Genomic DNA, 288358 nt, shown 5'->3' with positions numbered 1-288358 from the left:
AGCAATTCATAAAGAACACCTGTTTTTCTAGAGTTATGTACTTCCCTGGCAGAGGGACCCTTTCCATCAGAGAGTTCTTGATATACACTTTGCCAAATCTGTCATAGCTGGAAAGTCTTCCTGCAACTCCAGCCACCACTGAGTAGCTTGTGATGAACATTGAACCAGTTTAAAACATGAAAAAACAGGAATAACCATGTCAGATCTGTGCATTTCCTAGAAACCTGGGGTTGCTAATCTCTTTGCCTGGGAGTTGTCTCTGCAGAAATTAGGCACTTGGAGCCACCAAGTGCTTTTCTATTCTATTCTAAAAAGTACTATTCACTTTTATTATCTACAATAAAAAGCCCAATTCCTGGTTTTATAAACCAGTTTTTTTCCCCTAGATTTATTCATAAACTCTATATGAGATTATACGCAACATCTATTTATATTACATATTTGACCCTTATATCTTACTCTCTGTCATCTTGGGCTGACATAACAGAATATCACAGACTAGGTGACTTAAAAAACAAACATTTATTTCTCACAGTTCTGTAGGCTGCAAGTCCGAGATCAGGGTGCCAGCACGGTAGAGTTCTTGGTAAGAGCCCTACTCCTGGTTCATGGACAGCTGCCTTCTCTGTGTACTCTCATGGGGTGGAAAAAGAGAAGTTCTAGTCTAGGACACTGATTGCATCATGAGAGCTCCAACCTCATAAACTCAGCTAACCCTAATTACCTTCCAAAGTTCCTACAACTTAGTATCATCCCACTGAAGGGAGATTAAAGCTTCAGCATATGAATTTGGGGAGATAGCACCATGCAGTCCATAACACTTAATAAATAAAGTTATTTTAACTCTTCTCTCTTCCCAAGTAAAATATTTTCAGGAGATACAGATTAACAAATTAAATAGGAAAGTAACATCAAAGTAAACAGGAAAGAACCAGGACAAAGTGAAGAAAAAAGAAACTTAGAAATAAAATACATTTTATTTTTTAAAACTACGTGAAAAATTTTTGCAATAAAATGAAAGGCTTTATATATAGATCCAAGATAATGTTACAAATCTGTCCATAGGTTAAGAAAGGAAATTGTTTCTGCACTTCTTATTTTGAAGTTGAAAATGGTCTCTTTCTATAATAATATCTAATATATCTCTGAAGTAACATCAGTTACAATTGGAATAGTTTGACAACTATATGCAAGTAAGTGTTAATTGTTAAAATTTAGTGATTTCCAAGAGAAGGTGATAAAAGTCTACAAATATCTAAATTGGTTAATATTCCTTTCCTGTATATATTTTTCCCAAAATGTGTTTGTGTTATTTTGAGGGTAATTAGGAGAGGATACAAGTGTCTATAGTGACAATCAATGGATCCCCATTCCCATACTGCACAGTTTCCTAGGTTCCTGTGTGGCGGGATCAAAACATTTGGAGAGGGACTGGGGAAGGGCAAGCAGACTTAGAAATGAGTATTTCTGTGGATGGTAAGGAGATATTTGCCCTTATAAAATTCTAGTGAGTTACATAAGATGACTTTGTCTATATATAGTTTATAACCTGCACCAGTAAAGTTAAAACCAGATATTAAGGGTTTTTTTCTTCCAATTTTCTGACTATGAGAAGCACAACAGAATGGTCCGGGCAACAGTATCTCTGAATCATGAAAATTGTTAAAATTATGGATTTTATAATATAGTGCTCGATCATATACCAACAATGCTCAAGGCTTTTTATTTTGTGTGTTTATTTTTACCATTGAAACATTATATTGTTTAAAATAATACCTTAAAGCATTTTAACCTAAAACCATACATGATGAGATTGTACATTTTAGCTTAAAAATATTTTGATATTATTCATTCTAAATAAAATTTACTATATATTTAAATTTATATATTTACATATTTGTCTGTATGTATATGTATATAATATTATTTACATATCTAAAGAGGCAAAGGGCAAACTATAGTTCTTGAATGTAAATGATTAATGCTTTGTCATTTGACTTTGTTAAAAATCTATTGATGATTTATTATTATGCGCTTTTATTTTTGGATTTTGGGAAGTTCTGGAGAAAATGAGGGAAAGAAACATATTTAGATTTTGAACATGAAGACTCAAAGAAAATTCTCTAAATATCATGTCCCATGTTCTAAAAGTAGCTTCCTTCTTCTTGTGAGTTAATCAATAACCTCACTTGAAACCTGGTATTAGCACTAATTCCCAGTGACAGACAAGGTCTCATCTGTGCTGCCTTGGATGGAGTCTTTCTTCCTATTAGAAACATTCTTAAACACTGGAAAATATATTAAGAGACATGATATTATATAATTTAAGGAATTTACTACATTTAAGAAGACAATCATTATTATATTTTACCACTGTCTTTTCCTTGTAATGTTGACACTGACACTATTATTGGACACAATGGTGGAAACATCAATTTTTATGATATATCTATTTTTAAAGGGTCTACACAGATTTATGTTTTATTCTTTCATAGAACAAGTCTCAACTAACATATTTATGTAGTTCCATTTTTATGTCAACAGCTTCCCAAGCAAAATATGACCAGTTTCCATAAAAATATATGTTGCTTTAATTTTTATTTGTTTTTAATACATTTTTGAATAGCAGAATCACAAAATGTAATCAGAGAACTACAAGTTTATTCAGGCTTAACACATTCTTTTTCTTTCTTTCTCCCAATACACTGCAACAGTCAGATCAGCTATCAATTTCTGAAACACACTTTTCCTGTGGGATCAGATGTCTTGGCAAGGATGTCCAATCTGTCAGCAACTTGAACCTGTTGATATTAAAATCTATATTCCCCAGTTCATTGGTAGTTCTTGAAGCATCCTGTTATGTGTGACCTTGCCCTGACATGTGTTATGTCACAAATACTAGACTCTCCTAAAACAATCTTGAGGAAAAGGCAGTTAGGTGTGGGATATCCTATGGAAAAAATGAAGGTCAAGCTTAACAACATTCTCTCCCCCAATGCATCTCAGCTACTCATTGTAAATTCTTTCTCCTCACAGTTTTGTTTTTCTTCAGAAAGAATCCCTGATTTCTGTCAGTGTCTGTCATAAAATACTCAGTACATTTCAAGTTTGTCATATTGTTCCAAATAAAGGGAAGCAGTACTCAAAAACTTAGCACAGGATGCACCTGGTATTCATTCCTTAGTTCCCTACAGGCCAACAAGAAATAGCAATAGCTTCATGCTCATTTTGCACAGATCTAGTAACTCCCTAAAGTGCCATACCATTTCTGAGAAGCCTGAGATTGTGTATGAAGATATTTCAGAGGATAGCATTAAACAGATCACTCACATTAACCCTCAAAGACATGTGTGAAAGTCAGTGAATGAGACAAGTTGTATTATATTTAAGGCTGTGTCAATGTGAATCATTGATAATAGATCTGCATAAGATACAATGAAATTACTTGGCTCTCTGTATCCAGGGAAATCACACATTTTCTGAGAATTTGGATATGGAAGGTAGAAAAGATTTTACTAACCAAACTTAGGAACTTTAAATGAAGCTATTTATCATTATAGTAGAGAGAGCTATTTCTCATTATGTCTCTTCCAATATATAGTCTCATAATATATTTCTTAAGCTCCATCAGCAATATAGTAAACTTTTTCAGGAAATAGAGGCCTATATTATGGACACATTTAAGTCAGAGGTATATTTTACTTTTATAAATCCCCAAATAAGAACTGGATTAAATTTATACTCTCAACTCATAAGTTCAGAAAAGTATATTTTTCAACACAATATTTTTTTCCAGGAAATGAAAATGGCTAAAACTTTAGATTACAGGATTGAGAGAGTATCTAGTTCATATTTGTGTGTTTTATTTTTTTTATGGAGGTGAAATTCACATAAAATACAATTAACCATTTTAAATTGAATAATTCAGTGGCGTTTAGTGCATTTTCATGTTGTAAAACCATTTCTCTCTGGTTTCAACACCAGAACACCCCATATCCACTACGTAATCACTCTCTAGTCTCTCTTCTCCCTACACCCTGGCAACCACTTATCTTCTTTCTGACTCTATGAATTTGCCTATTTAGGATATTTTGGATAAAAGGAATTATAAAATATGTGGCCTTTTATGTCTGTCTTCTTCCAAGTAACATAGTATTTTCAAAGTCCATTCACGTTGTGGAACATATCAGTAATTTATGCTGTTTTATGGCAGAATAATATTCCATTGAATGCAAATTTGTTTATTATATAATGAAATTTGTATTTCCATTCATCCATTAATTGACATTTGGGTTGTGTCTGCCTTTTGTCTATTATGAATAATGCTGCTACAAACATTTGTGTACAAGTTTCTATGTGAGCATATGTCTTCATTTCTTTTGGGTGTATACCTATGAGTGGAATTGCTACAGTATGTGGTAATTCTATTTTTAACTACATAAGGAACTGCAAAACAGTTTTCCATAGTGTCTCTATAATTTTATAACACCACTAGCAATGTATAAAAGTTCCAATTTCTCTTAGTTCTCAAAATAACTTGTTAGTTCATTTTTTATATATTGTACTTTTTGCTTTAGTCATTAAATGTAGAATAGTTTACAAAATTATTTAGAAAACTGAAGAGGAGAAGGAAAGCCTATTGCATGTATCTAAATTTTTATCCTTCCTCCCTAATGTTCCAGGATTCCCTTTTCTGTCTTTGCCTTTTTGTTTTATGAACTCTATTTAACCATTCTTTTAGGGTAGGCCTGCTTCTGGCAACAGATTGTAGTGGCTGTGAAGTGGTTTTGAAATCCATTTCCTTAATTACCAGTGATGTTGAACACTTTTTGAAGTCTTTGCTGGGCATTTGTAAATCATCTTTGAAGGAATGCCTTTTCTAGTCCTTTGCCCATTGTTGTTATTATTATTATTGTTATTTTGCCATAATTCACAATAGTTTTATTGAACTAATTCGTCCAAAATGAAGTTTTGTGTCTTTTGGCTAACATCTCCCCAAGCCTACTACATCCCAGCCTTGGTAACCATCATTTGACTTTCTATTTCAAGGAGTTAACTTTTTTTTTTTTTTTTGAGACAGAGTCTCGCTTTGTTACCCAGGCTAGAGTGAGTGCCATGGCGTCAGCCTAGCTCACAGCAACCTCAAACTCCTGTGCTCAAGCAATCCTACTGCCTCAGCCTCCCAAGTAGCTGGGCTACAGGCATGCACCACCATGCCCGGCTAATTTTTTCTATATATATTAGTTGGCCAATTAATTTCTTTCTATTTATAGTAGAGACGGGGTCTTGCCCTTGCTCAGGCTGGTTTTGAACTCCTGACCATGAGCAATCCACCCGCCTCAGCCTCCCAGAGTGCTAGGATTACAGGCGTGAGCCACCGCGCCCAGCAGAGGAATTAACTTTTTTACACTCCACATATAAGTGAAAACATGGGTACTTCTGTTTCTGTGTCTGCCTTATTTCACTTAACATAACAACCTCCAGTTTCATCCATGTTGTCACAGATGACAAGACTTCTTTCTTTGTGAATATGGAATAGTAGTCCAATGTGTACACATAGCACATTTCTTAATGCATTAATCCACTGATATACTCTTAGATTAATTCCATATCTTAGCTATCATGAATAATGCTGCAATCAATGTGAAAATGAAGGTATCTGTTCAATGTACTGACTTCATATCCTTTGGATATACCTAGTAGTAATACTGCTGAATCACATGGTAGTGTTATGTATGGGGTTTTGAGGAACTTCCATAGTGTTCCCTATAGTAGCTATATTGCTTATATAGCTTATACTCCCATTATCAGTGCACAAGAGTCCCCTTTTCCACATCCAACACTTACTACCTATTTTTCTTTTTGATAATACCCATTCTAACAGGTGTGACATGATATCTAATTGTAGTTTTAATTTGTATTTCCTTTATGATTAGTGATGTTGAGTACCTTTTCATATATTTGTTGGATATTTGTATGTCTTCTTTTGAAAAATGTCTATTCCAGTCCTTTGGTTATGTTTTTACTTAGGTTATTTGATTTTTAATATTTAATTGTTTGAATTTCTTATATAGTTTGGATATAACTATCAGATTTATGGTCTGCAAATATATTCTCCTATTCTGTAGGTTGTCTCTTCATTCTGTTGATTGTTTCCTTAATTGTTTTTTAGTTCAATTGATCTCATTTATCTATTTTGCTTTTGTTTCCTGTTTTCCTTTGCCTAGTTTTAAAATTAGGTCATTTTCCCTTTTGTTATTTAGTTGTAAAAGTTCTTCACACATTGTGGATTCTAAACTTTATTAAACATATGGTTTGGAAATATTCTTCCCAGTCTATAGGTAGTCTTTTCACTTATTTAATAATATTCTTTGATACACAAAAGTGCTTTTTAAAATATTTATAAAATCTAATTTATATATTTTAATTATTATTTCTTTATGCTAAGAATCCTTTACATGAGATCTAACTTTTAAACAGATTTTAAGTGCATAATACAGTATTGTTAAAGATAGGCACTATGTAATATAACAGATCCCTAGAATTTACTCATTCTGCAAAATGGAAAGCCTATACCCATTAAATAATAACTTCTCATTTCCCCCTATCCACAGTCCACAATAACTACTCCTTCACTCTCTGCCTTTATGAGTTTAACTATTATAGATATTTCATACAGGTGGAATCATATAGCATCTGTCCTGTGACTGGTTTATCTCACTTAGCACCCTTTCCCAGGTTCATCTATGTTGCTGACCATGGCAATATCTCTTTTTTTTCCTTAAGTCTGAATAACATTCAATTATGTGTATATACTACATTTTCTCTATCCAGTCATGTTTTTATAGACATTGGCATTGCCTCCATATGTTGGTTATTGTGAATAATGTGGCACTAAATATGGGAGTGCTGATATTTCAACTTTTTTCTTATGTTGCTCATGCCTTTGGCATCAAAACTAAAAATACATTGTCATCAAGATTTACCCCTATGTTTTCTTTTATTATTTTATAATATTAGCTCTGATATTTAGGCTGTTGATCAATTTTGAGTTAATTTTTGTATATGTAGTGAGTTAGAGTGTGAATTTTTCATTTATGTACTTTATCATGTTAAGGAAGTCCCCTTCTTTTCCTACTTTGTTGAGGGTTTTTAATCACAAAGAAATGTTAAATTTTGTCCAATAATTTTTCTTTGTCTTTTGAGATGATCATTCCTCCCTTTTCTGTAAATATGGTATATTTCATTAATTGACTCTTGGATGCTAAATCACCCTTGCATGCCTGTGATAAATCACATTAGGTCATAGTGTGCATCCTTTTAATGTACTGCTGGATTTTATTCACTAGTATTGTTTTGTGGATTTTTGCGTCTATATGAATAGGGTATACTGGTCTGTAGGTTTTGTTTCTAGTAATATTTTTGCTTGGGTTTGGTATTGGGTTATTGCTGACTTTGGAGAATGAGCTAAAAATGATTGCAAACTCTTCTAACTTTTGATAGAATTTGAGAAAGCTTGATAGTAACTTTTCTTTAAGTGTTTCTTAACCTTTTAAAAGTTTATTAGAGATGAGGACTCACTGTCACCCAGGTTGAGAGACACAGTAACCTAGAACTCCTGGGCTCAAGGGATCTTACCACTTTAGCTTCCCAAGTAGCTGGGATTACAGGCATGAACCACCACCTGTAGTCCCAGCTTTCTTTAAGTGTTTTGTTGAATTTACAAGTGAAGCCAGCTGGTTCTGAATTTTCCTTTATTGGGAAGTTTACTGATTCCATTTTATTACTTTCACAAGTCATTTGAGATTTTCTTTATCTTTTAGTGTCACTTTTGAAAACTTATGTGTTTCTAATAATTTCTCCATTTTTTATCTGAATTATCTAAAGTTTGATATATCATTATTCACAGTATTTTTAATCTTTAATTTCTATGCAATTGATAGAAATAACTCCACTTTCATTTATTTTAGTTATAAAATAGTAATTAGTTTAACTTCGACACATTAGTTGTTTAAAGTGTATTGTCGAATGTACATATTTGTGAATTTTCCAATTTTCCTTTTTTATTTATTTCTAGTTTTATTCTCTTGTGGTTGGAGAAAATACTTTATATGATTTTATATTTTAAAATTTATTTAGCATTATTTTACAACATAATATATAGTACATCCTTGAGAATGCCCCATTTATACAAAAGCAGAATGCATTATTTTGATGTTTTTTGGGTGGAGTGTTCTGCATATCTCTGCTAGTTACTGGTTGGTGTAAAGTATTGTTCACCTCTAATTTTGATTAACTCTAACCCTAACTCTTAACTTCTAGTTCCTTATTTATCTTCTGTCTAGATGTTCTATTCATTATTGAAAGTAGGATATTGAAGTCTCCAACTATTATTGCAGAACTATTTCTCTCTTCAATTTGGTGATATTTATTTCATATATTTTAGGCCTGTTTCATTGGGTGCATATATTTATTTAGTTATTTCTATAAATAATATATATATATGTGTTTATGATTCTTTATCTCTTGTAACCATTTTTGTTAAAGTGATTACTAATAATAAGATAACAAAGAGTTTACTTTTGTTATATTGTACTTTTGCTATTTTTCTTTTTGTTTTATATATTTTTGTTGTTTTGTATTTTTGTTATTTTGGTTTTTTGTATATATTTCTAATATAGTTTTCCCTCAATTCCTCCAATTCTGCCTTCTTTTATATTTGATTAAATTTTTTTCTAGCATACCATCTTGATTCCCTCTTTATTTCATCATATATTTTCCTTATTTTCTTAAATACTCTGGAGTTTACTGTTAACATCCTAAATTTATACCCATATAGTTTGAATTGATACCAACTTAGCTAGAGGAATATATGTTTTTATGTTCTCACTCATATGTGGGAGCTAAATGTTAAAATCAATTGATCTCATGGAGAAAGAGAGTAGAATGATGGTTACCAGAGGCTGGAAAGGGTAGAGAGTGGGGCATGGGGGATAAAGTGGGGCTGTTCAATGGGTGCTAATACATAATTAGATAGTTAGATAGAATAAACAATATTTGATAGCACAAAAGTGACTATAATCAGTAACAAGTTAGAGTATATTTTAAAATAACTAAAGTAGTAGAATCAGAATGTTCCTAACACAAAGGAATGTTAAGTGCCTGAGGTGATGGATACCCCAATTACTCTGACTCAATTAATCCACATTGTATGCCTGCATCAAAACATCACACTTACCCTGTAAAGATATACACCTATTATATACTCACAATAATTAAAACCAAAAATTAAAAAGAAGAAAAAAGAATGTATGTTCTTACATCTGCTTTTATATAGTTCTGCCTCTCCTTATATTGTTATTCCCACAAATTACACTTTATACATTGTTCATTGAAATTGGTTTCAATTATTGTTTTATGAATTTGTCATACATTATGTAGGAACAAAAATAATAATTATAAACCAAATTCATTTATAGGAGCTTAAATTTACCTATGTAGTGACATTTGCTGGAAATCTTTAATTCTTCATTTGGTTTCAAATTACTATCTAGTGTTCTTTTATTTCAGCATGAAGGAAATGCCAATTCTTTAGCATTTTCTGTAGAGCAAGTCTACTAGTGACAAAGTACCTTAATTTTGTTTAATTTGGAGTATTTTAATTTTTCCTTCACTTCGTGAAGGATAGTTTTGCCAAATATAGAATTCTTGATTGGTCTTCTTTTTCTCTCAGCACTTTAAATATGTGATTCTATTGTCTTCTGACTTTTTTTTCCTTATGAGAAATTGATTAATCTCTTGAGATTCTCTCTACATGATGAGTCAATTCTCTCTTGATGCTCTCAAGATCTTTTATTTGTCTTTTGACAGTTTATAATGTCTCATTGTGTGGATCTCTTTGAGTTTATCTTGCTTGGAGTTTGTTGAGGTTCATATATGTGTAAGTTCATGCCTCTCACAAAATTTGGGAAGTTTTGACCCTTATTTCTTCAAATTCTTTTTGCTTATCTCTCTCCTCATTCTGGGACTCTCATACGTGTATTTTGGCACACTTAATGGTACCCCACAGGTCCTTTAGGCTTTGGTCATCTTTTTGCTCCTTTTTTTTTTCCTGCTTATCAAATTGGAAAATTTAATTTGCCTAATCTGTAAGCTCCCTGAACCTTTTTTCCTACCTGCTCAAATTTGCTATTGAATTTTTCATTTTTTCTATTATATTTTTACCTCTATAATTTATATTTGGTTCCTTTTTCTAGTTTCTATCTTATTGTATTATTAACCATTGATTTATAATTCAGTCTTTCAATTGCTTTTAGCTCTTTGACCGTAGTTCTCTTAAGCTTTTCTAGCATATTGAAGACAAGTAAAGTTTTTGTCTACAAAGCCTAATGACTGAGTTTCCTTTGGTATGGTTTCTGTTTGTTGCCCTTTTTTCCATTGAATAGTTTATACATTTCTATTTCGTTGTATGCCTTGTAATATTTTTTTTTTTTGAGAACTAGATATTTTGAATTTTGTAATGTAGTAAATCTGTAAATCAGATTTTCTCCTCTCCCCAGAGACTGTTTTGGTTACTTGTTGAGAGACTCAGTTTGTGTTTTTTAGTGAGTTAACAAATTTTTTTTTCAAAGATTATATTTTTTGTCATGTGTGGTTATTGAAATATCTGCTCAGTTATCTCTGAGCTAGTCAGGGACCTCACAGCGATTTCCTTGAATGTCATGATCCAATAAGAAAAGAAAAAAAATAAGATTTTCTGTCTCTTTAAATTCTTTCAATATATGGACTGAGAATTCCTTTTAGTCCCAGGGGTTTGAAATAATGGTCTGTCTTTGTGCCAGTCCTTTGGTGAACCATTAGGCAGTTCAAAATACTCACATATGATTTTTGGAGGGCAAGTTTTTTTTTTGTTGTTGTTGTTTTTTATTGTTAACCCCGGATCCAGCAAGCCACACCAGGAACACACACAACATAGGCTGCCGTCACCCCACTGCCCACTGCTGGAGTTGAGAATGGAGGATGGTAGTTGCTATGCAAAACACCGAAGTTTACCAAAATGTACTAGCTTCTTTCTTAATGAAGCATTTCCTTGAATTCTATAAAATTTTGGCTAGTATCTAGATTTCCAAAGTAGTTGATTTTAAGAGTTCTTGCTAGGTCAATAGATATTTTAGTTTACAGAGACTGATTTCTGGAGCTTCCTAATCGATCACCTTCCAACTTCCACCTAATTCATGTTTTCTGGAATTTTAAATATTATTGTAGTTGAGTGATAATTTAGAAATAATCTGTGATTGGAGGGATAGATTGCATTTGAAATTTTTAAAATACAAATCATCTTAGGAGCAAAAATTTTTTTATAGAAAATTACATCAACAGGCTTTTTAGGCTGATGGCTAGGACTATGTTGGCATGGAATGTCAAAAAATTGGTAACAACAGAAGTAGAAACAATATTCTACAAAGGAAATTTACAGAATTTGGGAATATGAAAGACATAAAAGAGTAGTAGAGCAAAAGGACCTAAAGGAATTTTAAATATGTGTGCTGTCTATTTTAAACTATAATTATCTTACATTTTAACAAAGCAAGTCCTTTTTATGTTTCCCTACACATATATTTCATAAAAATATATATTCTGATTGACCGTGTGTATGTGTTTCTGTGTATGTCTGGGAAGGGATGTAATAGTGAGGAAACTGAGGAATAGTTTCCAAACTCAGGGAAGCAGAGTGAAGAAAACAGAATATAGACAAAAGTGAAATAACACAAAACTTAAATAAATTTAGTTCAAATAGGAATTTAAAATCATGGGGGAGTGATTATAGGGCTTTTGGGTAATACTTTGCAATCTTAAATAGAACATAGATCTTATAGTATGGCCTAAAATTTGGGACTAATGCTATGCAAAAATTACTGAACAAGAAGACCTATATAACAGTTTAGTCAAATATATTTTACACAGAGAATCTCAAAAAATACAATATAAACTTATGAGTTATAAAAATTTGGCTTGATTTTGACATGAACCCAAATGTATTTTTTACCTAGTCTGAACATTTTGAATATTTTGACTTTTGAATAATTTTTCATTGTTCAGGTTGTTAAATTACAAAATACTTTTTGTCTGTCTGTAGACTTGGCATATAGAATCCTTCAACAAGCCATAATCAAAATCCCTTAAGATGCATGCAATAGTACCTATACTGTCTAGTTTCTGTGTTGTTTCTTATCCTAGGAATAGGAATTGCCTTCTGTTTAGGGAGTTTGGACCCTATCAAAGAGAAATATTGTAAAGACTTAAATTCCTGGCACAGAGATACCTCTAGAAGTTTACTTCTCCCAATTCCCAAATGCAAAATCAAAATAAAACAAAATAAAACCAGCTGTTTTGTTCTAATTATTGGTTTTGAGATCCAAACATTTTTGGCAAGTCTAGTTTAAAATAATGCCTTCTTAATATTGAGTTTCTCTAGGTTATTTTCTATCTTGTCTCCTTTTTCATTAATGGACTTTTGGCATATTAAAAGATTTATTTTGTTTGATGTCACCAAATCCTTAAAACTAATCCTGGTAAGAGAGTATCAAACCAAACTAAAGAAATTAAGAAAATGATTTTAAAAATTATAAGAGACCTTTACCCATTGATTTCAATTTTGGCCATTTGTGAATGCTTCACTACAGTGTCAGAACGTATAATAAGCAGATTACAGGAGTCAATGCAAAGCAAAACGGAAGGAATATTGCATAGAAATAATCTGTGATCTTTAGATTGTCAAAATAGTCCATTCTGACTCTCATATATTTTGCATACAATTCTATATTCACCAAATATAAAATATAAACTAATAACATTTATAGCTAATTCCAAGGCATTATTGGAAAAATAATTTGTTCTATCCCAACAATTCTCTTTTATAAACACACGCACACACACACACACACACACACACACACACACACACACACACACATATTATAAAAGAAGATGAAAGCATGGGTCAAGTTATTTATAGGTAAATATTATTATACATTAGGTACAAAAGATTGACATTATTACAAAGATAAGTATCCCAAGCATGGGTTTTCTATTTTTCAGTATATGAATTTTCACATCCCATCAAAGAAAATACCTGTAATTAAAATTATATTTACTTTTCATGGGTTGAAGTGCCATGCCTTCCAAAAATATGTTGGGGTCTTAACCTCTTTAAATATTTTCTTTTCAGAATGTGATCTTATTTGGAGATAGGATCTTTATAGAGGCAATAAAATTAAAATGAGGTCATTAGGGTGAGTGCTAATCCAATACAATGAATGTATTCATAAAAGGGGGACATTAGGTAGAGCGAGAGATATAAACAGAAGGAAGATGATGTGAAGAGACACAGGGGAAAATGGCCATCCACAAAGTCAGAAAGATAGGCCTAGAAACAGATATTTCCCTCACAGCTCCTCACAAAAATAAATAAATAAATAAATAAAAAATCTACCAACATGTTGATTTCAGATTTCTAATTTCTGGAACTCTTAGAGGATACATTTCTGTTATTTTAGCCACCAAATTTCTGTGAAACTTTGTTGAGGCAACCCCACCAAACTCATAAAATAGTGTAGCAAAAGACTTAGAATTTTAAAGCCCAACAATAACTAAATTCAATAATAAAAATTCTTATCATCCAAATTAAGATAAACAAGTAAAAAATACCCTCAGATTATATTAATAGAAACAAATTTTTATTACTATTTCTTTTATAAAATCCCTTTACATGTTTGTGTTATTTTACTCAAGGAAACCAATTTCTAAAATTTCTCATTCAAGTAGAGAGAACAAAAATTAGATTATCCATAAATATTGGTCATTTGATTTTTATTTGGTAATTTATATTTCCCTGGAGTTTTTCCATTTAATTATATATATAATATTTTAATGTTGAATTAAAATAGGCTATGCACCTTAATTTTAATTATCTCCATTTTGGTAGCTATAATCCACTTCTTGTTTCTAAATTTATATCCCATACTCTCTAAAACAACTCATGGAATGTGGGCTTGGGGAGGAGGTATGTGTGCATGCATGTGTGTGTATATGCGTATATGTTTTAAAAAATGTTTCCAACAGCCACATTTTGTCATTTTCTGGCTACTTGACTTTGGCCAAAATATATAACCTCTTTGGCTCAGTTGCTTAATCTGTTTAACAAGGTTTTTTTTATTTTTAAATGTTTATTTCTTTTTATTTTTATGAAAGCAACTCCCCTTACCTTTATAGTTAGCATTCTAGTGTGTTTAAAATATTGATTTCATTGTTCTTTAAAATATTAATTTTTGTTTAGTGTGCATATATTTTTTAATTTCTGCAATGGTATTGTACCACATATCATATTATATTTCTTACCTTTTCATTCAGCATTAGGTTTTTGTGATCCATCTATCCAGGTTACTATGTATGTTTCTAAACTATTGCTTCCAACTCCTCCATTGTACTCTGTACAGTTGTTCTACAACTTACCTATCAACCACTCAAGTTGTGGACATGAAAATTGCCCCCAATGTCTTGCCACTGCAAGTTATGCTAAAGTGAGCACTTTTAAACACGTGTACCATTTTGCATCTGTGCCAGTATTTCTTTGAGATGGATTGACAAGCAGAACTGCTGGACCATAGGGAAGGCATGCAGGTTGTTTAACTAAATAGTGTCAGATTGCTTTCATGAATGCTTGTGGCAGTTTACACTCCCATTAGCTGTGCAAAAGGGTTTTTCTTTTCCCACAATCTTGACAACACTTGACATTATACAGCTTCTAAATTTTTGTCAACCTAAGAGCTGTAAAGTGATATCTTATACTTGATTTGATTTGCATTTTCCTGCATACTAATAAATTTGAATTTGAATATGTTTTCAACTGCTTTTTGGCCTTTTGGGTTTTTCTAGCATAGTGTTTCTATCCATGTCTTTTCTATTCTTTCTTATTAGGTATATTAATTTGCCAGGGTTACCAAAACCAAGCACCATAGAATAAGTGGCTTAAACCAGAAAATTTAATTTCTCACAAATCTGGAGGCTAGAAATTCTAGATCAAGACGTTAGCAGGGCTGGCTTCTCCTGAGGCCTCTTTTTTGTTTGCTTGTAGATAGCCATCTTAGCTCTGTGTCTTCACATGGTCTTTCCTTTGTATGTGTCTGTGTACTCATTTTCTCTTCTTATAAAGACACTAGTCATATTGGATTCTGACCTCAGTTTAATTTACTCATCTCTTTAAAGGTCTTATTTCCAAATACAGTCACATTAGGAGATACTGGGGATTAAGGCTTTAACATATAAATATTTCAGGGACGCAGCTCAGCCTATAACATAAGGTGTTATGAAAATTACTGTAAAGATATGGAGGCCTGGATAAACTAGATAACCTTTAGCTATAAAATACTGTTCTCGAAGTATAGGGCTAATTACTGTATCTTCCCATTGTGTCATTCATTTCTTCAAATAGCTTCGCTTATGCCTAAATGAATGATAAATCAGATGAGAGAAGAGATACAATGAATTCTGATATTGACTAACAGCTTCTGCAAATTTCCTCTTAAGTGATTATCTTCCATCTCTGGCTATTTAGTATTTAGGAAACAAATAGCTGCTTACTATTTTTTTAATTTTAAAGCAAATTCAAGGTGAAAGCATATTGTTTACTTTTTCTTTTTAATGTTGGAGGTTTAAATATAACAGATTCTATGAAGTATCACACTGTGGTTCTCTAAATAGCACAATCAAATAATTTCTCTTTGATTTTAGTATAGTAAGGAAAATCTGCTAAATGGATAGAAAACAAGCACTGCTCTGTAGTGCACTCTTAGAGATAGAACATTTGTTTTTAAATATAGTTGATAGTCAATGTCTAAAGTCCATGAAATTTGATATAAGTTTATATCCTGATTTTATGAGTTTTTAAGCATATGTAATAATTTATGACTATTTTTTAAAGAAAAAAAGGCATACTTGTGTTCATTCTGAATTTCTTTTGTTTTTTAGGGTAACTGTCTACTATGTTGACAAAATTTTGCCTTAGTTAAAAAAAGTTCCACATTTCAGTTCTAATAACCCTATCCATCTTTCTAAGAGGCACACAGAAATGAGGCACAATGCATACTTAAAGATTGTCCATGTCATCCTAAGGAACTAGGGCCATCCAAGAACATCACCAGCTTCTCAAAGTGTGTGAATGTGAGAAAAATCACTTGGAGTTCTAGTAGAGGGAGGGGAACAGTAACCATTGAGAAACATGCCTAAAACCTTCTCTTCTGATAAACAAACAAACAATAACAAACACAAAAATCTAATCAAGACAGAGTAACACTTCACCAGAGCTAATTCTGAAATCCCAGATGGATCAGGAGAATTATTTGGGACAATTATTGACACTCCAGCACCTCCCACCTTCCCTGTTTCAAAGCTAAGAGAGGAGACAAAAATAAGCACACAAGAGGAATTTGAAGTCTTTGTTACCTGTAGTTACAACAAAGATTAAACATAGCTTGACTTTCTAGCAGGATGATCCTAAATCCTCGCATTAAAGTGCTATTTACCTCAGTTCCTATTCCTCACCATTGCATATGTCTGGCTTTCAACAAAAATTTACAAAGTATGCCAAAGGCAAGAAAAAACACAGTTTGAAGAGATAAAGCAATACACAGAACTAAACTCACATTCAATACAGATTTGGGAACTATCAGAAAGTGAATTTAAAATGACTGTAACTACGATTAATATGTTAAGTGCTCTGATGGCAAAAGTAACTGATATGTAAGAACAGATTGACTATGTAAGTTGAGAGATAGAAACCCTGAGGACCAAAAGGAAATGCTATAAATAAGAAACAATGAAACAAAAATAAAGATTGTCTTTGAAGGTTTGATCAGTAGGTTCCACTTGTCTAAGGAAATAATTAGTGAAATTGAGAATGAATCAATAGGAACTTTCCAAACTGAACACACAAAGGAAAAAACAATCAACGAATTCTCAAAGAAACAGAATACAATAACCAATTACTGTAGGGAAACAACACAATGTGTAATATAAGATTAAGGAAAAAGTTCAAAGTAAATATCTGAGTTGTATTGATATAAATAAATAATTGAATAAATATGTGAGGGGCAATAGACAATCCTCCCATGAAGAATTCCAAATATTTTATGTAGATACTTCCCCTCCAAGGACGTAGTACATGAACCATCCTTTAAATCCGAACAATGTGAGAAGCAATTTCTTTGCAAGGTATGATATTCTGAGGCAGGTGGAGTGAGCAGAATAACTTGTCAGTAGAGAAACCTGACAAATGCTATCTTATTCAAGTGACCAAGGCATGTATCCTTGATATGATATGATGAGAATAGAACTTTATCTTTGTTGCCTTCTTCCCCAAACAAAACCCCATACCTCTGCCTAATTCTGAGACAAATATTAGACATATTGAAATTTAAAAACATTTATACAATAACTGATCAGTACTCCTCAAAACTGTCAAAATCCTCCCAAACAAATGAAGTCTGAGAAACTATCATAGTCTAGAGGAGCCTAAGGAGACAACTACATTTAATGCACTACCCTGGGTCATGGAATAGAAAAAGGAAACACAAATAAAGAATGGACTTTAGCTAATAAAAATTTATCAGCATCAATTCATCATTTTGACAAATGTATCATATTAATAGTGTAAGATATTAATAATAGAGGAAAATGGGTATGGAGTATATGAGACTATGTTTCTCATAATTTTTCTATAAATGTAAAACTATTCTAAAATATATATATATTATATACTATATATATAATTTTTGTGTATCTCTATATATGCATATATATAGCCAGACTATGCTGCCCTACTCTGAGATCATTAAGAGTATAAACACACATGTATACACACACATGCATACGGCATGCATGCAATTATGGTATTATCTTAATCACCTAAAAGACACAAAAAATAATTGATGTCAATATCATATTCCCTATCATATAATTAAATATAGGCCAAAATATATAATATTGATACCATTTTAGAAAAAATATTCTGTATGGCTACCTATTTCTTAGTTTTAGGTTTTTAGAATTATTTATTCACTTAGTATAGACAGTCCCTGACACACAGTGATTGGGCTTACAATTTTCTGACTGTACCATGGTGTGAAAGCAATAGGCATTCAGTGGAAACTGTACTTTGAATACCATACAGTGGTTCTGTTTTTCACTTTCAGTAGAGATTTCAATAAATCACTTGAGATATTCAATACTTTATTATAAAATAAGCTTTTGTTAGGAGGTTTTTGGCCAAGTATAGACTCACGTAATTGGTCTGAGCACATTTAAGATAGGTTGAATGTTTGGCATATTAGGCATATTAAATGCATTTTTTACTTACAATATTTTCAACTTATGATTAGTTTATCAGGATGTAACCTGAGGACCATCTGTAATTTGTTTTTCAAGTAGCGTAACCTTTAATATTGCGATGAATTTTAAGATGGTTTAGTGTTAAAGCTTCCACTTCATGGTTTATAAAATTCTATAAAGATAATTAACATTCTAATCATAGGTTTTTACCTAATGATTTGAGAATGGTTGAATATTTGTTTAAATTGTTTTCAGGATTTATAGACTGTTATTTGACTTTTTATGTTGCCAGAATATTAAAATATATTTATTGTAATTTTAATGTCCATACTTAGGGTCATTTAGTTTTATAAAGCCAATAAAAAAGTGAAAGAACAGTTGTCAACAAATCTTACTATACTGCATGCCATATATATGTAGCCACTTAATTTAAAGAACTTTGGTAACTAGCTGTACAAACACACACACAAAGAAATAAAGGAAAGAAAATCCTGAAACAGAATTATTATATGTAAGAAAATTTAAGATGTATATTAAATCATTTTAAATGTCTAGTGTCTCATAATACCTAATATTACATTTTAATATCAAAAATATGTATCATATTCTTGGAATGTACTGATTACTCAAAAGAAAAATAGAAAATAACTTAAAAATTTTATTCTGATGATATTGTATGTTCATTTTTATATATCAATTGTACCAAACACAAGAAACTATCCTAATTAAGTTACATGAATTTTATTGCCACTAGAAGAATTTTTATTCAGTGTGGAGTTTGATTCACTATAGATTGGTTAGATGACAACATTTTGAATGTTTATTACCAAGAAAAAAAAATAATTGTCAAATATGCAAATTTTTGTTTTGTTTTTAATGCATGAAGTTTTTAATAACTGAGGGTAAGACCATGAGAGTTAAACAGAGCCAAAATGTTCTGAAATTAAAGTGTAAAGATGTTTTCATTTAGTCATGTGTAATATTGAATTTGTGATATTTTTCGGAGTCTTTGCTCTGAAGAAATTTATTTTCTTTTAAAAGTTCATATGGACCATCATCAGTATTATTATTATTAGATTTATGTAATGGTGTAATTGTTATATCAATACTCATTTTTTCATCATGAAATAACAAGAGGATTTAGCAATATGTGTTTGGACAGGAGTCCTATAAATGTCTGCATAAAATAAAAAGTTGGTCGCATTAAATGATGCTGTCTTTTTTCCAATATTATATCCTACTCACATAATGTTTTCTCTCCCATTTTATAGACCATTTCATAATGTGACAGCATTCATCATTTTTAATGGTATCTTGTTCTGTCATAGGATATATGCCATATGCTTGGTATACTTAATTTATCACAACTTCCTTGCATGTGAATTGCAATAACTATAGAATTAGATTGGCCTCTGTTGAAATCTTGTGACAATATGACTTTTGCATATTGTCTCATCTCTCTGAGCCCCATTTTCCTTCCCTGAAATATAGGGAAAATACTATTTCGAGAATTCCTTAGAAGATAAGGAAAATAACACATATTAAAGCACCAAGTATATTACATATGTAAAATGCTTATATATTTCATAGGTTTTCAATAAATGATAATAATTGCATTATTGTTAAAAATATTGATAACTTTCATCTCTTACAAGATCAGAAGCTTCTGAAGAACAGTAATCATGATTCACTTTAGACTTTTCCATGGAATTGTTGATGTGATTTTTTTTTATTTTAAATTTAATGAAAGATATAGAACTGAAAGTTATATTCTACCAATTTTTTTTCTCTAATTTAGTCCTGAGTACTATCCAAATATTTACAACTTTATTTAAATGAAAATCTACTTTAGTGTGTATTGCTTCTCACAATTTTAGGGATTATACTTTTATATAGTGAGCATAATAATACCTATGTATATTTTATTATACTTTGAAAATTGATATTTTTTATACTTTCTAAATAAAAGTGAACTTTAAAAACTATAATTCTGAAATCAGCAAGTATTATACCTCAAGCTTTGTTCTTGTTCAATATTTCTTTGGCTATTCAGTCTTTATGGTTCCATGGGCATTATAGAATTTTGTTTCTATTTCTATGAAAAATACCATCAGAATTCTGATAGAGATTGCATAGAGTCTGTAGTTTGCTTTGGGTAGTACTGGCATCTTAACAATATTAATTGTTCCAATACATGAACACTAGACCTCTTTTCATTTATTGTGTCCAATTTCTAATTTCTTTCATCAATATTTTATATTTTTTAGTGTACAGATCTTTAACGTCATTGACTAAAGTTATTCTAAATGTTTTATTCTTTTTCCTGCTATTGGAAATGAGATCGTTTTCTTAATTTCATTTTTGGATAGTTAATTGTTAGTGTTTGGAAACAATACTGATTTTTGTGTTTTTTATTTCAAAATATTAAGAGGGTACAAATGTTTTTGGTTTCATAGATCGCTTTTGTAATGCTTAGTCACAGCTATATGTGTGCCAGTAACTCAAATAGAGCTCACTGAACCCATTAGGTAGGTTTTTGCCCCTCCCCTATCCCCTCCTCCCTCCCTCCTGCCTGATTTCCACTAAGTTTTATGTTCCTCTGTACACATGTGTGCTCATCAGTTAGTTCCAGTTCATAACTAGTGCATGTGCTGTTTGTTTTCCATTCTTGGGATACCTTATGTAGGATAATCTCCAGTTCCGTCCAAATTATTGTAAAAGGCCTTAATACATATACCACATTTTATTGATCCACTTATGAATTTATGGGCACTTGGGTTGATTCCACAGCTTTGCAATTGTGAATTATGCTGCAATAAACATTTGAGTGCAGATGTCTTTTTTCTAAAATGACTTTTTTCCTTTGGGAAAATTCCAGTAGTGGGATTGATGGATCAAATGGTAGGTCTACTTTTAGTTCTTTGAGGAATCTTCATACTGTTTTCCATAGAAGTTGCACTATTAAAATAATTTGCAGTCTCACTAACAGTATATAAGCATTTCTGCTACTGATTTCTATACATAGATTTTGTAACTGTCAACCTCACTTAATTTGTTTATTAGTTCTAATGATTTTTTTGTTGTTGTTGTTGTTGTTTGTTTGGTTGGGTTTTTTTTGTACCTGTGGTGTCTTTGGGGTTTTGTATACATAAGAGTATGTCATGTTTAAACAGAGACAATTTATCTTCTTCCTTTCCAATTTGGATGCCTTTTATTTCCTTTACTTGCCTAATTGTTCTGGTTAGGACTTGCATGACTATGTTGAATAGAAGTGATAGTAGTCATCCTTGCCTGGTTCCTGTTATAGAAGAAAAAGCTTTCAGCTTTTCATTGTTAAATATGTTAGCCAGGGTCTTGTCATCTATGGCCTTTGTTATATTAAGGTACCTTCTATATAAATGTGTTGAGTGCTTTTATCATGAAAGGATGTTGAATTTTGTCAAATACCTTTACTGTATCTACTAATATGTCAACATGATTTTTTTATTTCATTCTGTTAATGTGGTGTATCACATTTATTGATTTGTATATATTAAACCATCCTTATATTCCAGGAATAAATCCCAGTTGATCATAGAGCATGAACCTTTAAATGTCCTTTGAATTTGATTTTCTAGTCTGGCTTCAGTATCAAGATAATTCTGACCTCATATAAAATAAATTGGAGAGTGGCCACCTGTCTTTAATTTTTTAAAAGAGGCTAAAAGCATTAACTTTCTTTAAAGTTTGGTAGAATTTGTTGTGAAGCTATCTGGTGCTGATTGCTTTTTAATGGGAGGTTTTGATCTTTAATTCTATCTCCTTACTCTTTATTTACTTTCTATTTCTCATGATTCAGTCTTGGTAAGTTGTATGTTTTTAGGAATTTATTCATTTCTTCTAGGTTATCCAATGTGTCAGTATAAAATTGCTCATAGCATTCTCTGATGACCCATTGTATTTCTGTTCTATCAGTTATAATGTTTCCTCTTTAATTTATAATTTTATCTACTTTAGCCTTCTCTTTTCAGTCATATTTCTAAGTTAGTTTTGTTTATCTTTTCAACAAACACATTCTTGGTTTTGTTGATCTTTTCTGTTATTTTTCTGGCCTCTATTTCATTTATTTCTCCTCTAACCTTTATTATTTTCTTTCTTCTGCTATCTTTGGGCTTAGTTTCTTCTCTTTTTAAAAAAAGTTACTTGAAGTATTAAATGTGCTGGTTTCTTTGAGTTTTTCCTTTATCTTAATGTAGGTTTATAAAACCAACCTTATATTTATTAATGATTTATTTTAAAAATTGTCACTCTCCAGCTTTTATATGTCAAAAAAATTAAGAGATCTAATATATATGTAAAATAAAATACTCAAAGAAAAGATATTAAAATGACATATAGTATTTAGCTCCAACGTCCAGCTAGAGCCTTGCCAACACCTGCTTGGCTCATAGACACAGTCTTATACATTCTGCCATCTTCTCCCTACTAGAGTCTTCCCAACAGCACCACCACATGACCCCATTTAGCCATGCCAATCTACATCACATGACTGCCTTTAACTTAGACTTAATATCACAATGAATACAGAGGTAATAATTAATATGTACATCTTTTCTTCCCTAACAAGATTTGGAGTGAGAAATTTAAAAATATGTTCCCACTAAAATAAATCTGAAACTTTGCATAAGAGAAAGCCATAAAATTTCATAGCCAAGTGTCCAAGGAAAGAGGAAAGGTTCAAGATGCTAACTATAAGATGAAATTGCAAAAAAAAGAGGAAATCTGAGAGGAGTAGATACATGACTGGTTACTTTCTACAAGGGGTGGGATTGGGGTAGGCTTTAGATAAGAGATGTCACCTAGTGGCAAAAGTTTTATTATCCCTTATAGGCATAAGAGTCAAGGCCCTAGATTCTTGTAAAGGAGAAGATTGGAACAAACATTTCTGCAGGAAGGTGGGATTCTCAAGAAAATGAAGGAGTATAGTTTTAAAGACACCTAGCAGCAAAAGCAGATAATAGAAAATCATGTTTGATTATGTGTGAGTTCTGGAAAAAAAAAATCTTTCCTGAGAATTTAAAGCCATAGATTTAGGGTTCATGCAAATTTAGAATTTAGTACTATACTACTCAAGTGTTCAGGGAATTCATGTTTTGAAAATTGTGTTAAATATTGGCCCAAATCCTATGGTATATCTGAGGTATTTAGTCAAACTAATTTGAAATTGATCTGGAAAGGCAGTTCAATAGACAAACTGCAAGGTTTTATTGCATAAAAAGAAACCATGTTAAATATTATGTCATAACTAAAATATAAAAAAAATAAATTATAATAAACAGCTGGGGCCAGGCCTGGTGGCTCACAGCTGTAATCCTAGTACTCTGGGAGGCCAAGGTGGGCGGATTGCTCAAGGTCAGGAGTTCGAAACCAGCCTGAGCAAGGGCAAGACCCCGTCTCTACTATAAATAGAAAGAAATTAATTGTGAAACTAATATATATAGAAAAAATTAGCCGGACATGGTGGTGCATGCCTGTAGTCCCAGCTACTCAGGAGGCTGAGGCAGTAGGATTGCTTGAGCCCAGGAGTTTGAGGTTGCTGTGAGCTAGGCTGACGCCATGCTAGGCTTTGTTGCCCACTCTAGCCTGGGCAACAAAGTGAGACTCTGTCTCAAAAAAAAAAAATAATAATAAACAGATGGAATAAATCAAAAAGACCTAGAAAATATAATTATAATTATAATGTAAAGTATATATACCTGTTTAATCAGAAAATTAAAAATATATGCCAATAAAAGGAGAATATTAATTTAGAGAAGCAAATAAAACTTGGACAATTAAAATATACATTCTTCTAAGCACTTCTAGTCTAAAAAATAAAATATACATTCATTGAAATTAACTCTACAGATAAAATAGCAGGATCATTTTTTTTAATGTAGCCAAAATACAGTATACAAAAATGGAAGGTGATCCAATTATAAATGGCCTAATTGTCAAGTATATATGTGAAAATCATAAAATTATTCAAGATTAAAGTATAATGTAAGCTTCTAACCAGTTAAAGAATAAAGAATATTTCACCAATATAATGAAAGACGAAAATAAAGAATTTTTAAAATCTTGGCAAATAGACCATTTTAATATTTAATATATTATAGATTCTTATAGAAGGAAAAATATAAAATAATTCATGAGAAATATAATAATATTCAGGATGGGGGATAATTTTGAAAGGCAGTAGTGAAGTTCTTATTTATTTATTTTATTTTATTTTTAGACAGAGTCTCACTCTGTTGCCCTGGCTAGAGTGCCATGGCATCAGCCTAGCTCACTGCAACAACCTCAAACTTCTGGGCTCAAGCAATCCCACTGTCTGAGCCTCCTAAGTAGCTGGGACTATGACAAGTGCCACCATGCCCGGCTAATTTTTTCTATATATTTTTAGTTGTCCAGCTACTTTCTATTTTCTTTTTTTTTTTTTTTAGTAAAGACTGGGTCTTGCTCTTGCTCAGGCTGGTCTTGAACTCCTGAGCTCCAAGGATCCTGCCGCTTTGGCCTCCCAGAGCGCTAGGATTACAGGTGTGAGCCACAGTGCCAGGACAGTAGTGAAGTTTTAACTGTAACCTATAGGTATTAGATAAGGTGATAGATAAGCCCTCACATTAATGGTCAATGGATTTTTCACAAAGGTGTCAAGATAATTCAATGGAGAAAAATAGAAGTTTGAGCAAACGGTATTTGGACAACTGGCTATGCAAATGTAAAACAATAAAGTTAAACATCTCTCTCACACTATATACAAAAATTAACTTAAAATATATAAGAAACCTAAATGTAAGAGCTGAAAATTAGAAAACTCTTAGAAGAAAACAGAGGTAATATTTTTTAACTTCTTTAGGCAATTGTTTCTTAGGACACTGAAAGCAGAAGAGACAAAAGAAGACAATAGATAAATTCAATTAATTGAAAACCTTTGTGCTGTAAGCAATACTATCACGGAAGTAAAAAGACAAACCACAGAATAGGAGAAAGTAATTGCAAATGAAATATCTGTAAAAAATTATCTGGTAAAAGACTTGTATATAGAGTATACACAGAATTCTTACCATAATAAGTAATAAACATATACAATTTGATTCAAAATCATATTATAATTTGAGTAAATTAGATCTGAACAGATTTTTCTCCGTAGCAGATATACAAGCAACTAATAAGTACACAAAAAGTTGTTCAACACAATTAATCCTTAGGAAAAAGCAACTGCCAACAGAACTGAAATATTATTTCACACTCATTAGGATGGCCATAATAAAAAAAAAAAAAAGAGAGAGAGAGAGAGAGAAAACACAACCATGCTGGCAAGTATGTGGAGAAATTAGAGCCCTCACACATTGCTGGTGCAAATGCAAAATGGCCAGCCACTTTGGAAATGTATTTGGAAGTCCCTTAAAATGTTAAATATAGAGGTACCATATGACTAAACAATTCTACTGTTAGGTATATAGCAAAGAGGAATAAAAATATATGCTCACTCAAATACTTGTCCATAGCAGCATTATTCATAAAAGTCAGAAAATGGAAATAACTTAAATGTCCATCAACTTTCAAGTGGATAAACAAAATGTGGCATATCTATACAATTGAATATTATTTGGCAAGAAAGAGAATGAAGTACTAAAATAATACATGCTATGCCATGAGTGAACCTTGAAAAAATTCTAGTAAGAAAAAGAAGCCAGTGACAAAAGATCACATAGCATGAGATTGCTTTTATAGAAGTGTAGAGAATAGGCAAATCTGCAAAGACAGAAAATAAATTAGTGATTGCATAAGGCTGTCTGGCAGAGAAAGGTATGAAGTATGGCTAATGGGCACAGGATTTCTTGTTTGATGAAATGTTCCAAATTTAGATCACAGTGGTGGCTGCACAACTCTGTGAACTTATTAAAATTATTGAATTGTGCACTTTATGGGTGAATTTTATGGTCCACGAATATATCTTAATAAAGCTATTTAAATATTAGGCATGAAATAAGAGGCCATTATGTAGGGTGATTAGTTATCATTTATATATTTCCATATTGTGTGAATGATTTAATTCATCATTAATCTGTAATACACGGATCACATTTACAAGAAAAATAAGTGCTGAAGCCAATAAAATAAGAAAGGATTTTTTCAGAGACACTGAACATGCAGAGGCAGAGATATTTGAACCAATTATGAATCCATTTTATTTAAAAAATATCCCAAATGTGTATGTCTGTGTCTCTGTGCGTTTGCATTTCAGTAACTAGCATGAGTTTGTTTTACTAGTGCTTTTGTTTATTTTTTGAGATGTTAAGTTTTTTCCGTGTTAAAGAAGGTAATCATGTGGTATTAATTTGCTTTTACCAAGTATTATTGATTGTCAGTATATCTCATGATGATCTTTCATTAAACAAATCTCAGTTGTATTAGGTTGTACTGGCAATCAATTCACTTTCCGGCTAATCACATGATAAATTCTACAAAGTGTTAAATAGTGAGAGTATGACAACCAAAAGCCTTTTGTCTAAAGGAACTGTACACTTTGCATAAAAAATTATCTTCATAGTTCATTCATTCAATTCTTTCATAATGGCTAAGAATTTATTATAACAAGCTTCAAACTAAAATAATGTATATAGGCTTGCTGTATTTATTATACACATATTCTTCATCTTTGAGTTGCAAATAGATTAAAAATTCATTATTCACAGTTAGGGTAATGAGAGACACTATCTTTTTCACTCAAAATTAGAAATTAAGTAATTAAGGGGTGAGTTTTAAAAATGGAAAAGAGACAAAATGTGTGTGTGTGTTTGTCTGTGTAGTATAACAGTATATATAGTACATATGCCAGGACTGTAACATTTAATACATTGACTTGAATTTAATTTGTTATATTAATTAATATTAACCTATTAATTTGTATAGCAGAGATAAAAAAATGACTTTTTTTCAAGGTATTTCAAGCAAAAAACAAAATAAAGCTTATTAAAAAGTTACAAGTATTCTGTCAGCTTAAAACCAGTGGAATAAATCTTTGTTTTTTGTTTGTGTGTTCTTTGATATTCTGGTTCATTCATTTATTCTGTCAGTTATTCAGTCATTCAGTCATATTTCTCTCTCTCTATATATATATAGTATATGTTTGTGTGTGTGTGTGTGTGTGTATAAAATTGAGCACCTACTGAATACTTGGATATTGATCTGCATAAGATGCTCGATAATATTTGAAAGGTATAATAATTTGTTTTTAGTATTAATCATAAGCTCCATGATAGTGCATTTGTTCTTTTCTTTGGCTCTTTGATTTCTTCTGTGATTTCTTAGGAGAATAGTAGCTTTCCTGCTGACTCAGGTACAACCTTGCCATCCTCTCCTTCTGGGGATAAACTTTATAGGGCCATATTTCTCTTCCATCATTTTCTCCTTTTCAGTAGACTAAGTGAACAGTCTTATATTACAAATGGCCTCTGACCTTGCTTTATTTGGTCTGGAGCTGCCATCGTAGAAGCCAGATACCCATCAAGACTAAGAATTATCAAATAGATGGTAATAGGAACCTTAAAAGTAAGTATATATGTCATCAACATTTTAATATTTTTTATACACATACTATAAACTGGTAGCTATTTTTTAACTTTACATAGGTTGTCTTATTATTCAATCTTTATCATAATTTTATGAAATTATTAGTATTATCCCCATAGATGAAGAAGAATTTACCTCTATTTCTGTTTTGTAACTTCCATTCAATGTTACACACCAGATTTTGTTATAACACGAAACTATACATATCCTGAAATTTAATATTGCATACTCTGTTTTCTGATCACAACCTCCTGTTTTTACCTGTTTTTCACTTTCTTAGTCTTCAAATATTAGAATCTTCAGATCCAGTAGGAGCAACTGGTTTATTATTTCACTTACATCTATATCATTCCAAGTTTCTACAATGTAATCTTTAAGATGACTCTTAGCATTCTTGCTTATTTTTTAAGATGACTCAGCATTCTTGCTTAACTATACCAAACACTAATTTTAGATAAATTATAACAAATCATTCAAGTGCAGAAAAAATGGTTTAAAAATTAATCTGAAGGATAATAACAACAACAAAAAAAAGCTAGATACCATATAGGGAATACCTATCCATGGTTTTTAAGCTTAGTTAAATCTTTACCTGACTTTTATTAACATATACCCAACAATCTTTCCATAGGACTCTAATGATTTATTTTCCCACTTTTCTCAGAATTTATTCTAAACTTTTATTTGTTAATTTTATTCACAAACTTTTAATTTATACCATAAATCACTTTAATCCATTATTTTCATAATTTTTTGTGTCTTCACTGTGAAAATTAAGTCCATCTGACAAGACATTCCTTTATTTAGCTCCCTGTCTCCTGCCAGTGTATTTCCATTTACATACTCCTACATTCTTATACATGCTTGTCTTAATGGAAATGTGGTTTATTTATACTATGTTTTTTCTCTCTTTTTATTCATTTATTTCCTAACCATCTGTCTCAAATTTAAAAATAAAGAAAATAATCAAAGAGTGAATTTTTCCTACCTACTTAGCTACATTTCTACTTCCATTCATAATCTCTAATTCCCACATACCATTTACTTCTCAAATAAATACATTTCAATTATCACCCTGAGATTATCTCCTTCAGACAAAAGAAATGGAGAAATAACTGATAAACTTTCTGCACTATTAGACAGAACTGATCACTCTGTTTTCTTATAAGTCTCATTTTTCTAATTGTCTGTGATGGTTTAGTCTTTGGGTTTTCATTTTGTCTTTTGCATATATTTTAAAAGTCTTATTTATGGACACATACTACTTTGATAATGCCTTAAATATCTGAGTGCTGATCCTTTAGCTATTGTTTGTTTTTTTTTTTTTTTTCCAAATAGGCTTCTTATCATAACAAAAAGGCTCTGATTATGGCCTGGGGTCCTGTTTTTCTTCATTTCAGAATATTATGGGGGTACAAACACTTTTGTTACATATATTGCCTTTGCACTACCAAAGTCAGTGGTACAAAAATGCCCATTCCCCAGACTATATGCACTGCACCAATTAGGTGTGAATTTACCCATCTCCTCCTGCTCCCTCCCATCTGCCTGACACCTGCACATAAGTGTTGATCAGTTAATACTAATTTCATGGTGAGTACATGTGCTTGTTTTTCCACTCTTGTGACACTTCACTTCGAAGAATGGGTCACAGTTCCATCCAATATAATACAAGAGGAATCAGTTCACCATGTACATTTTATTAATCCACTGATGTAATGATGGGCACTTGGGTTGTTTCCATATCTTTGCTATTGTGAATTGTGCTGCTATAAACATTTAAGATAATTCTATTTCCATTAGATTTTCTACTTAGATATCTCATAGCCACCTCTAGGTAATACATTTAAACGTTAAGAACCCACCCACACACATGTACATACACATATCTCCAGTTGTTCTCACTGTTACTACCATATGCACAGACATTCTAGCTATGTGCTTGCTACCTCTGGACCTTCACACATGAGATTTTCTCTTCCTGATGTGTGCATGCTCTATCAACCATCATTTGGTTAACTCCTACTTATAGTATAGAATTCATTTCAAATTTAACTGTCCTAGAATGCCTTTGCTGAACTCTCACATCAAATTATACTGTTCTGTATATTCACCTATCACTTAGCACTTTACACTGTAAAGGCACCCAAAATGTTTTCTTTACAATATCCTTTTGAGATGGACTTCAAAAAATATTGGAGTAGACCAAGAGCTGTCAGAAACATTGTTAGGTCTTTCTTTGAGATTTTTTATTTTGCTGTGACAAATTTAACTTCACTCAAAAATTTTACTTTACCAAAAATTGTATTGTACAACTTTTTTCCAGGTACTATCTGATAGCATCCTTACAGAACAAGTTCTTAGAGGTATGTGATCAACCTTCAGTATGTATTGATGACACATAGTGAGCGTTCAATAAATTTGATAGAAATCACTAGTTACTTAATGTGTTATAAATGTTAATAATATAACTTTCACAGTAATAATATTTTTCTTATTTTAAAAAGAATGTAAATCATAAAGCATAATGCCTGACAGATGAACATGTTATGTAAAAGTTAACAAATAGTATTTCTGTTATGATAAAGAAGCCAATTTTGTTTGCTGAAATAGATTGGTCTTTCCAGATCTGCATTGTTCTGTGTTCCTATGGGAACTTTAAAATATAATTATATAACATCATGAATTTTATTTTTATCAATTGAGTTTTTGTTATTATATTTTATTTTATTGTTATAAATGGTTGATGAAAAATATTTATATAAAACAAGAGGTTTCCCAATAAAAATATGTTTGGAGATATATGACTAAGTTTGAGAGTTAGCTACATATAATGGTTTTATTTCTCTAATATTAAAATGCTGAAATATTCTGGAGGGAGAATGTACTTTAACAATCTTGATATAAAGCTGTACTAATAAAAATTTCAACTTTAATGGAAATTAAAACAGCAAGAAAACATGTTACCTCACATTACAACTTGAATTTTTACCTTGTTTTATTTACTGTGCTTCAAGATTTATAGCTTCTGACATTCTCCTTACAATATCTGTTATACCTAGCCAGTGAGCATTTAATTGATAATGATGAAAATCATCTCTATATCTGTGGCATATGTTGAGCATCTGTTTCAGGCTATAATTTTAAATTTATGCCTTGTGTTTAAAACTGAAGCATTGAGCAAAGAAGATGTTATTTTTCTAGCTATTTTTTAAATATTTCATTGACCAAGGATACTAAAAATGTATAATAATATTTTCACTTTTAAATTATACATCAGAAGAATATTGAAGAATCAGAAGTACTACCTATTAAATTATAAAAATTGATCTATAAAGTATTTCCATTATTCTGTTTTGTGTATGTACTTAAGTATGCATTCTTGCAATCATGTGGGCACCTGCAAGTAATTTGCCAAGTTGTAGACATTTATCCAAAATTTACTGGTAAGTAAAACATTACATTGAGATCTATGTGCTAGCCTTTGCCTTATAAGCCTTGTGAAAAGGAAAAGAGTGAAATTTGGAGAATCACTGTTTATATAAAATGCTTCCTTTGGCCAAAATAAATGTACCTCATCTCTCTGATACCAATAAGACCTATATTATAGACACTTTTTTTTTTTTTTAATTCTCCAATACAACATCCTTTACCCTGCTTTTGGTAAAATCACTCTATATTTCCTATGGGGAAACTTCATTCCATATGATTTCAGGGAAAATTATGTTTATTGAAACTTACTGTCCCCCCACCTCTTGTTACTTTCTGTCAGGCGATGTGCAGGTCCTTCAATCAAGGCTATCAGACTTTAGTTCCTGATAAGTTGAAGTTTGAGCGCAATGCCACATTAGGGTGAGGCCAAAATTAACATCCCATATATACAATCCATGTTTTTCTGATTAAAATTTCTACAGTTATGCATATCTCTGTCCTTCATAAGAAGTGGTTATTTAGCTCTACTTTATTCCCTTATCTCTGCTTTTTAAAAAAATAAGTTATAAATATTTATTAAGCTAACGCTCCCTTTTAAAATTAAGTTAGTCAGAGTGGATTTCTATTCCTTGAGATAAAAGAATTCTAACCAATTCAGTATTTCACAGAGTTATTGTGAGAACTATATTTTATTGGTTGAAATAATGTGAAATTGCATAAGTAACAGGCATTTGAGTCTAACAGGACAGGCTGAACAATTATTTCTTGCCACCTTTGATACTTCCTATTTTTTCAATCCCTATTAACTGCTCTTGTGATTTTTGTAAGCACTTTATGAGTTCTGTTTTAGAATTTGGGAGTCAGGCAAACATTGCCTAGCCTGAATGAGACAATTTATCCAAACCAGGATACTCATTTTATAAAAATGAAAGATCAATACAGAATTTAACTATGTGTCTTCGTATCTGAAGAAATTGTTCTATGACCATAATTTCTGCATATATTTTTTTCCTTGAAAAGAAAAATATTTGATGAGTCATTAAATCCATGGATTGCACTAGATATGCTTTGTGTGTGTGACTGCAACCTACAACTCCTGGCACATTAGTCCAGCATTTTCAGTCACATGTGGCACAAGGTAGGTCTGAGGTAAATCTCTATGGAGAGAATTATCATGTTCAAATGTTCCTTACTATTTGTATTTATGTTTCTGGGTTTATGATAATCAGAATCCATTTGTTTCAAGTGAATTATAGCTTTCATCTCTACTTACTGCACAAAAAAGCAGCAAAGGTGCTTGGCTTAGTGAAAACATGTATAAATTAATAATGTATATATGTTGGTTTAGAGATATATAATATATGGTTTAGGGATATATAATATTCCTCTTATAGATAATTTAAATTATAGTTGAAATTTTATTTATGGTTTAGGGATATATTATATTACTCTTATAGACAATTTTAATTATAGTTCAAATTTTATTTATTAATTTCCGGTATTTAATTATATCTCAATGCAAACTTTAGAGTGCCTTCTCTTAAAAATGAATTTCAGTGTTAAAATGGAATTATGTTATCAAAGTGGTTATTGGGAAAATATTATTTTATAAATAACTATCATTTTTAAAATATGTAATGCATAATCAGAGTGGAGTAATAGAATGAATGAAACATTGTAAGGTTGAATAACATTGTAAATGAAAATAAATACATATACTATTAAAATCATGTATATTATCTGTAAGCAATATATCAAAGTACACAAGGGAAATTTTTCAAAAAATTAATAACGTTCACCATAAAAATAGGAACTTACATCACAGAAATTTGTGATTGTGTCAGTATACTGTAGCCTTAGAGATAAGCCAAGGAGTCAAAAGGAAAGAGGAGGATACCTAAAGAAGAAGCTCAATATGTCCCCACCCCTGACCAAATGGAGCACTCAGGCTTACTTTAATGAACGCTTGCCTACAAATACAGAATAGAATTGCAAGACTAGTTATATTAGGTATAACATCAAAGTATTAAAAACATAAAATATGTTGGCATTAAAGCATTTTATGTAGACATATAATCCAACTCACTGTGGATAGGAAAGTAGAGGTACAGAGTTATCAAATAATTTGCTCAAATGTACCAAGTTGCTTATTGGAAAGATTAGGTCTTTTGTGTCTTCTCCTTTTCCTTTTTCTCTACTTCTGAGCCTCAGTCCCTGCTCATCTCTTTTCCTGAGCGCTTTTTTCATATATTAGCACATTCATATTTCAGATATCAAGCTTTTAAAAGAGACTCTGGACACTTCAAATAACAGTGACTTACTCTCACGTCACAGTTGCTTGGTGTCTCTCTTTTACTTTTTTAATCTGTTAAATTTGTTTGGGTGTAGCACTTAATATCTAAGATTAACTTATTGTTTTCTTCTCTTTCTGTCTCTGGCTCTTTTTCAGGACCCATGGAGGCAGGAGTCTTACATATGCTGTTTTTAGGGTTATATCTCTATTGCTTAAAACACTGACATAATAGGGATTTAAGGTTATAAATATTGAATGAGTTACGAAGGGGAAAAAGTATTTAAAATATTCTGCAGAGTAGCAGATAATAAAAACTCAATAAGGAATCATTTTGCTGAAATTTAATCTTCTTTTATATATCTAATGATTTTATAAATTTAGATATTGATTATATTTAGGAAATAAGCTACTTTATTTGTGTTTAATTATATTTGTTTCATAAATACTTTTAGCTAAACAACAAAAACAATTTATTTTTCAAAAAGATCAAAGATTTTATTTTTATAAAATTTGATATGTTAAATGCATATTTTTTTATTTTCCATTAGGAAATATTTCAGTTTCATCACTCAACACACAATTCCAATAGAAAAGAGAATAGTAGGACAATGAGTGGAAGCCACAAATGATTTCATAAAGCTCATTTGATGATTTTATTTTACCTCAACTATTGTTTTATTACCTATATATTTTCTTCATTTCTCTTGTTATTGCTCTACAGCAGGGAGCAAAAAAAGAAGAATATATGGCAGAGATCATATATGGCCCACAAACCCTAAAATATTTTCTATCTGTTCACTTACAGAAAAAGACTTGCCATATGCTGAGGGGCCACATATGGTCACTGCTATTTCTCTCCTCCTCCTCCTTCTGTCCTCCATCTCCTCTCCCTCCTATTTCTACAACTACTTCATTTTCATTGTTTTTTTTTTTTTTTCTTTTAACATCCCTTCAAAATGTAATTGACATTTTTCACAACTGGTGCTGGACTTAGCCCCCAGGTCATAGTTTGCTGAACCTTAGTTTAAATTTTACAATATACATGTTTCGTCTATCATAATCTAGCTTTCAAAGCTTCAAATGATATTATACTACTTCTCCATAAAATATAGGAACCTATACTACAGGGGAATAGAATGGTTTCCTTCTGCCTTCTACATATATTATACATTGAAGAATGTATTGTCACATTATAATTTTTGCTTTGAAAAATATTACTTAATGAAATTTTAAATAAAAACTGTATTTTCCCACAATTTGCCATTACTGGCCTTCTCCATTCTTTTCATGTAAAGCCACATTTCCTTCTGTTTGTTATAGTTTGAAATCCGGTAGATTGATACCTCCTATTTTGTTTTTATTGCCTAGGATTGATTTTGCTATACGGGGTCTTTACAAAGTATAAAATTATTTTTTCTATATCTGTGAAAAATGATGATGGTATTTTAATAAGGATTGCATTGACTCTGTAGGTCACTTTGGGTAGTATAGACATTTTAACAATGTTGATTCTGCCGATCCATGAGCATGGTATATTCTTCTACCAGTTTACGTCCTCTGCTATTTCTTTCTTCAGTATTTCATAGTTCTCCCTGTAGAGGTCTTTTACCTCCTTAGTTAAATATATTCCTAGGTACTTTATTTTCTTTGTTGCTATTTTGAAGGGAACTGAGTCTTTGATTTGGTTCTCACTTGTACCCTTGTTGGCATATATGAATGCCTCTGATTTCTGTGTGTTGATTTTGTATCCTGAGACTTTACCAAATTCATTTATCAGATCAAGGAGTCTCTTGGTTGAATCCTTGGGGGTTTCTAGGTATAATATCATATGATCAGCAAAGAGTGAGAGTTTGATCTCCTCTGCTCCCATTTGGATGCCCTTAATTCCGCTCTCTTGTCTGACTGCTGTAGCAAGGATTTCCAGCACTATGTTGAACAGAAGTGGAGATAGTGGGCAACCTTGTCTTGTTCCAGTTCTAAATGGGAATGTTTTCAATTTTTCCCCATTCTGTATGATATTGGCTGTGGGTTTGTCATATATGGCTTGGATCGTTTTTAGGTAAGCCCTGTCTATGCCTATTTTGTTGAGCGTTCTTGTCATAAAAGGATGTTGAATTTTGTTAAATGCTTTCTCTGCATCTATTGAGAGGATCATATGGTCTTTTTTGCTTCTGTTTATATGGTGAATTACATTTATACATTTGTGTATGTTGAACCATCCCTGCATCCCTGGGATGAAGCCCACTTGGTTGTGTTGGATTATTTTCTTGACAAGCACCTGGCTTCAATTGGCTAGGATTTTGTTGAGAATTTTCGCATCTATACTCATAAGGGAATTTGGTCTGTTTTCTTGTTTTGTTTTGTTTTGTTTTACAACCTTTCCTGGTTTTGGTGTCAGGGTTATGTTTTTTGCCTTAACCACCTCTCTGATTTCCTGCAGTGCAGTTTCTTCTGACAATGAATACTTTAGGCCTTTTTCTTTTTGTTTGGAAAAGCATTTAATTTGTCTTAAGTTTAAAGAAAAATATCATCTTGGTGTACAAAATGTTAGGTTGAGCATTTTTTGTTTGTTTCCTTCTGGCTCTTTAAAGATATTCCCTTGTCTTCTGGATTGCAAATTTCTATTGAGAATTTCTTATTTTGTATCTAGCCACATATTTTCTTCCCTTTTAATTGGTTTATTTTAATATTCCCTTTTTATTAATGTTTTTTAGCAAATTTGTATGCATTTTAGTGCATCTATTTATATTTATTTTTTGAATTTAGTTGAGTTTAGTGAATCTGTGGCTTATAATATTCTTATGCTTTGAAAAATTTGAGGGAATTACTCTATCAAAAATTTTTCTTTTCTCTCTTGACTTCATGGACCCTAATTGTTCATTTATTAGACTTGATGTTCTCTCCACAAGTTAGTAATTCTTTGTTTCAATTTAAATTCTTTTTTCTTTCTCTGTTTCATTTTGAATAGTTTCTATTTTCTTATGTTCAAGTACACTGTTCTTTAGAAGATTGACTTAGATCTTTTATATTTTCTCTTTCTTTTTTCATTATGTTCATGCTTTCCTTTCATCTTTGAGTCTATTTATAGTAAACAAATAACTGTACTAAAAGTTTTTCTGCTAATTTACTGTCTCTGTCATATCTGGATCTATTTCTATTGAATATGTTTTTTCTCAGTTACAGGTCATCTGTTTCTCTCTTTTGCATACCTCCTAGTATTTAATTGGATATCTGACATTATAATAATCACATTATATTGTGACTATTGGAATTTTTTTAGCACTTTAAAAAGAATGTGAGACTTTATTTTGGCATGTAGTTAACTTATGGATCAGTTTGATCCTCTAAAATTTTATTTTTAAGCTTTATTAGGACATAAATAGATTTTAAGTCTTCTCTACAAAGGTGTGAATCTTCTAAAATTCTAAGTAATGCCCTTTTATTAAAATGATTACTCTCCACTCTGACTATTGTTAACATTTAGAATTTTCATTTTATATGAGTTTAGGTAATCCCTCAGCCAACTGCTTTCCAGTGTTCTCCCTAGTTCCCAACCCCTCAAGAAGTATTATCTTATGTGTGAATAGATCAACACACAACTAAAGAAGCTGCGTGACCCCTCTCAGATCTCTAAATTTTCTTTCTATATATCTGCATTCTCTGGTACAGGCAGTCCCGGGGTTACAGAGAACTGGATTTACAGCGTTCTGTATTTAGGTACAAGCAGACTCCCAAGGCTCCTCATAAGGATAATTTATAATTAAATAATTAAATTAATAATTAAGGAACTAGTTTCTTCTATGCATGTAAACAAGCCCACATGGTATAAGTGGTTTGTTGACGAAGCACCATCTTTATTCTAATAGTTTAGTCTCATTGTTTATATGGTCACTTATGCACAGCATCATTTGCGTCTTAACTTTTTTATTCGATTTTGTGTCTGTGTTTATTCTTATGAACATGCTTCCAAAGCAAAAGTCCACTGCAAGGCTAGGTAAGCCCACAGCTAAGAGAAAGGTGATTACAATGGAAAAGAAAGTAGAAATGATTAAGCCTTCCTGAGAAAGACCAGATGCCATCATTTATTGGGAAAGCATTAGGCTTCAGTTGCCCAACTGTCGGAACAGTTATTAAGGATGAAGTGAGACCGATGTACATTAGGTGGGAATGAACTTTTAATATTGTTTGGTGAAATTTCTTCTATCTAAATTTTTTGTGCGAGTTTGTTTTTATGTTCTGTTTGTTTGAATTAAAAGAAAGAGCACAGTAGTTTCTGTAACATAATTACAGCACAAGGGTGCTATTATTATTACATTATTACACTGTCTTATTTCCACAGATGAACCATTATAATATTGTTATTATTATTATTACCATATATACCCTGTTCATCAGGAATCTGAGTTACAAATCTGACCTGAGGACATTTTGGGGAAGCCATCTCATCCTGTAACTGAGAGACTGCCTATATTCCACTCCACTAATTCTAACTGTATTGGTCTCCTTCTGTCTGCCCAACTTAGTGAGTCCACTGAACCATTCTTGAGTTCTCTCCCTATACGTTGCAGCCTTGAAACTGTCGCCAGGCATATTATATTGGGTAGAATTCAGGGCTTACCTTGTTGTTTTCTCTTACCTAGGGGACAAAGTATAGTGTTGACTCTTGTTCAAATGTGAAAACTGTTGTTTCATGAATATATCAATCACACACACACACACACACATATATTCTCATTGTTATGAATGAAAACTAATCTTGTTAACAATGAGCCCTTCATGGATGGAAACAGAAGTATTGATATAATTTTTAATTTAATATCTTGGCCTATGAGAAGAGCAGTTTTAGAAGTTTATACTTGTCTTTCCTCACTGCAATAGCTATTACCTTATGGACCAAGAAAACAACGTGTAGGTTCAATCTACTGTTTTGGACCAGGAACATGATCAGTGGTTTGGTTTGCAAAATCTGTAGATCAATTGTGACCTGTACCTGGTACGGGACTCAATTTATTACCTTCCCCAAAATTTCTAATTATGCTTTATTTTAACACAAAGTTATGGTAGTACTTTGAATCCCTGGATATTAAAGGTAAACCAGACCCAGTATCCAACATTGCACAAATTATCATTTTTTTCTTGTCCCCATTGTACCTACCTATGTTAATGGATATAAGTCTCTGTGAGGAGGAATGTGAGGAATAGTCATTATATGTGTTTTCTATGATGACACAGGGTCCTCCTCACTAGGGACTCAGTCTCTTCACCTGATGATGGGTTTTGGATCTGAAAATATACTTGGGTCTAGAAAGTAGCCAAGATATTGAGTCTTTTTACTATTACTACTGTCCTTAGTCTCCTGATTTATTTTATAAATAAAGTCATCCTTGATTTATTTTGATTATATAGATTGAGAATCTTTATTATGTTTGTTTTGGTCCATCTGTTTTATTCCTGGTGACACCACATTCTAGTAGCCATCTTAACCAGCTCTCTGTACCAGACAAATCATCTGGCTGCCACTCTGTCATTGCCACTCCTTAAAATAATTGTCTCCATCTTGTTTCTGGTGGTTAATGGTCATTATATTGGGATCCTATATTCTCCCTTTCTATTAAAAAAAAAAACAACAGTTTTGAAAGAGCCTCTCCTAATCTTGGCCTACAAAAGAAAGACATCACTGAGTTTCTCAGAAGTAGTTGTACCCCTCTCACCAGCACATTCATTATCAATTTGGTAAATGGATTGACTTCTGGACCATCACACAGAACATAATTGTCTGGTGTGCTTTTCAGCATTCTGGGATATGCTCCCCATTTCTCTGAGCCTTTTGTTTTATATTTTTCAGTGGCTTCCATGGAAGCGTAGACACTTTCACTTCATGTAGTATAGGCTTTTACTATTTCCAAGCTTTCAAGAACCAAAATAGTTGTGTGAATATGGATAACCCCCTTCCTGGTTCTACCTCTTCATCTAAGTTCTGTATAAAAGGTGAATCATCCCATAATAATAATCAATCCCTTATCAAACTGAATGTTGCATGTCACTCTTGATGCAGGAACTTAATATCCATTTTTATACATACTTCTCAGGCTCTTGCAGTTCTTATGAGGTATAGTCCCTTTTATCTTTTAGTCTTGGTATGAATTAAGCTATTTAATGATTCTGTGGCTACAAAGAGAAATGAAGGTGCACCTGATGAGTGTTAATATTCATTGATAATACAAAGACCTTTAGTTTGTCTTCAACAGGGGTTTAAGGATAAGTTCACAACATGCAGGTGAATCTGTGATTCAAGATTCCCAAGTGTTTTAATGTAGAGATAACAGTCACTTTTCAATTTTACAATTCTTCCCAATCAGTCTCCCGACATTGGCATAATAGGCTTAAAGATTCTTTTCCATTTAAGTTTTAGGCTTAATTGACAGCTTTGGTACACTTTAATTGTGATAAGAAACTTCTTATATGCTACTAAGGAAGCCATCTGGCTCTTACACTTCTCTTAAATTAATGATCAATCATACTCTTTCTCCAGTGCATTGATTGTTTCCCATAATAAAAGTCTTCTGACCATCAAAAATCATCTTTCTTATAATTACTACTTTTCCCATACCTCTTGAAGGCCTAATATGTTGCACCCATTAGTGAGTTAATCTCTACTATTATCCCAGTTTAGTTTACCATCTTATTACCCAGAAAATTTAATGATAACACTGCCACAGTATGCCAGAAACTATCTATATTCAACATACTACCATTGACGTGGCCCTCATTGCCAGCTGGTGGTGGGTATTCTGATTGCATAGTTACATATTATCATCTGCTTCCTAGGACCCAAAGGAATGAAATGCCTTATGTCAGTGTTCTTGGAAAACAGACTTAGAGATGTGCATTTGGGGTGTTTTAATGAGAAGGTTTCTCAGGAATAAAACTTTTGAGAGCAACTGAAGCAGAATTGGTTAGAGAGAGAACTTGAACAGTGATGAAAATGCAACAGTAGCCCCAGCCAGTCCCACAGAGAGAAGTGAAGCTGAATGGTCCTTTAGAAATATTCTCAGTTGAGGCAAGGGGGACATTTTTTGTACTTCCTCCCTGTCCAGATGAAAATTTAAGCAGCTACCATCATTGCGGGAATACAAGCATACGTCATCAATAAACAGCATTCCCAGCAATTGAGCTATTAGTGCTTTAGTCTTGAAGAGAGAGCAAAATGATGCACTATATCAGGCACTGTAGGGATGCAAATTATTTGAAGGATCAACTACAATAAATTGCCATAATTTCTATGAAGGAGAATTAGGGTATGACTCCACATATTTGGCTCTTCTACCAAATCTGGGGGCCATACAATTCTTTCTGGAGAAAAATATGTTTATGTTGAAGACATATGACAAGTGTTTTCTAAAGTCATGGGGAAAAGATTAAAGTTTATAGATTCAATGAAATAGCTTAAAATATTAATTGTATTAGAGGAAAAAAAACAGGCAAAAATCCAGCATTACAAATGCAATACACTCAAACTACACCGCAGACTTACATGCATTTTGACTCCCAAAACCAAATGTTCAAATACAGAACAGTATTTTTCTACTATCCTAATATATTTAATATTAATATATCCAAATAAATGTTACCATTCAAAACAGTGCATTTGAAAGACCCATAAATACTGAATATCTTTGGTATAGAATGATAAATCTCTTCTGGTATTACCTTATGAAATAATATGATCCCATTATTTTTAATCACATGGCAAATTTCACCAGAGTCCATAGAACTTGAGTGTTAGGTGAGAATCTGAATGGGTTTGAGGTATTTCCAATTATAAATTACTACCAAAAGAATGCAGACATTGGCCATTATTGAGGATGACGAATGTGACATGGGATGTGAAGGAAATTCCTGAAATCAATGTCATTTTTATAATAAAGACACTGAATCCTATAATTAGTGTTCAGAGACCCCAGCATTCTTTATGATGTTTTTGCTAACAATACAAATTAATCTTGATATAATAGCTTGCTATGCTCTTCCTTTTCACACGTCAACAAACAATCCTTACAACACTTTCAATATTCTCTGGATTATATTCCTTATTTTTCGTTATATTTCAAATGCTCAGGGTTAGGCTGGGTTGGAATACATTTATGTCTTTGATGTCTCTCGTCCTCATATGTTCCTCTTTTTCCCCATTCTCCCCCTCTTTTCTAAAATCAACTCTCCACATGTGTGATTAATTTCTCTGAAAAAAAACTTTTGATCATATACCTTTAGAACAATAGCTAACTAAAAATAAAAATAAAAACTTCTTCTTTTGAGATCCTTGTGTAAAATTTTAAAATTGTGATTTCCAATATACAAAAACATGATTCTCATTTCTTTTTAACCATCCCACTTACATGTAATTTCCCATTCAAATGAAGATATGTATCCTTCAATACTTAAATGTTTTTATTTTCTTTCATGGCCTCTTGGGTTTAAACATTTTTTCTTTCCCCTTGTATTATCTCAAATTCCTTCTTCTCATTCTTTATCTGCTAATATCTTATCTGACTCAATGGCCCAAATAAAAATATCTTATTTCCTCCTTGAATCTTCTTCCCTGATTATCCCAATCAGACACACTTTACCATCATTTTCCTTCAGTGATATTTATTATACTAGATACAGGAAATATCTAGATGCAGCATCTGTTACCTGGCTATACTGGATACATGTTTTGTTCCTTGTCAGAACCTTAGCCCTGTTTCTTAGGATTATCTAATCCATGAGGGTTATTCCTTCATTTATAAATTTGTGTGTAGACTACATGTTGATCAATTAAAATATCCTATTCTTCTAGTTTTTGATAATCATTTATAACAAATTTTTTTTAATTAAAACTCTCATTAAGTGTTAAGATCGACTGAACTGGTGAAACTAGGTAGTGGTATATGGCTTTTATTCTTTCTTGCTTCAGTTAAAACCCCATAAATATTCTTAATCAAGCAAGGGGACAACTAACACTATATAACCATCTTTCCACAAATTCACAAGTTATTTCATTCCTCTGCTCTAACACCTGCTGTGATACTTAATTGGTCCTTGAAACAACAGTCTGTCATATTCATTAACATAATATCAATATATTACCTACTCATCCTTTATGTGTATCTATCTAGATTTATACAGAGTGTGAAATACATCGATAAATAAATGCACACGCAGATTATGACATATGGCACAGGATATGTTGGGTTTACTAAAATTCTTATATATGTATATATACACACATATATATATACATATAATCTGTAATGAAATAAGTGAAGAAAAAGCAAGAAGTTCAGTCCTTTTATAGTGAGATATCTACAGCTGTTTTTCACATACTTCCCTCTCCATCCTCACAGCATCATTTAAAAATTAGTTTCAGTAGTCAAAAGGGCAGAGGAAGGGGGAATGCAAAAGAACATCTCAATGGAGATGAGTATAAATCCATCATTAATGCTGAAAAACTAATCCAATGGACCAGTGGCATCATCTTTATATGTGTTGGGCAACATATTTCCCCTGACACCATCTCCTGACACTTTAGAAACAGTCAGCAGGTTATGGTGGCTATGCTGCCATCAATAAGTAAATTATGGGATCAAGCTGCTAGGAGTGGCCATCATTATTCACTTTTTTCTTATAATGTCACATTTTTCATTATGTTTTAGGTACACTGCAAAGATATATTTCAACTCTAACCTTCATGGCACTGACTAAAAATAAATGTGGATTTCAGTAAGTGAAAAGGAATATTTCACTGGCAAAAATGGCCTTTCAATTTTAATGATGATAACTAAACTGCTTTCAGTAAAAACTGATTTTTTTTTCCTTTACACTTGAAAATGTGAAATGCTATATATCATTCCTTAAGTTATGGATAATAACTTTTAAGTCATCCCCCTTCAAAATATCACGAAATACACAGTGTACATATGTGAATGTTGCATTTGTTTGATTGCATAGTAACTTAGAAAACATAATTAAGTATTTTTAAAAATTGTTATTATAAATGTTTCCTCAATTGTGAATAAATTGCAAACTCCCAGGGGACTCGGAAATGCTTTAGAGAGTCTAGAAGATAAAACTATTTTCAAAATAATTATGTTGACCTGTTTTACTTGTTGATATCTGTAATGGTACAAAATCAATGGTGGGTGTTACTACTCTGCTTGGGCAGCTAAAACAAAATTTCATAAATTGGGTGGTTTACGCACTAGACATTTATTTTTCTCAGTTTTGGAGGCTTAGAAGTCTAAAGTCATGGGCCAGAAGAATCTGTGTCTGGTGAGGGCTCTCTTCGTGGTTTGCAGACAGCCACCTTCTTTCTGTGTCCTCACAATAAAATACTAGACTCATTGTATATGCGATTAAAAGTAATTACTTTCTTAACTGATTTTCCACCAAAGTGATGCACACTTTGCAGAAAAGTATGCAATGATGACTATAGTTAGTATGATTTATATAATGTGTGCAAATTTTATGTGTTCAAACTCCTGCTTACAAAATCCTGATGATAAATAACACATAATTAGAATATACTGCAATCAATTTAAACAAAAATTCAGAGTAACAAATAATAGTATGTATTTATTAATTAATTTCTGAAAATCAATAGAAATTGATTTGTAGCAGCAGAATGATGCTGAACACAATTTAATTTATTTTAAATTATGCCAAACCATGTCATGATACTGTAATGATTCTAAGTCTCCAATATGAATATCAACTATATTATACTGATAAAACAAGAAAATGACAACTAATAGTCTCTTGTTAATACAATGACAGATAAACTAAACTTACTTTTTTCTTTTATATTTTCCTCGTATAGTGTCTAGTTACATTCGAAGTTCTCCACAATATAGGCTCTCATGATATCTTTCTTTATTTATGTTACTTAAAAATCATTAGCTTTCACCCTCTGCCGCCCCCCCATTTCCTTTATAAAGTCAACTTCTTCTTACAAACAGAAATGTTATCATTTGGCCTCCTAGGACTTCCATGTGACTTGCTCCACAACATAGTGTGCCCATCTCTGTCAATTCCAGCTGTGCCAAAGGATAGTATTCCCTTTCACATCAGGAACTCCTCCAGATGGCATGGTTCTTTAGGTGTATATGTCAGTAAGTGTGAAGGATACTTGGAACAATAGGTCTACATAGTATCACTTCAGAAGGCTGAATATTGCTCATAACTTCTTTTTACTTTGGGATTGTGGAAAATTAAATATAAGAGGAAATCACCAAAACTTAAAAGCTTCCAAATAGAGTTATTTTGTGGGCACATCCTTAGATCCTAATCTCTCTCTACTGCCTTAAAATTGTGGAGCTATATTAAACATATTTATGAGGATCTAAAAATAAGTACCCAAAATACTGTCTTCATCTTTTTTTCCCCATAAATAGATTTTTCTAAGGTTATGTCTTTCCTCAATATGGAGGAATTTCCTGGTAACCTTCAGCAGATTTTTCAGTTAGTCAAGGTCACCAACATTCTGGAGATGGGTTCCAGGAGTATTTAAGACCACCACCCCCAAAAAATTTCATTATTAAATGTTTCATTTATATTACACATAAACCTACATCTTCTGAGAAAACATTTATAATCAAAGATGCTGAAGGATTTGTTAACCTCTAGCCAATATATCTCAATTCTATCATTTCTTTAATGGGGAAATAGATGAAGGTATGAAGTGTATTCTTACAAACACTTTGTTATTATAAGATTATATTATGTATTATATTCCATCACTTTGGTGTTTTTCCAATATTTCTCCAAGCTTCTATATAAAAATTATTTTCCAATTTTTTGGTATAAGTTAGCCACTATTCATGTTTTTGTGTATCCAAAAGAGAGACTGTATTTTTTTCTAGATACTCTCCATATGATTATGATCACCAAATGCTTCAGAAGTTTATTTCTTCATTTTTGCTTAATTTACATTAAAAGCAATAATAAGAGAATGTAGGATGTGACACTTGCATAGTCAAGACAACTTGCATAATATAATTGATGGTTTTAAAATATATAAATGATTACAGCAATTGTCTAAACCTCTAAAATTGTGTAGCAAAGCTTAACTGATTTACAACAATAATATTTTCTACCTAGTTTAATCTGGTAAAAAATGTGTCATGACATAGCTTTATAAATATTGTATATACAATTTTGAATTCACAAAGGCTATGGAAACATTTAGAATAGATTCAATGTAAGCATCTGTTTAGAAATTCATCATATTAATACCAGTTATCCACACAGTGCAAAGAATGCAAATTAACAAACTGTCACTAATGTTTTATATTCATTATGTTGAAGACTGGAGGGAGATGCAAGTGTTTAGCAAAAATATTTTGTATTTTTAAAACTGTTAGAAGAAAGTCTGATAGAGTAAAGTAAATTTCTTATTCACTTCCTAGTAGTAAATACCAAGGACAAAAATATCACAAGATATATTTTAATCAACAACAAATTAATTCATTTCAATGACCAATTAATTATACTGTGACTTCCCAGTAAATTTGAAATAATGTAGCAATAATTAGTTATGCACTCAAATAAAATGTAGTCAGTGATGCATTTTTACTTTTTAGCTTTCCCCTCCACATTTGTTTAGAAAAAGTTTCTGCCATGCAACATATCTTACTTGTGAAATTTAAATTTATTTTATAATGACAATTTATGTGTGTGGCTCCTGTAAAAGCAAAAACTCCCTGTGTTTATCTTATAGATGTTTCTCATCAATCCAGGCAAATATTTGTTTTTAAAAAATTTAAAATAATTTCACTGGATTTTTATACCACTGTCCAATTTGTTTCAATGTTTCATTGGTTCTAAATAAATATATAATGATATTTGGATTGAAAACTTTCAATATGCTAATTATTTGGGAGACTATCTTTCTTCACCAATCAATTCTAGACATTGCTGTCTACATAATTTCATATACATTTTTAACATATATATATTTGAGTAATTACTGAGCTCCTGATTAAAATTATTTAGCATTTATTCACAATGTAAACATACAAATTTGCATATAAATTGCCAAGGAAAATTTGACTTCTCAATAATACTACAGTTTGGAAATGTTTCAAATGTTGACTTTCCATAGTTCATTTAAAATTTCATTTTACCTACAAACATTTACTATACTTGAATATTTATAAATAAGTCTATAGAACAACAAGATGTATTAATTTCTTATTTATATGATTGTCTTTATCTTGTTTTGTTTTGATTTTATTAGTTCACACAATTTGACTTGCAATAAGTATAAAACTTGCTACATTTGATCTCCTCATTTTCTTAGTAACTATTCTACAACGTCTATCTGTATCAAATATTTATCATTATCTTCCAAGAATAGTCTAAAATATCCCATCATACAAAGACTAAAAAAATATGGCTCATATTTTCTCTATTGTTTCCATAATGGTAAGCGCTGTCTTTGTTGAAGCCATCACTAACTCTCAACTGAAAAATTTAATTTCTCTTCTAATTATTTATCTTATAGTTGTAGTCATTCTAGTACTCCACCACTTTATTTACTTTGCATATGAACAAGAGAGTTTTGAAAACAATTCAAAGTGGGAAAACAGACCAAATGTTAAGCTTACTAAAACTAATGCACATTTCTTTGGTGACTATTTCATAGTTTTCATCATCAAGTGATAATACTATGAAGAAAAACTCTCTCAATTTCAAGGATGAATATATTAAAAAGGATAACACAGGCTGCCTATGCAAAATAAACTTAAAAATACATGAGAAACAAAAGATATAAAACCACAATAAAAACATGTTACTCAAAATAAAAATTTTGATCAAGTGTTTTAAAATAAAAAATAGTGATGAAAATTATGAAAGAATTATATGGTGTTTAAAACCTATGGATTACATATCTTACATAGAAAATAGTGTAGAACATAAAATTTAAAAATAGTAAGAAATAAAAATGCTGAGAACATAAAAATAAAATTCAATGCATTAATAACTGATCAATTAATAATTAATTAATATGTTAATAATACAATAGCAATAATTATAAAAGTTTATAGAACTCCTATTCCACCTCCCTCAAAAAACAATCATAAAGAGTAAAATAATTCAATTGGTTTCAAACATCTACAAAACATCATTTAACATTTGGAAATTTTAGAGTCTACAAATCTTCTGGGAGAAAATGTGGGATCTGAGTGCTATACAAACCAGCTAAAATATAATTCATTTATAAGAGGAGAGTTCTAGAACTGGAATGTAGTTATGGTAGCAAAATCATATAAGTTTATTAAAATTTATTGAACTTTACCCTTATAATGAGTGATTTTTTTACATAAGTTAGTGATACTTCAATAAAGCTATTTCAAATATAATTATGGGTAAGTGAAGTTCTAGTTTGTACCTTAACAACAGTCTGAAACTTAAATACTGTTTTATACCAAATTGTACTTCTGCTTCCTTCAATGCCATTATCCTGGCTCTCAGTTCAACACCTGTGACATTGTAGACCACTATATTTATTACATTTAAATATAAATATTTATAAAAATATGTATATAATATATGATATTTGGAAATATAAATAATTATTAAATTTAAGTGTCAATTAAAGTAGATAATTTAAGGGAAATTAGCTGTTGAATAAGGAAGATTGAAGGTAATTCTCCTGTGTGCAGAAAAAGTAAATTATAAAGGTGGGAGGAATACTTGAAATGTCATAGTACTTTCCAGATAATAGAATAGTAATAGATAAATTTTCTCTTTAGAGATTTGCATTCTATTTGGTATATGCTTTGTAGGGTACTCATTGCTATAATGATACTTTTTTGATGAAATTATTATTTTTATGAAAATATTTGGAAAAATTCCTGGAATTTTCCATGAAACGTAGTATATAATATTTTAATGAAGTTAGATAAATTAACTAATTTTCCAAAAATATTTTGGCATAAGTAAAATAAAATATAAATAGTTGATAAAAAAATAATGTAGACATGCTCTCTATTTATTAGTATGTTATTTTATTCCAGACATTATACTAGTTTTTATGTCTGGTCATAAAGCACATAAACTAAATATACATAAATATTTCCAGGAAACAATCAATTCCATATCTCTTTTCTTCTGAAATGTATTAAAATATACTGACAGTAAAATTTATGATATACATATTACTCATGAAATCAATATACGATTTTATATATTATTTCATATTATATATTATTATATGCATTTTATATTTCATTATATATTTATTTAGCATACTTAGATATTTTATGTTATATATAAATAAAATTATTTTGTAACAGTATAATTTTAAAACCATACTTGCCTGACATGAAAAATAGATTGTAATTCATTGTAATAGAAAAATCTCCAATCAAAATTCCCTTTACATTTATATCCACATGTGTTATTTGAGATAGCTAATTACCAATTTCCTTTACAGTGCCAAAGCAATTAGTAGGCCTGAATGAAATATTAATGAGATCAGGGATTAAGTCTATTTTATTTATTGTTTTGTTTATTTTAAATGGTGTATGGCACACTGTAAGCTCTCAACGAATATTTTTACATGAATGAATTTAATATATGTGTGTATTTTATATATCTAATCTACCTGCTATAGGTAAGGGCTCAATTTAAATACTATCTACTTTTCTACATAATCAGTCCAGAAGCAAACTACCAGTTTGGGGATACCCATAGCAAATTTTATAAATACAAATAACTTATACAGAGGAGGGAGGGTTGCTCACTATATAAATTAATGTAGTTAGGATCTGTATTACATGATACATTTACATAGATTGTGTATATATATAATTTTATATAAATATTGTGAATGTGACAACTATTTAATAAAATAATATACTCGAGTTAGACAGTTATATATCTGAAGTTTATTTATTTTTTTCTATTTTTTACTTAATATGTCCTCAGCAACAACTTTTTATAGTAAGCTACTTTCATTAAGCTTATTTTGTCACTTAGGTAGTTCTGATCCCTCAGTAAATTCTACCTGCATTTTTATAGTCATGAAGGTCAATATTTATATGATTTATACTATGCAAATATGCTTCCTTCATGTTTTCAGCATAGCCTTTTAGCATGAGAGCTGTTTTGGTATTTTCTTTGATTAAATACATTGCTGAATATAGAGAAGAGGAGATTGCATTAAAGAATAAAATTAGAGACTATCATGTCACTTTTATTGATGGGGCCTGGTGGCTCATACCTATAATCCTAGCACTCCGGGAGGCCAAGGGGGAGGATCTCTAGAGGTCAAGAGTTCGAGACCAGCCTGAGCAAGAGCGAGACTCTGTCTCTACTAAAAATAGAAAGAAATTAGCTGGACAACTAAATATATAGAGAAAAAATTAGCTGGGCATTGTGGCACATGCCTGTAGTCCCAGCTACTCAAGAGTCTAAGGGCAGAAGGATTGCTTAAGCCCAGGAGTTTGAGGTTGCTGTGAGCTAGGCTGACACCATGGCACTCTAGCCCAGGCAAAAGAGCAAGACTCTGTCTCCAAAAAAAAAAGTTTCATGTAATTTTCTGACAAGCAATTGTTACTATGTATTTTTAATGATGCGCCACAAATTAACTTATAGTTAACATTAAATAATTCAAATCCTTGAACAGCATAAATGGTCATTCTCTTTCACTAAATTTCTACTAGCAAAGTTGGTAGTAGAGGCAATTTTGTGAAATATTTCCAAACATTTAGAAAATTGTTACTGTTACTACCTCTGTACATATGGTTTAATTTTTTTTTCATGTCAGATAACTTTAAATTGATTTGTAATAAAGACTCCGGAACTGGCCAACATTTTAACATGTTTATGTAGAAGAATGTTTAAGCTATTATTTTTTCAGAATTAAAATTAAAAAAAAATAATAGCTTAAACATCCTTCTATATAAACAAGTTAAAATGTTGGCCAGTTCCGGAGTCTTTATTACAACTTAATTTAAAGTTATCTAAAATTAATCCCATAAATATTTAGAAATATTTTGAGCAACTAAGTTTGTATTTTTTGCAATAAATTAGAAAATATTTATGATATACTCTCTAGCACTTAATAAATCTACTAAAACTAACTGCTTAATATGTTGCTGTACTTTATAGTATACCTTATTGTATTTGATTTAACACAATAATTTTTATTGTATTCCGAATTTTATGCATTTTCCTTTAGCTGATACTTATAAAATTATTCTTTAAATATTATATTCCCAAACTAGGCATTTATTAATAATCCTCAACTAAGGTAGACTAAATATTAAGTCATGCTTATAGAAGGTAATTCAGAATAGCATAAATCTAGCCCAGTTTATTCAAAATCAAATGAAGTATATTCTCAGTAACATTTTACTTATCAATAAATGAAATATTTTGAGAATTTTCTATAGCATAAATGATATTTCTCTTTCATTTAATGAAAAACAATAGAGTATAAAACTATTTTCTAATGTACTGCTATAAAAGAACCTTTCTGATGATAGACTTAATCTAGACTGTCCAGAAATCAGATTACAGACTGAAGATTAGGTAGGTGGCATTTGAAATATTTGGGCTATTTGAAAAATCCTACTCAAACTTCTTATAGCAAGAAGAAATGGTGATCAATCATTGCCCTCACAAAGCAGTGTCTGCAGGTAAGACGGTCAAAGAAGTAGTAATAGGGAAGATAGATAACCAGCAATACTCAGGAAATGCAGTGATTCCCCAAGTCCATATGCAAGATACTGAATCACAATAGCCAATGTAATATATATTCAGAGGCTTTGGTAAGATCACCAGATGTTTGAGAATTTTGTTGCAGAAGGCCACTGAAAAACCAAGAATCATCATTATGAGGACATACAAGAAACTACACAAAGAGAAGAGCTTACAATTTTATTGAAACAGTTGACAGACTAATCTTAAAAAGGTCATCAAATATGCCTGCTCTGTTTATTACGATAACATTTGGAAGTGAAACAAGAAGAGGCAATAAACCAGGATCAAATCCTACTTAGCAGTAGAGCGTTTTGAAACCTTTAGTCAGGAAATTCTTCCAAATATTTTTGAAGAGAGATCAAAAAATGGCAAGTACAAAATAAAATATAAAGACATGAAATATAGAGTTCAATGTTTTCATATCTAACAGTAATTGCAGGGAAGGAAAACAGACAAATAGATAAGAGAATGTCTGAAGAAATAATGTCAGAAATAAAGTCCTCAACATTTAATAATCCACTGAGAATTAGAATTAAAAATCAAAAACAAAGATTAAACAAATCTCTTAAATTTTGTTAAGAATTTTTACATTTTAACATGAACATCTGTGTGCAGATGTCATTTTATAGAATGTCTTTTTTTCCTTTGTGTAAATACCCTGTAGTGGGATTGCTGGATCAAATGGTAGTTTTACTTTTAGTTCCTTGAGTTATCTCCACAATAATTTCCATAGAAGTTGTACTAGTTTGCAGTCCCACCAGTAGTTTAAGAATGTTCCCATCTCTCTGCATCCATGCCATTTGGGACTTTTTGATAAAAGCCATTCTAACTGCAGTTAAGTGATATTTCATTGTGGTTTTGATTTGCATTTCCCTAATGATTAGAGATATAGAGCATTTCTTCATAAGTTTTTGGCCATTAGTCTGTCTTCTTTTGAAAAGTTTCTGTTCATGTCCTTTGCTCATTTTTTAATGAAGTTGATTTTTTTCTTGCTGAGTTTCCTGAGTTCTATATAGAGTGTAGTATTCAGCCTTTTGTGGGATGTGTAGCATGTGAATATTTTCTCCCATTTTGTAGGTTGTCTATTTGCTCTGATGATAGTTTCCTTGGCTGTGCAGAAGCTTTTCAATTTGATCAGGTCCCATATATTTATTTTTGTTGTTACTGTGATTGTCTTTGGGGTCTTCACAAATTCTTTCCCTAGGATAATGTCTGTAAGAGTTTTTCCAATATTCTCTGCTAGAATTATTATAGTTTCATGCCTTAGGTCTAAGTCTGTTATCCACCGTGAGTTGATTTTTGTGAGGGGTGAGAGGTACAGATCCTGTTTCAGTCTTCATGTGACAATCCAATTTTCCCAGCACCATTTATTGAATAAGGATTCTTTTCCCAGTGTATATTTTTGTCTGCTTTGTCAAAGATCAGATGGGTATGTGAGGATGGTTTTTAAAAGATCCTCTAGATAATTTCCACAAAGTCATTCCAAACTTATAAATAGAAATTTTTAGTATATTAGAATACATTGATTACCGCTAAAAGGTGTAAACCCTATTTTGCTATTTTTATTCAAGAAATAAATCAGGTAATATATACAAAATGTTCTTAGGGACCATAATAAACTATATTTTTAAATAATAATATTAAAAATAATTAATAGTGAAAAATTTGATTCTAAGCATCATTAATAGCCAGTGATAAATTATAGTCCTCTCTTCTTAGTATAATTGGCTTTATGCTTTTCCATTTATTCTCCCTATATTTGGATATTAGCTCATGCAATCCTGTACAGATGTTGTACCTAAGTTTGTTTATCCATAAAATGGTTTCTATTTCAGAGGGCTAGCATGAGGATTTTTTTTTTTTTTTGAGATAGAGTCTCACTGTGTTGCCTAGGCTAGAGTGCTGTGGTGTCAGCCTAGCTCACAGCAACCTCAAACTCCTGGGCTCAAGTAATCCTGCCTCAGCCTCCCTAGTAGCTGGGACTACAGGCATGTGCCACCACACCCGGCTAAGTTGTTTTTTCTATATATATTTTTAGTTGTCCAGCTAATTTCTTTCTATTTTTTTAGTAGAGACAGGTCTCGCTCTTGCTCAGGCTGGTCTCCAACTCTTGAGCTCAAGTGATCCTCCCACCCCAGCTTCCCAGAGTGTAGTATTACAGGCGCGAGCCACTACTCCCAGCTTCTTGTCATTTTTTAAAGGAAGATATGTGATGATATAAATAACCATGGAATTTTGTATAGAAGTTATGTAGAGAAGTCATTCAATTTTTCTCTTTATATGTACTAATTTGAGGTACAGACATATTAAATCTGTCCATAACTACCACAGCTATTTATGTTTGAAAATTGACTAGAAATTTCACTTCTTGGAGCTAAAGCCAGAGTATTTTTCTCATTAACACATTGCCAATGAATGCATATTTTACACTGAAAATAAATAGTGTTTTAAAATATTTAAGGTCTATGAAATCAGAAATATCTGGGCCAAATTCCAACACTTTCACCTACAAATTGTGCAGTTTTTACAAATTAACTGACATTTCCAAGCTTTGTGTGCTTTTGCTTTAAAATACATATATTACATAAAATGATAATTAATAAATGAAATTTGTGATAATTCATGGAGGTGAACTTTGTGAGGAGCCCAACAAGAGTGTGGGCTTGTGTCTCTTTTTATTTATTTTATTATGGTATTTTTTTCACATGATATTCTATATTCTTCCCTTATATATTCCATATTCTAAAAAGTTGTGGGTCATGATAATATCAGTCTTTCTTTTTTCCTTTATTCTAATTTGTTCTGTATTATTTATTTTGTTTTCATATTTATTACATAAGTAAATGCAAAAGAAATTAAGCCCACATTAAATAATATTTTGATCTTTTGTTCTATTCAGATTTTCATTCACTGTGTTGTGCTTAGAAACTCTACTGAGTTAAATGGACTGGAAAGTATTAAAATTAGAACAAATGCTAATAACCCTTCTCAGAGAAAACAAATAATGTTACCCTTTGTTCAGATCAAATAAAAATCAATTTACACAAGGATCTTGAAGCAGATCCCACTGGTAAGGTCAAACTAAAATATCTGCTTTCTATCTCACTAATATATATTATTTATAAAAATATTCCCTATGTACACTTTTTAATTACATTTTCTTCAAAAACTCCTCATATTTGGAAGCTATTTTCTAGGTTTCCAGTAGGAAACAGAAAAAAAAAAAACCTAGATTAACAAGAAAATTGTTCTTAGGAATATGTCACCATAAATTTTAATCCATAAATGTGATTATAATCAGAAGTTTAATCCAAATAAAATGTAGAAAAATAAAGAGAATGTTTTAAGTTATATACTTCTGTTACTTGAAAGTTCTATTAGGAAAAAATACTTTTTCTTTTCTCCTATAGTCATTGCTTATTACATTTATCCAATCTGAATTTTTGATAACCGTTTAGTTATTGCTTACGTCTTCTAAAGAGCAACACACTCTTCAGATTAAAATAGCTTGGAAATTATTAAAGAAAATCTGATTTTAGGAAAACTGTGAAGGACCTTTAATATTATATATAAGCATTTGCCCCTCAATTTCAACAGTTAACAGGGGAAACTATGAGTTACATATTGTATTCTATTTTCAAATGACAGATAAACATATCCCAATATCAACTTTTATAAGCAAATGTGTCAATTTTATCAAAGATTATATTTTAATAATGTTTAAAAATGTTTTAGTATATAATATACATTTAGGAAACTCCTAAATCCCTTTTTATTTTAAAGAATATTCTTATAAATAAAGGTATTTATGATGACTAGTGTCTAAATGCCCCCATTTAGTCTTATGCTTGATAAATGTTTAACAAATGGTTTTCCAAAACCATAAAAAATAAATTAAAAATCCCTAATTTGTGATTTTTGCTTATTTCTGTGGTGTAAATGTTCCACATAATATCACTGAACATGGGGTTGGGGAGACAGAGGCATAATAATCTCTTTTTTTTCTCATAATCTCTTGATAGCCTATATATGTGTTTGTTTTTAACACCTTTAATAAAGAGTGTAGTTAGTGCTAGTAGATTCTTTTCATGTTGCATGTAATTTTACTTGATTGAACTAAAAATGAATAATATGATACAGATCCAGCGCTCATTGGCTGCATAAATTTATATGCACATTTGTGTAAATAAGAGAATTACCAAGGACCTTTTACAATTATATTTACATAGTTAATGAGATTTTAAATGAGTTTCATTGCCAATAATCTCCAGAGGAACAATACTTTAATGTGTCACTTTGAATAAAGCTTTTTCAGAAACAGTTATATAGTGCATTCTCCTGTAATTATGTTTTAAAATTAATATTAATACTTAATTATACTTTTGTAATTTACAGCAGCAGCAAACACATGCTACAAGGCATTAGAGATTAGTGATTAGATGATTGATTACATTGATTTCATTAGAGACCTGTCATATTTTTTCACCATTTTAATATCATCTCAATCTCTATTCTAGGATTCTAATCATAGAATAATTACTGTATTTTCTTATAATCCTTAAATATATTAATATAACTTCATGTATAGAAATTATATCAGAGAAGGAATCCCAGATTCCTATCTTTAATATAATATCCTGTTTCCTTTAAATTATTTTGACACTTAAATTGTATTATTCATTGGTTAGTTAGCATTAGAGAAGCTGAAATGTACACTATTCAGGTGACAGGTAAATTAAAAGCTTAGACTTCTCCACTATAGAATTCATCCATTTAACAAAAAACTACTTGTACCCCCTAATTTCACTTAAATAAAAACTGAAAAACATTAAATAAATAAGTATAATTTTTCAAATAAGGTTACATAGATTTAACATATGTAATTAAGAATTTGCAAGACTTGGCAAAGCTGAAAGAGAAAAATCAGGGAATCCAACAGTGAAGTCCTAAGTTTCAAATACTGAAGTAGACAATGCTCAGAAGCTAGGAAGTTGGTGCAATTTGTTTTAGCATTTAATTTTGGAACAAGCTTAGACTTAGAATAGTTGTAAAAATAGTACAAATAGTGAATTTTTTCACCATGCTTCCATTAATGTTAACATTTTACACAACCAATGTACAATTATTAAAACAAAGAAATTAACATTGATATACTACTACGAATCTATAGATTTTATTCAAATTTTATCAGTTTTCTCACTAATGTCTTTTTTTTTTCTCCTGATCCGGAGTCCAGTCCAAGATTACATATCACATTAACATTGGCATGCCTCCTCAGTCTTCCTGTTAGGTCTGATGGAGGGTAAACAGATGACAAGGAAGTGGCTAAGAAGGAGTCTGAGGAAGACACCCTACAGTAAAGAAAGTTATATAACCTACTCTGTTATGTAACCTGTTATATAAACACAACCTGTCAATCATTCTAAAAGGCAGAAAATGACAACCAGTCCTGCCACGAGAAAGGCAGAACAAACTAGTGAGCTTATAAAAGGCTGCATCTTTCTCCACTCATGGAGACTGACCTGTTCCATTCTCTCTGGAATGTATTTCCACTTTGTGTAGCTTCCTTCTTTACTTTCGTTCTTTCTTTTATATGATAAACTGTTTGCATAAAATTGCTCTGTGTTTGTGATCACTCCATTATCGGCTGAAGTTGGTACCAGTACTCATTCTTGACACTGGGAACTGGGGGACCAGGGAACATCCACACAGACCATCCTAGCATTACTACTCTTTACATGTCTTCAGATTTTTTTTCTGTCTTTGAGACACTGCCAGTTAGTTATAAAAAGCATTGGCAGAATGTCCCTTAATTTGTGTTTGCCTGACGTTTAATGATAATACTCAGGTAATGCCTTGTTGGCAAGAAAACCACAGAAGCAGCGTTGTACTCTTCTCAGTGCATACCAGGGGGTGCATAATGTATGTTGATATGTGTTACCGCTGGCAAAGCTAGTAATAATTATTTGCTAAAATTCTAAAGAATCTCTGAGAAGCGTCCAACAACTGCTTCCGTTTGCATCAGTGAAATGACTGATTCTCAGGAGAACCTTAGGAAGCTGCTGTTCACATCATGTCTGCTTACATCTAGCCTGCATATGCCTCTAAAAAACATTACATTTCCTTTTTAGCCTCCCCAAAATTGTTCACATCTCTCTCCCTGGAATTCTAACCCAAGATCATTCAGGTAAAGCAATTTTAATAAAAACAGCTTCTACATTTTCTTATGCAATGTATAGAGAATCTATGATAGTGATTCGTATTAGTATGCATTTGGCAAGAAACAAACAAGACAACCTTCTCCTTATGTATTTATCCATCTGCTAGGAAGTCAAGATAGAATATTTTGGGCTTAAATAATAAGACAGGTAGAATAAGCTGTGTAATCAATGCACATTTTTGCATTAATAACGTCAATTTTTGAAGCAGTTTGCTATTTAGAGATTATGTTCCCTACATATAAGCTTTATTGAATCATTAAAGCAACCATGGAATTTAGGTACTAAAGGAATAAGTTCCCTCTATTTAACCAATGAGGAGAATATTAGTTATTTTTTTACACAGTATACTCAATACATGGGAAAACATTAAGTTCTAAAATTTATTCAATACCAAATTCCGTACTTTTCCCCCTATATTACCCTGTCCTCTACTGCTTGTGAGACAGTAATAATTACTTTAGAATGTCATATTATAATAAGATCTCATGTTTCTTTCCTACTAAAAAATAATATTTATATATAATTCTTTATATTAGGGATTAAGACACTTCTAAGAGGTACTAGATTACAAAAATGGAATCATATTAAAAATAAAAATCACAAACCCACAAAAATGTATTTGCTAGTTTGTGTTTCTTAATAAAAGATAACTATAAGAACCTATATAATTTTATATTTAAATAAAATATATTAAATATATACACAAATGAGTGTATGTATATATGATATATTCATGAAAGAATACTTTGATTCTATATAATATACATGTAATGAAGGATATAGAAAACACTGATAATAAGATTAAACGGAGAAGTAGGATGGAAATAAAAAAGAAAGTTGGAGAGAAAGGAACAAAGAAAATGCAAAACACAACAGCAGGAAAGATAAAGACATCCTTGAAAAAAATTAAAAACAGAAAAAGAATACATCTTCTTCTAGGTGCTAAAGATTGGTTAGTTCTTCTCTCAGCAATTTGTAATTCTTCTGCATTCTGAGCTTTCAATTATCATTACTGGTTTCTTCACTACTAATGTAATAGTTTAACCACTGCTGTTATTTTCCCACTGATTATCTAAATACTTTAAAATAAGCTCATTGTAATGAAAATTCTCTAGCAGCTATTAGCAAAATATAATCCTAAAGGAAGGGTTAAAAATAAAAAAAAAAACCCAGATATGCTTCCACCATAAATTGTTAGTCTAAAGTAGATATGCTTTAGTATTTGCTAAAATACTAGCCTTACCAAAATTTAGATTTCCTGGTTTTTTATTTGTATCTCTGTACTTGAAGATGAAGCCAATGAGATAGTATTGTGTCTAAGAAATATTTTATTTAATCCTTAAAACACTCAATTTAAAATATATATGAATTGTCATTATTGATGAGAATTTTAACTCATTTGCTCTTTTAGAACTTCTTAGTTCACCTTTTTTAAGGGTATTATCAAACTATTTTATATTCCTGGGAATAGTAGTTATGTGTTTTTCAGTTATTCATAAGTTTTCCCTTCAAGCATGCAATGATTGCTCAACAAAAGTTGTTGACATATAGCTACATTATGAGGCACCTAAATTTTCAGCAATGGATTAAGTTATATAAATTCTGAATGTGAAATATGTTTAAGTTACAACATAAAAATAAAGTTGTTACAATCATTAAGAAATGAACCCACTGTAAAAATAATCTTATTATAAATTTCTTCCTCTTAATTCTTTTTGCAATGCTTTATCTATAATAGGACTATATATTATATTTTATGGTAAAACTATGCTGATTTGTTTTAATATTAAAGAGAAGATAGCAACATGCTTTTTTGTGTTAAAATCTAGAGACCTGTTCATAAAAATTATTTATTTGATAATATTTTTATTTTGAATTTTGGTAAACATTTTCATTTATAATTATAATTATGTCACCCAGAAAGCGTTACCAGATGTGCTATAACTTTAAAATAGAAGAAAAATCTAACCTAAAAGTCTCATGAGACCATCCAAACACTTTCAAATGGATTATGAAAAAAATATCCTGAGTGAAAGAATAAATGAGGGTGGGATATTAATAAGAACTGATAGTATGAAAATTGGCACCTAAAATAAGATAAATCAAAGCATATCAGATTTTGTTACATTTAGCCATTTTGATACAGTTAATTAATTTTCCTTTTCACATTGAATTACTCCAACAATCATAATGTAGCACAATCATTTAGTACAGTAAATCTTTAGTTATTAAATACCATTTATATTAGTCAGTTCCCAATTATAATATCTTTAATGAGCTTTATCCTATTAATATTCCATTGGTTGCTATGGTTTGATATGTCCCCTCCAAAATTCAGGTATTACCAATGTGATAATATTAAGAGGTGGGATTTTTAAGAGGTGATTAGGCCATGAGGGGTCCTTCCTTTTGAATGGAATTAAGTAAGGCCTTTATCAAAGAGACGGTGCACAGCATTTAGGTAGCTTGGTCTTCTGCCTTCTGCCATGTGAGAATATAGTGCTCTAACCAAATCCTATTGCTTAGTAGAAGATACCAGAAACTCTTCCAGTGCTGCACCAAAAGAAACACACATCTCTATTCTGGTACTGAAATCACCAAAATATTGATGCTCCTGCATGTAGCTTTCTCCTCACTTTCCTGAAAGTAGATCACAATGTGGCCAAGTGGCTATATATGTACTTCTTAGATGAGGAGTACTCTGATAAAGGGATTTTTCTGTTTTCTACCTTTTTTTTTTTTTTTTTTTTTTTTTTTTGAGACAGAGTCTCGCTTTGTTGCCCGGGCTAGAGTGAGTGCCGTGGCGTCAGCCTAGCTCACAGCAACCTCAAACTCCTGGGCTCGAGTGATCCTTCTGCCTCAGCCTCCCGGGTAGCTGGGACTACAGGCATGCGCCACCATGCCCGGCTAATTTTATATATATATATATCAGTTGGCCAATTAATTTGTTTCTATTTATAGTAGAGACGGGGTCTCGCTCAGGCTGGTTTTGAACTCCTGACCTTGAGCAATCCGCCCGCCTCGGCCTCCCAAGAGCTAGGATTACAGGCGTGAGCCACAGCGCCCGGCCTGTTTTCTACCTTTGAGTGGTAAAAATCAAAATACATAGAGTGTATTTTGAAAGACACTGAGTGGCTCCAAATGATCCATACCCCCTGCAGTGAGTAAACACATCCCTGAGGTAGATGCAAATTGAAAGGGGATGGGGAGTTGGGAAGTGAGGATGTTATATTAGACATTGGCACCCAGTGTCTCATGGAGGAGCTAGCCAATTTTGAGATGACTATGGACATAAACTTAAAGACAGGCAGTTTGCCTTTCACCTAGCAAGTTTCTAAGAGAAATGTTGGCATTTAGCAAGGAAAAGTAAATGAATAAAAAAGACGAACCATCAGGCATAGTGGTCTGACATTTTAAAGTGTGCAGAGGGCTTCAGGTAGTTGTCAGCTTCTCAGAGGTATGACAGAATACAAACACTGCAGTTATTAAATGTTTCAATGTGTTGACTCTAAAGCCTCCTGAGCTAAAGAAGTAACTAATATTACGTTATTTAGGAATTTCGGTCATTTACTTTAGTATTAAGACTGGTATTAAATGACTTTTTCTCTCATATCAATCATATTAATCAAAATTAATGTAAATATGATATTTATTAATATTCTCCCATAGGCCAAATCTATCATTTATAATTACTATCCTTACAATATTATGCCACTTGTTGAAGAATATTCTACATCTCCTCTCTTTCTGTTATAGTAGCTTTATTTAAATAAAAGCTATGCCCATTTTGCTTCTTGAATGTATTCCTAACAAAATTTTCTATCTTCAAAAGTGGAAATCCATTGTGGATCTCACTGCAAGGTGGAAAACCTTTCTGACCTCCATTACCAGCCACCAATTTCTGATTACGCAGCTCAGCACTCTCTGGATGCAAAGCTCACTACATCACACAAGAAAATGGTTCCTTTGTGTTTAATAATTGTGAAATTATCCTGGTTGATGTCTCCTCAGCTTGCTTATATGCCTGGTCACTCAGATATCTGTCTTACATTGTAATCTTTTCTAGAAAAAGATGCCAATCTGACATCATATAGAATTAATCCAAGTCAGGCACCTAATTTTTCAGGCAATTAGAGTTACTGGCATATTCCTCTCAATAAGGCTCTTATAGCCCTTTCATATACTCAGAATTTTGGAGCTTGAATGGCTTCATAAAGATACTTCACTCTTTGAATAGGTAAAGTTCTATCTTTGACGTGTAATTAGTGTGTGTAAAAGGCACCTCTAAAAAAGATCTCTAACCAATTCAGGGCACCTGATTTTTCTTAGCAGAGCAACAATAGTGTGTTCAAGAGGTTGAAGGCATTATTAATTTGTGATTTGGAGGCAAAGCGATTCTAAGATCCCTGAACTTATTTAAATACTGAAAACAAAAAGGTTATAATGAGTCACATGCAAATAACAAAATAAATAACCTCAACCATTTAAAAATAGTATGTGTTTTGGGATGGTATCTTAATGAGCTAGTGAAGAGGATATTGTACTTAAAACATACCAGAGGTCCTAAAAGAGCTCATTACTTATTGTTCTAATAAGACTTTTCCTACGAGAGCACTCATCTTCTTTTTCCCTTTTCCTTTCATTTTCTCACTACTGTCTTCTCCTTTTTCATATTTATTCTCCTATATCTTCTTAACATTCTTCAGACCTTTCTACTGTGAACAGATCTACAAACATAGATTTTTTTTGCCATATTTCTCTGTGTCTCACCTGACAGCAGAATAAAACCATAAACGGAAGAGGCGAGATCGTAAATACACATATACACAGGTTTGGCTGAATTGTATACCATTTGCTACATATATGGATTAAGGAGTAAACATTTGGTGTTCATTATTCTACTTTATGTATGAAATAAGACATATATGTATATATAGATTATTCATATTCATGTATTATTGTTTATTTCACATCACTTAATCCCTAACATGGTTTATCACTTTTTTAAACCTATGTTGGGGACTGTGCTGCAAATATTGATTGCATATGTATAAGAATAGTTTATAAGAATTGATGTTGCTTGTTACTAATTTTTCCTTTTAATTTTGTATATTTCCATTGATTTTTAGACATCAGCTTTCAAAACTTGAGAAATTATTTGAAGCTAATAATTTTAAAACTATTTTAAATTGAAATTCATTCAGAGTAATTGCTCAGAATACTTAATTTTTAAGAAGAAATAAAACAGTGAATTATTTTAATTTTGTAGTGCCTTTTACCATATTAAATATTAATAACATCCTTTATCTCCAAAACTGTGATTGAAGAGAATGTTTTTTAAAGGTATGCATGCCTAAAGAAACAAGGGGATATAATAGTTAATGAAAATCACCTTTTAAAAGTACAGTTATAACTATTTAATGATACATAGAATTGCAGATATCCCAAAGCAGAGGTACTTAAAATCTGCCTTATCCTCATAACTAGATTATATATTTTTTTTCTTTTTTAGTGGCAATTACTTCTTTGCACTCTCCATAGTGGATTTTGGATCCAGGATTGCCTCTACATATTTTTCAATTCCCCAGAAAATTTTAATTACCATTGAGATTTGGTAATTCCTGCCTAACAATGCTATTTTAGCTCTCTCTCCTCAGTATTAGGACTTGCCAGATTTATAAAAGTCTCTCACTGCCTGTATACTCTTGTTGCTGATAATCTTTGTAGGTATTTACTCCTATTTCCACAGCTCTATCTTATCTCTTTCACTCGGCTGATTCTTCCCTTTTATTCTGTTCTTACTCTCTGTTACCCTCCTGGGTCAATACCTCTGACCATCCATCACTTTCTAGCCTATCTATACCTAGAAGTTGGGCTTTTATCTATCTTGCAATCCAGGGTCAATCCACTCACTTTAGACAGGAAGAGGGCCCTTACCAGGAACTGAGTCAGCCATCACCTTGATCTTGGACTTTCCAGCCTTCAGAACTATGAGAAACAAGTTCCTGCTGTTTAAGCCATCCAGTATGTGGTATTTTGTTATGGCAGTCGGAACAGACTAATTCATAGGTAATATGTACAATCATGTAATCTAGGAATCCTCTATAAATAGAATTGGCATTAGCTTGGGAAGATCATTGTAATACCTTTAAATTGACTTAAAGGCCTATGCTATTGTTAGGTGAATTCTTGTGTCTTTATTAGGGGAAACAGATTATACATTATATGGCATTTTATCTGCCAGAAATCCATATGTAAATACCTTTCAGGTTATTATGCAATTGAAATTTTAATTCTATTTTATAGATAAAATATAAACTAGGTTAAAATATGCTTTTAAGCAATCTCTAAAAAATCTATTAAGGTCTTATCAAAAGGAACACAGTCATTGGGCAGTCTACCTTTATAGTAACATGATAATGGAGGTCTAAATAATGCTATGAAAAAGTTCTTTAAGCATAATTTAAATAAATATATTCTGTGTTTATTGATACATATACAACAGTTTAAAGAACTAATGAGATTATTTTGGTCCTTATTCAATGTTCATCCATCCATTCTTTAAACATATTTATGAAGTATCTAACATTTGCTTAATATGAAAATACACATTGTATACATCAAGACAAATAAAGCAATGATCTGTGACCTTGAGGGGTACAGATTCCAATAACAATATTCAAACATGTTGGTAGGCTATAGATTTGGCAATCATGTGTGTATGGACCAACCCCCAAACCAAGGGTGGGTTTAGAGAGCGGGAACAATAACCAACCAACAATAAGAAAATACATTAGATAAAGAAAATATGGTACAAACAGTAGAAGGTAAAAAGAAAAATGGTACAGCTACATAGTAAAATTGGGCAAGGCAAGGCCAGATACTGAAAGGTAAAGGGGAAATTACAGACATATCAGAAACCAAATGATGGAAGACTATTCATAACATGCTAAAAAAGTCACTGAAGAGCCTTTGAAAAGTTTTAAGCTGCAATATTGACAGATATACAGGTTATACCAATTGTTATACTGTGATTGCAGTGTTGAAAATGATAGCATTGGGATAATACTGGAAGGAGATGAAAAAGAAACCTGGACCATTGTAATAGGACAGGTGGAAGTTGATTAGGGCATTATGTAAAAGAATAACAAAGAAAATAATATAAGTGGTCAGATTAATGCTGAAAATGGAAAAGATAAGATGTAAGAATAAATTAAAATATAACCTATGGGAAAGATAATAGTTAATGACTAGGCAACTCTGCTTGCTGCGTGTTGATTAAGCCATGAAGGTTGTGGTAATTTGTGACAACAGCAATAGGAAACTGTTACAGATTTTTATATTGAGAGTGGGGTGCTGCTGTAATAAATACCAAAAAATGTGGGAGTGGCTTTGTAGTCAGGCATTGTGAAAAAATTACAAAAATTGTGTAGAACATGATAGGAAAAAAATCAACTATAATTCCTTGAACAGGAAGTAAAGTATCTTTATTTTTTTAATCAACAAATAATATTTGTATATATTCATGGGATATATAGTGATGTTTCGATACATATAATGTATAGTGATCAGATCAGGATAATTAACATATCCATTATCACAAACTTATTATTTCGTTGTATTGGAGACATTTAAAGTCTTCTTTCTAGCTATTTTAAAGTATATATTATTAACTATTATTATCCTACAGAAGTATAGAACATTTGAATTTACTCTTCTGCTCTTAAAAGCTCAGAACGAAGTGAGGAGCTTAGCAGAGAAAACCTAAATTGCCTTAGAGAATAGATAAATCATTGTGAACAGGCTATTGATAAAAACCTGAACTCTAAGGACATAGCTGATGAGGGTCAGAAGGAAATGAGAATCATGTTATTGGAGACTGGAAGAAAAAAGACTTGTTATACAGTGGCAGAAAGCTTAGCAGTATGTGCACAGCAGAAATTGTAAGAGATAAACTTGGATATTTAGCTGAGGAAACTTCCAAAGAAACTATTGAAGGTGTGGCTTATTTTCTTCTTGCTGCTTATAGTAAAATGTAAGAAAAAATAGATAAATTGTTGCTAAACAAACAACAATAAATTTGCTGCTAATCTAAAGGAAATAAGACTAGATGATTTGGGAAATTATCAACTCATTCAGATTGCAAAACGTGCTAAAATTAAGAGATTCACTGGCAGGAAAGATGCTCTAGAGAGAAAGTCAAGATTGTGGCTACACAAACTTTTGCTAATATCTTAGAAAAATAAAATGTATCAGAGTAGACTATCACACAAAAGGCTCTTTGAAGAGATTAAGGGTATGACTCACTGATTCTCTCAAACTACAGGGCATCTACGAAGCTTTAGGGATCTCCCTTTTCAGTCTCCCTTGTGGACGCCATTCTTTCCTTCATACTGTCAGTGATTCTGGGGGTGCTTTTTGATCTTCTATTCTTTTTATTTTAATGTTTCTAGAATATTTCATACAAAAGTATGGCTTCAACTGCCACTTTCAGTGGCAGAACTAAAGGTTTGAGTCTTTTTATAACCAAATATCTACTGACCATCTCCACTTGAATTTCTGAAATGAACCACAAATCATGGCTTTCCATTCTTTTAAAATCTAAAAGTAATATTCAATAAAATACAATAGTGCTAAAACACCAACATGTCAAATATAGCTCAGATGGCTCCTGTTGTTCTTTATCGTCCCTGACACTGATAAAACTTACCTCTTCTGTGGTCTTACTGAAAGGAAAATTGTCTACATATACAATATACAATGTTTATATTCACAAAAGAATCCCATTGAAAGGTGACAGTATGATTGAGAATTGCCAATACTAAATATCCTTCAGGAATTCCCTTAATCTGAGTACATTAAGCAAACACCAATGAGGCTTGAAGAAACCCAGTTTGGACATAATTATCAAGCTTGATTTCCTGCCATCTCAACACTTATACTTTAATCAGGTTTCGCCACATTATAGTTTCATAAATGTATACGTGGGATCTCTTTGTCTTTGTCCTTGCAAATCTCTTTGATATTTTTCCTTCCTTTTCACCCTTCAAATAGAGGTATCATGCTTGCCTTGTCCTCCCCTATTCCTACTTCTCAGAAGCAACCAACCTCTAACCTTTTCAGGTGTTTCTTTTGCCAAAGATTTCTGAGATTAGTTGTCATACATCACAAACCCAGGAGAGCTGGGATTTAATCATCTGATTTGCTGTCCTTTCAAGGTTGTGACCTGTGAGAAAACTTTTAGTTTCTACGGAAAGATGGAAAGGAAATCAACCCCAGTTCTGTCAAGTTCAAGCTAAAATTGGAAGCACCTTTTTTTATATATAAGACTCTCTTTGAAGTCCTCAATGATTGAGAAAAGAAACAGCAGTAAAAACTAAAGTTAAAGGTGCTAAATTAATCAATTCTCAGTTATTATTTGAATCTATATTCAGTATTTTCAATATTGAGACTATGGAAATGCTCACTGTTGATCATATAGTGGATTAAAAATTATATTTCCTTTCTGATATAACTTTTTCTTGAAATTGAGTTACATCACTTACAAAATTGCTTAGTTTTTTATACTAATATTTAATTGTCCCCAAACGCTCAAATATGAGACTCATTTTCACATAAACATAACAAAAATCTATCAGACTCCAACCACTGGGATCACATTTCCTTCCCCTGTTTTGATACTTCAAAACTTCCTTCTGGACACTGTGTCTCCTCTTTCTGGACACTGTGTCTTTCGGCTGAAGTCGGAACTAGTTCCTTTCTCATCTAGTTTTCTTTGCAAGATATTCCATTCCCATGCCTTCTATATATACAACATACAAAACATGGTAGATTTAAATTTCCTACTATGGCAGATTTAGATCCTCTATTTCCATTTCTACATGAGTAAGGTTTCACATATTCAAGTATGTAAATTAGGATAACACCAGAAGTCCTGAATGACAAAGAAGTGCTAGGGCTAGTAAGCATAGTGATGTGGAATCACTGTTTTTAAATAGGCAAAGTCAAATGCATTCTTATATAGGCCTATCTTTTTCAAATATAAGATCAGACTCATATCTGGAGAAAATTTTGGCTGTCAAGTAAAACATGAAAGGAAATCAACCTTACCTCTCTGAGGTCACAGCTAGAATTGAAACTACCTGTAACCTCTTATCAGACTTTCCTTGTAGTTTTTAATAATTGATAAGACCCAATAATAATTGACATCTAAGGTGCTAAATCCATTAAGAAAGAAGGAGGAGAACAGACACAGATAGGGTAGCACATTTTACAAAAAAAAAAAAAATCTGTGCAAAGTTGGAATTTCCTGGGAGAAAGAGAGTATGGCCCTTTGAGACTCAAAATATCGTATGACTTAAAAAAATGAAATATGAGGAGAGAAAAAGAGACATTTTAAGAGATTGGATAAGAAAGATCAATATGTTAAACAATTTATTTAAAATTCTACATCTGTGTTGGGGTTCAATTGTGTTTTGGGAGGCAAAAAACATACGTGAAATCCTAATCCCTAGTACTGCAGAATGTGACCTTATTTACAAATTGAATCATTTGGACTAGCACTAATCCAATATGACTGAAATCCTTAGGGAGAGATGGGAAACTTAGATACAGAGGCAGACATGTTGCATTATATGTTCAATTAAGAATCTATCCTTTTAATTTATTAATTCTTCCCAATTCCCCCATACCTGCAGGCCCACTTCAAAGAGAACTTTTTTAAGCATTTGTTTCATAATTCTAAATAATATGCATAATTTTCTTTAACTGTATAAATTTTAGATAATGTTTATTAGTCTCCTGCTATGGAAGATGTGCAATTAACACATAATGCCTGCTCTCTTCCTTTCCCCCTAAGGAGTGGGTTTTACATATCATTATATTAGTTTTAATAGCAATTACCTCAAAAGCATTCATATTCAGACAAGTTTATGTCAGTTTATCAATGTTCTTATTTTTCTTTCTACTGCATGTTGTTTTGATTTTATCTTAGCTATGCATTTATTTCATAGTGTAAAGATTAGTATCACTTATAACAAAGTAGTCTTGGTTTTCCATTCATTGAATTAAACTTTATAATATCTATAACATGTCAATGCCATTATTGTAATTTTGAGACTGAAAACTATATTAGAAATATCACATTAATTTCTCTCTGTTTCCAGTGATTTGATATGTCTGCTACCTAGAATAAGCAGAGTGACCCTACCATGAAGGCTATATGAGTTCAGAAAACAGTATCAATTTAAAATATATATGTCATAATTATGAGATGCACATATGTGTGTATCATCACCTTGATATTTCTTACACATTTATTTTCTCAAATTTGTAATTGGTTTCAATTTTTTAATTATACAATACTTTTTCACCACACAGCTTCTCAGTCATGGCAGTATCTCTAAAGGTATCCTCTGAAAGCCCTCTAACTTCTTGCCCCTGGCAGAACTAGGTGCTCTCAAGGCCTGCTGCACCATTGCCATCTGCGTTTTTTTAAAACAATACATTAAAATTCATTGTATCTTTTATCTGTCAGCTTGCTCTTCATGGCTTCCACCATTTACTACCAAACCCTCGGTGGCATATATCCACAAATAATTTTCTCAGAAATGAAGAGGACATGGTCAAAATATCTGAGCCCTTGCATCTCTACAATGATGATATGTTGATATGAGACCTAAAAATAACTTGGTGAGTTTGGAATTCTGAGTTCAAATATTCTTTGTTCCCACAGAAATTAAAAACATTAGTTCACTATATCCTATCATTCATCTTTAAATATAATACAAAATTGACACTTCTTCCTTTAAAAATAATATTTGCTTAAAAAAATCACTGACTCTATGAACTCTATTTTTGACATTTTGAAATATCACCACCATGTGTCTAGTTGTGAAAGTATTTGTTCATTCTTAGCAAAAATGAGTGGTCCTTCTCAGAGCAAAGACTATTGTTCTTCAAATCTGAATTTTATTTTCCCTATAGTTTTCTCCTCTCCTTCTGTTCTCTATCATTAGAACCACATTTAGTTCACCAGTTTAGCTATTTCTCTATCTCTTTTTGTTATATGTTCTAGGAAAGTTATTTTAATTGAGAATCTATCATTTCCCAATGGGCATTTTTTTCAGGGTTAATCTTGGCATTCCTTTTTTATTCTACTGATAATCTTTTCATATCCTATTTATCATTATATTTAACAAAGAAGGTGTAAGATATTCATGTAAGCTTCTTGATCTCTTGTAAACATGTCTGCTTATCAGTGGGTCTCTAATCTGAGTGCAATTTCTCACATGAGTGGGATACTGGGCGGCATGTTTTAATTTAAAGTGAGTTGACTGAAGCTGCTATAAGGCCACATGACCTCCAAGTTAGAGAATGAGAAGGGCTTTACTCTGACATATAAATATTCCCTTGAGAAGCTATTATTTTCCCAGTAAGTTCTTTCATAGGAGCTCTCATTCTTTACTTTTTAACTTTGGTTACATACCTAATTGCCTCCTTGAGAAGATTGGAGAAAAACAGAATAGAGGCTGAAAGTTGTAGCTGCATCTCTACTAGATAAAAACTAAGTGGCTTTCTTCCCAGGAGTACATGGCTCTTCTGTGTCTCAAATTCAAAAAAAACAAATAATTCATGATATACTCAAAAAATAATAATAGAAATATTGCAAGATCATCTTAATTGGTGTAGAATAAGCAGGTGACAAAATTCAACATCAATTCATGATAAACATTTTAGCAAACTACTAATATAAAGGACCTTCTTCCAGCTCATAAAAATGTCTCTCAAAATTATAGCTAATATCATACTTAAGAGTAAAAGATAGAATTTTTTACCCCTAAATAGGCAAGAACAAGGCAAGTATGGCTCTTATCACTTACTCCTATTCAACATCTTATTGGAAATAATAGCTAGGGTGATAAAATAAAATTTAAAACAGGGATGTATATTGGAAAGGGAGAAATAAAATTATTCTATTTTAGGGAAAATATGATTGCCTATGTAGAAGATTTCAAGGAATAAAACACACACATACACATGTCTCTTAGAATTAATATACAAATTTAGCCATAATTTAGGATACACAATTAGAAGACTTAACATGGAAAATCACAATGTTCATTGATTGAAAGATTCAATATAGTAAAGATGTCATTGCTTGTCCAATTGATGAATAGAGTTAATACAATTCCAACCAAAATCTCAGAAGGACTTCTATGGATATAAGCAGGTATATTCCAAGTTTTATATGGAAATCAATGGAACAAGAACAGATAAGACAATTTTGCAAAACAATCAAGTTGGTGGATTAACAGTACTGCACAGAGTTTTAAAACTCACTATAAAGTCACAGTAAATAAAGGAGTGGTAAAACTGGAGAATAAGTTTTAAGTGAAATGTTAGAAAGTCTATGGCCTTCAATAGTCTCTCAAATTGTAATGATGTAAATATTAATGAGAAATATATTTGAAATGCATGTTAAATGATCCCAGATATTCTGAGCCAGTGTTCAACATAAGCCCAAAGATATTAATTTTAACAAGTAATTACTGTGATTATGGAGCAGAGTCCACTGGCCCTGGCCATGCTTGAGACCTGCTGTCTTACAGTCTTCATCAAGAGAATTGTCTAACTTATTAAACAGTAAGAGCTTTATTTCTTACTATTTCAATTTGATAACAACTCATCATAAAATTTTCCAGTAGTGATATATATATTTTATATATAGATAAAATGATTAGAAATATATATACAATATATATGAAATATATTGGAAAAGTATATATAAAGTTCTCTTCAGTTTCTTTTGGATACAAATACCTACATGTTAAGTTCACATGTATATGTGTTTTAACCCCTTAACAATATAACTACAAAATATAATGAAGTCCTAAAAGATGTTTGTTAGTATATTAATCAATTTTCATAGAAACAGATGATCTTTTTAGATTCAAATTAAACTAGGAATATATGTATATATTTGGTTTATTTTTTAAAGTAAAAACATTTTCTCTTTTTAAGTACGGAATCAACACTATTGAGAAAATAAAAGAACTTTCACATCTCAGAAGATTCATATTAATTTTGGATTTTAAATATTCATTTATATCAAGTATAATTTAAAGAAGAAAGCTAAATATCTTAGGACAATTTCTTACTGTCTTGACTCATATATAATATGAAGATTATAAATTTTTCTTTTTCCTTTATCAAGGCTAACATAAACTTCTCATTCTAAATACCAATTTAATAAGTAAAAGGTGATTGAAATAATTTAGGTTTTTCTATTTCTTTACTTATCAAATTATGTGAAGGGATTAATATATTTTTAAATGAACAAAAAATAAAATTCAATAGACAAAGTCTTATAACAAAGAACACTCTAGGCCATCACCTGGCACTTTTTAAACAAAATCAAAATATGCATTCAGCAAATATCAATTTGTTTTGAATTTAACAAAATAATTTTTAAAAATATTTATGATGATATATTCAGTATTGAATCTTATTTTTTCTTAAATTTTATTCTTGTGGGAGGCATACTTGAACTAAATAAATAAAATGTGCCATGTTATTTTATATTTAAATGACATCAATTAAAATCTCTAGTAATTATTTCTATACTCAAATTCTATGCTGGTCTTTACTAGATTTTTCTTAAGTCTTAGAAAATAATCTTTGTTATCTAAGAATCAACTAATTAGATGTCATTGCTCAATTGCACATAGTAATGTATTTTTTCACAATTGCATTTGTTAGAACTACACAAAAGTTTTAATTACTTTGCATTTTAAGGAATAATGAAATGGCGCCAATTGTAAGAAACTTCAAAAATTAAATGTTGAGAAAAAGATGCTCATATGAAGCATAGAATTATGTTTATAGATCTATAAAAAATACTATGTTGATATTCTCATGGGAATTGCATTGAATCTGTAAATCACTTTGGGTAGTATAGACATTTTAACAATGTTGATTCTGCCAATTCATGAGCCTGATATGTTTTTCATTTGTTTACATCCTCTGAGATTTCCTTCCTCAGTTTTTCTTAGTTTTCCCTGTAGAGGTCTTTTACTTCTTTGGTTAAATATATACCTAGGTATTTTATTTTCTTTGTTGCTATTGGGAAAGATAATGAGTCTTAGAAGAAAAGACCCCCAATAGCCAAAGTAACATTACAAAAAGAACAAATAGGGAGGCATCACTTTACCAGACTTCAAGCTATACTACAAGACTATAGTAACCAAAACATCACTGTATTGGCACAAGAACAGAGACAGAGACCAATGGATCAGAACAGAGAACCCAGATATAAAACAATTCTCATATTGCCATCTGATCTTTGACAAAGCAGACAAAAACACACACTGGGGAAAAATATCCCTATTTTAATAAATGGCACTGGGAAAATTGGATAGCCACAGGTAGAAGACTGAAACAGGATCCACACTTCTCACCACTCACAAAAAATAATTCATGATGGATAACAGACTTAAACCTGGTGCATGAAACCATAAGATTTTTGGAAGAAAATGTTGGAAAAAATCTTACAATATAGGCCTAGGAAAAGAATTTATGAAGAAGACTCCAAAGGTAATCATAACAACAACAACGACAATAAATAAATTGGTACTGATTAAATTAAAAAGTTTCTGCATAACCAAGGAAATAATCAATAGAGCAAATAGACAACCCGCAGAATGGGTGAAAATATTTTCATGCTATATATCTGATAAAGGGCAGGTAACCAGAATCTCCAAAGAACTCAAGCAAATCAACAAGAAAACATCAAACAAACCATTAAAAAGTGGGCAAAATGTATGAACAGAAGCTTTTCAAAAGAAGATAGACTAATGGCCAATAAATATATGAAAAAAATGCTCAATGTCTCTAATCATCAGGGAAATGCAAATCAAAATCACAATGAGATATCACCTATTCCAGTGAGAATGGCTTTTATCAAAAAGTCCCCAAACAATAGTTGCTGGCATGGATGAGGAGAGAAAGGGTATACTTATACACTGTTGGTGGGACTGCAAATGAGTACAACCACTATAGAAAGTAGTATGGAGATACCTCAAAAACCGAAAAGTAGACCTATCATACAATCCAGCAATCCCACTACTGGGTATTTACCCAAAGGGAAAAAAGACATCTTATAAGAAAAAAAAAAAAAAAAAGACACTTGCACTCAAATGTTTATAGCAGCACAATTCACATTCACAAAGATGTGGAAATAACCCAGGTGTCCATCAATACATGAGTGGATTAATAAAATATGATTAATGTATACCATGGAGTACTAATCTGCCATAAAAAATGGTGAACTGATACCTTTTGTAACAACCTCGATGGAAATGGAGACCATCCTTTTTAGTGAAGTATCACAAGAATGGAAAAAATACCATGTATACTCACTACTAAATTGGAACTAATTGATCAACACTCATGTGCACATATGGTAGGAACATTTAATGGAAATCAAGCAGGTCGGAGAGGGGAGGAGGTGATGGTTAAATTCACACTTAACCGGTACAATGAGCACTAAGTTGGTGATGGACACATTTACAACTTTGACTCAAACTATACAAAAACAATTCATGTAACCAAAACCTTTGTACCCACATAATATTCTGAAATAAAAAAGGAATTAAAGAAAAGAAAATGTATACTCAAATGATATTTCAATATGTAATATAAATGAATATTTTGAATATTATCCATAAATAAGACAAAATAATAGGGCATATTTTTTCATTGACTGACTTGGGCATAGAATTGCCATTATATTAGTTTTCATATGAAAGAACTAAATAAAATAGAAAAAAAAAATAGGATTTGAAGAAGATAAAAAGGTGTTTCAAATTTTTTGTATTTTATTTATTGCTTTCCAAAACAAAATCACAAGCATTGAACATCTATTATGCTCAATATATATACAATACTTGAATTTTGTTGTTTGTGAAACAGTCAGTATTCAGTTAAAAAACATATATATATACATATATATATATAGGTATGTATGTATATATATATATATATATTCAGATCCTCTACTAAGTCTGGAGAAAAAAAATGGATAATGAAATATTTGCTTTCAAAATATCTTAGTGTACTGATAATGGAATATTGCATGTTATAGCGCTTTTATATTGTCCATGGAGAAAGCCAATTTCTAATACTTATGCTAGAAAAAAATTTTAAAAATAAGATAAAATAACTTATTTTTCATTTATGGTTATATATCTTTCTCTCTATATATATAAACTAAAACTATATTTTTTTATAAACATATGTGTGTGTGTATATGTATACACAAAGCTTGGAAATGTAACAGAGATGTAAAGAAAGTAATATAATTACATTCTCATAATTATTAATAGCAACTATAAATAGAGATAGAGTTAGTCAATAATATCTACCAAGGTAGCATTAAAGTGTTTTAAAAATTCTGGTTTCCATAATTAAAAAGAAAAAGGATTTTTGTTTGTTTTCTATTGCATTCCTGATATTTAAGTTTAATTTCAATCTAAGTATATATGATAAATGCTTTGGAGAAATGAAATTTTGCCTTAAATTAGAGAAAATTACATATATTTCACAAAATTGTTATGTATAATACACATTTATATATATGTGTATATATATGTATATACCTACAATAAATTTATGTTATCAATGTTAGTCTTTTATAAAATAAAAGTAGTTACAGATAGAACTAGCCTTTAAGTAATAAATTTTGGAATATATAAGTATTTAAAATAATTTTTAAATAAGCACCAAAGTTAGAATTTAGAATTTACATATTACTTTCTTTTTTTCCTATGTTTAAATTCCCATTAATAAGCTAAAATAATTTTAAAATTTTACATCTTCATAGAAATGTGATTAATATATAATAGGACTTTTCTATGCATGTAGATGTAAAGGAAACTATTTTCCTTTTATGAATTGTTTTAAATTCAGAAATATCAGAAATAAAATACTCCACTATATGATCCTCTATTTCCTCAGATGCAGCAATTTAATCTCTATTAAGTTCCCTTTTTGAAATCAAATTCCAATCACCTCTTAGAAGCTGACCATAATCACCTCTGAATGATTGAGAAAATCTGAATAGGTGAAGTAGCAGGACACACAAAAAAAATTCCTAGCACTTGTTGAGGCCATTGCAAAATATTCAGTTGATTCAGTAAAAACTGAATCAATGTAAATTTTGGTATAGAGAAAAAAAACTACAGATATTGAATATATATATATTTATTTATTTATTCACATTTTCTTTCATTTAAGGCCACCTATAAGCATAGAGGAATACCTCGAATTTTTTTGTTGGAAATATTTAATTGAAAATTCTCAGAGAAACTTATAAAAAGAAAAAGATAATTTAGATCCACCAATCTATTTTACATTTTTTTGTGCTGCAAATGAGCTATAATTTATATTTTATGACCTATTATATTTTTAAAATCTTAAATCTGTTGTGACTGATGCTTGTTTTAAATAATCTACACTAATCAATTTAAATTTCATTTATAGAACTAAAGTTATGTTTCTTTAAAATAAAATCTGGAACTATATAATGAATCTCTATAAAGTAATTAGATATAATGTAACAATAATGACTGACCATACTAAAATAATATTTAAATCATAAACATTTCTTGATAATAAAACATCTTGTTGATGATACAAACAATGAGTAGCAATATAGTAAAATAAATTTATATAAAGTTTTAAAGTTATGAATGTGCCACATTTTCCATATTTATCTTCTGTTGTAAATGTCATATATATATATAAATTTTTTTCCAGAACATATGAAAGTAATCTGTATTTTCATTGTTGCTCTTCCAATATTCTTTTGTGGTACTGAGATGGTACTGTTTTATATTAGTTAGGATGATTTCACCTACTGTAAAAAAATACATTACAGTTATCCCATTTATGTTGAATTGCAGGCATTTGAACTGATCTGCAAGCTCTATGATGACATAAAGGAGCCAGATTTTTCTGTATTATTGACTTCCCTGCCTACCACCAAGTTCATTCAAGAAAGTTTCTTTTTCCTTTGTTCTTAAGATGGCTGAACAATGATAGTTAATAACAGTAGCGATTTTAACCAATGACTGTTAGGTTCATGTGCTTCGCTGTTGATATCCAGTTACAAACAGAGAATCACTTACCATGGCTTTTTTCCCTGAAACCCCCATAAAACTTGCCTCTTCTCTTATTGCTTAAGTTGATGTAGGCCTATCCGTCTCTTATTGATTTATTAATTAAATATCAGCATTCATTAAGCTCCAGGCTTTATTCTTAAAACCAAGAATATAAATGTGACAAAATAAAATTTCTGCATTCATGGAGCTTATACTGTATTGGAGAAATCAATTTAAAAAGATGTAAAATATAATGCCAGGTAATGCAATAAAGAAAGGGGATAAAAAGCAATAGGAGGTATACTAAAGTGACAAGCAGAGGAGTGCTTATTCTGATAGGACTTTCAGGGATAAGCCCTCTAAGAAAGTGATTTTTCATCAGAGACCTGTTAGGATCAGGTGAACCATTGAGAGGACAATAATTCCCTATTGATGTTGTCCACTACAATGCTTTAAAGCACTCTGGGAACTTCTTGCATCACAGATAATCAAAATATAAATCAAAGTCACACAGTTGCTACATAATTAAAGGACTCAAGGATACATTTCTGATCACTTTTGAAGTTCCAAACACTATTGATAATGATCAAGACATTCATTTCACTTGACATGGAACACAATGCTGGGCTCTTGATAGAATTTTCACCTTTCTTAACAGCTTTGGAATGGCTTACATAACCAAGTGAAAATTCAATATTGTAAATCCTTGCCAATTTCAATCATCAGTCAAATATCGAAGGTAAATTTTAATAAAACGCCTGACCATATTTGATGTTTGGCTGATAACAGCTTTCGATCACTATCCTTCCTTCATCCACTCTTCTCCACATCTGGACAAACCAATAAGAAAGCCACATGCTACTTTACTCTGCATTGACAAGCTTAAAAACCACTCAAACCTTGGTCAGTGTAAAAACCCTTATCCCAGCCTCACAACTTAGGCACAAGAAAACCAAGCTAATATCCCTATTTTTCAGGGATATATAACTATATTTAATATAACTATTTTTCAGACCTGCTTGAGATGTAGCGCTGCTCTCCCAGAAAGCCTCATTATTTGAGTAACAAATGACATCATTCTCTCTCGGTGTACATGTGGCATCACCCTAAACCTGTCTTATGTGGAGAGCCCACCTTGTGTATATAGAGTGACGGGCTTAGTCAGTTAGGGCTGCCGTAACAAAAACAGCATAGACTAAGTGGTACAAACAGCAGAAATTTATTCATGAAATATATGGAAAATCCAAGATCAAGGAGCTAGCCAACTGAGCTCCTGGTGAGGGCCCTATTCCTGGTTTGTAAAATCTTCAGCCTTCTTGCTGTATCCTAATATGGCAGAAAGAAAAGCAGAGGAAAAAAGCTTTCCTGTCACTAATACCATTACAAGTGCTCTATCTTTATGACCTAATTTTGTTCCACACGTCCCATCTCTAACACATTAACTGCCATGTGAGTTGTATTTAACTCATGCTAGTTTTGAGCCTGGGGCCACATGAAGCATATGTAGCTAACATGTATCTTCTCCTTGGGAGCCACAAGAACTATTTTTCAAGTTGCATATAACGTATGCACAGAAAACAATAAAAATAGCATTTTTTTCATTAAATTAGAAAGGATCATTTTGTTTTCAAAGTTTTTATTCTATTTCCATAATAAAACACTGTAGTCCAAAGAAAAAAATTTTTTCTAATGTGGTAGTCAATGTGCTAAATACCATCACATTCGGGACAGAGTTTCAACCTATGAATTTTGAGGGAATACAAACATTCAGTTCATAGCAGTTACTCCAAAATAAACATATGTATTAAATAGTTTTTATTGTAATTTACATTTTGAATTGCTTACAAAGTGAGGTGATTAAAACAAAGTGATTAAAACAAACCTAAATATTAAACTTCTTCAATAATTTGGTATTCCTCAGGTTATTTAAGTTTGTCATATTTTCAGTGCCTTGAGAATTTGTTAGAATATACTCTGTAGGAGTTGTTATATTATAAGCTATAATTTTCTATAAAATTAATTCATAATTTAAAATTTTGTCTTCTTTGAAGTTTAAGATTCATATTGAATAAAACTTCCATAAATGTTTTTAGGAATCATAGTTATTTTACAGCTATTTTTACATTTACAAGATGTTAATAGTTTCAAGTTAGGATCACCAATGTACTTTCAATGAATAGACAAAAGTCAAGTAAAATGACCCTAATTTTGTTACATAATAAATTTTCCTTATATATTATTATCCAGTTAAGACTATTTTCCTAGTTTAACATCCTTGAGCAAACCTAGCCCAAACATGTATATTTTATTTATTTTTATTTTTCTTAATTTTTTTAATTTAACTTTTTTTTCAACAGATTTAGGTGGAGTCTTTATAGTAGTCTAGATAAATGATCATATTGTCAGCAAACAGGGATAGTTTTGTCTCATTTTTTCCAGTTTGGATGCCCTTTATTTTTTTCTTACAGCTGATTCCTCTGGCTAGGACTTTCAGTACTATGTTAAATAGAAGAGGTGAAAGTGGCCATCCTAGTGTTTCCTGTGTATAGAATAACATTAGTGGTAATTTTTATTTTCCAACTTGGAAACGGTTCTATACTCTGATTCTATTAGAAAATTGAATATATTCATTATATATTAATTTACAAGTGTGATTATATAAGATATTTTTAAAAAGTGATATTATAAAAATGAAAGTTCTTGAACATATGCTGATAGATCATTTTTCTATCATCTCAGATTGAAAATAGATATTTAAAGGTTGAAGGCATGATGATTTCTCCTAAATCTTCCATAAACATTTTGACATTTTAAAATTCTATCGTTTTGCTTCTGATCTTTTCCCAAAACACACACAAAAAAAAACAAGAAAAAATAATGTAGACAACAGAAAACAGTTTAGATACCAAAATATGAAACATCATTTTGAAAGTTTCTTATATTTAAAGGATTCAGTAACACAAAACCTACTATGGTTGTCGCTGATTGAATCTTGAGACTTTTTAAGAGTACCTCAATGTAATCTGTTCTCTTCTAGGAGCCTACCTGCTCCAGTAGGTCCAGGGAATATATATATTATTTATTTTAGGGAATATATATATTTTATATATATATATTCCCTATATATATTTTAGGGAATATATATAATATTTATATATATGAATATATAAATATATAATATATATATTTTAGGGAATATACATAATATTTATTTTAATCCTTACAGAAGTCATTGAATTAGGTATTGTCATTCACATTTAACTATGTGAAAACTGATGTCTTCATTTATAAGACATTTATAACTCTTACATTTTAAGAACATTCTCAAAGTAACAAAATTGCAACTGGGCACAAGAGGAGTGTGAGGAATGGAATTCAAAGATCCTGAGAACACTGACCTCTTACCTGCATCCCAGGTGTTCCTCTTTGTTTTCTGAGGACCCAGGTTATCAAGCAGCTAGGTTTGTCTGGCTTCACTAGCTCTTGCCAATTTCCTATCTGTTCTCTAACTTATTACATGTTTAACCTGATGAATGAATGACTTGTATGTCCTGACCCAGAAATTCCTTCTGTAAATTGACTAAATAAATGGCTGGATCAGCTATGTCCATATATCTCTAGTTTTGCCCATGTCTACCATGCCTAACTTTGACCTGCTACCAACACATCTTAAAAAGCTAGAGCTAGGGCCAAACACACAGCAGGAGTATGTATTAATATCATTATTCTGTTTCATTTTAAAAGGGACTGTATTTTGAAGAAAAAAATACACTTAGAAAAATTGAAAATAAAGTATAATGCACCCCATATTTACAAAATGTTAGTATTTTGCTACATTTACTTATTACATTATCTCTTTCTGCTTCTGCAACTCATACAGCACTGAGAGCAAAACTACAGTTGAGTTATGGGATGGAATCATGTTTCTTCTCCAAAAATTTTTCTTGGTCGATGAAAAATATTAAATCTACTTCAAACAAAATTCAAACAAAATTTTATTTGTATATACTAATGCCTATAACTATTTGTCATTTTTTTTTTTTTTTTTTGAGACAGAGTCTCACTTGTTGCCCAGGTTATAGTGAGTGCTGTGGCTCACAGCAACCTCAAACTCCTGGGCTCAAGCGATCCTCCTGCCTCAGCCTCCCGAGTAGCTGGGACTACAGGCATGTGCCACCATGCCCGGCTAATTTTATATATATATATTAGTTGGCCAATGAATTTCTTTCTATCTATAGTAGAGACGGGGTCTCGCTCTTGCTCAGGCTGGTTTTGAACTCCTGACCTTGAGCAATCCACCCGCCTCAGCCTCCCAGAGTGCTAGGATTACAGGCGTGAGCCACCGCGCCCGGCCTGTCATTTTTAAATGTCATAAAAAATAGCCATACTTTAAAAAGTTGAGTCTGAAATTAAAACTAGAAAGAAGGTGCTAATTATTTAGCTCAGAAGATTGTTTTCAACTTAAGTAAATATTTCATTGGTTTCATCTCTTCTATTAAATATATAACCTATGGCAATTATTTTAAAAGACGACAACTTATTAAGTAACAAATATTTATAGACCCATTTAAAAGGAGGTAAAATTTAAATTACTGTACTAAAATTGACTGATGGAAAATGTTGATGCTCTTGTTTTTATTGATGCTTTCTTAGAATCTTAGAGTGATATGTTTTCTTTTTAAAGAAAATATATATAATAAGCCTTATTTTGGAAATTAATCAGGAAGTTAAAAAGATGAAATAAAAAAGTTTCACTTAACTCTGTACTTATATATCAGCAATACAAATTTACTTAAAATTGGCTCAGGTGCATTTACAAATAAATAAGGCAAGAACGCATCATGCATTGAATCTCTACATCCTCCAAGGAACCACAAGAATACTGGGACTCTAAGAATTACTTGGAAAAGAATTGTGATTAAACAATCAAAGACAGCTGATTAATGGCTTTTGTTTTTCAGGACTAAAGAATTTAAAATTCAATATAATTTTTCAAACTTTTCACTGTTTTTACATGGGAAATAAAAAATGCTCTGTGACAGAACAATTAAACCCCAAATTTGTAGAGAGCAAGATGGTTTCAGGGTAGCTAGAAACAATTGTATTGTCTTTATTGCCTTCAAAATAACCAGCTGGGAAAATTAGCAAGATGTTTCAGAACATTTATCTTACAGCCAAAAATCAACTACAAAAATAACCACAGGTTGAATTAAATTTCAAATTAACAGAAAATTACTGCCAATAGATGGTGATAATTCATCAGAGAAAAGCAAATTATTGGCTTGCTAAATACTTTTAGGGAGTCTTCATAGTTCTTATAAAAAATTACCTAGAATAGAAAAAATTATTCAATAAAAAGTGTGAATAAGAAACTAATATGGGCCGGGCTCTGTGGCTCACGCCTGTAATCCTAGCTCTTGGGAGGCCGAGGCGGGCGGATTGCTCAAGGTCAGGAGTTCAAAACCAGCCTGAGCAAGAGCGAGACCCCGGCTCTACTATAAATAGAAAGAAATCAATTGGCCAACTGATATATATATAAAAAATTAGCCGGGCATGGTGGCACATACCTGTAGTCCCAGCTACCAGGGAGGCTGAGGCAGAAGGATCGCTCGAGCCCAGGAGTTTGAGGTTGCTGTGAGCTAGGCTGACGCCACGGCACTCACTCTAGCCTGGGCAACAAAGCGAGACTCTGTCTCAAAAAAAAAAAAAAAAAAAAAAAAAAAAAAGAAACTAATATGGTTATTTATAAGATACTGAAGGTGATTTAGCACAATCCCCAAATATGTATTGTGATTCCAGAAAAATTTAGAGATTTACTCTATCATACATTCACAAAATGTAAATGTGTATGTAAGGGTACATGTGTATATGTGTACCCATACACATAGATAGTTAGATCATAAATGATATATAGATACAAGTCAATCTTATTTTATTTCATTTAAAGATGAAACATTCAAATAAATGTAATGTAGTGTAAATATTGCAGGTAGTGTATTCATTTATCTTATCCCTAAGTTAAAAAAATCTTGCCAATAAACTAAATTCAATGTTTTCCCCTTTGATGTGTGTATGTTCAGTATCATGAACTAAGCAAGACTAAATTATAGAAGCAGGGAAGTAAGATTTAGGTTGTTGAATTAATCAAGAAAAGTGTACATGTCTAAACAAAGAGTGCAGGATGTATGGTTAAAAGAGCAGATTTGATTCACTGGTGTGCTGGAACTGCTTTGTTCCACTTTGTAAAAACCAGTTGTTCATGTCTCTTCATATCTCAGTGTTCATTGACTTTACCAGCAATAGCTCAAAATTGGCCAGGGAAATCACCAAATGCCACAGAATCAGGGATCTTTCCCAACCATCCTCCATCCCCATCCGAGACAGTCTGTTGTTAAACATTCACCAGCATACCACTGGATTAATCCTCTCTGTGTGTCTTTTTAGTATGGAATTGGCACTATTGATTTTACTTCTCTCTATATTACATTTCTCAATTGTCAAATGGAAATAGCAACACCTATCTTAAAGCAATGTTGGGGCAACTGAAGTAAGTACTAGTTTTTTTTAAATCACCTGACATTCATTTGATGTTCAAAATGAGTTACTGATATTTGAATTTAAATGGTCTTTGAGCTCAGAGAAAAAAGTCACTGCTTAATCTGAAGACTGTTTAGCATAATATATTTAGAGGAAAAGAGTAAGCAAAAGTTAACTATACTCAATTACAAAAGCTTTGCCGAGCAGGTCTCATGATAGAAAGTTACTCTCCCTACACCAATCTTAGTGCACAGCCAATGAGTTGCAGTCTCTGAAGGAGAGATGCAGTTAAGGATTCAGGCCTCTTTAGCTGGCCATCTGAAGTTTGCATCTCTGGCTCAGGAGCCTTCATTCTTACTTCTCTTTATCTAGGGCCTTCTTGCAAAGCCTTTCCTCAAGTACCTCTGTTGAAGCCTTTTATATTGGGGAAAAACAAAAGATAATTTTCTCCACTTTGACTCCATACTCCAAATTTCTCCACTCCTAACCCTGCCCCCTTGCATTCCTCTTGCTCCAAGCGTCATAAAAGGATAGCAGCCCTTTGATCAATACTACTTCAACACTGAGGTCATCCCAGCATCTGTGCTGATCCACCTCATCCTTGACTAGCATTCCATTCCAAAATGGAACACAAAGGGGTTGGCACTTTTTTCCCTTTTAGCCTCTTGTTTATATTATTGCAATAAGTGATTAAAGGCTTCACTGATATTTTCATTTTGGATAATTATTTTTAATTGGCTACTGTGACAACTGACAGCCCAGCTATCTCCTACTCAACTGAGCTCTTGACAGTTTTCACACATTTGCTGCTATTCAGAAGTGCAATCAATTTTGGTTTGGTGATCTATCCTGCTACCAATTGAATTCATTTATTATTTCTAGTAGTTTTTTATAGATATATATATAGGAAATTCTGTATGTAAACAATAATGTCATCTGTGAATAGATAGTTTTATTCCTTCCTTTCTAATCTCTATTACTATTTTTGTTTCCTGCTTTAGTGCATTGACTAAAACTAATAGTTCTAAGTTGAATAAGAGATAACTGTAGTAAAATGGCCCTTCCTTGCTTTGTTATGGATTTTAGAAAAAATATTTACTCTTTTATTATAAAATATCGGCTGTAGATTTTTAATTAATAATCTTTATAGAGAAGAGCCTTTCCCCAAACCTAATTTGTTGAATTTTAATCTTGAATATATGTTGAATTTTTTCAAATGCTTTTTATGTGTCAATAGATGTAATTATGTTTCCCTTCTTTATTTTATTGATTTAGTGAGTTACATTTATTTATTTTCAAACATTGAACTAGCTTTGCATAACTGAAATGAATTCCACTTGATCATGGTATATACTTTTTATACATTGTTATGCATTTTTGTTTATATAAATGTGTAATTATTTAATTGTTTAATGTATAATTATACATTGTTATACATTTGTTAAGATTTTTAAAGGATTTTTGTGTCTGAATTCATAAGAGATATTGGTCTGTGTTTTTCCTTTTGAGTATTGTTTGTCTAGATTTGGTATAAATGTTATACATTGATGAATTCATTTTATATATCATAAAATAAATTGAAAAATTTTCTCATCCTTTCTATTTTGTGGGAGAGATTATGTAAAGTAATGTAAGTGCTTAGTAGAATCATGGGGGTTTTTTTTGTTATTTTAACAGTTTTCAGTGATAAGTGAAATAAGTATAAGAATGTTCACATTGTCCATTTAATCTTAGTTTGAGATTTGGTAGCTTGCAAATTTCCAGGAATTGGTCCATTTCTTCAAATTGCTAAATTTATGAATGAAAATTGTTGTTGTATTCCTTATATTCCTTTAATTGCTGCAGGATGTGTAGCGATATCACTTGTCTCATTCCTAATATTGGTGATCTATGCTTTTTCTTTTTTTGTATTTGTCAGACTTGATAGAGGTTTATCATTTTTATTGATTTTTTTCCAAAGAATTTTGATGATTTTCACTATTTGTTGTTTTTGTTTTCCTAGTTCCAATGTTATTGATTTCTATTCTTGTCTATGTTATTTCCATCATTCTGCTTACTTTGAATTTATTATGTTCTTTTTCTAAAAGGAAGCATGTAGGACATTTGATTACTAAATTGTACCTTTTCTTCTTTTACAATATAAGAATTATATAATTTGCTTTTCTAGTGCTATCAGTTTTCTTCTCAGTATGGTTTTAGTTGGATTACAAATATTTCAGTATATCACATTGCATTTTCACTCCATTCTATATACATTTTAAAATTTCTTTTGCTATTTTATTCTTAACTTCTGGTTTTTTTCCTACTCCCTTAGGCAGGCGTTCTCAAACTATAGCCCAAGGGCCACATGCAGCCCACCTAGGACATTTATCCAGCCCGCAGGGTGTTATTGCTGCTGCCTGTCATGCTTAGCTGCCGACTAGTCCCGGGCCCACAGTGCGCACTCTCCAATGGTCTGAGGGACAGTGAACTGGCCCCCTGTTTAAAACGTTTGAGGACCCCTGCAAGGGTTTAGAGAGTTTCTTGTTATTTATTTGCTTTATTGTCTTTCTGTTATTGTTTCTAGTTTGATGCTATATGATAATAGAATACATTCTGTATGATTTAAATCCATTAACATTTTTTAAGGCACAGGTTATGTTCTACACTTGTAAATATTAAATAAGTGCTTGATGAAAATGTATGATTTCTGTTTTTAGATGGAGTGTTTTATAGATGTCAACTAGATACTGTTGGTTGATTGAATTTTTCTGTGATCTTGCTTGTATTCCATCTAGCAGTTCTATCAATTGCTAAACATTCTGATTTGAGCTTCCCACCTATAATTTTGAATTTATGTATTTTCCCTTTTTGCTCTATCAATTTTTCTTTGTGTATTGGTGGTCCTTTTGTTTCTTGTATACACAATTAAAATGTTTATGTCTTTTTGGTGTATTGTTTTACCATTATGTAAAGTATCTTTTTGTCTCTAGTCATTGCTTTCTAAAATATATTTTCACTTTTATAAATATAGTCACTTCTGCTTTTTATGGTTAATTTTTTCATAGTATATATACTTTTTATTATTTTAGTTTCACTCTATCCATGCTGTTGAAGTTAAAATGAGTTTCTTCTAAACAGCACATAGTGGTGCTAAATGATACTGCCTGTTGTAATGGGTGGGGTGGATGTTTAGCTCCCCACAATCCTCTGACAAATTGAAAACAATAAAATTGTGGCATAGCCTTGTTTCCTCCAGGTGATGGGTATAAGCTCAACTCCTTTCTCTGTCCTTCTGACCCTAGGGAGTGGAGAGGTGGAGGGATAACTCATACTGCTTTATTGCTATGGGATTTGGGCAGTAACTTAGTTTCCTGCTCTGTCCCACTGGGCTCCTTTGACCTGAGAGAAAGGAATAAATTCAATTGCCATTCCAACTATCCCCTCCTCATTGATGCTAAATGTAGGTGGATGCTCAGTTCTCTCCTGGGCCCCTAGCACCAAGTGGGAAGTCGTAAAGTAGAGTGGTGCCTATCCCTGCCTCATCCTGAGTCATTAAATTGTATTGTTAATGGGTGAAGAGGTTCAATTCTTCACTTGACTCCACTGGCACTATGCTGGCAGGAGGATAAAAGAACTGGCTGCAAGATTAGCTCTGTGTTCAGCTCTACTGATGCTATCTTGTCAAGGGAGTTAGAGTGCTACCTATCTCTGCCAGACAGGAGATGGGAGATTAGTTCCCTGCTTGGTCTTACCAGGGACAGGATGGGAAAAGAGGAGCAAGCCCGTCTGTTTTCATTGGTCATTGGGTTGGGGTAAATGATCCTTTCTCCACTCAGTTTCAGTCAAACAACACAATGGGGAGGAGATTTTTCCAAGGATGTTCTACTATAATAGGATGAGTATTGACAAATTGTCTTTTGTCGTTAGGCTGCCCTTTTGTCAGCTCTTTGACTAATGGGAATAGGTTTTCCTTGGAGTTTTTTTTTTTTTTTTTTTTTTTCTCTCTGTATTTTTTGGCACTTCTCAGAAAATTTTGCAGGACCCTATTGAGTGTATATAGAAGTCAATAGAAAATCCAGGGCATTCACCCTCAAGTCATTCTTCGAACTCCAAGGTCCCTAAGCTGTCCACCATTTCTTCTACTCTTCAGGGTCTTCTTATGCTTCTTTGTCTTGTTATGCCCAGGGCTTTTATCCTTATTTTCAGTTACAAGATTAAGGAACTGGAAGGAATATGGCCACTTCACTTTATCTTAGCTGAATCAGAAGTCCACAAAAAGTTTTGTTAATCCATAAGAATGAATTTACTTTTAATTATTAGTATTAGACATTTAAATTGCAGCTTACATTTTCCCTATACATTGAACCACAAATTATTTTTTTGTGCATGTGGAAGGCATTTGCTACAAATTTGGAGTAAAAAGTACCTACGAAAGTGGCAAACACCTGCATTGTAGATATTAAATAAGAATAGTATAAAATGTCTACAAAGAGATTTTTGGAAAATTGTTAGAAGTATAGTTAAGGTAATTCATTTACTGTTTTATAGTTTGCAATATATTTCATACATTTTACAACTACCCAGCTAAGTAATTATGTTCCCTTTTTATTTTTGATGGCCCCATGTATAACTGACTGTCCAATTTCCTTAGTATCTTATTAGACCTAAAATATCAATGGATATAGTTTAATAAATAAGTTCAGAATCATCTAGAACTTTCATTATGATCATTTGTAATTAGTCTAGAGGTTGCATATTATTAAAAGTATATTATTCCCCATTGGACATCAGTTTTCAATATTAAACTAATATTATTTGAAGAACTGATAAATCTAAAATTCATACTTTTTACAAATACCTTAAAAGTTATCAGTTCTTTCACTATATACTAGAGTAGACCTGGTAATATATTATAAATTAAAAATAAAAATGATACTTTCAATCTTTAATTAAATATCTGGATAACTATGATTTTGTTATATTCACATGATTTCAGAATCATTAAAAATATACTATAGTCATAATATATTAATTTTGGCAAAAATGAATATAATTAAATAAATAAAGTCAGCCTTACTACTGGACAATGAAGTAATTGTTACACACATTTCCTGATGCATATTTCTTTCAAGGAACTGTATACCATCTAGTGATCTAGTGGCAAAATTACAACTTTAAAATTCTGCATTTTTCTGTAAGCATCATCATTATTAGACTATGAGAAGCAACAACAACAACTAAAACCTCCTTAGTTAAGTTTGAACAGAATGTTTTACTTTGGTAAAATAACTTTCTGGAAAAATCCTAAGTATTCAGTTATTCCTATTAATTTGTACTTCAGTAGATAAGGTGAACTCAAAAGGGGGGGAAGAAAATCTCTATGAACTTTGTGACTTTATTATTTATAAGAAACCTGTGTAAATGCTACAATATATGTTAATTTTTATCACCTAGAAATGTATTATTTCATAATTATTATATAATTGTAACAGATATATATATATCCTTAATATGCTTAAATACTCATGGGTTTCAGTTTCATGTAAATGTATGTTGGATAAAATGGATATGTACTCGATATATATTGGGTTTCCAAGGAGGAATAAGTGCAAGAGATCTATTAAACAACATAGTGACTATAGTTAAGAATATATTGTATTCTTGATAAATGCTAAGAGTAGATTTAAAGTATTCTAACTACAAAAATGATAATTTGTGAGGTAATGCATGTTGATTAGCTAAATTTAATCACTCCACAATGTAAATATACTTCAAAACATTAGGTTGTACATTGCAAATGCATTCAACTTTATATGTCAATTTAAATCCAGAAGTAATCATGGCAACAACAAAAATAAATAAATGGGACCTGATCCAATTAATTAAAAAGCTTCTGCAGAGCCAAGAAAACTATCACAAGAGCAAACAGACAACCTACAGAATGGGAGAAAATATTCACATGTTACACATCTGATAAAGGGGTGATAACTATAATCTATATAGAACTCAGGAAAATCAGGAAGGGAAAAATAATACAACCCTATCAAAAAGTGGACAAAGGACATGAACAGATACTTTTCAAAAAAAGACAGACTAATGGCCAACAAACATGAAAAAATGCTCAACATCTCTAATAATCAGAGAAATGTAAATCAAAACCACAATGAGATAGCACTTATCTCCAGTGAGAATGGCCTTTATCAAAAAGTTTCAAAACAACAAATGCTGGCATGGATGCAGAGAGATAGGAATACTCATACACTGCTGGTGAGACTGCAAACTAGTGCAATCTCTGTGGAAAGCAATATGAAGATACCTCAGAGATACAAGTAGATCTACCATTTGATGCAGCAATCCCATTACTTGGCATCTACCCAAAAGAACAAAAGATATTCTATAAAAAAGACATCTGCACTAGAATGTTTATAGCAGCACAATTCACAGTTGCAAAAATGTGGGACCAACCCAAGTGCTCATCAATACATGAGTGGATTAATAAAATGTGATGTGTGTATATATATACACACCAGGGAGTTCTACTCAGCCACAAAAAACAACATTGATATAGCACCTATTATATTATCCTGGATAGAGCTGGAGCCCATTCTACTAAGTATCACAAGAATTTGGCTCATGCCTGTAATTCTAGCACTCTGGGAGGCCGAGGCAGGAGGATCGCTCGAGGTAAGGAGTTCGAAACCAGCCGGAGCAAGACCTCATCTCTACCAAAAATAGAAAGAAATTAATCTACCAACTAAAAATATATATAGAAAAAATTAGCCGGGCATGGTGACGCATGCCTATAGTCCCAGTTACTCAGGAGGCTGAGGCTGTAGGATTACTTGAGCCCAGGAGATTGAGGTTGCTGTGGGCTAGTCTGATGCCATGGCACTCACTCTAGCCTGGGCAACAAAGTGAGACTCTGTCTCAAAAACAAAACAAAACAAAAAAACCCAGCTGCACATGTACTCACCATCAGGTTGGTATTAACTGATCTACACTCAAGTACACATATAGTAATAACATTCATTAGGTGTTGGGCAGATAGGAGGTGGGAGAAGTGTATATACATATCCAATGGGTGTGGTACACACAGTCTGCGAGATGGACACACTTGAAACTCTGACTCAGGTGGGCAAAGGCAATGTTTAGTACATAATCTAAACATTCCTACCCGTAAGATGCTGAAATAACAAAAAAAAAAAATTGAATAAAGAAACAATTAATTGTGAATTAATTAATATCCAATTAATTACGTGAATTAATTGAAATTGTGTGTTTAATCATAATTGTGTTTTCACCTGTCTGACTACCAGACATGTGAAAACACACAATCACGGATAGGATTGCCTTTGTTTCTCCTGACGGAAGCAGCTTACCCAGCCTGTGTTCGTCAGAAGCATTAAAAGGCAAATATACTAGCTGTAGCCACCTGTGGCAAGGGATAAAAGTCAGAGCAAGCAGAGATGGGAAATCCTCTGTTGTTTCCTTCCTCAGTGTTTCATTGTTCTCCCGGTGGAGTTCTTTCACCTCCTTAGTTAAATATATTTCTAGGTACTTTATTTTATTTGTTCTAATTGTGAATGGTATAGAGTCTTTAATTTGGTTCTCAGTTTGACTGTTGTTGGCATATATGAATGCTATGGATTTGTGTACATTGATTTTGTAACTTGAGACTTAGCTGAATTTATTTGTCAATTCCCCTAGGCTCTTGGCAGAATTTTTGGGATTTTCTAGCTATAAGATCATATCATCAGCAAACAGCGGTAGTTTTACCTCTTCTGTCCCATTTTGATGCCTTTGTTTTCCTTCTCTTGGCTGATTGCTCTGACTAGGACTTCCAGCAGTAGTTTGCTGAATAGAATAGTTTTGATAGAGGACAACCTTGTCTGGTTCCAGTTCTAAGTGGGAATGCTTTCAATTTTTCCCCATTCAGTATGATATTGGTTGTGGGTTTGTCATATATTGCTTTTATCATTTTTAGGTAAGTTTCATCTATGCCTATTTTGTTAAGTGATCTTATCATAAAGGGTGCTGAATTTTGTTGAATGATTTTTCTGTGTCTATTGAAAGGATCATATGTCTCTGTTTTTACTTCTGTTTATGTGTCGAATCACATTCATAGGTTTGCTTATGTCGAACCATCCTTGATCTCTGGGATGAAGCCTACTGGTTGTGATAGATTATTTTTTTTGATGAACAACTTAATTCGATTTACTAGGATTTTATTGAGAATTTTTGCATCTGTATTCAAAAGGGTAATTGGTCTGTAGATTTCTTTTTTGTTGAGTCCTTTATTTATTATTTAAAACTTGGAACTCATATTCCAATGAAAATGAACATCAGATCATAAGATTCATATCACATGTATATGTTTCACCATTTTAAACAACAACAAATATCTCTGTTCTATATTTATATCATCTTCTTTAACTTAAATATATATTATCTATCAACATTTGTCAAGATATGTTTAAAGTAATATATATGTGTGGATTTTTTCCATTGGAATGCAGAAGATTTTTAGATTGAAGTAATCACATTTATCTATTTTTGCTTTTGTTGCCTGTGGTTTTTATATTATACCCCAAATAGCTTTGCCCATACCAATGTCATAGAGCTTCCCCCTGTGTTTGCGTCTGACAGTTTTACAGTTTGAGACTGTATGAATCAAACTTTCTAATATGTGTTTTTATCCTTTGCTGTATCACAAGAACATTTCAGTTCTATTTAAAATTTTGATATTATGTGCAATACTGAAATAGCTGAGTAAACAACAGATGATCATAAGTTAGTTGATTTTGCTTATAACAAAATCATGGTAGAAAGAATATTAAGGTTGTTGCAATCTGAAATATATGCTGAGGATAAGAGAAAACTTCTCTAGACAGATTTATGGGTTACATTAGAAAGATTAAAGAGCAACACATAGAGAAAATGTGATATTTTCCAAATGCTTCATGTAAGATAATTAGAAACAGCAAGTTAATCTTTATGATGCTGAATTTACAGGAAAAAATGTGGTACTATTTTGACATAGTAAGACGAGTAAAATACTTACTATAATATGTTCTCAAAAGTGATATGTATATTTAGCATAATTATGTCAACAATGTTTAATCAAATTCAGAGACTTTTGTTTGAATTCTTTGATTGATTACCTCTGGTAAAGCTACAGTCTAGGATGCTAAGTTTATTTTTACTGTGCATGACAGCAAGACATGAGTAAACTTTAGAGTTTAGCTAGAAGTGAAGTGATGATACATTTTAATTAAATCATTTGTATCTACTTAGATGGTATTCTTACAAATATTCCCATAAATTTTAATTAATTCATTTATATCTAATTAGATGGTATTCTTACAAATATTCCTATCAATAACTCAGATCAATTTGTTCAGGTTAAAACATTATGTTAAATTCTTTTGGTCAGAAAACAACCCATTAATTTCACACTATCTAAAAATAATTTCTGATAATAATTCAATTGTCCTTTAGGCAACAGCTTGGTATTCATTCATATTCACGAAATTGACATTTTATGTTCTATTCTTGTTTGTCAGAAGGCAAATGACTTCCTGACTCATATTCTTATAAAAAATGAAATAAAGAACAACTTATAAGGTAAATCAACCAGTATTTTTTAACAAATGAGCCATTCTAACCTGACTCAAAATGTACATCAACTTTGTAGATGGATTATGTATACGAAGCATACCATATAAATAAATAATATGTGTAAATATCATATATATAAATCATACCTAGTCAATATGATTATATATGTTAAAAATAGTTGAAAACTTTAGAAATATTTATAATCTGTTACAGCCATTCAAATTCTAGGAATTCACAATAAAAATAACTGTGATTTACCTTAAAAGGAGGTTTGTGATATTATTCATTGTAATATTGTTTATAATTAGAGTGAATATAAATCATTTTTATTTTCAAAAGTTTATCAGTCTGTACTATAAATTCTATGGTAACCCAAATTGTAAAAAGACTCTCAAAAATGCAAATCACCTTAGTGCCCAAATAGAGACAATGGGTTCCACAAATTTCAATAATTTTTCAGGGGAATACAAAGTAGCTATTAAAACAGGTAAGGAAAATATTAATTATATAGTCTAAATTATTTTGAAATGCACATGTCTACAGAGACAAAGAAAAATCTAGAGAATTTTTTTAAAGTACAAATTATAATTAGTCATACTAGAATTATAAAAATTGGGCCTTTTTTACCTATATGCATTTCTCATTTTTCATAATTTGTTTATTTTTTTAGAAAAAATAATTTTAGAAAAATAGTTTTATAAAAAACTAATATTGTTTATAAAAAGTAGAATACTATTTAGAAAAATTAGTTCTATAAGTTAGTATAATTATTAATAATAGTTACACTTATTAATAGTTTACTCTATGAAAAATAAACTTCGATGAGAGTTAATAGAAAATTATTTGTGCTTCTTCTTGAGTTGTTGACCTCAGTCCTAAATAACTGATGCTAACTTATGTTCATTTCAACTAACACAACATTTATTTATTTAATACTAGTTGTACTCTCTTTACCAAACCAGAAGGGAATAGTGACTTAAAGATGAATGAGCAAGACCTTTGTCTTTAAGCAATTCATGACTGAAGGAAGAATCTGACATCTTATAAATACTTTATAAATGTGGTGCAAATAAGTGATAATTGAAGAGTAAGGGAGATTTATTCAGACATAAGATTTGGAAAAGCATCATGATTGAGACAATATTTAATCTATAACTAGAAGATACGCAGTCTCAAGAATTAGGTAGGACAACCCCATGTGGATAAAATAGCTTTGGTATGAATAGAGAAAAGTTCAAGATAAGTTAAAGAAATTATGTGCGTTTGAAATATAAACTGTGTGCAGGATGTGGGAAGAAGTACATTTGGCAAAGTGGGTTTTGGTGGGACTGCCGAAAATGCTATATTTATTGCGATGATTATATAAAGGAAGATACAGACACTGGCGCTTGGTTAGTAGGTAGTAATATTTGGAGTGCTAATATAATAAAGATTGGTCAGCTTTCCTGCATGTGTTGGAGGAAACTGAAAGCAAGCATGCTACATAGCATGCCATTTCAAATGTTTATGGCGCAAGCATTAATGGTTCCCTAAACTAGAAGAGTGGAAATCAAATGGAAGATGTTTGTTTCAGAGACAATGAATGCATGGATACACTGAGATTTTCTTATAGTTGGGTTCTAGAGATTAAGAGGCGAGAGATATCAAAGCTCACTCCAGCTTGCAAGCTTAAAAAGAATCACAGGAAAAAGAATAATTTAGTATCTGAAATCACAAGAATGAGATTGAATCATAAAGGGAAGGCATTTAGAGGAGATAGTTGAAGACATAAAACTGCATTAAAGAGAATATAGGCTGAGAAATGCTGGAACAAGAAAAAGATAGTCAAGTATTGAAAATAATAGTGAACCAATTTTAGAATCAAAAGCATACGTGACCTATCTCCCTCTACATGATTCTGAAGTTTGTTGCTTTCTATTTCTCTGATTTCAAACTTGATAAACTCCTTCAAGTAAAAATAAACTAGATTCATCATCCTGGTCACTCCAATAATTGAAGATTTCTTTAACAATATTAAATGTAATATTTTCATGTGACGATTACATCTAGCATCATTATTTCTAACAATCTGTGCCAAGTTATACTTATCTTTATGGGAGTGCTTCATTGTGTACTTCAAACACATTTCTATCAGTTTTTGAGTTTCAACAACTAATAGAGAAAAGTACAGCATCCATTCTGACAAAAATAGAATGACTCATTATTCCTGGTTACTAAATCTTCCATGAGTCAGAGTGCTTATAGAAGAATGAGAAAATGGAACATTGTTTGATGCTTGGATTTCCTAATTTCATTATAATTTTCAGTATATGCTGTTGGATCAATAAATTTTTCTGAGAAATTTTTCCAGATTATGTCTCTTAGAAATTTTAAAGTTCTGGTATATTTAAAATAATGTTTTATTCTTTAGATTTCACTAAAATTGTCCCACCAACCTTTAAATTCAAAAAGCTTCTAGGGTTATTTTTTTATTGTTTGTTTGTTTTATATACTTAATACATACTCAATTATCATATTTTATAACTTCATAGACGTGGCCAGAAAAATTGGAATTCTTAAATGTTAATGTCTCAGTCCATTTTGCATTGCTATGAAGGAATATCTGAAGCTGGGTAATTTATAAAGCAAAGAGGTTTTTTTGGGTTTTTTGTGGTTTTTTTGGCTCATGGTTCTGCAGACCATACAAGCACAGCACCAGCATGTGCTCTGGTGAGAGCTTCAGAGGGCTTACAATCAAGGTGGAAGACAAAGGAGCAGCAGGTGTATCATATGGCAAGAGAGGGAGCAAGATGGGGAGGAGGTGGTGCCAGGTCCTTTTAAACAGCCAACTCTTGGGTGAACCTAATAAAGCACGAACTCATTCATTATTGCAGGGAGGGCACAAAGCCATTCATTAGAGACCCATCCTCATGACCCAAATATCTCCCACCAGGCCCCACATTCAACACTGGGGATTAAATTTCAACATGAGATTTGAAGGGGCCAAAGATCCAAACCATATCAGTAAACAACTCAATATGTCTGTAATTTGGCATGCTTATTATATTTTATATATATTTCTTGGACATTTTATAGCATCTCATTATAGTTCTATTTTTAATGGTTAAAAATGCAGGAATGAGAATTCCTTATTTTGCATTTAAATGTCCTTTCATAAATTTAATACATTTTCACAATGGATCCATATGCAAAGAATATAGACTAAGTGACATTTCAGCAATAGGTTTTGTTTGTTTGATTTTGTTTTTTTTCCCAGCACTGGAATGCTCACCAAGGCACCAAGGCCCACCCTGACACCAAGCTGGCCACTGCAGCTCTGGTCATCAGGCCAGTACCCATGGACTTAGACTCTAGGTAGTCCCCTGAAGCCCCAGGCCCCATATCCACCCCAAGTTGTAGACCAGCCCAAAGCCAAGTCAGCACACAAAATTCTAGGCTTCAGGCCTGTCCCCACCCCAGGTTGGTACCCAGGCCTCAGGGGCCAAGCCTTCACTTGTGGACACAGGTTTTAGGCTTGCCCAGTGCTTGGACAGTCTATGCATCCCCACCCTCTGGGCTGGACCCTGATACCCAATGCCTACAGCAGTTTCATGGTCCAGGCCCATCCCAGACAACCCCAATCCAAGACTGATGGCTACAGACTCAGGTTCTGGAATAGCTCCAGTAGCCACAGGAACCATGCTAACCTTCCCAGACCTGGACTCCAGGCCGGCACCTAACTCATACAGCCTCCAAGAAGGTTCTCATGGGCTCAAGATTCAGGCCTTCCCTCATGGGCCCAGTCTCCAGGCAAAACCACATGGCTCCAGACACCAGGCCAGCACACATAGTCCTAGACTTCAGACTTGACCCTGAAGACCCAGGCTCCATGCTTCCCTAGCAACAGCCTAGCTCCAGGCTCTAGACTGGTCCCCATGGTTCTAGCAGACTCTGAGTCCATGCCAAGCCCAAGACCTTGATGCCAAGCTTGCCTTCACAAACTGAGGCTCCAGGACCACTCCTGTAGACCCAGGATATAGGCCAGTACCTGTGGACCCAGCACTGAGGCCCACCCCCATGGACCCAGACTACCTACAACCATAGGAACAGGTTAGCTCCATGGATATGGACATACCAGGCTAGTCCTATGGCCTCAGACTCAAGGCCCATCTTAGTGGTTTTAGCTGGCAGGTCAATATCAGTGCCTAGGCGGCCCTTTCAGACTTAGACTCAATGCGTATCCCAGCACCAGGCCAACCTCTATGGACTCTGGTTTCAGGCAAGCTACCATGGGTACAGGTTTCCAGGCCAGCCTCACATCATGGACTGAGGCTTTTCGTACATCCCAGCGAATGCAAGCTCCACATACAATCATGGTAACCTAGGCACCAGGCTTATCGACCTACTGGCCGAGCCACCAAGCAAGCCTTTGAAGATTCTAGAGAGAGGACTGTCCACATATCATGCCAGACAACCTACTCAGAATCTCTGGACAGGCTAACTGGTAAAGAGCTTTCTCAGACAAAGCCAGTCTACAAAAACTAGAATAAGACTCTACTTCTTCAAATATGCAGACACCAATGCATGGCCTCAAGCATCAAGAACAACTGGGGAAACATGACATTACCAAAGCAACAAAATAAAGAAGTAAGAGATCCTAAATGAATGGAAATTAATAAAATTTCTGATGAAGAATTCAAATTAGTTGCTTTTAAAAAGCTCTAATTATTTGGTCACTTCATGGTCTCCCACATATCATATAGGCTTTGTTTATTTTTGCCTGACTAGGTTATTTCAAAGGACCTATCTTCATGTTCTGAAATTCTTTGTTCTGCTTGATCTGGTCTATTATTGAAGCTTTTGAATGTATTTTATATTTAATTCAATTAATTTTTAAGTTCCAGAATTTCTGTTTGGTTTCTTTCTATGATACCTATCTCTTTGGTAAATTTCTCATTTATATCCTGAATTGTTTTCTGATTTATTTGTATTATTTATCTATAGTCTCTCATATCTCATTGAGCAACTTTAATATCAATATTTTGAATTATTTTTCCAAGGTTTCATAATTTCTTTTGCATTGGAATCCATTGTTGGAGAATTATCATTTTCCTTTGGAAGTGTCATATTTTCTTGCTTTTTCATGTGTCTTGTCTCCTTAAGTTGATATCTGCATATTTGGGGTAACAGTCACTCTTTCCAAATTTTTAAATTTGCTCTTACGTGGGAGACTTTTTCTTAAAGTTGTATCTGTAGTGTTGGTTGGGTGCAGTACTTTGCTTTTGATTCTGGGTATATACAGCAGTGTAGTCTTCACATGATTTCTTTGACTGTAAACAGTGTCAGTGGTGTTTGTGATTCCCTCAGTGGCTTAGGATGTGGTTGTTAGTGGAGGCTGTGGTGAAGTTTTTCTGGGGATGGGGAGGCCAAGTCAACCAATCCTCGGGCTCCAGCAGTGGCAGTAGTATGGTGTATGCTGGCATAAGTGTTAACGGATCCAGGCAGGCCAATTCTTGGACCTCCAGGCAGCTTTCTCAGGTGTTGTTAGTGGCAGCAGTTGGCCAGCAATATGGGTAGGCTCTCAGGCTTCTGGGAAGTGAGTATGGTATTGGCAATGGCAGTATCAGTGGTGAGACAATTGCATGACTCCCAAGTGGTCTGCATTACTGTTAGTGTTGACTGTGATAGTCTGGCAGGGAGTCCCCTGGCCTTCAGGTGGCACATGCAGGCAGTGATGGTAGTGGGAGGTAGGGAGGTGCCATCTCAGGTCCTTAAAAGAAGAGCTCAGGTGCTAACAGTTGGTCTGGGCTGGGCAATCCCCAGGCTCACAGACATCATGCTTGGGCACTGGGTGGGATAGAGCCATGTCAGATGGACCTGGCCTCAGGGCCCACAGTGGTGCATGCAGGTACTGTGGTAGACAGGTGTGCAGTGATAACTAGGCCACCTAGTGAAATGCTCAGGTGGGACGCAGCAGAGACTGGATACGGCCCTGTTACTGGGGAGTACAGGGTTGCTTTCAGTGGCAGCAATCATAAACAGGTAGCTGCGGAGCATATTATATGTTCATACTTTGGCCCTGGCACCTGCAGCCCACAGAGGCAGCTGCTTGGTACACATAAAAATGCATGGTGGCTCTACTGCTGAGGACAGTGGGGTCACTGCCAATGGCTTGCTCTTTGGTTCTGGTGGCAGCAGACAGCTGTGGCAGTGACTGCAGGTGGGATATCACTGGAGATCCAGGGATGTGGAGATGCAGGGACTGTTGGGCCCCAGGGCAGGGTGCAGTGTGGTGGGGGCTGGGCTCTCAAAATGGCACCTCACTGTAGCTGCGTAGGACTCAGAGGGTGTTTGGTACTCAGCGTAAACTCTTTGGAGCAAATGCCCTCACTCAGTCTCCAGGTAGCCTCGTGTGTTAGTCTCAGGAACTGTAAGGGCTGAGGAGCTCTCCCATAGCAAGAGTCCAAGGTAGGAATTTGGACTGCTGGGGTGTCTCACTTATCCTTTCCCTACATTGAGGAGGCTCTTTAGGCTCCCAGCAGATCCTGGCCAACCAGGCTGCACCACTTTCCACTCCTTCCTTGCTTGAAGTGGTTCTTCTGTTTAATTCCAATGTTAATCTCTTAGATGATCTATTTGAAGTGTGATTATCTTCTTTTTAATTTGGGTCTTATTTGTAGAAGAGGCAAGTACCAGATGTCTTTAGTCAGCCATCTTAAGACCCCCTTAAAAAATATGATAGATAAGAAAAATCATGGGGATTATGCTTTATCAGTTGTTTTTATCTATCTAGATGAGATAAAATACTGTCTTTCATTTTTCCTCAAAATTTCTAAATATCTTCATGGCTGAGGTTAGAAAGAGAAACACTTACTGTAACAGTAAGTGAACAATTAAATAGTTACCTTTTTGCTAGTCAACTTGAAAATTCTTCTTGGAAAGCATGTTGTTTGATAAAAACATTATTTAAAAAACAGAGATGTTATTCTTCACATCTGTGAGTCACATCAATGCTATTGGCTCTTCGTCTTATAACCTGTTATATTTATATGCTTTCCTCATCCTGCCTTTTGGCCAATTGGATAATTTTTCCTTACCTTTAAATGATGGGCTTTTTATTCAGCAGATCTTCCCAGCAATAGAGAGGAACTCAAAGGAGCTTGTTACAGACAGGAAGACAACCCAGCTGACAGAGCAGCAACCTAAGTTTGTTCACAGCTAAAATGTATAAATTTAGATAAGGTCTATGTCTGGTTACTTAAACCAGTATTGCTTTCTTGATTGGGTAAATCCTACAATTACTGCACTTTCAAATCTTGATGGCAGCTTTCTAAATAAGGAAAATAAGAAGATTTTAGTTCTGTCACTACTTATAATCTCTTATGTGACTTTGTACAAATTATTGAACATAACCCCAAATCAGAGTTGTTGTTTTTTGTTGTTGTTTTTTTTTAATCTGTAACTGAAATAGTGTGGGCTAACTGATTTAAATTCTAGTTGCAAAGTAATATGATTTTAAATAATGGTTTAAAGGGCTGATTTGTGTACTAATATGAAATGAGTATCTTGATCACTATCAATAGTGTTTGTATAGTCCCACATTAAGGAATAACTATTTAAAAGATGATTCTTAAACCTCAATAAAAGATATATAAGTTTTCATAGGGAATGTACAAGTTCAATATATATGAAACTATAATCCATATTCATAATTTTTAGAACGTTTTGAGTATAAACTAACTCCATGTAAGTGAGAAACAGACAATAAATTTTTGACCTAAATGTGTATTCATAGGTATGTGTATATATATTCATGTAATATAATTGTTTTTCTGCAGGGCTGTTTATTTTTTGGTCAATTTTTCCCTTTAATTTTTCTTCCAAAATCAGATCTCAGCCAGCCAGCTCCATCTCAACTACACTATCAACTAGCATTGAGAGTAAAGAAACAAAAAATAGTAAATAACTCTTCCCCAAAGAATGCTTTGCTAAGATTAGTAAGAAAAACCCTCAGGACTTTGTTATGATACCAAAAGATCATGAATCTGGTTTCTGTTTACTAGTCTGGTTGTTTTCATCTTACGAAAGTCTCTGATGTGTTAAAAGATGAAGTGGAATGTTTTAAAAAAAGGAGCTGGAATAGGGAACAGCTGAGATAGTTGTGATAATCACATTCAAGCCTTGGATCCAGTTTTGCTTGAAAACAATAGTATCAAACCCTAATCTCCCACAGTATTTTAAAAATAAATCAGTTTTTAAATTATATTCATTATTTTTAACATAAGTTTACTTGAATTAGATTTCCAGGAATTGTAGGAACCATAATTTTCCAGAGTATTTATGTTTGAATGTATACCAGGTGGAAACCTTGTTTAAAAGTGAGATTTGTCATTTTCAATCTTTTAATCCATAAAATGGTTGAACAATTGACTATTAGGACAGCAATCTTAAAATATTAGGTTAAATAGCTAAGGACTCACTCTATGTAGAAGGAGCAGTATATATGTATATAGAGATTATTCCCAGTAGCTCAGAGTGAAAAAAGAAGCAATCTTTATGCTATCTCACACCTTTAACAAATCTAAATTACATTTTAAAAATGAAAAAACAAGTAAGTATTGATATGGGTAAATTTTTCTGTTCTACATGAGTCCATACAAATCACAACACTGTTGTGCTAATTAAAAAAAAAAATGTTTTCCTAGCTACCTTAATCACATATTCTTTCAGAAAAGAGAGGAATACCACTATATAGTAGTTTAGGATCACACTTCACATTGATTATAAATTATTTCTTGATTATACCATACATAAGAACAAAACAATGCCTTAATGAAATTATACCATATTGAATTTGAAAAGGCAGCTTAAGTTGTTTACTGAGTGCTCTCCAAGGTTGATAGTACCATATATCTAAGTATGTTACAAAAGCAGCAAACACATTAATTGATATGGTAAGTGAATACACTCTCAAAGAAACAGAGAGAGTACAGCATGTTAATATTAAAGAATATTTATTCTAGTCTGCATCTGTGACTGGTTTCTTGAATAGTCTATGCCTTAATTCAATAAATAATATATTTAGATGCCATAAAAATGTCTGTTTTTCTTCATTTACCCCTCTGAGTGCCTATGAAATAGAATGTTAATTATGATTGTGTTATTATTCAGTTTTAAAACTGATGAATAACATTATCTAGTATTTAAAACTTATAGTTTAGCTCAATAACCCATTTTAAATATAATTCAATATATGAGGAATTATGACGAGAATTCATGGATTATATTTAAGAAAGTAAATTACACATACCACAGGTTAAGAAAGTAATTTATCATTAAATTAGAATAGCTTAAAATTAAATAAGAGGAATGAATAAATGGAGTTAATTTTCTGATAAATTTAAAATAAAAAATTAAGATGATAGGTGATAGAGGATCACATTATTCATAGAAAATTGCTAAAAATAATATAGTCTATATGACAAGGAACATGTAGTTTAAATATAGCAATTCTAAGAAATGAAAAATTGTATTATTAAAATGACAGAAACTGTTATATTATTATTATTGTATTGTTATTGTTGACGTATTAAGGTTCCAATTACTCCACGTCCTTTTCAACATAATTTCTTATTTTCTGGTTTTTATTTTTATTTTTTAATTATAGCCACCCTAGTGGGTGTGACATGGTATCTCACTGTGGTATACATTGCATTTCCTTAATTACTAATGATGTTCAGCATTTTCACATGCTTGTTAGTCATCTGCAAATCTTCACAGAGAAATCCAATGTTGTTGGCCTATTTATTGATTAGTGTTTTTCTTTTTGTTGTCGAGTTGTAAGAGTTCTTTATATATTCTAGATTCTAGACCCTGATCAGCCATATTAGCTTATGGATTAGATTTGAGGAAAAAAAAAAACCTAACTAAAACAAGTTTATTTCTATTATTTCAGTTTTTACTCTCATCTCCTATATATGTTTATTTTCTTAACCTTTTAGTTCTAATATACTTTAGAATATAATATATTTTGAAGAATCATTTTCCTGCCTGTTTCTATTATTTGCTTTTTCCTCTTGGTCCATGAACATGATAAACAATAATAATATTTAACAGATAGCAGGTATCATTTGAGAGAATAGCAATTTTCCTTTCCATGAGTAGCTTATAGATATCAGTTTACACCTTTATTAAGCAACCATCAGAACAGTTTTTTTGTTTACATAGCTATGTAACATAGCTATGTTTTAAGCCAATACATTTTAATATAATTTTAATTCAATTGAATATTTCTTGATGTTCAACGAGCCATACGGTCATTAGTGATATAGTAAGGAAAGAGACCCACATAGTATTTGCCCTCATGGGGCTTACAAATGGATAAAATCATTATATTACCAATACTCAGAGGTGTGATGAATATGAGGAAGTGAAAAAATACCATAAAAATACCATAAAAAGTTTATCTTGTGGTAGGGGTCCCTGGCCTCTGTGAAACAATAAGAAATTCTGTGTGAACTCTGTACCGAAGACAAAAGGTGTAATGCTTTAAAAGTTGCGAGGGGATCTAGATTGTAGCACTACGAACTTGCTTTATGACTTCTGTAACTTCATTACTTTCAAAGAGCAGGACTGAACCAAAAAGATAAGAACTCAAAGCCTACATGCATGCCTGCTCAGGATCCTGCCCCTGCTAGGAATAGAGATAATACATTGTAACTGTGCCCCTCACCCTTCCTAAAAATGCATAAAAGGCTGGTAAACTCTTTGTTCAGGGCTCAGAATTTAGACCCTGTCCTCTGAGCCTCACCAGTGAATAAATGCTCATCTTTTCCCTCACCTGTTCTTCTGGGTCAGTCATATGGAGGCTTCCCCTTTTCATCCTGCAACAATCTAGTCAAAGGTGTCAAACATTTCCTTATGGAAGCAAAACGTAAACTGAGATTTAATAGTTAATGAGGCAATTGGATACTAAAGTAATTCTAGAGAAAAATATCAAGAGACTTGATGAGTGGTGCATAAAGAGCTTAAGGGGCCATAATATCATAACATGTCAATAGCAGCAAAGAATAACAGAAGAATAGCCCACAACAATAATCCTAGTTCTCTGGGACTGTTGATTTTTTCTCTTTTCCATTTTCTCAACATCTCGCTTGAGATGAACACACAAACCAACACATGCACATACATACACATACACACACACACACACACACAATTAAAATAAATTTTAATTTCTTCCCATCAACAATGCACTATTTATTTTCTGATTTGCATAAGGCTGTAATTAATGTGAAAGATAACTGGCTGCCTTGAACTATGATATAGCCTATGGGAAATGTATCAAAATGGGGAAATAATTCATCCTGGGCAAAAGAAAAGAGATAAGAAAATTCAGTTAGGGAAAAAATGTTTCTGCTGTACATACTCCATGAAAATAATCATGTTCTATTTGTATGCTTTGTCTCTATGGTACTCCGAGTTCCTACTGGTAGTTCAAGAGTAAGTCTTCTACAGAGCACAATTCATTTTCTAGCTCTTTTTTCAAAATGCAGTCCATATTTAAGAGTTATGAAAATTGCAGAAACTAGTTTAATATTATATGTTATATACTTTATCTCCTCTCCCTGATACCCTTCCTGGCCAATGTTAACTGTCATTCTAATCTCTGTCTTTAATATTTAGCTCCTACATATGAGTGAAAACATGAGAGATTTATCTTTCTGTGCTTGGCTTATTTCATTTAACATAATGTTCTCCTGTTCCATCCATGTTGTTACAAATAGCAGGATTTCATTCTTTCTGTGGCTATATAATTTTCCATTGTATATATGTACCACAAGTTCTTTATCCGTTCATCCACTGATGTACATTTAGGTTGATTCCACATCTTGGTTATTCTGAATAGGGCTACAATTATCATGAGAGTGCAGATATCTTTTCAATATAATGAATTTTCCTCCTTTGGATATATACTCAGCAATGGAATTGATGAGTATGATGCTAGTTCTATTTTCAGGTTTTTGAGGAACACATTGTTTTCCGTAGTGATTGCACAAATTTACATTCCAATCAACAGTATATGAGGGTTCTTCTTTCTCCACATCCTAACCAGCATTTGTTATTGCATGTCTTTTTGATTAAAAAAAAAACATTTTAACAGGGGTGAGATGATATCTCATTATAGTTGTGATTTGCTCTTCTCTGATGGCTAATAATGTTGAGCAAATTTTCATATACTTTTTGGCCTTTTGTATGTCTTCTTGTGAGAAAATGTCTATTCAGATGCTTTGCCCATTTTTAATCTAATTCTTTGATTTTTTTCTTATTCAGTTGTTTGAGGTCCTTATATATTCTACTTATTAGTTCCTGGTCAGATGAGTAGTTTGCAAGTAATTTCTCCCATTCTGTGGGTTCTCTCTTCACTATTCTTTTGGCAAAGATTTTTTAAATTTTAAAAAAGAAAATATTTTCACACAGAGAGGATTCAACTGATCTGCTTTGAGGAAACAGTAAAGAAAGTAGAAGGTGCCCAAAAAACCAAACCAAACCAAAACAAAACAAAACAAAAAACCCTTCATAAAGATAGATGTATCCTCCGTAAAAAATCTGGACTAAACTATAGAATCATTCATGGCTATTCAATATTTAGAACATAAGGTGATATACCGAATTATAAAAAAAAAAAAAAAGAATTGTGATACTGCCATTGCGTTACTGGCCTGGCTGGCTGGCTACTGCAAGAACACTGGCCGCCACTGCTGGAAGCTGCAGTGTGGCTGGTACTGCCCACCCTCTGCAGACCTCAAGGCCTTCAAAGCTCTTCCATGGTCCTGCTCAGTTTTGTGGCACATTCCTCCACAAACTTGCTCAAACTTTCCAGATCTCTGTGTCTCTTGTTGATTGTTTCCTTTGCTATGTGAAAGCTTTTTAGCTTTTTGTGATCCCATTTGTCCAATTTTGCTTCTGTTGCTTGTTCTCTGAAATGTTAGATGAAGTTGTATTTTGAACATTGAGGACGGAGTTGTGTATGCTTATGAGGGTCCCAAACATGCATCAAAATTAGGCCTCCCATTCATGAATCAAGATATATCTGGGTAATTGAACTTTTCTGTGGCTTTTTCTTCCTTTGAAAGTACAATATTAGTAAGAGTTAAGTATTCAGAGTCTGATACATCCCTATGTATGCATCTTGTAATCATCTTCCACATTTATATTACCACAGATTGGAGGAAATTAGATTTTGAAATAAGTTAAAATTACTGCCATATTAAAGTAGTACAGAAAACATAAAAGGTCCTGTAGAGGAATGTATGAGACAAAAGGAATGGAAATGAATCTCATCTCTACCTTGCCATGTTGGGAGAAGGTGAGCTCAAAATAATTATTTATATTTTGTATGTTACATATAAATACTGTATATGCACATATATAATATAGATACACATCATATTACATATATATATAAATATGTCTGTTAAAAATGCATATGAATTTTTACCCCTTCTATTCTTCAATTTTCTGCTCTCAAAACATTCACTTTATATTGTATACTTCACTAATCAAGATAGTAGTGGCTGTATATTAGCAGCCCACATTTCAAATCCTAGTGCTGATATTCTGTCAAATTCCTGATAAATCTCACTCTAGATCTCATTGACACAATGGGCCTTAAATCCTAACCTTGTCTTAGAGACCTGAAGTATAGCCTTAAACTGTTGGTTAGCACTATTTATAGGCTTCCTGTAATATATATAAATGTATTTTAATTTAGTTCAAGTAAATCATTAATAAAGAGGTCAAGTATTTCTAAAATCCCTATCATACATGAATCTGTGTAGACTAATAGAATGTCTTTTGAGTGGTGAAGATTCTGCAGTGGTAAATGTGTTAAATAGAAGGATCCATGGGGTTATAATTTCTATAAACCGAAAGAAATAAGAAAGCATACATACAGGAAGAAAGTACATATTTCTATTAAGAATAGCAGCAGCATATGATTTGAACTACTTTACAGCCATTTTGCCATGTGTTCTTTGTGAAAAGCAGAATAATTCAAGAAACATATTAAGGGGAAAAGTAGGTCTGAGAGAAAATGGTGAAATAAGAAAAGAAATTAACCCAGCATAGTCAATATATGCTGTGTTCTCTATCAGCAAGAGCATAAAATAAGTAGCACTTAAAAAGTAATTTACTTCCTTAAAAATTTCTGCAGTTTTGCATGACAGGAAATTGTAGAATATGCTGCAATAAAGTGTACATCATAATGTTTATAACTCTTTAGGGTAAAATATAAAAATACTTTATTCCCAGCAATCTAAAAGTGACCGCATTCCATAAGTGTTATATGCAATCCAATGTTTGTAAATGAATAATAATTCTTAAATAATGTACTCCAATATTCATGTATACAATAAACTTGCATCCCCATTGGATGGTATTTATTACTCAACTAAGATAACTGAGTTAAAAATACTTTCTATATGAATTAAGCAAAGGTTGTAAGTTTCATAGGATGAATTTTTTAAAAATCATATTTGAGAAATTCTATACATCTCTTTTACAATAATAATAATACAGTCGTCAATCTCATAGTAGTTCTAATTTTTGATATCTTTTCTCCTTAAACATTTTTCTACAAAGATTACCCTATATAACTTTATAGCAAAATCAAAATTTGTAGTATACCCCAAATGCAAATACAGTTTAAAGAATCTTCCAATAAAACTATTGACGAAGTGTAAATGCATAACATACTCTTAATAGCTTTCATGTAAGTAAAGCATTATCTACTGAGAATACCAAATACTGGAAAGAAATGAGATCTGTAATATTGTATTTATTGCCTAAAATGTTAGCGGAGAATTGAACTGCTACATCCACAAATTTCTATTCCTCCATCATCCGGTACATTTTAGAATTTCTTTAGTGCTCGAGAGGCATTAACTAATCATTACACTCAATAACTAAAGTTTTTATCCCTTTTTATACAACTCAAAGAAAGAGGGTAAGTGGTTTTCCCAAGCCAGCACCATAAGTCAGCATAAGGCCACGTTGCAAACATATTATGTCTTTGATATGATTTAGTCAACCAGACTTATGTTTTCCAAAATGATATACACAAGGGAGTTACTGATGGAGGCCAAAGGGAAGAGCCAGGCAGCAGATGTGGGAAAAAGTCCAAAGACACATTTGACCTGCTCATTAGAAATGATTCATCACTTCTCAATAGCATTTCATCATGCCTCTGCTCTATGAACAATAAAAATAGTTAGAAATTGGGAATGTAGGCACAAGAGCTTATCTAGAGATGAAAAATTAGTTTAATGAACATGGTAGAAAGAAACTGTATATTCACTGACAGGAACACATAATATTCTCCTTAGACACTGGATGAAGCCACTTGTAATCATCTAGGCTATGTAGGACCCAAGTCATCCTATTGTATAATCCTAATTTTCTGATCTTCTACTTACCTTCACATTATAATTCCTGATAATTTCCTAGAGACTCTCAAAGATAAATGATATATTTTGGGTACATTATTTTGGATCTACTGCAATATTTGCCTATAGTCACTCCTAATTCATGTCTACCAGTTCTAGGAACAGTTGCAGTGTGCAGGAGTAGTTTTGCCAAAAGGAAACAACTTGTAGGAAACAATTTCTGTCCACCTTTTCCTTTTGTGTTAAGATTAATCAGACACGACATGCATAGCAAGTGTAAAATTAATTTTCTAACATTTTGTCTATGTCTTAGGTTGTGCATTAATGCATGCCAGTTAATGGCTGAGAATACTTGCTCTGAAATCACCCTACTAGCATAAAATTGTGGTTCCATCATTTATTGCTTTGGTAAAATAAATTAAATCCACTTGGTTCCCCATTATTCATTTGAAAACTGTGCTAATAAAAAGCACATGTATATATATGTTTATCTTGTGCAGATTAAATAAGATTTCATATATAAATTGTTTAGATTACTGTTTAGCATATAACAAGTTCTCAATGAATAATTGTCAATATTGTAATTAGTAGTACAATTTCAATAAATTTAATCTTCTTAAGTTAGTATTTTACCTATTCCTTCTAGTTGAAATTTTGGTACATTTTTACAAATCAACAAAATTTCATGCCCAGGTAAAGTCCCAGATAGGAAAATGAAAAAAACACTTTCTAGTTTTGCTTTTAATTTACTATTTTGCCATAAATAAGCCATTTAACTTCTTTAGTTTATCCTTCTAACAATATGTGAAATTAAAATGTGTTTTCATAAGTCCTTCCAGGTCTAAAATTCCATGAGTTAAAAGCGTAATTTTGGGTTAGAACTGACCAGAGGTTTGACTATATCCAGCTTAATTTTCTGTTTTGAAATAATTTGCATACCAGCTACTTAATTTGCATCATTAAAATGTCACTTTGATTTTTTAATCTTTATACTGTTTAAGTATAGTATGAATCTACTTTTAAAACATTAGATATTCTATACATGTTCTTGTCTCACCTTGTACCTAAAGACACATTGAAGTCTATACTCTTTGGTTAATGATGCCTTCTCCCAATATATTTGGAGCCCAACTTCTAAATTGTGTTCAAAACACATTTCAGTAGTGGCATAAAATAATAATTTTTCTTGGGACTTTTTTTTCCTTTGGAGAAATTCCAAGACATAACTGGCAAATAATGCAGTTTATCAGGCATATAGGTTGTCTAATTAAAAATAATGTATGCTGACAAAAAGAAGTGCCTTTTATGCGTGTGTGCATTCATATGCATGTATGTAGCCTATATCTGACTCTAAAAGCAATCCTAAAAGATTATTCAGAAAAAAAAATAGAGAACAACATAATTAATGTCAATGATAACAATGATTTAGCTCTAAAAATTTGCAATGTTAAAAAGTAAGCCCTCTTTCTCACCAACTACCTGAATGAGGAAACAAACTTCATTCCTTTTTGTTAGCCCCACTGTTGTGCATAAATAAGTGAATATGTGATAATAAATTAGTTTTACATTATCTATTGAGGAAAATCTCTTTCCACATGGATTAAACTAAAATTATTAGTAAATATATGTGATCAATTTCTTGAAACAACCATATATATAATATATATTTATGTATATCTACATAATATATATAGCTATGCATCACATAATGAAGGAAATATGTTATGAGAAATGTATCCTTAGGTGATTTTGTCCTGTGCACATCATATAGTGTACTTACAGAAACTTAGATGGGATAGACTACTACACACCTAGGGATATGGTACAGCTTATTGCTCCTGTTGCAAACCTGTACTGCATGTTACTGTACTAAATATTGTAGACCCTTATAACACAATGGTAAGTATATGAGTATCTAAACATATCTCAACATAGAAAAGGTACAGTAAAAATACAGTATTATAATTTTATGGGATCACCATCATATATGTGTTTTGTTGTTGACCAAAATGAGACATTTCTTCATAGATCTTTCATGCTCCTGCACATCTTACTCGATGTGCCTAGAATGCAAGGCCCAGAGAAGTCTACCTGGTACATTTCTCATTTCTGGATTTCCAGTGAGCAACCTTAAGGAATAACATCTCCCTCTGGGCCAAATGGCAAGCTTGTTTCCTGCTTGCTATAAGAGTGACGAATTCCCAAAGCTCTGTACCCCTCAGCTGCAATACAAACTCAGTGCAGATGCAGTGTTTATGGACCCATATTGATGTCAGACCCATCCTTCTGGGACTGACACAAACATGCTGATTTACCTGTTGCTTTCCATACTGTGAAAATTTACTATTTTTTCTCTGAAAATTAGGAGGTTTTTTTCCTTCTCTCAACATCTATGATACTAATAAGCTAACATGTTAATTTATAAAAAGCTAAAATCTAATCTCAGGGCTGGAAAACCAGATTTTTTGTGACTTTTTTTCTGCAAGACTTCAGAAGTAATATTTTGCAATTGACTTTTTTTTTTTTTTTTTTTTGTTTGGAAAGGGAAACTATATTTTATTTTAACAAAACCCAAAAGAACGGTGATTTTCTCTAAAAAGCCGTTTCCTCTAAACAGAAAAAGGCACAGCAAACTAAAAAAATCTCCTGTGAAGATTATAACATTCAGATCAACTGGGTTCTCCGTGCAAAGTGGTTTGGCAACTTGATCACTCTCAAAGAGCAAAACAGAGGTAACAATAGAACAGAAAGAAGGAACCTAGCTTGAAATATCAGTTTACCAAAATTACATTAAGGCAATGATCATAATTATTTAGATGGACAGAAGTTACATTATTTGTAGAATATGAGTATGGAAAAACATGTTTCAAGTTCATTTAGTCCAATCTTCTTCATCCAGATAAGGAAACCAAAGCCCAGAAATTAGGTAACTTACCTCGGGTGAGAGTTAAGTTCAATGAATGTTTTTGCCTCTGTTTTTATCCATATAAACACTGCTGTCCATATAAACAATAGAACTTCATTGAGAAAAAGGAGTGTATGCTCTACAACCAAGAGATACAGAAACAAACCTCTTGGTTTACCTTCCAGTTTCTGGGTAAAAAATTTGTGTGAATGCAGTAATGTAGAACAGGAAAGACAGCAATATGTTGGTTTTCCACATTCCATTAATGTCCACGTTAAATATGGTGTCAAACCCACACAACGGAGCAAAGTAAGCAGACATGGCTTGTGGGCTTAACGAGCATTTGTTTTTGACGGTGTCGGTCGGGAACATGGGCGACGCAGAGCCAGTTCCTGGCTTTTCCAGAACCACAGGGAGAAGAGAAGGTCGTGGGAAAATGTGTGATGTTAGGGCTATTTAAGGCTATTCAGAAATTTGGCGTGTTCTTCTCCTCTTGGTAACAAAGTTTCTCCTCCTATCTTTGGTCCAGTCTTTTCCTTTAGCATCCCGTCCCGCTCCCATTTGTAGAGGCCACAGTTACTGCAGTGCTTGTTGGGGAGTCTGTCCAGGGAGATGCTTCTGTTCGCGCAGGGACACTTGAAAAACCTCTTCACGCCGTCCTGCCAGTGTAAGTCGTGCTGCTCGCTGACGCAGGTCTCCAGAGGCTTGAGATGGGTGTAGGCACACGTCTTGCATGTCACGACCCGACACTTCACTTCTCTGATGCTTCTCATCTTTTCTTCCATTTGTTCTTTTTTCACCAGTGGCTGAAAATAGCGTTCCTGCAGCTCAGCCTCGGCCTCTTTTAGGATGCCTGTGTGCTTGGATTTTGCTTTTAGAATTTTCTGAAATTCCTCAGATTCCAGGTAGGCAAGCTGCTCTCTCCTTTTTTTCCTGGCAGGCTCCAGTTCATCCTCAGCTTGGGGAGAAAACGCGGTGTTCTTTTCAACACGCTCCTTCACTTGCAGGACGTCTGGGGAGTCCTTTTGCTTCTTTTTAATATTATTCGGGTTTGTTTTTGTAAGAATCTGGCCTTTTGCCCTTAATTTGGTGATAGCAGCTAACTTTTTGGCTTCGGCTAAAGCACTCAGTTTTGGTCTTGTTGGTGGTGACTCATCGAAAAAGAGAACATCATCCCCTTCTGAGATGCCACGCCCAAGCCTGGGCGTCCACGTGGCTGGGCTTCCTTCCAGCCTGGGGAACTCAGCCCCTGTCCGAGGAGACTGAGCAGGTGGATGTCGAGATGAGGATGGCACAGCCGGGCTCTTGGCTTCACTGGAACTTTGGAGAAACCGTCTCTGGGCATCTTCCAATTTCCTTTTCCTCATCTCCAACATTTGCTGCTTCTGCTGCTTCAAGAGGGCTGATGCCGAGATGGACTGGATGGCAGCTTTCGGGGTTCCTCTGATCCCTGAAACCGAGGCTTTGGCTAAATGTTGTTTCAAGTTTCTGGCTCCAAACGTTGGCAGCTCCATCAGTTCCTTGAACTCCTCTGAGCAAGACAAGCTCTTCTGGGGTATTCCCAGTTTTTGTTTTGTTTCCTGAATGACCAAGTCTGCACCCTTGACAACCAGATTGGTCAGCGTGGTTTGAATCTTCTTCTTAGGAGCAGCAGCCGCTGCAATTGAGGCTGCATAAGATGAAGAAGAGACTCCTCCGTAGTAAAAACCGTCCTGACACAGCCGTTCTTTTAGGCTGGCGCCTTTGCGGGCGAACTTCTTTGGAATTCGTCCTCCGGAGAAGGTGGACTGCAGGTCGGCTCGCCTGGCGCTGAGCTTCCTGTACTGGGCCTGGACGTGATACTGACAGTACTCGCAGTCGCGCAAGTTAACAATCTGTGTGCACGGTTCTCCATTCTTCTTCTTAGCTTTACAGGTTCCCAGGTCAAGAGCTTCACCCATAATTAAGACCTTCTGGGGATGATCAATAGATAAGCACACCTCCTCTGAGCCATCCTTGGGCTTCATGGGGTTAGCATTGAGCAACCCGATGACAGTGCCTTGTTCTGTCTTCCAGAGCTCTTTGTGAACTTCTCCAAACAAGAACAAGGACACATGCTGTGTCAGGTCACGAAGATCATTCAGTCGCCAGATGCTGAATGTTTTCCCACTGTTCATACTCTGTGGAGTAACTTTCTTCACTATAACCCCAAATGTCACCCAGTCGATTTCTTCTAGTTTCTCACGTGGCATCTTTTCCTTGACCTGAGACAGTCGGATCAGTTTTCGGCCAGTCATTTTCTTGTTCATTTCTGTAGAGGATACTCGAGGCCGCCTGAGCCGCAGGCCGGAGAAGGCTTCCACAGACACCGTCTGAGACGTCTCCCCAGAGCTCCCCTGGGCCCCTGCATTCTTATCTCGAGTCACTCCACTAGGTTTGTTCCCAGGAATAGTTTGCAGTGGTTGGGAGGGTACACTTGTCATCCTCGAAGATGAACTTGTGGGGTCTGTAGGTGAAGCTTTTGGCATCCGAGCCACCCGCTTGGTTCTTGGTTGAACAGGGACATCAAGCTCTGCAGAAAAGCATGCTGATTCCTGAATTCTTTGAACTTTCTTTTCCTTAAGGGGAGGCCGTGGAGACTTATCAAGGGGGTTACACGGAAGGGCTGGACTTGCAGCCTGTTTAATTGTTGCTACTTTGAGCTGTTCTTGCAAGGACTTCATTTGCTCTTGCAACTTCCTTAATTCATCTTGTAACTCCTGATTTGTTTTCTCTTGTCGGGGGGCAGGAGCGAGTGGCAATGCAGGAGCTTCGTCATCTGTTAAGTCCCCGGTATCTCCAAAGAGAGTGGCCAGATTTTTCTTCTGGTCGTCAGCCTTCTCCACGTCTCCGTCATCAGCCTCTTCTGTGTAGGACTCGCCGTCACCGTCAGCATCAAAAAGCTCATCAAAGGTGTCAGGTTCGCCATCTTCCTGGCTCAAGGAGTTACTCTCTTCTGAATTAGAACCCAAGGCCGATTCGTTCTCCTCCAGCAGTGCGGTCAGCAAAGACAGATCATCTTTCTCCCCATCCATGCTGTTAAGAGGACACTTGTGACAGGAAACTTCAAAGGAGGCTCTGGTGCCCAGGAGATAAGTAATGTTAAAAATCTTGGCCACGCTGGCCCCTCTTCCCGGTCTACAGTGAGACCCGCCAAAATTCCAACTGCAATTGACTTTTATTATCCATGATATGCCTCCATGTTTAATTAAGCTTATGGCTCTATCTTATTAGACTTATTTAAAAAACAAAATACTAGAAAGTCATACACACTTATTAACAACTATTATATAGCTTTAGAGTGAAATATTTGATTTTGTAATTTTTCTAAATTGGTGTCTGCCTTTTGATGATGATTTGGAGACCATCAATGCAGGGAAGAAACACATTTTATGATAAAGGCATTCTCCACATGATGCCTAATAATGAAGATGTAAATATCACTTTGTTAATTTTAGCCTCAGGCTGTATCTATATGATGATAAATTATCTAGTCTCTTTAATAAAATAAATTAATTAATCAGTCTGACATCTTGCTTTATTGATCAGGCAATAAAAGTTTTAAAACTACATAGGTACCAATACAACTCATCTTTAAAGATGAGTTCAAGAAATATGAGGACTTAAAGACAATTAAATATTTCTAAAATATGCAAATTTGCATCTTCCGGAGTAGTTTAAAACATACTTAAAGTTTCAGAAATTGGGTTTATTTGTGTCTTTTTCATGATGAATACTAAAGAGTAACTTAAAATTTTACCAATACCAATTTCATATAAGGCTAATCTCATTAGTATGTAAGATGTGAAGTCTATATTATCTTTTATGTGAATATTCAGGAAGAAATCAAGGGAGGAAAATCAAGCAAGCAAACTACCTATGACAATTTTTTCTCTTTTTAAGAGGCATTCATAAACAACTTCTATTATAATCAATCTTAAAGCATTTAAGCATTAAAACGCAGTCCTCACTTTAGGGATAAAGTGCCAGAAAAGTAAGGAAGTGACAGAACTCAAAAACCCATAACAAAATATTTTTAAAATTCCAGTTTTAGAAGTAATCCTTTCTATCACCATGTTTCAAAACTATGCTGCCCATATTTCTCTGTGAATTATAATTAAATTTACACATATGTATGAAACTAAATGTTCACTCCTTAGATATCTATGTTCTGAGTAATAAAATATATCATTCCCTGATACATATACTCTACTATGGCAGATGGTTTGCAAATATAAGTATAGCATGCTACATGGCAGTTCTGCTCTTTCATGTGATCATATGGGATGTACATTCTAAGGGCACCTGTTTGAATATAGTTTTGTGAACCATAATTGGGCATTGAACTGATTTCCATTGCTGTAGAAATGTTGTCTAATGGTAAAATTTTCAGTAAAAGACCTATGTTTTTTGCAAAGGCTTTTGCTGTTTTATTTTATTATAGTTACCCACATAAAATATATAATAAAGTGGTATATATGTGTGTGTGTGTGTGTGCACGTGTGTGTGTGTTATGGTTAAGTTAAAGTCACAAAATTATAAATTAGCATTATTTAGTTAAGAAACTATCTTCAAGGACACTCTATCAAAAACTCAAATGTGTGCAAGAAAAGTTTAGGTAAATACATAAATGACTTTATAGAAATCACCACTAGTGAGAAATATGCCAAAACCTACATTGTCTTTGATGAGTCTGAAAAAATATGGGGAAAAACATGATTAATGTCAATGATAAAAGACATTTAGCTGAAAAATTTTGCAATGTTAAAAAAGTAAGCTCATTCTTTCTTTCTAACTACTTGACTAAGGAAAGAAATCTCATCCCTTCTTGTTATAGTAGAGCATAATGTGAACCCAATTAGGCTTCAGATGGGCCAAGAATATGTGTAAGGATACACATACAGAAGACTCTGAAAACCTGATAATGATGATAATAATAAGACTTAATATAAAGTCTTTTGACATTTTAAACCTTTATCTCAAAATGTAAAGCACTTTATACATTTTTTTATGGTTTTGTAAAGAAGGAGTATAGGGAAAACTAAACAAACATTTGTTTTCTGTTAAAGTATATACTGCTAAACTTTGACAATATAAATTATTAATTAATTAAACTAATAATTCTTAATCCTGGTCACAAGGTTAACTAAAAAAAATTTCATATGAACACAGCAGTTCCTCATTGATAATGGATTATTTTACAGTGTACTTTTAAATTAGTTGTCATTGTTTATTTGTTTGTTCACTTTTTTACCCTGAAAAGAGGAGGAGGAATACCTGAAAACATCCTTATATATGAATCTCTTTCCAGTACTCATGCACTCAGGACCCTAACATCTGTGATTGAACTCCACCATCCAGATGTTTTGTTCCCATAATTCCAAGAATCAGCTATTTTCAAGGACATAATCCTTGAAATGCCTGATAAACAGTCACTCTGTCTAAAGGAGACTGAACTAATTTGTTTCTGAAGCCTATTTTTGTTGAGTGATAAAAGATTGGTCTGGCTACTACAATGGACTCTGACAGGGCAAAAAGGTGATCTTCTCTAAAGAACGTTTTTCTATAAAGTGGTTTGTTTCTTTCTCTCCAAGCAAGAAAGGGAGAATCCAAGTGGTGATTATTTACTATATGAATCTCTTTCTCACAAATATAGCTGATAATGATTTATTGGAAGAAAATATTTTAATGCCATTTGAGCAAGACATGATCTCTTTTCAATATCAAATTATCTCACCATATTCTTTTATCCCAATTACTCTGCTTCCCAGATATTCTTATTACTATTCTTTCTGATCATGAAAATATGCATTGGTAACATTCAAAAGTCTATTTAGAGATTCATCAATCATGGTATTAAATAATAACAGCTTTACAATATTCCTCTGTGAAGTGCCATTTTAAAGCATAAATTCATTAAAAATATTAGCTTAAATCTCACTTTACAGAAGAGATGTCAAACCATTTGTTAATTAAGGGCCACTTAAGGAAACTAAATAAGCACAAAGTGCCTCAGTCTGCTGAAGGTGCATAAACATGATGGCATGAAAGTAAAGAGCTAAAAGCATTTATATATGACAGCAATTTAAAGCTACCATTAGAGTGCATTCCTATTAACTTAAGAAATAAGTCATCAGTAATGATGTTACATTACATAAAAAACATTTCAGGTTGTTCTAAAACAAGGAAAAAGCTGACTTGTTTTTTTATAAAGATGTCTACAGTTTAAAATATTGTGATATTGACTAATACATTTGTCTCCTCTCCAAATTTTATTTACCTACTTCTATATTTATACTACTTTAATTATTCTAAATTAAAAATAATATATACAAAGGGAAATAGAGTCTCTACTTTTGAAAAACATATAATATTATAATATAATGAAGTTTTTATTTTGCTGCTACTGCTCAGCATATATTAGTTTTTATTATTATTATTATTTCAAAATATTATGGGGATACAAATATTTTGTTATATGGATTGCTTTAGTTACATTTGAGTCAGGGTAATAAGTGTGCCCATCAGCCATATAGCGTTCATTGTACATGTTAGGTAGGTATGTACCCATCCCCTCCTTCCCCCTCATCCCTACTTGATGTTTACTGGGTTTTACTTCCCTCTGTGCACATGTGTGCTCATCAGTTAGTTCCAATTTAATAGTAGGTATAGGTGATATTTGTTTTTCCATTCTTTAGATACTGCACTTAAGATAAAATGGTCTCCAGTCCAATCGATATTTTGATGGGAATTGCACTGAATCTATAAATCACTTTGGGTAGTATGGACATTCTGACAATGTTGATTCTACCAATCTATGAGCATGGTAAGGTTTTACATTTGTTTGTGTCTGTGATTTCTTTTCTCAGTGTTTTGTAGTTCTCTTAGTAGAGATTTTTCACTTCCTTGGTTAGGTGTATTCAAAGTATTTTATTTTCTTTGTGGCTATTGTGAATGGTAGTGAGTTTTTTATTTGACCCTCAGCTTGACTGTTATTAGTATATAGGAATACTGATACTTTATGTACACTGATTTTGTAATCTGAAACTTTGTTGAAGTTATTTATCAATTCCAGGAGTCTCTTGGTGGAGTCTTTGGGGTTGTCTAGATATGACATCATATAATCAGCAAAAAGTGACAGTTCGACCTCTTCTTTCCTGATTTGAATAACCTTTATTACTTCCTCTTTCCTGCTCTCTCTGGAAGACAACTCTTTCAGATTAAATAAGTCAGTTAAAAATAAAGAAAAAGAATTAAGATGAATGAACAAAGCCTACAAAAAATATGGGGCTACATAAAATGGACAAATATAAGAATCATAAGCATCCCTGAGGGTGAAGAAGAAAATGTACAAGTCTGAAAAACTTATTTTAGGGAATAATTGAGGAGATCTTCCATGGGCTTGCTAGAGATTTACACATCTAGATACAAGAAGCTCAACAAACACCTGGGAGATTTGTTGCAAAGAGACAATCACCAAGACACATAGTCATCAGACTGACCAAAGTCAACACAAAGGAAGAACTATGCAAGCCATGAGGCAAAAACATCAAATAACTTACAACAAAGGAAAACCCATCAGGCTAACTGCAGATTTCTCAACTGAGATCTTACAAGCCAGAGGGGATTTGGACCCCATCTTCAGTCTTCTTAAAAAGAACAACTGCCAGACTATAGAATTTTGCACCCTGAAACACAAAATTGTATATATAAAGGAGAAATAAAGACTTTTCCAGACAAGCAAACACTGAGGGAATTTGTCAAGACCAGATCTTGACCTGAAGGAAATACTTAGAACCACATAATACATGTATCAGTACAATAGACACCTTCCAGTGTAAAACCACCCAAAAGCTAAAGCTCAGAGCTCATATCAAATAATAGCACAAGAGATAAAACAAAGCAATAAGGTACTACCCAACAGGATGAACAGAACAGCATTCCACATATCAGTTCTATCAATCAATGTGAACGGTTTGAATGCTCCATTCAAGAAACACAGATTGGCTGAATGGATCAAAAAATACAACCCGAGTATCTCTTTCCTCCAGGAAACACATGTAATCCACAAGAACTCATATAGAATCAAGGTGAAAGGATGGAAAAAATATTTCATAAAACTGGAAACCAAAAGAAATAAGGTATAACTATGCCCATGTCCCATAAAATTGACTTTAAATCAACAATTGTAAAGAAATACAAAGACGGTCATTATATAATGGTACAGATAGCAATTCAACAAGAAGACATAATAATCCTAAATAATTATGTACAGAAGAGCCCAGATTCATAAAGTAAACCCTACTAGATAAAATCAAAGATATAAATGGCAGCACTGTAATTTCTGGGGACTTCAACATCCCACTGACATAACTGGATAAAGCATCCAAGAGGAAAATAAATAAGGAATTGCTGGATTTAAGAACAAATGGGCCTAACAGATATTTACATAACATTTTACAAAAAGCTACTCAATATATATCCTTTTCATCTGCACATGGAACATTCTCTAAGATTGATCACATTTTTAGGCCACAAAACGTGTCTCAACCAATTCAAAAAAGTAGAAATCATACCATTTATCTTCTCAGACTACAATAGAATAAAACTAGGAATCAACTCCAAGAGAAACACTCAATTCTACACAAAGTTATGGAAATTAAATAAGTTGTTGTTGAATGATTATTGGGTCAATAATGAAAATAAGATGGAAATCAAAAGGCTCCTCAAATTGAACCAGAAAGCCACAAATGGGCCACAATTTATCAAAATCTATGGGATTCAGCAAAAACAGTCCTAAAGGGAAAATTTAAGGCAAGTTTTATTTTTTCTCAAACAATAATATTTAAAATTTTCTTAGAGGGACATTATTTCTATATGTCCAGTAATATGATCAAGATAATATTGACTACATGCCCATCTCCAAGCATGGCATTGCTGTCAGTGTTGGCTACAGCCATGGTACCCCTTTATGTTATTATTTTATAAGTTAGCGTTCCCTTAGAGTAAATATTAGAGTTTGTCCACACATTAAGTACCCCAACTTTTGCATCTTCCACTAATGAGTCTGCATCCTAAACCTCCTAACCCTGGAAGCAGAGGGGACTGGGCATGTACAAGTCTCCTAGATCATAGAACAAAGAGGTGGTTTAAACAAGCATGCATATACTTTTAGGGGCTACATTCTCTGGGAGCAGTACAGAGAAGGGGCTAAAAAAATGAATCTCCTCATTTGTCTCCAGAATGGGTTTATGGGGGCACACTCTGCCAGCAGCTACTTGAAAGCCTTTCTTCTAACTAATTTCCATCAAGAACTTAAATGGAGAGTCAAAAAGTAGCCCTCCAGCAGCCTGAGAAGTAACTCAGTGCTTCCTGAGCCTTTTCTACTAGCTCAACTCAGAATAATTCCATATCTACCAATTCCTCCCAGAAGGAGTTTGCCCCGGCATCAAGTGGCCCAAATTTTACAGCATTTATTCAATGCATTCCAAACTTTCTAGATCTGGAAGGAAAAGGACTAGGTATATTTTAGTGTTCCTAGAACACAGAACAAAGAGTTGGCTTTAAGCAGGTGTGCAAACACTTACTGGGAACACATCTGGGAGAAATGGAGAATGGAGCTTGAATGCGCAGCTTTCATTTTCTTTCCAGAAGGGTTTTGTTGCATGATCTTCCAGTGGCCAATTGATGACCTGAACTCTAATTAACTTGCATGAGGGATCCAATAGGGCTGACAAACAGTAGCTCTCAGGCACCTTGAACAGGAACTTGACACATTCTAAGTCTGTCTTCAGCTTACCCCAGTGATAAATCTAGGTTAATCTTTCTTCCTGGAAGGAGTTTATAGATGTACTGAGTTCCACAACTTTTATAGCTCCCACCCAAGGGACTGCATACTTAATGAACTAGCTCTGGGATTTGATGGAATTTTGCATTCTTGTCTCTCCTACATCACAGAAAACAAAGAGTTGTACATAAAATGGATGTATTCTCAGAAGTTTTCTACCCAGGATCAGAGGGTACAACCTGAAATTGAGTACAGACATTTGCCACAGAGACTTTCTCCAGTTTAGTGCCAATAAAATGGAAGAATAACCTCCCAATTCAACTTCAAAATTAGGGTGGAAGAGACTGAGACACACATTCCACAGCTTGAATATTCAAACTACATCTAGAAGATCTGGCTTCTACTTTACTGATAATGGTGTGTACTGTCAGAATGTGGCACGTCTTAGTTTCCAGATGACTACTGAAAACAGAGACAGCAGTCTGGACAAATAAAAAGATTTGAGAGGCAAATCAAAATTTCTGGTCAGATGGATTAATGAGGTTCTTCTACACAAGGCAATTTGGAAATTCTGGGAAAGGGAGTTGTCATATCTCATGTACAGAAACCAACACAGATATTCAAAGAAAATGAGGAAAGAGGAAAGTATATTTCAAATAAAATAAGATAAATCTACAGGAACCAACCCTAATATATTGGATAAATGTGATTTTTCTAGTAGAGAATTCAAAATAATGGTCATAAAAACACTCATCAATTGTTTGAGGCAGTGTTGTGTGCCTGTAAGTCATAGCTATTTGGGAGGCTGAGTCAGGAGGAATGCTTAAGCCCAGAAGTTCAAGGCTGCAGTGTCCTATGATCACAACTGTGAATAACCACTGCATTACATACTATGCAACATAGACAGACAGTATGTCTTAAAGGTGGAGAATAATCTCCATTGATTCCATGTCCTGTATCCTGGGGGCACTGGGTTGGAGGTTAGGAATACAAAGTCTTGGGCAGGACTTTCCCTATGGCTTTTCAGCCCATCCAGCAGATCTCATGGTTTCTAGTCTCATGCCTGCAGCTCTCCAAGAATGGAGTTGCACATTGGTGACTCCACAGTTCTGAAGTCTTGACAGAAGCTACAATTCCATGATTCCACTAACCATTGCTCTAGTGGGAAATATGTGTGGTGGCTCTTCTCCTGCAGCAGATTTCTGCTTTATCTCCACAACATCTTTTAAAATCTAGGTGGAGGTAGACATGTCCTCATAGTCTTGCATTCTGTGAGTCTGAAGACCTAACACCACATGGATGCTGCCAAAGCTTACTGCTTTTGCCCTCTGGAGTGATAGCCTAAACTGTACCTGAGCCCACTTGAGCCACAGCTGAGGCAACTAAGTGGTGCCACATTGGAATATAATCTAAAGGTGGCAATGGGTAGTGAGGTTATGGAAGATGCCTCAGGCCCATTCCTATCCTCTGAAACCATTCTGCCCTCCTAGAGCTCTGGGTTTGTGATGGAAGGGGAAGCCTTGAAGTTATCTGAAATGACTTTGAGGTCTTTCTCCCATTGCCTTGATGAATATCACCTGGTTTTCTTCTATCCATATTAATCTTTTTAGCAGTCACTTTACTACTCCCTTGATTTACTCCTCAAGCTTCATTACCTTTCAAAGGCTGTAAAACTTCCAAATATTTACATACTGCTTTTCTTTTAACTATTAATATTAATATAAATTCCAACTTTAAATCATTTATTTCCTCTTTAATCTCATTGAATGCAGTTGAAAGTAATGACCCAGCATCCTGAATGTTTTTCTGCTTAGGTATTTCTTTTACTAAATACTCTAGTTCATCTCTCTTAAGTTTTATATTCCACAAAGCCCTTGTGCATGGACACATTCCAGCCATGTTCTTTACTACTTTATAATAAGGATGGCCTTAATTCTAGTTTTCAATACCATGTTCCTCATTTATGTTTGAGACATTATCAGAATGGTCTTTACTGTTGATATTTCTATCCACATTCTGGCCATGGCCACTTAAGTGATCTTTAAGAAGTTCCAGACATTCCCTATAGATTTTTTCTCTTCTGATTCCTCAGCAGAATCACTATAATGCTCCATTCACATTAACAAAGGCTTTTTCTACCCATGCCTCCAAATTTTTCTAGCCATTACCCAGTTCCAAAGCCATTTCCTCATTTTTAGGTACTTGTTATAGCGACAGCTCAAATCTTGCTACCAATTTTCTATATTAGTTTGTTTTGTGCAGAATACCTGAAATTGGGTAATTTATGAAGAAAAGAAATGTATTACTCACAGTTCTGGAGGCTGGGAAGTCCAAGACTATGACACTGGCATCTGGTAGAGGTCACTCCATGGCAGAAGGCTAAAAAGCAGAAGTGAGCATATGAGACAGAAAGAAAAAAAATGGGCTGAATTTGTTGTTTTTACCAAAATCCCATCCACTCCTATAGTAATAACATTAATCCATTTAGGAGAACAGAGCCCTCATAATCTAATTACCTTATAAAAATCCCATCTCTCAACATTGTTGTATCGGGGATTAGTTTTCAACATGATTTTTGGAAAAAAACATTAAAACCAGAGTATGTGAAGTTTGTCTACAGGAGCAAAATTAAGATGTTAACAACTTAAAATAGCCAGTTATAAGTTGTTCTATGTAAGCCTCAGAGTAACCATAAAGCAAAAAAGCTTATAATCCATACATGAAAGAAAAAAAGAAAAGATCCAAAATATATCTCTAGAGAAAGCTTTAAAACCATAAAAGAGTAAAGATAAAAGAGGAAAGGAACAAAGGATCTACAAATCAGAAAACAATTAACAAAAGGATACTAGGGAGTCTTCATTTATCAATAAATTTACTTTGGATGTAAATACAATAAAATTTTTAAGTAAAAAGCATAGACTGGATGAATGGATAAAAAAACCAAAACCTGATATTATGCTTCTTATAAGAGACTCACCTCACCTGAAAGGATATTCATATTGAAAGAGAAGGGATGAAAATTTATTCCATGCAAATTGAAACCAAAGTATGAATAGCTCACATAAAATAGTCTTTAGGGCAATAATCGTAAAAAGAGATAAATAAGAGCATTGTATTATGATAAAGAGGTCAAGTTATCAAAAGAATATAATAATTGTAAATATAAACGTATCCAATATTAGAGCATTTAAATATATAAAACAAAGATTAAGAGATCTAAAGGGAAACATAAACTGCAACACAATAATAGTAGGAGATTTCAATTCCCTATCTTCAACAATAGACAGATGACCTAGACAGAAAATTAATAAGAAACATTAGATTTGAACTACACATTAGGACCAATGTTTCTAACAGACATACACAGAACATTCCATCCAACACCAAAAGGATATACATTATTCTCAAGAACTCACAGAACTATCTCCAGGATAGATCACAATGTTAGGCCTCTAAAAAAGTATTGACAAATTAAAGAATATCAAAATTACCTCATGTATCTTTACCAACTGCAATGGTATGAAACTATAAATCAGTAACAAAATGAAGGAAAATCAACAAATAAGTGGAAATTAAACAATAGGCTCCAGAACAACTATTGAGTCATGGGAGAAATTAAAGGGAAATTTTTTTAAAAAATCCTTAAGACAAATGAAAACAGAAATATAACATACTAAAATTTATGGAATGCAGCAAAAGTGGTTCTAAGAGGTAAGACAGATATCTGTGTTCATGGATTGGAAGAATTAATATTGTTAAAATTTCCACCCCACAAAAAGGGATCTACAGATTCAATAACATCCCTATCAAAATGTCAATGTCATTCTTCACAAAATTACAAAGAAAAAAAATATACTGAAATTTGTATGGAATCCCAAAAGAACCCAAATCAAACAACTAGAGCAATCCTGAGCAATAAGAACAAATGTGTAGTTGTCATACTACCAGATTTTAAAATTTATAAAGCCATAATAATCAAAACAACATAATACTGGCATAAAAACAGACACATATGCCAATGAAATAGGATAGATAGTTTAAAAGTAAACTCATGCACCTATTGTCAATTAATTTTAGAAAAAGGTGCCAAGAAGACACAATGGGGAAAGGAAAGTTTCTTCAATAAGTTGTGCTGAGAAATCTGTATATTCACCTGCAAAAGAATGAAAATTAATGCTTATCTCACCATTTTTTTTTTACAAGAATGAACTCAAGATAGATTAAAGACTTGACTATCCACAAGAACCAAAACTATAAAAATGCTAGAAAAAAACAGGAGAAAAGATCCATGACTTAGTAAGGGCAGCGCTTTTATGGATATTACCTCAAAAACACAAGCAATGAGAGCAAAAATATACAAGTGGGATTGCATCAAACTAAAACTTCTGCAGAGCAAAGGAAAGAATTAACAAGGTGAAGAAATATCTCAAAGATTGGGAGAAAATATTTGCAAATCAGATGTTGACTAAGGGACTGACAATCCAAATATAGAAGGCACTCAAACTACTTAATAACAAGGAATCAAATAACCCTATTAAATATGAGCAAAGAACCTTAAGAGACATTTCGCAAAAGAAGACATACAAATCACCAACAGATATATAAAAAACTGATCAATATCTCTAATCAGAAAAATTGTAAACTAAAACCACAATGAGATAACACCTCATACTTGGGCTTTATCAAAATGAATAAAGACAGAAAGTGTTGGTGAGGATGCTGTGGTATTAAAAATTGGTATAGACATTTTGGAAAACAGTATGGAAATTCTGCAAAATCTAAAAATAGAATTGCCATAAGATCCAACAATTTCACATCTGGATATATATCCAAAGGAATTGAAACCAGTATGTCATAGGGATGTCTGTACTCCCATGTTCATTGCAGCATTATTCACAATAGCCAAGGAATCTAAACAACTTTGTCTATAAAGGTTAAACAACAAAGTGCTCATCAACACATGAATGGATTTTTTTTTTTTTAGAGTAGTATATATACATGATAGAAAACTATTCTGCCTTTAAACAACAGGAGCCCAGCAAGATGGCAAATGCCTATAATAGTAGCCACTTGGCCCAGGAATTCCAGACCAGTTTTGGCAACATAGTGAGATTCCACCTCAAAAAAAAAAAAAAAAAAAAAAAAAACAAAGCAGCAAATTCTGTCTATTGAGATAACATGGGTACAAATGTGGAGGACATTACGGTAAGTGAAATGAGGCAGGCACAGAGAGACAAATATGTCACTTTTATATGGAAGCTAAAAATTCAAACTCACAGAAGTAGAGAGTAGAATGGTGGTTACCAGGAACTAGGGACAAGGAGGCCTTGTGTAATTTTTGTCCAAAGTATACTAAATTTCAGTTAGATAGGAGGAATAAATTTAAGAAATCTATTGCACAACATAGTGACTATAGCTAAGAACAAAGTGTTATATTCTTGAAAATTGTAAAGAGAGGAGATCTTAAGTTTTCTTACCACAAATAATAAATATATAAAATAGGATATATAAATAATTAAAACATATAAAATATATCATATAAACATATAAAATAAGTTATAAAACATATAAAATAATTAAAACATATTTAAACTTAATTTAGCAATTCCAAATATTTTATATATTTCAAAACAACATGTACATAATAAATATATACAATTTTTATCTGGTAATTAAAAATAAGATGAGACAAACTCTAGTTGATGAAAATACTACAAAATATCTTACTAGCTCTTCATCAAACATAATGAAAGTCTGGGAAAAATCATAGCTCATTAAGAAACATTGCAAGTAAATGAAATATGGTATCCTGGATGGGATTCTGGAGGAGAAAAGGGACATTAGGTAAAACAAAGGAAACACTAAGAAAGGATGGCAGTTAGTTAACAATAATTTATCAATATTGTTTCATTTGTTGTGACAAAATACCACAGTAACATGAGATGCTAATATTAGGAGAAAATGGATGTGAGGTATATTTGAACTCTCTATACTATCTTTTCAAATTTTGTAAATAAAAAACACATTAAATAATTTTTAGAAACTGTTGGTGAATAATTTGGATATCTCTACATGTATTGGACAATGTCTAACTATCAGAAGGAGCTGTCTCTTGGTATAAAGAACTTGGGTAGAAGAACTTGTAAAGGTTCATCTATGTTTTGGCTCTGTCAACAGGTTTTCAACTATCTTTCCAATTTCATCAGTTAGATAATCTTAGTTATAATCTTATGACTCTCTCAAATAAGCTGGAAATAAAAGTTTAAGAATAAAAAGGAAAATGTGAAAAAAAAACAAAAGTAAAAATTTGAAATGTAATACTGTGAATAGGAATAAAAATTTAAAAAGAGATAATGAAGAACCACATTTAATCTCTAGTATGAGCACTTTTGTACCTGGTTTTCATATAAATATATTGATTAAACTGTAATCATTGTGTTGCTTAATGTTGTTATTTAAGGTTTCTAAAACATTAAACTGTTAAATTACCATCAAATATTCAGAAGTATTTTATTAAATAAATCAACATTTTCTAGATTTGGATAAATCAAATTTGGCACATTCATGAATATTAGTAGTTGTTTGAGTAGTATATTTATTTATGAGATCAATGTATTGTTTAATAATTAATAGATTGGACATTAGTCAAAGTACAAATGATACTTTCCTCTCCATGAGAAAACCATTTAAATATTAAAGAATAAATCAAGAATAAAATGTTCATCTCACACTGGAAAAAGGGTCATTAAAGCACATACACACATACATATGCACAAAGGAATGGCTTAGCAAATGATGACTTTAACCAGTCATATTAATATATAGTGCCACACACCATTATTTTGCCCTTCTTTTCTATAGACTAAAATGTTTTCATTTTTTGATTGAAATGCTTGTGTTTGGACTCTATTTTGTCTTCTCAAAAATTTCCATATAGATTTTCTGTAGTTGGACCCAGAATTGGCAAATTTCTATAAAAATGATCTCATAAATGCTATGCGCAATGAAAATATTCACCCTCTTCAGTTTAAAAAAAAGTATATTTCAAGTATTACCTTGGAAGTTTTCAGGCAGCTAAATATTTCCCTAGAGCAAATAATATTTTTACTTGCTTTCCCCTCTTTCAAAGGTCCCTGTGGAGCTTTTCACAGTGTCAGGCAGAAATGCTTTTTTGCTGAATTTATCTACTACTCACCTACAGCGAGTATTCCTTGCGATGGAGGTAGAACATTTCCCAGTTTGTATTGTTCTTCTCTACCTGCCATAAATACCCAATTGTGTGGAGTCTGTTCAGTATATTGCTTGAAAATGCTTCAAACATTTCTGGAATATCCTTGTGAAGAAAAATATTAATAGTCTAAGAAACAATGTGAAACTTAGGCTCTAAGGAGATACATCATGTTAAAATATATGTACTAAAGCACCATGTAATACACATATAGAAACTACACTCTAGCTAGCTATCATGACCAAATAAATACGATAACTTCTTTCCATTCTTCAAATAACCTTGCAAACATTAAAGAGTATTATGGAAAATATTTAATCTTCTCCAGAAGACAGGCCTTCTTTCAACACAGATACTGAATTTGGCACCTATATAAACCATTGTTTCACTTCAGTAGGCACTTAGGCACAAAAATGGATATTTGTTTAGTTAAGTGTCAACATGGGAACTCAAATGTGTAATTTATGTATAACTTTAAGATGCCAGGTTTTGGAAATTTCGGCCTGTGTATATTGACAAGTTGTGAAGTTTTCCACATATATAAAATGCTTTTCTTTGACCAGGTCAAAAATACCTTTGAGTATAGAGAAATTTTGTTAAAATGACTCCTAAAGGACCAGCACAGGGGAGAAACATAAACATTAAAATTAAATACTCATTCCAATAGTGAGAAATCTATTTGAAGAACAGATTTATGACTTGACACATACTAAATTGATTGTAAATCACTGCACATTGTGCCATTTTATTCTCCCATAATTTTACATTGTTTAATTCAGGTCTCTTTATAGTCTTAGATTCCAAGGTAATAAAACATCAGAGCTATTTTCTCATCCTTTTATTTACTAATTTTTAAAAAACATACAGCAAAACTTGTACTAACTGGACAATATCCATGTTAGAATTCCTAGGGTGTGGATAAGTGCCCTTTTTCATAAACATAATGATAATGATATTAACAATATTATTATATTATTATATGGCCATCTTTCTGAATGATGTTTTACTTTTTCTGTCAAACATGACATTCCATCAAATATTGCAAATGATACCTACAATAAGAAATTCAGTACATTTTCTAATTTCTGATTAAACTTTTTTTTATTGATTTAGTAAAGTTGTTACTAGACCTACATATGAATTAAAACCTTATTTGCTCATTTGAGCTTATCTAAATTGACAATAAATATTTAATTGTGTAATTGTAAAGAAAACATTTTCATAATCTGTTTTTAACTTTGAAGTTAAAATTAACTATTAAAATATTTTGAAACCATTAAAACTTTTTTGACTCATTCAATAAATTGTATTTTAATCCTTGTTTCCTAACCATACTAACACAAAAGAAATAGATTCCTTTATTTTCTGTACCTTCACTCTCCACCCTTCTTTCTCCAACAATGTAATAGTAAGTAAAAAAGTGTTTTTGTTGTTATTATTAGGCTACATAGGTAGTTCTAATACACTTTTTCTCTTTTACTATTTAATGTCTTTTGGAAAATCTGGAATGCATGAGCAATAGCCTGTTTACATTGCCATGCCGGTACGAAAACCAACAATACTGATCAATATGAGTACAGGTAGTTTTAATTTTTTTGTGAGACTACCTGGAGGAAGAAGAATCTTGGCTAATCTTGACCTAGAGCTCAATTTAGATAATGACAGATTGAAAAGAAACATTTAATCAATAGTGGAATCTGTTAATTCCTTGGTAATCTGTAAGTAGGCTCTTGTAGGGATCAATTATCTAATTTTAATCAGGAATATTGATTAACTTATCAAATATTTATTAATATTTGATAAGACATTGCAGTATTATGGAAGAAAGAAAAATCATTTGTCCAAATTGGTAAAAATAAAATGGGAAACTGTTTAGGAAAAAATTAGTTATATTTGTGAATAATATTTATTTATGTAACAAATTGAATGTACAAAAATTACTTAGAAAAAATGGTTAAAAAATCATATATTTTGAATATAATGTTATGTTTTTAAAGATTAAAATAATTTAGAATTGTGATATTTTTTCAAGGATTATAAAATTTTCATATTTTTACTGAATTCCAAACATCACTGTATTGATCATAACTCAGAATTATTACTTTTATAATAATTCTGAGTTATGATCAGAATAATTGTTACACTTTATCTGAAATATATATTTCTAGGCTTTCAACTAAATTTAGAGTAATGAATATGACTATGGCTAAAATTTAGACATTTCTCACTAATCTGTGCTATTGCTATTGATTTGAGATATCATTTTTCTTCTGCTATGTGGATCATTTTAAAGATCATCTGTAATTTTTAATCATGTATAAGAAACTATAAATTGACACAAATGGAATATTAAATGTCTTGAAAAATAAACACAACCACTGGGGGCATATCTAAGCTATTGGGTCCTGGACTCAAGTCACAGCATTTGCCTCAAGGGACATTAGATCTGTGGCACAGGGGTTATGCCTCCTCTCAAAAAATCTAGACAATAACAAACTAAATAAAGTTAAAGCACTTTTTTGCATTGCAGAACTTATGTAAGCCTAGAAAATAACAATAGATCTTAGAACTCTCTATTTCTCAAGCTTATTTGAGTCCCTTTTTCATAGAAAGTGTTACAAAATTAGAGACACTCATAATTTTTCAGAAATACTATGTCAGAGTTATCAAATAAAAAGCTTTCTTGAATAATCGTGCATTATTGTATTACTTCAGAAGTAAAATTTGTACCTTATTTTAAAATGCCAGTTCCTTATTTATATATTTTTCTAAGAATGGCAGAGAGCTAGACTAATATGAAATGATATTATCTAGCCCAAATTTATTTTGAATGTGAGTAACCTGAGGCTAATTCAGGTTAATGATAGTGACAATTCAATAAATACATGGTTAATATTTGTACTTGTTAATTTCATTGTTGCTGGTTTTTTTTAATGAAAACTTATTTTAACATTAAAACTAAATGGCACAGTGAGCGATTTTCACAACAGAGTAATATATTTATAGCAAAATGTCTTAAATTCTTTTTTGTTGTCTTGCTGACTTTTTTTACTGAACAACTTAAATTGGCAGCACCCCAGTCTTCCTAGAAAGTTCAAGCTGTGGGAGCCAGTGAAATATCATTGATCTGCCTTGGGTTTTTCAAACCATATATAAAATAGATATAAATGGTTTTATGTGTTTTGAACTATCCTTAAAATCTTAATATCAAACTAAAACCATTAGTTGTAAAATAAATATTTGTAAAGAAAATGTGAGACATAATTTTACCTCATTTAACTATATATATAATATCGAAAAAATATTTGACATTAATATATTAATCTTCTTATTTTTTTGAGCATTACACATTGTAAATTATGGTTTTGCTATACTAAAGGGGTGGCTGTGATTCTATGGTAAGGATCTCAGCTACACTAAGTGACGATTGAAGGCATAGTCCTTTTTAAATTGTTCCATCAAGAACATCTTTTTTTTTTCTCGATTGTTTTTCTCCCTTGACTACTGCACACTTCTGTGTTGTGAATACAGATTTACATGCAGTGCAATTCAATGAAGAGAAAATGCATCTAATGTGACTTATGCACCAAAATAATTCAGAAGAAGAGAAAATTGACTAGCCAGATTAGGGAGAGTGGAAAGGAAGTAAGAACTAATTACCTAAATAAATTATACATAATCAAATAATGACATAGATTAGCAATATGTTATTTAAAATTCATAGTAATATACGTTTTTTTATTTTGAGGTTAATGCTACTTTTTCCTTCACTTGAGGATTCTTCCTCATATTTACCTTTTTTCCTAGCATATTTGATCTGTTACCGTATTTATTCTGCTTTGTTCATCCAATTTATTTTTCTTTAAAAATATTTTTAAATGTCAATGTATTTTTATTCTGCTTAATTTTATAATATTGGTTGTATTTTTCCTTGCATTTATTTCCTAAGACATTTTGGGAACAAATAAACAACAATAACTTCCTCCGTTTTTTACTTTTGAATAGTTACGTATAAGACAAACTTACCTAAACTATATACTCCCTTATTTCGTCCAATTGCAAAACTTCATTTGAGGGTCTACACTTCTAGTTATTCTCTAAAAAAGAATTAGAAATATTTCTCAAATTTCTAAGTGTTTTATCATTAGTATTTTAGTTTGACTTGCATTAAAGTTATTAAAATATTTTTAAAAATAATCTCCAATCTTTCTAATAAAGAACATGGAATATGTATTTATTTATCTATATTTTACCTCCCAACAAAGGATAGACCTTTCATTGACTACTTTTAATGGTAGGTTAATTTTATGTATGTATGGATGGATTAAGGGGTTGAGCACAAGAAGGGAACTCATGGCTGTAAGAGACACCTGACCCAATATGTTAACATGTTCATCTCTTTTGCCCTGTGGTACCCTGCAACACCTTAGGATGCTGTAGAGTCCCAAGAAGGCTTTCACTAGATGTGGCCTCTCAATCTGGGACTTCTCAGTCTCCATGACTATAAGAAATAAATTTCTTTTCTTTATAAATTTCAGGTATTTTGTTGTAAGCACCAGAAAATGGAATAATACACAGACTAAATACAGATAGATACATATATATATCATCTAATTTTATTATATATTAGTATGTATAGAATCATATATTAGATATACTTTAATTGGTCATGGAAAGAACTTCACAGTAACTTAAGAGAAAAATCCCTATTATCTCACGGGGAAAGAAAGAGGGAAAGAAAAAGAATTTTCAACAAATGCTATGTATGTAATATTTAAGCAAGTTTATGTTTTCTGTGTTATTTGTATTAAAAATTGCTAATTTAAAAGATCAACTCAAACCTGACTGGAAAAGCTCTCATGATCTAATGCATTCCTAAGTCCAAGAAAAAAATGATTACAATGATACATTTCTTCTAATATTTATTGTGACACTTCAAATATTATAGTAACACATCATAATGTTTTCTTCTTAGTATATAATAATCTTCTTTTGACAATGACATGCTGGTCAAAGTAATATATTTTCTCTATTACCTTCTGCAATGTTTATGATATTACTAAAAGGCATTGCATATTAAATATATAAAATCTATTTTGAATATTGCTTTCAGAGTTTAGTCATCTATAAAGACTTTTGTGTATGTGTGTGTGCATTTTCTGAATTCTGTGAGCTTCTGTTGCTTTGCCTGTTCAATGTATTGTAATAATTAAATTTGTTGGTAAGCAAATTTTGGAAACATGTAAATATGCAAATTCAATATGTCAGAGACTTGTAGCAATACCTCATCAATGAACACTTTAATGAGAAATATCAATCATAGGAGATCTAACACCAGATCTTTTAACTGCCTATGTCAAGAGTCCTGAAAACTTCCTCCAGTTTTGATTAACACCAACCTTAAAAGAATCTTACTCAAACCCCTAGCTTATAGGTAAGTAAACTGAAGTACAAAGGAAAGTAGTGAAGTGTCCAAGACCAGAAACCTAAATAAAATATAGAATCTAGAAGAGAATATATTTGCTATTTTGCAATATGGCTCAGAAAGAAAATTAATTTGATTGAAGAAGTTAATAATTAGAAATAAAATGTGTGAAAAAAATAATTTCATGCAAGGCATTGGGTGAACAATACAACATAATGAGAAGAAAATTCTAGCTTTTAAATCTTAATGGCTATAGGAGAGGCAAATCCAGAATGCCACACACCAGTAGAGCAGACAGCTGGCCGAGGTGGAAATATGTAGATCCCATAGTAGAGGATGAACTTTCATTGAGTTAACAATATTATGCTGAGAAAAAAGAATATGCAAATGAAGTAAATAGTAAGGAAGAAGAAATTCATAATCTAACTTTCTCAACCTTGAAATAAATCCAGAAAAAGAGTTTGGTAGATGTTTGTGCAATAGAAAAGAATAATGTCAAGAAGGGATGCATTTAGGTTGTAAATAGCAAAAACATATACTCATCCTGAGAGCACTCCTGGGGTTCTGTGGACTGTTTATATCCCACTGATAAGGAGTTAGTCTATGTATACATTACCTGTGAAAAGTGAGATTCTATAGTCTCAATATAGACAATGCATTGTGCACCATATCACATTAGAGATAACATTGTTATACTTCTACAGCTAAAATTATAGTGATATAAAATTACTGTTTAGGTTCACAATGACAATCCAAAGCACTGTAAATATGCTCAATAAAGGAAATGTTCAATAAAGGAACATTTTTCTTTAACACAGTAAACTAGCCAAGATGGGAAATGAATAATAAATTAATTATAGAAAATATTCACAAGCAATATTTAGAAAATGAATTTTCTATTCATCCATTTTTATCAGAAGCAATCAACATAATAAGTGTTTCAGTTGGTAAAGTAATCTAATGTGTAACTTTAATATTGTTCACCTAATATTTCCTAAAAGAATTCCAAACTATTAAAACTTTATATGACAGTTATGATAACATCATTATTGATTCAATTTCAACAAACATTTACATAACCTAATGATATGCTTCCAATAATAAAATTTGGGCTTTTTGCCTCATCTCAAGAATTACACCAAGTCCAGTAAAACTGGACCACTAATTACAATGTCCTCTGGTGCAAATAATAAAATTCTCACATTGCAGAATATTCTCAGCAAAAATATTTTTGGAACAGTGATGACCAAGGGTGGCAATAATTTGCTTTTTAACAGTGTTTGAATTACTAACGATGTAGATTTTAGATGAATATACATGGTCTGTATCATTTGCCTATGATTCATATTTTTGTAGCAGAGCCAGTTATTAGCTATGGTTCAGCTCTAATCTACTTGCCATAAATTAACTAACCTATGGTGGCTAATCCATGGAAGAACTCTAATAGAAATAGGCAGTGCAATATTATGCCAAATCTTGTTTTAAGAAGTCCTTATAGCTGTACTTGCTGCTCAGATTCAGTTCAAACCTAAAACTGCTGTAAAGCATAAAGTCCACAAAAACTGGCTAAAGATTGAATAGGACAATTTACCAAAGAAGATAAACATATGGTAAATAATCAGATAAAATATGTTCAATATTATTCTTTAGGAAAATACAAATTAAACCACAGAGATACCACTACATTTCTATTAGAGTGGGAAAAATAAATAAATAAATACCTGACAATGATTAAGAATATAAGAAACATGTGAACATTGTTGAAAGAAATGTAATTTTGGAAAACAGTTTGGTATTTCTTATAAAGTTTAATATTCACTTGTATGATGCAACAATCCAACATTTAGGTATTTATGAGAGAGAAATGAAACTTTTCTTACCACAAAACCTATATGTAAATATTTGTAGCAGTTCTATCCACAACTATCCCAAACTAGAAACAACTCAGATGTCTTTCAGTTGGTGAATGATTAACTGTGGTGTGTGTGTGTGTGTGTGTGTGTGTGTGTGTGTGTGTGTGTGTGTGTGTGTATATAGTAATATAATATCACTCAGTGATTAAAGGATTGGACTATTGATTCATGCAACAAAATAGTTGAATTTTAAATACATCTTATAAAATAGGAGCTACATGCCAAATACTGCATATTGTATGATCCTATTTGTCGACCAATCTGAAAAAACAACACTGCAGGGAGAGAAAACAGATCAGTTGTTTCCAGGGGTTAGGGGAATGGGAGTAGGAGTTAAATACAAATAAGCAGTGTGCCTATAATTGGGATGGTAGAACTGTTTATATCATGTCTGTGGTGGTAGATAAATGACTACATTTTTGTGACAACACTTGTAAAACTTTGCATCACATAGATCAAATTTTACTTTACATAAATTAAAAAGAAAAAAAATGAATAAGTATTTGTTTTCTTAGGGAGGACCCATAATGGCATATACACTGTAACAGATTAACCCAAAAGTTTAAGTTTCTAAGGTGTATAACTGCTTTCTAGGTGTATAACTTTGAGTAAGTCATGTACTCTCTTTGAACATCAATTTATTAATTTATAAAATAGAGGAATGACATATATGACTGCTGAAGTGACTTCCTTTTCTAATATTCTGTGCACATGGTGTGATCATAATGATATATGGAAATGTCTATTAAATATTATTAAAATAATAAATGGATAAGTTGAGAAACTGGTTGTTAGACCTAATAAGAATTCAATTCAGCACATACATCAGCATTTTCCATCTTTTTAATGGACCTACTGGTTTAGTCTATTGATAAAATAAAGGACATTGAAAAGATTTGAATAAATCCTAAAAATCTTAAAGTACTACAAATTATTTTATAAGTGTTTGTATTTTATATTTAAATGTAACAATATATCTATTAAGATGACACTGGATCAATATCATATCATTTAACTAATCTAGGATGGACTTATTTTACATTTTGTTGTTAATAAGTATTATAACAAACTAAATCTTAGAAATGTATTTATATTTTACATACACAGTGTTGGAATTTTATATGAGTAACACTATCATGGCGATCCAAGTGTTCAAGGGAAGAAAATATTTTAAGCATTCTATTCCAATTACACTACTAATAATGTAGCACACTTTGTAGATTATAAAAATACCTTCATTTATTAGCTCCTGTGAATTCCCACAATAGTCAGCATACCTCATTCTGAATTTGCCCACCTCTTTTTCCTTCATGTTCTCTCTTCTTCCTAAACACACCCTAATATGCTTTAATACTTTTCCTACTTTGGCCACATTTAAGTAAGATTTCTATAATCTGTAGTTGAGGAGTTCATGAGTGACAACCTATGAGTTCTGATGAAATTTATTTTTTCCTTGAAAATTATAATGGCACATATTTATACTTCTGGAATATGGTAATAAAAAATTTAGACACTACAGGGGATTACTTGCAGAAAGTAACCATACAACCTGGACAGAATACAAGAAGTAACTACAATGACACTACCAGAGAAGTAAACAGAGTTTTGTTGTTCATTCATCATCTTTGGATGAAACTAATTGAGATATAGATATCTAAATGATTATAAAATTATCTATTAAATAAATAGCATCAGGGCATTAAAATCTCATACAATAATTTGAATAGTATCTTTAAAATATTTTAACTTATATATATATATAAAATCAAGAAACATTAATTAGTCTGATAGAGATAACTTTAATTAAAATCTCCCAATTGGGGCTTGTCCTCATTTTTATAGTAAAATAAAGATTGTCACCATACCCTTGACTTCCTTACTTAAAGGTTTTCTAGGACAATTACCATATTTTGAGAATATCAAACCATCAGCTCTTTCCAGTTTTCAATGAAAAAAAGGAAGGATGAGACTTTTTTTCAGCATTTGTAACCTGGGTCAAATACATAGAGTCAAACAGGTATTTTTTAAACTGCTGTGCTCAACATCGTGCTGGTGATTCCTGTGTTCTATTAAAATCCTTCCTCAGATAAATATAACTCTAAGCTTGGAACAATTTTCATTGGATCCACCGGACTATAATTTAGTTTTCCTGTCACTTTATTGTTATTTTATTGATTTTTATTAAATATGATTTCAAAAGGATAGCTGTCAATTGAAGTGCAAGTTAGCACAATGAATTAAGAATGCTTAAGTCCAAAATAGGCAATTTTTGGAAATTATATCAACTTATTAAGGTTTTGATATTGGTAAACCTGTTTTCTCAGCCACCCGATTCTTCACCAAAAAGTTCTTCATTTGTAAATATGTCCATGGGAGTTTGCATTCCTTTTGAACTTGTACAGGCTTACTTCAAAGACGTTGTGGGTTGGGTTACCATTGACCACAGGAAAGCAGACATTTATCTCAATAAAGTAAGACACACAATTTTTTTTGATTTCCCAATGCATATAAAAGTTATGTTTAGGCTGTACTGCAGTCCATTAAGTGTGCAATAACATTATGTGTAAATAAGCAATGTACATACTTCAGTTGAAATACTTTATTACTAAAAAACACTTATGATCATCTGAGCATTCAGAGTGTCTTAAGACCCTGGTGGAGACTAATATCTCTGTGTTGATGGCTGCTGACTAATCAGAGTAATAGTTGCTGAAGGTTCTGGTGGCTGTGGCAACTTCCTAAAATAAGACAATAATGAAGTTTTCCACATCAATAGACGCTTCCTTTCATGAAAGATTTCTCTGTAGCATGTGATGCTGTTTGATAACATTTAAACCACAGTAGACCTTCTTTCAAAATTTGAGTCAATCCTCTCAATCCCTACAGATCCTTTATCCACTGAGTTTATGGAATATTTTAAGCCATTCTTTACCATTTCAACAATGTTCACAGCAATTTCACCAGCAAATTAAATCTTAGAAAACCACATATTTTGCTCATTCATAAGAAGCATCTCCTCATCTGTTCAGGTTTTATCATAAAATTACAGCAATTCAGTTACATCTTCAGGCTTTAATTCTAATTCTAGTTCTCTTGCTATTTCTACCACATCTGCGGTTGTTTCCTCCAATGAAGTCTTGAATCCTTCAAAGTCATCCATAAAGGTTAGAACCAACTTCTTTCAAACTCCTGTTAATGCTGATACTTTGACCTCTTCCCATGAATCATAAATGTTCTTAATGGCATCTAGAATGGTAAATGCTTTCCAGAAAGTTTTCAATATACTTTTGTGAGGGGTCGAGACATTGCATACCTGCAAGGCTCACACCCCCAGTGAAGCCAGAACTAACATCCGGCTTCTGGAAACTGTTGCTTGCTTGCCATGGAAACCGTTGCTTGCTTGCTAGTTTGCGCCAACTTTGCATTGTTCGAACCCCTGTATAGTGGGGTTACCAGCCAACCAATCATGTTAAAGGTCAATGCATGATCCACGCGTGATCAGCCACTGCATAGCGTATGCACCATAGGGATAAAAAGCATGCTGCAACCCCGGTCGGGGTCCTTGCCTGTAAGAGTGGCCACTGCGTTGGTGCTCTAGGGCTTGGACCCTGGCTAGCCAGAAAATAAACCTCCTCTTGTGTAATTACATCCTCAATGTCTCTGCTTTTCTGTCCGGTGGGGCTGTGGAAGGTCAGTCCCTAACACTTTTCTCAGATCCATCAGAAGAATCATGATCTATGGCAGCTAAAGCCTTACAAAATGTATTTCTTAAATAATAAGACTTGAATGTCAAAATTACTCCTTGATCCATGGGACACACTGTGGATGTTGTGTTAGAATGCATAAAAAAAACCCCAAAACATTAATCTCCTTGTAGACCTCCATCAAAGCTCTTGGGTGACTAAGTGCATTGTCAATGAACAGTAATATTTTTAAAGGAATCTTTTTTTTTCCCTTCTGAGAAGTAGGTCTCAAGAGTAGGTTTAAGATATTCAGTAAAACATGTTGCAAACAGATGGTCTGTCAACTTGGCTAGCTGGCACAAGATTTAGTTTCAGCCTATCTTGGTTTTTGATATGCCCTCTTGATCAAGCTTAATCCTTTCTAGCTTTTGATTTACAGTGGGAGATGTGGGACTCTTCACTTAATCACTTAGAGGTCATTATAGAGTTCTTTATTAACCTAATCTCTATATTGTTGTATCTTAGGGAATAGGGAGGCCCAAGAGAGGAAGAGAGGCAGGGGAAAGGATGATTGGTGAAGTAGTTAGAACACACACAATATTTATCAATTGTTTGCCATCTTATATGAGCACAGTTCATGGTGCCACAAAACCATCACAATATTATCAAATAACATTGATCACAACTCATCATAATAGATATAACAATAATTAAAAACTTGAAATATTATAAAAATTACCAAAATATGATACAAAGACACAAAGTGAGCATATGCTATTGGAAAATATGGCACTGATAGACTTGCTTAATGCAGAGTTGCCACAAAATTCCAATTTGGAAATAAAAAACAATATCTGTGAAGTACCATAAACAAGCACAATAAAATGAGGCATGCCTGTAGAAGGATAAGGAGATTGTCATAGTTTCAGTTCAGCTCCAGTTATTACTCAACAACCAGAATAGTCATATGGATGTCATGGAGAAAAACCAGATGACAGATTTTCAAAGTATACAGTCTGTTTTGTGTACCTTCAACTCAAAATTAACAAAAAGAAGCCTATTTACTTCTCTCCCATTGCTCTACATTGTTTCAAAGTGTAATAATCTTTGGTTGTATAAGACTAAAATCTAATTAAATCGACAAACATCTAGCAAGACAGTTATCTATCAAATAAATTTCTGAGTAGCATATAAAAGCTTACAATAGTGGCTTGGTAATATTTTGTCAGGTGATATAAAGATGAATAAGCACTACCATGCCTTAAAGAAACTAAAAATTTGTGGGGAAGAGAGACCCAAACACATACACAAAGACACACACACAGAGAAGGTGGGATTGTGCGATGTCATAGGTTGTTTGTTCTAGTTTACTGAAAACATAGGGTTTGCTCTCAGTCACAGAGAAATCACAATTAAATATGTATTATCAAATGCTCAATTATCTGAGGAAATACGTTTTTCTTTGTTTATACATATTTATGATGCTCATTCTGTATATAGTCAGAATGTGGAAGCTGAAGAAGGTACATGTGAGTTCCACATATCAAATGTATTGCAAGGAATTCCAGGAACCAAAAGTCCCAGAGAGACTAGTGAAAATAGAGGGGAACAATACAACCATTTAATACTTGCTATATGCTTATATTCTTAGAACATACAAGCAAAGAAACATTTATTCAAGAAATCTACCAAAATGCCATAAAAGCAGTGATAGTTTTGGGCATGTGAACTATGACCCTCACACTCCTCCCCACTCAGTATAACAGAAACTCCACTCCAAGATGGTGCAGCCAAAAACACAGCCCCTTCTCCACACAGCTCCCAGTCATGGACTATGGTATATTCCTAGGAGGGGCAGAATATCAGAAATTCTCATTCCATCTCTCCCCACCTCACCATTGCCTGTTTCAGGGGTTAAGTTCCTGGTGAGTGCAGGTGAAAGGTTGAGGATGTACAGGTTCTACTGTCATCACAGCATACTAGAAATGTAGGAGTCCTAAACACTCTTTCCCTGGCCTATTTGTAGAGTGCTTGGCACATTAGAAGATCCAAGCCAAGAAGACAAGAGGCTTACCACACCAGCCCCAATGTTCAGCTTCTAAAGCAGGAAAATCAATCAGAGATGAGTATGCCACTATTCCTACTACCAACCCTAGAGCCATGGCTTAGAGAATTTGCTAAGGGTAAAGGCAAGCTATAAAACAGAGAGCTTCTAAGCTCTTCCTAAAGGAGCTTTCTTTGAAACAGAGTGTGGTAAAGTTCGTGCCCAAGAGTTCTCCCCAAATAACAGGATGATTTGGGGAAAAACAATTAAAAGGAGCATTTTAGCTTCATTAGAGATATAAGCCAAACCATAAGACAATAAGTTTACCAGAAAGAACCAGGAAAAGAGACAATCAAGAAAAGCCCTCCAAGGGACAAAACAAAACTCAGGCACTGAATTCCAAAACTATCTCCTCAAAGGAGTGCAAATGTAATTGAGTCAGTCTGTGGAGCAATTTATGCTACAAGGCATTGTTGAAAACAGTACAGCAATATGTAAGCAAGTACAGGAATTTTTTAAATATCTCATTGTGAAATACTGAAATCAACTCAGCCATACCGAGGTAAGAAGATTCATGAAGGTATGTTGAATGAGAGGATAGAGAAGTAAAAGTTTGTTTTAAAATTAAAGATGTTAATAGGGCAATGGGCCTGTGGAGGATCATAAAAATTGTATTTTGGACAAAAGGATAATAAATCGTAACACAAAAGAAAAAGTGATCTTTGCTGAAAGAATGAACTTTCTGTAAGCTAAGGTGGTATAGTTAAAAGTGTTTGAATATGTGTTATGTTTCACATAGTTTTAACACAGAGTATTATTGTTGGCAATTGTCTGCAGGTATGAACAATAACCTTCAAATCTTATAATAGCAATAATAGTAGAGATCGTTGATAACTGATATGCCCAAATGGTTTCGATAATGCTTTTCAAAAGGGAAAAAATGAGCTGTTTCTATTAAAGATACTTTGGAAAATAAATTTGTTGAATTTATCAATGATAAATGTTTGAGGTGGTGGATTTGCTAATTATCCTGATTTGAACTTTACACATTGTATATACGTGTCAAAATATCATACCATAACCCATTAATGCATGCAATTAGTATGTGTTGATTAAAAATAATAAGAAAAACAAAGTTTGCAATCAGGGTAATCTAAGCTCTACCATCAGCTATTTTAAATATATATGTTATAGATTTATATTTAAAGAATTCCAGTATCATAATTTCTTGAGATTTATGCAATTCTGATCCCTTTGGAATTAGCTTTCCAATCTTAATTTGCATTTTAATATCATTAGAGAGCTGCTTTCCATATTCTGTTAGAGAGTTATTTTGTGGGTATGTTTAATGATATCATAAATATCGTGAATATAAGAAAAAGATTCATAGTAAACTTGTTTCAAAATTTGGAAAAATGTTTATAAAGAAACAAATAGTGAATTAAAATCACTTTCTACATTAATGTGTTTATTTCCCTGGATAATTAAGCAGAAAGTGCTTTGAGTTAGAGTGGCTAGGGGGCAAGTATTAGAGTACTTGGGTGCTTTTTGTTTAAACAGTTTACATAATCTTAAAAACTCTCACTTCCCTTTGCCACTTTAGACCTGATAGAAATATTAGCAGGATAATTTTACTTTCATTAAAAACATTAAATATAGAGTTACACGTCTCAAATTATAGAAGCCTTATTATTGACCATTATAGTCTTCTTACTCTTCAAGTATTTGAAGTATAGCCACTGGACATAAATACATAAGTTCCATCATTATATCTTCATACATGGATGAATTTCAATCATTAGTACATAACATCTCAGGGGAATGTTTTCTGAAATGCATGACTCCTGGAAGTTGATTTTAAAAATGAGAAAAGAAACAGAAGTAAATCATCTCCAACAAGCTGATAATGTTTTGTAGTACAGTGTGAGATGATACTGTTGTGAAAGCAAGGAATTTGCCTTTTACAGTAAGTTCAAACACAGGTGACCAAGGTAATATATCTGCAGATTGGCAATTGAGTACAACCCAACAAGGGCATAATCTGATGACTGGAGTGAATTAGGGACTGACCATAGTTTAAGATTATTTATTTTCATTGTGTGTAATAGAATAAAGAAATCCCTTCCCTCCAAAAAATATTCATTGGCATCTGAGTTCACTAATGTAGCATATTTTTAAACAACCAAGTAGAAATAATATTTTTAATTTCTCAAATCTAACATCTGATTTAAAACATGGTACAGATAACTTTATGAAATGCAAAGCATTATAGGCTATTAATAGCAATACATAATGCTAATGGCAGAAAAACAACTTTGCTATTTATAGGTAGCTGCTATGCACAGTCACAATGTCAATATATTACATTTCAGAGACTGTTTTCCACCTGTTAGGTACTTTGCTATTTTGTAAGATATGTTTTTTTTGTATTTATTCATATTTTATTTTTTTCCATTGTTCTTTATTCCTTCTGAATATTCCAAAATGCTTTATTTTATCATTTTCTTTTTGTTTCAAGAACTTCCTTTAGCCATTCTCTTAGGGTAGGCCTGCTGATGACAAATTCTCCTATTTTTCCTTCATCTGAGAATGTCTGGATTTCCCATTTATTTCTTAAGGATATTTTCAGTGGAGATAATGTTCTGGGTTGACAGGATTTTTCTTTCATATTTTAAAAATGTTGTGCCACTTTCCTTCCTTCCATGGTTTCTGATGAAAACTCTACTACCACTTGATTATTTTTACCCTATAGGTAAGGTGTTAGTTTTCTCTCTGCTTTCAAGAGTTTTTCTTTGTTGTTAGTTTTTAGAAATTTGATTATAGTGTGTCGTAGAGTGAATTTCTTTGGGTTTATCTTTTTGGGGGTAAGCCAGCTTCTTGAATCTTTAGTTTAATATCTTTTGCGAAATTTGTGAAATTGTCAGCAATTATTTTTTGGAATACTTTTTTCAGCCTCACATTCTTTCTTTCTTGAATTTCAATGACATAAATGTTGGATGTTTTGTTATAATTCCCCAGTTCTTTGAAGCTTTGTCCATTTTCTTAAAATTCCATTTTCTATTTCTTGCTCATATTACCATAAAAATGCTTCAATAAGCAGTTTTGAACATGTTTGGAATGAATAGAAAATTAGAAAGTTTCTGTAAAGAAATAGAAGATATAAATCAAATAGAAATTTTAGAACTTAAAAATATAATAACCTAAATATAAAACAAAACAAAATGCAATGGATGGGCTCACCAGCAGAATGGAAAAGACAGAAGAAAGAATCAGGAAACTTCAAGTTAGAATAGAAATTATCCAATGTAAGATATGTTTTTAAATACATGGTTCTATGATATGTGCATAAGTATGCTGATTGAATAGATCTGATAACTGTATGCATTAAAAATTTCAAGTACTAAAGACATTGTAAATAAAATTGGAATGTCAGTTATTTAGAAGAGATGTTTGGAAAGTTTAAATTCAAATACTTTTCATCATATATTCCAGGCAAGGCAAATAAAAGTTAATTAGAAACATTTACCCAAATGTTTAAAATATTATGCCATTTAAAGTTGGACTTCTTTGGAAGATGCATTAACTATGTTATATTACTTATACACAGTTATAATATAACTATGTTATATTACTTACATTGTAATATAACATAGTTAATTTAAAAATTTAAAAAGAAAAACTTCCCTGGGGAATAGGTGTATATTGAGCATATTTGATCTATCTGATCTCCTAACAAGTTATATTGATTTACCAAATTTATGGTAATTACTATGAGGTGATTGTTAAATTTAAATGTGACAATTATAAGTTGTCCTAAAATAAAATTGTTATATGGGGACATTTGTCTTTAATAATCTCTGCAATGTTTGTGTGTGTGTGTTTATTTCTGTTTTATTCTTCTGAATAACTGAATTAATATGTAAGCATCATTAAAGACATATTACTGTTCCTGTTTTTCTTAGTTAATGCATGCCAAATGGAGTCTAAGTTGGGTGCCATTATACTCATAATGACTCTAGAGCTATTATAAAGCGTCTTACCTTAGAAACACTAATTTTTCTTTCTTGCATGAAAATATAGTATTTCTATTGGGATTATAGGAATGAAACCACTCTCATGCTAGGTCAGTTAGGTAGGGGAAGGGTGGAGATGAACAGAGGAGGAGATTTGATGAGGCAGATCGGATTCCTTTCCAGCATCTGTCAATGACTCCATGGAAGCTGCCACCAACATGACCCACTGCAGATTTGGTGCCCTCCTATTTAGAATCTGAGTATTTATCACTGAAATATATATGAAGATAAGAATGAGTGGTCATCTTCTTCTTGCATAAACCTTAAAATTGAAGAGATAAAGGAAGGAATCAATGAACTGAAAGACAGAAAATAGAAATTACACAATCTAGAAATAGATTGAAAAAAATAAAAGTGAACAGAGCCTCGGGGATCTGAAAGATTATAACAATAGATCCAGTATTCATATTATTGGAGTTTCAGAAGGAGAGGAACAAGATAGCAGGGCTGGAAAATGTTAAAGAAATAATGGCTCAACATATCCCCAAATCGGCAAAAGACAAAAACTTACAGATTTAAAGATTGTGTAGAACACAACAGTGCCATCCACCAACAGATTCTAAGTGGCAATTACAGACACTCTGCAAAGCAACAGCAGAACACATATGATTTTCAAGTGTCCACAAAACAGTTACCAACACACACCGTACCCTGGGCCACAAAACAAACTTCAAAGATTTAAAAGAATTAAAATCATAGACTGTGTCTTTGACCCCAGTGCAATTGAACTAGAAATAAATAGCTGAAATTAAAAAGAAATTTTTTCAAATATTTAGAAACTTAATATTTTTCAAATATTTAAGTATGCCCTTAGAAAAGGGGCATACTTCTAAATAATCCATAAAGTCCAAGAAAGTCTCAATAGGATTTTTTTAAAAAAAGATTTGAACCGGATGGTGGTGGTGGTGATTTGTGTTGCTATTGTTTCCTCCCTCTTTGCTGCCTATCTTCCCCTACATCATCTAGTAAAACTCTCAGAACTCTGCATGCTACAATTTTGAACACCCAGAAGATTCTTCTGAAGCAGGTACCTGCACTGTGCCAATAGCTACATGTACCAAGCTACATCTGCCACAGCTGCCAACTGGCCTGGGAATAATACAGCTGTTTGGCTTAGACAACTTCACAGGGAATATTTAGAAAAGCAGAACTTCCTCTTCATTCTTAGAAAATTATCTTGCTAGACTTCTTTCTGCCGGAGACAGTTTAGGAAAGGTAGTTTTTCATGCAAATTTATTTTTAAATTTTTTTAGTAAGTATTCTTACTTATTGACATTTGAAGCAAATTTTAATCTTGAAATTGTTTTATCACAGTATTAACATAAACTTAAACCTAGATAGATTTATGTTTATGTAAATTATAGCTATTTTTGTCATTAGATGATTTAAAATGACTGAACCTTAATGTTTAGTATTTAAAACATCATGTGATTAGTTTTAAAGAGACACTTTACAAAGTTTAGAAAACTATGCAAAATTTTTAAACTGTTCTGGAAAAAGTATTTCCTTATAGTACATACTATAAGTAAATTTCATGTAAAGTACAAGTAAGTACAAGTAAAATTCATGTAAAAATTTGGAATTATACATACATTTATAACTGTGCAAAATGACAGAGCATCAATTATCTCTCTTACTGATTAGAATTTTTGAAAACTACAGAGCAGTAAGTTCAAAAGACTTGCAGATGTCTATGTAGAGTTTCCAAATCCATAATTACTCTATTTAGTGATTTTATCTAAGTTCTAGACTGAGAATTATATTTGAAAGCTAAAGGCTAAGTGAAATTAACTATAATTATTGAATGATTTCTGTTTCAAAATAAGTCAATAAAATATTGAGGAAAGTAATTTTTGGTCATTATGAAATTTGTACTTTTGAAAATGAATGCAAAATTATACACATAAATTCACCTTAAAATGTAATATTTTTAATGCTAAACAAAAACAGTTTGTTGGTCACTAACTTAAAGAAGTTCTTTTCTATAAAATAAAAAATAAATAAAATCCACTAGATCATTTTCCTGAAAAGGAAAATAATGAATTGCTTTAGAATGATATACCAAATTATATGTTTAAATAACCATAATATCCTAATTATTCAATAACTGAAATATACCACATACACATAATAAAACATATATTAATTCATATCTATATCAAGGCTTCCCATAATTGCATTAATATCAAGGACAGCCACTGCTCATTGCATTGTCATATTGAACTTATTAAAATGCTCTGATTTTGCTCTCACTTGGGATTCTTTGTCTTTTCCCCTCTATCAAGTAATTCTGTAGCTAGTTTTTGGACCTCCATGCATGATTTTGCAATCATCCTGTGAAATGTCAACTTTTTAAATTTAATCCAGTTTCTATTCTGGTGAGTGTGAAGGAGATATTTATGTGCTAAGCTTATTCCGTAGAGGCAGGTTTCCACTTTTTAACCTAAAGGCATTTCCATTACACAGATGCTCTACCAAACTTGTCACCTCTGGAGGATCAAATGCTTACTATATGCTAAATATTTCATGCTTTGTTACTCTAAGAAATAGAAAAATAGATATTGAAGCCATTAAGATTGCAGGCATGTATAGGAATGAATACATGACTTTTTTTGAGCTGAATTAGAAGTTTTCTTGCATTGGTGATTTCTCTACAATAACCTCCCTGCTCAAAAAAAAATTTTATATATATATATATATATGTTAGAGAGAGAGAGAGAGAGAAAACAAACAAAGGAAGAAAGAAACAATGAAAGAAAAACAATACATTTGTAGGGATTTCACCGAATAGTTATCTACAGTCAGGGCATTAAACTTACAACACTGAAAATTCCATGTTAGGTCAGTAGGGAAAGCTATACAAATGGTTCAGAGGTTTTTTATTATTATTATTTTCTTTTAAGATAAAAACATTATGGCATTCCAAAGTAGTAATATATAACATCATCAGCAAAGTACTAATTTATTCATTTAATTCACTTATTCATTCAACATTTATTAAGTGTGGGATACTTAGCAAGTACAAAGAATACAAAGATAGAAACTTATCTTTTAGAATGGGATTCATTTTACATTAATTTACATTAATAACTTTAAACATTTTAGGTACTACAATATTAGGAAGGTTATGAGGAGATATAATTACAACTGACAGATCATCCACAAAGATATTCAGAATCTGGATCTGTTACTTCCATACTCAAATATGCTACAACATTCATTGCAGAGGCATTTCCTATACCTGTTTGCTCAGTTTAATTATTTAGAAAGAATTTAAGCTGCCTTAGGATTCTAGCAAAAGGTGTGTTAAGCATTCCTATAAATAAATAATAGTGATTATATGTAATATTAAAATGCAATATATATATATATATATATATACATATGGTAGTAAATAATACATTATGATGTGCCAGATATTCCCAAATTAGTTAACCCAAGGATAAAAGGAGATATGATAAATAATTATTTTGTCATTTATAAATAGCTATCTAGTGATCTATATAGAAAGTAGTGCCTTATATTCTTAAACTTTTCATATAAATGTTTTTATCAATCTTTCTTTTGAATATTTTACTTATCTTGGAACTATGTGTGTGCAAATGACACTTTTATCAATTATTATAACCTTTTTAATATTTACTGTTTCTTGAGTTTAATGTCCTAATCTTACTTTTAGTTAAAAAACGCTGGACACCATTCTAACTTCTTTCACTTAATCAAGAAAATGAATACTAAATTAGAACTTCCCTAAATTTAATGAAAAATATATACAAAGTTGAAAAGAAAATTATCTTTCCCAAGAAATAAAGAATGGCTGTCCTAAATGTTACACAATTTTTAGACACTAAAAATAGATTATTAAAACATATATTATTCAACTTCTTAAAATGGTGAAACAGATTAATGAATATGAAAAATTTAATTTATTCATTATAACATTTTACATTTATGAAATAAAATAAATATTTTGTGATAAAGTATAATACCATCATCATTTTGTTAATATTTTTCTCATACTCTTTAGTATTCAGCTATTAAATATAAAAATTGTATTTTTCAATTTATATAATTTTTAAAGGTTTAATATTATGTATAAAATAAGCAGAGAATTAATGTTGATTATGTGTCCACCACTTTCTGATTTTTAGGGTAGATGAATTTACTTATATTGTCTACTTAATCTGAAAACAACTAATTGTGGTAGGAATTATTAATCATAATTTAAGTGCAAGATAAGGTTTAAAAAGGTCAATAATTTCCAACATACACTTCAGCAAACTGTACCATACAGAGGAAGTTCAATTGTCTAAATAATACTTCTTACTGAAACTACTTGAATATACAAAAGAAGATTGGACCCAAAAGAACATCTGATTTAAAAGTGCAGGGTTGCAAGGATTTACTGATGCATTTGGAATAGTGCCCATTTGATTAAGAAAATATGTTGCATTGGAAGTTTTATTTCTGTGAAAAAGACGATCTCAGAGTGTGATTATCATAAAAGCTTTCTCTTAAAAGTATTCTGAAATTTTAGTTGGAAAGAATTGCCCAGTTGAAGCCTCCTGTTATATTCAAACCGACAGCTGAAAAACAAGATTATGTCTTACTCTTCTGGATTTATAGAATTATATACTTAATTCATTGAATAGCATTAAACATTCTTTTCACTCTCTCAGGATTCATTGCAAGAGAGTCAATTAAGGTATTTGATTACAGTTGTTACTGAAAATCCCATTTTGTGCAACATTAAAATAAGCATCTCTTTATGAATATTTTGCTACTCATTCACCATCAATGTAACTTGTATTTTGAGTTGTCCTCTGCTGAGTAGATGGAGCTTCATCGGCTACTGTTTTAATCTAGTCCTCCTTCAGACTAACCATTAAGCAGAACTACAAGTGCTGGCTGTTTCTGGTCAAGAGACCAGATATGCTCTCTGTAATGTCAACTAGCCCATATTAGGATTAAATGTTCAGCCTTAGCTTTAATAATATCATGCACCAAGTAACAGACTCCTTACACATAACAGCAAAATACAGTTTATGGAGTTTGGATTTGAAACAAATTGTGTATAATATAAGCTTAATAAAAAATATTCAGAAACGCACATAAACAAAACCTCTCACTGTAAGAATGTTGAAATACCCCCAAATTATTCCTAATTATGATATGTACATAGAAAACATTCCACTTTATTATTTTATAAATTCAGGATTTATTTAACATTATAGGTTGTCTAATTCTGGAAGCCAAGCAGCCTTCTTGCCCAAAATAAACTATTCCCCGATTAATGTCTTCAAATAAGCCTTGAGAAAAAAGTTCTGACAACTATTAATACTTTGCCAGGGTAAGAACAGTAGATCTCCATAAAAAGTCTCAGTCATTTGTTTCATTTATTTTGACAAAGTCATCAATGCCATCTTTGAAACTGGTGAACTTGTTACATCACAGTGTATGTACATGTTCTATTTTTCTACCTCTTCCTGGCATTATTCTTATAAATAAGTGTCATCAGATTATGGTGCTTACTGTGGCCCTGATGAAAGAGCTCCCCATATGAAAACCTCCAAAAATACAAGCAGACAAAACGTTTAGACCTTCATCTCTGTTTTTTTTACCATTGTTTTCTTACAGAGAGTCAGACTTTGGTTTTTATTCAGGTTATAATGTTTACTAGCTGTGTAATTTTGGAGAAATTACTTACCCTTTATGACACTTGGTTTCTTCCTGTATGAAGCCTATATAATGTGCGACTCATAAAACTCTTATAAGAATACATTAACATAGCATCTATAAAGAACAAATCAAGAATATTTCTCCATTGTCCATTTTCTGTGCTTGGTATATTATTATTTATGCTTCAAGGTTAAAGTTGTAAATTCCCTCATGACTACCTTTTAAACCAAATTACTTAAATTATTTTTCATACTGCAAAGCTTTGTTTATCATATCATTATAAAACCTCAGTGTTCAACAAAAGTGTAACTGCTATTAATTAGTTAATACGCAGTTTGATACTTCATAATAATACATTAAGATATGTCCAGAAAGTCCCAAGTATATCATCTGGAAGCAACACCAAATCTCTGATTGTTGACCAGTTCTCCCTAAACATCTATTAATACTTTTGTACAGAATTTTCATTTCCTTAGAGTTCAGCATCAATATTATTAGAGAATAATCCTCAGAGACACTGAGAAGAGTTTTACCTCACCTTGGTTAGCAGGCATGTGTGCAAAAGTTCAGGCTTAAAGAAATTTATATATGTTCTTCTTTGGGGAGAAGATGGGTCTGTGGCCATTTTAATTATTGTATCTAGTGCTGAAATGTATAACAATCTGATGTGGGTAAAAAGTAAAAGATTTAGTGCTAAAGAATTAGACAAAGCTGAAGTCTCAAAGACTTAGAACACTTTTGGTGGAGGGATAGGAAAAGGGAACTAGCAAACCATGTCTCAGGCACTGTGCTTATTTTATCATGCGTATTACCTAAATTCAGAGGAAGTAAAACTTGGAAGAGTGAGGTGTCATCTTAAAATTGATGGGAAATAAAATCAAAATTTCCAATAAATTGCCTAAGAATTTAGAATGAGAAAAAAACCCAGAACATTGAAGGAGAATATTGAAAAGATAATTCTGAGATGAAAAAGGATATGTCTCCTAAAGCTTCATCACTTAAAAAAATATTGCATCAAAATAAATATATGAACTTCTAAATATTAATTAGCTGGCAGCTCTAGGGAGTTTTAGTTGTCTTTCATCTCTGTCTCTTCAGTGTCTGCTATATATAGTCACCAAAGGCATGTTGACTGAATGAAAACATGTTCAATTATACAGGAATCATTTAAGCATTTGTTAGTAAAATGTTATCTGTGGAATTCTAAAAGTAAAAAAGATGAACAAAGTATACTCTATCCTAAATAATCTTATAATGGTATTTTCCAGGCATTTGATAGAAGAAGGATAATGCAAAAGAAACATTTTTCCAATATTAATATGTTTTAATAACAAAAAATCCTCAAAAGGTGATGTAAAAATTTGCAAATTCTATTATTACTAAGGTAATAAAATAACCATCTCTTAGCCAAATTTGCATTATGTGTTGAAATATTTGTTTATAATTTCATGCAGAATTCCTAAATTAGAACTTCTTTATGGTATTCTCAGTAAAAGTTTATGCAAAAACACTAGAAATATCTAGTGTTTAGATGGTGATATCCAAATCTTTCCTTATCATGTTATTAGTATTTAAACAGTAAGTGACTTCAGAATCATTATTCCTATGGGATGATGTGCTAAGTTTGTACTTGTGGATGGTGTCTCATCAGGATGCATCATTTTCTTAATAATTAGATGAAGCCCAGAGTTTCTGAATTTTGAAATCATTAGTAATTGATCACTTCAAATGAGAACACTGCTGTTATGACTAATGAATGAATTGTTAATGTTTTTAATAGATGATATTTTGTACTGATAGAGAAATGACTATGTATGAGTATTTATCATCTGATTCTCAACAGGATACTGCAAAAAGCAGGATGATTATATCTCAATTGCATATTTCCTTTTAACATGTTTTAATAAAGCTTTGAAGTGTAAGGAACAATATTAATTTGTCTTTTAAAGTTCAGTTATATAGATATATTATGTGGTGACAATTTTCCATTGTAAAGAGAAATTATTGTAATTTATCTGTAAAACTACAGTGTGTGACTGTTTCTGGTCAAACATCCTTGTGAAATAACTGAAATAGGTAACTAGAGATACCTTACTTCTATCTTTGTGAAAACTTCTTCAAAGGCTATTGTACACTTTGTTGTACACTTTAACACTTTCTGTTAAAGCTGTAGTGTTAGGATGCTCTTTATCTCTTATTGTACAAAGGGAACTTGTAACCACGAATTATATTCATAAAACTGACAAATGCATATGTATAGCATTGATTCTTCAGCTTATGTTTAAAATATTTTTTCAATGTTTATGATATTTAAATACCCTTGACAATTGTCACTGTTCAGTTAGGCTGACCTGTCAGGTAGACACATAAAAATGTTTCCTTAACAAAGGAACTGCCTTTAATCTCTTCCTTCTCACCTGTCAAAAACAAAACAAAACAAAAAGTTGCATATTCATATTAGACTATCTTGCCTCTAGTTCCTTCCCTATTACTAAATAGAGAATTTTCTCCATCAGGAGTTTTTTGCCTCCATTAATTTTGTGTGTCATATGTATTTCTATCAAATAATTACCCCAAATCATAAATAACTATTCCTTGGCTATCTATCCACACTTACCTCTTATTTATTTATGCAAGCTCCAAATAGTAGGCTGAGAAATAGATTATAATGACTGATGAAAATATCTAAGTTTTTTTTTTCCCCCCCTTTTAATCTGAATCCTTTGCCTTTATCTGAGAAGGGAGAAAGCACACAAAGCACTGCTGGAATTCTTCATAAATACAATTTCATTTTATTTTATGGCATTTTTTGTTTTAATCAAGCGGAAACATTTACTGCTATGTACCTAAAGTCAAGTTCTCTAGTCTTAGATACACCACAGAAAATATTTTTCCTATGTTTTCTTTTATTTTCAATTTGTTCTTCAGCAAAATTGGAAAGATGATTGTTTGCCTCATTCTGCACTCCACTATTGGCAAATATGAATACCCAATGAGCTAGTGATACAGCTCAGATTCACATAGGAAGGGTGAAGATTGGAGCAAAAGGAAAAGTAATAAAACCTATGTAGTTCTTGAAAGCTTTACATTCACTGTTGCATTTTAATAATATCAGAGTACTTTTGAGGCTTTCCTCATTTTAAGGTTATAATAGGAAATTATTCTCATAATCTGAAAAATCAATGTACATTTCTCTTGTCGATTAATAAAAATATATTATTTTTATCACCAGGAAGTTGTGAAAAATTTCTAGACTTCTAAAGTTTTTGTTTTTTATTTTTTGGCTTTTTTTCTCTTTTTTCATGTTTTTACACATCTCAGAGAATTATATTTTAAGTATAGTGGAAAGGATACATTTTCCTGTGTTGTCACCTCTCCAAGAATTTTCCACTCTGGGAAGCAGAGGAGACCTTCATAAGTGAGAATACCAAAATAGAGTTGAATAGCTTCTAAAACTTCATCGTTATATAATTCTTTGAAATTAATCCTAGTAGAACTGCCATGGACTATGTGTATGTGTGTGTGTATGTATGTGTGTGAATGTATGTTTCATAAGGTGTCACAAAATCATTTTAGTGGTAGGTTATGAATATACTGCCTATAGAATATACCCAGAGTATCAATATAGACATCTAGAATTTTAGCTAATATCTTTAATTCTTTATAGTATCAGTATACATGATAATGAGAATAATTGCTAGCAAGTATTCCATGCTCACATTGTGTAAGACAGTATTTTGATATTTTCATGTATATTTCTTCAAAACCTTGTATCTGTAATGCATTGTAATTATGTACATTTGTGTATAAAAGATGTGAACACTGAACTTTAGAAAGGTTGAGAAAATAATCCAAAGCCACATATTAATATATAGAAAAATAAATACAAACCCTGATTTTTGTCCAATGCCTGATTTTTAATCATGGGCTATCTCTAAAAGGTCTTACTCAAATTTTATCTTATAAATTAGAAAATTAAGAGTATATGCATACAGCTGGGCACGGTGGCTCATGCCTGCAATCCTAGCACTCTGGGAGGCCAACATGTGAGGGTCACTTAAGATCAGGAGTTGGAGACCAGCCTGAGCAAGAGTGAGACCCCATCTCTACTAAAAATAGAAAAAAATTAGTTGGACAACTAAAAATATATGGAAACAAATAGCTGGGCATGGTGGCACATGCCTGTAGTCCCAGCTACTCAGGAGGCTAAGGTAGTAGGATTGCTTGAGCCCAGGAGTTTGAGGTTGCTGTGAGCTAGGCTGACACCATGGCACTGTAGCCCAGGCAACAGAATGAGACTCTATCTCATAAAAACAAACAAACAAACAAAAAGTATATGCAGACAAGGGAAAACAAATAATATGGAGTCAAGTTTGGGGCTTATTCTCTCCTGGTTTCAATTGATTTCTGTTGGGCTACATATTGTATGTAATATTGTATGTAATATACATATTTGACATAAATTTTACATCAATAAAGGGAGAAACACATTCTATTAAAGGTACTTGAATTTTCGAAGTGTTTTAGTTCAATGTCAATTCTGATATGGTTTTGCTTAGTTACTGAGGCATGTTTATTCTTTCTGATCCAACAGAGTTCAGGGAGCTTAACATTTTTCTCTAAGTTAAAAAAAATGAATAAATATGAATGAAGAGTCTGAGATAAATTTGATATTTTAATAGTTTAAATCTAGATAGATTAAAAATACTGAGGGCTTCTAAGTGCATGCTAAAATTTTAAATAAGAATACATTATTATGAAAATGTCTGAAATACCAGTCTTAAAAAAAGACTTACATATATTTGCTGACTTTTTTCACAAAACCTACAAAAAATCACAGTCAATGGTATCAGCATTGAATAATTGTATAATTGTACATTGTATAATTCAGCCTGTAAAATTAAACTACAACTATCAGATTTATTTAATTCTAATCATTTTTTGTGAATTGATTGATAAAAAGCACTATTTGTCTGGCACAATGAGGAATATTTTTCCACATTATTACTTATTCCCTTGAACAAGTCAACCTCAAACCCAATGGGACTTGGCAATGGTTCATGAAAAGAAAAGCCTTACCAAGTACATTTGATTTCCTGAAGGGTAAAGTTATATAATATAAAATATGAATATCGTAAATGTAAAAGAGATGTATAACTTAGCAAAGACAAATAAATAATATTCAGTCATCCCATATACTTAAAAATAAGAACTTTAAGAGAATCATATTCAGCAACAAAGATAATCAAAGTCAATGTTTGATAAAATGCATTAAAACAAGAAATAATGAAAATATAAATATTCAATGGGGAGAAGGTCTCTCAAAAGCACTAGTGCCAAAGATACATGGAATGTTGGTTGACAGGAGATTAAATGAGAGAAAGACATACATTGTAAAAGTGATTATGATAAAATAGATAAGATCTTGTTCCAACAGAAGCTTTATTTTTTACCCCCTACCCTGTTTAAACATGAGCCCATCATAGGCCCACTAACCCTGCCTGCCCTGCCACCTGCAACCTGCCTCAAAGAGTAAATGATCTCATCAGTCTGGATTTCATGATTTTGAGATGCAACCAAATGGCCTCAGCAGGAGTTTAGAAGAATGATATTTTTCTGTATTCTATTCTAAATCATTAGCATGCTTGTTCATACCTATTTAATTTCATTTTCTCTTTTTATTCAGCTTCTTTAAATTGTTATTGTCTTTGTTCCATTTTTTTTGTTCTATCTTAGTTATATGAATATTCCTGATGTATTTGTGCTTGGATTTGATTATATCTACATTTCTATCAATCCTATCCATCCTTAGCTACATTTTATTTTGCTCAGACTTTCTTATTCACTTTATGAAAAGACCTTATCTGTAGGATTTTAGGAAAAGTAGCTATAAAGGGGGATATAAACTGTCATATATTTTTATAACCTTTTATTATTGAAAATGTCAAACATGCAAAAAGAAGGAAGATTACTGCAATAAACAGCCATGGATGGATAGCCCAACTTCAACAATTGTCAACTTACGTTTGCTTCATCTATACCCTCCCCTCACTCCCTATCCTTGCCACTTATATTAATACAAATTCTCACAATTATATCATTTAATTTCTAAATGTTTCCGTATGCATTTCTATAAGATAAAAATTCTCTAAACTTTAACACCTAAAATTTTGAAATAAATTGTTTCTTTCAGCCTATATCCAGTCTTCAAATTTATCCAACTGTCTTAAATAATTTTAAGCAGTTGGCTTAAATTTAAATGAGTATTTTAACAATATCCAATTGGTTAATGCCTTTTATGTCTATTTTACATGTTAACCATGTAGAAAATTTATATTTCATTTTGTATCTAATTTTAAGAAACTAAATCCAAATTTAAGTCCTAATGTATGAAAAGATTAGTGTATGAGCATACTGATTCCAAACTTTTAATTCATCTTTGAACAAACTTTAATCAGGTAGGCTCAGTCTATTGCCACAGTGTGTTTACATACTTGAGGAAGGTTTTCTCCTCAGAGACATACATAAAGATTACAATGACAATGCTTTCCTAGGCTCTAGTGTTGCTAAAATAGACTTAACAATGCAATAGGAGTAGAAATGGGTATCATGTTTACTCAGAAACCTTTAGAATTTGCTTTCAAGAATACCTGGGTAATTGAATAGCAGGTCATTTTTCTTTGCTGCTTTTGTTTTGTTTTATACAAACCTCCTCCATTCCAAGTGAAGGAGGTTGTATTTTCTATGATACTCTGAAGTAAAAAGAAAGGTAACATTATGATTATAATAATATTTATGTTTATAATTCTACCTGACAGTAAACCAATGTATTTGTGCTTGAAAATGTTTAATAGCTTTACTCCCTTTTTATTGCATTTTATGTGTGGATGAAAAGATAAAAAAGGCAATAGTAATCAAAGGCACTTGATTTGTGTATTGTGTAGTTAATAATTTTCAATGAAATTTTGGGAAAATTTTGTAAACTTTGAATATCTACTCCATCATTTATAAAATGAGTAAAACAATACTTATACCATAAAATTGTTTTTAAAATATGTGACCATGTTTGTAATATTTAAATTTTAAATATTATAAAATAATCTATAGAAATATTATACTGGGGAAGGAATAAATCTCAAGTAATCCCTAGGTCCAGTACCCTGTTGCTAAATAGATTAATTTAATTGAATTTCTACTATGTGCCATGTACTTTATATTATCTTTTAATGTATGCATATATATCATATGTGCATAATTTGATTTTCAGACTGAAACCGTAGTGTTAGAATTTTGAGCTCCATTCTACAGATGAGAAAACTAATCTGAGAAAAATTTGGTTATTCCCATCCCTTTTCAGATGACCAAGGAGAATATATACTGAAGAGAAAACTGCCAATTTTTCTTTTACTGGCCTATTCAGAGAGGTTTAATAGAAAAAACTTGGATTTCGACTTTTTAAAAATTTGGGGGATATGTATTGTAGGGATTGGGAATGATGTGACATTATGGGAATAGAGACTTTAAGTGACTTGATACTTCTGCTTCTGGCTACGATAGACAGACACTAAAGCAGTCCTTATGTCTTAAAAACTCTTATAACAGCACAATTCACAATTGCAAAAATGTGGAAACAACTCAAGTGCCCATCAATACATAAGTGGATTAATAAAATGTAGCATATGTATTCCATGGAGTACTACTGAGCCATAAAAAATGGTGAACTAATACCTCTTATATTAACCTGGATGGAGCTAGAGACCCTTAGAAGTGAATGGAAAAACAAACAAGAATGGAAGAACAAATATCACATGTATTCACCTTTAAATTGGAACTAATTGATCAACACTTATGTGTACATATGGAAAAAACATTCTTCAAAAATCTAGTAGATGCTGGGGGTAAGAGGGAATGGGTAAATTCATACCCAACAGGTACAATGCATACTATCTGGGGGATGGATACTTATACACTTATAACTTTGACTCAAATGGTACAAGAGCAATTTATACAACCAAAATGTTTGTACCACTGTAATAATCTGAAAAAAAAAAGTAGTAAAAGAGAATAAAAAATATAAATAATTTTTTGTCAGGTATTTTAAAGAAGCAAAGAAATCCTCCAATATTGAGAGAATGAAAATTCAGAAAGTGAGCTTCAGATTGTCCTGGCTCAAGATCTGTGGTACAGGTGATCAAAGTCCAAATTGAATGAGTCACTATTTGAAGAGAAGGAGGTAGAGGTCTCAATTCAGGATTTAAATCAGCTGGAATGTGTGGAACATGGCTTTGGAGAATATACTGCACAGAGGAGATCCTCATTGTTCTGTGTTGAGGTTTGCCATGTGAGGATTAAACTGCACATGAGCAGAGATGAGTATACATGGCTTACAAGAGAGTGGTTACTACAGGCTTGAAAACAGAACAGGAATAGTAGAGATTGAGCAGTGTGGGAAAGAGTGGAACTCCAGTCTATCCAGAGTGTAGACACAAAGTTACCACAGCATTAACATGCTGAGGAACTAGCCAAGACATTGGAAATGTCTCACATTGGAATTAAGGACATTTTGGTAGGTTCTGCTTTAGACTCAACCTAACAAATCTTTAGAACTAAAAGACCAAGTTTAGGAGTTGAGGATTTTGTGAAATATTTTGTATACGTCATAAAATAAAACCAAGGCTACAAAAGTTTAGAGTGATCAGCCAGTAATTGAACTATTAAATACTTACCAGAACAAATATGCATATTTTAAAGAGAAAATAACAAACTCCTAATCTCTGCAACATATTATGAACTATGTCCAGTACAAAAAATGTTACCAAACAGACAATGGAAGAGAAAAATTGGATTCATAGTCAAGAGGTTTAAAAAAATAGCCTATACAACCTGAACAACCCTATTATGGTTCAGATATTAACTCTAGCAAGCCATAGGCAAAGGCAGCTATTATATGCAAAGAAATAAAAGAATATATGTTCAAATAGTTAGGGAATAATATAATCATAATGAATGAACATTTAGGAACTTTAAGAAAAGATAATAAAACAACTGGAAGATAAACAAATTCTAGAATTGAAAGCTATAATAACTAAAATGAAAAATTCACTAGTTGACTTAATAGTGGATTGAAATTGGCAGAAGAGTCAGTAAAATTGAAGAGAAATTAATAAAAAAAGTATTATATAAAGAATGGAAAGAAAAAAGATTGGAAAAAATAGATGTAATATGAGTCACCAGTGGGAAAATCAGAAATGGTCAAACATTCAGATGGAAAAAAGATTGGCAATGGGAGAAAACATTATTTGAAGACATGAAAAGATAAAATTTCTCAAATTTTATGAAAACATTGACTTATGTATAGTAGTAATAATTTGGTAAACCCTAAACTAAATAAATTTAAAAAATAAATCAAAACATACACACATATCTAGCAGCTGTAAATATAAAAAGGAAATATTAAAGGATCAAAAGAAAAAGACAAATTATATAAAAGAGATCAACAATAGTATTTCTTGCAGAGAAAGTAAGATAAGAGGAAGATTAGAATATAAATCAAAGAAATTGAATAGAGGCACAAATAGAGAAAATTAAGGAAGACAAAAGTTAATTTTTAGGATAGATTCATATAATTAATAATCCCATTAATTTGTAACACTTAGAAAAGAAAAATGTGAAAATATATATATTAAAAATATCAGGAACAGTGTATATAACTGCAAAATCAATCGGAATTAAGTTAAATACAGTAAGAGAATATTATGAACAACTTCATGCCAATAAAGCTGATAACATAGATGTTACTTTAAACTATTTATCAAAACTGACTCAGATAAAAATCTGAGAGAGAAAATCTGAAGAGCTATTTAACTACTCAATTAATTGAATTCATAATTAAAATATATCTGGCAAAGAAAATTTCAGGCCCAGATGGTTACACTGGTGAAGTTTATAAAATATCTAAGGAAGTAATCATATCAATTTTAGAAAAACTCTTTCAGTAAAGGGAACATGTCCCAATTTGTTGGCATTTGAATAAATATGCTATGCATTCATAACCAAAACTTTCAGCAAACTAAGAGTATAGTTAAACTATCTTAAACTTATAAAGGATGTCTACTGAAATATTACATCTAACATAGTTAATGGCCACATACTAAGTGCTGTCTTTTTTAAAATAGTAACAATTCAAGACTGATTGCTCTCATAACTTATATTCAACATTGTACTAAATTTTTAGCCCAAGTAATATGGCTAGAAATACAATCAAAGGCAAAAAAGCTAGAAATTGTGATTCAGAAATATCTTTACTGGCATAGAACATTATTTTTTTGCCTAGAAAAATCATATGGAACCTATAAAAAACTACTAAAATTAATGAATAAATATAGCAAGACTTTATAATGTTTTTTTTAATTTTATTAAAGTAGTAACAAAACATTATAAAAATACTTAACCATACCATTTATTATAGTATCAAAATCATAAAATATATGAAATCACATTTAGTAAAAAATTTGTAAGACCTCTACACTAAAACTTTTAAAATATACTGAAAAAAATGAAAGATTTAAATAAATGTAGAGATTAAACACATATTGATAGATTAGAAAAAGACATCTTTTTAAGATGTTCTCCATCTATAGAATGTTCAAAACCCCAATCCAAAAGTCCTGCATATTTTCTGTAGGAATTGATGATATGATTTTAAAATTTATGTAGTAATGCAAAGTATCTTGAAGAGAAGAGAGAAACAAAAGGGGGGGAATAAATAAATTAAAATAACATAGACTACCTGATTTGAATACTATTAATCAAGAAGGTGGATATTTGTTTTAAAAAATGACAAATAAATCAGTGAAAAGGTATAGAACCTAGAAATATAAAATACACATCTAAACACACATATGCATAAAACATCATCTAATTTTTCTAAAAAGGTAACAAAGTAATTAATTGGAGAAATTATTTTCTTTCACCAAACTTAACATCTATCTTAAAACATCTTGTCCCCAACAAGTATACACCAACATTTGTTCTTAAATATAAATGTCAAATCTTTAGTTCTAAAATTTCTAAAAGGCACATAGACTCAAAAAAGCAAATAATTTCACATGGTGCACATAATCACTCATCTATAAAAGATAATATTGATTAATTGGAACATGAAGAAAATGATAAGGTACACAGAAAATGTTTGCAATATAAATATTAATCAAAGAAATTATATCCATAATATAAAAAGAACTCTCATACTTAGTTTCTCTTCAGATTGTATACATTTTCACCTTTTGTTAAAGAACTCTAACAATTCAATAATAAGAGTACTAGCAACCCAATAATCTGCTAAGGGGCTGATAACAAGAATCTATATAGCATTTAAGAAAATTAACAAGAAAAAATCAAACAACCCTATTAAAAAGTAGGCAAAGGACATGAACAGAAACTTTTAAAAGAAGACAGAATAATGGCCAGCAAACATATAATGAAGTGCTCAACACCTCTAATCATCAGGGAAATGCAAATCAAAACCACAAGGAGATGTCACCTAACTCCAATAAGAATGGCTTTTATTAAAATGTCCCAAAACAACAAATGCTGGCAGGATATGGAGAGATAGGAACCATCTTACACTGCTGGTGGGACTGCAAATTAGTACAACCTCTGTGGAAAGTAATTTGGAGATATCTCAAAGAGCTAAAAATAGAGATACCATTTGATCTAGCAATTCCACTACTAGGCATCTACCCAAAGGAAAAAAAAAAGACATTTTACAACAAAAACATTTGCATTCAAATGTTTATGGAAGCACTATTCACAATTTCAAAGATCTGGAAACAACTCAAATGCCCATAGATAGACAGATGAGTGGGTTAATCAAATGTATACTACTCATCCATAAAAAACAATGGTGAACTAGCACCTCTTACATTATCCTGGGTGGAGCTAGAGTTCATCCTTTGAAGTGAAGTATCACAAAAATGGAAAAACAAGCATATATACTCACCATCAAATTGGTACTAACTAATCAACACTTAGGTGCTCACATGGAAGTAATATTCATTAGTTCTGGGCAGGTGGGAGGTGGGTGGTGGTCTTGGGTAAACACAACTATTGGTGAGGAGCATGCTATATGGGGGATGATCATGCTTGTAGCTCTGGTTTGGGTGAGACAAAGGCAGTATATGTAACCAAAGTGTTTGTACCCCCATAATATCCTAAAATTAAAAAAAATAAAAATAAATAAAAAATAAACTAGAACAGATACCTCACAAAACATAAATAAAAATCATCAAACATACATGGAAACAGTAAAAAACATCAAACATACATGGAAACAGCATCATTAATAATCAAAGAAATGAAAAATAAAATAATTTAATACTGTTCAGCAATAAAACCAACAAATAGGCTGGGTGTGGTAGCTCACGCCTGTAATCCTAGCACTCTGTGAGGCCGAGGCTGGTGCTTTGAGCTCAGGAGTTTGAGACCAGCCTGAGCAAGAGCGAGACCCCATCTCTACTAAAAATAGAAAGAAACTAGTAGGACAACTAAAAATATATAGGAAAAATTGACAGGGCATGGTGGTGCATGCCTGTTGTCCCAGCTATTCGGGAAGCTGAAACAGGAGGATTGCTTGAGCCTAGGAGTTTGAGGCTGCTGTGAGCTAGGCTGATTCCATGGCACTCTAGCCCATGCAACAGAGTGAGACTCTGTTTCAGAAAAAAAAAAAAAAAAAACTGTAGAGACAACATGAAAGACATTCAAAAATATGATATGGTTGCAAAGTTTCCATGATGGAAACAAAACACACATACAGCATAAAACCATGTATACAGAATTCTAGAAGCAGCAAAAATTAAGCTGTAGTAGGAAATCTGATCATGCTTGTCTGGCCTGGGGTTGAAGCAAAAGTTAACTGCAAAGTAGCACAAGAGAACTTGATCTATAACTTGTTCTATACTTTGAAATAGGCCATAGGCCATAGTTACATTTGTCAAAACCTGAACCATGTATATTTATCATGTACATTTAATATGTAAATCATACACCCAGTAAATTTGAAAGAAGTTTAAGAAGAGTTTGAGAACAGATGTGAAAATAAAGAATAACTTGCTGCTGTATTTTGTATTTTAACACAGGCATTCACTTTTAAAATTTCTATTAATATCTGTAACCTCCATGAGTAAATGGCTTTGCATTTGGAAAAAGAGACAATAAAATTGTAATCCAAAGAGGTTAGTTTGTCGACTCTCCTCTAATATTAGAATATGTCAAAAATTTTTGCTAGTATATATAATTGATAGACAATGTTGTGGGATGCAAAAATATCACAGGTATCAATAATTTAAGATTGTATAAAGAAAAAAAAAGAGGAGAATCAATTTTTTCTGATCAGTCATGTGTAAAGAGCAGTGTTATTAATATTGTACATTCTATAAAGGACTATCTTTAGAGCATTTTTATGTCACCAAGATTTCAGACACACCTCTAGTCATAACAGTTAGAAATAAATGAGCCATAGTTGATCGCAGAGCTCATTCTATGCCACATTCACTTCAATTTTCATGGGAACAGATGTAGGAATGATCTTAACCAGAAGGCCAGAAGAATACTCAATTTCAGAATTCATGACAGTTATTATAATTTCAAAGAAAGAAACAAAACAGATACCAATAACAGATGGTCCAAAAGTTACTGTGCACATTTTATGTACAATCACACTAAACAACAGGGTATAATGTAAATCATAAAAAGAAGAAAAATGTAATTTTAAAGCTACAGATCAAATAATTCTAATAAATGTTTTATAGACGAGGTGCATTTGCTTCCCTACAAAATAATACAAATCTGAGTATGGTGCATTCTAAATTAATTGCTAGTTTTGTGATGATATATTTACTTTTGTAAAATATTTTGTTACCCCAAAGATCATCTATTTTATGTTGTTATTATTTAGTTTTTATTATATTTTGATATTTTATCACTATTTTAAGCATCTATTCCAAGTCTCTATATAGCAAACTACATTAGAAATGACACTGTAAAAATTTCATTTCTATTAATACAGAATCATAATTATAAATTTGACTAATTTAAGCAAAATGCATATAGTTAAAATAATATAATATAGATCCAGTGAACCTGACATTTAAATAAATGGCAGTTCAATAAGCATTTTTCTCAAATCCCTAGTGTTTCTTATTCTTACTGAAACAAACAAGAAATTTGTATTTCCCAAAGCCTTTGGTTTCTCTCTGATTGTCAGACTAAACCTCACAACTAAAGCCTTTTACTTATGAATGCAGACCAACTTTGTTCCTAGGAAAAGTTAGTGACTTAACCTTATAACACAATTAGAAATATCATTAATAGCCTTCTTACTAAAAATGCACAAGAAGCTTTTTCTTTATTAAAAAAAATTATCTAGAATGAAGAAGTTAGTGAAGAAAGCGAGCTAAAATCTGAAATGAACAATTGAGATAGAGTGCCAAAAATAGGGAGGAGTTTATGGTAAATAGATTACCAACCCTAGACAAGAAAACATAGATAAAACTCTTCAGTGGATAAAAATATAAATTTATAGAAAATCAATTTTTTACTTTCTTAGCAGATTACTTTTCCTTTCCCTGAAAATCTTAACTATCTACCTACCTATCACCTATCTTATACATCTAAACATGTGTACCTTTAAATATATATTTTTCAATTTTGTCACCTGAAATTTATCAAAGGTATGATGGTCTACTCAAAATTTAGAGATTTGTAAGGATTTCTAGGATTAAACTGCTATAAAAATAGTATGCTTTATTTACTTATTTTTTTATTTCAATAGATTAACGGGATACAAATGTTTTTTTCTTACATGGATAAATTGTATAGTGGCTTTTTTGTATATAGGTTGTTAGTATATCTGTCACCTGACTAATGCACATTTTACCCAATAGATCATTTGTGATCCCTCACCACTACTCCTAACCTCCCTTCTTCTGAGTCTCTAATGTCTGTTATACCACTGTGTATGACCATGTCTACCCATAGTTTAGCTCCCACTTACAAATGAGTACAGGTAGCATCTGTTTTTCCATTTCCTGAAGTACTTAGGATAATGTTCTCTAGTCCTATCCAAGTTGCTGCAAAGGGCATTATTTCATTCTTTTAATGGCTGAGTAGTATTCCTTGGTGTGTGTGTGTGTGTGTGTGTGTGTGTGTGTGTGTGTGTGTGTGTGTGATACTTTATCCCTTCATAAGTTGATGGGCACTTAGGTCAATCCCATCCCATATCTTTTCAATTATGAATTGTGCTTCCATTATCATATGAGTACATGTGTCTGTTTTTTATAATAATGTCTTTGCCTTTGAGTAGATATTCAATACTGGGATTGCTGAATCGAATGGTATGTCTACTTCTAGTTCTTTAAGAAATCTTCATACTGTTTTCCATAAAGGTTGTACTAATTTACATTCTTGTCAACAGTATATAAGTATTCCATTTTCACTTCATTCACACCAATATCTGTAGTTTTATGTGGTATTTTTCTTTTTCTTTTTTACTAATGCCATTCTTGTAGAAATAAGGTGGTATATCATGTAATTTTAATTTGCATTTCCCTGATAAGTGATATTGAGCACTTTTTCATGCTTGTTGGCCATTGTGTATCTTCCTTTGAAAAATGTCTGTTCAAGTCTTTAGGCTACTTTTTAATGGGTTTATTTTTTGTCTTCTTGTTTTGTTTGAGTTCCTTACAGATTCCTGGTTATTACTCCTTTGTTGGATGCATAGTTTGCAAATATTTTCTTCCATTCTGTAAGTTATCTATTTTCTCTGTTGATTGTTTCTTTTGCTCTGCAGAAACTTTTTTTTTTACTTATTTAAGTCCCCTTTATTTATTTTTTTTGTTGTTGTATTTGCTTCTGGGGTCTTAGTCATAAATTATTTGCTTAAGTCAATGTCCAAAAGAGTTTTCCCTAGGTTTTCTGCTAGGATTTTGATAGTGTCAGGTCTTACATTTAAGTCTTTAATCCATCTTGAGTTAATTTTTGTTTATGATTAGAAATAGAGTTCCGGTTTCATTTTTCTGCATGTGGCTCTCCTATTTTCCAAGCATTATTTACTGACGACCTTTCAACAGTGTATATTTTTGTCTGTTTTGTCAAAGAACAGTTGGTTGTAAGTATATGGTTTTATTTGGGGGTTCTCTATTCTGTTCCATTGATCTGTGTGTCTACTTTAATACAAGTATCATGCTGTTTTGGTTGTAGTATAATTTTAAGTTGTTAATGTGTTGCTTCCAGATTTGTACTTTTCACTGGGGGTTGCTTTGGTTCTTTGGGTTCTTTTGTGATACCATATGAAATTTAGGATTGTTTTTTTCTAATTCTATGAAAAAATGATCAGTATCTTGATGAATATTACATCGAATCTGTAAATCAGCTTGGGCAGTGTAAATATTTAACATTGATTTTTCTAATCCATGAGCATGGCATGTTTTTCATTTGTTTTTGTCATCTACAATTTCTTTAGTCAGTGTTTCATAGTTCTACTTGCAGAGATCTTTCACCTCCTTGGTTAAAATTTTTCTTAGGTATTTTTACAGTTATTATAAATGGTATTGAGTTCTTAATTTTATTCTCAGCTTGGCTGTTATTAGTATATAGAAGTGCTACTAATATGTGGACATTCATTTTGTATTTGAGACTTTCCTGAATTTATTTATAAATTCTAGGAGTCTTTTGGAGGAGTCTTTAGGATTTTCTAGGTATAAAATTATATCATTGGCAAACATAGTTTGCCTTCCTCTTTCCACATTGGATGTCCTTTATTTCTTTCTCTTGCCCAATTGCTCTGGCTAGGACTTCCAATACTGTGGTGAATAGAAGTGGTGATAGTGTGAATCCTTGTCATGTTCCCAGGATTCCATGGAGCTTGAGGCTCATCCCTTTCCTTTTAGATATCATAGCAAGCACTTTCATGTTCCCTATGGATGTAAACTACTGACTCCTCTAGAGGAGAAAATGACTAACAGTCCTTTCCCGGAGCTGCCTGTTTCTTTTGTGATGTGCCTACTCTCCCTCAGGGCAAGTCCCTGCCACAATTAAACCTCTCCCACTAGAGCATTTTAGCCATAGCCTATATTGGTTGCTAGCTTTGGACATAGCAGGTTGATCTGCCTCTATCACCTTTTTTTGCTGCAGTGGGGACCAGGGTGGGAGCTGGGAATTTGGGCACTTCTGTGCCCTCAAAGGACAAAAACCATTCTTACTGACAAGAGAGGGGTGTGTGAGTGGCTTGTGTGCCCCATTGTTGTCTGCCTCTGTTAATCTCATGAAGAGATGCTTGCCTCTTCTGTTGCAGGCTCAGAGTGCATCTATTCTTCTCCCACTTGACCCTTCTACTCGAGCAAGAGATAACACCATTCCTAACTTTCACCACTGGGGCCTGAGCTCAGGAAGGCTTGAGGACAAGTTTGCCAGCTCATTCTCTGTCTCGTCCCCCCAGGACTCAAGCACCCCACCCAGGGGCCTGGAAACTGGTAATTACCTAAACTAATCCACTACTACTGGCACTTGAACATGCTCCCAGGGGCCTGAGGTCCAACCTACAGAAATTGCTAGCAACACATCAGTGGGTACCTACCTGCATGAGCTGTAAGGCAGTGAACCTCTCTCTCACTACACTGAGCAGCAGCATTCCCAACAGAGGAGAAAGGTGAACTGCAAAGCTATCTATTTGTGCTAAGGGAAGAGGCTCCAGATGAGAAGGAACCAGCATAAAACTTCTGACAACATGAAAAAAAAAACCAAAAAACAAAAAACAGACAGTTTTGACACTCCTAAAAGATTATACTAACTCTCCGGCAATGGACACCAACCAAAAGGAAACTTTTGAAATGTCAGATATGGAATTCAAAATATGTATCATAGGTAAGCCTAATGGGATTGATAAGAAAGTTTAAAACCAACACAAAGAAGCCAAAAAACTATTAATAATTTAGGACATGAATGAAAAATTTACTAAAGAGATAGATATTTTTTTCAAAAACATAACAGAACTTCTGGAAATGAAATAATCATTCATGGAATTTCAAAATACAGTGGAATATTATAACAACAGACTAGAATAAACAGAATAAAGAATTTCAGAATTCAAAGACAAGACTTTTGAATTAACCCAGTCAGTCAAAAATAAGCAAAAAGAATCAAGGAAATAAAAAAGTCTCTGAGAAATATGGGATCATGTAAAATGTTCAAACATAAGAATTGTAGATATTCCTGAGGAAGAAGAAAAATCAGAAAGCATGGAAAACTGACTTGAAGGACTAATGAAGGAAAACTTCCTTGGTCTTGCTAGAGATTTAGATATCCAAATACAAGATCATCAAACTTATGAAAAATTCATGGCAAATAGGACATCACCAAGGCAAAAATCAGCAGTCTGGCCAAAATCAAAGTGAGGGAGAAAATCCTCCAAACTGTAAGACAAAGGTATCAAGTAACTTACAAAGGAAAAGACATCATCAGACTAACAGCAGATTTCTCAGTAGAAACCTTACAAGTCAAAAGAGATCAAGGTCCTATCTTTAGTTTTCTTAAACAGGATAATGTTAGCCAAGAATTTTTAGCCTGTAAAATTAAGTTTCATAAATAAATAAGAAAGAATTTTTTCTCCCAGACAAACAAATACTAAGGGAATTTGTCACCTACTGTACAAGAAATATTCAGAAGTGCTCTAAATACCAAACATAATGGTCAATACTCACCAGTATAAAAACATTTGAAAGAATAAAACCCACAACTCTTATAAAATAATAACACTAGGAAGAATACAGTGCAACTAGGTAGCAATCAACACGACGCCTAGAACACTCACTTACCAATATTAACATTGAACGGAAATGGTCTAATGCACCATTTAAAAAATATAGATTGATGGAATGAATAAAGAAACACAACATAAATATCTGATGTCTCCTAGAAATACATTCAACTCATACAGAGTCTTTTAGGCTCAAAGTAAAAGAGTGGGAAAAAAATATTCCATGCACATGGAAACACAAAGGAAGTGTGAGTAGCTATTTTTATATCAGATAAAAAACACTTTAAAACCAACAACAGTAAAAAGATATAAAGAGGATCATTATACAATATAAAGACATCAATTCAATAAGAAGATATATCAATCCTAAATATATATGAACCTAACACCAGAGCTCCCAGATTAATAAAACAAATAATACTAAACCTAAGAAATAAGATAAATAGCAACATAATAATAGTGGGGGAATTCAGCACTCCAATGACAGAACTAGAAAGACCATCCAGGCAGAAAGTCAACACAGAAACATTAGACATAAATGGGACTCTAGAACAAACTGAACTAACAGACATTTATATAACATTCTACTTAAAAATGCAGAATAAAAATAGACCATATGTTAAGCCACAAAATAAGTCTCAGCAAATATTTAAAAAATGAAAATCCTGTCATTTATTTTCTCAAACCAAAGTGGGATAAAACTAGAAATAAATGTCAAGAGAAATACATAGAATTATATAAATAAATGGAAATCATATGACCTTCTACTGAAGAATCTTTGGATCAATGATAAAATCAAGATGGAAATTTAAAAAAAATGAATTGAATGACAATGGCTACTAATTGCCTACTCTTTTATTTAGATGCTTTATATATATATTCATATACATACTTATTATCTATGTATATATATTTAAGACATACAGAGTTTCTGTCATAAAAAACTCTGCATATTTAATTAATTCTTGAAACTTTTCATTGACTGTACTTTGACATTAGACAGTATTTATTAATCTAAACCTTAATAATAAATTCTTCAAAATGTTATGGTATATAGAAAACTATATTTATATTTTAAAGAAATTGAGGTGAATTATAGCTTTTTAAAGAAGTACTACATGTTCATTATTATCTAATTTTTATATTATTTTATGTGCTGATTTTTCTAATATAAAAAGCTTAAAGCTACATTTACATCACTTAATCATATTTGATCCTATTTTCTTTTATATTCATATTTATATATCTATAGTAACTCACTAACTTTTTGAATGTTTCAAGCCATTAATGATTTCAATTTTTAGTAAGATATAAAGAGAAATATTAATTGATTAAAGGCCATTATATAAGTAATTGTCAGAAAAAAATGTGGGATATATCAATGATTACACATGCAATATTTAAGAAACCCTCAGAATGATTTTGACAAAACAAGCTATTTTTTTTAATTTGAGTCTTACTATCCAGACACCTAAAGTATTAGATGATTAATTAATATATTTATTTCACACATATATAATGCTCACTTTTTTTTTCTCTTAGTGAGAAAAATGCAGAATTATGGTCCATTTCCTTTCTGATTAAATAATGACTGGCATTCAGGCTGTTGCTCTCTTCTTGATTGAAAAAACACCTTTTAATTATATGCAGAAATACTTTAATTCCCTGATGGCTATGTCTGAATAGCCTCTGAACTAAAATCATAAAGTTTTTCTTAATAGGAAACAACTAATGTCTAGCTCTTCAATGACTTTTCCTTAGCAATGACACATTGCCATTGTCAAACTAAATTAGGACAAATTAAATGATTAAAATAGACTTCAAAAATTCTGAAAATTTTCCTTTAACTGAAAAATATTTTTTCACAATTGAAAAGGTTTTCTTTTGAGTTCTCTTGCAGGGTGTTCTTTTAACTCAGTATTGTTTTTTTTCCTGAAAGTGGAATCACCTTCCTTGTGTCACCCTCAGTGAATATCTAGGTTTAAGATAGTAGCTCAGTAGATATTGGTATACTCTGTGTAACTGTGTAAGCATTTCCCAAACAAAGTCCCTGCTCATAGAGGGTAAATACAAAACAGATGAACACTAGTAGATGCTGACCAAGTTAGTTGGCTTTCCAGCCATTATCCAAGTCAGTGTTTCCCAGTCCTTACTCAGGACACTGAAATTACTCTCTGTCAGAATCTGATCTCAGCTTATCTCCTGTGCAATAAAGTCCAAAGTATTAATGCATATAATTTCTAGGTTTATAGATTATTAATTTCATAGATTATTGTTCTCTGGTTGCTAAAATTCAGATAGGCTTTAGCAAAGGGGATTTCTTTATTTAAAATATTCAGACATTACCAAGATGAGATGTTTTGATATGAAACCACTCATGTGTCTTGTAATCTAGTAGGATTTGTAGTGGGATTAATTTTGTTAGTCTTTGTAATTTTTTTCTTATACTTTACAAGGTTAGTGCCATGGCCTGATAGTTCTTACAGCACCATCTGCCTCCCTTACCTGCATAATTGCTACATTTCCCACAGCCCAATTACACATGCTGTAACACACATCTTTGACTCTGTCATCTCTAGAGTTGAAGATATAACTTTATGTTCTGTCATATCCTATGGTTATATCAGAGCATAAATTCTTAGTAAAGAAGATATCACCATCATGGGACAACAATTGGCTTTGGGGAGTGAAAATAATCTTAGTCTTTTGATGTATAAAACATAGATATGCACACAGTACAGACACAGATATATAATATATCAATGATATTAAAATTTCTTGTGTGATTAACTAGGTCAAAAATCTAAAACTTTTCCTTAGAAATCAATAATTAAAAAACAAGTTCAAGAAGCAGTTAGGGAGAGAGAGAGAGCCACTCACTGAAGAATATTGCTATTTATATCCTCCCAGATTGATAGGATTGAGAGCTTGTCTGCCATTTAGAACACATTTATAATCACATATTTATTGCTGTGTGGCTCCAAAAAATTACCATTCTTTATAATTCTTGGCTTTACTTTAAAATATTACCAAAATTGCATTTGATTCAATTAGTCTTCTTAGGTTTAAGAATGATGTATGCCTAATTATAATTTAATTAATAAGGTTAAAAATTTTGAGTGATCAGTTGAGTTCATCAAAATTATAAAATTGGTCATTTAGTCAGAGGGGCTTGATCCTGGAAAGAAAATCATAAAATATCAGGCAGATGGCTGGGAGAGGCAAGAATGAGAAGTAAACCGTAGTCACCAAAAAGAGCTGTGAAACGTTTAGATATTTGGAGGCAAAATAAAGATATTTAGTCATTTTAAATTCAGAAAGAGCAGTCCATAGGGATAAGACAAAATCTTCTTACTATGAAATATTATTAGAGACACAATTTATTAAAATGTTAATAGGTGCTGAAAGTATAGCTAATTCAACCATTATTTGCATCAACATCATTGGTCCAAACAGTAAAACAGTTCTTGTAATAAAAATTCTGGGCCAAAATAGGCCAAAAGAGTTTTGGCACTGAACTATAAACCTTCAGTTTATCTAAATTGGGAATATAGGAAAGATCTTTGATTTCATGTTGAGTTACTTTTTGAAGACAGTCGAGGAGCACAAGGGACAGGAAAAACTAGCAATGGTGAGGCAGATGCTCAGGCAGCTGTGCATTAAAGAACTGGTGAGTCCCAAGTGGAGCATAGCATCATGGACCATGAGGCAATCACTCTTTTTTCAATAAATTGGTCTTGTGCTGGGTTGCTCTTAAATAATTCCAGTGGGAAAACACGTCTTATACAGTAAAGGGAAAGGCCGTGTGATAATATCTATAGCACAACCTGAGACTCATTTTTGACATATAATTTATTTCTTCCTGACATGATGATATTTGGATGGTTGCCAGAGACCAGGCAACATGTGTATTCAATGTAGAAAGGACAGCTGCTAGGATATCCATTTTCATTGTCCCTCTAAAACCAAAGAGAAATAATCAACCATTATTTTTGCATGCAAAAGACAGAAACATATGTGTAATTTTAGAAAAAAATCAATAGTACATTTAAGGCTCTAAGAATGATTCATGTTCTCTGTTGTTTCCTTTTCTCTGCTATTCCTCCTGTTAAATCTTCCCTAGACTGTGGCTATAAATGCTTTACAGGATTTCTCTAACTCCTTTCCTTCCCTACTCCAATTTATCCTGCAAAGAGTTTTCACATTGTACTTCCTAAATCCCAATCCTCCTCAAAAATGTGTAGTGGCTCCTGTTTCATATGGTGTTAAAGATCTTCCCTGATACCCTCCTCTGTATGACTTGAGTTTAACTGTCTAACTTTATGTGGCACTTTTTCCTTGTATGAACACTATGCTCTACTGTTCTTGAGCAAACCAATGATATGCTACTTCCATCACTGTATTCATACCCATATCTCTGCCTTCTCAAATGCTTCCTCTATCCACTATCAGCTAGAAGATTTTCTTTACTCATTAAATGTAAAATGCTATTTGAAATATATCTAATAATTCATAACTTTAAACTCTTAATTTTAGGACTTGCCTAACTCATTTTTATTTATTCATTTTATCTATTAATTTACTTGCTAAACATTAATCATTTTAGAGTAAAAATTAAGATGCTCTTATTACATTGAATTCTTCTTTGCCTAACATGGGTTCTGGTATATAAAGAGAGTTAGAAATATGATAAATTTAATTCAATTGCCAATATGTTACTGGAAAAATTAATAAGGAGAATATGTTACCTTTCACCTACATTCTCTCTGTTCTGCCTTGAGTATGGTGAAGAAGTGATACTAGAGGTCAGTCAGATTTTGATAAACTTTAGGACTATGTGATGCTTCAGAAATAGAAAAAAATGTGACTGTTAGGGAAGGGTATTTTCTTCATTGAGTGCTTTTGTAGCTTTTATAAATCTCTCATGACATGATGACATGATTAGCCAACACTGGTCTGCACACTAACACACTCATATTTCACATAAAATATTAGGCATGCTACAATTTTCAAAGCCTTAACTTCTATGCTGAAATATTGTTTGGATTATGCTTTCAAATCTAACTATAATTGCACACTCTATTCACTTAACTAGTTATTGAGAATATGTCTTGAGTCAGATACCCTGCTGAAAATTAATGTGATAATAATGAGTAAAAAGTGACCCTTGCCCTGTGGGATCTCAGAATCTAAGAGACAGAGGTGCAGTTTACATATGAGTAATCACAGTACACTGGAGTGGGGTCTAAATGGAGGATGTTCCTGAACAGTTGGTAACAGAGCGTCTTCTGCTTGAGGGGTTCCAGGAATGCTGATCAAAAGAGAAACCTATGCAGGACCTTGAAGAAATAGCAAAACTCAGTTAGGCAGTCTATACAGTAAAGATGTTTTAATCAAAAATATTAAAATATACAAAGATACAATTATGGCCGTGTTCTAGTAAATATGCTCCTCAACAATGTAAAAAATGTAAAAATGTAAAAATATGCTCCTCAACAATGTAAAAAATAAAAAGCACAAAAAGCTGAATTAAACTGGTTTTAGTATAAATAGTATTATAAAAGATTTATTATCTCACTTGGGAATCCAGAGGTATCGTTGGCCTCAAATTTATTAATTTAGCAGCTCAAATATGTTATCAGTGTGACGGTTACTTTTATGTGTCAGCTTGACTGGGCTAAGGGATACCCAGATAGCTGGTAAAACATTCTTTCTGGGTGTGTCTGGAAGAGGTTAAAATTTGAATCTGAGACTTACTACAGGCAATCTGCCCTCACCACTGAGGGCTAGCACTATTCAATCCAATTAGGGCTGGATTAGAACACAAAGGAGAAAGAAGGATGAATTCTTTCTCTCTTCTTGAGCTGCGACAGCCATCTTCTTCTGTCCTTGGATAACAGAGATTTAGAAAGTTCTTGGGCCTTTGGACTCCAGAACGTATACCATTGCTGCTCTCTTTCTCTCCCTCTGATTGTTAGGCCTCTGGACTCAGTCTAGGAGTCATACTATTGGCTCCCTTGGTTCTCAGTCCTTTGGACTTCCAGCTGAATTTTACTACCAGCTTTTCTGGTTCTCTAGCTTCCAGATGGTATATTATGGGATTTGTCACCCTTTAAAATCATGTGATCCAATTCATATAATAAATCTCCTCCTGTCTATCTATCATCTATCTATCTATCTATCTCCTATTGGTACTGTTTCTCCTGTTTCTCTGAAGAACCATTAAATCAGGAGCTGAGTTTCAATTGCTCTGCTGTTCTACCTACCATGATGGTTTCAGACTAAAATTTGTTTACCATGTTGTCACAGATATTCATGAGAAACACTCACTGAATTTTTAAAAATGTATATTCAGTATAAACTCTATGCACTCATGATTGCTTTTGCTTGTACAGTTGATAATTGAGTCTGTCTATGCATTTTTCTCCCCTTTGGTCACCTGCTCCTAATAAACAAACAGCACTGAGGCCTTTGCAAACTGATCCAATAGTTCAGAGAGGCAGGTGGGTGTGAATAGCATTGAGGGTGACACTGATGACTACACCAGTCATCAGTGTGCTGTTCACAACATCAGTGATGCAGTATATTGTGCACCTCTGCTCATTCCTAGTACATGCTTTTGAGTGTGAAGGCATACTCTATACTGAACATACATTTGTTCCTAGCATATTATGGTATAATTTATATTTGCTATTAATCAGTCATTGCTTGAAATACAGTGCATTTTTCCCTTATGATTTTGAGTTAGAATATATAGTTTCATAGCAAAGTTCTACCAAAAAGACTATCTCCATAGGAGATACACAGAGGTCTGTTTATAATTTTTCCTTCCTTATTTTAAATTTCTGGGCTAATAAAGTCATCAGTTGGGATGAAAGCATTCTTTTGAACTATTGGACAATCTATTTTATTTCTCCATTTCAACATAAAATTAATTTATAACTTGACTTTTAACAGATTCTGGTTTATATTTTTGATATGTTACTATCATACCAAAATGAGAAAATATATATATATCTATATGTATCATTTAAAATGGAATCATTAATTTATTTTCTGCCCAGAATGGCATATATTATTCAAGAAACACTGTTCATCATTCAAGATATTTCTGTTCCTGATTTCTTCCCTCAATCAATTGATCTTTGTCTTTAAGGTACTTACCTTCTTGTATTTTGTCAGAGATTGTAGTGATACAAATACTATTCTGTATACAAATTAGTTAAGGTAGAAATTTAAAATTGAAAATAAAATAGAAACATAGAGCTATTTGGAAAATTAGAATGCTTGCTCATCAATTTTGCCTAACAAAATTTAAATATTGGAAGATACTCAAATGTGAATTATGTACTTGGATATCTGAAAAATTAAAATTAAAATGATTAAAATGATATGAAAACCAATAATAATGCCAATACAGTTATAAACAATTTACACTTAAGCTACATATTACTTCTTGATGCAGCATAGATAGTAATTTCACAAACAAAGATGGGTATTAAGGTCGCTAAGAGTAGGTCTCCATGTAAGAGTTCTACAATATATATCCCCTTGCTAGCACAATGTCCATCCATCTGTTTCCATTGACTTTAAAAGTGACAGTGTACTGAAAGGGAAGAGTCCTTGTGCAACTGTGTTAAAATACCCTTGTGTTAAATACCCTCTTCTACTTGTCAGATTTTTTACCTTTGTAGTAAAGATGTAGGGCATGTGGACTCTGCAGTTATTTTTAACCCTAAGACTCTTGGAATCTGTTTAAGTCTGATCTGAGACATATACAAAAGATTCAAGCGTGTTTTGTTCTGGTGCATGGAGAATAACTAACTTTCTTTGTAGTTTCTAGTACTCAAAATATCTCACCCACCCAGTTTACAGTGATGTCAGAAATGTCACCTTTATAATCTAATACTTAGAGTTTAGGTATTAAGTCTGCTCTTAAAATACAAATCTCACTGAGATAATTTTAGGCTGTCAAATTTTATTTTAATATTATGAGGCAATCTATTTTCAGATTTTCTTCAAGTTGGAAGTCTAAATTCCAAGGACCATGACCATCATAATAACAATCACTAGAGAGGCACAATGATGGGGAGAAAGAGGGGTGGTGCAGGGAAAGAGAGAGAGAGAGAAAGACAGAGAGAGAGAGAGATTTTGATAGGGATAGTTAAAAAAACAGGTAATATATCAGTTAAAAATATTTGATATCCATCAATATTTAAATTCTATTCTAATAAATCTTTTTTAAAATACATAACCATGGCCTGAAACACATAACACATAAATTCTATAATTGTAGGGAATGCAGCTATATAGCATATTATAAAATTTTAGTGTTTTTTTTTTATACATGAGGTCCCTGAACAGGCAGAACAGTAGATTGAGGTCATTCAGAGACCGTGCAAAACTGAGAAAATTATGCTTGAAGGGCAGGCGGGATTCTCTGAAAAAGAAAAAAAAAAAAATTCCTTTTGCTTTTGCCTACAGATAACTCTGATAATCTAAACATTCCTGACTAAAACAAACTACAAAATTAAGTTCAGAAAGAAAAAAATCCTCATTTCATTTTTTTTCTCTCCTGTACTAGTTTGTTGAGAGAGGCATGCAGTCAATCAGAACTTCGTGTGTTCAAGTGAGAGAAAGTTAAATAAAAATAAAGAGGGTAAGGATGGAGATTTTGTGAAGCAGGTGACACAGAAGCAGTGACACAAATGCTATCACTCTTTTGTTTTCATCACAAATAGTCTCAAAATTTTCACCATCACTCTCTCTGACCAACTTCTCCAGAGACTAGAGCCCTGGCCTGAGAAATCTCCAGTTTTACCTCATGACACTTCTGTAAACAGGAAGAAGTAACTCTGATTAGCAGACTTGAGTATATACCTAGAGCAATGTCTGTGGTGAAAGGATTGGCAGCATTTTTAATTGTTAGTTTGGCCATGGAATGGAGTGCTATGCTTCCCAACATCATCCACAATTATGTATTCATGTAGAAATATGTGTCAAAAGAAATATTTGAAGAAGACAAAATAAGAAATAGCCACAATAAATAGAAAGACTTCATTATGAGGCTTGAACAGTAATGAATAAAGCAGATTACTACCAAGTCACTAACTCCCAACCACACATAGAAATAGGTAACTGTCACAAAATTTGAATCTTATTTTGGATATCCCAATTAATGCCTGCATCTAAAAAAATCATGCATTAATATTTCAAATAATCAAAAGACATTCCTATTAACAACTTTTCTACAATTGTCTTAAATTACATTTTCATGTAATTTGCTACCCTCTTCCTTAAAATATTTTTAGTTTAAATTTTTGGCATTGTTCTTTGTATCAAGAATATTTTCTTTTATCATAAGTAAATTAAGTAGGCCTGACCTAAAATCAGATGATCTTAACTCTGATCAGAGATTTGTGATTTAAGCAATTTGCTGCATCTTTAGACTCACTAATTTTTCATCCTCCTACCTACCTATCACTTTTTATATCTCCAGAAAGGCTGATAAAGATTATTCAAATCAAAAGGCAGAATTGAGATGCTCAGGCCTAGCTGATAAACATTGTTAACTTAAGTATACAATATTTTTAAGCCTTTTGTACATATTTAAAATTATACTCAGAAGGGTGTTAATCAATGTATGCTTCCCTCATGTCAGCAGATCTATTACTAATCCCAGTATTACCATAATATTCTTGTCCACTAATATAAAATACTATATTATTACTTTAATTTGCATAACTGATTACAAGACAGGATTTCTTGTCCATTTCTTACTTATGTAATGTGTACAATGTGGACTTCTCAGTTTGAAAAAGAGGTTTTCTGTCATATTTATGTAAATATAAAAAATTTCAAAAGATAAAAAGCAAGTTCTTGAAATGTTGTCTAATCTTAGCCTGCTATGGGGAAACAAGTTGTACAATAAATATTTAAATGAAACAGAAGTTTTAAGCCAGAAGGGAAATGATTAAACAAGCCTATATCAGAAACAAATCATTGTCATTTAATTTTCATATATATTCTTTAGTCATTTCAGTTAATAGAGAACAATGAAATAGGAGAAAAAATAGCATTATTAACTAAATTATTAATAGTCATTGTAAATTTACAAAATACAGTTGTTTTTGCAATATAGGAAGAATCGTTTTCTTTTTTTAAATTTCAGAATATTACAGGAGTATACAACCCTGGTCAGTTTGCTTTTGTACAGTTTGAATCAAAGTTATAAGTGTGCCCTTCACCCAGATAGTGTGCATTGTACAATCAACTTTTTCTTAATATCACTAGTGCTGTTCATCAATTCTAGGCTCCCAGTTACACAATTACTCCTCCTATTTCTGCTGAATAATCTATGAAGGTTAAAAGAAAAACAATAGACAATGAAATACTTAAGAGAATGACAGTACATAAATGCAGTCTAAATACATCTGGGTTTCACATGAAATGTTTTAAGACTGAATGACACATGGAATATTTTTAGAAGCCATCAGTTTTCTAACTTGTAAGTATAAGCAACTTGAGACCATTAATTTGAAATCTACAGTTAAAATAAGTAGACCTGGTAGTTACTATCATCCTATTTAAATTAGGTTAAGAAGTTGCTCAAGTAAGCCAGAAGCGCAGGAGATTAGAAAAGCATCATTGTAAAATCCCACCAACCTATAAAAATTAAGTATCAGTATCATGGGACTCTGGACAGTGGTCAGTAAACAGCATGTGCATACTTGAAGGTTAGACTTCTGTACTTCGTTTTTAGAGATTAATCAAATGACATATAATTATACAATATTTTAAAAGTAAAATATTAGCATTATCATAAGGAATATCCTCTTCCCCATAACTTTACTAATAGATTGCATAAGGTAATGTCATTCTTATTTGTTGTCAAAGCCATTTTCTTTAAGACTCTACAACCTGTGATCCTTATTTAATTGCTGTATTTGAAAGTTTTATGTCCTAAATTATATCTTTCAGCTTAACCTTTCCCTACTACTCTTACATAAAGACAAATGTCAGGAAAATAAAACATACATATATATGCATTTTTAAAAAGATATAATCATATTTGTATCATTTAAACTTATATTATTTGCACGCACTCTGTCCCTTTCTCTCTCTACTTGACAATCAAGCCTTCTTCATAAAGTAGAAATATAAAACTTCACACTGTATTGTCATTTGAGAGTTCCAATTAGTTCACAGCCTGATTATAGCTATTCCTTTCTTCTTCTTTCTAAGGAGAATAAATTAAGGTTTTGGTTCTTTGCCCTTAGGCAGGATCTTCAAGAATTGATATGAATTACACATATTTTATTTAAAAGCTCTCAGAAACATTTTACATCAAATGAACATATGCAGGTGAAAAATGCTAGCCTAGTACATTAGTAACCATGTGGACACTGGAGAACTTTGTAAACACATGATAACTGCCATATATGTAATAGTTTGCATTTAGTGAGATTATAATGCTTTAAGATCATAAAAATACAAAGTTTAAGAAATAAGCCAGTACTAATTCCAGTGGTGGGCAAATAACTTAAGAGGAAAAATAACAGTGGATAGTGAATAATGTTCTTTTCGATATGTAATTTTAAAAATATTTGGCATATATGCATTATTTCCATTCATCTATCTATAGCTATATCTCATTTCTTCATGGATATTTATGGCTATATTTCCCATTTATTTTCATGGGAAATAGTCACATATATGCAAAGGAAAGTGGTCCCAGGAAGCTGACATGAAATTAAAGACCATGTGGAATATCACTTTTTCAAATTGAAATACCTATTCAACAAAATGAACTAAATGGGGCATGTTTGCAATTTACAGCACGTGATTGGCAAGGGTGGTAATGATAGCACTTCAGCAGTGGGTGAAGATGGAAAACATCTGCTTCTTTCACACTCCCAGGGATAGCCTCCTGAGACATATGACTCAGCCACTTTGAGCTAAGTGCCTCTTCTCAACAGATTTCTTAAGGGAAAGCTAAATTTCCTGCAGAATAATTATGATAAACTAAGAACATTTTTCCTGTCCCTGGTGGATATTATAAAGGAAAGATCATTTTGAGTCCCTCAATTATAAAACAAAATAAATTATCTTTGAAAGTAAATTGCATTTTTATTTTTTCTGAATGTGTGGCTGAAGTATGGTCAGTATAGACACATACTCTTGTTTTTCTGAAAATAAAGGGACTTTTAAAGATTTAGCAAAACTTCTACCATATTAGCAGATAAAAATCAATAAACTACCAAATTCAAAATGTCTTTGTCAATATATTATCATTATCAATATACACTTTGACATTTATTCACCATTCCCAGAGTTTGACATTCTTTGATTTTTAATCTCACCATCTTGTCCAGTAGAAAAACAAGACATAGCACATCTTATATTATAAACTCTGAAGTCAGGATTAATATTAATACTTAGAGTGAATATTACTGAGCACTGAGAATAACTGTGGTATATGGAGTTTATGAATCCCAGTAAGAAGTAAGTATGAGCTAATCTAAGAAATAAAACCTAAAGAAGTGTTTTTATTTCATTTTTATTTCAATATATTTAGGGGGCACAAGTGTTTTCTTCTTACATGGATGAATTAAATAAATACTGAAATTAGGGCTTATAGTGTACTCATCAGCAGAAAAGCATACATTGTAACTGATAGGTACTTTTTTATTCCTTACCCACCTCCCACCTACCCTTTCTTAGTTTTCAATGTCCATTACATAATTTTATGACCATATATACCCATCATTTAGCTCCCATTTATAAGTGAAAACATAAGGTATTTTTTTTTCCATTCCTGAGATACTTCACAGAAGATCATGGTTTCCAGTTCCATCCAAGTTGCTGCAAAATAAATTATTTCATTTCTTTTGATGGCTGAGTAGCACTGCTTGATACACACACATACACACACACACACACACACACACACACACACACCACATTTTTTTATCCACTTATCAGTTAATGGGCACCTAGGTTGATTCCACATCTTTGCAGTTATAAATTTTGCTGTAATGAGCCTTGGGGTACAGATGCTATGTTGATATAATGACTCCTTTTCCTTTGAGTAGATACCCAATAGTGAGATTGCTGGATTGAATGGTAAGTCTACTTTTAGTTCTTTGAGGAATATTCATACTGTTTTGCATAGAAGTTGTACTAATTTACTTACCCACCAACAGTGTATAAGCATTCTTTTTCATTGCATTTGCCCCCACATCTATTATTTTTTTATTTATTAATAATTACCATTCTGACAGGGCTAAGGTAGTATCTCATTGTGGTTTTAATTTGCATCTCTCTGATGATTAGTGATGTTGACCATTTCTTCATGTTTGTTGGCCATTTGTATAACTTCTTTTGAAAAACATCTGTTTATATCTTATATCCACTTTTTGATGAAGTTATTTGCTTTTTTTTTTGTTAATTTGTTTGAGTTTTTTGTACATTCTGGACATTAGTCCTTTGTAAGATATACTGTTTGTGAATATTTTCTCCTATACTGTAGCTTGTCCTAAGGTGATATATCATGTAGTTTTAATTTGCATTTCCCTGTTTGGTGATATTGAGCATTTTTTATGTTTGTTAGCCATTTGTAAATCTTCTTTGTGTAAATCTTCATGTCTGTTCATGTCTTTAGCCTATTTTTAATGGAGTTATTTGTTTTCTTTTTTTTTCTTACTGTTTTGTTTTGAGTTCCTTATAGATTCTGGATATTACTGCTTTGTTGGATGTGTAGTTTGCAAATATTTTCTTCCATTCTGTAGCTTATCTATTTACTCTCTTGATTATTTCCTTTGCTGTCAGAAACATATTTGTTTAATAAGTCCTATTTATTTATTTTTGTTTTGGTTGCATTTGCTTTTGGGGTCCTAATCATAAATCTTTGCCTAGACCAATGTCCAGAAGAGTTCTTCCTAGATTTTCTTCTAGAACTTTTATGGTTTTAAGTCTTATATTTAAGTCTTTAATCCATCTTGAGTTAAACTTTTATATGTGGTGAGATATAGAGATCCAGTTTCATTCTGGATGTGACTCTCCAATGTTCCTAGCATCGTTTATTGAATAGGCTGTCCTTTCCCCACTGTATATTGTTGTCTGTTTAGTATATGATAAAATCCAGCACCCTTCTGTGATTAAAAAAATCAACATACTAGGCATAGAAGGAACAAACCTTAAAATAATAAAAGCCATATATGGCAAACCCACAGCCAACATCATACCAATAGGAAAAAGTTGAGAGTATTCCCTGTAAGAACTGGAACAAGACAAAGAGGCATGCTGTCACCACTTCTATTCAACATAGTCCTAGCCAGATAAGTCAGGCAAGAGAAAGAAATAAAAGGAATCCAAACAAGAAACGATGAGGTCAAATTATTTCTGTTTGCTGATGATATAACCTTATATCTAGAAAATCCTAAGGACTCCTCCAAAAAACTAGAAATGATAAATAAATTCAGTATAGTCTCAGGTTATAAAATTAATGTACACAAATCAGTACCATTTTTATAACAGTCAAGCTGAGAATCAAATCAAGAACTTAATACCACTTACAATAGCTGCAAAGAAAATAAAATACCTGGGGATATGCTTATCTAAAAAGATTAAAGATCTCTACAAGGAGAACTACAAAACATTGATGAAAGAAATCATAGATGAGACAAACAAATGGAAAAATATCCCATGCTCATGTATTGGAAGAATCAATGTTGTTATAATACAATCAATGTACATACTGCCCAAAGTGATTTACAGATACAATGCAATTCCCATCAAAATATCAATGCCATTTTTCCCAGAACTAGAAAACAATTCTAAATATCACATGGAATCAAAAAGAGCTCAAATAGCCAAAGCAATCCTTAGCAAAAAGAACATATTTGGAGATATCATATTACCTAATTTCAAATTATACTAAAAGGCTATAGTAATCCAAACAGCATAGTACTATTATGAGACACTTAGATCAATGAAACAGATTAGAGAGCCCAGGAGGAAGTGCTTTTAAAGAACATCCAGTAAAACATTCAGAAGGGACTTCTGCTGAAAAGATTGTTCTTTTCATGGCTGATGAGTAAAGATTACAGTTCTAAAATTCACTAGACATAGTATGGACTTGAGTATCTGAGGATAGGTTTGGTACCTAGAGAAGAACTTTAAAAGACCTTGTCATTCCCGCTAATGATCAAATTGCCAATAATTTTAATATTATTCATCTTGCTTATTCTGATTTAAAGTGCTATATTTTCAGAAGGCTTTTTAAAAATTATACTTTAATGCAACTATATTATTTTGGTTAATGCATTGAGCTACAAATGTTAAGTTGGGGAATATAGGTAATTGGGCAATTAGAGAATGGGACACAAACAAACATATTCTCTTAATGGGAACAGAGTGAATGGGAGGAGGATCTTAGACCATTGTGTTCCTCTAAGTTCCTTTAAGGTCCAGGTAAATCAATTCAATGTAAAGGACTAGTGGACCAATAGTTAAAAATCCCCAGGGAAAGATGGACGGTGAGAGGCAAAAAAGCACCAAAAAGAAAAATGAGGCTTATGATTAGAAATACATGATATTTAACCACTTGACTTGTTTAACCTAGCATTTTGCTTTATAGAATTATAATTTATAGAAATATTCTGGTTGCTTTATTCCTCACTCAAGCACATGCTGCTATTACCAGACTACTACTTGTGCTCTCAAAACACTCTGTACACATAATAGCATTTTCCTCACTCAAGCACATGCTGCTACTACCGGGCTACTACTTGTGCTTCCCAAACACTCTGTACACATAATAGCATTTTGTTTGTTTGTTTTATTTAATTTTGTTTTATTTTAGAACTACCATCCTCCTTACCATTTTTTATGGGTTATCATAAACCAGATTCATCTTTATAGACAACTTTCCTTTGGATATTTTATGGAATAGCTTGACAAATATTTGCTTTTCTCCCAGAAATCCTTGAAATTTTATAGACTATACTAATAATTATTATTTTACTGTCTTCATTGACAAAGGAATCATTGTTAAATTGTGTCCAAGTCTAAATTATGTTTCTTTTTAGAGTATGTTCTATACGTAGAAATAAAATGGTTTTCTGGGGGGTTACAAATTATGAAGGCACAAAGATTACCTAATTAGCCATATATTCTATTAAATAAATTTTTCTTTTTTGTTTTCTAAGAAATTTTTTACACATTTTTGAAATAATGACTACATATTTTATACAATTGTCCATTAGCATGTTCAAATACTGTATGAAACTTTTCATTTTGAGAGAAGCAATTGATCAAATTATAAATAAATACATTGAAGTAATCATATGATTTTATGCTTAATACTTTTTGAATGTTAAAGTATCATCATTATTTTAAATGTGGAATCTCTAAATCTATTTGTTTCTTAAAGTTAATCTTCTGCTAGAAATAACTGCATTTTAGGTTACATTTGTATAAAAAAGAAGATGTACAATATTTGTTCTAACTATAGTACTAAAGGCTGTAAGCAAAAATGCAGACACTATAGAAATTTAAGAAATAATGCAAAAATTTGAAAAAAATAATATATCAAATACATAGAAAACACACATACACACAGATTCCCAGGAGAATAATCATCAGTGGATAAATTAATTATGCCTAAGGATATCTCATTAGTATGTCCTGCCAGAGCCTACATTCTTTATTAAAGGAATACATCCAGACAATTACATCATTCTATAGATATGCGTCTTGCTTACATAAAAAGTCCAAAATGCTACCTCTAAAAGCAAATTAAATTGCTCTATTGTCCCCAAAACATTTCACTGCAAGTTGAGAATGACCAAAAGTATTTATGAAATAATGTACATGTATTTCCATTTTGGAAAAAAGTAGACTTTTAACTTTCACAAGTATAATTCCTACCTCAAATTTATTTATTTTTCTGCACTTGATACTTCTAAAATACAACTTGGAACATCAATTGAGATTTAGCTTTTTAAGAAATAGGTTGATTGTAAGATAGAAAAAGGAAAAAGCATTTTGAATAGCATTCACCTCCATTTAACTCTATCTTTAAAATGTTCTTCTATATGAGATACTATTTCTTTTAAGTAAAATATTCCAAGTTGGCTTTGCTATGTATTACACAGCATTGTAATTAATTAATTTACTTACAAAGGTCTTGGATCTGGTTAGTACAAGTTCATGACCTTATGGTAAATTCAGTAGGTTATAGAAGACAGAATCTTTCTTTTGTAAATAGTGAAGGTCACAAATCTACCAGCCTGCTCCTTCACCAAAGAAATAAAAAGGTATTTAGACCTTTTGCAGCTGTCTGAAAATTGTATAAATGTCTTTAATATTAATGTGCTTCTCTTACTTTTAGTATTCCTCAGAGAACCTAAAACCAGAGGTCAGTTCTTCTTCTCCTGTAATGAAACACAGTCTTGTTAAATGTTGTGTAAAACTACGTCTCTTTGCCTTTTCTCCTTTGCTGCAACAAGAATGCAAATTACAGCATACGTACTTACTAAAACATAAAGAAATTCACTAAAACATAAAGAAATTCACATGGTCTTGGGTAGTATCATTTATAATTATATTACTATGAAACAGGAGTCCTTAAATAGTATTATAACAAATTACAAGTATAATAAATGCAACAATATGATATATGCCTAGACAGAGTCCACATATTACAGCTATAAAATAGGGTATTAAAAAACTTCAAAAATAATGCAAACTAAGGGAAAATGTATGTTATAATTATTATTCAAATATTCCATTAAATGCTTGTATCATGAAAACAATTAACACTGTTTTTCTGTTTTTCATTTTTGTGTGTATGTGAGTGTATAGTTTGGTTTGCCTAGTAGGTTATAAAATAATAAAGCTTTTTAGATAAATAAGTACACAGATAGATGCAGAAATGATCTTGATACATAAAAAGACAACTATTCATTTAGTCACTCAACAATATTTCTTGATCACTACTATGTACATTAAGCATCAGGAAAGGTATTAGATGTACACGTATAATGTTTGTCTAACTCCCAGGCCACGTCTGAAAATAGTGCTCTCACAAATAATTAGGTATTGTATGGAAAGAAGGGTTTAATAATTTTTTAAGTTTAATTTAATTAAAGTTTTTGAAAATTCACTTTAGACTGGGGAAATTTTTCCTGCGTTAATAAACAGTTTCAATCTCTACAAAGGATAGAGGTATAAAACATATTTTAAAAATTTATATGAATATAAACTCTTTATTAATATTTTTAAATGGGAGCTATAAACAGCATAATTGCTAGTGTTCCATTAACTACATTACCACTGATCTAAACCAAAATACCTTGATTTAAATTTTTATTATTCATCTGGATGTTTAAGGTGATAAAAACACATTTTATTCTTTATGTTTACAAATGGTAGAAAACACCTATGTCACTATGCAATCTTTTTTATTTAAAAAAACAGGCATTAAATGATTTAAAAACAAATTATAATTCATGTTCTCAAGAGATGAATTATTAGTCATTTGTTACATATGCACTAGACAATTATTTGCAGCTAGAATTTATTGATCATCATCAATGAGCAGATGCTTGCCTAATCTGTAATCCTCAAAACAACCAAGTTGTAATATAATGACACATCTTATATATGAAGAAATAACACCTCCAGGGATGTAAGTAATTTGTTAAAATTAACAAGAACTAATATGTTTTAGCATCAGGAATTGATCCCAATGTTATGGAATAAAATTATTTGTACTTCCTACCATATTCTGCTGATACTCAATAATTGCAGTATACACTAACATGTTTTCCCTACCAAAAGGTGAAACATGCAGAATGAAAATATGGTCACAGATTAATATGGAATGAGAGCTACATAGGATTCATAATAAATTTAAAATTAAATTGATGTGTAGCAATTTGATAAAAGTTATAATGAATGAGCTTCAGAAGAAAACAGAAACTTGATTTGAGCAACTCTATCATATAAACTCCTGTGCTATCTACATAGTTTTGGAAATCATTTAAACTTGAATATACAGTGATAAATAAAATTTGGGCCACTGAAATATATATTCTCAGTTAGATACTCCTTCTAGTGCTTGAATGCAATTTCATTCATAAAGATAAGGAAGGCAGGTCCAGTTCTTCAGCTGCTCTTATGGAACCCTTAAATAGACTCTGATAATTGATGATTGCTGGTGACAATGACAACAGTTCTCCAGGGAGTAAATTATGGATAAAGAATAGAAAATTATCAATTTATTTTTCAAAATGGGTAATGGGTAGGTTATTTAGGAGGAATGAAAGAATAAAAATAGACATGCATTGACAAATGAGCTTCTCTGTAGGTGAGAGCATGAGAATGTATTTAGGCAAAATGTAATCCAAATTTTACATATAGGATGATTGATTTCACCCTATCTGTTAATATACATCAAATGAGATTTGAAAATCAAGTACTTTCAGTTGTGCTGCTTATAGGGTCAATGATATATTTAGTGAAAAAAATCAAGGTCCCCAAATGAAATATTAACTTACTTTTGGGAAGAAGATAGGTTACACTCAATATTCTCCAAATAAAGACATATAATTAAAGATAGAATTAAAGAGAAAAAAAGATTTAGAAGGAGAAACACATTAAAATTAAAGAAATAAAGATAAAATGAAAGAAAAATAATAGAAAACCTGGAAGAAGCTAGAATAAGAACAAGTATACTTGTAATTTATAAAATCACTTAAATTATAAAAAGGATCCTATTGAATCTTTTATAAAGTAAATTTAAAATGGACAAACAAAAGCAAAGACAATTCTAGTGTACAATAAAATGTTTATGAAGAGTAAAAATACCCTATGAATATACATTTAAAAGATATTTTCACAACTTATTTTGTTAATAATTGATGAGTTTCAGATGAAAACAGATACTTGTTGGTGAATACATCTTTTTGTATAGTAAGTGATGTGAAGATATCTTGCATGGAAAATAGACCTCACTGAATTTAGTAATTTTTATATATTTGTATTAAAAGTTATTTAAACATAAATAAGCCATAAGAGTTTGACCATAGGTAACTAATTTGTGAGCATTCTAATAATAGCTAGTGTTCCAAAGTAGAAAGCAGACCATTGTTATTCTATGCAACCATTATTCCATCATTATTGTCAAATTAAAATTAAATAAAATTATTCTAGAAGAAACAGAGAGACTTAAAATTGTAAGAGGAATTTGGCTGAATTACCCAAAGTCAGGTGGATATTTCTTGAGTGAAGATAATAAATTTTATATTTAATTCTAATTACCACTGGCTTTCACCTTATTGCCCATATAAAATCCTCATAAAGTACATAATTGTTAAAGTATATACCTTAAAATCGAATAATCTACAGTAGCCTTTTTGCTTATCCCTTGATTTCTTCAATGTATGTTATATTTAAACTATAAAATAATGTTACCTGCTCTTCAATATTATTTGAATCCACAAATGTTACTGATTTTCAAACAATTAAGAGACTAGTGAATATAAATATAAAAAAATTACAAATGTAGCAAAAGTAATATATTAATTACAAGAAGGTAATCAATTAATTTGGGTTAATAAGACCACAAACACATGAAAATGAGTAATGAGTTTATCTATAGAGTGTACACTTTTAAAGGGCATTAAAATTGTTTTTTTCCCAAGCATATCTCAACATTTTTCCCTCCAAAATCAAAATAAGGAATGATCATACATCCAATGCCCCTGCATTTTGTAAAAGTACCATGTGGGGAATCGTCAATTATAATTTTAATTATCTCCAACATAAAAACCAGTGCAATAAATTTTTTTTTCAGTATTCATGACTAAGAAACAGTTTGTTGTTTCTGATGCACTACTATGTTTTATTTTACTAGGTAATGAGATCTAAGGAATTCATATTGTTTCACTTTTAGCTTTGGTTGCTATGAAACTCTGGATTGTTTTTCAACTACACTTGCTTCTCTTATCTTTTGTATTTTGATAACCATGAGAATAACCCTACTGATTTTATTATTTATGTCTTTTCTTCCTACTACTAACCGGAATATAAGAATAATGTGAATCAGTAATAGTTTCTTAAAAATTTGTCATGTAAATAAAATTGTTCTAGGTATCAACTAACTAGAAAGGATCAAAGAGACATAGGCTGTTAATGAGCATCTAGATTACTCAGGGTACAACTCAAGCCTTTTTAACAAAGAAACCCCAGATTATAGTAACTATAATGAGAAAGAAATTATTTTTTCTTTCTGTAGAGAGACCAGACATGAACAATGCAAAACTGGCAAGAATGCTTTATACCACTAGTACATTCGGCCCCTGGGTATCTGAAATCTTGTGGAACCACTGTTTCTTTGGTTGCAATCCTGCAAGATTGAAACTGGTTTCCCACCATGTCTGTATATGAGCTAACAGGAAGAAGAAAAAATGGAAAGCCTTGGAGAAAGTATTTTCCTCTGTGAGAAGTCTCAGAAATCCCACACACCATTTCTGCCTATTTCTCATTGCCCTGAATTTTACATGACAACTCATAACTGTAAGAAAAGCTGATAAATGGGAAAGGCAAACCACGTGCCTAGACAAATTTGGGTGGGGTGATATTTATATTTCTATATGGAGGAAAGAGATGGTTATTGGAGTAAAAGTATCATCTCTGCCATAGCTTCTCTACTTGATGTATTCTCACTCTGCCATCTGGCTTCTATATGTAATAAGAACGAGACAGTACATTGTACTGGAAAGTCTTGGCTATGTAAATAGGCAGCCAGGGTTTGGCATCCCAGTCTCACCGATTACTAGCCGTAAATAGTTGTCAAGTTACTTACTGTTTCTGAGTCATTAAATGCTCATCCAGAAAATGTGAATAATACAGCTAACTCAGGGGTTTCTTGACTTGAGTATGATTTTGTACTATGAAATGTATGTATGAAATGTACTATGTAGGTATGAAATGTACTATGTCATAATAAATGGCATCAATTGATGTTATTAGAGAATTGTAAATTTTTCTTTATTGAAGTATTTTATTCTTTTCCCATTAGTTAAGATGATACATCAATTAATACTTAAGTCTTCTGGATTTAATTCTCTAAGACTTTTTCACACACACCCCAGATACGCCTGTACATATTAGAAAGAAAGACCAGAAAAAAATGTTTCTCCTATAAGGCAAGATGTACTAACCAAGGAATATATTTTTATTCAATTACATAGGCAGGAACCAGTGTTACTGACTAAAGACTAAAGGCATATCTACTACTTTGGCTATATGCAATTTAATAAGTCAATTCTACTTGGAAAGCAATGCTTTTCAAGTGAATGCCTCTTTTTTTCCACTAATATTTGTTTTGGCTCTAATAATAAGTTAGGGAGGCAGCTGAAAGAAAGATTGGGAGAGTGAGAGTCACCTGCAAGAATATATACATGAATGATTTTCTCCTGATATGTCTCTTAGTTACTATGGTGACAATCTGTTCAAGCATTTAATGAAAAAATAGCATATCTTACTTTTCCTTCATTTGAGTAACGAAATTTCTAATTTTAGTAGGCAAAATTATACCTATAATTTTGTTTAGAAATTTTTTGATTGTTATGTTTTTACATAGAAAACATTTTGATTTTGCTAGGCCTTCAAAATATAAATTTTAATTCAAAGTTAATTTTGTTAAAATTGAATATAATTACCCCAAACATTTGGTACTAATTTATCTAATAAGCAAATATTTTCTCTACTGAGTACATATATTAGAAAATATTTTTTAAAATGTAAAAGTTTTTAACTATTTACCTTTAAATTTAAATGTATGTTTGGATAAACTATGTAATTATTAATAATAAGCTCATTTACCTTCTGCTTAACATTTTTTATGAACGTCTTACTGAAAGAAAAGCCTGCCTGAAATAATCCATGGCAATACTTTTAAGTAAATGTTGATTTTATTTTTAACCTCATAAATAAGTGTTTAAGTTACTAAGTAATAATTTTCTCATTTATAGGACTTTTTATTTGAGGATAATTTTTAAATTTACATGTAATATTAATCTGAGGTGATCATTTTGACTTATCTAGCTAAGTGATTTTTATGTTAAAAATTATAGGTTATTGCCTATATTTATAACAATTATAGCCTTGTTTGTTTCACTGATACTATTATTTCTAATGTACAATAAAATGGGTGAAGCTAAAGACAGAAGTTAATTACAAGTGAAAAGAAAACTACAATCAATCCAAGTGTTGTTGCAATAACAATTTAGAATCCAAAATTTTCCAATCACCAAAATAAAGACAAATTCTCTATTTTGGAATTTCTAATTTCATGTATACAAACTATCTCTAAATGATTACTTCTCTTTTTGAATGCTGCCTGTTGTCTGCTTCTTCATACAAGTATGTCACTAGTAACCTACCTGACACCTGATGTTTTATTGATAGGCTTACATAATCAATTGGTAATACCTAATCATTTGCTCTTATTATTGATATTATGTATCATATCCTTTGACATGCTTATCTTCCTATCCTCCTAGCTCTCTGTTTCCATGATGACAGCTTTTTGCTGTATCATCACATGGTCGAATGGTAAAAAAGGAATGAACACTCTATAGCCACATGGCAGAAGAGACAGTCAGCTTTATGGAGCCTCCTTTATAAGGGTATTAATTCCATTCACAAGGAGTGGACCCCTTATGACTAAATCACTCCCCAAAAGACCACACATGTTAATATAACCACAATGAATATTAAGTTTCAACATGAATTTTAGAGGGTCACAATCATTCAAATCAAAGTACTGTTTATTTCCTGGGGCTTTTGGAAATGTTGAAGTGCTCATCAAATCACATCAAATATTGGAAATGACTGATAAATTTTATTATCCTATCATCTATCCATTGATGTCTTTCTAAATTCTAATACATAAAAAAATTTGAGGAAGCTTTCTTAATAATCAGTATGCTCTCAGTAATAAATATCAAGAGTATTGAATTTCCTAAATAAATCAGGATCAAACTTCATAAAATTATCAGTAACATTTAATTTCCCTTAAAATGTTAAACGAATATGGACAATCATTGAGAACCAGCTCTTAACTGAATGCTTTCACTGTGTACTTCTGCTGAACATAAAGTTCATCTTCATTATGCCTACCTTATAGTGCAGGACTGTACCAGGTTACCCCTTAGGAATATTGTCTCAAGAAACAATATTATTAACTCTCTTGGTACCAGATAGTGAACAAGAACACCAAAAAAACAACTTTAAGCAGTCTGAAGCCCTAAACATAGAAAAAGAAACCAGTTCTTATTTGGACATATGTACAAGAAAAAACCCACATAACATTAATAGAATTGCTCAATAAATGTGTGTTGTGAACTTAGGACTCAGAGAAGCTCCATGAATTTGCTCCCTGACAAAAGCAACAAAAATATGGGCAAAAATATCAAATCAGCCATTTCAGAACTCCAGAAATTAATCAAAGGTACAGAACAAACTAAACACATTTATTTGAGAAAATCTGCTAAATTTATATGAACAGCAGGGTCTGTTAATTTGGAGCTACACCTATTCCCTATCTTTTCACCTCCATGGACTAGTTGCCATGAAAAGCCAGCAACTTGTAAAAGTCAAAATTATTCCTATGTACCAAAACATAAAATTGAAAATTAAAATTTCAATATTACTATTTATAATAGCATGCAAAAAAGAAACAATTAAGGATAAATCTGTAAAAAGATATAACATATCTCTACACTGAATATTATAAAACATTACTCAGAGAAAAAAAAGAATACCTAATAAATGGAGAAATATACCATATTCCTGCATCAGAAGACACTATATGCATCAATCAGAAGAATCAAAAGATGAGAAACTTCCCCAAACTAACCTATAAATTCACTACACTCCCAGTCAAAATTCTAACAGCCCTTTTTATGGAAACTTGAAATCTAATCCTAAAATTTATATGATTGTTCAAGGGACCTAAAGTAGTCAAAACAAAATTGAAAAATGTATTATAAAGTTGCATTAAACAAGACAATGTGGTGATAGTTTCAAAATAGAGGTAAGGATCATAGCAGAATATTCAGAAATAGACCCATGTACATATGGATAATTGGTTTTTGACAAAAGTACAAAATAATTAAATAGAAAAAAGAATGTCTTTTTAATAAATGATGCTATGATTGAATATTCATATGCAAAATTAAATGATATTTGGTCCATAACTTGCATCATATAAGCCACCTAAAATAAACCATAGATCTATATGGAAAATATAAAATGTCCAGAATAAAATATAACAAAAAATATTATTAATGTTGGTTATGAAAAAATTCTTTAGATATATACTAGAAATGTGATGCATAAAAGGAAGTAATTTGTTAATTATACTTAACTGAAATTAAGCACTTCTGGTCTTCAACAGACACTGTTAAGCAAAAGAAAATACAAGCCACAGACTAGGTGAAAATACTTGTAAATCATACAATTGACAAAAGACCTTTGTCCAAAAAACAGAAAAGATTCTCAAAATGTAATACACAATAAATCCAATAAAAATATTGTCAGATGTGGTTTTGAGGAGGTATTGTCCTGGTTCTTTGGCTCCTTGCTTGGAACAATTGCAAGCAGGGCTAGTGCAATGGAGTGATGACAAATAAGAAGTACTTCCACACAAGCAGCTTTTATTGCAAAGTAAAATTAAGTTTTAAAGAGAGGAATAGGTCTGTCTCCACAAGTGGAGATAACCCTAGGTTTAAAGACAGAGTATAGTACACACTCAAAGTCATCAGAGAGCGGAATGTTCCAATAAGGAACAGTGTCATCCCAGGTTATGGTCTGTTCTTTATGCTAATCCCTAATAATATGTTAAACTCCAGTGGAATATTCATGTCTTTTCAGGGAAGTGAATGGGGATTAACAGAATCGTGTACCCTCCCATTGTTTGACCTTGTATAGCTGGCTGCTAAACTGTCATGGTGCTAAGAGGTGTGAGTTTTACTATGTTAATGAGGGAAAGGTTACCTTTGGTCATAAGTACCTAGCTGCTGCACATGCTCCCAGTTGGAAAAACTCCCTAACCTCAAGTTCTTGATGTTGTGGTTTCTTTTCTCTGTTTTTATTAGTTTCAACCCTTGGCCCTTGATCATATCCCCCTATCGCCTGCCCTGCCACCTGCATACCCTTATCCGTACCTAACAATATGAGCAAAAAATTTCAACAGTTTATCAAAGAGTACATGCAGATGGCAAATAAGCACATGAAAAAATGTGATACATTATCGGTCATTAGGGAAATGTAAATTAAAACCATAAAAACATTTGCTTTACATCTATTAAAATGGCTATATATATATATATACATATGATTATACCAAGTATTGCATAGATATGGAGAATGTAGATCTCTCATACACTGCAACCACATTGTAAAACAGCTTTGCAATTTCTCAAAGATATTAATAAATATGCACCTAGCATTTGATCCAGCCATTCTATTCCTAAATATTTTTTCAAGTAAGATAAAAGAATAAGTCCCTACAAGGATTGGTACACAAATGTTTATGGACAGCTATATTTGCAATATCCAAAATACTCTAAACAAACCAAATGTCCATTAACAGATGTATGAATAAATAAACTTGTGTACCCATACAATGAGATACTACACAACAATATGAAGGAATAAACTAACAGTACCACTATTAAAATGTATGGATTTGAAAACAAGTATGCTGAGTGAAAGAGTTAAAACTAGAAACAGAATATTAACATTTTAGGAAATGTAAACTAACATATGAACAGAAAACAATACACCAGTTGTTATGGGAGAAAGGGAGAGAAGGAGGGAGGAAGAAGATCGGAGAAAGCATGGATGAAAAGATTTCAAAGGGGCACATATAAATTTTGGGGGGTGATGGACATGTTCATTATCTTGATTGTTGTGCTGGTTTTCAGGTATATATATTAATAGCTATATCAATACTTATCAAATTGAATATTTTAAATATGTGCAGTAAAGTTGTTTAAAATAAATGGATTGATAAAGTCTAGGAGAAATCAAATCAGAACATTGAAGTATGGGAATCATATGAACTTTTTCTGATTTGGCAAACAAGAAAACAAAAACTGATAGTAATAATATTATCATCAGGCACTGCTTAAGAACAAGGGTTTGGAGCCATACACACCTGGATTTCAGTCATAGTTCTTCACTTCTCTTGGTGTATCTTTATTTTGGAGTCTAATCATTTCCTCTAAACCTCTTTTTCTTAATCAGTAAAATTAGATTATGGAAAGGACTTTCATAATTGTTACGGGGAGTAGAATCAGGCACTGATCTGGGACTTGCATAATTCAAGAAATTTAAATGGATAAAGTACTAGTCAAAATGGTTGTATTACTAAAGGATGTTATTTCATGGCATATTCTGATTTATCAATAATTAAAGATGTTAGCTCAGTGAACTATTTTAACAGAGCTAACCAAGGCTTCAGCTGGCTGACTATGAAAAATTGAGTTCATTAAAGGAAAAGTTAACAAATAATCCCAAAATTATTGAATTTAAAATAGTTAACCGAAGAGGAAAGAAGAATGGAAATATCAAAAACATTTAAAATAAATGTCCCTTTTGCTTTATTTTTTAAAATTGGTTATATTTCTTTTAAATCTTTTTAAAACTATATAAAACCATTTGCTCATTAAAAAAAAACAACTATGTGCCAGACTTTGTGCTACTCAGTGGTGATACTACAATAAATAAACAATTGTTTATGTCTTCTTAGAGCTTATTTTTTTAAGTATTTTTCAGAAATAGTTATCTAGATCAATACTGCCCAAATTTCAACCTTAGCGAAAATATATAGCATAAATTATACCAAAAAATAGAGATTTAAGAGGTTCACCATGGAGATTCTAATTTCAGCAGGCCTGAAGTTAGTTGGGGATATACTGTGGGATATCCCTAGATATGTGTGCAAAGTTGTGGATATGAAATTTTAAAATAAACACTGTTCTCCTTCCATAGAGAGATGATAAAATTTTAAAATTGGCTTTATAGGAAATAATCTCAAAATTATATGAGACACACATAATCAGATAAATTAATAAATGGGTGTTGTAATAAGATTTAGTTTAAAAATAAAACATGCAGGACACTGGCTTCTTAACTGACAGAATTTATTTTAAATGCAATAGACTAAAGAAAGAGCTTCCATAGAGCTTAGAGTAATTATCTTTACAAACTACTGCTTTAAGCTGAAAATACATGTGTTTGACATGTCAAAGAAAAATGAGCTCTATAGTATTTGTTATCTGTGTCCTCTCTCTTTATGGATAGTTTGAACATTGTTTTTCTGCAAGTTGAGCTCCAGTAAATAGTCTTCTATTTCTTCTTGTAATCCTATGGTAGTATCTGGGTGAGCGTTTACACTGTATGCTAAAACTTGCAATATTTCACATTTGCAACCCCAGGAGTATAGATGAAGGCCAAGTCAATGTATGGGTGAACCACTCACTTGCAATCAGCTGTTCTCTCCTTATGGGCAAATTTGTACCAACTCAGAAATCCATAGGTCATAGTACTAACTTCCAGTAAGTAGAAGCCCAGCAGCTAGATGTCTGAGAGTTTTGGACTCATGAGAGTCTATGGTGGAGAAGAGGAAGTAAAAATTCTCACTGGGATTCCAATTTGTTTGAACTTCTTTTATCTATCTTTTTTGGCTTAATGTCAAAGTCTATAGGAAACAAAGAGTGTACTAAATAACCAATCCATATAAAAATAGAGGGAATAAAAGTACTCTTTGCCCTCCCTTAAGATAGAAGTGGGTGTGAATAAACTGTAGTAGTTAAATCCTTTTCCATGGATTCTGATGTCTGGATTTTTGCAGTTTTGCAGCGCCACTAATTCTTCTTCTTTTTTTTTTTTTAAGCTGAAAAATTATATTAGGGCATTTATATTAATATTTAAAATTCTTTTCTTGACTTTCTTTTTCTAACATATATTTTATATATAATGTACATATAGTCTCATATATATATATATATATATATATATATATGATATAAATATATCTCTGGTTTGCAATGGTTTCTGTGTCACCAGAAGGCAGATATCAGAATGAACGAAGGAGAGAGTATTCCAGTAGAAAAGAACAAGTCTCTGGGGAAGGAAATGTGGTTATATCTCTTGGATAAAAGCTGTTACATTCTCACAGCATTTCATATACTAAATTAGTTCCTGCAAGTATTATTTATATATAAGCACTGACAAAAGGCAGAGATAAAATGCAAACCAAAGAATTCAAAGAAAGTTCAGAGAGCTTCATAGAGAATAACATAAATTGCAGTTGACCCTTTAACTACATGAGAATTGGGGTGCCAACTGCCACTAAGTGTATAACTTTTAACTCCTCAAAAACTTTATTAATAGCCCACTGTTGGCTGGAAACCTTACTGATAACAGTCTATTATCACATAAATAAATGAATATCTACATATATTTCATGAGTTCATGATATACCCAAATTTTTCTTAATTTTTCAACTATTTCTAGGCTAGGCAAGCCTTTTTTCAGATTGTTACAAGTCTCCAAAAAAATTACCAATATATTTATTGAAAACAAATCTGTGAGTAAATGGAGCAGCATAAATCCATGTCATTTAAGGGTCAACTGTATACATACAATTTAAACACAACTGTATCTTAATGTTAGGTTATATATATAGTACACTCTTTCTGAAAAGAAAATTGCTTTTACATGCATATAACAAACTTGAAAATTATAAAATCCATATATGACAAACCCACAGCCAACATCACACTGATTGGGGTAAAGCTGAAAGCATTCATCCTAAGAACTGAAACAAGACAAAGATGCCCACTGTCACCACTTCTATTCATTATAGTACTAAAAGTCCTAGCTGGAGCAATCAGGCAAGAGAAAGAAATAAAGGACATCCAAATTAGAAAAGAGGAAGCCCATCTATTTCTGTTTACCAACAATATAATTTTATACCTAGAAAATCCTAAAGATTTCTCCAAAAGAATTGTAGAACGGATAAATGTATACAGCAAAGTCTCAGGTTACAATGTCAGGATACACATATCATAAAACAACCAAGCTGAGAATCAAATCAAGAATTCAATCTCATTTATAATAGTTGTAAAAAAAAAAAATACATTAGAATATACTTAACCAAGAAGGTGAAAGACCTCTGGGAAAAAAACTGCAAAACACTGATGAAAGAAATCATAGATGACACTATCAAATGGAAAAGCATTCCATGCTCATGGATTGAAATAATCATCATTGTTAAAATGTCTATACTCCTCAAAGTACTTTACAGATTCAAGGCAATTCCTGTCAAAATATCAATAGAATTTTTCACAGAATTAAAAATATCCAAAAAGTCATACAGAAAAACAACAACAACAACAACAACAAAAAGAGTATGAATTGCCATAGCAATCCTAAACAAAAAGAAAAAACTCTAGAGGCATTACATAAGCTGATTTCAAATTATACTTTATGGAAAGAGCAATCAAAACAGCATGGTAATGGTATAAAGGTAGACACATAGAGCAACAGAACAGAATAGGGAACCCAGAAATAAAGTCAAATACCTGTAACCAACTGATTTTCACCAAAGCAGACAAAATCATACACTTTGGAAAGAATACCCTCTCCAATAAATGGTGCTGAGAAAATCAGATAGACTCATGCAGAAGAATAAAACTGGATCTTTATCTTTCACTATATACACACAAAATAACTCAAGATGGATTGAAGACTCAAATTAAAGACCTGATACCATAAAAGTATTAGAGGAAAACTTATGAAAACTATCCCTGACTTTGGCATAGGTGAAGAACTTATGACTAAGATCACAAAACTAAATACAACAAAGACAAAAATAACAGAAGGGATTTAATTAAACTAAAAAGTTTCTGCACAGCAAAGAAAATAATCAAAGGAGTAAATATAGAATGGGAGAAAATATCCATAAGCTATACATCTGACAAAGGCCGAATATCCAGAATCTATAAGGAACCCAAAGAAATGAGCAAGAAAAAAACAAATAACCCCATTAAAAAGTGGGCAAAAACATGAACAGACATTTGCAAAAGCAGAGAAACAAATGACCAACAAACATACAAAAAATTGCTGATCATTACTAATCATTAGGGAAATACAAATTAAAACCACAGTGATATTCCCACCTTATCCATGTCAGAATGGCCATTATCAAAAAATCAAAATAAATAAATAAATAAATAGATGCTGGTGTGGATGTATTACACTGTTGGTGAGAATGTAAACTAGCACAACCTCTATAAAAACCATATGGAGATTTCTCAAAGAACTTAAAGTAGATCTACAATTCAATTCAGCATGCTCACTACTGGAAATCTACTCAGAGGAAAACAAGTCATAACAAAAAGACTCATGTACTCACATGTTTATTGTAGCACAATTCATAATTGCAAAGATATGGAACCAATCTAAGTGTTCACCAATAGATGAGTGGATTAAGAAAAGGTGGTAAAATACTACTAAGAAAAGGTGGTAAAATACCATAAAATACTACTCAGCATCAAAAGAATGAATTAATGTCTTTTGCAGTCACTTGGTTAGAACTGTAGGCCATAATTCTAAGTGAAGTAACCCAGGAACATAAAACCAAATACCACATATTCTCACGTATAATTGGGAACTAAGCAACAGGTATGCATGGTCGTACAGACAGAGTGGCTTAATGGACATTGGAGATTCAGAACAGGGAAGGGGAAAAGGGAATGTAGGATGAAAAATTACTATCGGATAAATTATATAGTAGTCAGATGATGTTATATTAAAAGCCTGGAATTCTCAACTATTCAATTCAGTGATATAGCAGAAAACCACATGTGTCATTTAAATCTATTTAAATAAAAATAATAATAACACAAAAAGAAAATGAAACTAGCCCTTCAGCAATAGGCTAAAAAAAGGGAGAATTTAAACACAATGAAAATAATTTTCCAGATGACTTAAACTCAATGACTTAACACACAATCTTTTTGGTGTATATGGAATAATTTTTGAAGCATATCAATTACAGTATGTGTTGTTGTAATGTGGAAATGATTACTGTTTGAAGAGCCTGAGTTAACTCATTTCACCTTTACCTTGAATTGTTAAATATTTTGCACATAAATAGTAAGAATTTTAAAATGAAAACCAAAAAACTCTACTTAAAGCTTGTTTTGTTTTTTTAATTGAAAGAACCTTTTGGAAATTATATTTAATAAAGCTTCTTTGGTCTAAAAATAGATAAATAAAAACTTAATGTTAAAAAGGGTTTAATTATCTTTTATGTATTGATTATGACAAAATTAATTATGAACCCCATTTATCCTACTCAAATGTACACAAGAGATTTGTTGCCTACTATTTTCCAACCAAAATTTTTATTTTTTAATTGAAATCTGTTTAATTTGTAGCAAATGTATCAAAATATGAAAGTGTTTAAAGTTAGATTACATTTACTTGACAATATGTTAATAGAAATTCCTTTTGGGAACTTTTTTTTTGTATCTGTTCTAAATGGTACAAGAAAAATTAAGATGAAATCATGTATTAATAAATATCTATATTTTGGAAATCAGAAATGTTAACATATTTAATCTTATTTCATATATTCAGTAAATATGCAAATATTAAAAAAGGAGTTGTATTTAGGGCAGTTTAGAATTCTGAAAATGATTCTCATGGATGATTAAAGCCATGTATTATAATAATGCAATTAAAAAGAATAAATGTGTTTGCCCTCTGCCCCAGGCATTAGATATTATCAAAATAATGTTTGGAAGGTGCTACATTCCAGAGTATGTTTGGAGAACAGATTTGCCTCACTAATTTAGCAACATAATACCACTAATTTATTTAATACTTCATTATGTGAAGCAATTATATATATATGACAATATTAAAATGGCAAAGTATTTCAAAGACTATTTTTAAACCCTATTGATGTGCAAAGTTGTTATTAAGATAGCCTGTGGTGGGGGAAGGCAGGAGGAAAAAGGAAAACTTGAAGTTGAATCAGCTTTAGAACTTGCCTCCTTTTCAAGGCCATCTGCTATCCCCTTTTCACCCAGAACAAATTGTTTCATATCTCTTATTAATTAGATTTCAGAATAATATTTCATTTGTTTTAAAAAAGTCTCACTATTTAAAAAATTTTTAAATCTACTATCTTATGAGATAGACATATAATGAAGTATAATTAACATAATTATACAGATGAATAACCAGAACTCAAAGAAGTTAGGTGATATATGCACACGGTCACACAATTATTAAAAGGAAGAACAAGAAACCTAAATCACTGACCTCAGTTCCAGAGCCTGGTTAATGCTACCAGTTTACTGAACTACCTGCAAATTGGAAATTTGGTGGTAAACACACAGAACTCTGGGATTAGAAACCTGGGTTTGAGACTAGGCTTGGCCACTTCCTTGTCTTGTGAACCCCCATAATCTTGCTGCCTCAACTTCAAAACAGGGCAATTAGAGGACTGACTGCTTAGGACTATTGCAAGTTTTAGGTGTATGTAAAGCCAATTCAAGTGGTGCTCAGGGCTCACCCTGATGTTACCTTGGAGTGGTTCAAATGGGTGATATCAGAGATGCCAGAAGTTTGCTAGAAGACAGTCTCAGAAAAACTGATATCAAGATATAAATTCCTTTTATTTCCCTTTGAGTACCCAATAGAATTCTATGTATATAGCTTGCTCATAATGAAATGTTTTTTAAAAATAATTGACTGATTAATTTGTGGATAGCAAGGGATAGAGAGGGCAGAGAAAAGAGTTTTCCTTAACATGCCCCCAGCATTACCCCATTATACTAGGCTAAGAGAGAGCCAGATTTGTTTGTGAAGAATTCTCATCTGAACACTCAGAAAGTGAGGAAATTCATAGACTCATTAATTCACTTATTCACTAAATGTATTCTATAGAAAACTACTCTTGGGTTAAGCTCTGTGAACAATGAGTACCATGGTTAAATGGATTTGGAAAATGGTACAAGATCTGCCATCCTTTTGGTGCCTTTCCCTGTACATTGCATGTATAGATTCTTTGTAAATACTGTCTCAATAAACATGTAAGTTGGTTTAATGCGGTGTTGGGTTTATTGGCTACAAAATTCTCTTTCACAGAATCCTTTTTATGCTTTAACAAAGCTAGTGTTCCATGGAATACACATTAAGCAACACCCCTTTAAGTTATGGGCAGCATTGCAGTGCCCATGTCCATATTTGAATAAATGTTCATTATCCACAGAAACTCAATCCTTTCACAAAGGGTATGAGAGATATTTAGCCTCCATTCAAAATAAGATCCACTCTAAGAATGCATACTCGATGATTTTATAGACTTGAATTGATGCTTTTTTATTACTTTTACTCTTTATATGTCCTACATTTGTCTATATTTGATAGTAGTTCAAGGTTTGCTTCAAAACTCACCACAGGTTATATAGCTGTAAAATGAACTCTGGAGGGTCAGAGATGTGCCTGTCTACACTATGATTGAAATCACAAATAGAAATCTATTCCTCATTTTGCCAGACTTCTCTTGTCTCATATTTTTTCTTGAGTAAAAATTTGTTTATGTGATAAAGTCTGCTCTAAATATATAAAAATAAAATTACTCTCAAACTCATTAGACAATTGGCCTATAGCATAATGCATCTCAGAATTAACATTCATTTTTGAAACCTAAATGGTTTAACTTATTGCTACACCAGCTCTTTATTTCATGGACTATAAAATTCACGATATATTGAGCTTCATGGGCTATGAAATAAAAGCCTATAAAAGTGTCTTGGAATGTGTAATTATCTGCTAGATCGGGCACTTTTACCAAACCCATAATAAAATACATTGAGATTTTTCTGTTGGAATCACTTGATACCTAAAAACAAGGGAAACTAATTGGAAAATAGATAAGGCCATCATGATATGCAAATAAAACAAATGAATGACAATTAATAACAAGATTACATCCTTCTAAATTTATTCAATACAATTAGGTTTTCTTAAACTGCCTGTATACCTGCTGCAAAATTTCAGAAAATGAGTAAACAGGTTTAATTACAGAAAATAAAACAAAATCACTACCACCAAAGGTCTAAATCTGATGCTTGACAGTTTTAATACTTATTTTACTTTCTCTTCAAAATGGACTGAGAAACTGCTTAGAGTATTTAAATGTATCTTTCAGTGAGCTACAAGACCTACCTCCTCTCTCTCTGTTTCATGCATTCTTATTCTCTCTCTCTCTCTCTCTCTCTCTCTCTCACCTGGATTACAGATTTGTAATTATTAATACAATAACCCCAGAGGGAGAAATAGTCAATCAATGAAATCCTGATTTATTTCTTATCATCGGCATCTACTTTTGTTAGCATTCAATTTAAATCAAATCACTTCTTTTAAAGTGATATAAAACACATATTTTTAAATGAACAAAAACCTATAAGACTTCTACTTCCAAAGTAAACAAGACACATCTGCTATTTAAAACAAACCAACCCCAGTTCCAAATCTGTATCACTACATACAGGCCTTTAGAGTAGGACACACTGAAGCGCTTATGGGATGTGTTAACAAAGGCATGAAAATTTGCTGCTGAATTACATCTTTCAAATCCTAAGTATCTAGTGGGTGAAATAGCAGTGCCCGTGACTGACCCAGGGTGGGATAATAATTCCCCAGAAGAGAAGTAGGAGAGAGAATACTTTCTAGTGTGTGTCCAGGCTGGCCACCCTAATAGGAATCATCTCCCCAACTCAGCAGGAAGCAGCTAGACAAGTTGACATCCCTCCCAATGATTTGGGTCTCTTGAATAGAGAGTGGGGAAATGTTAGGTAGATAGCGAGGGACCTCTGGCTATCCTAGGGATAGCCTTGGTGTCTCCTCAAATAACTGCCAGACCTGGGAGAAGGAGTAATGCCCCGCCAGTCTGCAAAAGAATGTAGGGAATTTCCCAGCCCAGAGGCCAAGCAGCCCAGGCCCATAGGATCTGGAAAGTGACCTAGAGTAACCTAAGGCTAATAATTATCATTCCATTAAATGTCCATCAAAATGGCTCCATGATGACATCTAAACCACCAGGAGGGCCCAATCAGGACCATATAAAACAGGACTCCAGACCATAATCAGAGCCTCTTTTTATGATGGGGGTCCAATCGTCATCTGTGGTGAACATATCTTGCTCTTTCTCAATAAACCTAATTTTCATGCTTACCTTGTTTTCAGCACATCTGGGCATTTTTCAGCCAAGAGCACACAAAGAACCAAGAACGTGATTGCTGACCCAAGAGTTTCCTTCTTTGAGCTTTGGTTAAAAATCTGGAGAAGGGGAGAGAATTTGACAGACCTAGACAAACTAGAGAAAAGGGGTAGAATTCAGGCCAGCATATGACCATCACATGCAGGTCATTTATAAGAAAGTGATAGGAAGACTAAGAGTGTGGAAATGGACTTGGTCACAGAAGGGATGAAGAAAGAATGTCTAAGGAGAATTGAGGAGGGAGCCCTGGAGCAGAACCAGAGTGAAGGGAAAATACTGAAGAAGTGAGGGGATTTCCACATGATGCAGGGAATTGGATGTCCATGACAGTTTTATCAGGAGTACAGCTAGCACTTTACTCCCTTTTGATAACCATTGAATTATGTGTTTCTAACACATCACTGCTCTGAGAATGAGCCACACAAAATAGTAGGACAAGGACTTCAATGTGCAACAAGTCAAAAAGACTTGTAAGGGTAAAGAATAGATGAGAGCATGGAGCAATGAGTAACCCAAAGAGGTGGTTTGAATTTGGGCTCATGTACCATCTTAGGCTGAAAGAAAAGGTATTTGGGCTTCTGAGTGGGAAAGGCAAGCTATGCTATGGGAAGGTGACCAAGAAAAGTATTATAAACAGGAGTTATTTAGTAAGGTTTGTTATGGATATTTCAGTTTAAGATATTCCTCACTGATTACAGTTGTTAAGAGTCCTCCCCTTCCTGGTACAAGGAGGGAGAGACACCTTTTACAAATGGAAATTTCTTTAATAAATGTAAATTTTTTTATTTACAAAAGAAAAACTTTTCTTCTATTTGCTGGTTCTCAAAGGTCTTTAGCCCCAAATAATCAATATGGCAAAGAGACCTGGTCAACTCTCTGGAGCTATTCAAATCAATTTTTACCAAAACTAGTGATAAAGTTCTTTAAATAGTGCCCTACTATCTTCAGATTCTTAACACCTTTGTTTTCTTATATTGCATTCATGTATATTCTAACAACATCCTTTGTCTTAACTGTCAACTGAATATTTCCCTGAAGACACACTGGCTCAAAGTTCAGCTTTTTAAAATTTCTTACTATAAAACTGTTTGTCAGCATTTATATTTACTCTTTGTTTTAAAACTTCTCCTAAAATCTGGCTGAAGTTTAAAATATATTAGAGTCATGCCCCCCATAATGATTTATTGGTCAATAATGGACTATGGATTTATTGGTCAATAATGGATAACAGTGGTTCCATAATATTATAATACTGAATTTTTAATGTATCTTTTATATGTTTAGATACACAAATACCATTGTTTTACAATTGCCCACAGTATTGGGCACAGTAACATGCAGTACAGATTTGTAGGCTAGGAGCAACAGGTGATACAATATAGTCTATGTGTGTAGTAGTCTACCCAATCTAGGTTTGTGTAAGTACACTCTATGATGTTAGAACAAGGCCAAAATTGCCAAATAAAGACACACATAGACTGAAAATAAAGAAATGAAAAAATATATTCCATGTAAATAGAAGCCAACAAAGATAGGAGTAGTTATACTGCTATCAGATAAAGTAGATTTCAAGACAAAGCTGCAAACAGAGACAAACAAGGTCATTATATAATTCTAAGGGGGTTAATTCAACAACAGGGTATAACAATTCTAAATATATATGCACATGGAAGCATATAGAGATATCAAGCAAATAGTACCAGAGCTAAAGACAGAAAGAGCCAATACTATAATTGTTGGAGACCTCAACACTCCATTTTCAGCATTGGACAAATCAACCAGACATAAAATTAACAAAGAAGCATTGGACTTAATCTGCACTGTAGACTAAATGGACCTAATAGATATTTGCAGACTATTTCATCCAACAGCTACAGAATTCATAGTCTTCCTCTCAGATCATGGATCATTCTCAAACACAGACCATATGTTAGGCCACAAAATAAGTCTCAAAAAGTTCAAAAAAATTGAAATCATACCACACATTTTCTCTGACTGTTAGGCAGATAGTGAGGGATTCTGGGTCTCTTAGGGACAAAAGTGGGTGCTGTGGCCCCCATCTTGGTCCTTAACAACTTAATCTCCCAAGAAGCTGCCATACCTGAGGAAGAGGAAATACCCCATGAATCTGCCAATCATAAGTAACATAGTGTGCCAGCTGCAAAGGAATGCAGAGGACTCTCTAGCCCAAGCAGCATAGGCACCATAGAGTACAGATATGAACAAACCGCATGTGTAATAATGCAACCCCCAACTTTCCAATCAAAGCAATTCCATGGCGACATCTCAGCCACTAGGGAGGTCCCAATCCAGATACTATAAAATAAGAGAGAAACCATAACCAGTCCCTTTTTACACTCTTCCTTTTGCTCTCCCTTTGCTGTGACAATAGGTCCAGTCGTCCTCTGTGGTGTATATATCATGCTCTGTAAACCTATATCTTGCCTTTGTCTTATAATTCTATATTTCCTTCAATTAACCTTATTTTCAGGCTTGCCTAACTTTGGTGTGTCTAGTCATTCTTTAGCCATGGGCACACCAAGAACTGACATTTTCAGACTAAAACCTGACATGACCACATGGAATAAAGCTAGAAATAAATAACATGTGGAACACTGGAAAAATAGAAACACATGAACATTAAACAATATACTCCTGAATGACCAGTGAGTAAATGAAGAGATTAAAAGGCAAATTTAAAAATTCTTGAAACAAATGAAAATGAAAATACAAAATATTCAAATGTATGGGATATAGAAAAAACAGTAATAATAAGAAAGCTTATAGCAATAAGGGCCTACATCAAAGAAGTAGAAAAACTTCAAATAAACAACTTAATGACTTATCTCAAAGAACTAGAAAAATAAGAGCAAATCAAACTCAAAAAGAGTATAAGAATAGGAATAACAAACATCAGAGCAGAAATAAATGAAATTAAAAGAAAAAATACAAAAGATCAATGAAACAAAAAAATTTAATAAGATAAACAAAATAGACACACTTTTAGCCAGATTATTTTTTTAAAAACAAAGAAAACCCAAGTAAATAAAATCAGAATATGACAAAGGAGACATTACAAGAGGTACTGCAGCAATCCAAAGGATCATTAGAGACTACTTTGAGCAACTATATGCCAATAAATTGGAAAACCTAGAATAAATGGATAAATTATTAGACATATACAATCTACCAAGCTTGAAGCAGGAAGAAATCCAAAACCTAAATAAACCAATAACATGCAATGAGATAGAGGCCATAATAAAAATCTCCCATCAAAGAAAAGCCCAGGACCTAATGATTTCACTGCTAAATTCTACCATAGATTCAAAGAAGAACCAATACTAAATCTACTTAAACTAATCCAAAAAAAAAGGGGAAGATACTCCCAAAGTCTCATTGTATGAGGCTTGTATTACTCTGATACCAAAACCAGACAAAGATACAACAACAAAAAAGAAAACTATAGGCCAATATCTCTAATGCACTTAGATGTAAAAATCCTCAACACAATACAGCAAACAAAATTCAACAACACATCAAAAAGTTTATTCATCATGTTCAAGTGAGATTCATCCCAGTGATGCAAAGATGGTTCAAGATATGCAAATCAATCAGTGTGATACATTATATCAACAGAACAAAGAATGAAACCATATAATCATTTCAACTGATGGTGAAAAAGCATTCAATACAATTCAACATCCTTTCCAGGATAAAAATTCTGAAAATACTGGGTATAGAAGGAATTTGCCTTGATAAGATAAAAAATATATATGACAAACTCACAGCTAGAATCATAATGAAGAGGGAAAAACTGAAACTCTTTGCTGTGAGATCTGGAAGTAACCAAGGATGTCCACTTTCACCATTATTATACTACATAGTACTGGAATGTCCAGCTAAAGCAAGCAGACAAGATAAAGAAATAAAGCACATCCAAATTGAGAAAGAAGAAGTCAAATTATCCTTGTTTGCAGATGATATGATCTTATATCTAGAGAAACCTAAAGACTCCACCCCAAAACTTTTAGAACTAATACATAAATTCAGTAAAGTTGCAGGATACAAAATCAACATACAAAAATCAATAGCATTTCTATATGGCAACAGTAAAAAATCTGAAAAAGAAACCAAGAAAGTAATCCCATTTACAATAGCTACAAATAAAATAACATACCTAGGAATAAACCTAACCAAAAAAGTGAAAAGTCTCTATAATGAAAAATATAAATCATTGATGAAAGGAATTGAAGAAGATACACACACACACACACACAAAATGCTTGTGGATTGGAAGAACCAATATTGTTGAAATATCCATACCACCCAAAACAATCTACAGATTCAATGCAATCCCCATCAAAATACCAATGGCGGCCGGGCACAGTGGCTCATGCCTGTAATCCTAGCACTCTGGGAGGCTGAGGCAGGAGGATCACTCAAGGTCAGGAGTTCGAAACCAGCCCGAGCAAGAGTGAAACCCCATCTCTACTAAAAATAGAAAGAAATTAATTGGACAACTAAAAATATATAGAAAAAATTAGCCGGGCATGGTGGGCACATGCCTGTAGTCCCAGCTACTTGGGAGCCTGAGGCAGAAGGATGGCTTGAGCCCAGGAATTTGAGGTTGCTGTGAGTGAGGCTGACAACACGGCACTCTATCCTGGGCAACAGAGTAAGATTCTGTCAAAAACAAAACAAAACAACAACAACAAAAAAAACAATGGCATTCCTCACAGCAGAAATAGAAAAAAATAATCATAAAACTTATATGGAGCCACTAAAGACCCAGAATAGCCAAAGCCATTCTGAGCAAAAGAATAAAACTGAAGGAATCACATTATCTGACTTCCAATTATACTCCAGAGCTGTAGTAACAAAAACTGCATGATACTGATGTAAAAAATATATACTGATGTATACTGATGTATACTGATGCATCTGTATACAGATGCATACAACAATGGAACAGAATGGAAAACCCAGACATAAATCTGCACATATATAATGAACTTATCTTCAACAAAGCTGTCAAGAACATACAGTGGGGAAAGGATAGTCTCTTCAATAAGTGATGCGGGGAAAACTGGATTTCCATATGCAGAAGAATGAAACTAGAGCCTTATCTCTTGCCATATTAAAAAAATCAAATCAAAATGGATTAAAGACTTAAGGCTTGAAACTATGAAACTACTAAAAGAAAACATTTGGAAATTTTTCAGGACATTGGGCTGGGCAAGCACATCTTGAGTAATAACCCCAAAACACAGCAAACCCAAACAAAATTGGACAAATTGGATCATATCAAGCTAAAAATCTTCTGCACAGCAAAGGAAACAATCAAAAAAGTGAAGAGACAATCCACAGAATGGGAGAAAATATTTGTAAAGTACTCATCTGACAAGGTACTAACAACTATCATATATAAGGAGCTCCAACAACTAAATAGAAAAATATCAAATAATCCAATTAAAAATAGACAAAGGATATAAATAGACATTTTTTAAAAGAAGACATAAAAATGGTCAACCAGTAAATGAAAAAATGCTCAACATCACTAGTCATCAGAGAAATACAAATCACAATTACAATGAAATATCATTCCACCAAAGTTAAATTGCCTTTTATCAAAAAGACAGGAAATGACTAATGCTGATGAAGATATGGAGAAAGGGGAATACTTATACACAGTTGGTGGGAATGTAATTAATGCAACCACTATGAAAAACATGGTTTTTGAGATTTCTCAAAAAATTAAAAATAGAACTACCATATGACTTAGCAATCCCACTGCTGTGTATATGTTCTAAGGATGGAAATTCAGTATACCAACAATATATCTGCACTCCCATGTTTATTTCAGTACTATTCACAATAGCCAAGATATGGAATCAACCTAAGTGTCCATCTGTGGATGAACATATAAAGAAATTATGATACATATAAACAATGGAGTATTATTCAGCAAGAAAAAGAATAAAATCCTACAATTTGCAATAACTAGAGAACATTCTTTTACGTGAATAAGCCAAGCACAGAAAGACAAATCTTGCATGTTTTCATTTATATGTGAGTGCTAAATATTAAAATCATTGATATCATGGAGATAGAGAGTAGAATGATAGTTACCAGAGGGTGGGAAAGGTAGTAGGAAAAGAGATAAAGTGAGGATGATTAATAGGTACAAAAATATAGTTAGATAATTAGATGAAATGAACAACATTTGATAGCACAACAAAGTGAATATAAGCAGCAATAAATTAGAGCATACTTTAAAATAACTAAAAGAGTAGAAGTGGAATGGTCTTAACACAAAGAAATGGTAAATGCCTGAGGTGATGGTTTTCCCAATTACCCTGATTTGATTAATTCACATTGTTCACCTGTATCAAAATATCACATGTAAAATATAAAGATAGACAACTATTATATACTCACAATTAAAAATAAATAAATATATATATTTAAAATTATTATGTTAAAAATTTTTAAGACTCTTCAATCAAAATGCCAAAAATTGTTTTTTTAAATGAATTTCATATATGTATACTAAGAATGATTGGGAGTGACTTCAATATATTTTGTTTTAATTTATCTTATTGTATTACTAGTAAATTTAAACATCTTTATGTGCTTAATAACTATTTAGAGTTTTGCTAAACATTGATGTCTTAGTTTTTCATCAATACGTTATCTTAGGATTGGTGGCTAAGTCCATTTTCTTTTTCCCTTTACCGTTAGTTGGGATGATGGCATGCACTGTGGCCAATGGAATAAAGGCAAAACTGATTTAAGTGACTGCCAGGCTTGGACTATAATTATTTTCTATGCTCTGTTCCCTGTCAAATATAATACACTTTTGACTACTACATTTTAATACTCATATATTAGTAAATCTTACTAGCCCTCATGTTCCATCAGATGATGGGCATAAATCATCATCTTTATTTTTAAATTTATTTTTCAACAAAATCATGACTCCAACTTTTACATGACATAGATTTCTTACCATACACTAAGATCATTTTGAACTATATCAGAGCATTCTACCTATGCTCATGAGTAATGCACTTCTTTGCTCTGCTCATAGATGCCTACAGTCCATGAAGTCACAGAACGAAACACCTCATCACCAATGTTGTCCATGCTGGAAACGTTATATGATAATGCAACTTCCCGAGCAGATTCCTATTCCCTTGGCTTTCAAAAACTCCAAATCTTTGAGGTCCCAATGTATTACATTTAACTCCATTGTTTAAGGACTCCTTCTGTGTTTAACTCCATTTAACTCCATTGTTTAAGGACCCTTCATTGTTTAAGGACCATTCCTTTAGTCCCATAAATCATTCCTGCTTTGCTATTTTATTGTTCTTTAATTTTGGGTCTGCACATTTTTCTCTTCATGGGACAGAAATATCCATTGAGATCAGTATGTGGAACTACTCCCATAATGGTATCCTTTATTGCCTTCACCAATAATGATTATAATAGGACACAACTATAATAATAGTAACCACAATATACAAACTCACTACATGCCAGCATCATACAAAGCATATTAATGAATTCTGTCATTTTATTCTCACAACAGCTAAGTACCTCAAAGACACCTATCAATAAATAAAAAGTTAATGTGGATTTTAAACATTAGATAGTACTTACATAATCTAACAATCATTGTTTTAAAATTATGCATAATTTATTATTCATGATAATGAATAAATTTCAAATTTTATCATGTTTTAGTCTTTTCTCTCTGCTGCTTTATTTGTCTTAAATCCAGTTATTTTTTCCTCCACTAAGCCTAATTTGACTTTGAATTATATTCTGTTTTTTACTCTGTAAATGCTGACAGTTTCTGATGGAAGCTAAGAATGAGGTTGTCATTTCTGAATGAGCCAAAAGAATTATAAGGTCATTTTTTGGAATCTTCAGAATATAGTACAAGGCATTGTTATTTTGCTTTAAAAAGTATAGAGAAGAACACAAATACAGGAAGTCTTATTAATCTACCCATCACTGCAAATGAGTCTAGACAAGATAGGCCGATCATATAAATTTGAGTAATTGTAATAGTCTGCCATCAGCTTCCAGGGGGCACTCACTAGTTATGACAAACAAGATTCTCACTTGGATACTGAGTTTCATATTATGGTAACCTACAAAAATTGAAATACAGATACCATCTTTTCCACCTAGAATAGTTTTCATAAGAGGTTGCATAGAAATATGATGTAAGGATTTAAGAAATTATATTTGTAAAGCCCTGAAAGTTAGTTGAGATATAAACTTTACAAATGTCATCTAGTATTATTTTCATATTATTACATTGTTATTTTGTCATTATAACAAAGCAGTGCTAATATACAAAAATTACATTAAAAATTATATGACTAACACTTGTGAATATCCCTCTAATTTCAATTTCTTATTAAAAAATGTTCTAAAATCAAACCAGTATAATAATTACATGATTTAATAATTAAGAATTAAATATAGTTTATATGATAATTATTTTATTTTGAAGCAAAAATACTAGCATGTTCATTATATCACAAGCTTAATTTTCCCTGTGATTAAAAACCTACTAGTAGAAAATGAGGTACTTAGTGACTTTCTTAACTCTTGAAGTGATAATACCCTCATTTTACACCAGGGATTATGTTAGTAACTGGAGGACAGAGTCTATTAAGTACTATTGTGGATTCAAGATTAACACACCTCTCCCAATCACTATAGTACATGTTTAGAAGCTCTGCATGCAGAGACCATTAATTTCACAGAATGCCTTGCTCAATAATTGCAGTTGTTAAATTGTGCCAATGTAGTCTTGGGCATTTTGCTTGTTACTTGGATAGTATACAAGTTTCATTTTAGAGCTTAGCTAATAACCATCTGTCTTTTGGAAAGATGTAAAATAAAACTAATGTGTTTCTAAAGTAGTATGTAAATTCACTCTTGAGCTGTTTTAATTTACTTTCTATTCATCTTACATTTTGCAATAAATCTTAGTCATTCTTTAAAATCTACCTATGAATTAACAGTACTGTATGTAGACACAGGCTTCAGGTTTTGTGGTATCTCATCAATACTGAATTCAATTTCCATGCATTCAAGAGTAATCAAAAAGGTGAGTTTACTATGCATGGTCTTTGTGTTTAGTGTCTGACATATGCATGATGCTTATCTAAGGAGCATTTTTTTTCTTTAAATCAAGTGTCTCATGGTACATCATCCGACATTATTTACACATGCAGGCCATGCATGTCTAATATATCATGTAAACTTCAACATGATAACTATTAAGTATAAAGAATTATTTTAGTCTGATCTTGTTGTTTGTATGTTCCTATAACCTATAAAGGAAGTTAAAAATCATTCTTCCATTTAACAGCAGATCAGTATTATAGAGTTCCTTATAAATAAACAAGATATGAATAATTTAGAAAGAAACTTTAGGTCATTAAAATTTAAATCTGATACATTATAAATAAAAATAATGTAAGGAGCAAATAAATGGAAACAATAATCATGTTAAATGGGCCCTCAGAAGCCTAGATTAACCAATTCAGATAAGACTCCACTTTTAAACATATCAACCCAAATGGATTGACTTCTAACATGAAAATGCTAAGTGTTCTGCTGACTTACTTCTGGTGAAACTGATGAAAACTATGTAATATAATATTTAAAGTCTCTGGAAATGGTCCTAAAAAGGAACAACAAATGAAGAAAGATCTATTTAAGAAATCTACGAAAATTAGTAAGAAAAGTGAGGGTCTGTGGTATTTGTACCAAGGCCACTCCCTCTCTTTCTCCTTTTAGCTCAGGGAAGTAGAGACTTTACTCTAGACTGCTACATAAAAGAACACTGGTCTTCCTCACAACCTAGCATCCAGATTTAGGGCTTGCTTTCTGGGAAGAGCAGGATGTAAGCATTTCTTATTCTATCCCTAGGCACCTATTGCTGAGGCAAAGTCTCAGAATGTATGGTGAAGAGGTAGGGGATCTCTTCTTACTCCCAATATTCACTCATGGAATTGAGGCTCCACTTTGGACATTGCATACTGAGAAGACTAGGAGCCCTAGTAGGTCTTCACTCAGCTCCTGAGATAGTAGTTCCATACTCAGAGAATAAAGCTGAGAAGAAGCCAGGCTACTGTCTACTCAAATAAGTGCTCAACTTCGGAGTAGGAGTGTCTCTCAGAGGGAAGCTTGCCATTGTCCTCACCCTCAGCTCCAAAGCCCTTGGTGGGGAGAGTGGGGGAGCAATAGACCACAATACAGACAGCTCCTAATCTCTGCTTAAAGGAATTGACTTCATTTGCAACACAGAATGAAAAATTTTCAAGCTTAAAGTTGCTCTCAAGGACAGTGGAATTTGCCATAAGAGGAACTTAAACAGAGATCCAAGATACAGACTAAAAAGACCAGCTAGTTTGCAGAAGAGACCTGAATTAAGCCGGCTGACAGAAGCAGTCTTAGGGACAGAACAAAAAGAAAACAGTGTCCTCAAGTATTCTTTAAAAGCAGCCAAAATATAATTGGGTTAGTTTGCAAAGCAATTTAGGCTTCAGAGAATTGTTATGAAATAGAGTAATCAGCTAGTGCAGTTTAATAGGTAGGAGTGGTAAGGAAAGAGGGCCCCATCCAAACCACTGTTATCCTGATGACTGGAATGCTATCCTGAATAACTACATCTAAGACTGAAACTGTATGTTTGTAGGGCAGTGGTAGCGGGGATAGATCTCTCTAAAATAATTCATCAAATTAGTCACTTAAAATATAAACAAGCAAATGAGAATTATGAGCCCAAAGGGGAGGAAGTGTTAGGTAGATAGTGAGGGATTCCAGGTCTCCTAGGGAAGAAAGTGGGTGCTTTGCCTTGGTTCAATTGCCCCACCCTAATCCTCTCCATACCTAGGGGAGGAGAGAATAGTTTACAAATCTGTCAATTATAATTTAGCACTTGCAAGCTGTCAATTATAATTTAGCACAAGCCAAGCAACATAGGTATCATAGAGTCTGGAAATTGACCTAGAACAACCTGGATGTGTAGCAATGTGACTCCCAAGTGTCCAATCAAAGAGGTTCCATGGTGACGTCTGAACCACGAGGGAGGTCCCAATCCACACACTATAAAACAAGATGCAGACCATAACCAGTTCTTTTATTTGCCCTTCCTTGGCTCTCCTGCTGCAACAATGGGTCCAGTCACCATCTGTGGTATATGTATCATGCTCTGTATACCTATATCTTATTCTTGCCCTATAGGTCTATCTCTCATCAATAAACCTCATCGTTGTGCTTGCCTTACTTTGGTGTGTCTGATCATTCTTTGTCCATGAGTGCACTAAGAACCAACATTTCAGAGTGAAACCTGACAGAAGGACCAGTGGACCAGTACCCAGGGTTGATATGATATATTATCTAAAATGTCCAATTTTTCCCAAAATAAATTATAAAACATGAAAAGAAACAGGAAAATGAGATTCATACACCAGAAGAAAAGCACAGAAAACACATAAAACTGCCTGTGAGAGGAACCAGATGTCAAATCTATCATAAGAAACCATTAAATTAGCCATTATAAATGTGTTTATGAACTAAAATAAACCATAATTAAAGAAGTAAATGATATAATAACATCATATTAAATAGAGGCTATAAATAGCAATTATAAAAAGGATCCAAATTAAAATTATGACATTGAAAAGTTCCTTTACTAAAATAAAAATATCACAAAAAAGGCTCAGTAGTAAGTTTGAAGTAGCAGAACAAAAATATACTAACTTAAAGATAGATTGATAGAAATCATGTAAGTTGAAAAACAGAGAAGAAAGAATAAAGAAAAATAAAGAAAGCCTCAGAGAAATGTGGAATAACATTAGGCATATCAACATTCATGTAATGGGAGTAGCAAAGAGAGATGCAAAAGAAAAAGGAAAATAAAAAAAATTAAGAAAAAATAGGGGCTGAAAACTACCTAATTTGATATAAAAACAAAACAAAACATTGACCTACACATCCATTAAGCGTATTGAACTTCAAATAGGATAAATATAAAGTGATTTGCAGATACTTCATCCTGAAAATGCTGAAAGTCAAAGAAAAGAAAAAATATATTGAAAGTAGCAAGAATATAAGTGAATACTTACAAAAGAGCCCCAAAAGATTCACAGCTGACTTCTCAGCAGAAACTATGAAGGCCAGAAATCACTAAGATAACATATTCAAAGTGCTCAAAGAATAAAATGGTCTGCCAAGAATCATATACTCTGTATCCATCAAGGCTATTTTTTTAATATAAAGGCAAAAAAAAAAAAAAAAAGGACTTCCCCAGGTTTAAAAAAATAAACAAAACCGGAAACAAACCAACAAAAAAAATCAGAAATTAAAAAAAAAACTGAAAAAATTTGTTGCAACCAGAATTATCTTGTAAAAAACATGAAAGGAATTTCTTCAGGCTGAAAGAAAATGATCCCAGATGACAATTTTAATCCACATAAAAAAACAAAGAGCACTGGTAAAGGTAATTATGTATGTTTTAAAGACAGTGATAATGTATATTTTCCTCCTTTCTTCTCCTCATTGATTTAAAGCAGTTTTATAAAATAATGCAGATATAATGTATTACTGGACCTAAAAATATAAAAAATGTAATATATGTGTAATATGTTTAACAATAGCACTTACATAAAGGAGTTTCTTTCTAGGAGAAATAGGATGTAAGTGTTTCTTATCCTATCCCCAGGCACCTGTTGCTGATGAATGCATAAAATGTATAGTGAAAATGTAGGGGCTTCCTTTTTGCTCACAATATCCAATTAGAATTGAGACTTTATTTTAGACATTGCATACGGAGAAGACAGGGGCTCTAATCCCTCTTGCCTCACCTCCTGAGATAGTAGTTCCATGCCAAAAGAGATAAGCTAAGAAGACTCCAGGCTACTGTTCACCCCATTAAGTGCTTGCCTTCTAGAGTAGAAATGTCCTTTAGAAGGAAGCTTGCCATTGTCTTTACCCTCAACTCCAAATAATATTGCATTGTGTTAAGGAAATGACTACAGATAAAAGTAACAATTATAATATGCATTGTTTAGTTTATAACATTAATATATGTAATATGTATAATGAAAATAACACAAAAAATAGAAAGGGAAAAGACTTATATAAGAATAGCATTTCTATATATCATTGGAATTAAACTTTTATAAATTGAAAACTAATTTGGATAAGTTAAGATGAATATGGTAAACTCTAAAGCAACTACTAAAAATATCTTATAATGAAATGAATCAATAAAAAATTAAACCACTACGTTAGAAAATACTCAATGCAAAAGAAAACAGTAAAAGAGAAATATAGGGGAAAAGAACGATATAAGACATGTAAAAATTTTAGAAATGTAAAATGGCAAACATAAATCAAACTATATTAATCATAACATTAAATGCAAATAAATTAAATACTTTAATCAAATCCAGAGATTGTCACACTAGGCAAAATATGTAATCCAACTATATTCTATCTAGAAAATACACTTTAGATTTAAAAATACAAAGGAATTGAAAATAAAATGAAAAAGAAAGATGTACCATCCATACAGCAACCAGGTTGGAGTGACTGTGCTAATATCAAATAAAATATATTTTAAACTAAAAAAAAAAAACATTACTGAATATAAAGAGGGATAGTTTATAATGATGAAAGAATCTATCCACTGGAGGAATGTTACAGTTATAAACATATATGTACCAAATACAAAATATCAAATATATGAAGCAAAAATTGACAAAAATGAAGGAAGAAACAGTTTTACAATAATAGGGACTTCCATCCACATTTTCAATAATAAACAGAAAAAACAGAAGATTAACAAAGTCATAAGAGACTACAACACTATAAACCAATTAGATATAATAGACATCTATAGAATATACCATCCAACAACAACAGAATACACAATCTTCTCAATTGCACATGGAAGGAACATTCTCTAGGATGAACCATATGATAAGTCATAAAACAAACAAGTTAATTGAACATGATAGAAATAATACAACATATGTTATCTGACCACAATGGAATGAAATTAAAAAATAATTTAAAATATTTGAGAAACTCATACATATGTGGAAATTAAACAACACATTTTTAAATAATCAGTGGGTCAAAGAATAAATCAAAGGGATATCAGAAAATACTTTTTGGATAAATGAATTTATAGATATACAAAAACTTATGTGATTTAGTTAAAGGATTGTTTAGTGGAAAATTTATAGCTATTGAGTATCTATATTGAGAAAGAAGACAGACCTCAAGTTAATATCCTAACCTTCTTCCTTTAAGCCTTGGAAAAAGAAGAACACACCAAACTCACTGAAGCATAAGGAAGGAAATAATAAAGACTAACATGGAAATTAATGAAATAAAGAATAGAAAAAAAACAAAATCAATGAAACCAAAAGGTAGTTCACTTAAAAGATCAACAAAATTGACAAATCTTTACTAGATCAATCAAGTGAAAAGGAAATAAGACTCACATTACTAGAATCTAAAATAAAAACTGAAATGTTACTTCTGACCCTAAAGAAATGAAAAAAAAAAAAGATTATAAAAATATACTGTGAATGATTTTATATCAACAAATTAGATAACATATGAAATGAACAAATATCTAAAAAGACACAATCTACCAAAACAGACTCAGGAAGGAAGAGAAAATCTGAAGATAATCTATAACGAGTGAAGCAACTGAAGTAGTAATCAACAAAACTACCCACAAAGAAAAGCCAAGACTCAGATGGTTTCACTGCTGAAGCTCAAATGATTTCACTACTGAGTTCTACCAAGCATTTGAATAAAAATTAGTATCAATTCTTTACAAAATCTTTTTTTAAAAGAGTTGAGGAAACGCTTTCCAACTCATTCTATGAAGGTACTTTTATCCTGAAATCCATGCATCATAAAATACTAGCACACTGAGTCAAATGACAAAAACAATTATACAACATGAGCAAGTGAGCTAACCTTGAATTCCTAGGACAAATCTCACTTGCTCATGTTGTATGATTGTTTTTGTCATTTAACTCAGTGTGCCAGTATTTGTGTTTTTTGGTGGTGTTTTTTCCCTTGAAATGGCCCACTAGTTTGATGCTTAAGTGTTATCTAGTTCTCCAACCTGAAAAAAGGCTGTGATGTGCTTCACCCAGAAAATGCAAGTGTTAATAAACTTTGTTCAGGCAGGAGTTATAGTGCTGTTGGCCAGTATACTAAATTTAATTCATATAATGAATATAAATCTTAAAGTGGCAGGACTAAATTAAGTGCTATCAGGCTTGTAGTCAAAATGCACAATATATTAGATATAACAGAATATATCAGTAAATGCAGATTTTTTTCTTCCTGAATGTATAAAAATGAAAATCAAATTTGCCATATAATTAGTTGCAGGTAAATAAGTATGGTCAAAGTCAAAGCTTAGGGTGTCACAAGGGAAACTTAAGTAATCTGTAGAGTCAAGAAGAGTCTCTGAAAAAGTGATGTTTAAAATGAATCCTAAAGGAAGACTAACAGTTATTTGGGTAGAGGTGTTGAGGGGAGAAAGGTGTTTCAAATACAGGGAAGAGTAAGTTGTTTTATGGCCCAGGAACAAGAGAGAATATTGCATATTGAGGAAATAAATGTGTCTTAATGGCTGATGTTAAAAGGATGAGGAGAGAGGACAGGAAGAGTGATCTTAGAGGTTCAGATTAAAGACATAGAATTGTAACAAAGCTGCAAACTCAGCTTCAAGCTGAAAATCATATGATGAGATCTTTAAGTTTAAATGTCACTCAGAATACAGAAAATTAGCAGATTTTGCTGGGTAAGGAGAATAATTCAGTTTTGAAGTAAGTTGGAATTGTCATATCTTTAAGACATTTAAATAGAACTGCCAGGGAGTAGGTGGACATGGCATTTTGAATACAGGAACTCAGTCAATGTTTAACCAGATCATATCTTGTAGTCATATTTTCATATTTCATATTTTGTAGTCACTGGCATATGGATGGTAATTTAAGAATAAAAGTATAGCCAATCTTTATTCTTTGTGGAGTGTGTATTTGCAAATTTGTCTGCTGGCTACATTTTGTTTGTAACCCCCAAATCAATACTTGATGGTGTATTCTTGGTCAGGTGGGCAGAGCAGCAAAATAGTTGAGTCACCTGACTCAGAATTTCCCAGCCCAGATGGAATAAGGTGACATTCTGCTTTCTTGTTTTAGCTTTCATACTGTAAATAAGTGAACTTTTTGTGTTCTATTTAGTGATGCATTTTTCACATTTTTGTGTTTTTTGGTGGTGTTTTTTCCCTTGAAATGGCCCACTAGTTTGATGCTTAAGTGCTATCTAGTTTTCCTACCTGCAAAAAGGCTGTGATGTGCTTCACCCAGAAAATTCAAGTGTTAATAAACTTTGTTCAGGCAGGAGTTATAGTGCTGTTGGCCATGAATTCAATATTAACAAAACAACAATATGTATTAAGTGTTGTCTTTAAACAAAAATACATATTAAACAGGCTATATATTGATCCATTAACAAAAATGCTGTGGCCAGAGGATTTCAGGAATTTAATTCTGTATTTCTGCTAATGGCAATGATTCTGTATTAGTTAATTCAGTATTCCCAGTGACTTTATAGAACATAATTACTGCGGATAGCAAGAATCAATTGTAAAATAAATGCAGAGGGTTTCTTTCTTTTATTTGCATGCAAATCCTTTTATCCCTAGGAATTTAAGGAACAGAATGTTTTAGGAACAGGGACTTTACAGATGTGTTTTATCAAGGTCAGAATTATGATATACAACTATTTCTATTGACTTTTAATACATTTGGTTCCGTGTTCTTGCACTTCATGTATTTAAAAGGCTTTTGAGAGACATGGTTGAAAAACACATGTACATTTTATTGACTCTAGTTTAGTAATCTAAACTTTAATCCAGTTTTTTGTTTTAGTATTGTTTTCATTTTTTAAAATGTTCATTTTTATTCAAGGTATATATGCAGTGAGCTGTATGAAACTGAGATATAAAAATAAATTCCTAATCTCCCCCCACCAACTGCCTGAACAGCCCTTTGTGAACCTTGCCTGTGCGCACAGTATTAGCCCACCTATTTATGACTTACTTAATACTGGGTCCTCCCAATGTCCCAGCTGGGACTGGGCCAGTCTTCCTGGGGGAGAGGCCTGAAGCCTCAGGGAGCCCCTCTGTTCCCACTCCTGTCATATGAACCCCTCACATTGGGGTCTGGATGTGCCTTGCTGGGGTTGGATTTCTGCTGACCTACTACTTACCTAGTCCCGGGCGAGGGGGAGGAATGAAGCCCTTCGGCGCCCACAGATCCTGCCCTCCCCGGGGGCCTCGGCTTCTGCTGTAAGCTCAGCTCCCGCGACGGGGGCTACTCACGTTCTCGGAGAACCACTGTCCTTTGCCTCGTGCTCTTTGTGCCTCCTGGCTTGTCCGCCTGTGGCCACCTCTGCCACTGGGTGGGTGGAGGGGCCGCTGTCCTGAGGGTCACCACCAGAGGGCGCCCCAGCTCCTACGTGCTCTGAACGATCCCTGAAGCTCCGTCCCTCGGGGGTTGTATGACTCCTCCCCTGCAGCCCACCTGCCCTCCTGCAGCAGCGAGTACTCTGTCCCGGACCCTCGCGCTGGCTGGCACCTAAGCCATCGTGGGTGTCGCCCAACTCTCCGGTCTCCCCCCCAGCTCAGGTTCTGGAATGTGGGGGTGGGGGGCGCCTGAGCAGGCTAAGCCCCCAGAGGCCGCCCTGGGAGGCCAGGCCAGGGCTGCTGGTCGCCCACCTCCTGTGAGGTTCTGTACCAGCACGGAGGGCGGAGGGGCCGTGAGGGGCGCTGAAGGTCCTGCCCATCTCCCCTCCATGGGCCTCAGCTGCCCTCAACTACTTCCCCGCGGTTCCCTCGGACCAGGCTTCACAGCCGGCATCCACAGACATGCCTTGTTTGGCCCTCAAAGGGATTTTAAATTTTTTAAATTAGTTACATTGTAACCAAAATAAAAACCCAGATTTCTGCTTTCCCTAAAAAAAAAAAAAAAAAAAAAGGGCCCAAGAAGACCCCAGAGAAATCTTAAAATTGAGTTCCCGGCCCTGGCAGTGGGAGGTTAAGCATGCTTCCTCATACTCCCTCCCTTGTTAACAGCCATTAAACTTTCTTCCTAAGCTTTTTTCTGTGAAGGTTAAACAGAACCAGTCTCTTTCACCTTTATCTAATAATTTTATTATGTATAGTTTGTTGTTTTATAGCATTATTATTGACTCCCAAGAAACTTGGCATTATCAAAAAGTATATTTAAAAGACCATTTGTTCTATGAGAAAAACAGAACAAGGACCTAGAATTTCAGACTCAAAATTATAAGGAAAAACATTTTCATATAGAAAGAATAATAAAACAATAATAATAAATGAGAATAAACTACACGGGCCAAGGGGAACTTTTCCTGTAGCCCTCTGAAGTTTTGCTGAAAAATCAACTCACAAAAGGCAGATTAATTGGAGAAAAAGCATACTAATTTTATTTAATGTGTACACATGGTAATCTTCAGAAGGAAGACCCAAAGATACAGGGGAAATTATCCATTTTTATGGACAAAGTTCAACAAAGTATAGATAGCCATATAAATATAATTGCACAAAGTGTGTGATCTAATGCTTATACACTAAGTGGGCAAAACCAGTAGGATGTGGCTATCTAGATTCTTCTTGACCTCTTTGATCATGCATTCCTCCCTCCTGGCTGCGAGGCAGGACCCTTTCTGGAATGAGGGTCTTAGGACCTACATTCAGACAAGGTAGGTCAGATAATTTCTTTATGGCCAGTTTTTTCCACAGAAAGGTGGAGGAAAAGATAGAATAATATATTTAGGTTTTATGGCTGGCTTTGGGGACAAGAGGTTCTAGTTTCTATGACCTATCTTAGGGAAGAAGGATTCTAGTTTCTGTGACCAGCCTCAAGGAAGAATGAGACTGAGAGATGGGGCAGGAAAAGGTCAGAGAAAAACTTTAGCTTCTTAAGCTGCTTTTGAGGTCTTCGTTTTGGGGTATTGTATTTCTGAGCCCCAACACAACTTATAGGTTAGTCACATAATCAATACAGCTATTGTGTTTTGAATTTTCCTTGTATGAAATCAAAGCAATCAAAAAAAAAAAAAACAAAAAACAAACGAAACAAAACAAAAAAACCCAGAATAGCACAAATTGTGTCCCTAAATTAATCAGTCATAGTATTTTGAATTCCAATTTTGAAAATATTTATAATAAAAATAGGTTTATTTTAAAAAGGTTTTCACCAACATCTATTTCTTCACATTTTATAACTTTTTTCCTGCTGATTTCAAAAATGTCCACTTTTCATTTACCAATTACTGTTGTCTTGAAATTGATACTTTCTAGACCCTTGTTATATAGAGTAAATTTTAATATCAGCACTCATCTTTTTCTATCTTCTATTTGGACTTTGTATGACACACAAAATTTGACACATATAATTCATAAATTTTACATTTCTCTTTATAAATTGCTTCCACCTTCTTTAACAGTGCTCACTTTACAAATAGAGTTATTCTCAAATTCATTATATCTCATTACATGGAAAAGGAAGTGAGAACAATTACTTATTTAATAATTGTAGAGAGTAAAAAAAACACATAAGAAGCATAATAATAATAATAATAATAATAGCAGTATTATTCTCTATAGCAATATGCCTTCAAAGGTGGTAGTTTGATTTAAATAGGTTGCTTTTTAAAAACGTAAGCTGAGAACATCTAGGACAGAAACTGAGATTTTGTTAGTAATAGAGAAGATCTCATGATCCTACCATTGCCTATGTATAAATTAGGTACCCAATAAATACTTCATATGCCCATAAATGAATTAAATAATCTATAAAATAATGAATAAAATTAATCTTATTCTACATGTGCTGTTTACAAGTGGTACACTTGGTACTTATTAATCAGTATTGCTACCTAGCAAGTAGCTTCTGTAACATTGGAAATGTGATTAGCTATACAGCCTTTCCTTAGTATCCTTAGCAATTTGTCCCAGGACCTTCCACTGTCACTAAAATATTCAGTTGTTTAAGGCTCTGATATAAAATGGTATAGTGCCTGCATATAAAAAAACACATCCTTCCATACACTTTAAATGATCTCTAGATTACTAGTAATACCTAATATGATGCAAATGTATATAGTTTTTATACCATAGTGCTTAGGTAATGACAAGTAAAGAAATCTGTACATGTCAGTACAAATGCAACAACCATTTTCTTTTCCTGACTATTTTCGATCTACAGTGTGTTCAGTCCATGGATGTGGAACTTGCTGATACAAAGTACCAATTGCATATGCATTTAATTGTGTTCTTATCAAGGTTTCCAAGTACCCATAAGATTCATTAATTAATCAATTCATCAATTAGGCAGTCTTTTATAATTTAGCTATCCTTTAGTAATCTCTTTTTGATTCTGTTCCTTTAATTTGTGAATATATTTACACTTAAGAAATATAAGCAAACTTATTTGTTTTTAAAGTTTGAAGATAAAATTTACATTAAATTCTTTAAGAAAGAAAAAAAATCTTCTATAGATACTATATTTTCACTCACATGATTGACCAGTCATAAATGTTTGGACTTTTCTATTTATATATGTCCCTAAATACTATTTTGGATCAGCTTAAGGTCTGATTACCAAATTTGTCATTTTTATTAATATTATTAAATGTTTTATGTGCATTGGAAAAGGCCAATCTTAGGTATATCTCAATTAAAAGTTATCCTTAAAATGACAGTTCTGTTAGTATGAATCCCTGGATACTAAAAACTAATATTCCAGACATCTTACACTCTTTACAATCAATAAAGTCTGTATTTCAGATGTCAGTCAGCAACTTTCTGTATAATATCCACTTTGATGTCTGAAGCAGGCTGCCAAGGCCCCATATAGTACAATAAGAACTTTTCTTAGCTACTAAAAATATGTTCCTAATTTATATTGCAATATTTCCTCCAGTTGTGCTAGTGCCAGTTGGAACAAATATAAGCTTCAGTTTTTATAATTGTTCTTTTAACTTTCCTAACACTTTTTCTATGAAATTATAATTTAAACATATTTTCTTAGAATATTTCCTTTAGTTCAACTCATATTCATAGAGCTAGTTTTCAAGTGAGTATTGTGCTTTAGGTAACTATAAATAAGCAAAATATGAAGCAAAAAAGGAAAATGTCAAATAGTAGACAATTGAATAATCATTGCATTCTGTAAGTATATGCCAATCTATAAACTATTTTGAGAACAGAAAATTCAAATGGACATGAGAAAAAAAAGGATTTGACTTTGTTTCTTTTCTGCAATAATGATTATATGCTTGTCACATTTATTAATATTTCCTTCTGTCATCCTGCCAACCTTAAGGCTGAATTGGATACATAGATACTACAGTAATAGGGTATTGGGCAGGTGGGAGGAGGGGGGGTGGGTTTATACATACATAATGAGTGAGATGTGCACCATCAGGGGGATGATCATGCTGGAAACTCAGACTTGTGGGGCGAGGGGGGGAAAGGACATTTATTGAAACCTTAAAATTTGTACCCCCATAATATGCTGAAATAAAAAAATAAAGAAATAAATAAAAAAGAATCTACCTAGCAAGTGTGGGGCTCCCTTCTTAAGGTAGCTAAAGAGGTAGGATGCAACTTCCACATCATCTCTTAGTTCCAATATTTGGTTCCATGTTCAAGGATGCATATAACCATCAGAGACTAGGATGTATGAATTCTGTCATAGGAAAAAGCAAGAGGGCATTAATTATTTCAAATGAACTGGGAGACAGATGGAGCCATTAAAACTTCAAGAAGTGGCCAAATATTAATTCATATGATATTTACTATATCACTACTAATCATATCAGATTCCATTTGCTATTATTAGATGTGATGTACAAGACTGTACAAAGTTTTCAATAAATTGCCTCATGAAGTAACGTGCCACTACTATAATAAAAGTAACATAGCAACAAAGATACCTATAGCTGAGTCTAGAATTTGCCATTGTATTTTATGAAAATATATATATTGTCTTCCTATGTATCAAATTCCATTGCTAAATATACAAGAGACAACAGAAATATTAATCCAGATAATACAAAAATGGATTATTTCTCTCCTTCTAGTTCTATTCGGACAAAGCCATTGTCTGATTTCAAAAACTTAGTTGTTGATGTGACATTTCATATCATGTTGGTGTGCTAGTATTGTAGCATAATACAAATTAGAGGGTTTGGAAGCAAATTTTTTTTGTTTAATTTTTGTATAGATTACCTAGGAAATGAATGAAAGTGACAGATGTGTTATAGACTTATTAATAGTGGGAATGGTATTATTACTGCTCTTGGTATAATTTATTAAGTGCATATTATATATAAGATAGATATTTTACATTTCACTTAATCCCCACAACAAATCCAAAGGTAGACATTAGAATTCCTCCTTATTGTTAAATATTCATGAGCAGAAAAGCAAGCCAAAGTTTTCAACCACTAAAACTCTGAAATATCAGTTTTGTTCAATCATTGAATTTTTAAATAATAAACACAGAAAGATTAGTTATATCTAGTTTCTTAATTCAAACGTTGTTATTTTGCAGGGCCAATGAATAGTGAAAAGATAATATGACTCAATAGTGGTCTTTCCTTGCCATTTTCTGAGAGGCTTTTCCCTTTAATTATACATTTCCTTTCAACCACTGGGAAAATATTGGGCATTAGCAAAATATTTCAAATGCTAGCATATAAGGCTTTCTCAAAGTTATAAAGCAAACCAGTATCACTCACATTGGAATGGGTGTCAAGTTGTTATTTTGTCTGTTACTGAATGTCTTTTCTCTGAGTTTTGGTAATTGAGAAAAGAGACTTGTTTTTACTTTAGATGTCGTAAGTCAAATGTCTGTAGGCAAAATGCAGGAGTATGAACTAAAACAACCTTTTACAATCTGCTTTGATTTGCCTTCACTGATGCCAATACGAATGATTTATCTAATTTATGAAGTAACAGATGTCCTGAGCAAGTAGGTGAGCTGTGTGGGGATTTTCCTTGTGATTCAGTTATGGTTGTTCCCATTATGGGATGAGGATCCTTCTTTAAACCTTTCAGAATGTACGTACAAAATGCCAAACCTTTTGAAAAATGAAACGCTGGCAAAGGCATATGAACACATGTATATACACACATATCATGAGTGATCCAAATGTTTTGGCTGATACTTGCAAGCAGTCTTTCATGTAATATTTCTGTTTGCAAATATTAGAGTAAATAGAAATGTCTTATATGCATAATCAGGAAAATTATCTCATAGTTTTTCATTTTATATCTTACTAGTTTTCATGCTTTATAATTAGCACTTGTTTTGTTTGCCTATAAATTTTCACACAGTGAACAGAAGTGAACTGAGCTGAACTTGCTTCCCTCCTTTCTTTCCTTTTCTCCTCCTTTCTTTTTCTTTTCTGTTCCACTCTTCTTTTCTCCTCTCTTTTATTCCTTTTCTGTAGCTAAGTATTTTATCTTATAAAATCAGTAACACAGGGTCATTACAGAAAATGTAAAGTATAGTAAATTAAGTACAAAAATAAAATTACCATGCCTTTAATCTAAGAATAGACTTTAAGAATGAGGAAGCAAGCCACAGACAGGACAGGGAAGCAGCCAGATCACAAGTGTGATTAGAAATAGAATAGCTAATACTTTGGGGTGCATTCAACATTTTTCTCATTTTCTTATACCAGTTTTTACTTCTCACCTCCTGCACAACATGCAGCCTCAACAACATGGTAATAAAATGTCTATTATAATAACTAACATATAATGAGTGCTAACCAGGTGTCAAACTCTGTTCCAAATGCTTCACATGTCATTGAATCCTCACAATGTGCCTATGAGATACATATTTGTATGATCTGGATTTTTGAGAGGCAACATATTGTAGAAGGTAGTTTGAGAAACCAGATTGCTTTGGCTGAAATTCCATGCCTTCTGCTTACAAGCTATGTGACCCTGTGCAATTACATAGCGTCTTGGAGCTCGAGTTTCCTCTTCTGAGAAAGGAGCTAATAAGTCTTAGAAGTGTTACAAATGCTATATAAGGTTTTGAAAATGAAAACATTTTAAATTGAAGAAACTAAGGCAAAGCCAATATCTGTTGAGTCAGGATTAGAATCCAGGCAATTTGCCATGGAGTTTGTAATATGTCCCATATACTGCTGTCCTGACCAGCGCTGTACCTCAAGCAGCCCTCAGCATCATGAATTTCAGTATATATGCATGTGAAGGAGTGCAGGAGATTTCACCCCAAAATATGACTCCTTGTTATAAAGAATATTTTTTAAATATTTTTAGAGATTAACAGGCCCTTGGAAGAGGCTTGCCTTCTACCTGCCTAAAACAGACTTAAAAAGAACAATGGACTTCCCTTCCTTTCTTAGTTATCTCAATATATTGCAGGAAAGATGATTAAGAATACAAGCAGACCTGGCCCAAATCATTTAAAACATAATACCTGTCTATCAGGTAACAAGTCAAACTGTTTCCCCTATCCTTTTATCCTCCCTAGCAATCATTTGTTGCCCCTAAACAGAATTACCTATACTGTTTGTCTCCCTCTCTGCTCTAAAAGGCATGTATAAAAATGTCTGGAATCCACTGAGATCTTGGGTAATCACTCTGTGATTCTCTCCATGTGCACAGTAAATAAACCTTTCTCTTATTAATCTGCTTTAATTGTAAGTTTATCTTTCAGCGAACTTTTTGGGGAAAGAGAAAGTTTCTCCTCACCCTCACACATGAAATAATTCGTTGAGGTCTGGGGAAAATATTAGAACTTCTACTTATGTGTACCTCATCTGAAAATTAAGAAAGACATTGAGTTGTACTAATATTTCATTTATGGCCTGCCACTAGTGTTCTCATTTGCTACAGGTGACATATCATATATCACAATTTGCTGGGGGCCCTGTATGCATATTTCACAATGTGAAGCATCCTTACTCTTCTGTTTGCCTGTGGAGCATTGTAACATGCCACATATATGTTCCTGGAGAATTATGTTTAAGGATATTTTTACTAATTTTAACTCAATTAACTCTCACAAAATGGTCATGTAGCTTAAAAAGTACTTCAATGAAATGGCAAAGTAAATGTTACAGTAGTAAAGATCACGGTAAACAAAAATGATCAATCTCCTATCTATCCTCATCCTAGAACATAATATTCATCAGCTACATTACAGTGCAAAGAACACTAATGACCTAATTTGCTACACTTGGAATTTTGCAAACTTTTTTTTGGAATTTCAAAATTTCCAAACCCATGTAATAAAAGGAAATTTTTAAGTGGGTAGAAAATTATTTTGTCTATAGTCTTATATCTATAAATGTGAATTATCCACTACTCTTAATGAAACCACTATATTATTCACAGAGACTATTGCAATAAGGCAGCTAAATCCAACTCTAGGATGTCATCAATGTGCCTAACTCCCTAAAATCAAGATCTTCAAATACAATAAAATAATTACAGAAATTTAAAAGGGAATAACAATTGTATCATATAGGAGGGTGCACTAAATATTTCAAGGTAAATTACTTTAAAGGGTTGTTAAATAAAGATTCTTCTCATTTTCATTTTATATGAAGTGTCATGTCAACTGAAAAAAGCCTCAAAGTCTGTAGATTTAGAAAGTGGGAAGTGAGACTGGCACTTTAAGGGAGGGAGGGAAAAAACAGAAATTTATGCTGAATGGGTTGGGCAAGTATACATATTCAACAGAGTTCAGGAGGAGTTATGTCTATTTATGAAGGAGACCCACACTCATGTGTACAATGTTTACATGCATGTAACATATATCCCATGATCACTTTGGGGTAGAGATTTAACATTAAAATGCATTATAATTAGGTCTTACATGTAAAAAGATAAAATGTAGGGCAAGAGTCCATGAACAGTAGCACATCCTCACGAGACTGGCCAGAACCAGTTTGTGCCCAGCCGTGGCAGTCTTTTATCAAGAAGAAAGTCTTTGTATTAAAAAATAACTGTCCTGTGGGAACCGTAAAAACAGGAGGAGGGCAAACGTAAAAACAGGAGGAGGGCAAACGAAGTAAGCAAAGGGGTCTTTCAGCCTTTTGTTCTTCTCAAGTCAGCCTTTGATAAAACCTAGTAATGAATAGTAAGGGGAAGGAGGGTTGTGGCCAGCCTATGCCATGTCATGGCCAGGAACTTAAAATTTTGGAGTGTTTTAGTCAAAGGACAGTTGGTTACTCTGTTGAAGGGATGTAGGGCTTTTATTTCAGTCCTCAAAAAAAAGGTGTTTCAAATTCTCTGGTTTTTATTCTGATTCATTGATGACAAGTGGTTGTCAGTATAGTATTATCTATAAAAAATAAAAACAAAAATATGAGCTAAACTATTCTTTCAACATAAAAGGGAACAATGACTAATAAAATAACAAATTTTTAAAAGAAACCCATATAATGGGAAGGGAATTTTTAAATGGAAACTCTATAGAAAATTATTTTGTCTACCTATACTTTTATAGCTGTAAGTGTAGGATTGTCTTTATTAATATTAAGAGTTTTCTTCCATCCTCACTTGTTCTCCTAACTCTCCTTTTGAATCTGATATGGGATCCCAGAGGGCTCTGTGTAAAATCTTTCTATTTTCCATTATTTTTCACTTCTTCATTTAGGAAGAGATTTGAAAAGCAGTCTTTCATTTCATTGGTAAAATTTTCTCCAGTGTCAATTTTCTTATAGATATTAATAAGGGTCATTCATTTCAGTTGTCCTACAACCGTTCCTTTGGATTCTGTCTGCTTTTCAGTTCACTTGCTTTTTTATCTTTTTATCTTTTAATTTTTGTTTTGTGTCATTAATATTTTTCTGAAGTTTTATAAATCACATACCATATATTATTTTTAAAATTACCTGTTTCTTATAGAAAAAGTATCACAATTAGGACTAATTTCTGACTCTTTAGAGCAATGCATTTCTGCTTTTATACTACAAAATATGATAAATAAACTCATAGAGTGGTATCATGACTGTCAATATTGGGGGATGCAATAACTTATTCTTGAGTGGCAAAAAACATTCTCCCACTAACAATATTATATTCTCTTTTTCATTCTCTATTGCTTCATATATTAAACCACAGTGTTGGGTGGTAGTTAGAAACACCGGACAAATTTGAGTGCAGAGCCATTCAGTTTCACATGGGACTCTGCTGACCTAAAGTGCAATCTATTTCTTCCACTATTGGTCCTATCTGATATGAAAATAATTTAAAGAAGTTTCTCTTCCATTATCAGAGTTAGTGAATAAAATATTTAATACATATGGTGATTTTTTTCCACATTTTAGAAACTTCTCTCTCTGAAATTCTAAACAGAACTTCCTGCTCCCCATGTACGATCCCTGCCCCCATCAGAAATGTTGTGTCTGTGTGTATGTATATATTATGTTCATTTATATTGACCCTGGACTGTGTAAAAGTATCGAATGGCTGCATCACATAGTTATAAAACAGGCAAAAAAGAATCAGCAGTCCATACAGAGACTCTGCCATGTAGTGAAGTGTTGCATGGTGAATTTGGGATTTGGTCCTATTTACTTTAGCCCTCATAAATGGGAGAATTTTTTTAATAAAGGAGGATGATGGGGAGAGAAAAGAGCCGGAATAGGAAGATAGTTGGACTGGGTTTCTGGGTTTCTGTCCTCTGGGTAGGCTGAGCCAGTGATAATGATGAGGGGAAGAAATGATCACCCCACTATCTTGGATCAAATAAATTGAATTAGTTTTAAAGCACAATATGCAAAGCACTATCATGATCATGCATTAATTGATATATATAAACTATTCAAATATGTAAACTAATTATGTAAAATTAAATATATCAAGCAAATTAAATATGTGAAATATCAAGATGTGCTTATGCTAAGATCATAAAATTGATAACAATATTACTTAGACTTCTCTAATGAAAATATTGGTAATTTGTTAAAACTTGAAGATTTGCTGTCCATGTAAAACTTTGGTATTCCCTGTTCTTTTTTCATTTCCTTTTCAAATGTATTCTGGCAAAATTTCCAGTGTGTGATCCAAAGATAATCCCAGGTGCCACATCAGGAGAAGAAAACTTGGGTATATAAAACTTTAAGAAGGAAACACCCTTCTGTTCCACTCCATAAATTTTTTAGAAGTTGACATCTAATGTGACAACAAAATTCTTGTGCAAAAAAAACAATCCCACAAGAACCTCTAGAATATGGATGATGATAATAAAGATAATGTAAGTACACTGCACAATATATTGTCAGCATTAATTCCAAATTCTAGAATTTTGAGTTATTTTATATATTCCATGCAATTTTTTGCTACTTCAGTAATTTTACCTCAGATATGTTCATTATGTTAGATTTCATCCTTCAAAACACATTTTATTTTAATGCTAACAGAGAAACAAAACAAATCAGCTCATGACATAGTGACAGCATATTTACATTAATGGTGAAAATATATATAGTCTTAAAATTTGTGAGCAAAACAACTTAAAATACAACACCCTAAAAACTTATTTTTATACTTACATATAATCAATGTTTCAAATACACTTGCCAAAGAAATTACTGTAGAAGAAACAGAGTATAAATCAAGTATAAACAATGTGATCACGGTGTGTTTAATTTCACAGTGCTATCTAGTGAAAAATGCAGAATTGCTAAATGTTAATGACTAACAAATGTTAACATTGACCTCTCAATATGCAATGATATCACAGATAATACAAATAAATCATGAGATAAAGATAAGAACTGAAATGTGATTCTGAAATCATGTAGCAATAAGAATACATTTATAATGACTTACAAATAAAACCACAATAATCAGTTAAATGCAAAATTTCTATCTGGTTGTTTTTTTCACTTTTACATTCTGTGCTATGGCTATATGCTATTGGGGCTGTTCTTCTTCAGCTAGGGAAAGATATTTCTAAAGTATTAAATATTTCATGAAAGAAAAGATCATAAAGATCTCAAACTTAATTTGAAAAATTATTAACCTGCCTCACATTAACTAATTTACTTAATTACATAAAAACATTTAAACAAGTTCTTTTTTGACTGCAAAGAACAATTAGCCAATAATCTGAACATACTATATTAGAGTGAATTAAATTCTATACCTCTACCCACCAAAAAATATAATCCACAAAAAGTGCACTCTAAACATCAAAACTCTTGATTTGGGTTTTACCATTTACTTTTTATCAAGGCTACTAAATCTGTTTACTTTCTACATATTTGCTCTATTTCTTAGATTTATATAGTACTTAATTAAATTTTTCTTTTACCACCTTAATACTGGGACCTTGTTTTGAATGTACTTTAGGGAGGGTTGGAGGCCATTTTGTTTTGGGAGGTTTACTGAAACCAACTTTAGTCAGCTTGGCCAGTGCAAAAAAGCCACATACAATAGAATTTGCAGCAGGGGGAAAAAGCATTTATTGCATGTCAATCAAGGAGTACAGGCAGCTAATGCTTAAGACTCAAATGCCCCAGTGGCTTATGTGGCCTAAAATAAAAACCTAAGCCTCCCTGTCAACTGAACAGACCCTCTCTTGGCCAAGGGATCCCAGAAAAACCTTAAAACTGAATTTTTGGCCAAGAAGGGAAGAGAGGTCTGACACTCCTCAGACAATAAGATACTAAATTAGTAACAGGACCCAAGGCCATGAAGAGCAAAGTTTAAATCAGCTGCAGGCCATTTTCAATTTGCTTAGCTGATCACTTGAGTATATTGTGTCTTTGTTCTGATTAACAGAGTTCATTATCTTAAAACATTCAAAGCATTCAGACAAAGCTTTATTTCTTTAACCAATTACAAACTAAAGAATCTGAACCTGTCTATAACCTGTAAGACCCCACTTTGATATATCCTCCCTTTTCAGACCAAACTAATGTACACTTCTACATAGTGATTTAGGATTTTACCTACAATTCTGTCTCTCCAAAATATTGAAAACCAAACTCTAACCCGACTGTCTCAGACCACGTGCTCAAGAATTCATGGGTGTGGCTGTCTGTCATATACATTGGCTCCAAATAAATCTCTTTAAATTATTTTCCAGAGTTTGAGGGGTTTATTTTTGTTTGTTTGTTTGTTTTTGTTTCTCATTAACAGTTATAAGCAAGGTTGATTATTCGTTGTTGTTTTTTTATTTTTGTTTGTTTTTTTAAGGCAAGGATATATTTCAGAAAAGCAGAAGTTGCAGACAAAACTGTAAATAAATATATGGAGATTATACATTGGTTTGGCCCCATAAGGCATGATATCTTGAAGGAGGGGTATTACAGGTCATAGGTGTATCCAAAGATTCTTTGATTAGCTATTGGTTGAGGAAGCAAGTCTTTGTCTTGAAGTCAGAAGAAAGGAATGTTTAGGTGGGTGTGATACTCTCCAGGCCCATCAGGGAGAAACTTAGAGCAATGAACTTCTTTGGTTGGAGTTCAGTCCTCAGTTCCCCCTTATCTACATTTCCTATCTCGTAAGGGTTTCTGAAAAGCAAATCAAAAACATGTGTTAAGATTGTATCTTTTAGTTTCCATAGGGCAGTAAAACACCTCCTGGCTCTGGTTTGCTTGGGGAAAAATTATTATTACTATCTTCTTCCTTATTAAGTTGCTCAGTTGCTTTTCAAGGATACCTAGGTGTCGAGAACTTTGCTTGAAGGGACTCAAGATTTTTTCTTTATTTCCATGCTTGCAGGGCTTGGCTGGCCCATCGTTTTCAGGAGAAGGGATATGTATTGACTATTTGATAACTAGAAGCAGACTGTGGTAATTATAATGCTGTTCAACAAATATTTCCATGATTTCTCCCTGGGATATTGTGAAATATATATTTGGTCTTTGTTCTGTTTTCTAGCATACAGCTCCTAAGATCCTTAGCATCTCCAATGTGATGTATATTTGTATGTTAATGAATTGGTTAATGGATGGAAGCCCCTCAGTAGCTTCAGGATGGGGGCTGGTTACCTGAAAGACCAACGCAGAATTAGGGGATTGAGAATTTCAGTCCTACTTACCAACCTCTAGGTTTAATCAATCATGGCTACAAAATGAAGCCTCCATAAAAACCCAAAAGACTGGGTTTGGAGGTCTTTCAGATATCTGAACATATGGAGGTTCTTGGAGAGTAATGCAGCTGGGGAGCTCCTACCCCCATACCTTGATGTATGCATCTCTTCCTCTATATCCTTTGCAATATTCTTTATAATAAACAAGTAAATTTAAATGTTTCCCTGAGTTCTGTGAGCCACTTCAACAAATTAATCTAACCCAAGGAGAGGATCTAGGGAATCCCAATTCATAGTCAGAAGCACAGGTAAAGCAACTGGCATAGAAAGTATAGGCAGGAGCCCTCAACCTGTGAGATCTTATGCTATCTCTAGTGAGGTAGTAGTGCTGGAATTGAGTTAGAGGCATCCAGCTGTTGTCCCCTGAAGAACTGATTGCTTGCTTGCTGTGTGGAGCAAAAAACCCACACATTTGGTCACGGAAGTCTTCTGTGTTGATTTTGGAGCGAGAGCAGAGGAAAAACTGTTTTTCCCCCTCATCTCCTATGAAGAAGCTTATATGATTTCATTTTCTGGAAATTCTATAACTAAATGGGACAGTATAATGATTTCTGGTCATAAGTTATGGGTGCATGGAGTATGCAAACACTGTAAATCACTCTAGAGCTCTCTTTTCTCTTTACCAAACCAGCTGATAGTGTTCCAGAGAATGGCTGCTTTTATCATGGGGTGTCATAATTTCATAAATTTTAGTGAACAATGATATATCAAAATGTTTTGAACTTGTACAATATGACTGGCAGAAAAGGGCATCATATTATAGTTTTAACTTGAATCTTTTATGAGTAAGGTTGAGTATTTTTAGAAGTTTTTAACATTTGTATATCTTATCTTAAAATCATTCATTCATGTCACTGATCTCTTTTATGTTTTTGCTTGATCTGAAGATGATTGATACAAATCATATCTTTGTCTATTATATAAATATGCTTTGCACATATTGTTTCCAACTTTGTCATTTGTTATTTGACTTTGTTTTATTGATGTTTAAGCCATAAATTTTGTTGAATTCTTGCTTATAGTCTGTTTCTTTTTTAAAAAATGTAATTCCTCACTAAGATATTATAAATAGTATCTCATAAGTTTTATTCTTCCATTCTTATGATTCTATTTTAAATTTAAATTTTTGATCAATGAGGAATTAATTTTTCTATAAATATGAGGTAGGTGTCATGTTTGTAAAAACTTGCCAAACTGTTTTCCAAAGTGGTTGTACTATTTTGCCCTCCCTCCAGTAATGAATCCATGTTTCTCTTCATCTTTGCTGGCATTTGGTATTGTCAGTTTTTACAAAATTTAGCCATTCTAATAGGTATGTAGTGGTTATCTTGTTCTAAATTGTAATTATCTGATAACAAATGATGTAGGTAGAGTATCTTTTCAAATGTTTGTCTGCCATCTCTCCATCTTTTCTTGTAAGGTGTTTGTCAAGATATTTTGCCCATTTAAAAAATTATGTTGTTTTTTTTCCTATTGCTGAGTTTTAATAATTAATTTTTATATTTTGGATATAATTTCTTTATCAGGCATGTGTTTTGTATTAAATATTTTTTCAAGTTTGTAGCTTCCATCTTCATTATCTTAACAATGTTTTACATATAAGTTTGTAATTTTGTAACATCTAAATTTCCATTTTCTTCTTTTATTGATTATACTTTTAATGTTAAATCTAAAAGCTCATTGCCAAACACAAAGTCACCTAGGATGCTATTTTCTAGAAGTTTCTGAAGCTCTATAGTTTTGTATCTCACATATAAGTCTAAGATCCATTGAGTTAATTTTCAGAAGTGTAAGGTTTGTGTTTAGAATCTCTCTTATTTTTCTGGCATTTCAATATCCAATTGTTCTACCACCATTTGTTGAAGAGATTATAAATTCTCCATTGAATTGCCTTTGCTCTTTTACCATATATCAGTTGACTATATTTGTGTGAGGCTGTTTCTTAGCTCTCTAATCTGTTCAATTGATGAATTTGTCTATTTTTTCATTAATATATTAGCTTGATTACCACAGCCTACACCTTTATGTCTTGAAGTCAGATAATGTAAGTCCTCTGAATTTCTTCTCAGTTTTGTGTTGGCTAATCTGAGTTTTTGCCTTTCCATATAAACTTTGGAATCAGTTATCAATACCTGCAAAATAACTTATAGGGATTTTGATTGGTATTGCATTGAATTTATAGAACAAATTAGGAAGATTTGACCTCTTAATGTTAAGTCTTTGTATTCATGAACATGTAATATCTCTCTATTTATTTAGATCTTTTATATTTCTTTCAGAGGAGTCTGTAGTTTTCCTCATATAGACCCTGTACAGACTTTGCTAGATTTGTACTTAAGTAATTCATTTTTGAGGATGCTAATATAAATGGTATTGTGGCTTTAATTTAGAATTCCATATGCTCATACATTGTTGGTATATAGGAAAGCAATTGACTTTTGCATATTATTAAACTTATACACTGTAAACTTGTTATAATTGCTTATTAATTCCATGAGTATTTTTGGTTAAGTTTTAGGGATTTTCAAAATAAGCAAGCATATCATTGTAAAAAAAAAAAAAAAAAGACAGTTGGATTTCTCCCTTTCCAATCTGTATACCTTTTATTTCTGACTTTTTGGGGTCTTATTGCATTCGCTGTGACTTACAGTCTCTGTTGAATAGGACTAGTGAGAGGAGAATGCCTTTTTCCCCATCTTGGGGGAAAGCCAAAAAACCAAAAAAATTCAGTAGATTTTTTTTGTAGATTCTGTTTATCATATTGGGGAAGTTCCCATATGTTCCTTCCTAGTTTGCTAAAAGTTTTTATATTGAATGGATGCTAAATTGCTTCAAATTCTTTTTCTTTACCTATTAATATAATCTTTGGATTTTTCTTCTTTAGCTCATTGATATAGTGGATTACATTGTCTTCCATATGTTGAACCAGCTTAGCATATTCAGAATAAATCACACTTGGTTGTGGTGTATAATTATTTTATACATTTTTGGATTCAATTTGCTAATTTATTAAAATATTTTTGTATTTATATTCATAAGAGATATTGATCTATAGATTTCCTTTATTTTACTGTCTTCATCTTGTTTTAGTATTAAGGTAATGCCGAACTCAAAGAATGAGAGAGTGCTCCTTCTGCTTCTATTTTCTGGAGAAGATTGGAATATATTTTGGATTATTTATTTCTTAAATATTATGTAGAATTCACTAGTGAAACTATCTTGATTTAGTGCTTTCTCTATTGGATGGTTATTTGTTATTGATTCAATTTTTTTAATATATAAAAATAAATTCAGAGTATTTCTTTTTCCTTGAGTGAGTTTTCTAGATTGAATCTTTCAAGGAATTCCTTTATTTTGTCTAGGTTATAAACTTATTACTCATAGAGTTGTTCATAATACTCCTTGTAATGCTTTTAGTATCTATGAGATCACTAGCAATGTCCCTTCCTTCATTTCTAGTATTAGTAAATTGTGTCTTCTCTCTTTTTATTCTTGCTTAGTTTGGCTAGAAATTTATTAATTTTATTGATCTTTTCATAGAAAAATATTTTTGTTTTATTGATTGCCTTGCATTGATTTCTAGGAATTGGATATATTCTGTTATAAAGCACTGTCACCACTTGTGAAATGGTATAGTATTATTTGAAAGTTATTATTAGATAAGTTGTAAAGGTACATTGTAACTATAGGAGAATGACTAAATTTTAAAAAGAAAGTATAATAGGTATGATAAGACAGGAGAGAAAATGAAATCACATAAAATGCTTAGTTAAAACAAGAGAAGGCAGAAAAAGAGAGAAAAAATAAAGAAAAATACAAGAGATAGAATTTATAATGATAGATAATAATACATGTATATCAATAATTAGTTTAAGTGTGAATGTCAAATACACCAATTAAAAAAAAAAACAGAAACTGTCACAATGGATAAAAAATAAGACCCAATTGTATATAATCTAAAAAGAAGAAGGAGCGAGAGAGAAAGAACGAAAGAAGAAAGAAAGAAAGAAGAGAGAGAGAGAGAGAGAAAAGAAAGAAAGAAAGAAAGAAAGAAAGAGAGAGAGAGAGAGAGAGAGAGAGAGAGAGAGAAAGAAAGAAAGAAAGAAAGAAAGAAAGAAAGAAAGAAAGAAAGAAAGAAAGAAAGAAAGAAAGAAAGAAAGAAAAGCAAGCCACCTGAAATGTAGTGAAACTGATGGATCAAAATACCACTAATCAAAAGAAATCTGAGATAGCTATATTAATTTTGGACAAAGCAGACTTCAGAGCAAGAGAAATTATCAGGAATAAGGAGTGGTATTACACAATACTCCAAAAAAAAAAAAACCAAAAACATACCAATATTCAATAGGCATGCACTTAACAGAAAATAAAAATACAAAATATGTGAGGCAAAACTGACAGACTGCAAAGAGACGTAAATGAGGCCACTATTACATCTGAAGTCTTCAATATCTATCAGATACCACAAACAAAAAAATTAATAAGGCCATAAAAGCACTAAACAGCACCTCAATTTACTGGATCTAATTAGTATTTATAGGATACTTCATCCTACAAAAGTAGAATATACATTTTTCTCAAGTTCACATGGAACACTCATCAATATAGATCACATCGTGGGCCATAAAACACACCTTAACAAATTTAAAATAATAGAAATTATACAAAGTGTGCTCTCAGACCACACTGGAATTAAACTAAAAACTGATATAGAAAGATAGCTGGAAAATCCCCAACTATTTGGAGACTGACATGCACTTCTAAACAACACATGAGTCAAAGAGGAAGTATTAAGAGAAATGAAAAAAATTTGAATTACATGAAAATAAAAATATAACTAGTCAAAATTTGTGGGATGCCACAAAAGTAATGCTTAGAGGAAAATTTATAGTACTGAATGCATATATTAGAAGAAAGATCTATAATCAATAATATAAGCTTATATATTAGGAAGCTAGAGAAAGAATAACAATGTAAGCACAAAATAGAATAAAAGAAATAATAAAAATCACAGCAGAAATATTTTTTATAATTTTAAAATAAATTTTATAATTTCAAAATGTAAGATGAATACATGATATGTTTTAATGCTTTTTTGTTCATTAATATATTGTAAACTAATTGGTCCCTCGGAGCCTTGATTTACTTGATTTTTATTGATTTACTATGAATTATTAAATTATTCATTATTCTATATTTTTATTTTTAATTAGATTTCATCTATTCCCAAGAATTGTTTAGAGTTTCAAATTGAAGTTGAACCATTTTATTAAAGATTATAGTTGCTTTTTTATTTTAATGCTTCAATTAAACCAATTAATGCTATTTAATACAATTTGTAATATTTTTTATTTATATGAGTTTCTTTTTTAGCCTATTAGTTTCAGATATAGGAAAATTCCAGGCAAAATGGTGTACTCTTCATTACTTTTTTCCCACATATATTAGATTCCCTCATTGTTTGTGTTATTGCAGGTGGGGGACTGAAGGGAGGCTTGAGTCTCCAGGTCCTGGGGCAGTCTTAGATTTATGGCAGTCTTAGATTTAAGGTTTATGTGGCTGGGCCTCAGGGATGGGGCCTTCTCAGTGATTCCTTCCTCATGTGAGTAAAAATATGCCTTATGTCTTTGGAAGGTCCTGGGTAGAGGATCAGATCCTTCCCACTTCCAGTATTAAGAGACCTCTGAAAGTTATCAGTGCAGGACACTGTGTCCACAAATGTTTCTTGCTTCTTCCCCAAAGGAAGATAACTTTAACTTCTACCCCTCTTGAAGAAACAGTGGATCATTGCCTGGTCCATTGATGACAATGGTGTTCCTGCCTTTTACCCAGTGACTAAGTCTTTCTTCTTACTAGAGAAAGATTCAACAAATAGGTAGAATTATATAACTATCACTATTTACTTTTCCCACTTATATAATTGTACAGTGTTTATTTTTCCATGAATCATATCATTCACATTCCATTGCCAACCAGTACTGCAGGTGTTTAAGCCTGAGACATACTCACCCTTAATAGTTACTACAGGTCCAGAATGGATCATTCTGGCTCAGGGTTTCTTAAGATGTTGCACTCCTACATTAGCCAGGGCTATCTTTTGAAGGCTTGACTATAGCTGGAAGATTTCTTTCCAAGATAGCTCACTCATATGCTTGGCCAAATCAGTGTTGCATGTTGGTTAAAGACTACAGTTCCTCTTCTCCTGGGTGTCTCCACAGGGCTACTTATGTATCCTCACCAGCTCAGTTATGGTTTTCTAGAGAAGGACTCATAGAACACAAATTCCATGAGTTCTTGCATGTCAGAAATATCCGGCAATGTGAAAATTCTATTAACATATTTTTTCACTAAATACTGCAAAAATATTGTTCTACTGACTTCTAATGTTTAATATAGCTGTGAAGAAGTATAAAACCAGTATTTTGTTTGTTTCTTTTAGGTGATTCTCCTTTTCATTATTGTTGGTGTCAAATTTCTCTTTATATTGGTCACCCTATATATATTTTTCCCCCTCTGAATTTCTGAGTACTGCTTATTTGAACTTTTAAATAGTTTATCTTTAAAAATCTGTCTTGAATTTTATCTTTGCTTCTGTTATATTAGCTCAGTAATCTACATTTAAAGCATTGGTGATTGATAATGTGTACACTTGATCTCCTAGTTAATCATTTCAATCTTATTTGCTCTGATAGTTTTAAAGTCTTCAGTGAAGGCTGGGTGTGGTGGCTCATGCCTGTAATCCTAGCACACTGGGAGGCCGAGCTCAGGAGTTAGAGATCAGCCTGAGCAAGAACAAGACCACGTCTCTACTATAAATAGAAAGAAATTAATCGGCCAACTAAAAATATATATAAAAAATTAGCCAGGCACGGTGGCACATGCCTGTAGTCCCAGCTACTCGGGAGGCTGAGGCAATAGGATCACTGAGCCCAGGAGTTTGAGGTTGCTGTGAGCTAGGCTGACGCCATGGCACTCACTGTAGCCTGGGCAACAAAGCAAGACTCTTTCTCAAAAAAAATAAAAATAAAAATAAAAATAAAGTCTTCAATGATTTTTAATTTGTTTATTTCTAGTCTGCTGTATTATATCTATTATTATGTTTCAACAGTTTCTACTCTCATTTGTGCTTGTAAGTAAAAGGCCTTTCTTTCTGGGATTTTTTTTTCCCTGAATTCTGCCAACTCATATTTAATCTCCTCTTGTCTCACACTGTTTTCTCTTAGCTCTTGTAAATTTGGTGAACATTTGTATTCTAGATGAAATGGGTTCAATATTGTTCCCCTTAAAATTCATGCTTACCTGGAACTTCAGAATGTGACCTTATTTGGAAATAGGGTCTTTGTAGATGTCATTAAAATGAGGTCAAACCAAATTAGGGTGGGCCATATAAGGTGTCAGATATCCTTATAAGAAGAGGGCAGACACACAGAGACACGCAGGGAAGGCCATGTGAAAATGAGGCAGATATTGGAATGATACAGCCACAGCCCATGATTGGTGGGAGGCACCAGAAGGTAAAAACAGGCAAAGAAGAATTTTTGGGCCTTCTGGGGGAGTGTGGTCCTTGCAACAACTTAATTTTAGACTTTGTCCTCTACAACTGTGAGTGAATATAATTCCTATTATTCTAAGCCAGCATGTCTGTGGTAAGTTGTTACTTTAGCCCTAAGAAACTGAAACTCTAGATATGATGCTTTTCATTTTTAGTTTTTTTTTAATTCATTGGATATATTTGGCCACAATGTTTTCCATATTGTCTCTGATAACCTTAATCTTCTGAGTTTTCTACTTATGTCATTTATTTTTCTTTTCTTTTTATTCCTTTTTTTAATCTATTAACTTGAAATATAACCTGATTTCTTTTTAATTTACAAATCATCACTCAATGAGATGAAAGGTTAACATGTTCAAGAATGTCTTTCTCTTTACTTCATAATGGAATTGTAATTTATTAGGGGATAAATTTATTTTGATTTTCTTAGAATATTTAGACTTTGCTCCATTTCTAGAATTTATTTTGTACATGCTAAATTTATTTTAGCCCATTTTATTTGCATTTTTCCTGTTCTGCTAATAGTAGGAACTTACCTGTTTTACCATGAAGTTGAATAAATTCACCAAGACATTCCTTAGGATTAGTCTGTATTTATTCTAGAATATAATGCATTTTTCCCTCAAATTTCAGTTCTTTCATTATTTCAAAAACATGTTTTTGTTTCCCTACTATACCTATGAAAATATGCTATTTCTATTTGCCCTATTCTCTCTCAGGGCCAGTAATTATATTTAGCTGAATCTTTCTTGTCCTTCAAAGCCCCCAATGAAGTTCACCATAATACAGATATTGTTTGGTGATTTGGCACCTATTGCCGACCAGGTAACCATGATTAATAGTTTTAAATTTGATTACTGTTCTTTTTTTTTTTACCCTTTATTCTGGTTAGTCTTTCTGGTGGGAAGGGTGAATTCTATAAAATAAAGGTGATTTAGTTATTAATATATATTTTCCTCGAAATCTATTCTTAATCCCTCTTTTATAATGTGAAACCAGGCATGTTACAATCCAGACATTAAAGATATGTAGTGCTTTATAAAATGTACAGAATACCTGTCCTCATGAATATTATGGTCAAGGAGGGATTGGCTACCTGACCTAAAGATTATCATCAAATATAACATGTCAAAATAAGTATCATTTCTGAGGATATAAGATGACTGTCACTAACGCTGTCATATATCTTCTGATTTTTCTGGTTGTTCACCAAGCCTGTTTAGATTATGTCTTATTCTTTCTTAATTTCCTCTTTTACAATAAACTTCCATGCCTTAATACAGTTAAGGGTGCCTCTGACTTTCTAAACTGAAAGAACATAATTTAGTGACTATCACTTTTCCTCAGAAAGGAAATAAGAAACATTAATATGAAAGCTTGATTTGATATGGAGGATTGGTGGTGTAGATAGATCATAATGTGAAACAATTCAAATAACAATTCAAATAAGATGTTGTTCTGATTATGCAGGTATGAGAAATGACACTTTAAATTAGAGTGTCAGCATAGGGGATAGAGAAGATAGAACCACTATGCTTAACTGATGAATCCATTTATAAGACAAGAGCCCTGACTATTATTAGACACACTTTTTAGACACTATTATTAGTCATTATTATTAGGCACAAGATGCCTAATGTTGAGAGCTAATGCAGAATTGTCTGACATTTAAACTACGGGAACATTTTTTAAGAATGGTAATGCCTGCTTTTGAAATTTTATCTTGATATTCTTGAAACCAACCCAATGTTGCAGAAATTTACCAAATCAACTGTGATAAATAGACTTAAGCTTTGTTTGTATACAAGTTTAGAACTGGCTTTGGACTGAGAATCTGTCATTGTGGTAATAGGAATTCTGCTTTCTTTTTGTGAAATCTCAGTCTATATATTTCTAATAGGACAGTCAAACATAATACTTACTGCTCAAAATAGTAGTATGCATGGGACTCAGTCGTGGTTAATTATTTTTTTTAAATCTTTCAGATTTTTAAAAATCAACAGAACTTGGTCAAGATGGTAGGTACATTATACAAGCAGAGATTATTAGAATATTTTTCTGGACTTTAAAACCAGATTCAGGAAATGTTTCCTCTATAAGTAATCCTTTAAATTTCTTATATTTCTGGTTTAGTGTTCCTCACTCCTCCAATGCTTAAAGGAAATCCCCAAGAGATGGGAAGTGAGGCGAAGAAAAGAGAGAGACAGAGTGAAGAAAGCAGTAGTGTTGTGCCTGAAGCAAAATACTATGCTAATGTTGGGGCTCAAAACAGAATACCCTCAAAGTTTGGCACTTTGTCATGTTGAATACTGAACTAAAATACAAAGGCCTCAGAAATAATCCTCAGAACCAAGGTTTCTCTCTGATGCACACCTTTACTCCTCCAGTCTCTCTGATCCTCTTTCTTTCCCCAAGCTCAGGGAGGGACTCTCTGGAATTTTCTTATCTAAGAAAACTTCTTTCCAAAAGAAACATAATTGTGTTAAGACCCCTCTCCCTAGGAATATCATTAAATAACCAGGAAAAATTAATCAAAGAGAAAAGAAGAAACTAAAAGTTATCACCATACCCAAACAGACTTTTCATCTGTTCCTCTGAGAGCAATTCAGAGAGATTATCAGGGAGACTTTATCTGCATAATAGATAATCTTTGTTTATAGTGTTGTTCTGCTCATCATCTCTCTGTCTCTGCCTTCCCCAGTGCTAACAAGAACTTTGTCCCAGGCCATTGTTCTTTGGACTCCTTAATTTCCCCTGAAAATCACTTACTACCCTTTAAATTTCATACATCCCTTATTTCCCCCTCCCCTATGAAGAGGGTATTTAAGATTGAACCATGTGGCATACTTTGAGTCTCATATTTGTGGGACTCCTGTGTTGTGTTCATATGTATCTTAATAAATTTCTTACGGGTTTTCTCCTATTAATCTGCCTACTGTCAGTCCTTTCAGCAAACTTTCAGTGGGCAAAGAGGAAGCTTTTCTTCTACATCTACACTGATGACTTTGAGGATGGAGCATGTGCATTATCAAAATATATGCAAGGAATGCATCTCTAGAAGCTAAAAATGCCAAAGAAATGGATTCTTCCCTAGTGCCTCCATAAGGAGTACAGCCATTCTAACAGTCCAGTGAAACTGACTTCAGAATAATAAGAGAATCATTCTGTGTTACAGGCTACTGACTTTGTAGCAATTTTGTTATAGCAGCCATAGGGAACTAATATACATTATTCTTAAATATACTGATGTCAGGTTTTAATCTGAAATATAAGGTCTCAGTGCATTTATGGCCAAAGAATGACCAGACACGCCAAGGCAAGGCAAGCATGAAGATGAGGTTTGTTGAAGAGAGAAAGATAGGATTATAGAGCAAGAGGAAGATACAGGTTTATAGAGCATAATACATATGCCACAGATGATGGCCAGACCCATTGTAGCAGCAAAAGGAGAGCCAAAGAAGGGCACAAAAAGGGGTTACTTATGATCTCAGTCTTGATATTAGTGCCTGGATTGGGACCTCCCTGTGGCTCAGACATCACCATGGAACCACTTTGATCAGAGAGTTGGGAGTTGCATGACCTGAGTCTTAACTATGTATGCAGACAGTTCTAGTTCAATTTCCGGACTCTATGGTACCCGTGCTGTTTGGCCCATGGGTTAGAGTCCTCTACATTCTTTTGTAGCTGGCATGCTAAGTTGTGTTTGGCCAATTGATAGGGTATTCCCTCCTCCCCCCAAGTATGCCAGTCACTCTGGAGAGGATTAGGGTGGGGCAGGACCAAGATGGGGACCTAGGGCCCAGCCTTGTCCTTCTTCCCAGGTGGGGCAATTGCTCCAAGGCAACAGCACACACTTTCATCCTTAGGAGACTTGAAATCCCTCACTATCTACCAACACTTATTAATTTTAAAGCAGGGTTATGCTAAATTTTGATAAATTAGGATGCTTCTAATCACTTCTGTACTTTTAGAATGTTTATTTTCTAATGACTTAGGGGTTTTCCATTACTTGAAGTTTTGCTCTGTATCTTTAACATTTTATTAAATAAAGGATGAGAAATTTGCAATTTTTCTACCAATATGAACTCTCTGAATACACTGTGATGAATGTCACAATCATGCACCTCTAATCATGGTCTGATTCTGATTTTCCTTTCTTGTATAGCATATCATTCTCTTGCAAAACCCCAAGTATAAGAACCAACTGGTCAGCTTTCCTGACTAGAATTCTGAAGAATAATCACTTGCATTTAATTATACTCACATTTTTTTGAGTGAAAGAAATAAAATGATTCCTTATGAGTTTGTATGTATAAATTCTGAAGTGCAATTTCATAGAGCAGAAACAGATGAAGAGGTCAGGTAGTTACAGGCTAATGAGAAATAAATTGCTATAATCAGTGACCTAACATTGCCTGAAGGATTTCTGTCTACAGTAATGGATTCAGCTGGCAAAGAGTCTTAATGTTGCTGTTTGAAAGTCTTGTTTGGCATTTGTAATATTATTCTAAAGCTTGATTACATCATGGACAAGTTAATCCATTACAAAGCACTTGCCTGAAGTGATTTGATTTTAATGTTTCATAAGTAGCCAGTTGTATGGGACTAGAAGAATAATTGACTTACTCCCTACCAGCAGATGAGTCTTCATTCTTTTGTAAATCAGTTTTGCTCTGGTTTCTTGGACTATATCTTATATTTTGTTTTGTTTTGTTTTATGTGCTTTGAAAACAAAAGGTTTATAGGTTAGAGGTCTACTAATAGAAACCCATTCTTGACAATAATTTACTGATGATTTTATTTGAAAACTTAAACCTTGTTACCTAGGATTAATAGAGCATTTTCTATTGCTAATTTTTTTAGGCACACATCTTAAACCTTTCCTTTAGGCCTATGAGTGATTAAAACCTCATAATTCCTTTAGAGGTTAAATTAAAATACAAATACAGTTTTAAACGAGTAGATTATTACAGCAGCCATAGGATATGATGATTTCATTCTAATAGTAATTAGTATTATTCATATTATGTATTTCCATTTTTTTTCCTGTTAGGCACATGGTAGGATTGTACTTCCTGGTCCTCTTGAATGAGTCATGTGACTATATGTGTTCAACAAATAAGGAGTTTGCTAGTGTTATCCACTCTTGTGTTCTCTTGCCCTCGCCAGTGTCAGTGTTTCAGATAGCAATTGTTCTGTCAATCTTGGTAGATAGAGACAGTAGAGCAGAATTTTAAGACAAACTCGGTTAGCATGTAGCATGACTGATAAGCATACTCTAACATTTCCCAGTATAGTTCAACCCCTGTAGTTGATTATGTATGTGAAATCACAATATGATACACTGTATAAAATGAAAACCATCAGGAATCTCACAAGTCCAAAATTAGGAAGAAGTACAGGGTCATGTATGAGATGTCTAAAAATATCTTCTTCCTTCAAGACCAGGTAGAAGCATTGCCAAAATTTAGTAAATTCTTCTACTTATATTATTGTAAGAGCTTCTATGAATAGCTTCTTAACATTTCCACAAAGAACAATTTCAAGATCATTTTGGGGGATGAGGAGAAAGAATAGGAAGGCAACTCAGAGGAATCAGCATGTACAGGCACAGATTCTCATTGAATTCATTATCTTTGGAAAAATCAGCCTAATTCTTACTTCAAAACATGATTCAAAAACATCTGCATGATTAAAGAATTTGAACTAATGCAGAAAAGTTAAGGGTTTCCTATAAGGTTAATAATATGTGACATTTGCATTTATGATAACACTTATGTGAATGCTTAACATAAAATAAGCAGAGACTTGGAAGTCACTTATTTCATTTCAGTTTAAATGTTTTAATGGGAAACTCTTAGATTGTTGGAGTGAGATAAAAGTTAAATTAAAAAAATTCTGACAATTATGTTAATTTGTGCCACATGGAAGATAAAAATTCCTCACTCTTCACTTATTCTCCATGCTAAAAAGGCAAAACAAAATCTGCAACCCTTTTATCAAACAATCATTTCTTCAGGACTTTTTTTAAGTTATGAAGAGTAGAAATATAATTTGAGTTGAATTTAGTCACTGTCCTTTCAACTAGAGATCTGACAGAAAAAGAAAAAGAAAATATTCTCTAACTAGTTACTAAGACAAGTAACTAGTCCTAGAGTAAAATTCTGGTTGTCCTGGCTTAGGTCATGTACCAACTGCAGTATAAATAAATGATATAATTCCTTATTGAGCAACATCAGTAGTGTCCCCAACCCTACAGAACAGAGGCAACCCAACATGTTTGTAGAGGTCTCCCCAAATATTCTCCCTCTATTTGCTGAAAGGAAAAATGTAGCTTTATTAGCATAAACTGAGAGATAAAATTTTGAAAGGCATGAAAAATGATGTCTGTTAGATAGTTCTCTCTCTACTATGTCCACTTTTAGTTTGCTTATATCTATTTCATTGTGCTTGTTTTAGACAGGAATTTTAAAAATTATTTTTTAACAAAATTTAGGATAAGAAAGATATTAATTTTTTTAAAAAAACATTTATTTTTTCTTCTCTGAAAATTATTAATGCTCATAAACATGTTAAAATTATTAATGCTTATAAATTCTTAGAGCAGAGAAATTTTTATTTATTTATTTATTTTTATTTCAGTAAATTAAGGGAGTACAAACATTTTGGTTATGACTTTGGTTATGTTATGATTTTGCCACATTCCAGTCATGATTTGAGACATGCCCTTCTCCGCCTACAATGCTCACCACGTCCATTAATTATGAGTTTATCCACCCCCAATACCCCTACCCCAAAGGATACTACTACTGAGTGAGCACCTGATCAGTCAGTGATAATTTAATAGTAATAATATAATAAGGTTATAATTAAAATCCATCTTAGGAGATAATGTATTGTTAATATATTTATATATCCATTTCCAATGTTTTCACATATTTTTCTTTTTGTCTAAAGTTTCTTATAGATTATATAAAGTTGACTGCTACAATGGATTTTTTTCTGAAAATTTCAGTATAGTTATCTAGATCTCGATTAGTTCCTAGTTCTTCTACTGCTTATTACTCTAGACCACCATGTTGCTTTTTCAAAGATTTTGAGTAGACTTTTATTATTTTTCTTGTTGCCAAATTGTTTGTGTTAGTAATTCTCTTCACTAAATTCAGTTTTAAAAAATTCATAAAATTTCACACATGCAATTTGAATTCATTGACTGAATTTTGTTATTCATTCTGTAGTCTTTGTGAGATGTAGGCTGAGATAACAGCTTTATAAATAACAAATAGATTGTGAATAATGAAGTTAATACTTCCTATGATAAACTAATATTAAACTATATTTTTAAAGTTAGAAATTATGAAGGGAATTTTAATAAATTTTATATTTAGGAAATGTTACTTGCTGCCACTATCTAAAATACAGAATTTATATTTTTCACATTCATGCTATTATTTGGATGTGTTTCCTAAATTCATGTGTTGGAAACTTAATCCTCAATGCAACAGTGTTGGTATGCAGGAATTAATAAGAGATGTTTAGATCATGAAGGCTCTGTCCTCATGAACAGATTAATGTCATTATCATGGGAGAGGGTTGGTTATTATGAGAGCAGGTTGTTATAAAGCAAGCCTGGTCTTTGTCTCTTTTGCACACATTTGCCCTTCCATCCTTCCACATGGGATGAATCTCTCCCAATGCTGGTGCCATGCTCTTTGACTGCCCTGCCTCTGGAACTATGGTCAAATAAACTTCTATTCTTTATAAGTTACTCAGTCTATGGTATTCTGTTATAGCAGCAGGAAATGGACTAGGACACAAGCAAACTCAACATATTTAATATTGAGCTCTGGGAATGCTTTAGGTTAGACCCCAAACTATATTCATATCAGTTCTTAATAAATTTTATTTATTTTCAAAATAAAATTATTTAAAAAAATTTTTATATATCGTTAGAAGGTTTAAAAATAATGGTTACTAATTGTTAGAAGCCATATCTACTTGAAGTAGGACATATATTTCCAATAGTTTAGACTATTATTTAAGGATGGACAAGGTATATTTGTGTCAACTCCTCTGTGCAATGAAAAGCAAAACAAATAAAAATAAATACCATGTTAGGTGTTATCTCTAAAACAAAGTTATTTTAAAAAAAAGTTATCAGGTAAAAGAAGTATGTCAGAAAAAGTGATTTTAATGTACAATCCTAGTAAAACAACTACTTCTTAGGAGAAATGTCAAGACTGGGTCAACAAATGTATTTGGATTTGCAAAGTCAGAGTAATGACAAAACAAGTTAAAACACTTCTTCAATATGCAACATTGGTAAGGAATTATACCATATGGGTATTTTTTAACAAGGGATCTAAAATCTGTGTATGTGTTGGTGTATGGTATGTCTATGTACACAAGTATATAGTTGTACATATATATGCATACACATTTATACAAAATCACATAACAGACAAGCACTTAAAAGAAGAGGATAAAATGGAGTATCCAATACTTCAATAGATCATGAAATTTATGCCCATGTCTGTCATCTCTCAATTCTTCATAACCCAAAGGACATATATTTAACCAGAGAGTCTGAAATGTAAATGAATTTCTGACAGCCTTAGATCAAAGCAGAAAGGAAGGATAGAAAACTTGTTCAGCAAGTCTCTAAGGAAAAAGTCAGAGTTATATAAACAGCTAAAGTAAAATATTTCCACATCACAAATTGTACTAAATTTATCTGTGGAAAGAGAACACAGAGGTAGCCTTAAGCCAAGGCAGAAGTTGATTAAGATACTTGCAATGGGTTAACACATTTGACATTATGATATCCTACTTAGTACCCATGGTAAATCTCCTTGATAAGGTATGGGCTAAAAGACTCTACCATCAAAAGGATTTTGAATTCTTTGATGGGCCCAAGAGACAGAATCCTTAAATGCTTATTTGAATTACTTAGTGATTGCTAATTCAGAAAAAATCAAGTTAATACTTTTATTATTGAAATGACTAAATTGGAGATGGTTGACTAAAATTCATTTAAAAAGCAATCAACTTAGAAGTCTACTTTTGGAACACTTGTTATTAAAAGAAGGATAAAAGGAAGTCATTATTTCTCTTTATTTTTTCAAGATTTGGAGTATAATATATCGTATTTGTTAAAAATGAGAAGAAAAAGCATAGCCCTTTTAAAGATACTAATAGTACCCTTGATTTACCTAGTTGAAGAATATTTGAATTTTCCCTAAAATGTATAAAATTTTAGATATGAAATAAAATAGGAACAATAAAAAGAATAACAAAAAACACATCAATAGTTTTAATGAGTCAAATTAACATAGAGATTTTGTTTTATATGTCCATATATACAGCTGTAAATCATTATTTATAGGTAGACTAACTTATGTGGTACAGTATAAAGAAATCTAGTTTAATATCTGAAGTTTTTCACACATATTGTGATAAAATTCCTTAGCTATATCTCAAATTTTCCACAATCAATGTGGCAAAAGTGATATTTCATGTCTGATTATTACAAAGAATGGTGTCCCTTACTAAAATACACAAGATTCAACATACAGTTATAAGAATATTATGAAATTAAATAACAAAATGAGACAATAAGGAACATGGTTCAGTAACAAAGAACTGAGTTCTATGGTTTAAACTGAAGTAAAAGCTAATAGAATTGTCCAGAGAGAGAAGAGTAGGTCCCTTCTGAGAGTCAGGTTAAGTTCCAGGCTTCAATATGGCTCAATGAGCATATACTGCAGTCACTCGCCACTGTGATAAATACAGGGTCAATGAAAATGAGTTTGGCCCAGGCATCTATTCACCCCCAAACCAGGAGGTGTCTCAGAAGGCCAGACATAGGGTGGAATTCTAGCACAGTTGAATGTAGGCAGAGTGAAGCCATTTTGAGGATGAGAGTCAGAGCCCATGGAGGAAAACACTGCCCAAGACAGGTGCAGCATAGCAAGAGCTCCTCTTCTGGGATAGTGGGAGCTGAGAACAGCAGAGGCTAAGAGGAAGCAGACAGGGGACTGCTTGGGGAGGCAGGAGGGTGTGTGCACAGGGTGATCCTTCCCTAAGGAAAGACAACTCCCTCTGTTGCTGTCAAGGAGAATGGCAGCAACTAAGCAATATTAATATCACACAAAATAGCATAAAGGAAAATATCTATACACTTAATGCCAATGTAAAGACAGGGCAACAATAAATGTAACTATAATGAATTTAATACACTATAATACAACATAGTAAAATATCAAAATAAAATCAAATGTGATAAAATTATAGATTTAAAAATGTCACAAATACAAAACCATGGTAAAAAGATGTTAGTATTTTGTTAAAAAAAGAAAAGCAGATGAGAAGCAGTATTTTGGGCAACTTAATAACAATGATAAGTATGTTCAATCTAATTTATTAGTCATTCAAAATATTTATTGAGTACCTATGGTATGCCAGATGGTAATATAGCATTGTGGAGACAACATAGAACAAGATAGACCTCAACTTTCTTATGTGGAATAGCATAATAATCAATCAACACCCAAAGACACTGGCCCCTACAAATTGTGTGTGTGTGTGTATGTGTGTGTGTGTGTGTGTGTGTGTGTGTGTGTACCCTCTATCTACAACACTGCACTTGGCTTATTGAGAAGTGAGTTGTTGAGGGATGTGCGTGTAGAGAGAGAAAGAGGGGGGAGGGAGGAGGAAGGAAGGCAAAAGATAGATCACAGAATCAGCATTTTCAGGTACCCTTTTTGCAATAATATTAAGAATGAAATAACATATAAGTCTCTTGCCATTCATTTATGAAAAGTCACAATTTTGATATAGATTAAGAGCTTTGCACATAAGATTTGAGCCTAAAAATACTTTGTTTATTCAAATGTGATAAATTGCCTCTCTTTATAAGAATGATGAAGGATATAGAGTATTGATAATCCTGTGAACTAAGAGAAATTAACTTGTTAAATGAGGAATCCCATTTTATGAAGATTACATTTACTATGTTTCATCACTTACCATAAGTTACAGATTTCTTTTGTCTTCCTGGCAATCAATGTAAAGTCATAAAGATACTTTATGTCAATTTCTTTTACTAGAGGGCCTGTCTTCCAACATCTGTGTATAATGCCTTAACCCTGGGAAGTATATTAACTTTAAAAGTCATGGTAGATACTAACACCTCCGGCCAGATATCCAGTTCTCCCCTTTCTTAGCACATGGGCATTTGTACTGTTCTATTTCCACTAAAGTGAGATGATATGACATGTGTCACTTTGGTTACAAACATTTAGTTCTGGTAGAAGCAAGTCTAGCACTCTTCTGCTGCACCCACAGTGGAAGCTTGCATTGACACGGATGTGAAATGGCCTCATACTGTGGCAAGTGGCTACCCTGGACTGTCACATGGAATCGCAACTGTCTTTATAGAAGCAATAAATATACTTTTGTTATTTTAAACCACTGAGTTATGGAGTTGTCATGGCAGCTTAACTGTCTATTCTGACTTACAGATTATTTTATAGAATTTCACCAAGCTATGAAAGTATTTATTGTTGGAAAGGATGTTAGTTTAAGAAATATGCACCCTGTTATTCTCTGAGGTTGTAGATGACCTCTCTAGTGGTATAGATATTAAGTCTCCCTTGATTCCTGGTTCTCTCAACATAAGCTTTGTTTTAAAAATCTCTGAACAAGGAATTAGGAAATTAGCAGTTCAGAGTAGTAGTCTCTTATGCTACTTCTGGAATTAAAAATAAAAAATCACACTGGGTATCTCTGATTTAAACACATTATAGAATTTGGTAACTTCTACAAGAGATAAACTCATAGATACTCATAGATACAGACAGATGTACTAATATTTATAAATTTTGAAATTTAATATAACAATGTACCTTAAGACATATTTTTCTCCCCAATTTTTTATATATTATTATATCTAAATGAGTGGAAATTTATAATAGAAATGTTAAGTGGAGATTTTTGGAAAAAGGCTTACTCTAAAGCAAGTTTCTTCTTCTTCTTTTTTTATTTCAGGATATTATGGGGTATAAACATTTTGGTTACCTGTTATGACTTTACATCACTCAAGCCAGTATTGATGGTGTACCCTTCCCCCATACAATGCTCACCGTGTCCATTAGTTATGAGTTTACCCACCCCCATTCTCCTGATCCCCAATGAATATTACTACCCTGTGAGCACCTTAGTGTTGAGCAAGTTTCTCAACAATGCTTGTGTCATGAACTCCTTTGGGGACTGTTGAAGGCTAAGGACCCTCTTTCGGAACAATGTTTTTAAATACTTACAATTAAATTCATAGGATTGCAAAAAAACTAATTATATTAAAATAGAGTTACCAAAATTTTAACAATAAATTTGTAATTTTATTTGTTTCTTCACTAACACACTAAATAACATCTGTTTCATGCCTAATAATGCTATAGTTTCAAAGTATCAATATTGGTAAACAATTAATCTTAAAATAGCTACCCCAATTCTATGTTATATAAAATTACCTCTATTTTCTACTGGTGACAAACCAGAAGTATTTCTAATACTACTGTGTTTTGTTTATACATATACCTGAAAGAAATGTGAATTTTAGATGGAGATTAACAAATGTAAAATATATTTTTATGTGCTCCAGTTTTTACCTATGGAACCACTCCAAAACTAAATGGCTTTAGAAATGTTTGTATTTTATCTGTCACAATTCTTTGATTGACTAAACTCAGCTGAGCAGATACTCATTGGGCATCTCTTATTTAAGCAGATGTCAGATAAGGGTATGATCTTCTGGAGGCTTTATTGGAAGCTAAGTTGGGACATTCAACTGATTTGTCTATTATTCAGCTTTGGCATCTCTTGTCTTGGAAGCTGTTTTCTAAGAGAAAGACTTCCAAGAACAGCTTCCAAGACCTAGGCAAAAGCTGCAATTCATTCTGTAATCTAGCCTAAGAAGACTCAAAGTGTCACTTACACCACAATATATTATTGGCCAAGCAAACCACTAAATCCTCACCACAGTGAAGAAGAAAAAAGGAATTAAACCTGATTTCTTGATGGAAAAAAAACCTTAAAGCATTCATGGCCATCTTACACCACCACACTGTCCAATTTCATAGACACCTTGAATTCTATTCATGGACTGTGAACTTAAGAACACCTGATATAAAGGAGAATAGAATAATTTAGAATTACAACTAGCAAGTTATTTTCCAAAACTTTGAAGTTTTCCAATTATCAGTGGGAAGGGAAAATTAAAAAATAACAAACGAGACTTAAGAAATGTGACTTTGGAAAGTAAAAGCATTCTCTACTTTTAGTTGTACTACTTGAGGGAGCAGTGGACAAACAAAGCAACTTGAAATTAAAGAAGAGAAATAAGCGTTTGATCATCATTATCCACAATTGGGAAATAACTACTAGGAAAAATATAAAAATAGCAACTTGACCAAACCAGACAAGAAAGGATGAGAAAAGAATAAAACAATGCAAAGTAAAAATTAAATTAAGCATAATGTAAACTAAAGGAACAAATCAGTGTTTAAGTATATTATACTATAATAAATAAGTTGAGGTTCCTTAATGAAAGACAGAATTGATCAGACTAGAGAAAAATAGTGTAATGTTATGCAATTTACAAGGACATGCACTTGAAATGATTTAAAAACAAGGTTGAAAATAAATATCTGAGCAACATGGAAAACTAGATATTCTTAAAGACTTGGAGACATGGAGCAAGTTGCATCTGGTGGGATGTAGAATGGCACAATCATTTTGGAGAACAGTTTAATAATTTCTTATAAAGGTAAACATACATTGTCTATGTGAGCAAAACTAGATATATATCATGATGGTTGTGTTTAAAAATTCAATAGCAGAGTAAAATCAAACATATTCAATTGTATCCTTTATAAAATGTTTGTTTATGTAATTCTCTTTTTCTCCATCTCTCCCTCCCTTTTCTCCCTCCCTCCCTCATATACATGGAGAGAGAGAGAGGGAGAGACATATATTATATACATATGTAAATATATAGATGTACATATATAAATACATATATACACACATATATATAGAGAGAGATGTATATGGAAAGATAAACACACACACACCCCACTTCTGGCCTTTCTCCTCACTCACTTGTTTGGCTGGAGAATTAGAAAGAGAAAAATTTAGCATGTGTATCCAGTGCCCTTCCTCTCCCCTTTCCCTACCATGAGTGAGCTGCCCACAGAGGGCCCCATTCTACCTACTGAGAGGAGACAAATTTGTTCCTGTGGTGGAAGACCTGCTCAGGCTCTGCATTGTCTAATCTGGTGTTAGTGCTATGGAGCCCACTTGCCACGGCTATAAACTACATTCATTCTCTAACATCTAATAAAGGTGATGTTTAAATATCTACTTGGTTTACTCATTCTAATTCCCAAATTGATCGAAACAGGAAGGAAAAGGTTTGGGGGCAAGGGCTTGACCATTGTCCAACTCTCTTAACATTTAATGTATAAAATTGACATTATAGAATTTAGGAAGCAAAATATGAAGATGATCTTGGTGGCCCAGTGTGTTCTTGTGTGTGCATGTAAGTGTGTGTTTGCATACTTTTAAAAATTGGAATAAGAAGAAGGATTAGAGGGATAAGGCACCTGAGGTGCTATTGCTAGTTTCCTAGGCAAACAGTGGAAATGATGCACTATTGCCTGTTCTATGTATTTATGTGCTACCTCCAGGCAGGTACCTGCTTACGTGACTCTATTAAATATTTTCTAGCCAAAACAGAAAATTATAATGGTATATGAATGGAATAAGGAACAAAATATTGTAATTCAATGTAGAAATAGAATAAAAGTGACCTATAGAGCATGAGTGGTGTCATATCGAAGCAACAACTCATTGAATTTAAAATGCAGCATAAATGGATATTGACAATGGTATGGATTGATCTACACCTCTCTCAGAGGCCAATCCAAATGCTCTTTCCTTCATGGAGTCATCTGGGATCTGGCTCAAAATGCTATTTCCATGACTCTTTGTGCTGATTTTATAGCAATTATTGCAAGATGTCATAGATAATAGTGATTTATGCCCATATCATATAAGATCTGTCAGACTGAAAACTTATAGAGGTTATAGTACATATGCCAATGAAATAAATCATGACCTAATAAACACTTATTGATAAATGCAAATAAATATACAGGTATATATTTTTTTCCTAAACATATGCAGTTAAAATTGATTCTTTCTAGCTCCTTGAATGAATTTCAAGAAGTAATGCAATAAATTTAAGATAAATTGGTGTGTAATAATGTAAAAAAAACTTATAAAGTTTTTATGATAAAAGCGTCCAGTAGAAGTTGAAGAATGCAAAATGTGTTAAATTAGAATAAGATCATTAATATACATAAAATATAATCTAGAAACATTTAATTTGAAAGTTTGACATAAATGTAAAATATCTGACAAACTATAGGAATGCATGTTTAAAAATGTGTTAAAATGCAAATTATCTTTTTTTGATTGGTCCATATTCAGTGTCTATGTTTATATAATTCTTAAAAAGTACATTTTGAAATATAAAAAAGTCCTTACATATAGTGTTGCAGAAATTCTCAGTGTTTCATACATTTTATGAAATATATAACTCAGCTATGAAATAAATATTTGGGACCAAAGCTGCCATTATGTGAAGATAAGCCATTATAAACTTGAAAAGATAATATATGATCCATAGTACTGTAGTTACAGAGTGAGGTTAAAAAAAAAAGAGCAAAGAAAGAAATTAAAATATCTACTATCTGACATTTTGTTTAGGGTTATTCTTGATATTTGTTTTTTATGTTTGATATTAATTTCAATTTTTTTTAAAAAAATGGGCTCTGAGACCTCAATAACATCATTAGAACATCATATAGTTGTTTCTATAGTTCTCAAAGAGTATTATCAATCACATCACTGACTTTAGTTTGAAGTTATTATTAATTGCACTGTTTAGCACTCCATCTTTATATTACAGAACATGTAAGACTGTCTTCCAGTATATTATTATTGAGCATATGAATAAAAAAAAAACTAAAAAATTTATTTCTGTGCAACCTTAACAGACATATCTAAAGGGAAAACTATTTCTTTAAAAAATTCCCTAAATTTACCTAATTTAAGTATTTGAGTGATTACAAGTCAGAAGAGCTCAAAATATAATAGATTTTCAATGTCATTTGTTGCAATAGATGCACTAAGAAAATCGATACTACATTTCCACATATTTACATGTGATAAGAATAGAATATAGGCCGGGCGCGGTGGCTCACGCCTGTAATCCCAGCACTCTGGGAGGCCAAGGCGGGCGGATTGCTCGAGGTCGGGATTTCGAAACCAGCCTGAGCGAGACCCCATCTCTACTAAAAATAGAAAGAAATTAATTGACCAACTAAAAATATATATACAAAAAATTAGCCGGGCATGGTGGTGCATACCTGTAGTCCCAGCTACTTGGGAGGCTGAGGCAAGAGGATTGCTTGAGCCCAGGAGTTTGAGGTTGCTGTGAGCTAGGCTGACGCCACGGCACTCACTCTAGCCAGGGCAACAAAAGTGAGACTCTGTCTCAAAAAAAAAAAAAAAAAATTAAAAAAAAAAGAATAGAATATAAATTCTATTTCATGAAACTGAATGAAAAATTGTCTTACTATACTGATTGTATTTCAAAATACTTTAATTTGATCAAAATTGGAGGCTTCTGATTTCATCAATTAATACCATAAATGCCAAATTCCTTATGAGATTATATTTAAATATATTTTATACCCAGGAACCTTATTTTTATGTTTCTCTGCTCTTAAAACAAAAAAAGAGAAAAGAATGTATGAAGACTTCTGTTTATTCCTGTGACTATTGACGAAATTAAGCATCTTATTAGACCTTATCTGTTCTTCTTTTCCCTATGAAGTTAGAGCATTGATGAGTTGTTCAGTTCCATACTCATCATATTTAATTCCCTTGCCTTTTTGATTTTTAACTGTCTTACTTGGAAAATCCCCAACTATGTATTAAATCAAGCATATGACTCTGTTTCTCTTAAATTTTAGGCAGCCAAATAGTACAAGGAAGAAAAAAGTTATAGCAAAGCTGGTAAATACCAATGAGAATCCTAGTCCGTAACAACAGTTATTCTATTCCTATTTGTAATGAAAGCCGTTGCTAACATTTACCTTTTAGTGCCTCCTTACTTTCTTTTCACTTAATTTATAAAAAAGAAGGTTTTCTGAATAAAAAGATCTTAATTTATTCTCTACCCCCTAAAAACATATCTATATCCACATTTAAAAAAAATAAAATCTGGAAACAGATATAGCATGCAATCTCCCACCTATGCCCAGTGCTCATTTTTAAATATGCTTTATTTTTAGGCAAGTCTTGATTTCCTACCAAAATTGAGCCAAAGGGACAGAAATTTCCATATACTCCCTTCCCCCCTCCCACTATAGCCTCCCCCCATATACATTCCCTACCTGAGCAATATATTGGTTACAATTGACAAACCTACACTGACATATCATTATTACCCAAAGATCATAGTTTATCTTAAGATTCACTCTTGGTATTATACTTTCCATGGGTTTGAACAAATATATAATGACATAGCAACTCATTTATTTTTAATGTCGAAGAATATCCCATTGTCTGGATATATCAATTTATTTATCCATTCACCTACTGAAGGATATCTTGGTTGTTCCTAAGTTTGACAATTATGAATAAAAACTCTATAAACATCTGTGTGCAGGTTTTTGTGCAGAAATAGTTTCCAATTCCTTTGGATAAATATCAAAGAGTGTGATTACTAGACTGTATGGTAAGAGCATGTTTAATTTTGTAAGAACTGCCAGTTTTCTGAAGTGGTTGTACCATTTTGATTCCCCACAGCAATGGATGAGAGTTCCTGTTGCTCCACATCTTCTTCAGCAGTTGGTGTTATCAGTGCTCTGTATTTTGATCATTCTAACTGGTGTGTAATGTTATCTCATTGTTATATTAATTTGAATTTCCCTAATGACATATAATGTGGAACATCTTCTCATATGCCTATTTATTATCTGTATGTCTTCTTTGGTAAAGTGCTTGTTAACAGCATTGACCCATTTTATAATTAGGTTATTGATTTTCTTACTGTTTGGTTTTAAGAGTTATTTGTATATTGTTTAGTGTCATGTCTAAAAAGTTATCAGCAAATCTCCTATCATCTAGATTTTCTCTTATCTTCTAGAAAGTTTTTATTACATTTATATCTATGAACTCTTCTGAGTTAAATTTTGTGAAAGGGGTAAAGTTTGTATTTAGATTCATCTTTTCTGCATGTCCAATTGTTCCAGAACCATTTCTTGAAAACACTATCTTTTCTCCATTGAATTATCCTTGCTACTTTGTCAAAGATCAGTTGACTGTATTTATGTGCGCTTATTTCTGGGCTCTCTATTCTGTTACATTGATCTATCTGTTTATTCTTCAACCTATTCATGGCATTTTATTTTACTTTTTCTGAATTTGATTTCCTTCTATCGCTCCAGAGGGCATGGCCTTTTTCTCTGTTGTTCCATACTTCACTTTCTCCATATCTATTTACTTTTTTCTTACTGCACATAAAATTGCTGAAATGTTTTCCCATCTTAAAAAATACCTTCTCTGTTTAGGTCACAAAGTAATTTTTTTCACAGTTTATTTTCTTTCATTCACCATTCACCTCTATAGTCTAGTTCCATGAAACTTGTAAACGTGTAATCTTTCCTGGTTTACATGCCTTTGACCAACACTCCTTTCAGCTCCTGATTTAGTTAGGTGTCTCTTTCTTTCTAATATGTCAAAAATTAAATTTAATGTAAACAGAGCAAATAATTAAGAGACAGAGATTGTCAGACTGGATTAAAACATATACATATTATAATGATAATTAACAGATAATTAACACATCACTCCCTTATAAAATGTATATATTTGAAAGAGGCCTTTCAACACAAATCAGAAATCTTGAACTCCAATGTCTATAACATTTAAGATGCCCTTAATCCTTCAATGATAATTACTTTTCATTCCTAGAGTTTGATACTTGTGCTTCTTTTCAGCCAATGTGTAATATAATACTGTATTGAAATTAATTGTTCATCTTCGCAGCTATTTGAAATTAAGGGGTTATATACCTCTTACCATGTCTGAATCACAGTAGGCTCTTAATATAGCCTATATTAAGTTTACTTTCTAGCATTTATTCATTCAAATGATACTTATTGAACATCTACTATATGGCAGATACTCTTCTAGATGCTGTTGATACTTTATTATCATTTATATCTCTAATAATATATTTCCATGACTTAAGCAGTTATAAAATATTAGAATCATTTTGAGATTGAATATATTTTTATTTATGTGGGCTTATAGGTCATAATGAGTGTTTAAATTTTCAAACATAACTAGCACATAGAAAGAGGAAATATGTTTACTTAATAGCTTAAATGAGTATTCAGTATGCACATGAACATACTTGTTTATAGTCTCACACACAAACTAATCTCAGTAGAATGATTTTAATTTTAAGAGATACATTGTGAAATTTTATCAGATGTGCCTTTATACCTTTCAATATATCAGAATGTCATGCAAATATTGAGGTAATAGTCCAGTCAGTTACACAATATTTTTCTGGTTTGTAAATGGATATTAAAAAGCCAGATCTCAATTTTGCCACTTTGTTTTTTAATTTTTATTTTTTCCATTTTTTTATTTCAGCATATTATGGGGGTACAAATGTTAAGCTTATGTATATTGCTCATGCCCCTCTCCCAACACCCGATTAATGTTATTCCTATATGTCCACTTAAGTGTTGATCTGTTAATACCAATTTGCTGGTGAGTACATGTGGTGTTTGTGTTTCCATTCTTGAGATACTTCACTTAGTAGAATGGGTTCCAGCTCTATCCAGGAAAATACAAGAGGTGCTATATCACCATTGTTTCTTAAAGCTGACTAGTACTCCATGGTATGCATATACACATTTTATTAATCCACACATATATTGATGGGCACCTGGGTTGTTTCCACATCTTTGCAATTGTGAACTGTGCTGCTATAAACATTCAAGTGTAGGTGTCCCATTTGTAGAGTGTCATTTGATCTTTTGGGTAGACGCCCAGTAGTGGAATTGCTGGATCAAATGGTAGATCTACTTGTATCACTTTAAGGTATCTCCATATTGCTTTCCACAGAGGCTGAACCAGTTTGCAGTCCCACCAGCAGTGTAGGAGTGTTCCTATCTCTCTGCATCCATGCCAACATTTATTGTTTGGGAACTTTTTGATAAAGGCCATTTTTAATGGAGATAAGTGATATCTCACTTCAGTTTTGATTTGCATTTCCCTGATGATTAGAGATGTTGAACATTTTTTCATGTTTGTTGGCCTTTATTCTGTCTTCTTTTGAAAAATTTCTGTTCATGTCCTTTGCCCACTTTTTGATAGGGTCATTTGATTTTTTTTCTTGCTGTTTTTCCTGAGTTCTAAATAAATTCTAGTTATCAGCCCTTTATCGGATGTGTAGCTTGCGAAAATTTTCTCCCATTCTGTGTGTTGTCTGTTTGCTCTCTTGACAGTTTCTTTGGCTGTGCAGAAGCTTTTTAATTTGATCAGGTCCCATTTATTTATTTTTGTTGCTGCTGTGATTGCCTTTGGAGTTGTTTTCATAAATTCTTTGCCTAGTCCAATGTCTAGAAGAGTATTTCCAACGTTTTCCTCTAGAATTCTAATAGTTTCACACCTACGATTCAATTCTGTTACCCAGCGTGAGTTGATTTTTGTGAGAGGTGAAAGGTGTGGGTCCTGTTTCAGTCTTCTGCATGTGGCTATCTAGTTTTCCCAGCACCATTTATTGAATAAGGATTTTTTCCCCCAGTGTATGTTTTTGTCTGCTTTGTTGAAGATTAGTTGGCTATATGAGGATGGTTTTATATCTGGATTCTCTGTTCTGTCCCACTGGTCAATGTCCCTGTTCTTGTGCCAGTCAAAAGCTATTTTAATTACTATAGCCTTGTAGTATAGTTTGAAATCTGGTAAATTGATACCTCCTATTTTGTTTTTATTACCTAGGATTGATTTTGCTATATGGGGTCTTCTCTGGTTCCATATGAAGCATAAAATTATTTTTTCTATATCTGTGAAAAATGATGATGGTATTTTAATAGGGATTGCATTGACTCTGTAGGTCATTTTAGGTAGTATGGACATTTTAATGATGTTGATTCTGCCGATCCATGAGCATGGTATATTCTTCCACCTGTTTACATCCTCTGCAATTTCTTTCTTCACTGTTTCATAGTTCTTCCTGTAGAGGCCTTTTACCTCCTTAGTTAAATATATCCCTAGGTACTTTATTTTCTTTGTTGCTATTTTGAAGGGAATTGAGTCTTTGATTTGGTTCTCACTTGTACTGTTGTTGGCATATATGAATCCCTCCGGTTTCTGTGTATTGATTTTATATCCTGAGACTTTACCAAATTAATTTATCAGTTCAAGGAGTCTCTTGGTTGAATCCTTGGGGTTTTCTAGGTATAATATCATGTCATCAGCAAAGAATGAGAGTTTGATCTCTTCTGCTCCCATTTGAACACCCTTAATTCTGCTCCTTAGAACTGGAACTAGACAAGGTTGCCCACTATCTCCACTTCTATTCAACATAGTGCTGGAAATCCTTGCTACAGCAATTTTGCCACTTACTGTTTTTGACATTGAACAAGTCATTTAGATTCTCTATGAATTTCAGGTCTTCCTTTTGGAAAATGAGTATAAAAATTCCAATTATTTGAATTATTGAAAATAGCAGATGTGCATATAATGTCCATAAAAGCCTCTATTGTCCTTATTGTTAATTATATGTATAATTTTTTTCAGTGTTCCAAAATGAAACATAGGCCAGATACTAGCCAGTTATAAATGGAAAAAATAAAACAAAATATAATTAAATAAAAATTAAATACTATAGGAAAGATAGGAATAATATATCAGTCAGATATGCATTATTTTATATGAAGTATATCTAAAATAATCTACATAAAGACAATTTAGAAACAACAAATATATCACTCAATATAGCATTGAAAACCAGCAAATACCAAGGAATAAATCTAACAAAAGATATGTGATATTACTCTATTGAGAGATACAAAACATTAAGAGAAATAAAAGAATAAATAAATGAAAAGACATATTACATTTTAGGCACAGGAGAATCAATATCATATGGAAGTTAGTTGTCCTAAAATTCATGTACAAATTCAAGAAAATTCCAATCAACCATTCAGCTGTTTTGCCTTTTGTCAAAATTGAAAGACTAATTCTAAAATTTATATAGAAATGCAAAAACCATTGAATAGTCAAGAAAGTCACAAAGAAGAATAAAGTCGATATTAAGACCTACTATAAAGCTATAGAAATTAACTCAAGAATTGCTACAAGCATAGACCTATAGAACAATGAGAAAATATAGAATTCAGACCAGACCATCTTATTTTGGATCATTTCATTTATGATAACATTGCATTGTAGGTACTGTCAAAAGGGTGGTCTTTTTACAGGAAAAATTTTACAAACTGTAAAATTGTCGTTGTTCACTAATGTAGAATACCCTATAACCCAGCAATTTCATTCCTAGGAGTATACCCAAAGCAGTGCATGTATACGTTTATGAAAAGAAATGTACAATTTTGCTTATAACAGCATTATTTGCAATGGACTCAACCTGAAAAATATCTAAGTGCTCATGAGTAGAATACATAAATAAATTGTGGTTAATTCAAACAACAGAATATCACACAACACTGACAATTGCACACAGCAATCTAGGTAACACAGAAATACGATACTGAGCAAAAAATCCAGGTACAAGTAAAATTATACTTTTATGAAGTTCAAAATTAATCTAGGGTGTTAGAAGTCAGCTTAGTAGTTATTCTTTTATTAATAGTAGCTGGAAGGAGAGGTTATGGAAGACTTATAGGGTGTTGAAAATATCTATTACTTGGTTTGTTTACTGATTGCAAATGTGTTCAGTTGGTGAAAAATTCATCAAATTCTACATTTATTATTTGTACCCTTTTCTATATGTATGTTATACTTAAAATGTTCAATAAAGTAGATTAGCTTATTTTAGAAGTTTTCAGTGTACACAGAGAAGTCTGTGAGATGTAGGATTTTCTGCTCTAAAAAAATCTAATCACACAATGCTGCTTTTTGAGCAACAGGATTACAGAAAAATTGTTGACATGCATAATTTTCCCAATTATATATAGACTCTTTTCTAACAGAATTTTATGGAAACAAATAGTCTTGCTTTCAAAGATATGCAAATGATAATGGTAGTTACAGGAATATAATGAGGAGGATAAGTACTTCCTAGCATATAAGTCTCTCTTGGCTTATGCAGGAGCAAAAGAAAACATTGACTGAATTAATAGCTGAAGTTGCATTGCAGCTACATAGCTCCTCATCTGTCAACATCATAGTTTCCATGGATACATTCAAGTTAAAGTTGAATGAATTACATTGGGGTGACTTTACATACTTTCTTTGCTGCTTGGCCTGGCTTCATATTCAGCAACATTTTAAGACACACACACACACACACACACAGATGCCTTATGATTGGGAGGGGGGAAAAAAAAAGAACTTCACAAGTCACTGAGTCACTATTATGTTTATATTTGCAGATGTGGGTGCAGTGGGAAGTTGAAAATTGCTGGTTTTGAGTCTCAGGCAAGTTATTTTATATCAAGTCTTCTACTAAATCCCTCTGCTATTCCCCTATATTTTCCTCTTCAAATACATGGAGCACTGCATGCCCTAAAATCCCCAAAGCAGCTAATTCTCCTTTTCAGTATGTCTTGATTTTCCCACAGAAAAGTTAACACTTCATTGAAGTTTTAGCATTAGGACAAATTACTTACTATCCTGTCTTAATATTTTTCAAAGGTTTTTGAGACGATATCAGATAAGGATCATAAACTTGTTTTGTTGCCTTTAGGAATAAATCTCATTGTAAGAAATGAATAAACATTTTAAAAGGTACAGCAAAAATTTGCCAATTACCATCATTACCCCTACAAGTCATTTTATTCAAAATATATTCTTTGAAAAAATAAGCCAGATGTTAAGTTTTACATAACAGTATCACATAATACTGGATTGAAGTAGGTGTTCAGGTTTCTTTAATATTATACTTCTCTGAGCCTTTAATGTGTATTGTTTATCTATCTGGGACAGGTCATGCAGTATCTTTTGGAATTATTTGATCTCATTAGGCCTTTAACAAAATTTTTCTCATGGACATTTTTCAGAATTAGTGTTCCAGAGAAATGCCTTTGACATTGGTAAGTGCTCCTATGGTACTTTCTAATAGTGTATAGTGGAGAATAAAAAATAAAACTATAATTCTATTATTCATTTTAAACATAAAGGTAGATGCTCTTGTGCATTAACAGATGATAAATGTCTTCTTAAATTAAAGGAGCTTAATCTGTATATCTAATAGAAGAATATAAACAGCCAACATGCCGTTATGGTTCCCAAAGTCATTTTCCCCCTATGACAGAGCAGTTATAGTAAAGTACATTATATATTATATCTGTTTGGCAAAGTCAAATTATACATAAAGAAACAGAAAATCTGGACATCAATGCCCAATATCCAGGACAACAATAATTTGGATATTTTTACCTAAATATATGACTTCTTAAACAAATCTCCCAGAAGTTTTCTGTTGGAAAATGTGACATTTTTCTATAAACTTATCATATGCTTACCCTAAGACATAAGCGAGTATTAGTTGAGACAGACAAGCAACAAAAGACTATTAAGCCATTGCTCCTTTTTGAGCCACCTCGCTAAGACTAAAGATTTGATATATCACATGATTGTTAAGATTTGATCATGCTTACTTATCTTGCCTGTCAAAAAGTAAAACCTTATGAATGGAGAAAAAGATAAATAGATTTTCCCAAGAAAAGCATAAATAGGTCAGCCACAGAAATATAGTCATACTGTATAACTATTTTATTTTTTCTAGAATTATACAAGTCCAAATAGAAAACATATGACATATTCAAATTAAGATAATTTAAGAAATGTTTAATAAAGAGACTATTTTAAAAAGTGTAGGCAGATGTAGATGAACCACAAGATAATATAATAACACAGGCTACCAAATGCAGAGCTAATCTCACTACTTTGTCCACAGGGATGGGGATAGCATGATTCCTGAAATACAAGAGATAACTAGGCTATATTGAGAGGCATGTGATATGGCCAGAGAATGCAGCCCAAAGTGACACCTCATAGATGCTGCTATGGGACTCAAGACTCTTACCTTACTCTTATGACTTCCTCTGATCTCATGTAGGTGCTCCCCATTGGCAGAACCCAGTGGGATGCTAGGGGGCAATGCAGCCTGATAGTATTGCTTGTACACATTAGTGACCTAAAGTAGAGAGCCAGGGGCAGAGGTGGGGGAAGGGTGGGACTGTAATGGAAGATAATCCACAATGATAGATCAGTCTTCATTGGAAACTCAACATACAGTCAAATAAAACAAGGAAAATTATTTTGAATTTAACCATTCTGTAATCTCCTTAGCTATAGGAATGCTATTTTCTTCTTTTTTCAAAGATCTTTTCACCCTATTCTCTTAGAGTTTATGATATGGTATTGTGACCTCAAATGTTTGTCACAATATACACACAATAAAGGCTAATTATTGTTTTTTCTGATTTTTTTCCTATTAGCTGGCTTTTATTTAAATAATTAGCTATGATGTTAGAAATGTAGTTTTCAGGATAGCTTAAACTAAATTTCATTGCCAAATTTAACTTGATAAAGTTAGAGCTGCGAGTTAATGAAGATGTTATAACCTAAAATAATCTCTGAAATTTAATAGTCTCTTATCCCTACACCTTCAAATCCCCACATGAGTGTTTTAGGCAAGTTAGGTTTTTATGATATGTATTTATTTTGTGAAGGTTCTTTATGTAAAAAATTGTTGCTTATTTATTTTCAAGAAATGCTTTTGATTACATGCATACACATAGACATGGTATACATTCACATTCAAAATGTGAAATTAATTTCATCTAAAGATAAGTAACATGTTACCTTTCAAATTACTGAATTAATTTGTCTTGATATCTGAAGACTCCCTTTATGCTTCATTGACCACTCATATTTCATATGCCAAAAACTCTTCCTGACTACTAAGTGTTCTATTAAAATTCTATGATGTCTTCCTCAACTGACACTGTTCAGGTCAACTGATTCCTTTAAAAAATGACTTAACACTTTATACTCTCCCATTTTTCCACATCTCTGCAACAGGAATGGTGATCCCACTCTATTTACACAATACTGACTGTAAGTACACACTGTTTACCACAAAAAAACAACAACAACAAAAAAACTTATGTATAGTTTTGGGCATCACTCTTAATATTGATAGTAATTTGGAGTAGATTCAATGGACTGGGATTTATGTGGACAATGTGTAGGGTAACCCTAATCCCTGGATCACCCTAAACTATCCTGGCTTACCGGGACGATTTCTGTTTACGTTGATCTCCAGTTTAATTATTAATAATGCTACAGTCCCCTCATTTTTGGGAATCCTGGTTTGGATAATAAAGTATATAATAACCCTATTTATAGAATGTTATTTCTTTTTTATGTCAATAGATATTAAATAAATAAGAGTTGATGTTCATAAACATTCAAGGAATGCCGGGTTAAAGAAATTTCAGTATTTTTTATTTTCTACAGGTATTCTGAGAATTTACTATGGTAGCACACCTTGTGATTTTTCCCAAAGTTGGTTAATTTGGTATGATATATTGATGATTTTATTTCATAAAGAGATTTTGTTTCCACGGAGAATTTCTGGGCTGATATATAAAACTTTGGGAAATAATGATCTAATGAAAGTTGTGAAAGCCACTATTTCTTCTCTTTCCAGACATGCCCTTCACCCTTTCAGCTTTCTAGTCTCTCTGCTGTGTTCTGGCTGCCACTTCACTTCTTCTCTGGAACTCCTACTGCATATAACTAGAGTGACCATATAATTTATCACTTAAACAGGGAAACTTTTGAGAGTAAAAGAGAGCACAATGAATAATTATACTGGGACGGTAGGCTAAAGCCAGGACTGCCCCAGGTAAACCTTGACACACGGTCAGCCTTTCTATGGAGTATATATAGAAGTTTAGTATTCTTATAGATAAAAGGGGCAAAACTACCTTAAATGAATTAATTTGTGTCCTGTAATTGGCTTCCTCCAAGTTGATGTATTTCCATTTAAGTTGTTTATCTTTGACAGATTCCTGTTAGCTGTTGCTACATTACAGCTAAATAGTATGGAAGATATGCTCATGAATATGTTGGTTCATTTAAAAAAACTCTTATCTACAAAGGTCTATACAGGTTGCTCAAGTAAAGATAAAATTTAACATCAAGTCTGATTAATATTCCAAAATATGAACAAAAAAATCAAATCAATATCATAGATAAGAATATATCTTTGCTTAAATATATTTTCCTATTGTGTATATCAAATATAAAATGATACACAAATATAAATGAAAGGAATAGGTTAGGAACATGACAGGGATTTTGAGAGTTCATTGTACAATCTAATCATAGCATAAACTGCATAGTGGATTAATAAGAACACGTGGGATTTAAAATAATAAAAGTTATATTCACCCAAATGTCAAAAGACCACCCCAAATCAGTAACAATAAATTCTGGCTAGGGAATAATCTTTACCTAACACATTGATACTATCTTCAGAAGTATTCTAAGCCTGATGAGAAATTTATCTATCACACATCTTACCTTTGTTTAAAAAATATATCGATACATTTCATATATAAAATAAAAAATAAGATAAGTGTATACATTAACTACCCTATTTTAACTCCACAAGTTTTAAAAACTTGTTTTGAGTTCTTGAACAGAGTTCCATCTAATCAGAATAACCACATCTAATATATCATTGCTAAATACAGATTTAATTCAAAGTCCATTGGTTAAGAATGTTAAAAAGGCCTATTCATCAGTTGAATATAGTTGACACATGAAAACATAAGTCAGTCAAACAAAGCAGGTACAAATGGAACATGAAAAACCTGAAAATGCTTTAGGTTCGTTAACCTCTTTAAAGGGCATTAAGGGTAAAATAGATTGCTTTTGAATGGTGACATTTTTTTTTCTCTAACAGGCTCCCACTGAATAAAACACAGTTAATAGTGAATCAAAATTTCAGACCTTTAACTCAAACTGTCAATTTGTTCAAATTCTGTATACATATTAAGGCAGTAAAAACTGGAGCTACACTGATTACAGCTTTACAGAATGTCAACTTCTGAGTATTGGCAGTCTATAGAAAAGACTACTGGGCCAGGGCTCATGAAAGATTAACTGCATGTTTCTTTCAAGAATAGTGTTCAATACATCTCAAAAAATTTTTTTAAAAGTATATGAATTGCTAACATGGAATTTTACAATTTTCAATTCAGCTAAATATAAAAAATAATTTTCTCCATTTCAGTTTTTAAGGAAAGATTCTTTAAATATGTTCTTTATTTTTAATATAATGATAATGCTAATTTACAGATAGTGCTGCTGAAATAAATTCTTGGGTATAGTCTTAAACCAAGAAAACAATGTAGAAATATAATGAGTGGGTAAATACTGATAAATAAGAGATAAAAGTTAAATATAATATATAAAATTAGCATTTGTAAGTTTATTTATCTACCTACCTACCTGTGTACCTACACTTGTGAATGAAGGAGTCCACAAATCCTAATTCTATTGTGAGGATGGAGAAACTAGGACAGGCTACGTAATTTATAGAGTCCAGTGAAAATAAAAACAATGACCCTTGTTCAAAAATTAATAAGAATTTTAAGATATGGACAAAGTGAGCCTTAAACCAAGAGTGGGGCCTTATGTACACGCACAGGGCACACATCCATGCAGCCAGCCTCAAGGGAAGGCAAACTGTATGTACTCTGCTTGGGACTTGATATTTTTGCTTCTATTGTGTGTGGGTGTTTGTGTGTGTGTATACATACCACATATATACATACACAAACATAAATATATATGTATGTACATATATAATAGAAAATATGTATTTTATAAACTTTATTTTTTAGAGAAGTTTAAAGTTCACTTCTATTTTTAAGCTTCATCTAGTGGAACTTGAATAAACTCATCAATGAACTTAAGTAGCCATTTTTACTGATATAGTAGGTAATGGTAAGAATACATTAAAGATTTTTTTAACCCATTCAACTTTTGTTGAAAATTTGGATTATTTCATGGGTTTTTGATCTTTCTATACGAGTCTCTATGTTTATGTGCAAAAGTTTCTATAGTGTGCATAATTAGGAAGAGGCCAGCCCCTAATATTTGAAGGGCTTGGGGCAAGAGTGAAGTGAAAGCCAATATATGAAGAATACAGGATATTTTCATGGAGTAGATACACAGCTATGCTACATTTATGTAAGCATTAAACATAATAAAAATGAGTACTTAGATGATAATATAATAGAGAATATATGATTAGGAAATGGTAAAATATAAATTTAGAAACATGTATAGAAAAATCCAGTAATAAATTTGGTATTAAATATATAAACTAATCAAAATCCAGAAATCAAAAGGGAGGCAGTCATGGAATTTAGAAAAGAAAAATATTTGTAATGCCTTATACTGGTATCAAGAAATAAAAATGGACAAATATAATGTCTTTCTAGAAGAAAATGTTATCAATACTTATATAGTAAGAAATACTTTTTGTTTTATTTTGAATATCATCAATCAGAAGGAAATGACTGATGAATTCAAAGACAGAGTAAAAATTACAAAGTTGAAAAGAGAGGGAAAGATAATATTTAAAAGCCTGCACATACTTGTTTCTTTTGTACACATGAACTTCTATTAAACTCAATAGAAAGAACTTAAAAATACACACACACATGTATATATATAAGCTGAATATATCACATATGTTCAGTGTTATTAGTAATTGGAGAAATGCAAATGAAAACTTTGGTAAGTTGCCACTTTTATCCATGGGCTAGGAAAAAAGTTAAGATGTGTGAAAACACCAGGTATTGGCAAGGAATTATAAATTACTTTTATAAGTATAAATGTTTATTGCCACTTTGGTAAACAATTTTTATTTTTCTTGTAAATTTGAACATTTTTATACTGTTATGGGTTGAATTGTGTCTTCCAAACTCCTTACATTGAAATTTTATCCCAAATCACCTCAGAAAATAACCTTATTTGGAGATGGGCTCTTTACAGAGGTATTCAAGTTAAAATGAGATTATCAGGGTAGTCCCTAATCCATATGACTGGTGTCCGTATAAGAAGAGGAAATCTGGATACACACACAGATAGAGGTAATAAAATGTACAGAAACATAGTTCAAAGATAGGTATCTAGAAGAAAAATCTGGAACAGATGATTTCCAGTCTTCAGAAGGAACCAACCCCACCTACACCTAGATATTGGACTTCTAGTCTCCTGAACTGAAAGACATCAAATTTCTGCTGTTTATACCACCAAGTTTGTGGTACTTTGTTACAGTAGTCCTACCAAACTAATTACATATAGCTTGCAATTTTTATCCAGATCTATTCTCTCACAAGCCCACAGTGAGCTTTGTCCAATTTGTTAACAATGTTAGTTGTATTTTTCCACTGATGTCTGACTATGTCTATTCCAGGTAAACAGGAACAGGTTTACTATAAATCTATACCCTTTTTCTACAAAAAATGATTTTCAAGTAAATATGATGCTTTATTTTTAAAATGTCTTAGATTTATATAGTCTATTAATCCTTCAGCATGACAACTTGTAAATATATTTTATATTTGAATCTATGAACATGCATTTATTATTTATAATAAGTTAATTATATTATTTTCTATCATAAAAATTATAACACTGCTAGTTGCTGAGGGGGTTGCACAGATGAACAACACATAGCCTCTGTTCTGGAGCAAATTCTATTAAATTTGAGACTATTATATTAAGGCATGAACCTTCTAATAAGGATTCTGAATACAAAGAATACCAGTGTTACATATGTGCAATAATTTGGCCTAGTCACACTTTTATTACATAGTGTTACACAATTATATTTTTGCATCTAATATACTCAGTTTCATCTTATTACAACATAAAATTATCATCAAATTATGCCTGCTCTTATTGTAGAATATCAAATGCAAACATCTGCAGGATTGTTTTAATGCTGTTTCATGCTATAATAAACATGTCAAAATGATACTTTCTTCCTCATTCACTTTAGACTATTATTTATTTCCAGTTGCAACTTCTTTGTTTTCATTACTGACACTATAATTAAACTTAGGTTCAAAGAAAACAGAGGAATAGCACGATTGTCATGAACATATTTTTAGCTTAATTTTATATTTCTTGATAAATCGTGACTTTATTTTGAAAATTCTGTTGTCTTAACAGCATCTCAAGAAGACAGATTAGTTTTTTGTGCTGTACTGGGTTGGTAACTGACAGCTACAAATGTTGCCTTTGAAGTCTCTCCAATCTTTGCATGTCAGTACTTTCAAAGGTTTTCAGTAATGACAACATATCAAATCATCATGGCTGAAAGACCGCTACAATGATAGAATGACTTTAGACTTCCATATTTAGTTTTAGATGTTTTACAAAATTAAATAAATTGAATTTTAAAATTATGTATGTTTTTTAAAAATCCAATTCTATTTCCAATTAGTAACATACAACATAAGAAAAATCTAGCTTTGGGTAGAACCAAAAAAAGAATTTATTAGGTCACATAGTACTAGCTTGGTTGAACTATATTTTTGTTTTAGGTCACATTGTACTATCTCAGTTGAACTATATTTTTGTTTTAGAAAATTGCTTACTTGTTGCTTTCAGCTCAGAAGCCTTGCATATCTTTGCCTAATAATATATTCCTTATATTTTTGATGCTATTATAAATAGATCTTATTAATTTAATATTCTAATTGCTGCTGATATATAAAATAAAATTGATTCTATTAAATTAATATTACATCCTGAAACCTTGCTAAATTCACTGATTAGCTGTAATATTTGTTTTTATGAATGTTAAAATTTCCTATATAAACAATTTATGATATCTGCAAAAAAATTATTTATTATTTTCCTATTAGTATGGTTCTTATTTTTTTCTTGTCTTATTGTAATGGCCTAAAATACATACACAGCACCATGCTTAATAAAAGTGGTGAAAGTATACATCTTACCCTTTTCCTGATTTTAGTAAGGAGTGGTTCATATTTTCCCATTAGGTATGAAAATACATGTAGGTCATTGTAGATTCCTTTTATAAATTAAGAAAGTTCTCTTCTCTTCAAAGTTTGATGAGTTTTTGTCCTAGATAAGTGCTGAATTTTATCAAATACTTTCACTGCAACTTTTAAAAAAATTATATGGTTTCTCATCTTTATTCTATTAATATGATGAATTACATTGATTGTTTTTCTAGTGTTATAGCAAGATTGCATTTCTTAAATCAATCCTCTTTGTTCATGTATCAATCTTTTACATATTGCAGAATTCTGTTTGGTATTTGTTAAGGATGCTTGATTTTGTTCATGATGAAAATGCGTCTCTAATATTCTTTCTTCTTTCCTTTTTTTTGTTTATTGTTTCATAATACATTACTCAGGTTTTGCCATTGAGATTATATTTACCTACTAAAACTTATTAGGAAATACTGCTCTAATATTTTCCGAAAGAACTTTTATAAAATTGCTTTTCTAAAAAATTACATTCCTTAAATGTGTGATAGAAATCACCAATAAAATTATGTAGGACTAGAGTTTTGTGAGGAAGTCTTTAAAAAAAATAGATTACTGAATATATATGGAGCTCTTCTGATTTTCTGTTTCATATTATGATATTGTGTAGGGTTCACTTAACTTGCATTTTAAAAGAAATTTCTCTATTTCACTTATATCGTCAAATCAGTTGATATAAAGTTGTTCATAATATTGCCTTATTATTCTTTTGCATAAGATCTGTAGGGATAACTTCTGTTTCATCTTTGATATTGGTAATTTGTGAAGAGTGACTGCCAGAGATGGAGGGAGGAGTGGGAAGGTAAATAGGCAAAGCACTGAGGATTTTCAGGGTAGTGAAAATAGTTTGAATTATACTATAATGGTGGAAACATGGCATTATACATTTGTTTAAATCCACAGAATTTCCAACAACAAAAGTGAACCCTAATGTAAACTATATATTTGGGGTGATTATCATGTGTTGATATAAATCAATTTTAACAACTGTACCACTATGGTGGGAAATGTTGATAATGAGGGAGACTGTGCATGTGTAGGGGTAGGAGGAATGAGAAATTTCTGTGCCTTCCTCTCAGTTTTACTGTTAAACTAATACTGCTCTGAAAAAATAAAGACTTTAAAAATGTTGTGTAAAAGAAAAATGATACCAATAAAACAACAAAAAGAAACTAATGAATACTCAAGATAATATATTTTTATATTGCATGCTTTGTTTGATATACTATTTGGGAAAACATAATATTAACTTTTTATTATTATAATACAAGTACTAAGGATTATTACAATAAATTACTGAAATTTTAAGGAATTATAAAATATCTGAAGATTTCCCAAAGAAAAATGATTTGCAAACACAAAAACACACATGTGCATCATAAGTATGTTTCCTATTAATCCTCCTGAAAGAAATACTCGTCAAATATCATTCAAGAATATCAATTATTAAACAAACCATTACAAAATGCTTTGTTTCTGACAGTGCTTTAAAGTATCTCCTAACACCAGGGAATCACCTATCCAGCAACTCTTAAAAATCTTGGCTTAATATAATGATCAGCTTTATAATCCCCAGTGGCTAAAAAATATCCCTCTTCAAATCAGAAAAGAATACATTCTAAGTAAGAAAGAAAGATCAAGTGATACAATAAACCACATTCTTTCAGGAGTGTGTAAAGATTCAAACTTGACCAATGTTAAATCAAGTTTCAGCTAGTTTAATGTATGATCAGGAAGTAGAATGAATTTACTGAAAATATTTGAAAGGTAAATGTCTATTGTTGCTGATTACTTCTCGTTTTCACTGAATTTATCATTTACTTCTTTCAGTGGAGAAACTGTTATGTGAAATATCAAGAAAAACTGATATCAAACCGAAATGTGAAACATTCCTAAAAAATACAATAATTTCACAATCACATTTATTTTTCCTTAGAGTGCCTCACAGACATAAAATGAATGTCAAGCAATGTTATCAAGAACACACATGAGTAGAATCTTAGAAAAGTACAACAATGAAAAAAGTCAAAAGTCACAAGCTGAAAGGTCTTTTTTGATCTCCACAATTAAGATGATGTACACTGAAGTAGACTCAGCTCAATGTCCTGGAACTAACATATATACTGATATCCTATGAATCACTCATTTCCATTTGATATAAAGTCATGTAATCTCAGTATATTTCAGTTCTAAGACATTATCTCACACATATTTATGAGATAAACTATGTTGTATATGCTTTGGTAATGCTAGACCCAAACTTTTTATTTCAAGGTTGTTTTTTTAGGAAAAATCATCAGAAAATATTAAAGTTTAAAGAATCTTACAAACTAGCAAATGTTTGGGGGTAGAATTCTTATCCTTTCCCTAGAATGATTTCCAGCTCTCCTGGAGAATCCATCCTTTCCACTCATGTTTATCAGAAGCAAATATTAATATATTTCTAAAAGGTTTTTATCTTCTAATAGTTTTATATCACAAATGATAGCTTATCTTTATTGGTTTATGTTCTCTTTTGATTTAGTTAGAAAAAAAGTAGTTCAAAAATCAAGTAGATCTGTACAAATTATGATTACTTCAGGGTATATTTAAACCATAGCATCTCTAAAAATAGGTAGCTTAATTTTGTTTTTTCCCCCAATACTAGAAAACCCCAGAGATATTTTCAAAGAAAACTTGTAATACTTAATCTATTTTAACATCTTCACTTAGGTTACAACTACATATTTGTATATGAACTTTTACCTATAGATATATTTACAATATTTAAAAATGTTTAGTATTGACACACACAAATAAATGAATAAATGCTCCAAATTCCATAAACAGAACCAGGTCAAAATAAATATATTTATTATATAATAAAGATGGCATTTCAAATTTGTGGGGAAAAACAGGGATAGTCAATAAATGATTTTGGCATAGTTGGTCAGTTATTTACAGAAGCTTATCTTAAAGCTCCTGTTTCTCTTCCTAGAATATGTCTTTTTCCCTTCCAATCTCAAGGCTTTTAATGTGTTGCTTTCTGGGAATGGATATCTCCATGTTTATATTTAATTCATTTTAGTTACCAGCTTGTCCTTATTTTCCTAGTACTTTCCTCTTTTCAGGACTCAAAGTTTCAAGTCCTGGGAAACCTTTCAGCCCTCAGGCAAAGTTGGGCTTGCCTGAGGATGGCAGCTCACCCTGGTTTATTTCTGCCTATAATTCATTTATGAGTGCAAATTCACTTCCTCAAGAATTACTTTCCCAACTAAGCTTTTAAATAGACTAAGTCCTATCTATACATTCCTTCTAACTGAATAGTATCATTATGTTTTTTTCTTACATTTTTCAGTGTTTTTCTACTATAAAATGATTCTTTGAAAAGATAGCATCTCATTTGTTGCTATTTTATGCTCATCATCTAAATAAATTAGGCATATAGTAAGTGTTAAATATTGTTATATAAGTGACAGGTGATTGAATTTATTTCATTTTTCAATTTTAATTATCACAATCTTAATTAATCACATTTATTTATGTGATTATTTCATTGGTATCAAACTCCCCTATTAGGTTATATGTTCCACGAGGATGAGGTTATATCTATTTTAGTCTTTACTAAAGACATAGTACTTAGCACAGTGCCTGGAATTTTAAATTTATGAAACAAATGAAAGTCTGAAAAAAATGAACTGATATAGTACCCTAAGCTGACAAATTAAAAATCATAAAAGATCCATGGGTGCTCCTATCATCCTCATTTTTTCTATGTTTAGCTTGAAAGTATAGGATCACTGTGAGAAGATCACAAAGTTTAAAGTCAATCAGACTTTGTTTCAAATTCCACTTATCTATTCATATTTCATATATACAGAACTACTTTGATGGTCAGTTTTACATCATAAATTTGTGAATGGAGCTGAAGATTATGAGTAATAGACACTAGCAGTATCTATTGCTATATATCCAACTATCCAAAACTTAGTAGTTTCTTTTTATTTTGTTCATGATTTCATGCATCAGGAATTTGGGAAGGTCTCAGTTGAATGATTAAACTCTGAAGTATGTGCTATCAGCTTGGCCGATTGTGGCTGGAACATACTCTTCCACAATGGCCTCTTTACTTCTATAGTGTTTGTGCTCATTGGTCTCTTAGTGCTCATCCTTGCTTTGAATTTTCACAGCATGGTGGTCTTAGACTAATAGCTTTTCTGATATGGAAGTTGGTTTTCAAAAAGGTAGGAAGCAGTTTTCAGGCTGCTTAAGCCTGAATCTAACACAGTATCTCACTTTTTCTATATTCTAATGACCAAAGCAACAACTGGGCCCAGTCAGATTTTTGAAAGTAGCAAAAGAGACTATCCATCTTGATGGAGGTATGGCAAGTCACATTGAAAGAGAGCATGTAGAATGGCAGACGTTGTGGAGACTCTCTGACCATGATAATTCACATACCTCCTACATGTAAATTACACTTACTCTTGCCTTAAGATTCCTAATGTGATGTCTCATCCCACTAAGAATTAGCTCAAAGTCCAGGATCTGAACATCTATGTATTGGGTATGGAGAAGGCACTTTGAATACAGTTTCTGTGGCTTTAAAAGTTTGTGAATTAAAGTGAAAAGGTGTCTGCCCTGTATCATCCAACATAAAATGGGGAAATAAATAGAGTCAATACTCCTCTGTACAAAGGAAGAAAACAGGAGGCACATACTGGTGATGGAGAGAGAAAAAATTTGAAATCCAACTAATATGGTCACCAATTTCCCCTGCATTAAAGCAGAAAATGAATATTAATTAGGATCTAATTCTTCTCCTCATGCTTGGACTTCTCATAGCATGAGTTCAGTTGACCTTGGTTCTTGGGTCCATTGTCTAGACTTGAGGCAGGCACACATGTTCCTACAAAGGGCCAGCTAGTAAATATTTTGGGTTTGCTGGTAATATGGTATCTTTCACAACTACCCAACTCTTCCATTCTAACAAAAAAAGCAGCCATAATCAAATGTAAACAAAGGGGGCAGTTGTGTTTCAATAAAACTATTTTCATATGTAATGAAATTTTATTTTTCCCTCAATTTTTATTCAACCATTTCACAATGTAGAATCCATTCTTGGCTCATAGCCTATATAAAAGCAGGGCACAAGCTAGATTTGTCCCATTGGTTATAGTTTATTGACTCCCCTACTCTAAACTCTTAGTTTGCTTCTTTGAATCCATCCTTTTATTTCCTTAAGAAATGGACTATATTTGTGGCTGAGTAGCTTTCTAAACCTGATTTCCAGATACAGGAGTCCAAAGGCTTTTTTTTTACATCTATATTCTCAGTATTCGCTATAAAGGCCTTTCCAAATATTTTGAGTTTCCAATAGATGTGTGTATGATCTGCTCTATTAAACAAAACTTCCGTCCACATTTTTATCCCAAATAGGTTCATCTCTACTATGGACTACCTGTGAGTGTTTGGGGAATATACCCTTAACACTTTTAAACCTTCTTATTTAAGGTAGAGTTTTTAGGCTAGTAAAATACTTAGAGAAGTACTACCAGGAATGGCTTTATCTCTTTCTGAGATCATAATAAAGAATGTTACAGCCACAGACCTGAAATTGTCTTTAACCAGTAACCAAGGTTTAGTGGTCTGTTATGATATTTGTAACTTGAAGCCAGTTATTTTGAGAAATATTTGCCTGGAAAGAGTGAGGATGAGATAGAGGTTAATATTCAAAGCCAACAAATCCTTATTCCCTTATATTTTACCTAAAGTAGGTTCAAAAATTTGAAAGTTACTTCTCTAATTCATTTCTCTCTTGTCATATTTTATCAAACACTTCTGGAAGGTGGCTGGCACTTTCAATATTTTTTCATGAGATTTCCTTAACCAAAGCCATGAAGTCATTACATAATCTACTTTTCATGTTACCACAAGTAAACTGTTATCTTATGGAATGTACATACATAAATATGTCTTTTTATCTTCAGACTCTGATAACTATTTTCTCACTGACACCTATTTTCAAATTTTCACCTATTGTCTTTGTAAGCTTCCTCAAACTTTTGCTAATAGTCTCCTCAAGGCTGATTCATGTTCTGCCCATAGTCTATTTCTAACTGTTCATATGACAATATCTCAATCCTGATTATTTATTCTTTTTTATCTATCTATCTATTATTACACAACAGATTACCTCAAACTTAGTGGTCTAAAACAACCATTTTATTTTGGCCATAATTTTGCAGATAAGACATTTGGGAAGAGCTCATTTGACCACAATTTCTTTTTTATTTTTTTGATGGCTAACTTATTCTATTGTGCTGGAAGAAAAAAACAAAAATAAAACCTACCAGCTCTAATTACAAACCCAGAAAAAACCACTTCTATACACTGTGAAAGTACAAAATAATAAAACAAAAGAGTCGACCACCAAACAAATTTCCCTAAAGTAAATTACAAAAAGGGGGATAAAAGGCAAAAAACAAAAATGATCCCAGATGATATGATCCTTATTCTAAGAAGGAATCCTCAAAAATGATCCTTATTCTAAGAAGGAATAAATAGCTATTGGTAAATGTCTGAGAAAACTTAAATAAACTTTAACTACTTAAAACAATAATATCAATATCCAATCTTAGGATAAAACAAGGATACAGATAAATTACCAAAAAAAGAGTTATATCTGTTTTTGGAGTTGGATAATTCTAAAATCCTCATTTCATTCAGAGGTAATGTTGCCAGGGTGCTAGTCTGCTCTCGGTTCTTGGTATGCTCTTGGCCAAAGAATGATCAGACAAACCAAAGTGTCAGGTCCAGCCTCTTGGCAGACTGTTATCCTTGTTCTTTGGCATCTTGTTTGGAAAAAAAATCAGAAGCAGGACCAGTGCAATGGAGTGACCACAAGCAGGAAGCAGTTTCATATGACTAGCTTTTTATTATAAAACAAAACAGTTCTGTCTCCAGAAGTGGAAAGAGACAGACTGACTCAGTGACTTACTGACTGACCCTCTCTCTCTCTATCTCTCAGAATTCTTCAGTTGTTTCCTTTTATTGGCTTATTCTGGGGAAGGGCTTTCAGAAGATATAGAATGTTACTAAATGATTAACAGGTGTTCTCAAGGTTGTAACTGCATATACGAGCTCCTTCTCTGTAAGCCCCCCTGGGTGAGGGTGAACCACAATTAGATTTAAGCTAATGACATAATTAACCTTAGGCTACTCTAGGTCACTTTTATGCCTAGGCTGGGGAATTCCCGGATAAGTAAAGTGTTTCTTCCTTTGCCAGGTGTAGCAATTGCTTGGGATAGGATTAAGGATGAGGCAACACCAAGACGGAGGGCCCTTCTTTATCCTTCTTCCCAGGTGAGGAAATTTCTTGAGGTAGTACCAAAGAAGGGCACCCTTATCCCTAGAAGAGTCTGACAGCCTAATTATCTTTTTTAAATTATGTATTTATTTTTATATATTTTTTTTAATTTTCTTTGTTTATTTCAGCATATTACAGGGGTTCAGATGTTTAGGTTATGTATATTGCCTTTGTCCCACCCAAGTCACAGCTTCAAGCATGTCCATCACACAGACAGTGAGCACTGCCCCCATTAGGTATGTATATACCCATCCTCTCCTCCCCATTCCCACCTGCCTGACATCCAGTGAATGTTATTACTATATGTGCACATAAGTGTTGATCAATTAATACCAATTTGATGGTTAGCACATGTGGTGCTTGTTTTTCCATTCTTGGGATACTTCACTTCATAGAATGGGCTCCAGCTCTACCCAGGATGATACAAGAGGTGCTATATTACCATTGATTTTTGTGGCTGAGTAGAATTTCATGGTATACAAATATCACAATTTATTAATCCACTCATATATTGACAGGCACTTAGGTTGCTTCCACATCTTTGCAATTGTGAATTGTGCTGCTAAACACATCCTAGTGCAGATGTCTTTTTTATAGAATGTCTTCTTTTTTCTTTTGGGTAGAAACTCAGTAATGAGATTGTTGGATCAAATTGTTAGTTCTACTCGTAGCTCTCTGAGGTATCTCTATATTACTTTCCACAGAGGTTGTACTAGTTTGCAGTCCCACCAGCAGTGTATGAGTGTTCCTATCTCTCCACATCCACGTCAACATTTATTGTTTCAGAACTTTTTAATAAAGGCCATTCTCACTAGAGATAAGTGATATTTCACTGTAGTTTTGATTTGCATTTCCCTGATGATTAGAGTTGTTGAGCATTTTTTCATGTTTGTTGGCCATTAGCCTATTTCCTTTTGAAAAGTTTCTGTTCATGTCCTTTGCCCACTTTTTTGATAGTGTTGTTTGATTTTCTTTTCCTCCCTGATTTTCCTGATTCTGTAGAGATTCTAGTTATCAGCCCTTTATCGGATGTATAACATTCTAGTTATCAGCCCTTTATCGGATGTGTAACATTCAAATATTTACTCGCATTCTGTAGGTTGTCTGCTTACTCTCATGATAGTTTCCTTGGCTGGTCAGAAGCTTTTTAATTTGATCAGGTCCCATTTATTTATTTTTGTTGTTGCTGTGATTGCTTTTGGGATCTTCTTCATAAATTCTTTGCCTAGGCCAATGTCTATAAGAGTTTTTCCAACATTTTCTTCTAGAAATCTTATAGTTTCATGCCTTAAGTTTAAGTCTATTATCCACTCTGAATTGATTTTTGTGAGAAGTGAAAGGTGTGGAACCTTTTTCAGTCTTCTCCATGTGGCTATCCAGTTTTCCCAGCACCATTTATTGAATAGGGATTCTTTTCCCACAGTATGTTTTTGTCTGCTTTGTCAAAGATTAGATGGCTATATGAGTATGCTTTTATATTTAAGTTCTCAATTCTGTTCCATTGGTCTATGTTTCTGTTCTTGGGCCAATACCATGCTATTTTAGTTACTATAACCCTGTAGTACAGCTTAAAGTCTGGTAAATTGATGCCTCCCAATTTGTTATTTTTGCTTAAAATTGCTTTTGCTATACAGGGTCTTCTCTGGTTCCACATGAAGCATACAATTATTTTTTCTAGATGTTTGAAAAATGATATTGGTATTTTAATAGGAATTGCACTGAATCAGTAGATCACTTTGGGTAGCATACACATTTTAACAATGTTGTTTCTGCTGACCCATGAGCATGGTATGGTTTTCCACGTGTTTACATCCTCTACTATTTCCTTCCTCAGTGTTTCGTAGTTCTCTCTGCAGAGATCTTATACCTCCTTCATTGAATATATTCCTAGATATTTTATTTTCTTTGTTGCTATGGTGAAGGGCATTCTATGGTAAATTATATTAGTCTGAGAAGTTACAGGTACTACCTAAATTCAAGAAGGTGGATAAATAGACTCTATCTTTTAATGGAGGAGAGGCAAGTTCATATTGCAGAGGATAATTTGGAATAAGAGATAGTGTGTACTTCTGTGGGGAAAAAATCTCAACATTGCATGTAAGAACTAAGATAATATTTCAAAGTGTTCGCTACAGTAGCTAACATATGATTATTATGATAAAAATAATAATTTTAAATATCTATATAGTGTTTACTATATGCTAAACATCTTTAGCGATATAGACATGGTCATTTAAGCCACCCAGCAAAACTATATGGTAATATAATTATCATTACTATATTATAGATGAGGTAATTGAGTCATAGCATTAAGTAATTTGCCCCAAATCACATAGATATTCAAGAGCACAGCTGGGATTCAAAGACATTTAACTAAATGCCAGAGCCCATAAAACAGTCACTAATATAGAAAGAAAATAATACGATGCCACTCAAAACTAGCTCCTGCTGTTGTTTTTCCAGGAGCTGTAGAATACATGATGGCTCATATATGCAATTCCTACAATCATTATGTGTGTGCATGGGGCATGTGGGGGAATTTAATTTCTTCTTATATTTAAATTTCTAAGACATACATAAGTATGTCAGGCATGCTAATATAATTGATCCTTCTTCCTTTTACAATAGCAATAAAATAGAATATTTGCCTTAAATCTATTTATTTCTATGGTATTTAATTTTTATTAATCATAAAAATGAGTAAATATTCAAATCAATATTTAGAATTCAGAATTTCATGAAGTTTCTTTTTTCCATTTTGCTCATAGAGCTCTATAAGCATTCTCATCCCTCAATTTCTTATTTCTACAGTTTGATCTTAATAACTGCATAAAACTTTATTAACCCTAATCATTTGCAAAGTAATTTACTTTCAAAATGCCAGTTCTTGAAATAATTGTAGAAATCCGCTTACCAAAGTGATTAAGGATTATAAGAATATATGCATGTGTGTGTATATAATTCTATTAAAATCCGAAATGATAGAAATGTGAATGTTTCAATGTTTAATTCAGACATCAAGTAAAATTACTGAGAAAAATGCATGTATCTTAAAAACGAAAACTAAAAACTTAAAAATACATGTATCTTAAAATCTTTTAACTAGGGATTTTTCTTTTCCTTTCCTTTTTACATGAATAATACAACAGGTACAATGTTCACAATAATTGTATGGTTGAAAGTGTTAATCAAGAGAATCATTCATTAACCATCATTAAATAAATAAATCTGTTAGTTGTTATGGAGCACACACATAGAGCTACACATATCTGCAACAGATCTGAATTACTAAATCTGACATTTTAATGTACTTTGAAAGTTCTTCATGGTAGTGACATAGAGAACCAGCAGGCACTGCTTAACACAGTCAAAACCTAGATGGCCAGGAAAATATC

At 32.4% G+C, this 288358-nt stretch overlaps 1 protein-coding gene and 1 long non-coding RNA gene across 2 annotated transcripts; both read right to left on the bottom strand.

The window, feature by feature from the left end:
• Positions 1 to 110949: 110949 nt before the first annotated feature.
• On the bottom strand, positions 110950 to 114481 carry LOC105877948 (protein MCM10 homolog). Its single transcript, XM_076005765.1, has one exon. It carries the CDS (start codon positions 114356 to 114358, stop codon positions 111758 to 111760), a length of 2601 nt encoding a protein of 866 aa, XP_075861880.1. The 5' UTR covers positions 114359 to 114481; the 3' UTR covers positions 110950 to 111757.
• An 8942-nt stretch (positions 114482 to 123423) lies between these two features.
• On the bottom strand, positions 123424 to 223885 carry LOC142872301 (uncharacterized). The gene is made up of 3 exons (XR_012920506.1): positions 223810 to 223885; positions 128306 to 128443; positions 123424 to 123489 (listed from the first exon to the last, which is right to left on the bottom strand). It is a non-coding gene; the product is annotated as an uncharacterized LOC142872301 (long non-coding RNA).
• Positions 223886 to 288358: the final 64473 nt, after the last annotated feature.

Source organism: Microcebus murinus, chromosome 8, assembly GCF_040939455.1.
Source record: "Microcebus murinus isolate Inina chromosome 8, M.murinus_Inina_mat1.0, whole genome shotgun sequence".
In the NCBI taxonomy this organism is placed as follows: Eukaryota; Metazoa; Chordata; class Mammalia; order Primates; family Cheirogaleidae; genus Microcebus; species Microcebus murinus.
Note: the sequence above shows the minus strand (reverse complement) of the source record. Positions and strands in the feature narration are given on the sequence as shown.

Excerpts from the sequence above, each read along its gene's own strand:
- LOC105877948 (XM_076005765.1), bottom strand. The coding sequence starts at position 114,358 with ATGGATGGGGAGAAAGATGATCTGTCTTTGCTGACCGCACTGCTGGAG.